This window comes from Macaca nemestrina, chromosome 7, assembly GCF_043159975.1.
Source record: "Macaca nemestrina isolate mMacNem1 chromosome 7, mMacNem.hap1, whole genome shotgun sequence".
NCBI lineage: Eukaryota > Metazoa > Chordata > Mammalia > Primates > Cercopithecidae > Macaca > Macaca nemestrina.
The window spans coordinates 54,631,790-54,886,275 of NC_092131.1; the positions used below are offsets into that span (position 1 = coordinate 54,631,790).

General features: G+C 40.1%; 1 protein-coding gene and 2 long non-coding RNA genes across 6 annotated transcripts; 1 reads left to right on the forward strand and 2 right to left on the reverse strand.

The window, feature by feature from the left end:
• Window positions 1-6,537: 6,537 nt before the first annotated feature.
• LOC139364290 (uncharacterized) lies at window positions 6,538-222,835 on the reverse strand. Of its 4 annotated transcripts, XR_011625876.1 has the most exons (6): window positions 222,560-222,835; window positions 217,005-217,058; window positions 92,831-92,937; window positions 51,835-51,956; window positions 35,601-35,772; window positions 6,538-8,210 (listed from the first exon to the last, which is right to left on the reverse strand). XR_011625876.1 is itself a non-coding variant. In XM_071100167.1 (4 exons), exons 1-4 carry the CDS (start codon window positions 222,628-222,630, stop codon window positions 7,940-7,942), a joined length of 621 nt encoding a protein of 206 aa, XP_070956268.1. In that variant the 5' UTR covers window positions 222,631-222,835; the 3' UTR covers window positions 6,538-7,939. The 4 variants fall into 4 exon arrangements, 1 of the variants encoding a protein (XP_070956268.1); XR_011625875.1 differs by lacking the exons at window positions 51,835-51,956; window positions 217,005-217,058 and having other exon boundaries at window positions 6,538-7,693; window positions 7,817-8,210; XR_011625877.1 differs by lacking the exons at window positions 217,005-217,058; window positions 222,560-222,835 and adding an exon at window positions 119,392-119,493.
• On the forward strand, window positions 80,320-151,513 carry LOC105481808 (uncharacterized). The gene is made up of 3 exons (XR_011625878.1): window positions 80,320-80,759; window positions 107,152-107,232; window positions 151,355-151,513. It is a non-coding gene; the product is annotated as an uncharacterized lncRNA (long non-coding RNA).
• Window positions 131,555-133,776, reverse strand: LOC139364096 (uncharacterized). Its single transcript, XR_011625362.1, has 3 exons — window positions 133,583-133,776; window positions 132,978-133,058; window positions 131,555-132,210 (listed from the first exon to the last, which is right to left on the reverse strand). It is a non-coding gene; the product is annotated as an uncharacterized lncRNA (long non-coding RNA).
• Window positions 222,836-254,486: the final 31,651 nt, after the last annotated feature.

Here is a 254,486-nt window from a genome sequence, read left to right on the forward strand (position 1 = left end):
TGGCACACATGCGGCAAGTCAGTATCCGCCACAGATAAGGTACATGGAAATTCAAGCTCATTCTTATATCACTCATAAAGGGCCCCCAAAAAATCAGAAAAAGAAAAGAAGAAGAAAAAAAGACAGAAGGAAGGAAAGAACGAAGGGTGAGGAAAGAGAGGAAAGACTTTTTTCAGATTTTGACCCTGCCACTACCTTGAACAAGTTATGAAAATAATCTGAGCCTTCATTAATTGATTTGTAAATGGAACAATAATACACACCTTAAAGAATTAGATGAATGAAAATATGCTAGATCTGAGTCATAAAAACCATTCAGTGGGCCAGGTACGGTGGCTCACGCCTGCAATCCCAGCACTTTCGGAGACCAAGGCAGGCGGATAACCTGAGGTCAGGCATTCGTGACCAGCCTGGCCAATGTGGCGAAACCCCGTCTCTACTAAAAATACAAAAATTAGCCGGATATGGTGGCTCATGCCTGTAATCCCAGCTACTCGGGAGGCTGAGAATCACTTGAACCCAGGAAACAGAGGTTGCAGTGAGCTGAGATGGCACCATTGCACACCAGCCTGGGTGATAGAGTAAGACTTCCTCAGAAAACAGACAAAAAAACCCATTTAGTGAATATTAGATCCATCTCTCTTCTTTTGTTCCCTTTTTTCCCTTTTCTCCCTGAAATACAGTAAAGATTATTGTAACCTCCAAGAGTAGGCAGAGATTATTTCTTCCCCATCAGCCCTCACCCCCATCCCACTCTTTCCAATCTTCCCCCTTCTCTGCCCCTGCTAGTCTAGTTTTGTTATGTTTTTCCTTTGCATCTGTAAGGCAGTCTAAATTTTATAATAGTTCAATCAAGTTCAATTAATGGAATTTTAAGGGGCCTGGAAAATCAATGCTGTATTAAATTATAAATGCAAAAATTAGAGCAAAACAAACCTCATGCCTCAGAGCAAAATTGTATGCTTTTAGTGTGTAAGGAAGCCATTTGTCCTTGGCCCCAACCCAGCTCTCTCTCTAAGCAGCTATGTCCACCTTACCCAAACACTTCCATTCATTATGTAAATATGGCTGCCTTCGTCCATATTGGAACAGCTATTGGTTACCACCAGGAGTTAAATGCTAACCCTAACAAAGCCATGTTCTAGCCCAGCACTTTATGGTTTGCTTTAATGGCTGGGCAAGGGTTGTAATTGCAGTCCTCTTAGCTATCCTGTACCACCTTAATCAACACACCAAGCTCTGGAGGTCCTGAGGAAATGATCTTATCACTTCATTATCAATGTACATCTTGTTTAAAGGGACTTGCTAAGCTATTAAAGGGATATGATTCCCAGCGCTTTGTCACTATAAAATTCCTTTAGGACTATGAATTGAATAAATCAGCAGGTTATCACACCTGGCATTATTAAAATACATTAGGGTATAAAAATAAAACTTACCACTAACTTCTGTCATGGAGAAAAAAAATAAGTAAATAAGGGTCTGTTTTCTGACCATAACCTCATAGCGTCTTCTACAGTTTGGTCTGCTTAGCTAGTTTCAATGGCACCATTTCTGTGGATGAATTCACTGGACATTTACATGTATAAGAGAGTAGTTCTCAATTGTTTTTATTTTTTCTTAATGCTTGGGTCCCTAGTGCATGGTTTATCCCAGTAAGCAATACTCCCTCATCATGTCCTCTTTCTCATAACTTTCAAGAACTATCTTTTAAAAATAATCTTAGTAACATTATGCTGATAATCTCCATAACATTATGATGAATGAGCACTTCTCATTTATTTCATCTAAGAGTGTTGACTAGCCTTATAAACTTCCCAAATTGATTGATATTATTTCTTTTTCAGGTAGAAAAGGAAGGCACTGAGAATCTTCTTTGCCTCCCCCAAATTGTTCAGCTTATACCAGTGATTCTTTGGCTCTTTTGAGGGCAAATGGCCTTTGCTTCCTTCTAAATAATGTCTGTAAAATGATGGAAACATCCAATTGCCTAATCGCTCTTTATAGCTTTTCCAACTTCTGTGAGCATTTTTATGGGTCTGCGTCCATCTCCTCTTTGCCCTGGGCCATAAGAACCATACTCTGTGGATTGCTTCCTCTCATCATTTCTTTCCTGAACCTCCTGTGAGTGCATTTCCCTCTCTTTTCCTTCTTTCCTCCAGCAAGGCTCATTTTGAGGCCATGGGCTTTGTTCCCTCACAGCACACTCCTCATGGAAGCTCCCGTCAGATGGCTTTAATTACCACGTGAATGCATATGACTCCCAATCTCCAGCCCCAGCCGTGACCTCTCACCCTCTCTTCAGTCCCATATTTCTTTCTGTCTGCAGAATATCTCTACTTGGGTGTCCCACCACCTCCTAAAACTAAACATGTCAGACGCAGAGCTCATTATCTCTCCACTCCCCCTTCGTTGTCTCCCTGTTTCTCCAGGCTGTCAATAGCACCCTTTCCTCAGGCCCCAGTCCCTGGAACTCCCAGAGGGGCCCAGAGCAGTCCCTCACCCCCATGCCTCAGAAAGACAGGTTTCTGCCCCTACATTCCCTCACAGCTGAAGACTGTGACAACACCGTGATCTCAACTGATTTTACTTCAGTGGTGGTGTTATTTTAAAAATTCTGCTTTCCCATTCATTCAACTGTTGACAAATATTTAAGAGCTCTGCTGCACTCCATTCTCTAAGATATCCTGAAGACCTGGAGCCCTCTGAATTGACAAGCAAATCACATATCTCCTTCTGATTCATGATTCTAAATTATACAATATATAAGACTGCATATTTATAAACCTTTTTATTTCCTAACATAATTAATAGCTGTAGTTACCAATTAAATAGTAGACTAATTAGTAATTAGCTGGAGAGATTGATGAAATAGAAGGTTTAAGTGATTGCTTCTATTCTTAATTCCTATCCTCTGCACCAAAAATCACCACCACCCTATCCCCAGGGCTTGGTTACATGTCATTATCTGTAGCCTCCCACCTCTCCCCCACTATGTGACAGTAATTGTACTGCCACGATGGAGACTGTCTTAGATCACACCAGGCACTCTGCTAATAAATTTACTCATACAGTCTCATTTAATCCTCAAAACCATTCTAGAAGTAAGCATACGAATTGTTATGCTTTATGTGGCAAATAACTCAAACTGGCTTAACAAGTAAGGGAGACTTATTGCTCATATAACCCAAAATTCCATCGCTATTGGGGGTTTCAGGTACAACCTTATCAGTGCTTAGATCAATTTCTCTGCAGTTCCCTCAGCTCTGTTCTCCTCCATGTGTTATATTTGTCACCAGGTTGATTCCCCTCATCATAAACATTGCCAGCAATAGTCAGGCCTGCATGCTTTCTCATTTGCATTCAAGAGAGTGGATATCATCTCAGAACCAATGAACAAAACTGGCTTTTTATACAGAGCTTCGGACAGAGACATGAGTTATCTACACATCCCTGGTATCGTCATTGGGACAAAGGGTGGGAATACAATGATTGCCTGAGACTAATAGGGACCCACTCCTGAAGCTGTGGATGGAGTCAGTTTCACCCAAAGCACATTGTGCAGAGTTGTAGGGAGGTCGGATGACTATTGGGAGGCAACTATAATGTCATAATCTCTATTGTTTAAATGAGAAAACTGACCAACACAAAGTGAGTAAGTGATAAAGCTTGGATTCAAATTTGGGCTTTCTGACTTCATAGTTTGCTCTTAACCACTAGACACTAGTTCCTTCTTATAATCATATGGGTTCTTTAAAAAAGAGAAGGTGAGGCCGGGCACGGTGGCTCACGTTTCTTATCCCAACACTTTGGGAGGCCGATGAGGGTGGATCACGAGATCAGGAGTTCAAGACCAGCCTGACCAACACGGTGAAACCCCATCTCTACTAAAACTACAAAACTTAGCTGGGCATGGTGGCATGCGCCTGTAGTCCCAGCTATTCCGGAGGCTGAGGCAGGAGAATTGCTTGAACCCAGGAGACAGAGGTTGCAGTGAGCCAAGATGGTGCCACTGCACTCCACCATGGGCGACAGAGTGAGACTCTGTCTCAAAAAAAGAAAAGAAGGTGAGAATTCAGAATGCACATCTCTTGACTCTTGGCAACTTGTCATGGGAAAGTCTTCATTTGTTCCCATTTATGTTTTACACCTAACATTTGAAACACATTGAATTTATCTTGCTCTTTTACTGACCTGAGGGTGTTCAAAAGGACTTTTCTTTCAAGGTGAAAATGTGCCACTCATACTTCAACCAAACATTTCATACATGGAGAAATTATGCTTATTCACATAAGATTGTCAAATCCTCAAGGCTTGGGCAGTGGCTGAAAAGTGCTCCCAGTTACTGTAACTTTAACAGGTCATTGAGGCAGGCAGATCACGAAGTCAAGAGATTGAGACCATTCTGGCCAGCATGGTGAAACCCCATCTCTACTAAAAGTGCAAAAATTAGCTGAGTGTGGTGGCACGTGCCTGTAGTACCAGCTACTCAGGAGGCTGAGGCAGGAGAATCACTTGAACTCAGGAGGCGGAGGTTGCAGTGAGCCGAGATCACACCACTGCACTCTAGCCTGGTGACAGAGCGAGATATCATCAAAAAAAAAAAAAAGTCAGTGACAATGTCCTTGTCCCAGAGCACCGGGCAGTATCTACCTTAGGTGGAGCAATAGTTTTTGGCTCACTGACAAGTTCCTATGGAAGAGCTACTAAGAACATGAAAACTTCTGGGTGCAAGTGAAGGCAATGTTGAGAAGCTGGAAAACTTGCTTTTCATGTCTTATATTTCTATGTTTTTCTTTCCTTTTGACTTTGTTATCCAGCCCCCAATGTGTTGTAAAACAAAGAACATGGACTTTGGAGAGAAGTGGTATAAATGTTGGATCTTTCCTCTCCTCAAGAAAATTATTTAATTTCTGTGAACCCTAGTTTCCTCTTGGTAAATGAGACTACTTGGTAATAAACTCTAAATAAAATAGTTTATTTATTTAACCAATGCTTTTATAGACAGCGACCTTTTGCTAGTCTTTGTCACTAGCACTTTGCAAACATTAACTCCTCTTCACAGCCCTATGAGGTAGACACTTTTTTTATCTCTATTTTTTGGATAAGGAAACTGAGGCACAGAGGAATATGGAATTGCCCAAGGTCACAGAAATGCTAAATGGTAAAGGGAGGATTCAACCTAGGTAGTCTAGCTCCAGAGTCTATGTTCTTAACTACTAAACCATCTTGAGCTATTGAGAGGGTTGAACCAAACAACTTTCCTAAAAGCTCCCTCCCATATTAGAGATGCTCAGTACTCAGCAGAGCACCTTGTCTTTCATGCCCTGTAGAGGGTCCTTCCCTTTTAGCAAAACGCAAAGGACCAGATTTGTAACCATATAAACAAGCATTATTAGTTTATTAGATATTTTAAGCCTTTCTTACTTAACACACATAATACTATGTGCTATTAAAGGAACTCCATGCATCCCTGAATAGGTAAAAAAAGATATTTCAAGGACAGTGGAAGATTCGCATTCCAGCGACCCTGGAAAATCACACTATTCCTACCCATAGAGTTGCTCCTTAAGAGTCAACAGTAACTCATTGTATAATACATAGGTATCTTAGGAAGGATGTTTCTAGTGCTGTTACTTCTGGGCAAATAGTAGAAGTATACTTCTCTGCCACCTTGAAGAATGGCATTATCATGTGTGTGACTTACTTTAATGACATGGAAATGAAGTGACTTATGCAGTTTCTGGGTAGAACCTTTAAGAGCCAGTGTGTGATTTGCCCTTTCCTTCCCCTTGACTGAGAAATCAATGATGTTCCCAGATAGTGGAGGCTCTGTCAGCTTGCATCTTGAGTGAGGATGACTTGGAGCAAAGCACCTAGCCATCCTATGATAGACGTGCAAACTAAGGGAGACATACATCTTTGTAGTGCTGCACCACTAAGATCTGAAGGTTGTTTATTACAGCAACATTATTTAACCTATCCGGACTGACTCACAAGGGGCCAAAATAAGGGGGCAATGTTCTTCAGCATCTCTCTCAAATATGTTTTTCTGTCTTATTTGGGAGAACAGGTTAGAGACTATACCAGCTTCTGTTACTCAGGGCCCCTCCCAGAGAGTTGCTGGGTGAGAGTTTCTTCTGGCAGGAAACCATCCTACTCAAGCACGTGTCCTATCCTAGTCAGCTCCCTCCTATTTTCCCAGCCCTAACATAGGCTCTTCCTCCTAACCTTTACCTCTCCCTTCTGTTAAGACAGTCCATTTCTACGGAGGAAAATCCCCTTCTTCCTGTGTTTCTCTACTGCCTATGCCGTCCAGTCTACTGTGTGTCTATTATTCCAACATCACGAGCCCAAGTTCTCTCGTGTCAAGACACCTACCCTCCAGGAAACTTAGAATGGGAAATGCTGGTGGAGAACCCCTCCATGCCCCACAGAGGGCTGGAAAAAGGCAGGCATGGGAGGAGTAAGGTTGTCAACTGAAGAAAGAAATGGTATCAGAAGAAGTCATACTTTTACTCAAGGAGAATGCAGAGTACAGGATACAGGACCATTATGCAGAAACATGTATGGATCACTCAGGAGCGTACATGTGATTCAGATTTAAGTGCACACATAAACTCAACTTTTGGCAATTCTGTTCATATTTTTATCCCCCAGAGCCCAGCACAATACTTGGAAAATAATAACAACTCAATACATGTTTGACAGATGGATTTTAATTGATAGTACATGATATCAATGAAAACTTCTGAGAGATCCATTTTAGATAAAGTTAAAAAGTAGAAAGTATAAAAAGTTGGTTTGACTTTCATCAATATGAATTACAATATTTTACAAGAACTTCTTAGCACCTGTGCCTAGTTACAACGTAGCACAATAACTGAATATTATCAAACATGTGTCAGATGAGCTTTGCTGTGTGTTTTATTTGATGACAACAAGCTTCATAGTCTTCTGTTCATGTAAAGTGGCTGTTTATGTAGCTTGCTCATCTGCTTCCATCATAAAAAGTTAAAGGCAACTTTGTTCCTTGACTCTCCATTCGACTGACTCACCCAGAAGTGAAGTTTTCTTATGCAAGCAATAACAGAATCTCAAATAATCACTAATACCTTCTTCTAGTTAAAATAATGGTCCTGTAGTTCCTGTTCTTCCTAACCTGTACAGGTTATTAAAAAGAAGGTTATCTGTGTTTGTTATGGGCAGGAGGCCACATGCTGGACTTTAGACTAAGCCCCTTTCTGCAAGTTACCTGCCAACTGCTGTTCCAATCCTCACATCCTCAGGGAACTAAGCCACTGTCTCCATGCTCACTGTTGAGGTCACCTCTTCAGTTCTCCCTTGAATTTCAGTTCCACTTTACCACATGCCTTTAAAATATTTCCACTTGCCTGTCCCTTACCTGGACTTATTTCTTTTCCCAACTTTCCCAGTATTCTAAAACAATATCATTTTCCCAACCAGCAGGATGGAAACTTCACCTATTCTACTGCCCTCTGTCTTCACTCTCTGTTTCTAATTATCAAGTCCTATCGGTTCCTTCCCACCTGACATTTGTCAAATGTACCTCTTCCCCTATATTCTCACCACTCCCACATAATGAAGACCTCAGTGTCATTCCTGAATGACATAGAAACTCATGAGTTTCCCCTTTATTCTTCATCTTGGAAGAGCCTGTGTTAGTCAGGGTCTGGTAAAAAGACAGAAATAGGGTACCATAAAGAACTGTTAACTAGATATTGAACAGCAGAACATTCAACAGGGAAACATTAAGATATCACAGAGGTTACAATTACAGGAAGAAACTACCAACCTTAAGGATTTGGAAGCAAAGAGAAGAGACTAGATGTATTAAAACTTAGAAAGTAGGCCTGCAGGGGAGCTGAAAAACTCAAATCTCTGAGCAAGGGAGCATCTCAGCTGTGGGGCTGGTATTTCAGGAGTTGGGGATGAGAGAAAACAGATTCTGTGAGTGTTGGAAAAACTGCTGGTTGGAGTCCATGGCTGCTCCTGGAGTCAAGTACTGGTTCCAGGTTTGAGAAAGAAGTGAGGCTGGGTGATGGTCACAGAAACAGGAAGTGGCATGTCTTCTCCAGTTAGTATCCCCCAATGGCAAAGCCTCATAGGGAGCCAGTTGGCAAAGCTGACTTGTTTGCAAGGGCCCAGTCTCAGCATCAGTTAAAGAATATAGAAGGGTGGGCTTGAAGCTGAAAGACAATAAATGGCACATGGTGACATAATTAATGAAGGTCACTTCATTTTATCAGGACTCTGTCCTTAATTTATTCTGGCTCAGATCCAAAAGCCAAATACTAAAAGCACTGTTACATCGTCAGGTTTTCAACCTCATTATTCAACATTGGAGATATTCTGCTTACATCAATTTGTCTTTTGTCTCTATCACACCCACTAACCCTCAGCTTCCCACCAATGCCATCTTCAATGGCCTGGCGATTATCTTGCCAATCAGGTTTCTCTCAAGTTCCCCCCCAGCAGCCAAATCTCTTTATAACGATTTTCACATCAACTTACAAAGTTCAGGCAAGGGTCTGCTCTGGGGATTTCTCTGCCAAACTGAGGGAAATCCATCTTTTCCCTTAGGAAGAAACTCCTTTTGAGGAGGAGAAATAAACATTCCAGCAGGGGTATGGAAGCATGCCAAAGGGGAAGCCCATTAAAATGTAGAACTGGGCCGGGCTTGGTGGCTAACGCCTGTAATCCCAGCACTTTGGGAGGCTGAAGCAGGTGGATCACATGAAGTCAGGAATTTGAGACCAGCCTGGCCAACATGGTGAAATTCCGTCTCTACTAAAAATACAAAAATTAGCCCGGTGTGGTGGTGCACGCCTATAATCCCAGGTACTCAGGAGACTGAGGCATGAGAATCACTTGAACCCAGGAGGTGGAGGTTGCAGTGAGCCAAGATTTTGCCACTGTACTGCAGCCTGGGTGACAGAGCGAGACTCTGTCTCAAAAAATAAAAAATACATGTATAACTGAATGTAGTCCTTAGTGAGAGCACAGTGGAAAAAACAATGGAAAAAACATGGATCAGGTTAGCCATAAAGATAGCTCCAGATAGTCTGACCAAGGAAGGCAGTCAGGTTCCTATGGCTTTGCACAGAGAAAAAAGCTCCCTTATGTGGAATTTTCCTTTCTTTTTTCCATAATGAAGGCAAGCCCCAAATTTTCTTCAGGGTCAACTTTCAGATTCACTTCCTCTTAGTGCCATGTTTAGCCAGAAAAAAAGCCTCCCAACTTTTGCTAGTATGAACAAGGAAGCAGAGAGTGGAGAATTAAGTTTGAAGAAAATAGTTTAAGTGCATCTAGTCCCCACCCAGAGAAAATCCTATACCCAGGGATACCACCTTTCACTGATCAGGCTGGACAAATTTTTAAAGATTGATAATACATTATATTCTAAGGAAAAGATCATGGCAGAATGTTATGATAGTATTTATTCATAGTATGTTATGATAGAACTTATTCATAATTACACAGACACACATATGCAAATTAATGCATTTTACAGAAGATCTGGAAAGATATACATCAAACTGTTGAAAGAGGTTACCTCTGGGGAGGTGAGTTTGGAGGAAACAGAGTAAAGGAGGACTTGTACTGTTAGTTCTATATCTTTCTGTGCTGTGTGAATTTTATTACAATGTTGATATATACCTTTATAATTTATTAATGGAAAAAATTAATTATAGACCGCAAATTAAAGGTGATAAGATTGCGGAGGTCAGATTACACATCAGAAATAGTCCAGTGAAAATACCAGAAATGTGACTAGCTCTTTTCAGAATTATACAAAATTAAACTATTTGTTTACAAGAAAAAATAAATTTAGAAGATCTGTTTGTACAAATGGCCAACTGCTCTTTATCTAATTATATATATGAAAGTATGTGTTTCTTCGTAGATTTTAAAGGAGAACTCCCATCGTTAAAACTTTGTTTTTGAGCTTGTCTGCAGCTAAAAATTGTTGAAATCTACATACTGCAGGCTGCAGTGTACATTTTGGCACACACAGTTGAACATTTGAGCAGAACGAAGATCAATGGGAAGCCCGTTATCCTTGGGTTTGGCAAAGTGTTTAAACCTGTTTGGGTTTAAGTATTCAGGATGATGAAATGTTAGCCCGTCTGAGACTACTTCAGCCTTTTTTCAGGTGCAATTTCGACAGCTGTGTAAAGGATTTACGCAAGTTTGGATGAATTCAAACACAGGTGTAAAAGATAAAAGGCAACTGGAACAAATGCTCTACCTATGATCATTTTTCCGTGTTTGGCCATCTTATTTTGTGCCTGTTGATTCCAGTGCCCTTTCATGCAACATCTATCTTATGATTCATCAAAAAAATCCACCTTATTTTAATTTATTGCGAATAAAGAATGAAGTTTTGAACAAAATCATGTCTGGTTCTTCTCTCTAAACCCAACTCTTATTTATTCCCTCATGTTTTGTCCATCTTTTCTCCACAGCTTTCAAGTAGATTATTCCCCCTCCCCCAGTCTTTGACCTCTAGATGTATTTAGCAGATTTTATAACAGTGTCTCAAAATCTTGCACATAATCATTCCATCATACTCTAATGGAAAGGTCTAATATTTTGTGACCACGGTAGAATATAAGGTCTGGAGGGTGGTTCAAAGTCATGTTATTTGTTCCTCATCACTCTAAACATCACGTTTACTGACTGATAATAAGCCAAAGGTAATCAGATACTAGAAATCATACTGTTAAAATTTGATACTCCATGAAAAAAAATACTTTCAAAAGTGTCTGGTCTTAGTTTTACATTGCCACAATATGTTTAAATGAACTCAAGATGAGATGTACGATTCCTGCCTAGGTTTTTCTAAAAACAAGGGAAACATCCAATGCATCCAACACAGGTCTCACCCTGGCCATGGGTAAGGTGGCCCACAAGAGTGACAGATGCGCCAGACAGACATGCAGGACACCAAAGAGCAGGGACGCAGCAGAAGGGATGCAAGTGGCAGAATCACTACAGCTGCCCAAACTTATTTATAAACTCATGTGCCACACATCAGCCTCAAAGCCTTCTAGAAAATTCTTGAAAGTAGTTTGGAATCCGGAAAAAAAAAAAAAAAAAAAAAAAAAGAGAAACCTAAGTTAGGTGTGTACCCATTTTTAGAAGCAGAAGCTCTAGATAGGAGCAGGATCCTAGATTCAAACTTAAGTTACCAGCTATGCAACTCCAGGAAAATTCTTTTTTTTTTTTTTTTTTTTTTTTTGAGAGAGAGAGTCTTGCTCTGTTGCCCAGGCTGGAGTGCAGTGGCACGATCTCTGCTCACTGCAAGCTCCGCCTCCCGGGTTCACGCCATTCTCCTGCCTCAGGCTCCTGAGTAGCTGCGACTACAGGCGTCCCCCACCACGCCCAGCTAATTTTTTTGGTAGTTTTAGTAGAGACGGGGTTTCACCGTGTTAGCCAGGATGGTCTCCATCTCCTGATCTTGTGATCTGCCTGCCTCAGCCTCCCAAAGTGCTGGGATTACAGTCGTGAGCCACCACAACCGGGCACAACTCCAAGAAAATTCTAACTCTTGAGCCTCCTTCTTGTCTAAAGCAGGAATAATAAATTCTGTCCACTTTAATTCCAAAGCAATTGTAAGGATTAAATGAAATAAAATTGTTTTGAAAAGTGTTAAGCACTACAGAAGGTAATGCTGTTAGTGCCTTTTTATTAGTTTCTAGACAAAAATATGTATAATCTCACTTGTTCATAAAATTGTGTTTGGGATATTATTGTTGAAGAAAATTCTTAATTCCTTGTGAAGAGTTTGGGATATTAGAGTATAAATCATTTTCTAAATTTACTTATTGAATTTATTTTTAAAAGTTCAATTTTTGTTGCAAAAGGAATGCTTAACTTTAAGAACTTTAAGACATTTCACATCTATTTACTTGTGGAAGTTTGTGAAAGCAGGAAAAACTTAAAAGTAAAGAAATTACAAACATACTAGTAATGATTATTGACTTTTCTAATGTTTTGAAAACTCTACTGTAGGTTTTTAAAAAGACTCCCATTTTCTAAAAAAGACAAAGAATTTTTAAAACTCATTATAAAGGCCGGGCGCGGTGGCTCAAGCCTGTAATCCCAGCACTTTGGGAGGCCGAGACGGGCGGATCATGAGTTCAGGAGATCGAGACCATCCTGGCTAACACGGTGAAACCCCGTCTCTACTAAAATACAAAAAAAATTAGCCGGGCGAGGTGGCGGGCGCCTGTACTCCCAGCTACTCGGGAGGCTGAGGCAGGAGAATGGCGTGAACCCGGGAGGCGGGGCTTGCAGTGAGCTGAGATCCGGCCACTGCACTCCAGCTTGGGCAACAGAGCTAGACTCCGTCTCAAAAAAAAAAAAAAAAAAAAAAAAAAAACTCATTATAAAAGTACTAATGATATCTAACTTTTGAATTTAGCTCTCTACCTAATTATCCTAAATTTTCAAGCTACTAATATAAGCACTTTTTAGGTTTTAGCAGCTTTCTTTTCACAGATTTATGAAAACAAAGGGTTTACAATAATTGAATCATGCTTTATATTCATCCTAGAAGCACCTCACTTTGTTGTTTTTTTTTTTTTTTCAGCCAAAGTATAATGAGACTGCATGACTAACACAGCAAGGTAGTGGAAGATCCAAGGACCAACCAGGTGTCCCAACATGGTCCTCAGTCCTTTTCAGAGCACCAGTCAACCACCCTAATTTGATGATTCTAAACATAATCCACTTTCCTTTGTATGCAATAGATGATGGAGGAATCTAAATTAAGAAGAAATAATTGGACACCACATTGGAAGGATATGCTAGAATCCTGATGTGGTTTGGCTGTGTCCCCACCCAAATTTCATCTAGAATTGTAACTCCCATAATTCCCATGTGTTGTAGGAGGGACCCGGTGGGAGATAATTGAATCCTGGGGGCAGTTTCCCCCATACTGTTGTCATGGTAGTGAGTAAGTCCAGATCTGATGATTTGATGAGGGGTTTCCCCTTTTGCTCGCCTCTCTTCCCTGTTGCCTGCCACCATGTGAGATTGTGCCTTTCACCTTCCACCATGATTGTGAGGCCTCCTCAGTCATGTGGAACTGCAAGTCCATTAAACCTCTTTTTCTTTATAAATTACCCCATCTCAGGTATGTCTTTATCAGCAGCATGAAAATGGACTAATATGAATCCAAACTGTATCCCATACCAACTGAAAGCCTTATTACAACAAAGTTGTTTTCTAACATTGTCTCACACTGTCTCACACCTAGGGGCCTTACCAGCTTAAAGCCACCTCCTGGAGAGGGCTTTCTAGTCAATCCATCGAACTCTGTCTCATCACTTTAGTTCTCTGCATTTATAATTGTTTTTTGGTGTGCTCTTGTGTTCCTCCACCAAAATGCAAGCTCCATGAGAATAAAGACCCTATCTGTACTGCTCATTTCCTATTGCCCAGAGCAGTGCCTCAAACTTAGAGTACACTCAATAAATATGTGCTGAATAAAGTGCCGATTGCTTTATAACAGAAGTAAATGCAGTAGCAGGGCTATCATCACTTACATTTCTGCCTTGGAATTTTTGCTTCAGCAGCATGAATTTAACCAACAAGAAGATTCTTCCTATTTCTCATATTATCTGAATTGATAATATTAATAAAATATTTCATTTTGCTCTCTTCTATATTTATAAGAGAAAATACACTTCTGTTCTTGGTAAAAGAAAAGTTATCTTTGACCTTTAACCTGACATATGTACTAATTGTATCAATTTTTCAAATATTTGGAAAACAAAAATTTGTCTAGCACTCAGAGAGCAGATTTCTTCTTTGCCAGTTCCTTCCAGGCTTTAATGTATCCAGACACTCTACTCACTCTTTTACCAGAAGTCCTTTCTCAAAATGTTCCTCTTTAAAAGTTTTCAGGAACACCTCAATGCTCTTTAGTGCAGAAAGCTATTTTTAAAATAGTGGGTGGCAGGGAAGAGGGAGCTAAACAAAACAAAACAGAATGAAATGCTTGAAACCTCTTGCTTGTTTGACTTGTCCACTGGTGCTGTTAAAACAATGGCTTTTTAATCTTGTTTATCATAGGATGAACACACTAAATGGTCCCTGTACACTAAATAGTCTTCACAAGGAATTAAGAGTTTTCTGTAAAAATAACCACATCTAGTTAATCTGGATCTTTAAAATTCTATGCAGAGCAGAGATTTCTGAAACAAACTAGCTAAATACTTCTTGTCAAATACGGTAATGGATAGTGCTGGGATGCAAGAGAGAAAGGATGAAGTTCTACTGGCACCTTTTCTTTTGAAGTGGCCCCAAACCTTAAAGCCTGCATTTCATTTGGGAAAATCTTTTGCTAAAACCACTTCCCATATGCAACCCATCTGGAGGACTATAATCTTGTCTTGCCTGCAGCAAACCAACAGTAATGATGCTTGCCTTTCATCACAGATCCCTGAGCACTAGACAAACATTAATTAATGCCCCCAACACACCTGTGAGGTAGGAAGTATTATCCCTGGCTCACAGATGAGGAAATCCAGACACCAAGAGGTTAAATGGCTTGCCTTAGGCCACAGAGTGAGCTAACAACAACAGCAAACTTTCCACTAACCTTGGCCCTCCGTATAGGCTTGAGCTCTGAGAAATTTTGAGCAGAACCATTGCTACATGAGGTAGGCTACAATCAACTTATTTGTCTTTTTCACAGGGAGGTTGGACTCTACTGCAGAACATAAATGAACTCAGGGCCCAAAGGTCTTAAAAATGTGGAAACAGTAACAGAATCTGGAATATTTATATCTTCCAGAGCCCTTCCCAAAGTATCCTTTAATTGTCATCTCTGCTGACACCCAGACTTCAGGTAGCACTTATTGAGCTCCTACTATGTGCCTGGTACTGCAATTTCAGTACTTGTTCCCATGACTTTCCAGAGAACTGTTGCAAAGTTTGGGTCAAGTGGAAATTAGAAACTATTGTAACCAAGAATGGTTTCTTTCTCTTCCCTAAAGGTTGGCACGAGGGGTATAAAAATTACCAAGAGAATTCCAATGGTGAATAACCATGTGATCATTGCACACCAGGACACTCTCCAGCTAAAGTTGCAAAATCATGCAGCCCACTCATCTTTTAAATAGCCCAAGAGTTCTACCAACAGGCACAGTCCTAGGTCTATTAATAACAAATAATAATAACTGTTCTTAATTGATTTTTTCTATGTTCCAGACTTTTCATAAAAGTATCACATTACTATTTGCAACAATCCTCAAAGAAGGTATTAGTATTTTTCTCTTATTTTTACAAACAGAAATAAGGTTCAACTTGTTAGATAACTTGCTGGAAAATGGCAGAGCCAGAATTTAAAACCAAGTGTGACTACAAAGTCCATACTCTTTTCATATTTTACTACTTCTTTTCTGAGGATAATTGAGAATTCTTAACTATCTCTCTATTTTTATTATTATTGTTTGGATATCCTTTTACTCTCTTAGCACCTTCTATGAAGGCCTTTGACTAGCAGCCAGACATCTGTAGCATGAGAGGGAACATAGTTGTCAGACTGTCCTAGAGAAATCTCTTCTCCCCACTGGCTTTCTCAGTAGTTTACAACAGAGCCGCATTTTGAACCTTCAGACCTTGCTGATCAAGCCCTGAGAGTACTATCTCTTGATTCTGTTACATCAACATTCCAATTTGAAGTAGAGCTTCTTATTCAAGAAGCACTGTGACCATTTCCATGCCCTGGGTTTCATATCTAGTTTTGAGCCCCTAATTTCAACCTGACCTCAAGCTTCTATGTAGCAACTAGTTCATATCTCCATTCGCTCACGCATCACTTAGGCTGCAAGGACAGATCAGTCAAGCCAAACTGACAATAAAAATAATTTACTTGTTGACTAAGGGAGTAGATCAGCAGTAACATGGGCTTCAGGTATGGTTTGATCAGAACCCTGGCTCTGCTTCTCTCAGATTTATTCTCCTTTGTATGTCAAATTTTTCCTTAGACTGATTCTTCCATTGAAAGATGGATGTCAGTAGCAATTTCGTTTCCAGCTTCCTTGTTCATTTCCAAAACACAGTGAAGAGGGATAGCGGGAAGGAGACTATGTCTCAGTGGGCACTCGAATGCTTTCTGATGAAAAGAATAATAATAATGCATTTGTTCACTAATGTGAAAGAGTGTATGACAATAACTATGCCATTTACTGAATGCTTACTATGTTGCAGATATAATACTAACCACATTAAATTACCTTAACACACATAAGCACATGATGTCCCCACACAAAGGAGCTGTTATCACCTACATTTTATTGAAACCAAAGCACAGAGAAGTTTACGAATTACCGAGAATGACACAGCTAGTAAGTGGTAGAGTCAGGAGTTGACCATAAGTCTGGATCACACCAAAACTCTCTATGCCCACAAAGGGAACAGAAATTTTCCAAGTGTATCTTAACTGTGGCAACAAAGATAGCCTGCCCTGAGCTACACAGTCAATCCTTGTTTGGATAGGAAAGGAGGGAAGGACAGACATAAGAAAAATAAGGTCAATTCAGAACTCCATTTTTTGGCCTTTGGAAAATACAGCCACTCACAATTTCTCTATTATCTGTCAAGCATTAATCTCTAGAATCCAAGCAGAGACTCAGAGAGACCCCTCTACTGAATAATTAATAAGCCAGAAAATCCACTTGCTCAGAAAATTACAGCATTTGGCACAGCACTGTACACATATGTATAGTAGGTACAATCTTTAGTAAAGGCTTGTACTTTTTTGGAATGACAGCATTCTTTTCTAAATCTGGAAGCAGTCTTCAAAGGCAAGTTCGCTGATACCCATACAGAAACCAAGATACCTGGCTTCACCTCATTAACTGTTGCAAATCTTCTGATTGCAGTCCAAAGTTAGAATATAAGCAGGGTCTGCTTTGCTAATGACAGCCCTGGTTCTAAGGGCTGTTAATAGAATAGGTGATAGCAAAAGGTGTTTGTTTTAGCCATTTACAGTTTTACAACTGACTGCAGGGAGACTGGAATAAACAGCCATGCTCATGCTATGCCACCACCTATAACAGAGCCCAGAAACCTCCACAAACACCTGAAATACATGAAAGAGGTCTTATTATTTAGTAGAAGCAAGGGGATAAGCCTGGGAATCAGTGTGACCCCTAACACAATAGCGCAAGGTCAAGAGTCAATTTTGTCAGGGGTAGAGGAGAAACAAAATCTACCACGCATTTCTGAGGGCTTCTGAGGGCTGCTACCAGAGGAACACATCTGTATTTGAGCCTTCCATGTTTTAAGACCCTAAAATATTCCAGTGTGAAACATTTAAGGTCAATGTAACTGGCATATTCTTGTGGGAGAAAACGGAAACTGTTTCAACCTTCCTTCAATTCTCAGTCCATCCAAGAGGCAGCTTTCGTTAGCTGTAACTGGCTTCACCAACCCATTGATCATTTACAGTATTCAGTTTCTTTGCTTAAAATGTAGCTGAAATGAAGAAAAACTGTGGACAAGTTGAGTATGTTGAGTATGTGCCAAACTCAGAATCAGCTACAAGCCACATGTAACTACTTAAGTTTAAATTAATTAAAACAAATAAAATTTAAAATTTAGTTCCTTAGTTAAAAAACCCACATTTCAAATGTTCAGTAGCCATGTGTGACTAGTGGCTTTTCCAGGAATAACCAGGACATAAACATTTCCATCATCATAAAAGTTCTATTGAATAGAACTGGTCTCTATAGCATCAGAATAGAAGATTCCACTACTAACAGGTTAAGGCCATGTATTACAGATACTAACCGCAAAAAAATGCCACCTAATTGTCTTAGTGAATTTGAGTTAAACTTTTATTGTATTGAGAATTATCCATGAGCAGGTTATTTAATTCACCTGTAACTTTTCCTTTTTTTTTTTTTTTTTCCCAAGATGAAGTCTCGCACTGTCGCCCAGGCTGGAGTGGAGTGGCACGATCTCAGCTCACTGCAACCTCCGCCTCCTGGGTTCACACAACTCTCCTGCCTCAGTCTCCCGAGTAGCCGGGATTACAGGTGCCCAACACCACACCTGGCTAATTTTTAGTATTTTTAGTAGAGACGTGGTTTCACTATGTTCACCAGACTAGTCTCCAACTCCTGAACTCGTGATCCGCCCTCCTCGGCCTCCTAAAGTGCTCGGATTACAGGTGTGAGCCACCGCGCCTGGCCTCACCTATAACTTTCTATCAGCAACAGGTAGCTTGAATTAAATTCAGCTGTATGTGACAAAAACACAATAGTGGCTTAAATACACAAAGTTTTCTATTATTTCCAAGTTCCAGAGATGAACAGTCCAAAGCTGGTACAGTAACTTGATTAGTTCATCATGTAGCCAGGATCATGCCCACTTACTGTTGTGTCACCTCTAAAGAATGAACTTCAGTAGCCTGGTCCAAGATGCTGTCTAGAGCTCTAGTGTTTATATCTGCCTTCCAGCCAACTGGAAAGAGAAAGGGGAAGAACTCTAAGCCCTTTCCTGTCAGGATACTAAAGTTGCAAATGACATTCCTGTTTGCATTCTGTTGTCCAAAAGGTAAACACAAGGTTACTCTTAGCTGCAAGGGAAGCTGGGGAATGTGGTTTTTATGACTGCCATAAAATTAAAGGTTGTATTACTGTGGAAAGAAAGGAGAATGGCTATGAGAAAGTCACCACGGGCTTCCGTCACACTAATAGTGTTGAGAAATTGTAAGATAAGAGAGACAAAGCAGTTAAAGAGAATTAATTTTTCCAATTGCAAACAACACTTTCAAAAAGCTTAAGTAAGAATTTTAAATTATTGAGTAAATGAAAATCTCTGAGTTTTGGGGAATTTTCAGTGATCTGTATTTCTTTGGTGGCCACCTTCGTGCTGTGATTTAAGGAAAGTCACTCCATTCCTAAGCCCTCCTTCAGAGTACCCAAAAGTCTTCTTTTCAGTTTTTCACATGGCTTGACACACACCATCTACTAGAGATTTATCTCAGTTAAAAAGTCTTTACAAAATGTGAACATTTCTGGGGATGGTAAAAATATCTGTTCATTCTCCATTTATTATTAATTAGTCAAATCCAGTTTTTGATCTCCAAAAATAGAAGGATTGACTGAGTTGGAGTTCTGTGGGGAATGAGGTGAACAAGAAAGAACTAACTAAAGTTTTGGATTGGGAAGACATGAGAGGAAAAGCATTTCTGGGGTGTTTCTTAGAGTGGTCGAGGGTAGCTGAAGAGCAGATTAAGATCATTAGAAATAGAAGAGAAAGGAAGGTTGAGAAGAATGGAGGTGGGGAAGAGAGACTGAAGGGCACAAAGATGGAAGTGAGAGCTGAGAAGGCATCAAGGATGAATTTGACCATCTTGAAATTTTGCCTAGAGTTGACCATGAATGCTACAATATTTATGTGATCTCTTAGCAAAATATGCAAGAATAGAGCTTTTTTTCAATTAAGAAATTAAAAGGCATATAAGAAGTTAAAATGCAGTGCTCATCTAACAGTGTTTTGTGTACAATCAACAAAAGCAAAAGAAATTGCATTGTCTGAACTAAAAAACTTGTCTTACTGTTCTGGAAATGTATTAATTCATTTTAATTTAGCTGTTTTTTTAAAAAAATTCTACCTAACAACAATAACAACAATGATGATAGCATTAAACAAGTATACTTTGAGGAAGGCACCATACCAAGGGCTTTACATGTATTATTTCATTTAATGAGCACAGCATCTCTTTGAGGTAGATATTGTTATATCCCTTTTACAGAGAAGGGAACTGATGCTTAGGAAGGTTGGGTGACTTGCCTTAGTTGTGGCAGAGCCAGGTTCCAGAGCTATAAAGCCAAGCTCCAGATTCCTTGCTCTTAATCCCTATACTGACACTGCCTCCCGACTTGGTGTTTGGTAGAAATAGAAGTGATTCACATTTAGATCAAAAGTGACACCTGAACAGACTATATAATTTAGACGCCTTTCTCCATAAGGCACTCTCCATGTGGCTGACATCACTTCTGACTGCTTCAAATGTCCATTATGCGGATGACCTGCAACTTACTCCTAAAACCTTCTTCACTGTCTCTCCCTGGCTCCCTGCCTCACGCACCACCCCCCACCACCCTCACCACCACCTCCAGACAGCAGCCAAGGTGTTTTCTGTCAATTGTGTCACCTAGTGGTCAGAAGGTAGAACTCCTTTATTTGACTTCCCTTTTCTACACCCTATTCTTTATTCCTCTTCAAGGACTTTTTGGCAGAATCTATCTACCTCTATTAAGTCATCACTCAGGGTTCATTCAATTCGCCCTTAATCTTTTTCACTTACATACACTCATCTCCTTTAGCTCCCTTTCTCCTCATCCTCTCTCTTTGAAGGAGGATCTCTCTCCCTTCATCATTTATTTCACTAGCCAAAATGTTGACCCCAATCATCAGAGAATAGTGAGCTCTGAAGTCAGACAGAACTGAATTTTAATTCCAGAGCCATCGCACTAATTGTGAGATATTGAGCAAATTGTATGGCCTTTCTAAATCTCAGTTTTCAAATCCATAAAATGGAGATAAATTTCCTACTTCAGAGTACTTATAGAAATGAGATGACTTAAGAAAAGCCTTAATTATCTAATTGCACATAATCAGTATTTAATGAATATTACTCATCTCCACACCATCATGAGTAATGCATAAAATAATCATGCTGCTGTATCAAGAAAAAGGAAAGCCATATTCTTGGAGATTAAATTTGTTCTACCTAAGAACCAGTGTGTATAATACTTAAAATCTTTTCAATAAGTTCCCATCAAAACCTCCACAAGGGTCCATCTACTTGCTGATTTTCTCCTTGTTACAAATAGTATTTCTTCTTCCTGATAGATAAATCAAATATTTATAAGATAGTCTGGGAGTGTAATGTTAAATCAAGCTTAGCCTAAAGCTAACCCTCCTTACATATTTCAAATTCGGCCTAAAGGTTTTGCTGTACATTGTGAACTATAGTAAGAGGAAGTGTAAACCAACTGTAGCCTACACTTGTGCCAATCACCACGTTTTGGCCAATCAACTGTAGCCAACTGTTTGAATGGTGTTCAAATAAGGCAAACGCCAAGCTGCAACCAATTTGGCTGTTTCTGTACCTCACTTCCATTTTCTGTATGTCACTTTCCCTTTTCTGTCCATAAATCTTCTTCCCCTACGTAGCTGCGCTGGAGTCTCAGAGCCTACTCTGGCTCGAGAGGCTGCCTGATTCGCGAGTTGTTCATTGCTCAATTAAACTCCTTTAAATTTAATTCTGCTGAAGTTTTTCTTTTATCAGTAAACCATCATTTACAAACACTACTTCTATGCAAAAGTGCATTCTAAATTCCAAAGAGCCATCAATTAGGAATGTATTCTAGTTTTAGTTTGAAAATTATGAAAAGCTTTAAACTAAGAAAACCCAAAAGTAAAGAGTCCATTTTGCTTTTTTCCTAATGGAGGTCAGGACTTCTTAATGGGTCAGCTGGCAAAATACAGTGGAATGTGTGCTGATACACTGCAGAAGAATGGGAAAATTCACCCTGCCCTGAGCAGCACTGATTATCCTCTTCAAGCATAGTTTGTTATCTCAGCTACACATGTGACACAAAACAAGCGTGTGAACTAGCATTTGACAATATATGCAGATTACTGGTTTATGTTATTTATCAAAATGTAGTATACCAAAGACAATGCAATAAAGTATCATTTTTTAAACAAATGATACTGGAACAAATGGACACCCATATACAAAAGACTGAATCTTGATTCATACTTCATACCATATGTATATAAAAATTCACCTAATATCAACCATAAACTTAAATGTAAAAACTAAGCTATAAACTTCTAAAAGAAGATACAGGAAATAATCTTGTGACCTTGGGTTAGGCAATGATTTCTAAGACATGACACAAAAAGCATGATACACAAAACAAAAAGCTGATAAACTGAATTTTATCAAAATTTAAAATTTTTATTCATCAAAGACACTGTAAATAAAATGAAAGAACCAGCCACAGACTGGAAAAAACATATTTTCAAAACACGTATCTGAAAGAGAGCTTGAATCCAAAATATGTGAATTCTCAAAATTTAATAATAAGTATATAAAAATGGGCAAAAGATTCAAACACTTTACCAAAGGAGATATACAAATGTCAAATAAGCACATTAAAAGATGTTAAACATCATTAGTCATTGGGTAAATGCAAATTAAAACCATGATGAGACACCAGTATGTATCAGATTGGCAAGCAACAAAGATGAAAATATCAAGTGCTGACATAGATGCTATGCAATTTGAATTTTACACATTTCTCCTAGAAATGAAAAATGGTTTAGCCACTTTGGAAAAGAATGTAGAAGTTTCTTTTTTTAAATTATACTTTAAGTTCTAGGGTACATGTGCACAAGGTGCAGGTTTGATACATAGGCATGCATGTGCCATATTGGTTTGCTGCACCCATCAACTCATCACTTACATTAGATATTTCTCCTAATGCTATCCCTCCCCCAGGCCCCCACTCCACAATAGGCCCCAGTGTGTAATGTTCCCTGCTCTGTGTCCAAGTGATCTCATTCTTCAGTTCCCACCTATGAGTGAGAACATGCAGTGTTTGGTTTTCTGTCCTTGTGATGGTTTCCAGCTTCATCCATGTCCCTGCAAAGGACATAAACTCATCCTTTTTTATGGCTGCATAGTATTCCATGGTGTATATGTGTCACATTTTCTTAATCCACTCTATCATTGATGGACATTTGGGTTGGTTCCAAGTCTTTGCTATTGTGAACAGTGCCACAATAAACATACATGTGCTTGTGTCTTTATAATAGCATAATTTATAATCCTTTGGGTATATACCCAGTAATGGGATTGCTGGGTCAAATGGTAATTCTAGTTCTAGATCCTTGAGGAATCACCACACTGTCTTCCACAATGGTTGAACTAATTTACACTCCCACCAACAGTGTAAAAGCGTTCCTACTTCTCCACATCCTCTCCAGCATCTGTTGTTTCCTGACTTTAATGATTGTCATTTTAACTGGTGTGAGATGGTATCTCATTGTGATTTTGATTTGCATTTCTCTGATGACCAGTGATGATGAGCATTTTTTCATGTGTCTGTTGGTTGCATAAATGTCTTTTTTTGAGAAATATCTGTTCATATCCTTTGCCCACTTTTGATGGGGTTGTTTTTTTCTTGTAAATTTGTTTGAGCTCTTTGTAGGTTCTGGATTTTACCCTTTGTCAGATAGGTAGATTGCAAAAATTTTCTCCCATTCTGTAGGTTTCCAGTTCACTCTGATGATAGTTTCTTTTGCTGTGCAGAAGCTCTTTAGTTTAATCAGATCCCATTTGTCTATATTGGCTTTTGTTGCCATTGCTTTTGGTGATTTAGTCATGAAGTCCTTGCTCATGGCTATGTCCTGAATGGTATTGGCTAGGTTTTCTTCTAGGGCTTTTATGGTTTTAGGTCTAACATTTAAGTCTTTAATCTATCTTGAATTAACTTTTGTATAAGGTATAAGGAAGGGATTCAGTTTCAGCTTTCTACATATGGCTAGCCAGTTTTCCCAGCACCATTTATTAAATAGGGAATCCTTTCCCCATTTCCTGTTTTTGTCACATTTGTCAAAGATCAGATGGTTGTAGATGTGTGGTGTTATTGCTGAGGCCTCTGTTCTGTTCCATTGGTCTATATATCTGTTTTGGTACCAGTACCATGTTGTTTTGGTTACTGTAGCCTTGTAGTATAGTTTGAAGTCAGTTAGCATGATGCCTCCAGCTTTGTTCTTTTTGCTTAGGATTGTCTTGGCAACGTGGGCTCTTTTTTGGTTCCATATGAACTTTAAAGTAGTTTTTTCCAATTATATGAAGAAAGTCATTGGTAGCTTGATGGGGATGGCACTGAATCTATAAATTACTTTGGGCAGTATGGCCATTTTCACGATATTGATTGTTCCTATCCATGAGCACTGAATATTCTTCCATTTGTTTGTGTCCTTTTTTATTTCATTGAGCAGTGGTTTATAGTTCTCCTTGAAGAGGTACTTCACATCCCTTGTAAGTTGAATTCCTAGGTATTTTATTCTCTTTGTAGCAATTGTAAATGGGAGTTCACTCATGATTTGGCTCTCTGTGTTACTGGTGTATAGGAATTCTTGTGATTTTTGCACATTGATTTTGTATCCTGAGACTCTGCTGAAGTTGCTTATCAGCTTAAGGAGATTTGGGGCTGAGAATGGGGTTTTCTAAATATACAATCACGTTATCTACAAACAGAGACAATTTGACTTCTTCTTTTCTAATTGAATACCCTTTATTTCTTTCTCTTGCCTAATTGCCCTGGCCAGAACTTCCAACATTATATTGAATAGGAGTGTTGAGAGAGGGCATCCCTGTCTTGTGCCAGTTTTCAAAAGGAATGCTTCCAGTTTTTGCCCATTTAGTATGATATTGGCTGTGGGTTTGTGATAAATAGCTCTTATTATTTTGAGATACATTCCATCAATACCTAGTTTATTGAGAGTTTTTAGCATGAAGGGCTGTTGATTTTGTCAAAAGCCTTTTCTGCTTCTATCAAGATAATCAAGTGGTTTTTGTCATTGATTCTGTTTATGTGATGGATTACGTTGATTGATTTGCATATGTTGAACCAGACTTGCATCCCAGGGATGAAGTCAACTTGATGGTGGTGGATAAGCTTTTTGACCTTCTGCTGGACTCGACTTGCCAGTATTTTATTGAGGGTTTTCCAATTGATGTTCATCAGGGATATTGGTCTAAAATTCTCTTTTTTTGTTGTGTCTCTGCCAGGCTTTGGTATCAGGATGATGTTGGCCTCATAAAATGAGTTACGGAGGATTCCCTCTTTTTCTATTGATTGGAATAGTTTCAGGAGGAATGGTACCAGCTCCTCTTTGTACCTCTGGTAGAATTTGGCTGTGAATCCATCTGGTCCTGGACTTTTTTTGGTTGGTAGGCTATTAATTACTGCCTCAATTTCAGAGCCTGTTATTGGTCTATTCAGAGATTCAACTTCTTCTGGGTTTAGTCTTGGGAGTGTGTATGTGTCCAGGAATTTATCCATTTCTTCTAGATTTTCTAGTTCATTTACATAGAAGTGTTTATAGTATTCTCTGATGGTAGTTTGCATTTCTGTGGTATCGGTGGTGATACTCCCTTAATCATTTTTTATTGCATGTATTTGATTATTCTCTCGTTTATTCTTTATTAGTCTTGCTAGCAGTCTATCGATTTTGTTGATCTTTTAAACTCCTGAATTTATTGATTTTTTGAAAAGCTTGTGTCTCTCTCTCTTTCACTTCTGCTCTGATCTTAGTTATTTCTTGCCTCTGCTAGCTTTTGAATTTATTTGCTCTTGCTTCTCTAGTTCTTTTGTGATGTTAGGGTGTCCATTTTAGATCTTTCCTGCTTTCTCTTGTGGGCAGTTAGTGCTATACATTTCCCTCTACACAGTGCTTTAAATGTGTCCCAGAGATTCTAGTACGTTGTATCTTTGTTCTCATTGGTTTCAAAGAACATCTTTATTTCTGCCTTCATTTCGTTATTTACCCAGTAGTCATTCAGGAGCAAGTTGTTCAGTTTCCATGTAGTTGTGCGGTTTTGAGTGAGTTTCTTAGTCCTGAATTCTAATTTGATTGCACTGTGGTCTGAGAGACAGTTTGTTGTGATTTGTGTTCTTTTACATTTGCTGAGGAGTGCTTTACTTCCAATTATGTGGTCAATTTTAGAATAAGTGTGATGTGCTGAGAAGAATGTATATTCTATTGATTTGGGGTGGAGAGTTCTGTAGATGTCTATTAGGTCTGCTTGTTGCAGAGCTGAGTTCAGGTCCTGGATATCCTTGTTAACCTTCTGTCTTGTTGATCTGTCTAATATTGACAGTGGGGTGTTAACGTCTCCCATTATTATTGTGTGGGAGTCTAAGTCTCTTTGTAGGTCTCCAAGGACTTGCTTTATGAATCTGGATGCTTCTGTATTGGGTGCATATATAGGATAGTCAGCTCTTCTTGTTTAATTGATCCCTTTACCATTACGTAATGTCCTTTGTGTCTTTTTATCTTTGTTGGTTGAAAGTCTGTTTTATCAGAGACTGGGATTGCAACCCCTGCATAGCTGAAACTGCAGGAATGCACCAACATGCCTGGTTTAGATATTTTTTAAAATAAATAGTTTTCATTCTGAGAGTGAGAAATTGGTATGGTTTTTATTTGTGTTTTAATTATTAGTGAGATTGAACATTTATTATATATCTATTGATTACTGGGTTTTTTTTCCTTTGCAACTTGACTTTGCCCAATTTTCTATACGGGCATTGTTATTTTATGTATAAGAACTTTCCTTCACCATAAGATATACACAGGAATTCTGATAGGTACTAGAATAATGGCAATGCTTAAATGTAAATTCGTGCATCCCTTCTCACAAAAAATCACAAGATCAAAAAGAATAAACCATACATGACCCAGAAGACAGAATACTCCAAACTTAAAATTACTTATAAGTAGAGGAAAAAATACTATATTCCAACAGAGCTATTATTAGATTTCCTGCTGCCACTACAAGACAATTGATGTAAGGAATAGTAGGAGGGCAGTCCTAAGATTACTGCATGGAAAAGAGAAAAGACAAGTGGAGATCATAGGTAAGTCACAGGCAAAATCACTCCCCAAAAGAGAAGGTCCAGTGCTGTATTAGTCTGTGCTCACACTACTATGAAGAAATAACCAAGACTGGGTAATTTAGAAAGAAAACATGTTTAATTTACTCACATTTTCGCATGGCTGGGGAGGCCTCAGGAAACTTACAATCATTGCAGAAGAGGAAGCAAACACATACTTCTTCACATAGTGGCAGGAGAGAGAAGTGTAGAGCAAGGGGAGGAAAATCCCCTGATAAAACCATCAGATCTCATGAGAACTCACTCACTATCACAAGAACAGCATGGGAGAACTGCCACCATGATCTAATCACCTCCCATGAGGTCCCTCCCCCAACACATGGGGATTACAATTCAGATTACAAGTCAAGATGAGATTTGGGTGTGGACACAGAGCCAGACCATATCATTCTGCCCTTAATCCCTTCCAAATCTTGTCTTTCTCACATTTCAAAACACAATTATGCCTTCTCAACAGTTCCCCAAAGTCTTAACTCATTTCAGCATTAACCCAAAAGTCCAAGTCCATAGCCTCATCTGAGAAAAGGCAAGTCCCTTCCCACCTATGATCCTGTAAAATCAAAAGCAGGTTAGTTATTTCCTATTAATAGATACAATGGGGGTACAGGCATTGGGTAACTATACCCATTCCAAATGGGAGAAATTGGCCAAAACAAAGCGGCTACCAGCCCCATGCAAGTCTAAAATCCAACGAGGTAGTAATTAAGTCTTAAAGCTCTGAAATAATTTCCTTTGACTCCATGTCTCACATCCAGGTCGTGCTGATGCAAGAGGTAGGCTCCCATAGCCTTCAGCAGCTCCAGTCCCGTAGCTTTGCAGGGTACAGTTCCCCTTCCAGCTGCTTCCATGGGTTGCTATTGAGTGTCTGCAACTTTTCCAGGTGTATGGTGCAAGCTGTTGGTGAATCTACCATTCTGGAGTCTGGAGGATAGTGGCCTCTTCTGACAGCTCCACTAGGCAATGGCCCAGTGTGGACTCTGTGGGGGCTCTAATCCCATATTTCCCTTCTGCATTGCCCTAGCAGAGGTTGTCTATGAGGGTGCTGCCCCTGCAGCAGATTTGTACTTGGACATCCAGGCATTTCCATACATCATGTGAAATCCAGGTGGAGGTTCCCAAACCTCAATTCTTATCTTCTAAACACCTGCAGGACCAATACCATGTGGAAGCTGCCAAGGCTTGGGGCTTGCACCCTCTGAAGCCACAGCCTAATCTGTAGCTTGGCTGCTTTTAGCCACAGCTGGAGTAGCTGGGAGGCAGGGCACCAAGTTCCAAGGCTGCACTCAGCAGGGGGACACTGGACCTGGCCCATGAAACCATTTTTCCCTCCTAGGCCTCCAGGCCTGTGATGGGAGGGGCTGTCATGACATGCCCTGGAGACATTTTCCTCATTGCCTTGGTAATTAACATTTGGCTTCTTGTTACTTATGCAAATGTCTGCAGCTGGCTTGAATTTCTCCCCAGAAAATGGGTTTTTCTCTTCTATCACATCATCGGGCTGCAAATTTTCCAAGCTTATACGCTCTGCTTCCTCTTGAACACTTTGTTGCTTAGAAATTTTTTCCACCAGATATCCTAAATTGTCTCTCTCAAGCTCAAAGTTCTACACATCTCTAAGCCAGGGGCAAAATGCTGCCAGTCTCTTTGCTAAAGCATAGCCAGAATCACCTTTATTCCAGTTCCCAACAAGTTTCTCATCTCCATCTGAGACCACCTCAGCCTGGACTTCATTGTCCGTATCACTATCAGCATTTTAGTCAAAGCCATTCAACACATCTGTAGGAAGTTCCAAACTTTCTACATCTTCCTGTCATCTGAGCTATCCAAGTCTCTAGGAAGTTCCAAACTTTCCCACATTTTCCTGTCTTCTTCTGAGTCCTCCAAAGTGTTCCAGTCTCTGCCTGTTACCCAGTTCCAAAGTTGCTTCCACATTTTTGGGTGTCTTTATAGCAGCACCCCACTCTCTACAGTACTAATTTACTGTGTTAGTCCATTCTCATGCTGCTATGAAGAAATACCCCAAACTGGGTAATTTATAAAGGAAAGAGGTTAATTGACTCAGTTCTGCATGGCTAGGGAAGCCTCAGGAAACTTACAATCATGGCAGAGGGGAAACAAACACATCCTTCTTCACATGGTGGCAGGAGAGAGAAGTTCAGAGCAAAATCAGGGAAACCCCCTTATAAAACCGTCAGATCTCCTGAGAACTCACTCACCATCATGAGAAGAGCATGGGGGATCCACCCTTATGATCTAATCCCCTCTCCCAACATGTGGGGATATCAATTCAGATTACAATTCAAGATGAGGTTTGGGTGGGGATACAGAACCAAACCCTATCAAATACTAAGAACTAAAATGATAAAGACAAGTCTGAAAGTTTGTAGATCACAGCGCTAGTTACAGGGGATTTAGTAAAACTGGACATGGCAGTCTTGAAGACAAAAAAACTTCTGGAAGATTAAAAAGATAAATCAAGAGAGGGAAGTATCATTCTGAGATGTGGAGGTGAAAGAAAAGACGTAAGAGGGGAAAAGTAGTGATTCTGCACAAATAAAAGAGAATCAGAAAATATGCCAACAGCTCCAGTTCCCAACCACCACAAAGATGCCATTCATTAAAAAACTGCATTTTACTATACTGTCAGAAGAGAATGATTTTAAACCAAGAACTTTTATAAAATACCTAAAATTAGTAGAAATCAGAACACCTCTATTCAAAGCCACTAAAATTTTTTTAAAATGCAAATAAACATATTTTACCTGATAAATATTCCCAAAAAACTCCAAATCTGAAGAAAATTGTAACACAACACTCCAAATAAAACTAAATACCCTCAAACATTTATTTGGAGTATTAAAAAACACATAACATTAGAAATTCAAAAACTGTGAATGGAAATTGTACAAAAAGAGGAAGAAAGAGACAAGATTTAATTTAATGCAAGAAAAAAGTTGAAAATAAAAAAAACTCATCAGAAATGAAGAATAAATTACAAGCTGCCCAAAGGAAAGTATTTTCAAATGCAGAAAGGCAGGAAAACAGATCATAAAAATCAGATAATAAAGAAGTAAAAATGGGTCAGAGAGAAAATGGTTGAAATAGAAGACTGGCAAGGAAGAGCCAGGAAAACTGGAGTCCCTGAAGAAGAAAAACAACACTTTATGAAAAGAAGAGAAAATATAAGCAGACATAAAAAAGCCCATTGTGGACCTGGGAAAATTGATTTAGAATGGTTAACTCTGAGAATGCCTGTCTTTATTTTAAAGGAAAGTAAACACAATTAACATGACTCAACAACTACAAGAAAAATGATTGAACACATGTATCAGGAGATAAGAGTGTTCACAGCAACATAGTCTCAACTGGTAGAATGTTCAGCAATAGAAGAGATAAATATATTGTTGCATATTCAGACAATGGACTACTATACAGTAGTGAAAAATGAAGAAGCCATAGCTACCCGCATCAACATAAATACATCTCAAATAATGTCAAGCAGAATAAGCAAGTCTCAGAGGAATATATTCAATATTATCTTGCATATTTAAAAGTCATAAATAGGTAAAATTAAATGATATACTGCCTAGGGATGATAAATAGGCAATAAAACTCTGAAGAGAAGCAAGAGAATGACTAACACAAAGTTGAGAACCATGATTACCTCTTGGTGGAGAGAGTGGAAGATGTTTTTGGTGAGGGGCACAAAATATGTGTCTCATTACTAGTAATATTTTATGTCTTAAGCTAGGTGTTGGATATAACACTGTTTAAATTATACATACACTTTAAACAGTTGTATTTATGATACATTTCACCATTAAAAAATTCCACAGGAAAGCATTGTAGTGGAAACTGCATTTTGTGCTACCTTCTTCTGGGATGCTAGGCAAATAAAATTTGAACATTTAAACTAGTATCTCTTGGAAATCAAAAACAAAGCAGGTAGGCTCCATGCCTCAGATTTCTGAAGGTGGGTAAGTGATTTTGCTTGTGCTATCTGCTTTGGTTGTTTAAATGACTGATCTTCTCTATCTGCCCACGAGAAATTCATTTATGAAGCCAGAAGGCCCGAGCTACATTTAACTAATAAGGTGCCTGTGTGTCTCATCTTCTCTTTCCTTGACTTTTTGTTGCAATTTCACAGCTCCTGGGAGGACAGCTTTCCACTGGCACCTGTGTGTACCAGCATAAGTATCTAATACATTTTAGTGGAGGATTAATTTATATCATACTCTAAACCAGCTGGGCCAACTGTCTGATTTACAGATCTGTGAGCAGGCTCCTAAATAACTCCACCAAGCAGAAGAGTGTGAGTGTATGAGTGTGTGAGTGTGTGAGAGAATGTGTGTGTTACCTATCAATAGACAATAGGCAAGTCATAGACAGTGATGAAACATGAAGATAAATATGTAAGCAAATGAGAAAGAATATTTTGACAGGATTTTTAACGTGCATGCTCATATGAACTCTAAGTATAAACAATCTAACCCCAATTCTTTCACCTCAGCTATTCTTAACATTTTCTTAACTCATGTAAATTCTATCTTTATGTTTTAAATGTATATTTCTTCCGACTGGTTCTTTTAATAGCAGTCACCTCCTTATATAATTATGTATCTGTACCATAAAATTCCTGTAGTCAGAGACTATGTTGTTGTATCTATAACGGCTTTCCCTTGCAACACACAGTACAGGCTTCCTCTCCCCTAGAGTAAATTGGGTCTCATCTCCCAGCCTGTCAAAACACAGGACCTCTGAGTTCTAACTCTTCTGTAGGAAGTAGGTATCTGCTGGTTATACCTATTGCACTCCCTTCCCGCTTTGCCACCAGAATCTATTTTTGTTATGGGGAACTGATTTCTCCTGGTTCTGGTGAGGCTGGCCCATCCTTATTGACCACAGGACCAGGCACGTGATCCAGCCCTAGCCAATCAGACTCTTCCATGACCTGGCCACAGTGATGGGCTCAGCCATGGGAAATAATCATTGCAAACAAAGCTGATCATATTCCTCCCTGAGATTGATCTGCAAAACCTATCAAAAAAGACTTTCTTCTCACCCTAGACTTTCTACACAGATACAATGTGAGTCTGCCTTTGAGTAGCCCTCTTGTTCATCACCTGACAATCAAGTTACCAAGAGATATAAAGCAAGATTGGCCGTAACAGTGTGATAGGAGCCCTTAGATCCAGCAAGCCTGAGGCAGGCCTCTACCCCATGCCTATTCCACCATAGGAGTAAAAAAAACTTTTTTATTCCTAAGGATCTAAATTTTATTTGTTTCTACATATAAAACTACTATAGCACAGTGATGCTAAAGGCCACTGGATGCAGCGTGACATAGTGGAAGGTTTGTGGAATGCAAGATACTGACTTCACAGGGAAAAGAACAATGATATTTTGTTGCAGAGAAAATGAAATCTGCAGCAATATGGGTGCCCAGACACTGATGTGGGTGTGCAGCAGACCTATATTGAATGAGGCAAGGATAGCCAGATTTAAAAATCGTACTTCTCAGTCTCTTCCATTTAAGAATTCTTTCAATATTTGCACACATAATATCTTCACTGCCAAATCAATAAAATATCATTTTGCTATGGACCTGTGTTGAGAATTTTCTGTTTCTCATGCAGCGTTCTTTGAACTGGTCAGTGGCTCCACCCTGGAAAGGAGAAACCCAAATAGAGAATATGGGCCCTTCTGCTCTCCTCCATGTTTTCTGAAGAGAACAGAAAACAGCTTCACCTAAGGAATGAAAACTTAAAATGCCTCAGAAACAAGAGCTCACTGAGATGCAAAGAGAGAGGATGGAAAGATATTAAGTTTGGCCATGACTTTCAATTAATGTAATCCAGATGTCAGTCTACAATCTAGATACAATTATCTTGAAACCGCTATTCCACCATTTGAAGAAACGTCCAGATTTCCGTGAATTCCTGGGTTTCTTATGTTCTCACAGTCACCTGAAGAACTCCTTCTGGTTTTGGATCATCTTCTCATCTTCCAATCCAGAAAGGGAAATCAGCTACCTTTCATTATTTCCATACCAAACAAGCAAAAGCAGAAATGGTGACAAAAAGCTTTGTGTGGGTGTGTTTCAATCCATAAACATAAAATGTACATCATTGTTCTTCAAAGTCCTGCATCACTCCACAGAGCTGCTTACCTTTCCCCCACCTCTCACCCCATCTCCTCAACCCACAGCCCTATTCAGTTCAAGAGCAGAGCCAGCCATCTATCTCTCTGCTTGCCCTTTCTACAGTTAACCCACACTTCTCAGTGTTTACCCCTGAGAGTTTAGCAAATGTTCTCCTACACAAAGCAACCAAGAATAATTTTGGCTTTGGGTGTTATGATAATAAGGTTATCACCATGATACATTAATAACCAAACAGAATGGAAGTATACCCAGAGGAGTGCATTTTCTCTGTGTCCCTGAGTTTGCTGGAGAGGCTAAGGGTTCGTAGGATAAGCTAGACCCTCTGCTCTGAGGACTCAAATCTACAGGGTGTGCACCAGAGAGGGTCCAGAAAAAGGAGTCCCCAGGCAATGGTCCCTGGGGATAGTGCTAGACGCCCCTGACACTCAAAGACAGAAAGAGACCCTGCTCTTTGCTGGGGGCTAAGAGCGATATTTAAGTTTCCAAGACTAAAACGGTCTTCCTATGCAATTTGCAGGTCTAGGCATGTTGATCCTGTTTTCTACTCATTGAATCTTTTCCTAAAACACCATTTGGAGCTGATGATGGCAGGGAAGGAGGAGGGATAGCTTAAGTTTAACCTGTGCTTAGATATGCTTTTAAAAAGATGTTATTGGACATGCTTTTTAAACGCATTAGCTACAGCAGATCTTATCTTGCCCATATGCCAATGATGGGAAAAGAAAAAAATATCGTATATGCCAATGAAAGCTATCTCAGCCCCTTCTTGGTCTCATTCTGTCTTACATAGGTTAAATATTCAGTCAATTCAAAGTTAGAAATCTGGAGCAAGGCTGATTATTTCTTCTTGGGATATCTTTCTTTATTCTTTCTCAAGATGTGTCTGTGAAGGAGAAGTTGCATGGCTATGTAGAGAACTGGAAGGAAGGACTTCAAGGGCTGAAATGGAGTGGCTCATCTTGGGACTGGAGGTACAGTTGGCCCTTAATGGTTCTTGAGACATAACCATGATGCCCTTTACTGAAGCCCTTGGTCCCTATCTCAGACTCCAAGTGGAAATCTCTGCTATTTACAATCTCCTAATCCTGGGCTCTTCGGTTCTCAAGACTTTTGTGTCTCACCAAGACAGGAAAGAACATGGAGGTCCCTTTCATGTCATTTCCATACTGTAAGACACAGAAAACTAAGGGGCCCTGTCTCATCAAGTTTCTTCATAAAACCCCCAAGCAGCCATTTTTCTAGCTGCAGATGGCTGTACTGAGTTGAAAGTCTCAGCAAGACCATCTCACTGAATTCCAAAAAGGAAGTAAGAAACAAAATTCTTCTGTGTCAACCCTATTTCTCAGTTTATCTGGAGTTTTTGCCTCTTTTTGCCACACTTCCCTTCCCACGCCCAACCTTGACTGAGGCACAGAAGAATGTAGTGGCAGGTCCAAGACAATTCGCTCCTGGAAACTGATAATCCATTCATTTGACATCTTTTGTTGAAATCTACCATGTACGCCTCTAGGCTCTGAAGATACAATAGCAAACAAAATGCTTTCCAGTCCCCTGGAGTTTACATTCTCTTCATGGTGGAGAGTGAAGAGCCGATATATACAAAATACAGGCCATGGTCAGTTTAACACAAGTACCAAGAAGAAAAAATGAAGCAGAAAGGTGTATAGAATGTGATAAAGGTAGATTTCAGCCAGTGGATCACGTATAATTAAACTGGAGATGACTCAGCTATTCTCCAGCTAATATTTATACTATAAAGATGACTATAGATGCCTCAGAGAGAGAGAGAGAGAGTGATGTTGTGGGGGAGGGTGGGAATGATGAGGGGGTGAGGGATCCAAACACTGGAGACCTAAGAAACTTGCCCTTCTAGAGAAGAAAAATGTTGAAGGGGTGGCTCCCAGATTTTGCAGCACATACAGTTAGTACACATCTCATGGAAAGAAAAGGGGAGAGGGGAGAGAAGAATGCCTCTGAAGTTACCAACCCAATCGGTCATCTGTTTATAGAAGGCAAAGAAGGAGCACAGCTGTTGGAGACAGCGACTGCAGTTCTCCTGGGCCAGCTGTGGAGCCGTTCGACAGGCAGTGTTCTGGGTGTGTGGGACCAGCATCTTCAAGCAACCCACCCGCCAGCAGACATGCCTTGAGAAAACAAATTCCTCCCAATCCTGATTCAAACCAGTGCCAGGCTGGTCACCAGCTGGAGGGCTTAATCACTGGGGGCAGGCATTGCTAGAGAACCAGGAAACGTTTAAAAACCGGAAGTGATCTCAGAAACGATCCAGCCCAAATACCTCATTTCAAATATATCTCTCTGGGAACACATGGGAGAGATAAGGGAGGAAGGTAGTCTTGGGAAGGATTGAAAAAAAGAGGAGGTGTTAGTACTCAGACTTTCTTTAAAAACTAAAATTTATTTCAATAGCTTTTGTGGTACAAGTGGTTTTCTGTTACATGAATAAATTGTATATTGGTGAAGTCTGAGATTTTAGTGAACACGTCACCCAAGTAGTATACATTGTAACCAGTATGTAGATTTTTGTCACTCACCCCCACCCACCCCTGCCTTCTGAGTCTCCAATGTCCATTATACCATTCTGCATGCCTTTGTGTACCGATAGCTTAGCTCCTATTAAAAAGTGAGAATATACAGTATTTTGTTTTCCATTCCTGACTTACTTGCTGAGAAAAATGGCCTCCAGCTCCATCCAAGTTGCTGCAAAAGACGTCAGTTCATTCTTTTTTATGGCTGAGTAGTATTCCGTGGTGTATATATACCACATTTTCTTCATTTGCTCGTCCATTGATGGGTACTTTGGTTGGTTCCATATCTTTGCAATTGTGAGTTGTGCTGCAATAAACATACACATACGGGTTTTTTAATGCAATGACTCCTTTTACTTTGGGTAGATACTCAGTAGTGGGATTGCTATATCAAGTAGTAATCTACTTTTAGTTCTTTAAGAAATCTCCATACTGTTTTCCATAGAGGTTGTACTAATTTATATTCCCACCAAGTGCTCAGTATTGAAGGATGAACAGCAGTTTGCCAGACAAACAAGGAGGAAATAGGCAGGAGGAAACATTATCTCAATAAACGCACCAAAACGTCATCTCCCTGGATTTGCCCTGGCCAGCCTACCAGACCCCTGAGTCCGTCAACCTATCCTGGGGATGCCAGGGGAGGGCTCATGGTTCCTGCATGCCAGTCTTTTGGCTCTGCAATGGTCATCCCTGCTATGCTGCATAAACAGGACAACACACATAAGAAAATGACAACATTTATCAACCATGTTAGATGACATAAGAAGAGTGGTCATTCCATGACTCAACTCCAAGTGAGCAGTGAAAACTTCAGAGAAAAAAGAAGTTATGTGGTTTCTCCAACCTCCTTTGCTCCAACCTTGGTAAAGGGGCCCTCCATTCCCTGCCCCTATAAGCTAGCTCACCAGAACCAGGGAGGGAACAGATACAAGTTTCTTCACCACCTCTTAGCCCTTCTTGATAGCCAGGAATGATCTTCATCAACACAGGTGCAACTTTTCAGTGACTATAAATTTCTCAGTGTGAGGCTTTTAAAGGGGTGGAGGAAGCACCAAGAATAAGTAAATGCATAAAGACATACAGCTATAAACCAAAAAATATGAATTCCAGTAACAACCCTGGACAAACTGGGTGACCATAAGCAACTCCTCCACCCTCTCTGATGCTTGGTGTGCATATCTGTAAAATGAGGAGGTTAGCAGATAACCTCTGAGGCCCCACCAGGTCTGACATTGAGTGGTTTCATGTTCACACTACAAAAACACTAAAAGTACCAACATCTTTTTTGGTCACAAACTCCTGAACTTTGGATTTAATTGCCATTTAATTCGTATTATTTTGTGTGATGCCACACCCCTGGAATGTCACACAGTAAGCATCTGAAATGATTGGCCCTACTTATTCCTGTTTATCAACCCTTAGGACAAACAAATCCCATAGCAACAACACACACATTCAAAACAGTTTTGATCTTTTGTCAGAAAATATTCTAAGCACACAAGTATAATGCTCTTACCATGTTACCCTTAATTGAAGCACCTATCATAATTCGAACTAGCAAGATACTTTAAAATAGATATTTAGGTTTGGATTTGACTCAAAATGACTGGCTCTCATGATTTACCTTGACTACAAAGGGAGTTAACTGGTAAGATGTACGTGTTTTTGGGTCCCCTCTGTGCTTTTACACATTTTTTTTCTTTGATGATTTAAACCACATGTCAAGATATTTAAAGGATTATTTTATCAGGAATTCTCCAGTGTGAAATAAATACAGGGAAGAGCCCACAGGTTTATGCAAGATGTATATACACACACATGTGTACAGACACACACACAGCCTCACAGTCGGGTGTAAATCATCCCTTGTCCTCCATCAGCCTGTCTGCCATATTGATAAACAGGAGCTACTACATTAATTTAATTCTAAATTGCTGAAACATAGTTTGGGTATAATATAAATTTGGTAGAAAAATGGAATGTGCCAAGCCTTTAACAAATGAATGTTTAATGACTATTTGTGGAAAAAAAAATCAATAATGGGAAACAAAAACTTACAAGATTTGACAAAGTTATCTTCTAAGTTGGCAAAGCCTGAAAAATATTTAAGGGAGGCAATATCATATTATACTTCAAATAATGCCCTTGAAAAGCATTTCTGTGACAGACTCTGCCAACATACTAATGGAGCTCTTGCAACTGAATGAGTTCCGCATAGTGACTCTAAGAGCTGCAAAACATACGCACTAGGTGATGCTTCATTAACAGCTGTTACATATTTTAACTCAAGAGTCTGAGGTGGCAGTTGCTTTTTATCTTCTGCCCATTCTGATCGACAAATATGAAGGTCAAGAGTGCTGTCTCGAGAAGGGTTCTGAGGTTGCATCTGAGATCACAGTCCTAGTTTATTGTTGATGTCTGCTGTGGGGGAGGGAGGCAGGAGTGGAGGAGGGAGGCAGGAGTGGAGGAGGGAGGCAGGAGTGGAGGAGGGAGGCAGGAGTGGAGGAGGGAGGCAGGAGTGGAGGAGGGAGGCAGGAGTGGAGGAGGGAGGCAGGAGTGGAGGAGGGAGGCAGGAGTGGAGGAGGGAGGCAGGAGTGGAGGAGGGAGGCAGGATTGGTGACACGTGCACATTTCACACATCCCACAGGTGTCCATAGCCTGAACCACTATGCATGGTGCTGTAAGCACAGTCTTCCTTACACATAGTTCCACAGCAATACCTGGGTAATTTATGGTTTGTAGTCCAAGAGTTCAAAATGGGAAGGGTAAGTGATATACTTCTCATCTACAATGTTTGTGTGTGTGTGGTGGGTGGGGAGAAGGTATGATATGGGAACTAGCAATACCACTACATCCAGCCCTCACCATGACACAAAATGGTACGAAATGTACACATCAGTCAGTTTACAACGTTAGGAGGTACAAATTCCTGAGTATAGTTGATGTGGGAACCTGGGCTCAAATCTGACACGTTAACATGTAGTTGGTGTATCTCTAATGTCCATAATCTCACTATAACATGTTTCATCATATTCATTAAGGAAGAAAAGAAGAATACATGTGGTCACCAGATTTCTTTTTGTTTCTAAAAGAAAGCTGCATCCTTTAATTACCCCTTACCATCTTATTGCTCCAATTATTACTGCAACTTTGAAATAATTTTTTTGACATAGGCTTTTTAATCAACAAACAAGACCACACATCCTCCTGATTGATACATTAAAAACATATGTCTATTATGATAAATACCCTATGAAGAATATGTTTTAGTGAAAAACCAAAAGCTGAACAAAATGATGGAATGAGACTCTTGACTATTGATCACCTTTTCCAAGGCCGCCCCTCTTCAGAATATCAAGCCCATAATGTGCTGAATAGGACCTCAATAACGTGTGTGCTTTCTGCCAGGATATCCGTTTGGTTTAGAAGGTCCAGAGTGTGATTCTGACCTCAACTTTGCCATACTCAAGAGTGAGAATAATAGAACCAATGGGAAGAGAAATTTACTTGTGACATAAAACTTGTAAACATTGTAAAAACTTGTAAAACTTGTACATGACAAGTAGGTCTGCAGCCAGATGTCACTGACATTTTTAATTTTTCCGTATAAAATTTTCCACGCGAAACCAGCCGGTATTGAAGAGCAGTTGGATAAAAAAGAAATTCTAGATACTGACTAGAGAATTCCAATGCATGACATTAAATAATGAACATGTGAGCTATGTGCAAAAGAATAGAAAGATTGACATCTATTGGGGATAGTCTACACATAAAATATTTTTATACAAAAGCAACATAAGAAGAGCAATTTGAGATCCAGCAGTACAGAATAATGGCATAGAAGAACATCAAATACAATGTGCAAAAAGGAAGAAAGGCAGAGGAAGAGAAACAACACACACAAAAAAAATAGAACACAGACCACCACCACTACTAAAAGGGGAATCGCTAAAGACACAAGAGAAAATAAAGATCAACTGATAGGTTCACAGAATAAAATACTGCTTTTAAACATAACAAAATTGTGGGATTTTTGGCAGAGTTATAATTAAGGATTCATGATTTGTTTTGTTTTCACTTCAGATATTATTGAAGATTGAAGAAATTCCAGACTTCCAGGCTGAGAAATTGAAAATGAATGAGACCTAGATTGGTATGGAAGAATCATATTGTAAGAGTCAGAGGAAAGAGAACCGTGTATCTCAAGGGACATGATTGGCTGCTCTGGGAATTGTGTAGTTGTACCATGTCAAAGCTTGAGGCATAAGTTGGAGGGATAAATCCCATGAAGAGAGGGTTTTTACGTTTTGAGAATGAGTAAGTGCATCAAACATAGTCCACACTCAATAAATATTAGAATAAACTGAATGAAAAGCAGTTGATTAAAAAATAAACAAAAGCAGGGAGCTAAAGGAAAGAGCCTTAGAAGATCCCCTCGGTTGTCAAACAAACCTAGAAGTAATTTCAAAAGTGGAAGGAGGCGAAAAAGTCAGGTACAGTGTTAAGAAAAGTCAAAGTTATGGACATTATGCTGCTACACAAATTCTTTTTCTTCCGCTTTCTCAGATGAAAATGAAGCAGTGGAAACTAAGATCTTCCTGTGAGTATGTAGAAGTAGTTACAGAAAGAAGCTGGTTGCAAAATATCAAGAGTCTTCAACTAGGATGCTTGGGTCTTTGACCCCCGCTACACAGCATTCCATTCTCACTATTCATGTGTGAAAGATGGTCCATGGCTTCTACCAGATTCTCAAAGAGCTTGTTACCTTAACAAAGGTTAGGAACCACAATTCTAGAGAAAGTAATCTTTTTGGCCACTGGGGGGCAAGTTTGAAGGAGTTGATGGAAAGTTGGCTGACGTGCGCCCATCCTTATTTATCCTCACCACTTTCCCTTCCATCTCAGCGGAAGTATTGCTGTCCTCTTGAGCCTTCTCTGCATTTTAAATCTCACCCCACCCCACCCACCCCATCTCCACTGCTTTTTCTCACTTGCCTTTGTTCCATAAATAATGTTGTTCCCAAGACTCTATATCCAATCCCTTTCTCTTCACACTTTATACATTCTGTCTGGCTGATCTGTATTCTATCTGGCTCCAGCCAATTTATAAATGATGGCTCCAAAGTCTGGAAACATAGGTGAATACATAAGAAATGATTTATTGATACAGTATTAAAATACCTGACAAAATATTATTATCTATGTTTCCAGAATTTATGGCCATCTGTACATATTTATGGTTTCCAAATCAAGCTCAAGCCAAGACGTCTTTCTTGAGCTGGATGTGATTTTTAGACTGTGGAGTGTCAATGGAACATCTCCACCTGGCATCCCCCAAACACTTCTTACACAATGTCCAAATCAAAGCTCACCATTTTTCCCCAACATCCTTCTGCACGCCCCATCTCAGGGATTGGTATCCCCATTCTTATCCAACTCCCAAAGCAGAAACGTGGGAATTATCCTCAGCAGTTCCCTCCTCTTCACCACTTCTCTTTCTAACTGGTCACCAATCCCGTCTATTCTAACTCAAATACTTTACAACTCTGCTCCCACCCCAGCCCATCTTTACTGATATTACTTTAGTTTAAGCACTTACCATTTCTTGCCTCCTCTTTTATTACATTAGAGCTTCTCCCCACTGGTCTTCCTCCTAATCCAATCTCACCTCTTTTTAGGCCCTCCTCCAAAGAGCCTTTCTAAAATACAAATCTGATTGTGATAATTCATCACAAGCATACCTCAGATATTGTCAGTTTGGTTCCAGACCACCACAATAAAGCGAATATTGTAATAAAGTCAGTCACATGAATTATTTTTGGTTCCCAGTACATAGAAAAGTGGTGCACACATTGTTTCTTTAGTCATACTATTGCACACTTAATATGTGTGCACTTAAGTGTATGTATAATGTGTGCACTTAAGTGTACATACCTTAACATGTGTGCACTTAAGTGTATGAAACAATGTATGTACCTTAACTAAAAAATACTTCATTGCTAAAAATTACTAATGATCATTTGAGCCTTCAGCAAGTTGTAATCTTTTTGCTGGTGGAGGGTCTTGCCTCAATAGTGATGTCTGCTGACTGATTAGGGTGGTGGTTGGTGAAGGTTGGGGTGGCTGTGGCAATTTCTGAAAATAAAACAACAGTGAAGTTTGCCACTTCGATTGACTCTTCCTTTTACAAAAGATTTCTTGTAGTGTCTGATGCTATTTGATATCATTTTACCCACAGTGGAACATCTTTCAAAACTGGAGTCAATCCTCTCAAACTCTGCTGCTACTTTACCAACCAAGTTTATGTAATATTCTAAATCCTTTATTGTCATTTCAATGATGTTCACAGCATCGTTACCAGGAGTAGATTTCATCTCAATAAACCACTTTATTTGCTCAACTACAAGAAGCAACTCCTCATCTTTTAAAGTTTTATCATAAGATTGCAGCAATTCAGTCACATCTTTGGGCTCAACTTCTAATTCTAGTTCTCTGGATATTTCTAACACATCTGAAGTTGCATCTGCCACTGAAGTCTTGAACCCTTCTTCAAAGACATCCATAAGGATTGAAATCAACTTCTTCCAAACTTCTGTTGATATTTTGACCTCTTCCCATGAATCACAAATGTCCTTAATGGCATCTAGATTGGTGACTCCTTTCCAGAAGGTTTTCCATTTATTTTGCCAAGATCCACCCAGAGGAATCACTATCTATGGCAGCTATTGCCTTATTAAATGTATTTCTTAAGTAATAAGTCTTAAAAGTTAAAATTACTTCTTGCTCTATGAGCTACAGAATGGATGTTGTGTTGATAGGCATGAAAACAACATTCACCGGCTTGTATATCTGCACTAGACCTCTTGAGTAACTAGGTACATAGATAATGAGCAGTAATATTTTGAAAGAAATTTTTTTCAGTAAACGATGCTATAAACAGATATCTGACCATCTAGGCTTTGTTGTTCCATTTATAGAGTACAGAGCAGACTTAGCATAACTCTTTTTTTTTAATTTATTATTATTATACTTTAAGTTGTAGGGTACATGTGCATAACGTGCAGGTTTGTTACATATGTATACCTGTGCCATGTTGCTGTGCTGCACCCATCAACTCGTCATTTACATCAGGTATAACTCCCAATGCAATCCCTCCCCCCTACCCCCTCCCCATGATAGGCCCCTGGTGTGTGATGTTCCCCTTCCTGAGTCCGAGTGATCTCATTGTTCAGTTCCCACCTATGAGTGAGAACATGTGGTGTTTGGTTTTCTGTTCTTGTGATAGTCTGCTAAGAATGATGGATTCCAGCTGCATCCAAGTCCCTACAAAGGACTCAAACTCATCCTTTTTTATGGCTGCATAGTATTCCATGGTGTATATGTGCCACATTTTCTTAATCCAATCTGTCACTGATGGACATTTGGGTTGATTCCAAGTCTTTGCTATTGTGAATAGTGCTGCAATAAACATACGTGTGCATGTCTCTTTATAGCAGCATAATTTATAATCCTTTGGGTATATACCCAGTAATGGGATGGCTAGGTCATATGGTACATCTAGTTCTAGATCCTTGAGGAATCGCCATACTGTTTTCCATAATGGTTGAACTAGTTTACAATCCCACCAACAGTGTAAAAGTGTTCCTATTTCTCCACATCCTCTCCAGCACCTGTTGTTTCCTGACTTTTTAATGATTGCCATTCTAACTGGTGTGAGATGGTATCTCATTGTGGTTTTGATTTGCATTTCTCTGATGGCCAGTGATGATGAGCATTTTTTCATGTGTCTGTTGGCTGTATGAATGTCTTCTTTTGAGAAATGTCTGTTCATATCCTTTGCCCACTTTTTGATGGGGTTGTTTGTTTTTTCTTGTAAATTTGTTTGAGTTCTTTGTAGGTTCTGGATATTAGCCCTTTGTCAGATGAGTAGATTGCAAAAATTTTCTCCCATTCTGTAGGTTGCCTGTTCACTCTGATGGTAGTTTCTTTTGCTGTGCAGAAGCTCTTTAGTTTAATGAGATCCCATTTGTCAATTTTGGCTTTTGCTGCTGTTGCTTTTGGGGTTTTAGACATGAAGTCTTTGCCCATGCCTATGTCCTGAATGGTACTACCTAGGTTTTCCTCTAGGATTTTTATGGTATATAGGTCTAACATTTAAGTCTCTAATCCATCTTGAATTAATTTTCGTATAAGGAGTAAGGAAAGGATCCAGTTTCAGCTTTCTACTTATGGCTAGCCAATTTTCCCAGCACCATTTATTAAATAGGGAATCCTTTCCCCATTTCTTGTTTCTCTCAGGTTTGTCAAAGATCAAATGGCTGTAGATGTGTGGTATTATTTCTGAGGACTCTGTTCTGTTCCATTGGTCTATATCTCTGTTTTGGTACCAGTACCATGCTGTTTTGGTTACTGTAGCCTTGTAGTATAGTTTGAAGTCAGGTAGCGTGATGCCTCCAGCTTTGTTCTTTTGACTTAGAATTGTCTTGGAGATGCGGGCTCTTTTTTGGTTCCATATGAACTTTAAAGCAGTTTTTTCCAATTCTGTGAAGAAACTCATTGGTAGCTTGATGGGGATGGCATTGAATCTATAAATTACCTTGGGCAGTATGGCCATTTTCACGATATTGATTCTTCCTATCCATGAGCATGGTATGTTCTTCCATTTGTTTGTGTCCTCTTTTATTTCACTGAGCAGTGGTTTGTAGTTCTCCTTGAAGAGGTCCTTTACATCCCTTGTAAGTTGGATTCCTAGGTATTTGATTCTCTTTGAAGCAATTGTGAATGGAAGTTCATTCCTGATTTGGCTCTCTGTTTGTCTGTTACTGGTGTATAAGAATGCTTGTGATTTTTGCACATTAATTTTGTATCCTGAAACTTTGCTGAAGTTGCTTATCAGCTTAAGGAGATTTTGGGCTGAGACAATGGGGTTTTCTAAATATACAATCATGTCATCTGCAAACAGGGACAGTTTGACTTCTTCTTTTCCTAATTGAATACCCTTTATTTCTTTCTATTGCCTGATTGCCCTAGCCAGAACTTCCAACACTATGTTGAATAGGAGTGGTGAGAGAGGGCATCCCTGTCTTGTGCCAGTTTTCAAAGGGAATTTTTCCAGTTTTTGCCCATTCAGTATGATATTGGCTGTGGGTTTGTTATAAATAGCTCTTATTTTGAGGTACATTCCATCAATACCGAATTTATTGAGCGTTTTTAGCATGAAGGGCTGTTGAATTTTGTCAAAAGCCTTTTCTGCATCTATTGAGATAATCATGTGGTTCTTGTCTTTGGTTCTGTTTATATGCTGGATTATGTTTATTGATTTGCGAATGTTGAACCAGCCTTGCATCCCAGGGATGAAGCCCACTTGATCATGGTGGATAAGCTTTTTGATGTGTTGCTGAATCTGGTTTGCCAGTATTTTATTGAGGATTTTTGCATCGATGTTCATCAGGGATATTGGTCTAAAATTCTCTTTTTTTGTTGTGTCTCTGCCAGGCTTTGGTATCAGGATGATGTTGGCCTCATAAAATGAGTTAGGGAGGATTCCCTCTTTTTCTATTGATTGGAATAGTTTCAGAAGGAATGGTACCAACTCCTCCTTGTACCTCTGGTAGAATTCAGCTGTGAATCCATCTGGTCCTGGACTTTTTTTGGTTGGTAGGCTATTAATTGTTGCCTCAATTTCAGAGCCTGCTATTGGTCTATTCAGGGATTCAACTTCTTCCTGGTTTAGTCTTGGAAGAGTGTAAGTCTCCAGGAAATTATCCATTTCTTCTAGATTTTCCAGTTTATTTGCGTAGAGATGTTTGTAGTATTCTCTGATGGTAGTTTGTATTTCTGTGGGGTCAGTGGTGATATCCCCTTTATCATTTTTAATTGCGTCGATTTGATTCTTCTCTCTTTTCTTCTTTGTCTGGCTAGTGGTCTGTCAATTTTGTTGATCTTTTCAAAAAACCAACTCCTGGATTCATTGATTTTTTGGAGGGTTTTTTGTGTCTCTATCTCCTTCAGTTCTGCTCTGATCTTAGTTATTTCTTGCCTTCTGCTAGCTTTCGAATGTGTTTGCTCTTGCTTCTCTAGTTCTTTTAATTGCGATGTTAGAGTGTCAATTTTAGATCTTTCCTGCTTTCTCTTGTGGGCATTTAGTGCTATAAAATTTCCCTCTACACACTGCTTTAAATGTGTCCCAGAGATTCTGGTATGTTGTATCTTTGTTCTCATTGGTTTCAAAGAACATCTTTATTTCTGCCTTCATTTCATTATGTACCCAGCAGTCATTCACAGCAGGTTGTTCAGTTTCCATGTAGTTGAGCGGTTTTGATTGAGTTTCTTAGTCCTGAGTTCTAGTTTGATTGCACTGTGGTCTGAGAGACAGTTTGTTATAATTTCTGTTCTTGTACATTTGCTGAGGAGTGCTTTACTTCCAATTACGTGGTCAATTTTGGAGTAAGTATGATGTGGTGCTGAGAAGAATGTATATTCTGTTGATTTGGGGTGGAGAGTTCTATAGATGTCTATTAGGTCTGCTTGCTGCAGAGATGAGTTCAATTCCTGGATATCCTTGTTAACTTTCTGTCTCGTTGATCTGTCTAATGTTGACAGTGGAGTGTTGAAGTCTCCCATTATTATTGTATGGGAGTCTAAGTCTCTTTGTAAGTCTCTAAGGACTTGCTTGATGAATCTGGGTGCTCCTGTATTGGGTGCATATATATTTAGGATAGTTAGCTCTTCCTGTTGAATTGATCCCTTTACCATTATGTAATGGCCTTCTTTGTCTCTTTTGATCTTTGATGGTTTAAAGTCTGTTTTATCAGAGACTAGTATTGCAACCCCTGCTTTTTTTTGTTCTCCATTTGCTTGGTAAATCTTCCTCCATCCCTTTATTTTGAGCCTATGTATGTCTCTGCGTGTGAGATGGGTCTCCTGAATACAGCAGACTGATGGGTCTTGACTCTTTATCCAGTTTGCCAGTCTGTGTCTTTTAATTGGAGCATTTAGTCCATTTACATTTAAGGTTAATATTGTTATGTGTGAACTTGATCCTGCCATTATGATATTAACTGGTTATTTTGCTCGTTAGTTGATGCAGTTTCTTCCTAGCCTCAATGGTCTTTACATTTTGGCATGTTTTTGCAATGGCTGGTACCAGTTGTTCCTTTCCATGTTTAGTGCTTCCTTCAGGGTCTCTTGTAAGGCAGGCCTAGTGGTGACAAAATCTCTAAGCATTTGCTTATCTGTAAAGGATTTTATTTCTCCTTCACTTATGAAACTTAGTTTGGCTGGATATGAAATTCTGGGTTTAAAATTCTTTTCTTTAAGAATGTTGAATATTGGCCCCCACTCTCTTCTGGCTTGTAGAGTTTCTGCTGAGAGATCTGCTGTTAGTCTGATGGGCTTCCCTTTGTGGGTAACCCGACCTTTCTCTCTGGCTGCCCTTAAGATTTTTTCCTTCATTTCAACTTTGGTGAATCTGGCAATTATGTGTCTTGGAGTTGCTCTTCTCGAGGAGTATCTTTGTGGCGTTCTCTGTATTTCCTGGATTTGAATGTTGGCCTGCCCTACTAGGTTGGGGAAGTTCTCCTGGATGATATCCTGAAGAGTGTTTTCCAACTTGGTTCCATTTTCCCCCTCACTTTCAGGCACCCCAATCAGACGTAGATTTGGTCTTTTTACATAATCCCATACTTCTTGCAGGCTTTGTTCATTTCTTTTTCTTCTTTTTTCTTTTGGTTTCTCTTCTCGCTTCATTTCATTCATTTGATCCTCAATCGCTGATACTCTTTCTTCCAGTTGATCGAGTCGGTTACTGAAGCTTGTGCATTTGTCACGTATTTCTCGTGTCATGGTTTTCATCTCTTTCATTTCGTTTAGGACCTTCTCTGCATTAATTACTCTAGCCATCAATTCTTCCACTTTTTTTTCAAGATTTTTAGTTTCTTTGCACTGGGTACGTAATTCCTCCTTTAGCTCTGAGAAATTTGATGGACTGAAGCCTTCTTCTCTCATCTCATCAAAGTCATTCTCCATCCAGCTTTGATCCGTTGCTGGCGATGAGCTGCGCTCCTTTGCCGGGGGAGATGCGCTCTTATTTTTTGAATTTCCAGCTTTTCTGCCCTGCTTTTTCCCCATCTTTGTGGTTTTATCTGCCTCTGGTCTTTGATGATGGTGATGTACTGATGGGGTTTTGGTGTAGGTGTCCTTCCTGTTTGATAGTTTTCCTTCTAACAGTCAGGACCCTCAGCTGTAGGTCTGTTGGAGATTGCTTGAGGTCCACTCCAGACCCTGTTTGCCTGGGTATCAGCAGCAGAGGCTGCAGAAGATAGAATATTTCTGAACAGCGAGTGTACCTGTCTGATTCTTGCTTTGGAAGCTTCCTCTCAGGGGTGTACTCCTCCCTGTGAGGTGTGGGGTGTCAGACTGCCCCTAGTGGGGGATGTCTCCCAGTTAGGCTACTCAGGCGTCAGGGACCCACTTGAGCAGGGAGTCTGTCCCTTCTCAGATCTCAACCTCCGTGTTGGGAGATCCACTGCTCTCTTCAAAGCTGTCAGACAGAGTCGTTTGCGTCTGCAGAGGTGTCTGCTGCGTTTGTTTAGTTTACTGTGCCCTGTCCCCAGAGGTGGAGTCTACAGAGACAGGCAGGTTTCCTTGAGCTGCTGTGAGCTCCACCCAGTTCGAGCTTCCCAGCAGCTTTGTTTACCTACTTAAGCCTCAGCAATGGCGGGCACCCCTCCCCCAGCCTCGCTGCTGCCTTGCCGGTAGATCACAGACTGCTGTGCTAGCAATGAGGGAGGCTCCGTGGGTGTCGGACCCTCCCGGCCAGGTGTGGGATATGATCTCCTGGTGTGCCTGTTTGCTTAAAGCGCAGTATTGGGGTGGGAGTTACCCGATTTTCCAGGTGTTGTGTGTCTCAGTTCCCCTGGCTAGGAAAAGGGACTCCCTTCCCCCTTGCGCTTCCCAGGTGAGGCAATGCCTCGCCCTGCTTCAGCTCTCGCTGTTCGGGCTGCAGCAGCTGACCAGCACCGATCGTCCGGCACTCCCCAGTGAGATGAACCCAGTACCTCAGTTGAAAATGCAGAAATCACCGGTCTTCTGTGTCGCTCGCGCTGGGAGTTGGAGACTGGAGCTGCTCCTATTCGGCCATCTTGCTCCGCCCCCCGACTTAGCATAACTCTTAAAGGCCCCAGGATTTTCAGGATAGTAAATGAGGACTGGCTTCAACTTAAAGTCAGCAGCTGCATTAGCCCCTAACATGAAAGTCAATCTGTCCTTTGAAACTTTGAACCCAGGCATTGATTTCTCCTCTCTAGCTAGGAAAGTCCTAGATGAAATTTTCATCTACTTTGAAAACCTGTTGTTTAGTGTAGCCACCTTCATCGATTATCTTAGCCAGATCTTCTGTATAACATGCTGCAGCATTTGCATCAGCACTTGCTGCTTCACCTTGCACTTTGACGTTACAAAAGAACAGCTTCTTTTTTAAAAATGCATGAACCCATCTCTACTAGCTTCAAACTCCTCTTCTGTAGCTCCTTCACCTCTCTCAGCCATCACAGAATTGAAGAGAGTTAGGACCTTGCTCTGGATTAGGCTTCCATTAAAGGAATGTTGTGGCTCATTTGACCTTCTATCCAGGCCACTCAAACTTTCTCTGTATCAACAACAAGGTTTTTTCACTTTCTTATCATTTATGTGTTCACTGGAATAGCATTTTAAATTTCCTTCAAGAGCTTTTCCTTTGCATTCACGACTTGGCTGACTGGTGCCAGAAGTCCAGCTTTCAGCCTGTATTGGCTTTTGAATGCTTTCCTCACTAAGCTTAATCATTTCTAGCTTTTGATTTAAAGTGAGAGATGTAAACATTTCTCTGCCTTTTGGCTAAGATCAAGTGTAAAGAGAGAGACACGTGACTTTTCCGTTCACTTGAACACTTAGAGGCCACTGTAGAGTTATTAATTGGCCTAATTTCAATATTGCTGTGTCTCAGGGAGTGTAAGGTCAGAGGAGAGGGAAAGAAATGCGGGATTGTCCAGTCTATGGAGCAGTCACAACATATACAATGTTTATTAAATTCGCTATCTTATGTGGATACAGTTCATGTTCCCCCAAAATAATTACAACAGTAACAAAGATTACCAATCACACATCACCATAGTAGATGTAACAATAATGAAAAAGTTTGAAATATTGCAATTATTAAAATGTGGCAGAGACAGGAATTGAGCACAGGCTGCTGGAAAAAAATCGTGATAGGCTCGCTTGGCACAGGAGTGCCACAAACCTTCAATTTGTAAAAAAACAAAACAAAACAAAACAAAACAAAAACACACACACAATATAAAGTGTATGCCTTTACTTCAAACCCTCCTATAGCCCAGTTGCTGAACAACAGAATCCAACTCCTTAGCCTGGCATAAAAGGCCATCGTCTTCTACCTTTTCAGCTTATCTTTGGTGCTATAACCACACCCACTGACTTGACCTTCCTCTAATGTGTGTAATCCCCTGCTTGGACTTTCCCTGGAACTACTCCTTCCCTCACCACTGTTGGAAACCCTCAGAGTTTGGACTTCTTATTCTGCATTCTGAGAGCAGCTTACATCATTATCAGAATGTATTACAATTGTCTGTCCATTTAGAATCTCTTCCCCACTATATTGCAAGCTCCCAATTTATTAACATATGTTTAACAGAAGAATAGCAGGTGCGAGAGAGAAACTGGAGAGTTTGGAACTGGAAAGGAATTTGTACTTTGTATTTTCTGATAAGCAAATGGTGTTATGTAAAATACTAGTCCCTGACACAGATCAGGCATGGAAGGTTTAACTGGAGTAGAACTATAGGAACCAGTGGTGCAGGACTTAGATCCCGTCGTTGTTACTGAAGAACAAATTGGTGAATGAGAGGAAGCCTAGCCTGGCAAGCTAACCCGGGTGCCCAAAAGGATAACAGACAACTGATTTTCTTAAGAAAGAAGTCTGTGAGGGGATGAATTCTCAGCAAGATCTAACAGCATGGCCTGTCAGGTAGATAGTACACAGCAGGATCCTGAAATAAGCCATATTTTGAGATTTTGATAGAAGGTAATCAGCATCGGCCAGGCACAATGGCTCACACCTATAATCCCAACATTTTGGGAGGCAGAGGCAGGCAGATCACTTGAGGCCAGGAGTTTGAGATCAGCTGGCCAACATAGCAGTCTCTACTAAAATGACAAAAACTTATCTGGGCATGGTGGTCCATGCCTATAATCTCTCAGCTAGTTGGGAGGCTGGGACATGAGAATTGCTTGAACCCAGGAGGTGGAGGTTGCAGTGAGCTGAGATCATGACACTGCACTCCAGCCTAGGCAACAGAATGAGACTCCATCTAAAAAAAAAAAAAACAAAACGCAATTAGCGTCACAGAAGACTTTGAACAAGAAATAGTGTAGTGCCCAATCCTGGGGAGGAATTAGTAAGGCAGGCCTGGTGGGACTAAGATTCTCAACAGGTGATCAGGACTGGGAATCGGGCACAGGGAAACAAGGTGGATTTTATTTCAATATCAAGGCTAAGGGGGAGCCTGGAGTCAGGGATGCAACTGAACTGAGAGCAAAGTCAAAGTCAGAGCCCCAGCAATACTGAAGCTAAGTTATGAGCATCTTGCTAGGGCCCCTGGAAATCCCACCAAGGAGAGGATCGCTCCAGCATCTAAGGCAGAGCAGAGTTGAGGCTAAGAAGTTCTCTGAGCAGGAGGAGCAGACCTGTGGTCAGGCACTAGGGCAAGCCATGGCTATATCCATAGAACACTACATTTAGGAAACGTGAACATCCTTTTATGAGTGCAGGCCCAATTTTTTTTTACTTTTAGTAAGATACTTATCTGTTGGCTCTTTTTCTAATAACACCTTATGTATTCCAAGGAAACAGAGGTTTTCCTCCTTCACAGCAGAAATAGAGGTTTTTCCTCCTTCACAGCACAGTCAATTAAGAGAACTAAAAACAGGTTAAAAAAATATTAGGCTTGTTTACATCTTAGTTAAAAAACTGGGAAATACAATCCTGGCAAAACAGTCATTATTTCTGGATTCCTTCAAGATGCAAAAAATCAAAATCTTTCAGAGCAGAATGTGAGCATGCTGCACCCAGTCATTTTGTGCTCCAGGTTTAGGCAGTGGTGACTCAGGTCAATGTAGGAGACCAAGGAACGTCATCTGGAGGTCAGGGAGGCAAACTTAGGGGGTCCCACTTTACATGCTGAGGTTCAGGTCAGATTTTAAAATAAAAGGAGTTTTGAGGCTAAGTTTTTAAATGACCCATTACACATTTCTTCTTTTACAGATGCACAATAAATTGAGGCACAGAGAAGTTACATAAAATTCCAAAATCATACCTCTAGTTGGTGACAGAGATTTGATGACACAAAGGGAGACCAAGTCAAAAACTATTCAGACATTCTCTAGGAGCTTTCCATCTATGAGTAGAAAAATCAGTGTTCCATGTTCCAATACCCACCTGCAGAAAATCCAGAGTGGTATATATAAGTATTAAACAAAGACATGACTGAATAGGTATATACATCCATACAGACTAACATCAATATTCTCAGTTTCATATATTGAAAAAAACTCAAAAATAATGTGATAATTTATAATATCTAATTTATAAAATTTAGAAGTTGCTTTAGCTAAGCAGACCAGTGAGGGTACAGTCAATAAAACAAAAATCATTCTGTATCTTGAAAAACAAAAGTGTTTTGGGTACAGAGAATTGGTTTCATATCTGATTAAAAAAAAAAACAAAAAAACTGAGAATCTCAACAAATGGTACAACTTCCCCCAGACAAGCAATTGCAAGAAGGCATGGCCACTCTTTGGGCTGGAGGTAAGCAGGAGGAGTTGGTGTCCCTAGAGCTAGGCCAGGAAGGGTGTTTCCAGCCAGGGACCAGGCCTGTAGAGGAAGAAGCTGTCCAGTGGGACCTGAAGTCTTGGAAAAGACTCAGTCTCAACTTTATCCTCAAGAACCACAAAAAAAGGTAAGAGAAAGTCAACTTAAATTAGGAAATGACTCTTCCCCAACTCCACCCTATCTTTCCCTTTCTGTGTTTTGATTGCAATCCGATTCATCTTCACCCCCGAGGCATCTCTCCAAAGCAAGAAAGCCATCCAACGGTGCTGATCTGAGTCAATCTCTCTTCTCCTTTAGGGTTAGGAATAGCTGCATGAGGAGTGAGCCATCACATGAAAAGTGACCCAGAGGAGTGTGGTTCCTGAGTATAATGAAAATGCCAAGGTTAAAGATGATGACTAACTGCAGTTAAATCACCTTCCAAGTTCTACTTTGCTTAATTAATCCTTTCGTCACTCTCTGGCATATAATGAAATTCTTAAAGGAACATTTTAAACCTACACAGTCAATTTCCCCATTCAAGCCAGCAAAAGTATGATCCAGAAAGATAGGAAACAGAAAAATCAATTCTATTTACCAGTGAGGTGTTTTTGGAAACCCGCTATTCTTCATATCTATTCCTTAGGGGACAGGGGGATACCAGAAAGAGTCTCTGCCCTTCTGTTAACCATCTAGGGGGAATATGCAACAAGGGAGTGTGAATTCCCAACTTTCAAGGTCACCTTGACATGTGGAGGTTTTCCAACATTTTGGAACCTGACTCATTCCAGCACATTGCTTTGTTGTGGCATCAGCTGTCAGTGGGCTGGATGACAGGAGCAACCAAGCCTGAGTCCCTAAATTAAGAGTCTTCTATGTGCTATCTCATTTAATTTTTAGAATGATCATATGAAGACAGAACTTCTACCTCCTTATGAGGACGAGATGGCTTAGGAAGCCCTAACATGCAGAATTTAAATTCTCTTTCCTTCCAGTTCACACTCCCACATGGACACACAGGCCACACCTAATCCATTCCTCTCCCCTCATTCATTCATTCATCCATTCTTTCACTTAATAAACAGTTATTGGTTGGGCACAGTGACTCACACCTTTAATCCCAACCGAGGCTGGAGGATTGCTTGAGCACAGGAGTTTGAGACCAGCCTGGGTAACATAGCAACACCTCATGTCTACTAAAAATATTTTTTAAATTAGGCAGGCATGATGACATGTGCTTGCAGTCCCAGCTGCTTGGGAGGCTGAGGCGGGAGGATTGCTTGAGCCCAGGAGTTAGAGGTTGCAGTAAGTTATGATCTGCACTCCAGCCTGGGCAACAGAGCAAATAAAAAAAAAAAAAAAATGATTGCACTCCAGCCTGGGCAACAAAGCAAGACCCTGTCTTTAAAAAAACCCAAAAAACAAACAAAAAAAAGACACTATTGATCACCTACTGTGTGCCAGGCACTAGGGATATAGCAGAGAATAAAAAAAAAGAAAAAATTCCCACTGTCATGGAGTTTATATTCTAGTCTAAGAGGATAGCCAAAATAAATCAAAATATATCATTTATCCAATGATACTATGGTGTTATCAATAAAAACAACAATAATGTAAGGAAAGGCCATGTATTTTCCTAGGATGAGAACAATTGACATTTTTTAAGAGGTCAAGGAAAGCTTTTTTTGTAAAGATGAACTATTGAGGAAAGCTCTAAAGTAGGTGAGAATGGGAGCCATACTAATAGGAAAGAGCATTCCAGCCAGAAGGAACAGCAAGTGCAGAGGCACTCGGGTTGGAACATGCCTTGTAACATGCTCCACAAACAGCAAAGGGCCTACGGTAACTGAAGTGGAGTGAGGGTAAGAAAGAAATAGTGGGAGATCAGCTCAGAAATGTGAGAGAGATGAGATTTTGTAGGGCCTTCTGGGCTTTTTTAAGAACTCTGGCATTTACTCTGAGTGAGATGGGGAACCAGTAGAACAGAAGACTGACATGCTCTGACTTGCTTTTTAAAAAGGATTGCTCTGTCTGGTGGATGGAGAAAGGAATGGAGGGGCACAAGTGCAAAAGCAAGGAAACCAATTGCAATAATCCAGAGGACAGATGGAGTTGGAGGCGATAAAAGGTCAGATTCTGCATATATTCGAGACAAATTTTTAAGATCCTCCAGAGTACAAATTTATGGCCATTCATTCTTTCCCTGAGTCTTTAGGCTAAATCTGCGATGTTCATAAATCCAAGGTCCAGGGACTTGGACCAGTGAGGAGCTCAGTTACCAAAGCTTGGATTTGGTTAGTGTCTTTCATTGATTTTAAAGAAACTGAAGCAGGGAGTCTAATGAAAAGGAAAGGAGATAAGTAGTTAATATTGGTCAGGATAAGGAACCACAGCATCAATATACTGAGTTCGTAATGTTTGTTGTTGTTTTTGTTTGTTTGTTTGTTTGAGATGGAGTTTCACTCTGTCACCCAGGCAGGAGTGCAATGGTGCGGTCTTGGCTCACTGCAACCTCTGCCTCCTGAGTTCAAGCAATTCTCCTGCCTCAGCCTCCCAAGTAGCTGGGATTACAGGTGCCCACCATTTAATATGTTAAGTCCCTATATTTAAAAGATTTCTATATACTATTTAATCCTTAAAACAATCATGTAAAGACAGAACTTATTTTATGGGGAAGCAACAGCTCAGGAAGGCTTAGTAACTCGGTCTGAGTCACATGATTAAGACAAGGCTAAGCTGAAACTTAAGTCTGGCTCACTTGTCTCTAAAGTCTGTGGCATTTCCTCTACACTACAATTATTCATTCACTCAATGAATGTTTATTGAATCCCTAGTGCAGCCGCATAAGACACAGACATGAGCAAGATAGAAGTTTGTTGAGGTCAAGTACCCTAACCGTAAATGTGGCACTGATGCTTAGAAAAGAAGCTATTTCTGGAAAATATCGTTTTCTTTCATTCATCGAACAAATATTTATTGAGTGCCTACTAAGTACTAGCATAAATATCTTTCTCTCCCGAAGCTTACATTGTGGTAGGGGGATCCAGACAACACACAAAATGTAAAACCCCTCAGGCAGGGATACATACTAGAGAGAGAAATAAAGTCGGGCTGCAGAGCTCTGATTATTCTATGTGGATTGGTCAGGGATGCTTCTTCTGTTAGGATCATGTGTAAGCAAGGACCTAAAAAAAAAAGTGATGGAGTATGGCATGCAAATATCTCAGGAGAGAGCCTTCCTGCCAGAAGGAAGAGTTACTGCAAAAGCTCTGGATACTCCAGGAAGAGCAAGAAAGCAAAATGGCAGGAGTGGCAGGAGCAAGGGAGATGGTGGTAGTGGATGGCCTAGCCAAGAGATCAGCTGGGAGGCTATTGCCATAATTCAGGAGAGAAATTATGCAAATTTAGACCATGTGAGAAGGAGTGGCCAACAGTGAGAAGTAAAAAGATTTGGGATATATTTTGAAAGTTGGGAATTTGCTGACACATTTTATATGGAGTGTATGAGAAAAAAATTTGACCTCAGCTACAGGAAGCACAGAGTTGTGTATTTGGAGTTGGGGAAGACTACAGGAAAAACAGACTTGGAAGGGAATCAAGACAAATTAAGTTTTAGGTGTTGGATGGGGATTGATGTGTTAGTCTGAAGTGCAAGGGAGAGAAGCAGGCTGAAGATATAAGCCTAAGTGTATACCTGGTATTTACATCTCTGAGTCCAGATACAATCACCTAGGGAGCAAGCACAGCTGGAGAACAGAAGACATCTGAGCCTGCGGACTCTCCAAACCTTTAGATGAAAAGGAGGCAGCAGAAAAATCCTAACCCCATACCTACTAAGTCAGAATCTTGGGAGTTTGAGTTTAGATATTTATATTTTTAACAAGCTCTCCCAACCATGGTAATGTACAGTTGAGCCTGGGAACAACTGAAAAACTTAGACCTGCACTCAATGACACACTTTGTCATAATTTAGTAAAGTACTTTTAATTGTTTGTGTCACTAATTTTAGGTAATCTAGTAAAGTGCTTGTGAGATGGGAATTATGAATAGACAGCCAGGGAAGGAGGAAATATCCGATGCTATAGCTTATGCTTCCAACCAAAAGATGTGATGATTTCTATAAATTCCAAAAAATTGGCTGTCCCAAATTTCCATTCCTATACGCTCTCAGATGTGTTTCTAGTTTTTGAATAGAGAAAGGTGGGGAGATGTTTTTAAGCATCTTGGTTGGGTTTTGTTAATTCATTGTTTCATCACATGAGGTAGCCAAAGAAACCTTAGCTTGCTTCTGTGTGCCTATTAAACAAGGGAGCAGATGACAAAAAGATTGATGCTAACCAATTTTTCATGGGGTTAGAGTTATCCAGGAAAGTGTCAAGAGTAGATACCCTAAAAAGGGATTCTGATAGATAGATATGTATCACTGGAGTTTCACAAAGCCGTGCGTCTGAATGTGAGATCAACAAAAGGGAGAGTAAGAGCCAAAAGCCAGTGCAAGCAAAATGGCCCCAAGAGAGTCACTGCAGCTGACTACACATTTATATATAGTATATACTGCTTGTCACAGCAATAGCCACATATGCAAGGATTGAAATTCTAAGTGGATGATAAATAACAACACAAGAGGAACTAATCAAGAGGAGTGGAGCTGATTAAGGCCGCAGTGTTTAGCACTGCCAAAAGATAAAATGATCAGAAAGCTCAAACTGAGGATTCAGGGAGGAAAAATGGCTGTATTTGCTGAAAGGTTCAATAAATGTTTGGAGAATCAAATCCCTATAGAACCTCATATATATAACTTGGGATGAAGTTATACTTGATCTCTTGATCTGTTTACTGGCAGCATGGGAATTACCTGGAAACTTATTAGAAATACAGAATCTCAGGCCAACCCCCAACCTCCTAAATCAGAATCAGCATGTTAATAAAGATCCCAGAGGATCTGTGTGCACACTAAAGTTTGAGAAACTCTGATGACGGAGTCTGTTGCCTTTAAAATTATCACCGACAAGGAGGGTGGAAGGAAGGGAAGTAGTGGCTGGCTCAGCACTAGACTTAAGAATGAACAGATACCTAAACTTGTCTTCTCAGAGTTCAATAAAAAATCCAGGAAGCTCCTCAGTTTGTTTTAGAGACAAGGTCTGAGCCCTCAATCAAGTGCAATCCCAGACTAGTTACTTGGGCTCCAACTGTTCCCATAGCAAGGCACAGATATGGAAGCATAAACTCTGATTTAGGGGACATTCTGTGTGAGCCGACAAGGCACTAAGAGAAGAATCAAGGTGGTTTGGGTAGTCACAGCAGTCACTAAGAGGAGCAGGCACTCACCCTTCAGAAAGTCCTTTCCATTCAGAAAGGAATGGAAATTATGGTCAAATAGCAACAATTCAATTTTGGTAAGTGGAATTTCCAGATGCATGGAAAATATGAACTTCAGAGGACTTCACAAACATTAACATTTCTGCAAAGGCTTCAGTGGCCATGAATCACACTTTCTTGCATAGCACTGAATTCTAACCATCTCCTATACAGTGAACCTCAACCCCACAGGCCTACCCAAGCCCATCAGGAACAGAATCCGAGAACTATGTGTTCTAAGACAAACCAACACACGTGCTCTTGCCATTCTGAAAGTGTTTTCTGAAGAGGCCTCTTCCTTCTATACCACAGTGTTGAGCAAGGAGAGGAAAAAGTCATATCATTATCCCATATATTCTTTTCATCCAGCCACAATTACAGGGGGGCTTGCAGCATGTTATGTGAGCCTGTCATCAAGGCTGAAGCTAAAACATTTGAATTACACAACAGTAAGACGGGCCCGTGCATCCCGCTCAAACGAGGGAATTCAACCTCAAACCAACTTACTTAAGGCACTTCTGCCATCCATGCCAACTGCCAGTTACCCTGAAGAGCTTAAACACACATTGGTACTGATGTTTTGCAAAGGGATCAGAAAAAAATATATATTCTTAAAGCATTTAATAGTATTACCTTCAAGTCAGGTGCTATGCTAAGTGCATTCCATGCATTTTCACATTTTCTCTTCAAATGTAACACCTTCAAAAATTGTGATTAGCTGTATTATCACCATAGTATAGATATGGGAACCAACACTCAAAAAGGTTCAATAACTTGTCCAAGGCCACATGGTAAGTATACAAGCAGGATTCAAACTCAGGCCACTTGACTCTAATACCTTATAGTTCACTGCCAAAGGGCTCAACTTCCCATTATCAACTGCCCAGCCTCCCAACGTGAATTATAATAGAATAGAATTTATGCGACAGACACATTTACCATCTGCTTAAAGAGAACTTACTTGTCTGGACAAGTGCCCACTTGCAAAGGAATGCCATAGAATACGTATTTATGGTATCTACTAAGCATGGGAAATTAATTGAAGTGAAAGATCTATGCAGAAGTAGAGCCATCTGCCTTTCCAATGTCACTTGGCCAGTAGACTTGGGCTCCCACTGTTCCCATAGCAAGGCACAATTATGGTAGCATAAGCTCTGATTTGGGGGACATTTCTGCCTGAGCTAACAAGGCACCAAGAGAAGAATCACGGGGGTTTGGGTAGACAGCAGTCACTGAAAGGAGCAGGCACTCACCCTTCAGAAAACCTCTCTGATTCTAAGAGAGATTTCTACCACACTGTTACCACATTCTAGAAAAGGGTCAAGGGGAGTCCACTCTCTTCCTTCGAGGTGGGTGGTTAGCAGCCAACCCTCATGCAAGCCTCCAGGAGCACTCCACGGGGCAGTGGCAGATTTATATGTCAGCAGGAAGCCAGCTTGCCACCCAGACACTAAACTATTATTGGAGCAGGCTAGACCTTGGCATCTGACTGGGTCCAGCTGCCAACACACCTTGCCAGTAACTGCAGGTGCTGGCTGCTGCTCTGGCACTGTCTCAGGAAAAGGAGAGTGCTAGAAAATATTGCACGGACAAATTTTCAGCTAAGGGGCAGTGATTCTATCAATGTGCCAGTGTGCCTTATCATTGTGTTGCTAGATAGAAGTCGGGTTATGATGTTACTGTGAGCCTATCTTAAGCATGGACACATAATCAGGGTTAGGAGGAGGCCTTTCTCATAATATTATAGTTCTCAGTCAAGAGAGCTTCATCATTGAGAACACACACACTCGCCAAATAAATATATTTAAACATCAGCGGAAAATTTTTCTGAGTTTGAGGAGGTTCTATATAAAGGATCACAGTGGGGAGGAGAAAACATTAATTTATTATGGAAAGAAAGGATGACATCTTCAAACACCCAGATGAAACAGCATCTCCTTCCTGGCTGGGAATTTGTGGTGCTACGTGTGTGTCGTGGAGGAGGTGGTTGGGGGAGGCCGGGAGATGGCAGAAGTCTAAATAGAGCATAGTGTGGGTTGTTGGGCTCCCCAGGGTGAAGAAACCTTACTGGAAAACTAGTTTTAAAAGAACAGAGTGTTTGTAAGCAGGGTTCCTATATGACGCCAGTGAAAGGAAAGAAGATGGAAAACATCTTCCAATTCCAAAAGTTGAAAAAGAAGATAAAGACTAAGTTTCACGTAAGAAACATCCTCTCATCGAAAAACAGCTATTTGTCACTGCTTCCAAGAAGTCATGTGTTTGATCTGGAAGGTTTCTGGCCTCCACTATGCCACACCTGGAACCTCAGGTGTAGGTCTCCTGATCTCTTGTAACCTGAGATTCTCCATCTACACACAGAAGCTAATAATGCCTCCAGGCCCAGCACTGTCCACACCTGCAACATACCTGCCAGGAGAAGGTGTCTAACCTCTCCAGAACATAATTAGTCACCCATCCCCAAGAAAATAAATACAAGGAGGTGTTAGAAAATGATGTCATTGCATTTAATTCACCAGTATTCGCTGCACTGGACATGTCCAGCACTGTGTGCTAACCAGCTAACCAGGATCAGAAAGGTGCTAAGGATTAATTTGTCCATTCCTCAGCCACTTAGTAAGTACTTAGTCAATGTGGAACATTGGATTAGGTCCAGAGAAGGGTACCTGTCCCATGTCCTCAAGATGCTTGCTCCACAGTAGAGAATCTTAAGAAATATACATAAATCACAATGAGTTACGGTATTCTGTGAGATGTACCAAATGGTGTAAGCTGGATTTGTTCACTGCTTGCCTTATAAAGGCCTTACTCTTCTTAAGGTTGATTTTGCTAGTTAAAAGGCTAAGAAGTTTTCAAGAGTAGTTGGCAGAGTGGGTTCAGTAATTAGTTCTGTGTGAATCCTACCATTTAGAAAGCAAGAATGAGGCTGGATGTAGGAAAAGGGTAAAAGGAGCTCAACTTCTTCTAAAAAACAAGGCTGTGGACTCACTTTGCTGAAAATTATCTTTTTTATTCAAGCTAGAAGAGTTGCCATGGGTTTTGAAGCGTTCTTACACCAATAGCATAATACTCAGTTCCAAAAACGTTGGGAAGCTTTATTATTTTTCCTAATACTTCATCTTTTACCTTTACACTAACAAAATTATATTTCAGTTGTATCCTAAAAAAAAAAAAAAAAAAAAAAAAAAAGTTGAGGTAATATACCAAAGATTCCAAGCTCCTCATGCAAACAAAACCAAGTTCTTTCCTGCAGCAATATATCATTAACTTGCCAACATCTGGGCTGGGAGGTTTGTGATGTTTTGAATAAAACTTCAAAGGTCAAGGGTAAGCAAGGACCTAGAATTACTATTGCATCTAAAATTATTTTACAGCCTTCAAAAGAACATGGAAAAAATGATTGCAATTCTCAAAATTATATACTGCCTTTGGGGAAAACACATTTTGGAGTCCTTGGAAGTACACAGGTAATGTAAGAAGAGCCAGGCCATTTTCCACATTATAGTCAGTGCCAGACAGGAGGCACGGAGGCCCGGGTACTGCCTTAGAATCCCAACCTGTTGTCTGAAATTTGCATACGGGTTTTCATCATTACCCCTACAAACAGATACTCCTTCTCATTTTTTTCTATTAGTTTCTTGGTTCCTAAGCTTGCAGACCTCAGTTGGTTTTTCTTGCTCTTCCTCGTCTCACATTGTTTATTCACTTATTTGACAACTACCTAAATGGCTGCCTGTACCACATTAGGCCTTGTCCTGGGTATTAGGATTATAATGGCCTCTGCCTTTCCAGAGCTGCAGTCCAGTTGGGATTACTAATAAGTAAACAACCAATTACAATACAGCAGTGTTTCCAAAAGTGTGGGTTTGGTCAAGCTCTACTACATCAGTCTTTAGCCTGAGCCTGGAAGTGGGCATTTAGGAAGCACTGGAGGTTAATTTTGTGCCCACCAAAATTTGAAAAGACTTTCAGTATAATAGTTTGTGCTAAAGTAGGATGCACTTGTGCTGGGCTGGGTAATAAAGAGACCCATGGGAGAAAACATTAGCCCTAGTTGAGGGAAGGGAGGCTTGTCAGGAGAGATTTTCTGCCGAGTGATGTCTAAATTGAGATCTCAAGTATACATAGGAATTACCCCTATTCAGGGAAAAAGGTAGAGGGTAGGTACAAAAAGAAGAAATGTCCCAGGAGAGCCATTGCTTACAAAATCCAAAAGTGGAGAGAGTTCTTCAAGGTGGCTAGAATGAGAGGCAGCAGCAAGGAGACATGGGTGTTTGGAGAGGCAGGCAGGAAACAGATTAGGAAGAACCTCATAATATTATTGTGGAATTTGGACCTTATCTTGACCACACTGAGGAACTACTGGAGAATTCTTAAGGCCAAGAAGAGAAAATTAAATGAGCAGTATGAGTCCCTTTCCCATTACTATGGGTTTGTGCTACCCTTAGAGAGAGCCCCTGAGGTTCTGGGAACCACCTTTAAAAGGTAGAGGTTTTTTTTCACCATCTGTCCTCAATTTGTTCCTCTCTCCTTTCCACCTCTGCAGACAAAATCTTATTGCAGTATTTCTAATCTCTCCTGTCTGGATTATGATAACATCTTTCAAAGTGGCTGCCTTGTCATTGTGCCCAAACTTGTCTATTGGCTATGCTGTCAAAATGACCTCAGCCATTGATTTCATCATGTTATTCTCCTCCATAAGAATCTTCCTCTTTCTACCAGTGACTAAATTTCTTGTCCTAACACTCAAGGCCTGCCACCATCTTCTTTTCTCATCTCTGTCTCCTTAGCACTTACGGTCTTCATGCTTTTTCAGCCCTTCAGGCCCAGCATGGAACCATCGGGTACCCTCTTGATAAAAACGTTTACTCTTGAGTATCGACTCCCAATTATATCACATGTTCAAGCCTGTTAGCTTTAATTATAAAGCAAGCAACCTTATTTTTTATCTAAGGAATATTAGGCATCAACAAAGGAGGAAGGAAAGATTTTATGAGAGCGAAGCTTCTTCTGACTTTCCAGTGTCATGTGCGGTCTGACAAAGTTGCCCAGTGAAGCACCACCTGAGGCACAGTAATAGGAAAAGACGTCTTGTGTTTAGCTTCTGTCCTGCCCTTCCCCATCCTCTCCCCTGTGTGATTTTGCATTTCACAATGTCTAGAGGTGGTTGGGTTTTTTTCCTAATGAACTGTCAGATTTTATGTTTTTCCATTACCTCTTTGTTTCCTGTTTTACGTTTATGTTTTGGGTAGTTACCAAAAGGTTTTCTTCATCTCGAATACCAGGACCTTATTTGGATTGTTTCATTGCAATATTGGGGACTGGTATGCTGCTGTACTAAATTCTCTCCAACCCTCTGACTGGTAGAAAGGAACTTAGTATCTGTTCTTGATGGGAGTGGCAATGTCCCTTCCCCAGCCTCTGGTCCAGTACCCGAATCTGAATCCACCCCACTTTAAGGTTATGCTAGCGCCCCTCCTCCCCATCCCAAACACTAGAATGGGTGAGTGGCTTACCCAGTTACCTATTCAGCTATCTAAGACTTCTACCAATTCTCTTGAAAGATTTATAGAAATTGTGTAAGAAATATTTTTTCTTATTTCTAGGTTGAGTTTTCCTTTTCTCAGTTTCAAGTTGGTTACCTAAAAGTCAATCATAAAATTTATGAGTCATAAATTATGTCTTTTGTGGAATAAGTCACAAGGGAGAGACAAACAAATGAAAAGAGACAGACAGAGGTAGGAGGAGAGAGGCTGAAAAAAAAAAAAAATGTGTGAGCTCTTTTAAGATCAAAAGAACAACATTTTCATTTAGCTTTAGTGATGCCCAGCAAAATGGAATCCTTTCCTTTTTTAAAACAGCTTTATTGAAATATAATTCACGTATCATGCAATTCATCCACTTAAAATGTACAGTTCAATGGTTTTTAGTCTATTCACAGAGTTATGCTATCACAATCTAATTTTAGAACATTTTCATACCCCTACTCCGCTCCCATTCATGGCAACCACTAATCTACTTTTGTCTCTATAGATTTGCCTATTTTGGACATTTTACATAAATGGAATTATACAGTAGGTGGTTTTTTATGAATGGCTTCTTTCATTTAGCATAGTGTTTTCAAGTTTCACCCATGTTGTGGCATGTGTCAATATTCCATTCCTTTTATTGCCAAATAATATTCCGTTATATGGATATACCACATTTGCTTATCTATTCATCAGCTGATGGACATTTGGGCTCTTATAAATAATGCTGCTGTGAATATTCATATACAAGTTTTTGTGTTCATGTTTTTAATTCTCCGTGGTATCCTAGGAGTAGAATCACTGAATCACGTGCTAATTCTGTATTTAACATTTAAGGAATTGCTAACATGTTTTCCATAGCAGCTGCACCATTTTACATTCCCACTAGCCTTGTATGAGGCTTCCAATTTCTCCACATCCTTACCAACAGTTATTATCTGTGTTTTTCATTATAGCCATCCAAGTGGGTTGAAGCAATATCTCATTGTGATTTTAATTTACATTTCCCTGATGACTAATAGTTTGAACATCTTTTCATGTGCTTATTGGCCATTTGTAAATCTTTGGAGAAATGTATATTCAGATATTTTGCTCATTTTTAATTAGGTTGTCTTTTTTATTATTGAGCTATAATAATGTTTTTCATGTTCTGGGTAAAAGTCCCTTATCAAATACATAATTTGCAAATATTTTCTCCCATTCTGTGGGCTGTCTTTTCGTTTTCTTAATGGTAACTGTTTGCAACACAAAACTTTTTAATCTCACCGAAATCTAACTTATCTATTTTTTCTTTAGTTGCTTATGCTTTTGGTGTCATGTTTTCAGCAAAGTAACACAACAAGAGAAAACCAAACACCACATGTTCTCACTCATAAGTGGGAGTTGAACAATGAGAACACATGGACACAGGGAGGGGAACATCACACACGGGGGCCTGTCGGGGGATGTGGGGCTGGGGGAGGGATAACATAAGAAAAAATACCTAATGTAAATGACAAGTTGATAGGTGCAGCAAACCAACATGGCATATGTATACCTATGTATCAAACCTGCACATTGTGCACATGTACCCCAGAACTTAAAGTATAATAATAATAATAAAAGCTGTTGCTCAACCCAGGTCACAAAGATTTACACCTATGTTTTCTTCCAAGAGCTCTACAGTTTTAGCTCTAAAATTTATATCCATACCCCCATTTTGAGTTAATTTTTGTGTATGCTGTGAGGTAAGCATCCAAATTCATTCTGTTGCCTGTGGGTATACAGATGTCCCAGTACCATTTTGTGAAATTACTATTCTTTCTCCTATCAAATTGTCTTGGCACCTTCTCAAAGATCAATTGACCATAAATGTAAGGGTGTATTAATAGACCCTCAATTATGTTTCATTGATCTGTGTCTATCCTTATACCAGTTCAATTCAAAAGGCATTATACCAGTACTGCACTATCTTGATTACTGTACTTTGTAGTAAGTTTTGAAATTGGAGAGTGTGAATCCCCCAACTTTGATTGTAGTGTTCTTCTTTCTTAAGAGTGTTCGCTATCCTGTGCCCCTTGCATTTCCATATGAATTTTAGAATCAGCTTATACGAACTTTAGAATCAGCTTATTAATTTCTGAAAGAAAAAAGCTAGCTGTAATTTTGATATGTATTGAATTAAATCTGTAGGCCAATTTGGGGGATATTGTCATCTTCACATTAAGCCTTCCAATTCATGAATATGAGCTGTCTTTCCATTTACATAGATCTTCTTAAATGACTTAACATGTTTCATGGTTTTCAGTGTACAAGTTTTGCACTTTTATGATAAATTTATACCTAAGAATTTTATTCTTTGGATACTATCATAAATGGATTTTTAATCTCATTTTTGAATGTTCATTACCATTCTACAGAAATATTTTTAATTTTTGTATATTGATCTTATATCCTGCAACTTTGCTGAACTTATTTCTAATAGGGTTTTTAGTTTGTTTGTTTTTTAGTAACTTGTTTCGAATTTTCTATATACAACACCATTTTCTATATACAACTATTTCCACTGCAACCAGAAATAGTTTTACCTTTTCCTTTATCATCTGGATAGATTTTATAGTAGTTCCCCCTTATCTGTGGCTTTACTTTCTACAATTTCAGTTACACAAAGTCAAGAAAGTAACAAAAATGTTAAATGGAAAATTCCAGAAGTAAACAATTCATACATTCTAAATTGCACACCATTCTGAGTATCATTATGAAACTGTTCAGAGTCCCATTCTGTCCCACCTGGGACATGAATCATCCTGTTGCCCAGCATATCCACACTGTATACACTACCCACTTAGTAGCCTTCTTGGTTATCAGATTGGCTGTTGTGGTATCAAAAGTGCTTGTTTCAAGCAGCCCGTATTTTACTTAATAATGGCCCCAAATCACAAAAGTAGTGATGCTGGCAGTTCAGATATGGCCAAAGAGAAGCCACAAAGTGCTTCCTTTATGTGGGAAGGTGAATGTTCTTGACTTAATAAAAGAAAGAAAAAAAAATGTATGTTGAGGTTGCTAAGATCTATGATAAAAAAAAAATCTATCCACATGAAGAAAAAAATTGTACGAGTTTTGCTGTCACATCTCAAACTGCAAAATTGTGAAAGACATGAATGGAAACATGTTTCAATTGACAGCAACTGGGTTCAGTACAATCCATGCTTTCAAGCATCCACTGGAGGGGTCTTGAGTGTACCCTGGATAAGTGGTGACTACTGTATATCTTTTACTTGCCCAATTACCCTAGATAACACTTCCAGTATAATTTTAAACAGAAGTGATGATTGTGGATATCCTTGTTCTGTTCCTGATCTTTGGGAAAGGATTGTTGTTGAGAATTGTTCATCTACATTCAAAAGTAGTTTCCTTGTGATAACTTTGTCTGGTTTAGTTTGTAATGACCGCCTCATAGGATGAGTTGGAAAATGCTCCCTTCTCTTCTATTTTTTGAAAGAATTTGTGAAGAATTGGTGCTAACTCTTTTTTACATGTTTGTTAGAATTCACCAGTGAAGCTGTCTGGTCCTAGGCTTTTCTTTGTGGGAAGTTTTTTTATTACTAATTCAATCTCTTTACTTCTTACAGGTTTGTTCAAATTTCTATTTCTTCTTGAAGCAGTTTCAAAAACTTTTGTCTTTCACAGAAGTTGTCCATTTCATCTAAATAATCTAATTTGTTGGCCTATGGTCGTTTATAGTATTTCTCCATTATTCTCCTTACTTCTCTAGTGTCAGTAATGATTCCCCTCTTTCATTCCTGATATTAGTAACTTGAGTCTTCAAGTTTTTTATTTTTTCCTGGCCCATATATTTAAAGGTTTATCAATGTTGTGGATCGTTTTAAATATCCAACATTTGGTTTTATTGCTTTTTCTATTGTTTTTCTATTCTCTGTTTTACATATTTCCACTCGAGTCTATTTCCTTCCCTCTGCTTACTTTAGGTTTACTTTGCTCTTTTGTATTCTGGTTTCTTAAGGGAGAAGTCAGGTTATTAGCTTGAGATTTGTATCATTTTAAAAGCATTTATAGGTGTAAGTTTTCCCTGAACACTGTGTTGGATGTACCCTGTAAGTTTTGGTATGTTGTATTTTCATTTGCATTTATCTTAAAGTCCTATGTAATTTCCCTTGAGATTTCTTTGACTCATTGATTACTTGGGAGTATGTTTAGTTTCCATACATTTGTGAATTTTCCAAGTTTAATTCTGTTATTAAATTCTAATTAATTTAATTCCATTGGAGTCCTTTCAATTTCTAAGTATTTTTAAAGTATCCAATCAAAACTACTCTTGTCGCAATTCCACTCTGAAAGTAAAAACAAACAACTAAAGCCTGTACCCAAATAAGCCTGTACCCAAATTGAACAAAGCAATTTAAGGAATGAACTCTGCAAAGGAGGAAAAATGTAATCAACATCCTGGTGACCTTTTTTTTTTTTTTTTCAGTGAATCTCACCCTTATTACTTATTTTTAAATTAAAAATAGATATAAAAATACCTTCAAGATTTTCACAGGGAGCATTTAATTTATGGAACTTACAAATACAAGCACAAACAAAGAAATCACAGATTTTTTAGACAGAGAAATGGTGGAGTGGAGGAGGACTAAAAAATGTGAGTGGTTTATTCAATCTAGTTTTAAGTGATTTCAAATAACAAGACTGTACCACTTCCCTTGGCAGATTTATGGAACTTGGGTAGAAATATTTTCCTGACATTCAGGCTGAGTTTTCCTTTTCTCAATTTCATCAGGTCAGGCATAGCTGTGCCTCTGTGCACCACCCCAAATAGTTCCTCTCCTTATTTGGTTTGAGTTTCAGTCCCTCAAGGACCTGCAGGTGGCTATTATATCTCCGTTTTTTCATTCTTCATCCAAGTCAAAGATATTTAGGCCTCTTAATCTGTCCTCTAAAGCCAGCTCTTACACTTTTGCATTTCTGTTCTTTGAATTTGATCCAGTACATTCGTTCTTTCTAATTCATGAAGACCCCAAATTGTGTATGAGTCACTAGGACTCACTCTCGATGTCATATAAGCTACTGTCCACCTCTGCACCTCTGGCATTTTACTTGGGGTGTGAAGCCCAAAATAGTACTTAAAATTAAAAAAGAAAAATAAAGACATTTACTTTCCTTTACCAGCCACAGGTGGTTTTCAGTCTCACTGCTTTCCAAGTACTGAACCACTGTCCTGTTGGATGTCTGTCATTTGGATTATTTTTTCCCTCTCTCAGGCAGCAGAAATAACCAAGTTCTTTCTCTGGCTCTCTCAACATTCCCAACAGTTCATCTGGTCTGGTGCAACCATTCACAGCTCATGCCAAGTTTACAAGTGCACAAGTTTTTTCAGAGTGCTGCTAGTGTATCCTAACTATTTCTGAAACCCTCGGCTAATCTTTTACCTTTACATGCCTCCCAGTGGCTCAGCAGATTTCCAAGCAAAACCTAAGTCTGATTCTTTTGTATGTTTTCTCAAACCCAGCTAAAAGTATAAGATATTCTTTAATCTTTAGAACAGTATTCTCTATAAGGTTCAGTAGCTCTTAGTACTGTATTACTACTTAGTGCTATATCAGTACTTAGTTCAGTAGCTCTTAGTATTAGTACTTACACAAGATACAAGATTCCCACAGGCACCCTCTCAACGCTATTAATGACTGAGCATTTTGCATTCGTTCCTACCCACTAACTTTTCTGCATGAGGTATACTTATCTCTCATTCATTTGAATTCCACTAATTAAGAATGTAATGTTGCCTGGGCCAAATTTTATCTTTGCTCCATTGATGAAGATTCAAATAAATACTGTGTGAGCAGGGGTGGTACATTTGGCATATATAAAAGAATAACGCTGCCTGAGAACTAATACATCCTTTTTTTGTCCATCAAAGTGTTTTACATATGTATTTATTAAAGCAGGCTTGGTAGCATCTCTCCTTGAAAGAATGTGTTTAAAAATTAATTCAAATTACATGTGGTATAGAGGAGACTACATTGCTTTTCTTATGGGAATTCAGACTTTCTCTACTTCTAACAATGCTAGAAAAACTATGTGTGTCATTCATTTAGGTTCCATCCACAGATGCAAAGCCAAGATCCTAAAATGAAATCCATCTCCTATCAAAATGGCTTGCTTTCATTTAACATTTTACGTTCAATGGTCACTCCTTTGCTCAAAAATAACTAGAAATGTTATCATGTGACCTATTTCAGATAATGTATTTGTTAGATTGTGAGCTCCTAAGAGCAGAAATTGGATGTGCAATGCATTTCATATAGTATGGCCTGAAGAAATGTAAATTAATGTACAGACAAGGCTTGAAGGCTTAAGACAAAGGAGTAAATAATAGTAAAAATATCAGGCATTCTGGATGGCCCTTGAAATGGATGGGATCTTTATTTTTCATTTTTTTATACCAGGAAGAGTTTTTATGTGTTCTCCCAACAGGTCGTGTATCACAAAGTGGTGTGCAGGATTAAATGGAGCCAGACATTGGCTCAGATAACTGGACTTAGACAATAAACATTCCCTGGCAAAAAGAGACAAAGTAGAACCAGCAGCAAGATTAGACATTAAACCTAATGAGTCTAGGACAATTGAATCTAGGCATGCTTAGGTGAGATAAATGACAAACCCAGATATACGATTAATATCCTAGAACTGGAAGGGACCTTATTGAGTACTTTGCTCAATCCGTTTATTTTTCAGATTCAGAAATTGAGACCAGGAGAGATTAAGGGACTTTCTCAGGAACATAAAACAAGTGCTACAGCCAAGACTAAAATACACTTCTCCTGCCCGCCCCCCAATTCCTTGTTCCTCCAGCTGTGTCTCAGGTTCATTATTTATATTGCCAGTTGAATTGATGATCTTCCATACAAACTGAAAGACTTGCCACTGACTCTGATTTTTAAAGCTTGGATAGGAAAAACATTTGCTCATATATAACTGAAAAAAAAGCCTAAACCTCATGCTTTGCATAACATTATTTGGTTCTTCTTTATGCCAGGTGTCATATTTAATTACTCTTCATGGTATCCATTAAGATTTTTATTTTAAAATAGTCATTATGTTACCACTGGGCAAAAAAAAATATGTAAAATAACTTGGCTCCCCTGACTAGGGTGGTAAGTAGGATAACAGGCTGTCTTTGAAAGAACACCACTCAAATGAGCCAACTCAACTGTTTATATAGGTGGATGAATACACAAAGCTTTCTGGGTACAGGGCTGTTCTGCTGTGTCTTGGGGAGCCCAGAGGACCTGCAAGAGAACAGTTACTATTGTTCCTGGCCACAGTCTCATTTGGATGCTGTATCTGTACAGCAGGCAAAACAAATGGCAGAAAGTAGATTCCAGAAGAGAACAGCAGACCCCAGCTACATAGTTTTTCACATTTATAATGAGCAATAGCAGGTTTTCCTTCTCTTTTCTTAAATCCCAAGGTTTCTGACATTTCCCAGAACTTTGCCAAGGTATTCATGTTGGTGTCAAGTATCGATAACAAATGTTAGAAGCCAGCATGGCAAACCCAAGGAAAAATTATGAGATGCTTTCCCATATCTCAGCACCTCCTCAACACCTCTGTGCTTTCTTCAGGCTTCTGTTTCCTTTAAAAGTATCTTGTGTCCCAAGCATCCTGCTAAATCCTCATGGGAGGGATGGCAAATGCGTAACCTGTGTGCCTCGACTCCCTGCCTCCTGTGCCTATTGCAGACATTGCCAATCACAATTGTTTCCCCAAGGGATGTGGCCTCACAATTTACCTCAATATAGAACTCCAGACAAGTATTCCTCATCAACATACCACACAAATAAAACTGTTTGCCATCCCTGCCTTAAGATAGCATTACAATTTTTAAAAAAAAAGTAGCCTGGAGGGGAAATTCTTGAACCCCAAAAGTCTCCACTGACTCAATGGGCTTGGACAATAGTATGCAAAATAACAAGCAGCAAGGTTGCCATTTTGCCCCTCAAATTATATCATCCTAATGAAGAGGCAGTCTATGCTTGCCAAGATGAAATAGGAATATCTTTGAGAACTTTGTCCCCTAGGTTTATAGACCCTTCATTTTCACATATATGGGGGTGGGGGTGTGTGTGTAAAATATATGTGCGTGTATATATATACATATATATGTGCGTGTATATATGTAATTTGTTTAAGACAGGGACTCACTCTGTCTCCCAGGCTGGAGTGCAGTAGTACTATCACGGCTCACTGCAGCCTTTACCTCTTGGGCTCAAGCGAGCCTCCTACTTTAGCCTCCCCAGTAGCTGGGATTACAGGTATATACCACCATGCCCGGCAAACTTTATAGACCCTTCAACAATCAGATTTAACACCTAAGAGCTCTAGGGCTTCACAGTCTCCTGTGTAGTCCCATAACACAGTGGTTCTCAAACTGTCAGTCATGAGAATCACATGGAGGGCTTGATGAAACACAGATTGCTGGGCTCCACCCTCAGAGTTTCTGATTCAGTAGGCCTAGGGTGGAGCCCAAGAATTTGCAGAAATGAGTGATACTGACACCGCTGATCTAAAGGCTACATTTTGGGAACCACTGCCATAATCTGTTGCACTGCAGACTCCAGCCTCACCCTTCCTCCTTTGCCTGCTCACCTGAAACCATGTTTTCAGGGTCACATAGTTGTAAAACAGCAATTCCAATGGCTGCTCTGTCTCTGCTCTGCTCTCCCTGGCCTCTCAGCCATACTTGGCATTCCATTTTCATACCCACTCCTCTCTCAGTTGCCTGAATGCTGAACCACCCAGAGTTCCTCCTAAATATATTACTGAGCAAATCTCCCTCCGTATCTCCTTATGCCTATAGAAATACAAAATACAAGATTTTGCCCTTAGTTTGTCTCTCTGAATGTCCTTTATCTCACCTATTTCCACAAATGACATCACTAATGAATTTAGATTAGATCTGCATCTCTAAAATGAATTATGTACTCACAGTTGTGCTTCCTATGGTTTTTGCTTCCAAACTTCAGGGTTTCATTCATTCTGTGTCTCCACCTGGAAGGCCCTCATGCTTACAGCTCCCTGCTCAAATCCTATACAACCACCAAAATCCAATTATGTGCTGCCACTTTTACAGACTCTTCCCTGATTACTCCAAATGGGTGAGCTCTCTCCCTTTCCTAGTCTCCTCTGGTAAAATCTTCTCACATGCAGCCTCTATATATTACTCTCATATGTTCATACCTTCTTCCTTCTGTGCTGAGATAATTGCAAGGCATATCTTGGTGACCACATAGTCTCCTATTTACCAAAACAATCTTGATTGCAGGTATCTTATCCAATTATCCTCATCAGTATGCTCATACTTATCACACCATGTGTTCTCATTTTTGGTTCAAAGTATATGTTTCCCAGAATAAATAACCCATAATTTTTTCTGGAACATTAGCATGCTTCTCTTGGTATAAAACCACCCAGAAATATCACAAATCTACCCTTGATAGTAGTTCAATGCTTTCCCCATTAATACTAACTGTTCTCTGTCACAAAGACTTTTTTACTACCTTCAGGGAGAGAATGTTTGCCCCCACTCCATCCAGCCAAAGGTGTTAAAGATTTAATCTACATGTTTAGCCCCAGTTAGACCTTGAGCCACTTCTAACCCTCCCAGCATGGTAATCTTTCAGCAGCTTCGTTCCCACCAGTATGTAAGGGCCTAGGATTTGATTTGATGTGGCCAGCATGATATCCAGTGTCCCTGAAGAGAACCACTGAGACATATGTCTGCTGACTGTAGTCTCCTTGCCAAGACCTGCTGAAATTCTACCCAATTTATATGACTTTGCTTTCTTCCCAACTTCCCAACTTGCACTCTAGTTCTTCCTGCTCTGAGCCACCTTCTTGACTGGGGGCCTACAGTTGACTTAGTCCTTCACCAGGCACCCTTCTGCAAGGACTTGGACCCTGTCACTATTCCTCCAGGCTTCCAAACAGATCTCCCCTGATGACAGTGCTAGCTTCTAAGTACAAGTATTGCTGCTTTCCAGGGATCTCTGCTGTTGAGCACCACTCACTAAATTAGAGCCTTCCTACCATTCCCCAGGACTCATTGGATGTAGTGATTTGAGCAGCCTCAGAGTCATGCCATTTTGGCTAATGATAGGCTAGGCCCTCACCAAAAGTCTATTTGATACCTTCCTTCCAAGAACCCCAAAACCTAAATCCCTGCCATGGACTCCCTTTCTCATGGTATTGCATGGCCCTGGGTCCACTGTTCCTTTTGGGTCTTCCTCTGCATGGAATTGAGGAAGGCCTTGCTGATATTACTACTGACTACTACGTGCTTCTCCCAGGGGTTCCACAGCATGGGCTTCATTATCATTAACTCATCGCCTCCATCACCCACCATCTCATGATGAACGAGACACACCATACTAGTCACAAAGGGTGAGGTCTCCTCCAGAGCTTTCTCCTGTGCAGTCTCTCATCCTCTAGTCAAGAGGATAACTACTCTACTCTCTCCTCCCAACCATCTCCAGAATAATTGTAAAGATTGGGTTGGGGAAGAGAAATCTTGGTCTTACCTTCATGGGAGGCCTCAAGGCTTGAGATTTCTTTTACTGAAACTTTCACCCACCCTTTGGGTACCAAAGATTGAAACCTCACCAATGACCATCAAGAAGCCCCACTGTCTACAGCTAGCATTGGGCCAGATGTCTGATAGGTTGTAGGGAGAGTAGTTTTAGTCTTCAGCTCAGACTTCTCATGCTTATACACTGGGATTTGGATGATTTTCAGATTCTCCTGAAGGCTACTTTAATAGCTCCTCAAAACAATGGGACCCCTAGGGTGAGTTTAGCACAGAGGGAAAACAAAGACATACTCACCCTTACAATCACCAGGCGTGACATTCAAATTCAACACCTGGCAGCCGTTCATTAATTTGCCGGCTTGTCAACATTCTCAAAAAAATAAAATTTCAGAATTTTTGTGGGAATATACTATTATTGTATCCAGCAAATCCTTTTCCATGGAGTTGCCAACCAAAATAAGCCATCTGCTGACCCAACACTGCTAATAGCATAGTTTTCCACAGAGAGTGCTAAGTGTCAACTTTCTCAGCCTTCTACTTCCACTTATTACTTGCAATTGTCCAACCTTACAACAACTCAGCAAACATTGATTTGAGGGCTATCACATGACAAAGCCTGCTGTTTCAGATGTTGCAGTAATCAATAGCAGAGGATTTGAGAATGTTTAAGACACTTTTCCCATACTTCATCTCATTTAATTATCTACACCAAATTATTACACAGCTCAGATCAGTGAAACATTGATCGTCCTGTTTCTTACCCTCCTTCCATCCAGCAAGCTATTCTTGATCCTGCTGAAGTCAGCTCTCTAACTTAAAAAAAAGAAAAGAAATAAGAAAACTCAGTGGCCCATGGAGTTTCAACAACCAGTTTACCTAACTGTTCTACTTGTTCCAGTACAGGCCACAAAGTCCTCTACATTTATTCAGTGACCTCAAGAATAAAAAAAATTAAAGTTTCCTCCAAATAAAAATTCCTTAAATGACTTTCACTAAATTTTCAGGCTAGCTTTAATGCTGGCATAAACTACATAAACAGAATAGAATTTTGTTTATAAACTCTCAAGATTTGGACTATTAGTCACGAGCAACCCATACAAATAATTTTTCAGACTGACCTTTTCTACCCTTGCCACTTCAGTGTAAGTCATCCGTGACTTCTGGTCATCCCACATACTTTGTACTGACAAACCTTTAATTTGAAAATGGAGATGGGATGACTTAATAGGTAATTTTTCATTTAAGTAGTAATATTTGTTAAGTGCCTTGTCTGACTAAGTTAGCAACCAAAGTTAAATCCACACAGAGTATGAAAAGTTTTGTTTACACAAAAAAAAGAAAGGAAGAAAAATTCTTGTCCACATCATTCTTTGACAACGCATCTGAATAATAGTGGGCTATAAATAGAAGATGCAAGAGTGACTAATTCTGTTTTGACTCCATCTCTTCAATGACAAAGGAAACCCCTCTGTACAAACATATTAAGCTAAATCATAACAGCTGGACTTTAGGAATTTTATCTAGAACATCTACATCAAACAACTAAGGGTGCCAACCTTGAAGATGTACAAATAACTCCCAGTGGAACCCAGTTTTATAACTATCAACTCAAGGGACTTGTGATTTAAAAGAAAGATTTAAATACTGCCTTGCTTTAAAAGAATACTCCCTTGAAATCATCACTGCTAATAAAATACAGGAGAAATTTACCCCAAATTACTTTATCCTGGAAAAAATCTGTCTTTTGTGACAGAGAGCACACATGATTCATTTACAGCTAGAATCTTTTTCTGAAAACTTAGTTATCCTTCAGAAATTTGTCAGCTAAATTAAGCCCTTAGCCATATAGAGAGAAGTCTGCTAGCACTGCACTGGGAAGAGAATGAATGAAAGACTGGATTGAATTTTCCATGGAAGCCGACAATTAAAATTGTTTTCTTTGGTATATCCCTTTCTGTCCGTTGTTTTGGAGCTCTCCAAGAGAAGAAAAAGGTTAAGAAGCCTGATTCAGTCATTTCCAAATCTCACTTCCAGTTTCCATCTTATTTAAGACATGACTTAACTTTAATGTGTGTAACATAAACAGAATCATAAAAAGGGAAAGAATTAGAACAGTCTGGAAGAGTCAATGTCCAAAGCAGGAAAATGCCACAGCTGATTTGCCCTTTTTATTGTTGGTCTTTTGCGTTGTTTACTGCAAGAAGAAATTCTCTGTCCTCTGCTGCCGCTTCCTCACCCTCCATTACAATCACTGAGAATTCCAATTTCACAAAGTTATTACAATACAGCCACAAATAATCCATCTTGTCAAGTCCATCTTCGGGGCCGAAGATAAAGTTGGAGCTGAGTTGCTACACACATCTGGAGAAGGTTCGTTACTTGTAATCGTGAGCCGCTCTGTTAATGCACCCATGAGAAAGGGGCTGACAGGCTGCATATTTCTGCAAACTGTTCCCAGAAAGAACCAATTTCCTGACTTCCATGTGGTGTCAATAATGGAGGCATGAGATGGAGCAGTGCTTATGAAATATTAAATCTGCTTACAGGACCAGCTAGAAGCAAATTCAGACCACCTGTGAGAGGGAGTCTAGCAGTGGGTACGCATACTTTGGCACACACGTGGCACATGTGAATGATATGCTCTAATCTATGCATTTGGGCTCATTTGCCACAAAACTTCCTGACAGCAGTAGTGAGAGAAAGAGAGATGCAGTAAAACACATTTCTGCACATTTAGAACTGAAACAGTTCAAATCACTGACATTATTAAATTTACTATCATAAGCAGCCAAAGTTCATCTTATTCATCAGGAAAAAAGTGACTGATGTTTCGTGGCATTAGTATTAGATCATTTTGGTTCTTGCCAATAAAAACAAAGCATTAGTGTTTCAATGTTTTAATATCATGATTTAATTCTCTCAATGATATTAGGACCAAGAAGCTCAACCAACGTGAAGACCCCATCAAAATTCTTGAGTCAAAACTATGGTTCTGAAATGAGTTCACCATCCTGACCTCCCATTTCACAGTATATATTTTATGCTTGTGACTTTCCAAATATGGGCTCTTAACATTGCAAATGTAAAGTTTTATATGACTAACTTGTGTTTCAAGGGTTTGCCTAAGTAAATAGAAAAACATCTGGGCTCTTTTTACTGGCAAAAGCAAGAGATATTTGACCTAAGAGCAGATTCTGAGACTTGAACATTAACTTGGTCTTTCCACAGAACGTCTCTAATTTTCCACAACTCTCTGCTGAGAGGGTTCAGTCCAGTACTTTTAGAGAAAGGACGGACTAAGCATGTGTCCCCCTAAGACATATGTCCCAGTTGGCTTCCTTCACTCCAAAACTTTACCCACTGTTGTAATCCACTCCCACCTAAACAAAAAGGTACTATTGCAGGGCTGGAACAACCCTCCAAAGTCAGAGTGTCTCAGTTAGACTGGGGGCACCTAGCCCAAAATCTCTCCAGATGGGAGGGTGTGCAGGATACTGCTTTAGCTGGAAGTCAGGACTTTCAAAACTATCCCATCAGCTCTTCAAGGGCACCATCTACAATTCTAGTCTGAAATTCCTTAGGTTTTAAGATAAGCCCCCTGCCCAGGACTCCCTAGAGTCTGGAACTAGAGTAGTCTGCAGAGTGGCATTCTGGGCCTTGACTCCCTTTCTGACTTGGCACTGACCTCTAGAAACAGAATAGGCCCACCCTCCAGGGACAGAGTGGAGATTACCCAGACTCAAGGACTAGCAGTATGGACACCTGTTCACACATAGGTCTGGACAGCACCATTCCCACTGCATCCCCACATGAAGGGCACACCTGCACACATAACTCCAATGAGAGGAAGCAGGCTGCAGCTGTGCAGCATTGCAGCCATTGGAATCTAGTCTAACTTTTCTTGAAATTTTACATTAAAATGTAAAAGCAATCAACCTAATCCCCGATCTACTTTTGTCCACGTATATTATTAAAAAATCAACTTTTAAATTTAATTGAAAGTTAAATTCTATCTTGGATATAAATAATTATGCTTCTTCATGACATTCTGACAAAAAGTGGTTATATCCAAAGGATAAGAACCAAGGTTAGTTTCAATAGTCATTTTCTTCACAAGTTCAATGAATTCTTAGAATTTTAGACTTTTAGAACAAGATTATTAATATGTCTACACAAGGACTTGTACACGAATGTTCATAGCAGCATTATTCATGGTTGCCAAAATGTGGAAACAATTCAAGTGTTCACAAACTGGTGAATTCATAGACAAAGTGCAGTATGCCCATACAATGGGCTGCTATTCGACAATAAGAGGAAACACAAGTACTACAGATGACCCTCAAAAAGATTATACTGTGAAAGAAGCCAGACACAAAAGACTTCATGATTCCGTTTATATAAAATGCCCAGAAAAAGTTTATAGAAATAGAAAATAGATTCCTGGCAGCCTGGGGGGTTGTGGTGGGAACAGGTTGTGACTACAAATGGACACACCTTGTTGCAGATATAAAAATGTTCCAAGTGGATTGTGATGATGATTTCCCAACTCTGTTACTTTAAATATCATCGAACTGTAGCAAAAATAAGCAATCAACCTAAATGTCCATCACCAGATGGTTGGATAAAGAAAATGTAGTGTATGTACACAAAGGGATACTATTCAGCCATAAAAAAAGAACAGAATCACATCTTTTGCAGCATCAAAGTTGAAACTGGAAATCATTGTCTTAAATGAAATAAGTCAGTGATGTGGTTTGGCTGTGTCTCCACCCAAATCTCAACTTGAATTTTGTATCTCCCAGAATTCCCACATGTTATGGGAGAGACTCAGGGGAAGGTAACTGAATCATGGGGGCTGGTCTTTCCTGTGTTATTCTCATGAGAGTGATTAAGTCGCATGAAAACTGATGGGTTTATCAGGGGTTTCTGTTTTTGCTTCTTCCTCATTTTCTCTTGCTGCTGCCACGTAAGAAATGCCTTTCACCTCCCACTGTGATTCTGGGGCCTCCCCAGCCATGTGGAACTATAAGTCCAATTAAACCTTTTTCTTCCCAGTCTTGGGTATATATCAGCAGCGTGAAAACAGACTAATACAGGAAAATCCGTACCAGTAGAGTGGGGCATTGCTGAAACAATACCTGAAAATGTGGAAGAGACTTTGGAACTAGGTAACAGGCAGAGGTTGGAACAGTTTGGAGGGCTCAGAAGACAGAAAAATGTGGGAAAGTTTGGAACTATCCAGGGACTTATTGAATGGCTTTGCCCATAATGATGATAGCGATATGAAAAATAAGGTCCAGGCTAAGGTAGTCTCAGATGGAGAAGAGGAACTTGTTGGAAACTGGAGCAAAGGTGACTCTTCTGTTGTTTTAGCAAAGAGACTGGCAGTATTTTGCCCCTGCCCTAGGGATTTGTGGAACTTTGAACTTGAGAGAGATGATTTAGGGTATCTGGCAGAAGAAATTTCTAAGCAGCAAAGCATTCAAAGAGGTAACTTGGGTGCTGTTAAAGGCACTTGGCTTTATAAGGGAAGCAGAGCGTAAAACTTTGGAAAATTTGCAGCTTGACTATACAATAGAAAAGAAAATTCCATTTTCTGAGGATAAATTCAAGCTAGCTGCAGAAATTTACGTAAGTAGCAAGGAGCCTAATGTTAATCCCCAACACCATGGGGAAAATGTCTCCAGGGCATATCAGAGACTCTCATGGCAGCCCCTCCCATCACAGGCCTGAAGGCCCAGGAGGAAAAAGTGGTTTTGTGGGCCAGGCCCAGGGTCCCCATGCTGTGTGCAGCCTAGGGACTTGGTACCCTGCATCCCAGCCACTCCAGTCATGGCTGACTCCAGTCATCCCAGCCACTCCAACATACAGCTTGGGCTGTGGCTTCCGAGGGTGGAAGCCCCAATCCTTGGCAGCTTCCACATGGTGTTGAGCCTGCAGGTGCACAGAAGTCAAGAATTGAGTTTGGGAACCTCTGCCTATATTTCAGAAGATGTATGGAAATGCCTGGATGCCCAAGCAAAAGTTTGCTGCAGGGGCAGGGCCCTCACACAGAATCTCTGCTAGGGAAGTGTAGAAGGGAAATGTGGGTTTGGCTTCCCAACACACAGTCCCTATTGGGACACTGCCTAGTGGAGCTGTGAGAAGAGGGCCACCATCCTCCAGACCCCAGAATGGTAGATCCACCAACAGCTTGCACCATGCTCCTGGAAAAGCCACAGACATTCAATGCCAGCCCATGAAAGCAGCTGGGAGGGAGGCTGTACCCTGCAAAGCCACAGGGGAGGAGCTACCCAAGACCATGGGAACCCACCTCTTACATCGGCATGACCTGGATTGTGGGACCTGGAGTCAAAGGAGATCATTTTTGGAGCTTTGAAATTTGACTGCCCTGCTGGATTTCAGACTTGCATGGGCCCCGTTACCTCTTTGTTTTGGCCAATTTCTCCCATTTTGAATGGCTGTATTTACCCAATACCTGTATCCCCATTGTATCTAGGAAGTAACTAGCTTGCTTTTGATTTTACAGGCTCATAGGCAAACGGGACTTGCCTTGTCTCAGACAAGACTTTGGACTGTGGACTTTTGGGTTAATGCTGAAACGAGTCAAGACTTTGGGGGACTGTTAAAAAGGCATGATTGGTTTTGAAATGTGAGGACATGAGAATTGGAGGGGCCAGGGGCAGAATGATATGGTTTGGCTGTGTCCACACCCAAATCTCAACTTGAATTGTATCTCTCAGAATTCCCACATTGTAGGGGGAACCCAGAGGAGGTAACTGAATCATAGAGGCTGGTCTTTCCTGTGCTATTCTTGTGATAGTGACTAAGTCTCATGAGATCTGACGGGTTTATCAGGGGTTTCTGCTTTTGCTTCTTCCTCATTTTCTCTTGCTGCCACCATGTAAGAAGTGCCTTTCACCTCCCACCGTGATTCTGAGGCCTCCCCAGCCATGCGGAACTGTAAGTCCGATTCAACCTCTTTTTCTTCCCAGTGTCGAGTATGTCTTTATCAGCAGTGTGAAAACGGACTAATAAAGTCAGACACAGAAAGACAGATATTGCATGTTCTCATTCATAAGTAGAAGCTAAAAAATGTGTACACATGAACATAGAGAGTGGTATGGTAGACAGTGGAGACTCGGAAGGGTGAAAGGGTCAGGGCATGAATTATGAGAAATTACTGAATGAGTAATGTTCATTAGTCAGGATAGGGATATCTTAAAGCCCTGACGTGACCACTACCCAATCTATGCATATAACAAAATTGCACTTGTGCCCCATAAATGTATGAAAATAATAAAAATCATTGAATTGTACACATTGGAGAAAAGATTATATTAAAAAATTACTGGCAAATATGTATTGAGCATTTACTCTGTATCCAGGAGCTCAAATGTTTACATATATTACTTAATCTTTACAACAATCCTGGTGGACAGGTATTATTATTCCTATTTCACAGATGACAAAATTGAAGCAAAATGATTAATTTTCTTGGAGTCAAACAGCTAGTAAATGGTGGAACGAAGACCCTAGTCTGAACTTCATGACTCAAGAATTTAATCACTATGCCAGAGCTTCCTTAAAGGTATTCTTCGGCATACTGGTATGCTCTACATTTGTTATAGGTGGGACAAAATATGGATCCTCCTCTCAGTCCCTGGAATAATCAGGCAGGACCTAGGGCAGGCAGAACCCCAGGCTAGTCTCTTTAGTCCAAGAGCAGCCCCACCAGTTTACACCAAGTGTCATGTTCATTTTGTATAGGCACCATAACTCAAAGCCCCACCCCAGCTTATAATTATGCTATCTTACACTACAGCTGTTCACTCTCCCCACAAGGGGCTCAAATGATTGACCCAGGATCTTATTTGGGGTTTGTGGTAAAGCTGTACTGGCCCCCAGGCTTACAGGCAAGGACTTTTTCCATCATGCCATGAGGATTTCTGTCATGATAGAATGTCTGACTAGATGACATGACAGCAACTGCCCTGAAGTCAAAATAATTTCAGATTTAACACACACACACCATTTTCAAGAACATAAAGATACAGACTAGAAGGACTCTGGGCTTCATCTTTAACTGCTGTCTCTTCCACACACCTGATTGATAACCACGTTACAATCTTCTCCTCCTATCTTCTAAAATATCTTTTGATTCCATCTATTTCTTTTCATCTGCACTGCCACCACCACATTCCTGATCATGCATCTTCTGCCTGGATTACCTCAATGGTGACATAATGTCTCCATGCAGCCAGCACTGCCCTCACTACTGATGCTCTATGCTGTGGCCTAAGTGATTTTCCTAAAGTATAGATCCTGTCATGTCACTGCCATCCTTAAAACATCTCAGTGAGCCAGACTAAGTGGCTCATGCCCAGTAATCCTAATGCTTTCAGAGGCCAAGGTGGGTAGATTGCTTGAGCCCAGGAGTTTGAGACCAGCCTGGGTAACATGGCAAAACCCCGTCTCCACCAAAAACAAAAATTAGTCAGGTGTGGCGGCACACACCTGTAGTCCCAGATACTTGGAAGGCACAGGTGGGAGGATGGCTTAGCTTGGAGGCAGAGGTTAGAGTGAACTAAGATAGTACTACTGCACTTCAGCCTGGGCAACAGAGCCAAACCCTGTCTCAAAACAACAAAAAAAACTTTCAGTGGCTTCCCACTGACCACAGAGGGAAGTCCAAACACCTTATTATAGATGCCTTTCACCTTCACACTTTTCCTATAGCCAGAATATTCTCAGTTCTGCAAACCCTGGTGTGCAGTCAGTGAGTCTTTGCACATGATGTTCCCACAGCCTTACCTGAGTGATATGGTTTGGCTGTGTCCCCACCCAAATCTCATCTTGAATTGTAGCTCTCATAATTCCCACATGTTGTGGGAGGGATCCAGTGGGAGATAACTGAATTGTGGGGGCAATTCTCCCATACCGTTCTCATGGTAATGAATAAGTCTCATGAAATCTGATGATTTTATAAGGGGAAACCCCTTTCCCTTGGTTCTCATTCTCTTCTCTTTGCTACCATGTGAGATGTGCCTTTCGCCTTCTACAGTGATTGTGAGGCCTCACCACCCATGTGGAATTGTGAGTCCATTAAACCTTTCTTTTGTAAATTGCCCAGTCTCGGGTATGTCTTTATCAGCAGCATGAAAACAGACTAATACACTGAGGTTCATAGCTTTGCCTAAATGAATAGAAAACCATCTGGATTCTGTTTTATGCAAAAGCAGGTTTTTTTCCTTCTACCAAAAGATAAAGATATTGACCCCCTCACTGTTCTTCATCTGGCTAACTCCTACTCATCCTTCAGAACTCAATTTAGAAGATCCAGGATGCCTCCTTCTCTTTTCCTCCCCCAACCCTCAAATGAACCACTCTGTTGTGGACCTTACGTGTCTCCCTACTGTCAGTCTTACCTTTTAGTCTGCACCTCTGGAGAGCAGGTCTCTGGTGCGTTTGCTGGTTGGATAGATGCTCAGTGGCCAATGCACAATACATTGAAAGAGCTCAACACATTTTAAATTAATGAAAGAATAACATAAATAAAAAACATAATAATGCAGAACTGGATTAACCTTTTCTCTCCAATAACAGATTACACCTATAATCCATTCAGTAGTGTTAGTCCTTCAACTACCCTTTTTGAGGAAAGCAGTGAGATGCAAAACACCTAGACAGCTTGTCTGCCAAGCTGGCACACCATGAAAACCATCATTCCAGCAGCTCAGATCCATAGTAAAAATTAGAGATGATGGACTATAATTTTCAACCAGAATACAATTAATTTGGCTACTTTAATATCTTAACACCTATTGTGTTCATTGGAAAACAGCCAAATGCAAACATTAATCCATCTTGAATACAGCTCTGTAAATAATGTTTATGTATGTATGGGGAAGGACTAGAGAACAGAAAAATAAACAGTTGATCTGTTGGGATGATAGACATAAATCATAGATGATCTATGTTATTTTTATATTAGTATTAGCATATTATATTCATACCATTGTGCTAATGAATATTTTTAAATATTAATCAGTCAACATCTAACAACTTAAACATTCGTTCTGATGGCAAATCAATAAACACAATAGATAGAGTTGATTGCTCTATTTGATTTCCAATACATAATTTACTTAAGAACTCACAACAATCATAATACAGGCAACAGGTACTGACCACTTAGTATATCCAGGCACTGAGCAAAGTTTTATTCTACCTCCTTTTTACAAAAGAGAAATTCAGTGTAAAGAAGTTGAGTGACTTGCCAGTAAGTTAAAAGCTAGAGTAATGATTGATTTTATGTGTGAACTTGGCTTGGCCATGGTGACCAGTTGTGTGGACAAACACTAGTTTAGATATCTCTGTAAAAGGTATTTTTTTATGTGATTAACACTTAAAATTAGTTGACTTTAATTTTACCATCCATAATGTGGGTGGGCCTCATTTAATCAGTTGAAGGCCTTAATAGCAAAGACTCAGGTTTCGTGAAAAAGCAGTTCTGCCTCCAGACTGACACAGAGATTCCACCTGAGTTTCTGGCCTTCAGACTTAAGACTGCAATATCCACTCTTACCTGAATCTCTAACCTACTGGCTTACCCTACAGATTTCAAATTCAACAGTGCACATGCTCGTTCTCTTTCACTACTATATATTTGTATCTATACATAGTATAGATATTGTATATGTTTTCTATGTTTCTATATGTTCCTATATTATATATGTAGTATATATTATATATCTATGGACTATATAAGAGGATATATATAAAATCAACAGGAGATACATGTGTGTATGTGTATGTGTGTGTATATATATGTACACACACACACGGTCATGTATTAACCTCAGGGATATGCTCTAAGACATGCATCTTTAGGCAATTTGTTATGTGAACATCAGAGTATACTGACATCAGCCTAGATGGTATAGCCTACTATATGACATAGCCTACTACTCCTAGGCTACAAATCTGTTACCACACTGAATACTGTAGGCAGTTGTAACACAATGGTAAGTATTTGCATATCTAAAACATAGAAAAGATACAGTAAAAATACTGTATAAAAGATTAAAATGGTACGCCTGCATAGGGCACTTGTGGATGGTGCTTGCAGGACTAGAAATTGTTCTGGGTGAGTGAGTGGTGATTGAATATAAAAACCTGGACTATTACTGTCCACAACTGTTGACTTTATAAACACTATATAGTTAGGCTGCACTAAACACATTTAATTTTTCTTCTTCTATAAGTAAAACCTTAGCTTATTATAAAAAAGTAAAAAAGTTAAAATGTTTATAGTAACACTTAGCTTAACACACAAACACATTATACAGTTATACAAAAATATTTTCTTTATATCCTTGTTCTATAAGCTTTTTATTCATTTTTAATTTTTTCAACTATTTAAACTTTGTTAAAAACTGAGGCACACAATTAGGCCTATACAGGATTAGAGTTATCCATATCACTGTCTTTCACCTCCACATCTCATCCCACTGGAAGATCTTCAAGGGCAATAAAACGCATGGAACCTGTCATCTTATATAACAATGCCTACTTCTGGAAAACTCCCGAGAACCTGTTTGAGGCTGTTTTATAGTTAACTATTTAAGTAGTATACTCTAAAATCACCATAAAAATTATACTATAGTGTATATAGAAACCAGTAACAGGTGTTTATTATCAAGTGTTATGTGCTATACATAATTGTATGAGCTATACGTTTATACAACTTTTAGACACAGGTTTGTTTCCACCAGCATCACCACAAACATGTGAGTAATGTGTTGTGCTATGCAGTTATGACGGCTATAAGGTCACTAGGTGATGGGAATTTTTCAGCTCCAATATCTCATGGGACCACTGTAATATGCCATCCATTATTGATCAAAATGTCATGCAGCACATGAGTGTGGAGATTATATAGATATAGGTATACAGAGATAAAGATACAGATCCTACTAGCTTTGTTCCTCTGGAGAACTCTAACACACCTAATAAGTAGTGTCGCCAGGATTTGAATTCTGTAAAGCCACTGCTTATAACTGTTACCAGAATAAGCTACATTACCAACTTGGATCTAAGAGTTTGTCTACAGAGCAGGCCATTTGGCTGGAGGAGGACAGTTCAGCTGTGCTGGGCACGGGGCAGTTGTGGGCGTTGTTGAGCAGCAGAGTTCAGCATGACCTCCTTCCCTTTGCCCTCCTCGGCACAACAGTGCTTCCCCATGGCTTTACCCTGGTTCCCAAACCCTTTCCCAGTGCCCTCTTTTACAAGATGGAGACAACAGTGAAACTCTCTGCATTTCACTTCCCAGAGACACAATCTTCTATGGTTTTCTTCTTTTGCCCTCCCGATAGCTTTGCTTACTCAATCACAACAATGAGACAGAAACACTACCTGTGACTCTTGGGAAACCACGTGCCATTAAGGAAAAAAGAGGAAAGAATTAAATTGTTGCAGGGAAGATTTACATTCTTGCAAAAGGATTTTGGAAAAAAAAAAAAAAAAAAGTATTGCTGAGTAAAATCATGAAAGTTTCTATCCTTAAAAGAAATTTAAGAACAAGGCTGGTGTTTTTTATGGCTTTCTGGGACATTTTAGGTTTGGCTCACTACAACAGCTCAAAGATGTAGCTGATGCCTTTGCAAGGTTCCTTCCAGCCCCATTGCCCTGTGAGTGCAGCAGGCACCGTGGAAGGATGGGAGCATGCACAAGCCTCCATGCCCCTCTCCCAGTCTAAATGGCCCCGGCAGGCCCAGGCAAGGGCCAAGGGCCGCGGGCCTGGGCTGAGAGCACTTCCTCCTCCATTTCTGAGCAGCACTCACAGTTTGAAAGTCCTGGCACTTAGCAAGCTTCCTGCTGAGCTGTAAAGTCATTCCAGACAAATCCCTGTGTTTACAGAGATTCCAGAGCAGCAGGGAACATCTCAGAATACCAGTCTGGACGTGGAAATTAGTGTATCTGTGCTAAGCTGCTCTCCACACCTGCCCTGGCCTTCATCTCCCCACTCCTTCCACATCCCCTCCTCCCCTTTCTTCTCTACATCTGCTGTGGTTTCCTTCACACTGAGTCATCCTGGATGTTAATAGTGAAGTCCTTTAAGAATCAAGCTAAGCCAGAGGGAGTGAAGAAGAAAGGAAGCAAATCGGAGAAATAAAGGAGAGGGAAGAAAGAAGAGAAAGTGGGAAAAAGAAAGGAAGTGCGCATGGGGAGCTCTGATCCAGAGACTTTTCTCAGTGTCTTAAGGAGTCAGAAATGACCTAGTATTAAGAAACTGGTGGTTCCATAAACCATATAAGCAATTCAGGTACATCACCCCATCTTGTTACTGCCTACACTCTTAACGTGAATGCAAACTTCAAGCAGAGATAGAGGACTGAATTTAGATTTGAAAGACAGTTTTCAAGACCGAACTTCACCACTTTCTCGCTGTTTAACTTCTCTAGCCTTCAGTTTGCTAAATCTTGAAAATGGGAATGAAATACTGCTTTGCAGAACTTCAGGGCTGATATAAAGATAAAATGAGATCGTGCGTTTGAAATGCCTGTTAGCTATACAAATAAGATACTTTTATTAAATTCAATAAGCAGCAAACATTTCTATTTGTTCTTTCTGCTTTTCAACCTCTAGAAAATCTTTTGCAGAACTGCCTTCCAACCACCATAACTGGTTATTTTGAAAGTACATAGGAAAGCTCTAAAATGGGAAGTAAAGCTAAAAATTGCCATCAGGTGGGGTTTCAAAGACAGCTGTAAGTGATCCAGAGTCATTCTATAAGCTCTGTTCAGATCCCTCAATAGCCCATTTCTTCGGTGTCAGTGTATATGTAACTGGAAAGTGGCAGGTAATCTTTCTAATACCTGTTGTTTACAGAGATCGAGAAAATTACACCTCACTATATCTCAGCCAGTTCTTAATCACAGCTTTTCCTTGTTAGATTCCTCTGTAAGCATATGAGCTGTTCTCAATGAGCTTTAAACATTTCAAGTAAATTCTTATGTAACCAGGTAACCCAGAATGAGGCTACGCTCCCAGGTTTCAGAATACTTTATGAGAAAAACTGTAAAGAAAGTTGCCAAGGCTGCTGAGATCCCACATGTGCCTTCAAGACCGTACAACCCGGACTTTAGGGAATGTGCTTATGTCAGTCAATTATATATTGGACCACACCTCTATGGGTGGGAGGTGGGGTTTCCCCTTGAAGAGAATGGCTATTTTCCCCATCAGTCATCCTGGGGAAGGGTCAGTTCTGGGTCAGGAAACAAGGGCTTGGACAAGCAGTCCTAAGGCTGAAGTCAGAGAATAATTTTTCTTCTCTCTCTGCATTCAGAATTTTGGTTTGATCAGGACTCTGTGGCAGGGAGCTGCCTGGAGAAGTTCCAGTAATAGAGGTGGAGCCATCCCAGGCCACAGGAGGGACAGACCGAGAGTTCCGAGAGCATCTCAGGGAGGTTCTAGGATATTCTAGTATCTCCTCATCAAGTTCTGTTTTGCTGAAGGTTACCCTTTGGACTTTACTGAACTACATCCCACCCATGACTTGGATGAGCAAGAGGTGTGGCCCTGTCCCAAATGACAGAAACAGTGATGCAGCAGTCACCATCAGGACCCAGCTGTGCTGCATGAGGCAGGGATCTCTGGAGGGTCCTCAGAGATGATAAATGGCAGCTACCACTACCAGCTGGAACTACCTTCCAGATCACCCAGCACCTAGGCCTGCACGTGACATAAGATTCACCTGAAGATCTCGTTAAATAGCCAGTTCTGACCCAGTGGGTCTAGATTGGGGTCTAAGAGTCTGCAGTTCTAGCAAGATCCCAGGTGATACTAATGCTGCTTGCTGGTCCTCACACCACACCTGTAACAAAGGTCTAGCCCCAAGGTTCAAGTCTAAGAAGGAGCTCCATCGGCCAGCAGAGAGGACAACCCAGACGGGCAGTAAGACACAAGTGAGCATGCCCAATCATGCCCTAGATTCATATCCAGGGAGGACGACCCCAGGGGAAGACAAGCTAAGGTCCTTATTGATTAGGGAGATATTAATTCTAACTTGCTGTACTTTGTAGAACAAACTTAAGGGTGAGGCGTTTGCAACCCCAAGCTGGCAAACAGTGGCGCTACCTACACTTAAATATCCAACCATCTCAGAATCAGAAGAGTGAACACAAAATGATTTTTTTTTTTAGTTCAGTGGCGTGATCTCGGCTCACTGCAACCTCTGTCTCCCAGGTTCAAGCAAGTCTCCTGCCTCAGTCTCCTGAGTAGCCGAGATTACAGGCAGGTGTCACCACGTCTGGCTAATTTTTGTATTTTTAGTAGAAGCGAGGTTTCACCATGTTGGCCAGGCTGGTCTCAAACTCCTGACCTCATGATCCGCCTGCCTCGGCCTCCCAAAGTGCTGGGATTACAGGCATGAGCCACCGTGCCCGGCTGATCATCTATTTTAATGCTTTATAGCTACATCATAGTAAAGTTAAAAAGCACTGAGAACATGAGCAGAGAGTAGTCAGAATGGAAGACTTAGAGGCTTGCTGCTATGTAGACAGCTTTTGAACTTTAGAACCCACTAGCTTCCTGCCCCACTATTTTGTTACCGGTGGCAAATTCACTTCCATACGGGGTCTGCAGCAACCCCAATTCTTACCCCCTCAGAAGAAAGAATTCGACTGAAGAGCATAAGGCAGAAGAAGAGACTGAGGGAAGTTTTAGAGCAGGCGTGAAAGTTTATCAAAAAGCTTTAGCGCAAGAATGAAAGGAAAAGAAAGTACACTCCGAAGAGGGAGAGCCGAGTGGGCAACTTGAGAGATCAAGTGCGCAGTGTGACCTGTTGACGTGGCGGTTTTATACGTTGGATACTTCCAGGGTCTCGCGTTACTTCGTCCTGATTCTTCCCTTGGGGTAAGTTGTCCATGTGCATGTGCTTGAGCCCACTCACCTGACTCCTGAGATCTTCTCAGGAAGTTGCTCACCACCAGTGTCAGGTGTTTTCTATCTATTAGGAGCGCGCCTTTCCCTGGCGCCAGCTGTGACCAATTATTATTATAGAGAGACAGTTAACAACCACCTGACCGTCACCTGATGGTCGCCTGACAGTCCTGATGTGAGGAGTGGCGGAGCCCTCTCCGGCCTTGCTCATGCCTGACCAGCCACCACTGTGACACTTTAATTCAAAAAATAATCACTCAACACCTACTCTGTCCCAGTCATTGATGAACCAAACGGCAAGGTATCTGGTCTTGTGGAGCTTCCATTCTGATGGAGGAGACAATGACTAAGTAAAAACTATATGAGATAACTATGAAGGAAATAAAGAAGGTGATTTGTGATAGAGAACAAGTGTGGGCAATTCTCTAGAAAGTGATACTCAAAGTGAGACCTGAAGGATGAGAACAAACGTTTAAAGGCAGAAGATGCAGCAAGAATAAAAGGCCTGAGCCAGGGGAGCCTGTGATATGCTTGAGGAAGAGAAAAGAGGCCTAGTAGTTGAAGAAGTAGCAGCCAGAACAAGTATGGCCTGGAGTCTTTTGAGTTGTGCACAGAAGACATAATGACAGGGTGGACCAGAGTTTGGCAAACTGTAAAGTACCAGATAAAAAATATTTTAGGCTTTGCAGGCCAATAGGCAAAATCAAGGATGTTATGTAGGTACTTCTACAACAGAGAAGAAAAACTCCACAAATTTTTTACTGATGAAATTCAAAACATTATAATTGGGAATAATTGTTTGTAATACAGGTCTACTAATGAGAAGAATGGAATTCTCTTGGGGAGGGGTAACATTTTACTTAATTGGGGTTCGAAATTAGTGTTCCTTATCAAAATTGGTTGAAATGTTGGTGTTCATCTCTTACTGTTGATCTGTAATGAGATTTTATATACTTCATCTTTGAAAATATATTTCACAAAGATATTAACAAACACCGATATCTCCCACAAGCATATGATTTTCATTGAGCATACTCACCACTCAGAAGGAATTTATGGAATTCTGCTAGATTCTTCTCTTGATATTTGCCTTTTGGCATATCCTTGCATTTCAGATTAATTGAAGGTTAGGTGGCAGTTCCTCAACTGCCCACTAAATGGATTTCAAAATGTGAAATGTGCACTGCAATGAGGTCCTGAAACACTGTTGGAACTGCAGTTTGAGCTCAGAAAATATATCTGCCACAAATTTGTGTGAAAATAGAGATCCTGCTTCTTATTTTAACTTTTGACAGCATGGAAAATGTATTTGATCTTGCCATTACTTATTGAAACAACATTAGTTGTCATCAAAATGACTTTTCCGCATATAAATTTCACATAGAAGCACTGTCTTATAATGTAATTTTAGATCAAATCCATTAAGAAACATTATCATATCTGCAACAAGGTTTTTGAAGCCATTCAACATTCAATAATGTGATTCAGGACAAGTATTCTTGTTCAGGAAAATTTCAATTGCAGTTTGAAAAATTGCAATAAAACTATACTATTGCTAAGCCATCAAACTGTGGTGTGGTAGGGCAAGTCGGGTATTCAGCATGTATTTCTGACAAAAATTCCTGGAACTAATATCTAGGGTGGTGCCCCAAAGCACTCCAATATGTAGTCATCAGGTAGAGAAAGAAAGAAGATAGAGAAGTAGAAACCAGCAAAAGATACTCAAGGGGAACAGCCTTAAGTAGGAAGGAAACCAGAGGAAAGAAGAGTGTTAAAAGGAAGTTAAAAGTTGCCGAAAGGTCAGGTAAGCTGACAAAAAAAAAAATCACTGGTTTGGAGGTGATTGGTAATGACCTTGCAAATGCAGTTTCCATCCTGTAGTAGGAAAGAAACGAAATTGAAGTTCCAACAAAGAGTGGAAAACAGGACAGAAATCTCATCTAAGATGTTTTTCTGTGAAGTGGGGACAGAGAAATGCAGCCACAGATAGAGGAAGTTATGGTAGCAAAGAAGAAAGGTTTTTGTTTAGTTTTGGTCTTTTTTTTTTTTTTAATCTCCATCCTTTTAACAAGAAATCACAAAGCCTCATACACATACCGGTCTACTGAAAATGTGAAAGTGACCACAATAAGGCTCAATGGCCAGGCATCCATGAAGTGTGAGGTATTCCACATACACGGCTTTGGCAGACAACTAGTTTACCCTACTACGCATTAAATATTTTAGTTTTTATGCATTTTTTTTGTAAGTCTTGCCAAAATATACTAACTGATTCTCTACTTTCTGAATCATATTATGGACAGCAATTATATTCTGGACTACATAGTACAGCGATGTCCTCTCAGGGAGTATCAAAGTGGGTTTGAATATGTGCTACCTCACAAGATGATCCCAGAAGACTAGAGATTTTGAATTAGCTTCTCCCTCTCTTTAAGATTATCAGCTGTTCCTCACAGTCACAGATGTGCGAGTTTACCTGGCCCAGTGGATCTCAATGTGGCTGCCGAGTAGAATTGCCCGCTGGGGGTCAGGGAGAGGTTTTTAAAAATACCAGTGCCAGCCCGGGTGCGGTGGCTCACATCTGTAATCCCAACACTTTGGGAGGCCGAGGCAGGTGGATTAGGAGGTCAAGAGATCAAGACCATCCTGGTTAATACGGTGAAACCCCGTCTCTACTAAAAATACAAAAAAAGTAGCCGGGCATGGTGGTGGGCGCCTGTAGTCTCAGCTACTCAGGAATCTGGGGCAGAGAATGGCATGAACCAGGGAGACGGAGCTTGCAGTGAGCAGAGATAGCACCACTGCACTCAAGCCTGGGCAACAGAGCGAGACTCCGTCTCAAAAAAAAAAAAAAAAAAAAAGGCAGTGCCAAGATACCAAAGATTCTGACTCAATCCATGTGAGGTGTGGCCTGAGCATTAGAGGTTTTTGGTTTTTTTCTTTTCTTTAGTTTTGGCAGGTGGTTCTAATATGCAACAAGGGTTGAAAATCATTGATAGGACTCTAACTTTGTCTTCTAAGATGAGGAAACAGATCCAGAGGTTGTATAAAATAGGAGCACATAACTTCCAGTAGTCAGTGTACCACACCTCTTTGAAAGATCCTTGTCCCCAACTTGAATATAAGCCAGGAGATTACTTCATTCACTGGAACATTCGTTGAGCTCTTACTATGTGCTAGAATCCAGTCAAAGCACCTAGAGACAAAGATAAATAACACAGCGGGTTAGTGGTGAGTAGTTCAGAATCTATGGGGTTAAAACCGCAAAAATAAAATTATAGTTAAATGTAGCATAACAATCATTTATACCATGGAGTACAGACTAGGGAATGACTGAAGACTGTCTAAAATCAAAGAAAGTAGTTCTGGGCAGGAGCCTGAATAAAGAGCATGAGCTTTAGTGGCAACACAATTCCTACCGAAACCACAGAACCATGATAGGCCAGTAAACAGCCTGTAAAGCACCACTGCAACCAGCTGACCCTAAACTAGATTTGCCTACATCAATCCCTTTTTCTTGTGAAATGTTGTGGGTTTAGCTTTTTATAATGATAAGCCCTGACTTTGCCTTTGTTCAAGGAGTTCGCCTCCACAGAGGCTATTCTTCCTTGTCTATACCATCAAATCCTTAGTGCTTTAAATACTCATCTCTGAGTTGTTATTTAACCTATCTACTTTATATTCTTACGTGTTTCTCATTTCAAAGACTTCACCTGTGTTCCAGTGAAGGACACTTAAGGAGCATTTTTAATTTCTGGATAAGACAGCTATAGCTATGGAAAGAGAGCTTAACTTGAAATGTAAAGTGCACTTAATGTATACCAGAAATGTCCTAGGTGCTTTGCATGAGATTTACTTATCCCTTAAGGAACTCTATGAGCTAGGTACTATTAATATCATACCCATTTTGCAGAAGAGAAAACTGAGACAAGCAAGATTAAGCAACTTGTGCAGAGTCTCTTGATTGGTCAGGCTTTGAACCCAGGCATCTGATTCCAGAGCACACATGCTCTGTACTACTCTACACTGATTGCTGACAAGAAATGTGCAGATCCTACCAAAAGGCAGAAAAGAAGCTTAATTGAGGGACAATAAAAGAGGACCAATTACATTGAAAAACATACTATATTCCTGGAAGGACATGCTGAATACTCAATGTCAAAGCTGCTTCCTCTACCAGATTAATTCGTAAATTGAACGAAAATCTGACTAAGATCTCAGAGACTTTTCCAGAACCAAGCAAACATTATTCTCTTAGATATAAAAGTCAACCCAATGAAAAAATATTCAAGGTGAAGAATAATGAAAGACAATCAGCTCTATGAAATAATGGATTGTACTATAAAGATACCATAATTAAGAAAGAATGATAATAGTAGAATAGCAGCTATATCAAGGGAAGAAGACACCCAGAAATAGAGCCAAGTAGGTATGTGACATATGATAAATACTACATTTCAAATCTGTGGGAAAATAGATTGTTCTTATCGAATTGTAAATATAATTGGTAAATTATTTGGGATAAGAATTAAGATGGATCCTTACCTTATACCTAATACCAAAAAAAAAAAAAAAAAAAAAAAACTCAGCTATACTGTAAAAAAAAAAGGAAGCCATAACAAAGCTAAAAAAGAAGTGAATTTTGAGGAGCCTTGTTGGTTTGCGTGCTTGATTATTCTTAGAATTACGGATTGAAGAAGGCCTTTCAAATCATGATACAGAGGAGAAGATTGGGAGATTTAGATCTGTAGATGTGGATGAACAGATTTCTACAAGTAATATCTTACCAGATGCCTTATTGTATTTTATTTATTTTATTTTATTTTATTTATACAAAGTCTGTTCCTGTTGCCCCAGGCTGGAGTGCAGAGGCATGATCTTGGCTGACTGCAACCTCCACCTCCTGGGTTCAAGTGATTCTCATGTCTCAGCTACCCGAGTAGCTGGGATTACAGGCATGCACTACCATGCCCAGCTAATTGTATTTTTAGTAGAGAGGGGAGTTTTGCCATGTCTTGGCCAGGCTGGTCTTAAACTCCTGGCCTCAAGCAATCTGCCTGCCTCAGCCCCCCCAAAGTGCTGGGATTACAGGTTAGAGCCACTGCACCTGGCCAGATGCCTCATTTTAAAAAGATAAAAGCAGATACATTTTGACTGACAGTGAATGAACCCTGGAACCCTCCCTGACTGCAGTGCCTGAAACATTTCCACAGAACGCCTGGGGTAGAATGGAATTCTATAAGATTATTAATTAAAATGCAGGTTCCTGGGCCCCATCCTTTACCCACTGAAGGAGAATCTCTGGAGCTAGGACTTTGAGTTTCAAGCAAACCTCAATAAATACTCAGGTATGCTACATTTTGAGGGTCACCATATGGCCCTAAGCAATAGGGAAAACAGTTTGAAAGGAGAACAGCGATCACCTAACAATAGATTCAGGAGCAACTGGGTCCTTAAACTTGTTCAAAGCCAGCCCAGAACCACCTCTAGGGAGAAGAGTCCCCAGAGGCTGGGAAGCAGATAGTTTGAGATGGAGAATTTAAGCATAACTTGAGAGCACGTCTTGGGAGAGTGAGCAATCAAAAGTGCAATGAGATGTTATTTAACACCTTGTATTCTAGAAGCTGAGAACAAACTGAAAGCGAAAAGCTTGTAATAAGTAATAAAAATTGCCCAAGGTGGCCAAAATATTAGAAACACTAAACCAAGTGGTAGAAGAGCTGACTTAAGTCAGTAACAAAAACATACTATTTGTGTTTAATCACCTTGTATACTTTACCAGATTTGCTTCAAATAAACTATTTTGCAAGTTCTCATCTACTTTTAAGTTTTTTACTTTTATAATCTCAAAAATATTATCCTTTCCTTGTAAAAATTTAAACCACACTGAAATATTTTCAGTAAAAATCCCCCATGCCCTCAGGGACAACTGTAATGAAGTTTGTGTATTTTTCTGATTATTTTTCTATGCACAAGTCATATATTTTATAATACTATTACAATTACATAAAAATAGCAACATATTATAAAACTGTTCTGTAACTTGATTTTTAACAATACTTTGTGGACATTTTTTCCTCTCACAATGTAGAAGTTATACCTCATTCTTTTAAATGGCCAAAGAATATTATGTATTTTGCAATTTTGGAGGAGAAGGTGAGGTTAACTTATGCCCACTCAATATTTTGATAAAACACATAAATGTGTGTTATTCCCAATTATATTCAAGTTTGCATATACTGCCTGTGTGCTTTGAATTAATAACAGATCACTAATTGTCTGGTGGAAACTTCCGGTAAAGTCAAAGCACCTAAGGGGAACTTGAAAGCTTTTGGGATGTTCAACCTTCCTCTGGATATTGGACACGTTTCTTAGTATCTCAGTGATTAGAGAGATAGTATTTTTTCATGGCAAAAATTGAGCAAATAAAACAATGAAAACAGAAAAACCAAACCACTCAAGATAAATGTTTTCAAAATTTCAGGGTATTTGATCCCACAGTGAATAATAACCACCATCAAACACTGATCATCTATTAAATGCCAGGTGCATACATGGGTCACTTCATTTAATCACCATGACAACCCATGGGAATATCCTTATTATCCCTAAAATGTGAACTCTCTTAGTTATGATACCTTTCCCATTTAACATTCCACATTCTTATAATACTAAAAGGCTCATGGACACTGCTTTCCCTCATAGGATTTCTGCATAGATAACAGAGGTCTGGAATTTACATCTAGATCTCTTCTGAAGTTGATAAATACATGCACAATCAAGAAAGACCATCTTCAACTAAATTAAGGGACAGCTAACTCTCAACACAGATTTTTTTTTTTTTTTTTTTTTTTTAAGACGGAGTCTCCCTCTGTCTCTTCCAGGCTGGAGTGGAGTGGTGGGATCTCAGTTCATTGCAGCCTCTGCCTCCCGGGTTCAAGTGATTCTCCTATCTCAGCCTCCCAGGTAGCTGGGACTAAAGGCATGCACCACCACGCCCAGCTAATTTTGTATTTTTAGTAGAGATGGGGTTTCACCATGTTAACCAGGCTGGTCTTGAACTCCTGACCTCAGGTGATCCACCCACCTCGCCTTCCCAAAGTGCTGGGATTACAGGCGTGAGCCACCGCGCCCGGCCTCAACACAGACTTTTTAATAAATAGTTTTCTCTATAGCACAATGGAATTTGATTTCCGAACAACAGGAGAGCCTTTCTGTAGGAACTGCGCACATCATTAGAAGTGCCCAACTTCCTCTTTTAAGCTAGTACTGCCCTTCATTTTGCCTGAGCTCAGGAAAATGACAGATAGGGGTCCCCTGCCAGGTGATCACTGACCCAAGGGCTGTTCATCCCTGGGGGAGTTGGCGTTTTCTGACCTAGCCTGGGACACAAAGATGAGCCAATTTTCCTCTCAAGATTTTGAACTTATTTGAACTTGGAAAGATTGAAGCTGTTAGCAGGAGGAGATGAAGCAAAATATTTATGAGTAATAGAGAGCCTAGAGGGACCAGTAGGGCCCTGAAAACCCCTGATAATATAGCACAATGTAGGAAAGGGCTTCAGCATAAAGGAGAAATTCAAAGTCTTAAAAGCAGCTTGGGACCTGGGCTGCTATCACTGTCCTGACCACCGGGCTGCAGGCTGAGGGGTCCTGGGCCCCAGCACAGTGACAACAGCAGGGAAGCCCTCACACTGACTTCTGTGAGGCACCGAAAGCAGGAGACACCAGTTCAGATGAGCACTAGGCAGAACTCTTGCTTTAGTCAGTATCACCCTACCCAACTATTTGAGCTCAGTAAGAGTCACAAATTAATATCTGTGTAGCATGAGGATGCTCATTACTTCCTAATCCGGATTTACATAGCTATTTGAACTAGCTACACATAACTATTTAATCAATGTGCATTGATACTTCTACTAAAGCTAGTCAGTAAATACAATTATAGGCTATAAAGTTTTAGCCAAAGGTCATCCACCTATAAATATTTTACATAAATGCCCAGTGATTCTTTGGCCAAGAAAATAGGGTCACCTAATGTACCTACAACATATGTACAATATAACCTCCCAGTTGAAATACATTTGAATGGCTATGAGGAGTTTTAGATTTCAAACACCACTTGAAAATATACCTACTAAAAGCAAGTGATGGGGTTCTACCTATCTTTGCTCTTACTCTTTCTTACTCTCTCGGATACTCACAAATCTGTTGGGCCTTAGATCTTTATTGGCTGGGAACATAAGGCATGCCTTTTGAGTTCCATAAGGAGCTGTTAGCTTTGCAACTAGAAGAAGAAAAAGTTCCATAGCATCTACTATGCCCCTAGTCCTAGAAATTTCATTTAGTTATTCAAAAGACAAAAATTGAGTTTCTACTCTGTGTTTCCTTTATGGAGCAAGGTGACATATAAGAGTAGATCCAAGTTTTATAAGCTATCCTAGGTTTTCAAAACACCTACCTGAAATATATTCCACCCCAAAGGTATACTAAAATCTCTGTAAGAGAGAGGCCTGAGTGTGTGCATTTTCAAAACAATTTTCTAGAGGATTCTGATATTCTTACTCTCATTCCCAGCCCCACTCTCCATTGCTAGTTAGAACTATGATGCAGACAATAGGGATTCAATCATAAAATTATGTGGTTTATCTTAAGAATGGAAAATAAAAACATGGTTAATGAAACATCGTTAAAAATAATACATCTTTTTATAGGTTTTATCATGCTCATTTTGGTATGCTAAGGCTATGCATAGTTTAGGCATGTTAAAGTGAACTAAATATGGCCTGAGAAGGACTCCGTACTTGTATTTGTGGACTAACTGCAACCTATATTGAAAACCTAACTAAGAGTATGCACCTATAACAATACCTGAGTCTTGGCCAATCCCAGTGGCCGTACTTCAACCATTCATACACTGCTGAGTGTTCAAACTGTGTTCAAATAAGGCAAAAGCCAACCTGTAACCAATCCAGCCGTTCTGTACCTCACTTCTGATTTCTACATGTCATTTCCAGTTTTTCGTCTAGAAATCTCCTTCCACCACGTGGCTGTGCTGGAGTTGCTGTCAATGTGCCGTAATTCTGGGGGCTGCCCGATTTGCGAATCGTTCATTGATCAATTAAACTCCTTTAAATATAATTCAGTTGAAGTTTTTCTTTTATCAGGTACTAGTTTGGCTGCTGTAAAAGAGAGTTCCAAAATATAGTAACATAGAAAAAAGTTTTATCTCTCACATAAAGGCCTGAAAAGTGAGCCGGGCGCGGTGGCTCACACCTGTAATCTTAGCACTTTAGGAGGCCGAGGCGGGCAGATCACAAGGTCAGGGGATCCAGACCATCCTGGCTAACACAGTGAAACCCCGTCTCTACTGAAAATACAAAAAATTAGCCGGGCGTGGTGGCACTCGCCTGTAATCCCAGCTACTCAGTAGTCTGAGGCAGGAGAATCGCTTGAACCCGGGAGGCAGAGGTTACAGTGAGCAGAGATCACACCACTGCACTCCAGCCTGAGTGATAAAGCAAGACTGTCTCAAAAACAAAAGCAAGAAAAAAATCCTGAAAAGTGGCCCAGGGTTTGTTGACTGACCCCATAATTATCATAGACCTATGTTCCTCCCATTTTGCTGCTTTGACATCCTCTGCTTGAGGCTTTCATGGTGACTGCTCTAGTCTCTCCATTACCTCTGCAGTCCAGCCAGTGGCAAGGGGCTCAGGGGAGGAGAGGACATGGTCCTTTTTCATAAGAACCCAACCCAGAAGTTGGATTGAGCCACACATCACAAACATTTACCTCCCGGATAACACGGTCATGTTATCAAGCCTAACAAACATATAGGCAGCCTATGTCCCATTAGAATTGTTATTATTGAGATAAAATGGGAGAGGAGAGACACTGGATACAATTAGCAATTTCTGTCACACATTACTAATAGAAGTCTGGAAGTGAAATGAAGTCTGCCTCAGTTTTAACAAGGAGCAAAAGTGCAACACTCACTCTGCTTCTCAGGATTGTTTTTGCTGTGAACTGTCCTAGTTTGAGTACCTTGGGAAACAGACTCTTGGAGGAGATTTGTGTGCAGAAGATTTGCTGGGAAGTGTTTCTCAGGAATAGCGCCTGTGAGGGAACAAAGCTGGACTGGGCAGGGGGAGGAGTTGAAGTGTGATGCAGTCACAGAGGCCTCTGACGATCCCATGGAGAGCTCTGGAGCTAGGACGGCCTTTTTTATGTTGGCCCTAAATTGAAGCAAGGGGCCAGATCTTTGTACCCCCCTGTCCACTGCATTAACCTGTTCGAGGATCCAGACTGCCTTTGAGGAGGAGGTTTAATCCTGGGTATGGCGGCTCCCTTAGGACAGCATTTCTCAGCCTCAGCACTTTTGACATTCTGGAATGGATAATTATTGTAGGATACTGTGCATTGTAGGATTTTAGGAGCATCCCTGAGCTCTACTCACTCGATGTTAGTAGCATGGGCCCCCCCTCAGTTGTAACAACCAAAAATGACCCTAGACATTGCCAAATATCCACTGTGGGGCAAAATCACCCCCACTAGCAATCAATGCCTTAGGCCAAGGGCAATGCTTACAGATAAATTCAGCTGTAAGCCATCACAGCCAATCTTCCCAACAGTTGGGAGAGTAAGTGCCTCAGTCCTAAAAGGGGCATCTAGGACAGTGACTACAAGATCACACAATTAAGGACAATGCTGGAGCTTCTGCATCCCCATCCAGTGCTCTTTTCTCGGAAAAGTATTTATAATTTACACAGTTCAAAAGCAAGAATAACTGATCTGGCCAGATAATCCTACAAGCTTAAGAAGGAGCCTAAGGAAAAGGCCCAGAGACTCTGAACTACGATTAAAAACTCATCAGCCAAGAGGAAATTCAAAGACAGCACGAGGACCTGGGTTTCCAGAATAGATGCACAAAAAGAGAATGGGGAATAAGCGAAGACCTGTTAGCACTCAGCTGCATTCGTGTGGAGTAGAAAGCTCCAGTGCTGACGCTTCATTACATTCTTCGTGCCAGTCCTTTTCTGAAAGTAGTGCTCTCCTAGGCCCATAGGTAGCCTAACTTTTCACCCACGTCTCGGAAAAAGCTCTGCAGCCCCATCACTCACTTCCCTCCACCTTGCCTCACAACCACCCCTTCCGGCCTCTTCAGACCTACTCGGTGCCTGCCTTCAGTTTCTCAGGCCCCCTGAGCAATCCTGTTTCCTGGACGCTCTCCGTGCCTGCAGCCACATTCCTCCAGGAAATCTTGGGATAAGAGACTACACAATTGGGAGGAGGGGGAATGAGGACTTGGAGGTTCGTGCTTTCCTTCCTCAGCCTGAGAAGCAACTGGTTTCCTACCAGTAACTAGATATTGAATGGACCAGCCTGACATGAAAAACCATGATGAGATCAAAATGACCACAGCAGGACTTTTTTTTTTTTTTACTTCAGAGCAAAAATACATGAGAGTGGGGAGAAAAAAGAAAAACCTGGTCAGTGTGAAACATTCCCCAGGAGTCACCTGTTGGCTTTTTTCCAAGAATGAGGAAGGGGTGGTCTGGTCAAAGCTACATGCTTAATGGGCTGTCCCATCCAAGGATCCTGCTTCTTCTCAGGAACTCGGAGGCCAGGTGCTGCATCTTCGATGTGGACCTATTCCTTCCAAACACTGTTGCCAACTGGTTCTTTCACACCACTGTGCCTAGGCCAAATTCAGCATCAGCAGGCACTGGTGAAAATATGACTAGACAATTCACAACAAGCAAGAAGGCTATGTTGCTCTTTGTTAATGCTACACACCCTCTTTCAGATATTTTCTTTAATATGCCATTTGTACTATAGCTAAATTCAACTGAGCACCTAGTGTGTATCTGCTCTAAGACTATGACCTTGACATGTGTTATCTTTTCAATCACATAAACCAAAAGTCTCACCCCCATCCCCGTTTTACAGATGAGGAAACTGAGGCATAAAGTCCAAGGTCAATTCCCAGAGGATGATGGCCATGGAGTTTGAACCCAGGAAATGTGGCTCCAGAGCCCTCTTGCTACCGTGAGGTCCACCCCGCTGGGTGCCCCTCCTCCCGGCCACACTTGTCTCCTACAGAGGAGAATGGAGGTGAACAGGGTTGTTCGCCTTTGCGAGGGTACAAGCATAGAAACTAGCCTTAACCTCCCAGCAAGGGTCAGACACAAAAACTAACCACAGGAACACTTTCTTGCCAATCAAATCTTGCCAAACACCAAGCAATTTTGTGCATCAGACTCAGAGGGCAACAAGCCAGGTGAGATAATCTACAAAATTTGCTTTTAAAAGGGCTGGAGAGGAAGCCGAAGGGGTCTGCTCTCCCTGAATATCCCACAGAGTGATCCAGAGCATGCGAATTTTCCCGATTTGAATGATTCTTTTTGAAATAGAAATGTAAAACTACCTTCAGTTTGCTCTTTTGCCAGGCCAAAATTACTTCCTTTCTATAAACACTCTAAAAATATTGACTGTCTGCCCCATAACCAAGTGAGTGTTTGCTTTAATTTATGGTATTCCAAATTGAGAGAGTACTGAAGTCAGAGTCAGAAAATCCAACTTTGACAAATCTGGCAGTTTGGACCCGAGCTACTCATTTCCCTTCACTGGGCCTTAGCGCTTTCATCCACAAGTGGCAACGATGCCGTGTGCAAAATGAAAAGCCACATGGCGCAGTGGTGACGAGCTCAGGCTCAGCAGTCAGCCTCATGCTTGGGTCCTGACTTTACCCCTTCCTAGGGTGTGACATTAAACTTGTTATTTAACATCCCTGGGTCTCAATTTTCTCATTTTAAACTAGGGATAATTATAGTGCCAATCTGGGGGGTTGTCATAATTAAAGAAGGTGTACATGTAAAGCTCTTAACACAGAGCCCAGAACATGGCACACAGGCACCTTCCATCAAATTATAAAGGTCTATGGAAATCAAAGTTATATTCTGCCTGTTAGTTTTCACTCTCAAATGCTACCACTCGATATCACCTTGCTTTTCTTTGAAATAATTAAATATTTAAATGCGAGTTTTCCAAGAAAAAAAAAGTTTACTTTTGTTTTTCTTTGCTGAAATTTCTAAAGGTGCCTTATATCCATCTAAAAAAGAGCTCTTTCTAACTTGTGTCTTTCACAACCAAATTTTCTGTTGGAAAGGAAACCAACATAAACTTTTATAATTTTAATGGCTCAAGGTAATTTTCCTTATTAGTTAGGGTAGTTCTAGCTGCTGTAAGAGGTAAACTCAGAAATCTCAGCAACTTAGTATGTTTTGTTTATTTATGTGAGCTTCTTTTTTTCTTTTCTTTTTTTTTGTTTTGAGACAGAGTCTCACTCTGTCACCCAGGCTAGAATGCAGTGGCATTATCTTGACTCACTACAACCTCCACCTTCCTGGTTCAAGTAATTCTTATGCCTCAGCCTCCCAAGTGTCTGCGATTACAGGCATGCATCACCACACCTGGCTAATTTTTGTATTTTTAGCGGAGGGGGTTTCACCATGTTGGCCAGGCTGGTCTCAAACTCCTGACCTCAGGTGATCCGCCCACCTCGGCCTCCCAAAGTGCTGGGATTACAAGCATGAGTCACTGTGCCCAACCTATGTGAGCTTATTTTATGTATGAAACAAAACAGATGTTCCTATTCAGTGTACATGACTGTGTGTGAAGTAGGAGGGAGTAGGCGCAAAGGCTTTTTACGACATTAAAAAAAAGGGATACGTCACTTCCATTCATGTTCCACTCATTGGACATATGGCCCCACTCCGACGCAAGAGGGGTCTAGGAAAAGTAGCTGGCCCCAGGCTGAGAAGCCACTCCTAGCACCTGTGAACAGCTACCCATCCCTGCCTCACCCTCTGAATAGAAGTTATAGTCATGTATTCAGATGTTTCATTTCTTTGCCATCTGTTAGATAGCTTTTCTACACAAATAAGTAGTAGTCCTAGAGTTCAAGTCTCCCAAATAAGATAAACTTGAACCTGAACAATTTGAGATCTCAAGTTGAATCTCACTGCTTATTTCACTGTCTTCCTGTGCTAATCCATGCAGAACAGACCTGTGTAAATTCAAAGTTTGTCATTAATTACTATTCAACGTGTCTACATCCTAATAACTTAATTTCTTATTTAAGAAAAAGACATAAAACACTGGGAATGGTGTCAAGTGGGTGATAAACGCTCAATATCAAGTAGTTATTTTATGGTGAAAATATGAAGTGAAAGAGGCTAGAGGAGAGTGAAGAGTAGGAGCCGGTGGAACCATAACCCTCTGAGACCACATTGTTTCAAATGCCTAACCCTCCAGTGGAGTGACTCACTCTTCCCAACTTGGCACGACCCTCCCGGCTGTGATCTAGATCGCACACCCCATCCCTTCTTCACTGACATGGTCAGAGACACACAGAAGCCCTTTGCTCTACTCTTCCCTCTGTACAACAGTGCTATGGGTTTTGCTGGCAGATAGTAAAATTTAGAAATGTTCATCTATTCTGTATTTTTCTAGTGGGCTATATAATAGATTCTCAACTATTCCCTCTGCCTCATAAGCTTTTCCAAGGGATAATTTGGTTGAGTTTTTTTTTTTTTCTTTTATGTCTTAGTACATGACTACATGGAACAGCCTTTGAGTACAAATCATTATTTTTCTTGTTGCCACGGTGTTTATCATTTCTTCACAAATACTCTGAACAACATCCAGGAAAACTACATTTTGTCCCCTCCCTCTTAAAGCCTTCACCATATTTTTTTATCTAATATTTCTTTTATTCAAGATGATTCAACCATTAAAATTAAAGCCTTTAAGGAAAATATCAAAGGGGGAAATTAGCTCATATTCAGTGAAACTGGATTGGTAAGGGGACTCGGAGTTGCCACGAAACAAACATACCAGGAAGTCAACTTATTTACCACTTTTATTTATTCTCAGAAGTGGATTTTAAGTTTCAGGTGATTCATCTACTAAGACATCTCCCAACAACAGTGCCTACTTTCTTAAGAAATTAAACCTACAATATTTTATTGGTTAATTTAAGAACAAATCCCTAAGATGTCAATCAAGAACAATTTTTCCCTTCTATTTTTTTTTTACATTTAGATTTGGACAGATGATTTGATGGGGCAGGAGAACTGAGTTTTCTTCGTTTCAGGGCCTATTCACCTCTCTCGTTGCTTTTTATTATAGTTAGGCATTCCTAATGTGCTAGGGACTTTCTGAGTCATTTGTGACAAAATTCCTTCTCTCTGTGACCTTGGAAATAATAAGGACATGTCCATAGAGTTTGTCTAGACACTCATGGTAAGGACAGCATTCTTTAGAAATCACCATAGGACACAAACAGAAGCTACAGGATCCAAGGAAGTCCCAATCCCTGGAGAGATGGTTTCAGATGTTGCACATGGAAACTGCCATTGTAAGAACAAGCAGAAATGTAACCAAGATAGTCATCCATATTAGGAAAAGTTCCCTGCTATGTAAAGCTGATATTTTAGTCATCTTACGATGTCAAATTCACCTCAAAAACTGTAAGGCAATACAAAACAAAACACCCACCAGCACCATAGGAATATGCAGCATACTGTAAGAATTATATCAGCTCATTTGGATGTCAAGAACTACACATCATTGTCACAGAGAACTGCAAAAAATTTTCTTAAATTGGAAAAAGATACAGAATCCTCGTTACCACAGGTACCACAGGTACCACAACAATCTGCAAATTGAGGGCTACGTTTGCCAGACATGCATTCCCTGAAAGAATAATCTCTTTGACAATGGATCATTCTCTCCTAAGCAATTTGCTGAATCGACTAAAATCTGGCCAAAAGAATTCCAACCGGTGCCTCCACAGAACAACATGGCGTCCGTATGGCACTCACTAACCCAAGGCAGGGCCTAGAATATGGGGCTGCTTAGCAATGTGTTGGAATCCAAATGTATACACTACGATTAAAATGTACCTTTATTTTCTGTTACCAATCTCAGGCTGTTTTCTGCAATTTCATTCCCTGATTCCTTGAGAAGGGAGACGGAGTAGTGGTGGTGGTGGAGAAAAGGAGATGGCAAAGAAAGGATTTTCAAATCACCCATTAATGATAACTCAATCTCTCACTTAAAAGAATATCTGGTCAACTCAATCTCATGGTTCACTAGCTTTTCAAAGCCTAATCTCCTAACAGAGTGGATTCTTCATGCCTTAGGAGGACTGCCCTCTCCCTGTCCCGACCACATGAAGATGATATCTTGGTGCAGAGCTAAGCTTAAATATCCTCATGGAATGGATAAAAGAACCCCTGATATACAGGTTATTCTCTGCTCAAGGTTTCTTAGCCAGAATATTTCTGGGCCTTAGTCTCTGTTGACACTCTTGCCACTGTGCAGGTCACATCAGCTGCCATGATATGAGGCCTGTACTCTCAGGATGGGCGGGCAATGAATGGAAATTGCTTCTAGGGGACTCATAGGACCCCTCTCAGCTCTCCCTGGTGCCATGGCTCCTCTGAGTTGTGGCTGCCACTCCCACTCAGTCCCCACTCTGGGAAGACCACTTACGAAGTTCCTTCTTTCTTTGCGTCAGTCATCTGGTTGGCAAGGTTACCAGCAAGCACTTTCAGCCACTTCCCACATGCATCATGGAGGAAGCCAGGACACAGTCAGAGCATCTGCGTTCCTTAGGTGACATGCATAAGCATTAGAGAACAAGGGGCTCCGTCTCAGGCCTCTTTCTGCCTGAGCATTTCACACTGCCATTACCGCCCTAATGCACTTGCCCATGAAGACACAAGGAGAACCCTGAATGCAGTCTCCTCATAGTTATCAGTGGGAATCAGGGGATGGGTAGCCTCTCCTTCTAGCTATCCCCTCAACTATCTGATATATCTGCTTTATTTCCAACACCACCTGGCCCTTACACACACAGGCTGAGATATAAGGCAACATCTTCACCCCATTCTTGACCCTGTTTCATCTCCTCCTTCCTTCTGTAGAAGAAGGCTTTCCACTTCTTCCTACTTGGTAGACACACCTCTTACATGATATTAACTGTCTCCTCCACCCTTTGACACATAGTCCACGAAGCTGGGCCCTTAATATTTTAAGCGGGTATTTGGAGTTTTTAAAAAAACACTTGGCTGTCTTGATAAAAGCAAGGTTTAAAGATGTGTGGTGTTGCTGTGAGTGCAAACCTTCTTACACTGGAAGTCAGTGGCTGAATATGGAGTTGTTTTTCCTCTTTTCATTACTGCTTAAATGGTCTGAATTTTCCCCAAGGTAACAGATGCCTTTGGTTGAACAGGTGTAAGATTGAAGACAAACGTGAAAAAGAAAAACTCTTTAAAATATTGTCAAACCAACACCCTTTCTTCCCTTCCCATCCTTTCTTCCAATTCTTTCTTTCATTGCAGGAAAGAATGAAAATATGTCAGCATCCAAGGAAGAGGCAGTGAGGAGTGCAGCAGCTTACTCAGGAGCCAGGAAGCAAAATGGTGAGCAAGAGAGGGCAGGAGGAGGAGGATGAAGTATGTGGAGACAGGTAATACTGAGCAGATTAGGTAACTGATTGATCAAATAAATGAATATATTGAGGGTAATATGAACCAGGTTTCTTACTGTCTGAAGAGGAATTTTGAAATGTGAAAAAGGTACAGGCTAAAATAAACCCTGGAGTATAAGATTGAAATTTTAGGTGTGAACTCATGAATTTTTATAGATGGGTAGACAAATACTCATTAATTTTTATTGACAGGTAGATAGATAGAATAACAGATTGATAGCTGGAGAAACTGTCATAGATGTGTGTGTGTGGGATGGCTTTTTCTGATGGATCAGTTTGGCTAAGCTAAACTACAGTCCCCAGAAGTCCCTTTCTACTATGTTTCTGATTAGGGTGGGTTACAAGAGCTATTCTCTCATGAGAACTGAAGGACAGAAAGCAGAGTCGTGTTGAAGCATATATATACCTTTTCCCAGTTATTCGAACACTAATCTAAGTGCTAAGTGCTGCTGTGAAGGAATTTTGCAGATGTGATTAAAGTCCTTAATCAGTTGGCTTTAATCAAATGGGAGATGCTACTTGTTGGGCCTGACTTAATCAGTTGAAAGGTGTCTAAAAGAAGGCTTAGTATATCACTAAGTGAAAGAAACCCATCTGAGAAAGCATAGCCTATGATTACAACTGTATGACATTCTGAAAAAGGGAAAACTGTGGAGACATTGAAAGGATCAGTGGTTGCCCAGGGTTGAGAGGGAGAGAGGTATAAATAGAGCACAGAGGATTTTAAGGCAGTGAAACTGTTCTGTATGACACCACAAAAATGGATACATGTCATTATACATTTGTGCAAACCCATAGAATGTACAACACCAAGACTGAACCCTAATATAAACTATGGAATTTGGGTGACAAAGATGTGTCAGTGTACATTTATCAACTGCAACAAATGTAGCACTCTGGTGCAGGATGTCAATAGAGAGAAAGTTTGTGCATATATGGAGATGGAGACATATGGGAACACAGTACTTCCCTCTCAATTTTGCTGTGAACCTAAAACTACTCTAAAAAATAATGTCTCTTAATTAAAAAAAAAAAGAGGGCCTAAGCCTACCCTGATCAAACAGCATCTGGTCTGCAATTCCTCTCCCTTTCCCCTGATCTTCCTTCCTTACTGCTCCCTATGTAGAAAAAAAGCTTCAGTTTGTGCCCACAGGTGTCCAGCTCCCAACAATTGCATAAGCCAATTCCCTCTGTGTGTGTGGGTGTGTGTGTGTAGTACACTGGTTCTGCTTCTCTGTTCAACCCTTATAGAATATATGTTTGTGTGTGAGTGTATATTTGTATGTATGTGTATGTATACCTACATATAGAGCTTGTCCTGTCCTCTGAGAGTGTCTAGGAGCAGTAACACCCCAATAGTAATAAGTATATCTAGCATCCTATCCAGACCTACATTTTTAAATACCATCTTCCACTGCTAGGAACAAGGACTTCTGGAGAAATGGCTGATTACAGGCTCGGGGTAGGGAAAGTATGAGGTAAGCCTCGAATACATTGTTATGCTAGGAAGTAGGAAATGCTTAAGGAATGATAGGGACCTGTCAAAGGGACACAGAAGCCAGGTTTAGGGGGTTCACACTGGCCAAATCTAGGACAATTTGTGCATCAAAATAAATTAGCATATCTAATTATAATTCATGAAGCAAAATAGAAAACCATAAAATTGCACTTACAGAAATAAATGAGTAAATAAAGAAATGAGTAGAACGGAGAAACCACTATTTGCAGTATAATGCCAATTAATCAATGTAGATCAAATGATGGGAATGGATAATCACCATCTGGCACCATTTGGTAGTTGATATAGACAGGAATCACCAATGGAAGCTGGACACAGGTTTGCATAGAGACAGTATATTATTTATAATATTGGGCAATTCTGCCACAAAATATTAATCAAATGCAGAGGGAAAATCTGACTTCTCCAGATGAGCACAGCATCATTTCTGTGGTTCTCCTGCTAAGAATATATGACCTGAGTCTGGTCATGTGGAAACAGCAAACAGACTCACGTTGAGGGACATGCTGCATATATAGTGAAGGCCTGTCATCTTTAAGACAGAAGAACTGGTCCAGATTGATGGAGAGTGACGGTGCATGACAACTGTATTCAATGTGTGTTCCTGGATAAAGTCCTGGTCCAGAAAATAAAAAGACACATTGTTAGGACAGTTTGCAAATTTTGGATGGGTCTGTGCCTCAGACAGCCACATTGCGTCAATGTTGATGTAATCAGGATTTGTGAGGGTTGAATGATGGTTAAGACGGAGAACATCCTTATTTTTAATAGGTACACACTGTAGTGTTTAAGAGTTATGAGCCATCATGTCAAAACAAAATAAATAGGTAAATAAACAAAAAAAATGTGAGGAACCTTGGGTATCAAGGATCTGGGAGTTCTCTATACAGTTCTTGGAACTTTTCAATAGGTTTGAAATTATTTCAAAATTTTAAAACACTAAAAACTTAAATGCAATGTTTTCATTACAGTGATTCAAAAGGGAAAAACTGAAGGCATGTATACTAAAGTAGTTCCAAGTAAATTCACACATTGTTTTTGTGGGGAGTAATTAAATGAGAAACATAGAGCTTGGGTGAGTTCTTCAAAGAAAAACAGGATATCATCCTTTTCATCATGTCATAAAGTATGATGTTGACAGTGAAATGACCTATAGCACTGTATGAGTCAAATGTTGCTTCTGCGGACTTTAAAAAGTATGCTGATAAACAGAGTGAATTAGTTTTCTATCACTATGTAGCAAATTACCACAAGTTCATTGGTTTAAAACAATGCACATTTATTATCTCATAGTTTCTGTGAGTGAGGGATCTAGGCACAGTGTAACTAGGTTCTCTGCTCAGGATTTCACTAGGCAGGATTCAAAATGTGACTGAGTCTGCATTCTCACGTGGAGAGGAAGGTCTCTCTCAAGCTCATTCAGGTTGTTGGAATTAAGTTCCCTGATGATGGGCCAGGGCACCCTCAGATCCTAGATGTGGCTGAATCCTCTAGGAGGTCCTTTCAGTCCTCACCCCGTAGACTTCCACAGGCAGTTCACATGCCTCCCCCTGCAGCCCATCAGGAAAAGCTCTCTGATGCTTTATCTGTTTTTAAGTGTCTACCTGATTAGGTTGAACCCCCACAGATTAAGAAACAGGGCTTTCTCCTGCAAAGGTCATGGCCTTTCTCCTCATCCTCTTTGCTAGGGTTTGTCTGTGGTAACAAATCCACCAGACAAATGTCCAGGCAGCAGATTAGGGCAAGGTGTAAAGAAATTTCATGACAAAACACTGAACACAATCAGTAATGTACAAGTACACAGATCAGCCACAGTTTGTCTTCCAATGTGGATGACAGCCCCTTCTTTGCCCCCCTCGGTAGTGGTAAGGTAGGATTCTTTCTGGCTTTCTCTAGGGCTTATTCTTGAGCTTGGACTTGACAAGCCCTCTTCCATCCTGAGCCACGATGATGCCATGGGTGTTGCTAAGGTAACACCAAATGCTATAACAGATAAACTCTGAAAACTTTTGATTAACTCAAAGTCATCTGATTAGAAACCTAATTACAAGGCTGATATCCTGTTATGTCCACAGGTGTCCCACACGCGCAAGGGGAGGGCATTATACAAGATGTGAGTCATTAGATGTCATCTTAGAATTCTGCTTTACACACAAAATAAGCTACTTTTACTGCTTGGACCTCTCAGATCATGAGTCTCACTCTGTATCAATGTGACTCATTAGAGAGAAAAAATCCAAAACAGTACCATTTTCTTGTTCAATCATGACACATCGTAGCATTTGAGGGAACTACACTATTGATTAACTCGTGAATAGCCCTCAATACTTTTTACTTTCTTCTTGGTCATGTAAGTCAAAAGAGCTGACTATAATTATTTTCTGAAAGGACTAAAAAGGGTTTTCTTCCTCAGCATCCTTGATCAGAGTCTATAAACCTAAATCTGTGTTAATACTGACCTGGAGAAAAGATGATAAATAAGAGAAATGGATTTAAAACAATTTTTTTTTTTCTACCAAGCACCTACAGTCACTGACTCTCACCTTCCAGACCAGTTGAAGGTTCTGGTTAAGACTGTGGTGCAGGACTCACATCTGTAAAACTAACACTTGCCTTCAGGTTCAAATGATAGAGTTGGCTTTTCTGATGTACATGCCTCAGGAGTCTTGAGTCAGGACTTCACAGACTCACTTCCTGATTCTGAGATCTCCCAAGACCCTGACCACTGCTCTTGGAGTGCTCTCCCTCCCACTCTAATGGACTAAGCTTTGACCCTGCCAGGGGCAAACCATGGTCATGAGTCCTGTGCCATTGCTTTCTTCCCACCTGGCTTTATGGCTTGGCCATTAACACTAGTATCACATAAACCCAAAGAGAGAACAGAAAGATGGAGAAGATATGAGGGAGAGTGATGAGGTGAAAACCAAGTAACAATAGAGTCTGCCAACAATGCCAATCTCCCCAGCCATGCCGCAGTTCTTCAGCACAGTTTCAGGCATTCCTTGTCTTACAACTCACTCCCCACATCCTTGCCACCATCCCCAAATGAAAGCTAAGAAACACCACCCACTCCCACCTAAAGAACAGCTTCAGTTTGTTCTGCTACATAGATCAGACTACCCAAGAGGATAATTAGACACTTGACTTTATGAAGTGGCCTGTATTTTGAGTGGTTTTTTTTTTGTTTCCCACCCCCCCATCCCCCCCCACCCAGAAAATAATGAGGAGAGAACAACCCTTATGAATAAGAAAAGAAAAAAAGCAAGTCGTAACTTTGGATGGCTTGAACATCCAGTCACTGAGTTTTCCTTGAGGTAATCTGACCTAGCTAGATCCTAGATATGGAATCTGCCCACTCAACACTTTTAAAAGTTGCTTAGTTTTTAAGAAAACCTGGACTGTCAACCAACAGAGTAGAAAGACTTGCAGTGCCCTTAAATCAACCAAGGGAGATCTAAAAATCAAAATCTCCCTGACATTAGTCACTAGCAATAAATGTTCAAATACCCAAGGAAATTGGGCTCTCTTCCACAAAGGTCTTGACCTTTACCTCACTACGTTCTTCTGGGGCTTATCTATAGTGATAGATCTACCAGATAAACATTCAGTCACCAGTTTAGGGCACAGTATAGAGAAATTTCACGACAAAACACTAATTACAATGAGTAACGTACAAGTATACAGATCAACTATGGTTTGTCTTTCAATATGAGCCACAGCCCCTTCCTTGGCCATTCTGGTCCCTAGTAAGGTAATATTCCTCCTGGCTGATTTCTCCAGGGTTTATTCTTGAGCTCAGACTTAACCAGGCTACTGCAATCCTAAGCCACGATGATGTTATTTGTGTTATTAAGGTAATTGCTATGACTGATAAACTCAGAAATTTTGTTCCACGCAATCACTCAGGAACCAGACTGTCAAAGGCTCTGCTGACTTCAGCACCTGGTTTCCAAAGTCACCCTGACCATTGACATATAGCCAGCAGAGGGGGAATGATGATGGTAGTCACCTAGGAAGCATTGATGGGCCAGGCCTAGAAGTGATGTACATGACTTCACCTGGCATTCCACTGGCCAGAACTCAGTCACCTGGTCCCACCTGAATGCAAAGGTGGTTGGGAAATGCAGTCCCCATTTGAGCAGCAACTTCCCAGAAATAGTACTCCATGGAAGAGAAGCATGCATCATGTGTGGACAGCAATCTAGATCTGCTACAATGAAGACAGTGGTAGTTGGTGGTAGCAACTACCATTTACTGTGTTCTAGGCCCCTGATAAGTGCTGGACAAATAGTTTCTCCCTGAATCCTCAAAATAACCCTATGATATTTTATTATCCCACTTTTAAAGACAAGTAGGCTGAGGCTCAGAGAAGAATAAGTTAATTGCCCAAAATCACCTGAGTAGCCCAGGAAGAAACAAGGGCTAAAATCCCAGACTATCTAACCATAAAGCCCACATTCTCCAGCACTACTCCACACTGCTTCCATTATGTTAGGCTATAGTGACTTGATTAGTTTTTTTTCCTCTTTGAGTTGTTTATCTTACTGCCAGAGAAGTTTCTACTCACCACAGAACTTGGAACTCCCTAGTTTGGGAATTGTCTAGGGTCTATAAAATTCCTTTGTAGCTTGAAGCCAATTCTTTCTTTCCATGAAATGATCCCTGGATCTCCCACTCATCAAAACCTCCTTAAACTGGGCTCTCTCGTTTCTTGAATGCACAGCCCCAGGTCAGCTCCCTGGGGCTGCTCCTCACACCCAAGTCTTTCTTAATGTACTTGCCTGAGTCATTGAATATATTTTTTGTTAAACTTAGAGCCTGTACAAAAAGAAGGTTTCTCAAAAATGTCCTGTCACTTTCCATAGGGCTCTCCCAAACTCTGAGATGTCACAAATCTTTCCTACTCACTCTCTCCCTGAAACACTGTTTTAAGGCTCTGTCTTGCAATCTATTACTTTTCTTTCTCTCTTGAGAAATAACACCTTCAAAACCTAACATGTTTAAAATTGCTCTAACTTAGGTCCACACGACATTCATCTTGAAGAGGCTAGGGTGAAATTGGGGAAAAAATTAGTAACACTGGGGGCTGCAAATGTCTTCAGTTTGGCAGATTTGTTTTTTATTGTGAGGCAATTCAACCAGCCAATGTGAAGGGCTTTTTTACAGAAATTCAATGGAAGTTTCAGTCTCGCTTTTTGAAGTATAAAAAAAATTGTAAATGACCCATTTCAGATCTTTGTTTGTTTATTTCAATAACAAAAGCCTGATTCCTTTTCCTCTCAGAACCCTAAACCATATTTTCAGGGAACTTCTCAGATCCTTGCCTGAGAACTTGGAACAGTCCAAGTGACAGAGCTTTTGTCAGCTTTTTCATTGACCTACAAAATCCTATTTTACTTTGGTTCTCTTTTTTCAGTCCTTTTAATTGGGAGTGACTTTTTTTCTTTTCCATGGTAACATTTAACATGTCATGTCTCCCTCCCTCCTAGTGAGCTCACACTTGAATGTCAAGAGATCTTGACACTAGAAAGCCTCACCATACTGGTTTTTTCTTCAAGAATCTTCATGAACTTACCCAAATGTGACCACATAATGGAGAGAGGGAGAGGGATAGAAAGAGAAGAGATTAGAGTATGTGTGCGTGTGTGTGTGTGTGTGTGTGTGTGTGTGTGTGTGTGTGTGTCCATTTTTGGCAACCCAGAGCCTATTTTCCAGAGCCAGCTATAGCACCTACTATGTCCCCACAGTAATCACACCCCCAAGGAATGTTCCAGCCAGAATCAGAATCAGGCTTGGTCTCTGAGTCAGCCGTACAAAGTTCTCACCTTTTGTGGAGGAGTGGAGGAGCTCTGGGCCAATGTGACTCACAAAAAAAAAACAAAAACTCTTATTTCTCTGTGCCTAGAGGCCAAAATTACCATTGCCATTCTAAGTAGTCAATAAAAGGCATAGGGGACATTCAGTTAAATGTGGCAGATTGAATGTGTATATTTACCTTCACTGTTTGCCAAATGCCACAAAAATTACAAAAAGGAGCAAATAAAATGCATAAATCCACAAGGAAGAGAACAATAAGGAAAATTAGAATAATTAAGTTTTAGAAGCTGAAAAGCAAATGGACTACTGTCTTAGCAGACGTGAAAAAAATAAAATCTAAGCTAGCAGTGGGAAAAAGCCAGAAACACATTGATCTGGACTCAAGAACTGGAGTCTCTTAGCACCTCTTAAAGAAGGAGTGAAGACAAGCCTGAAAACGAATGGATTTTTTTGAAAGTCTGTACAAAGCAGTATTTCCATTATCTGCTGCTGCATAAAACCTACCCCAAAACTTAGTGGCTGAAAACAACCATTTTGTTTTGCACACAATTTTATGGGTTAGGAATTAAGGAAGGGCTCAGCTGGCCAGATCGTCTCTGATCCTGGTGGCATCAGCTGGGGCAGCTGAAGCAGGAGAATCCATTTCCAATATGGCCTTAGCACTCACATTCTGGCAACTCAGTGATCCTTGATGCCTCTCTCTTTCTCTTCGCTCCTCTCTTCACTCTCCCAGTGAAATCTCATTCTCCAGAGCCGTTCCCATGGCTTGGGTTTCTCACAGCAGAAGCCTCAGGATAGTTGCACTTCTTACTGCCTTCCAAGAAGCAGCAAGGAGAAGTTGCCAGACTAATTAAAAACCAAACCCGGAAGTGGCCCAGCATCATTTCCACTGTACTCTGTTGGTCGAAGAAGTCCCAGGGTCCACCAGATTTGAGAGAGTGGAGGAATAGACTCCACATTTTAATGAGAGAGGACACAGTCACATCGGAGGAAGAGCACATAGGATGAGAGATGCTGTTGTGGCCATTGTTGAAAAATGCAAAGAACTACAGTCCACCTTTTAACCACAGTACTTCACATCATTCCCAGTGCAAAATACATCCACCCCACACCCAAGACGGCAAAGTCTCATCCCATTATAGCGTCAGCTCAAATCCAGGATCTCAGCATATGCATTAGATCCAGGTATAGATTCCTCAGGAACAGCTTCAGGCACAATTTCCCAGGTACAGCTCCTTAAACTCAGTTCTCTGGAACTGAAGATCTGTAAACTATAGAGATAAGTAATCTGCCCCCCACAAATACCCAACATACAACACACAGCATATAGAATGAGAAATATTGTTCTGGCCATTTTAGAAAAGAACATATGCCACAGGCAGTTAGACCACTCCCCTACAGTCAGGCAACCATCTCTCATTCACCCAAGGAAAACACGAGATGTTCTCTGGAGAGGGTCTGTGGATTCAGGGACAGCAGGCTAAGTTGAAGGTAGAAATGCTGAATGGAAAACAAAAAACCAAGCGAAGTTTATGTGATGAATAGTGAAACCCGTAACTCCCATTTCCTCATTCCTTGTCCCCAGAATGCTGGTAGCTACGCTCATTTTCTGAGGAGAAAACCTCTCTGAAAAAAACTGACCAGCCCAAAGAAAAAAACCCTATAGGTAATGTCATTTTGAGGACCCCAGTGAGGAAGCCCATTTCAATGACTCCACAGGTCAGGCTACCTCCCAATAAGGCTTACCCATACCACACAGAACTAACATCCAGCCCTCTTTTTTTTTTTTTTTTTTTTTTTTTCAATCATCAGGCTTTTGAATAAAAGCTAAGATCCATGAATCATCACATATTTAAGGAAAGCTACAAACATGGAAGCATGAGATTGAAAAATGTTAGGGCTCTGAAACCACATACATACTCCATGGAGCCAATGCAAACTTTGCATTCATCAAAAGAAAAGATGCTGTTTTTAAAAAGTTAATTTTCCTCAAAGTTATAAGTTTAAAAACTAAAATAACTCATGATATATAAAAATAACTTTTCAGCAGCAAGCATCTTTAGCTCTTTTAGCTACTTTTATTAATTACCTTCATATTTCTAACTAATATGCCTGTATGAATATTTCTGAATGTTTTCATGTTAGATATCATCTATTCACTTTCTAAAATAAAAGGAGTTAGCCCTTTTATGTGAGATGAGGCATGTGTGTTATAGGAAATTACATCATCAGAATGTTTGCAGTAAAGAATAGTTTGTTCACTTAATGATACAAGGCACTGATATAACAGGACTTTTTAATTCAACTTAGAGCACAGATGCTCCTGGGGAAGTCAACAGAGCTGCTTTACCTCAGTTTCAGTTTCCTCCCAATAATGTAGGTAAAAATAGAGGGACTTTCTGAAAGATAAAAGAAACAGAGACCCCAATCCTTTTACTCTGAGGTTTAAATTTATTAAAATCTCTCTGAGACTAGGGTGCCCCTTACTGAAGCTAGATGGCAGTAAAGACCACCAAGTCTCCTGAAAAAACATCCTCTATGAGAGTTGGAAATTAAACCAGGCTAACACTGTGAATCAGAAGTCTCTATAGGCTCCTAGAGCTCATCCCTACTCACTAGATCCCTTACCTGGTGGCAGCACAATTTCATCCTGAGGGTGGAGAGTGGGAGAAGGATGAGGACTGAAAAACTACCTATCAGGTACTATGCTTATTACCTGGGTGACGAAATAATCTGTACACCAAACACCCCGTGACATGTAATTTGCCAATATAACAAACCTGCACATGTACCCCTGAACCTAAAATAAAAGTTAAAAAGTAAATAAGAATTCCCAATACTATAATTAATGACAGTTCATCTACATTGATTATTAAGTATAAAATACATGATTCACTCATTAGTGATATATAGCTACATTGATTATTAAGTATAAAATACAATTCATTCATTGTAATTTTGTGTCTTTTCAATGAATTTGAAGTTTTCACAATCCGTGTTAAAAGAATCCTTTCAAATGTTACTAAAATGGAAACTCCTGAGGATAGATAGACTGAATTGCCAGCTGATATCATCTTCTTGGTGTATGGAAAAAAATCTCATGGTCCTTAAGTCTACTGATTATCCAAATGTCAAATATTTAAGTGGCCTTGAGAATGATACCTTGAATATTGCCATACATACAAGCTGAGGATGTTTTGTTACAAGTAATGGGAACCAACTCTGGCTAACATAAGGCCAAAAGGGATTTGTGAAAGGGATGTGGCAAGAGTTCACAGAACTATAAGAACAGATGAACGACCAGGCCTCAGGAAGAACATGAACAGTCTCAGCTGCACCTGCAGCAGTGTGTGGGTCCCTCTCTAAGATACTTCAGGCAGATCACTTTTGCATTCACTGTCTACCTACAGAGAGACTCCAGATTCCCCAGGGGTTGGGGCTAGGAATCTGCACATGGCCAAGGAGAGGCAGTTCAGGAAGAGAGGAGAGTGGGAGGGTTGTTAGCAGAAAAGGGGAGAAGAGGTTTTGGGCGGAAGAAACAACAGCCCGTGTACCAGGCAGCCCGAGTCTCATTTTTTCTAATTGCCTAGCTTCACTTTTAAGATTCTAGATGTCATCCCCAAGCAGAGAGTAAACCAACGTTAAATGGCTGACATCCGAATTGTGCAACAGTTTTCTTGAAGAGAATGTTACATGTTACATGCATGGACTTTAGAGTCAGATATCCTGGGTTCCAATCCCAGTTTGGCCTTAATGGTGCCTTGGACATTTTCTAAAGGATCAGTGTATCTAGCCACTCTCGACCTTTCTGAGATTTGGTTTCACAGTAAAATGCAGAAAATGTTTACATGTTTCAGTTAATATGCCCTGGGTAATAGATCATAAGACCCAAATGAATAATGGAATTTAATGTCTTATATAACTGAAAAGCCCAGTAGTACGGAAGTCTTCAGTGGCTCAATAATCTCACTGAATACCCAGCTTTTTTCCATTGTCTGCTCTGCTCTTGGTAACATCCAACCACCCCAAGGCTGGCTGTACTGTGATGGAAAAGTTGGCTCTCAGAAGCTTCTGGACTTTCATATTTCCTCATTCATATTCAATAAACAGAGGTCTCTTCCCTAACCATCTAACAAAAGTTCTGGACCTCCCTTTAATTGGGCCATCTTTGTTCATATGCCACCAACTGGCAAGATAAATGGGATCTGGGAATTAGAACAAACTGCAATAGGAGAGGGGCCGAAAGGATACTACAGCGGCAACCACAGTCCTCAAATCCTTCATGTCATCTCCTAGAGGCAATCTGAGGACTGAATGTACATAAAGTGCTAATAAATATCTGGCAGATGTGTCAAATACTTCTGTGTGTGAGAGTGTGTGTGTCAAGAGATCTAGAGATAAAGAGCTTGAGACAGAGGTACAATTTATAATTTAAGACCTATACAAGAGGGGGATTTTCAAGAAGATAGATGATAGAAGAAAGGGCTAACATGTAGCTCCCATTTGGATGGACAAAACAGCATGAAGAGACTCACACCATGGACTTTTGCTCCAAGAACCGCCACAGGAACGTACCAGGAAAACTGAAAGAATTCACACATCCTTTGAAAGAAGCAGCACACCACTGCAAATTCCACAAGACAAATGAAAAACTGTGAGTTTCCAAAGTGTGAGAAGGGAAAACTCTGCCTCTGAACACACACCCCCACTGAGGAACCTGAAAATCCAGACTATGGGAGAAGGATTTAACCTTACCTAGAGCTGAAATGGATTTAGTGTGAAATATAAAAGTAGAAGCAGCAGTGGGAAGAGTCTTGTAGGCACTCCATTTTGCAGTTTGAGCCCAGGGAAGCCATCTCTGACTGTATCTCACAGTGGCCCTTGGAAAAGGCAGCTGGTGGAATTTGGGAAGGGGTCACAGGGTGAAAGGAGCTTCCAACTGAACTTTGGAATAATTTCAACTGGGCACAAACTCTCTTGAGCAGAATCCAAGGAGTAAATGGGAACTGCTGCAGAGAGGAGCACAGGAGCTGTGGCCAACAGTGTGGGCTGAGGAGAAGCAAGGCCTGAAAGCTGTGCTTGCTTTGTCAGTGGGAAAGTTTGTGCCTGGGGCAAGGTCTGAGCCCGGAATGCAGGCTGCCTGGAGATAAACTGTTACTTGGGCACTGCAGGAGCGAGACTGGCCTCACTGACTGCATGGGAGTTGGAGGAGGCCTATTGCTACCGGCTTTCCCCCACATCCCTGGCAAAAGAGACAGCCATAACCACCTCTGGAACATAACCCCACTGGCCGGAGAACCACTCCCTAGCCCCCACAGTGGCCGTAGTAAGCCCAAGAAGAGTCTGAGCTCAGACTCACCTAACCCTACCCCCACTTGATGGTATTTCTCTGCCTGGTTGCTGATCACAAAAAAACGTAAACTGTTGGGAACTTTATGGCCCTGCCATAACCCAAATACTAATCCTGGCCAACTTAGGGTGAGCTTACGTCTCCCTTCTACTATTGCAGCTGGTGCTCTCTTGAAAGCGCCACCTCCTGGCTGAAGGCCAACCAACTCAGAACATTACAGCCACCTCCACCAGAGCAGTCCTGGTATCTATGGCTGGGAGACCTGAAGATGGATCACATCATAGGACGCTGCAGACATTGCCCAGCGCCAACCCGTAGCCTAGTAGCCCCACTGGGTGACTAGACCCAGAAGAGCAACAACAATCACTGCAGTCTGGCTCTCAGGAAGCCCCATCCCAAGGGGAAGTAGGATACCAACACATCAAGGGATCACCCCTTGGAACAAAAGAATCTGAACAGCAGCCCTTGAGCCCCAGATCTTCCCTCTGATATAGTCTACCCAAATGAAAAGGAATCAGAAAAGTAATTCTGGTAATATGACAAAACAACACCCCCCAAAGACCACACTAGCTCCACAGCAATGGAGCCAAACCAAGAAGAAATCTCTGAATTGCCAGATAAAGAATTCTGATGGTTGATTATCATGCTACTCAAGAGATACCAGAGAAAGGTGAAAACCTGCTTAAATAAATTTAAAAAATGATAATAAAGGATATGGATGAAAAGTTCTCCAGAGAAACAGATATCATAGAGAAAAAAAAATCACAAATTCTGGAAATGAAAGATATACTCAGAAAAATTAAAAAGTACACTGAAAAGTGTCAATATAGACTAGAACAAGTAGAAGAGAGAACTTCAGAACTCGAAGACAAGGCTTTTGAATTCACCCAATCAGACAAAGATAAAGAAAAAAGAATATTAAAAAATGAACAAAGCCTCTATAAAATGTGGGATCATGTTAAATCGCTAAACCTAAGAATAACTGGTCTTCCTGAGGAAGAAGAGAAATCTAAGTTTGGAAAACTTATTTGAGGGAATAATCAAGGAAAAATTCCCTGGCCTCAGTAGAGATCTGGAAATCCAAATATAGGAAGCTCAAAGAAAACCTGGGAAATTCATCACAAAAAGATCATCACCTAGGCACATAGTTATTGGGTTATCTAAAGTCAAGACAAAGGAAAGAATCTTAAGAGCTGTGAGGCAAAAGCATCAGATAACCTATAAATGAAACATATCAGAATAACAGCAAATTTCTCAGCAGAACCCTGAAAACCAGAAGGTAACTGGGGTCCTATCTTTAGCCTCCTCAAAAAAAGTAATTGCCAGTCAATAACTTTGTATCCAGCAAAACTAAGCTTCATAAATGAAGGAAAGATACAGTCTTTTTCAGACAAAAAAAAAAAATGCGGAGAGAATTCGCCACTACCAAGCAGCACTACAAGAAATGCCACAAGGAATTCTAAATCTTGAAACAAAACCTCTAAATACACCAAAATAGAATATCCTTAAAGCATAAATCTCACAGGGTCTATAAAACAACAGCACAATGAACAAAACACACACACACACACACACACACGGTATTCAGGTAACAACTAGCACAATGAGTAAAACAGTACCTCACATGCCAATACTAATGTTGAATGTAAATGGTCTAAATGCTCCACTTAAAAGATACAGAATGGCAGAATGGATAAAAATCCATCAACCAAGTATCTACTGTCTTCAAGAGACTCACTTGACACATAAGGACTCACATAAACTTAAGGTAAAGGGGTGGAAAAAGATATTCCATGCAAACACAAACCAAAAGTGAGCAGGAGTCCCTATTCTTATATTAGACAAAAGAGACTTTAAAGCAACAACAGTTAAAAAAGACAAAGAGGTACATTATATAATGATAAATAACAGTCCAAAAGGAAAATATCACAATCCTAAATATATATGTGCCTAACACTGGAGTCTCAAATTTATAAAACAATTATTACTATACCTAACAAATAAGATAGACAGCAATATACTAATAGTGGAGACTTCAGTACTCCACTGACAGCACTAGACAGGGCAACAAGACAGAAAGTCAACAAAGAAAAAATGGTCTTAAACTACACCCTAAAACAAATGGACTTAACAGATATTTAAAGAACATTATACCCAACAACTGCAGAATAAACATTCTTTTCATCTGGCATATAGAACATTATTCAAGATAGACCACATGTTAGGCCACGAAACAAGTCTCAGTAAATTTAAGAAAGTTGAAATTATATCAAGTACCCTCTCAGATCACAGTAGACTAAAACTGGAAATTAACTCCAAAAGGAACCCTCAAAACTATACAAATACATAGAAATTAAATAATCTGCCACGCGTGGTGGCTCACACCTGTAATCCCAGTGCTTTGGGAGGCTGAGGCGGGCAGATCACCTGAGGTCGGGAGTTCAAGACCAGCCTGGCCAACATGGAGAAAGCCCATCTCTACTAAAAATATAAAATTAGTCAGGCGTGGTGGCACACACCTGCAATCCCAGCTACTTGGGAGGCTGAGGTAGGAGAATCACTTGAACCTAGGAGGCAGAGGTTGCGGTGAGCCAAGAGCATGCCATTGCATGCCAACCTGTGCAACAAGAGTGAAACTCCATTCCAAAAAAAAAAAAAAAATTAAATAATCTGCTCCAGAATGATCCTTGGGTCAACAATGAAATCAAGATGGAAATTTAAATATTCTTTGAACTGAACAATAATAGTGACATAACCTATCAAAACCTCTGGGCTACAGCAAAATTGATGCTAAGAGGAAAGTTCATAACATTAAATGCCTACATCAAAAAGTCTGAAACAGCAAAAATAGACAATCTAAGGTCACACCTCAAGAAGCTGAGAAACAAGAACAAACCAACCCAAACTCAGCAGAAGAAAAGCGATAATCAAGATCACAGCAGAACTAAATGAAATTGAAACAAACAAACAAAAAATACACAAGATAACTGAAAGAAAAAGCTGGTTCTTTGAAAAGATTAAAAAAAAATTGATAGAACATTAGCAACATTAACCAAGAATAAAAGAGAGAAGATCCAAAAACAAACAGGAGATATTATAACCAAAACCACAGAAATACAAAAGATCATTTGAGAATCCTATGAACACTTTTACATGCACAAACTAGAAAATTTAGAGGAGATGGATAAATTCCTAGAAATATACAACCCTCCTAGATTAATTTAGGAAGAAATAGAAACTCTGAACAGACCAATAACAACAGCAAGATTGAAACACTGATTTAAAAATTGCCAACAACAAAAAAAAGTCCAGGACCAGATAGATTCATAGCTGAATTCTCTCAGACAATCAAAGAAGAATTGGTACCAATCTTTAGAATTTATTCCAAAAGATAGAAAAAGAAAGAATCCTCCCTAAATTATTCTATAAAGCCAATATCACCTGATATGGTTTGGCTGTGTCCCCACCCAAATCTCGTCTTGAATTCCCATGTGTTGTGGGAGGGACCTGGTGGGAGGTAACTGAATCATGGGGGCAGGTCTTTCCCGTGCTATTCTCTGGTAGTGAATAAGTCTCAAGAGATTTGATGGTTTTATAAGTTGGAGGGGGGTTCCTACACAAGCTTGTTCTTTTTGCCTGCTGCCATTTATGTAAGACGTGACTTGCTTCTCCTTACCTTCCTCCATGATTGGGAGGCCTCCCCAGCCATGTGGAACTGTAAGTCCATTAGACCTGTTTCTTTTGTAAATTGCCCAGTCTCAGGTATGTCTTTATCAGCAGCTTGAAAATGAACTAATACAGTAAATTGTTACCAGTAGAATGGGGCTCTGCTGAAAAGACACCTGAAAATGTGGAAGTGACTTTGGAACTGCATAACAGGCAGGGATTGGAACAGTTTGGAGGGCTCAGAAGAAGACAGGAAAATGTGGGAAAGTTTGAAACTTCCTAGAGACTTGTTGAATGGCTTGACCCAAAATGTTGATAGTGATATGGACAATAAAAGCCAGGTTGAGGTGGTCTCAGATGGAGATGAGGAACTTCTTGGGAACTGGAGCAAAAGGTGACTCTTGTTATGTTTTAGCAGAGACACTGGTGGCATTTTGCTCCTCCCCTAGAGATTTGTGGAACTTTGAACTTGAGAGAGATGATTTAGGGTATCTGGCAGAATAAATTTCTAAGCAGCAAAGCATCCAAGAGGTGACCTGGGTGCTGTTAAAGGCATTCAGTTTAAAGGGAAACAGCATCAAAGTTCAGAAAATGTGTAGCCTGACAATGTAAAAAAAAGAAAATTCCATTTTCTGAGGAGAAATTCAAGCCACCTGCAGAAATTTGCATAAGTAACAAGGAGCCAAATGTTAATCCCCAAGACAGTGGGGAAAACGTCTCCAGGGCATGTCAGAGGTCTTCACAGCAGCCCCTTCGATCACATGCCCAGAGGTCTAGGAGGAAAAGATGGTTTCATGTCCTGGGCCCAGGGCCTCCACGCTCTGTGCAACCTAGGGACTTGGTACCCTGCATTCCAGCCACTCCAGCCATGGCTAATGGGGCCAAGGTACAGCTAGGGATGTTGCTTCAGAGGGTGGAAGCCCCAAGCCTGGGCAGCTTCCATGTGGTGTTGAGCCTGCGGGTGCATGGAAGTCAAGAATTGAGGTTTGGGAACCTCCAGCTAGATTTCAGAGGATGTATGGAAATACCTGGATGCCCAGAGAGAAGTTTGCTGCAGGGGCAGGGCCCTCATGGAGAACCTCTGCAAGGGCAGTGTGGAAGGGAAATGTGGGTTTGGAGCCCACACACAGAGTCCCTACTGGGGCACCACCTAGTGGAGCTGTGAGAAGAGGGCCACTGTCCTCCAGATGCCAGAATGGTAGATCACTAACAGCTTACACCATGCACCTGGAAAAGCTGTAGACACTCAACACCAGCCTGTGAAAGCAGCCAGGAGTGGGGCTATACCCTGCAAAGCCTGTGAAAGCAGCCCGGAGTGGGGCTATACCCTGCAAAGCCAGAGGAGTGGAGCTGCCCAAGGTCGTGGGAGCCCATCTCTTGCATAAACATGTCCTGGATGTGAGCCATGGAGTCAAGGAGATTATTTTGGAGCTTTAAAATTTGACTACCCTGCTGGATTTCAGACTTGCATGGGGCCCCTCTGTTTTGGTCAATCTTTCCCATTTGGAATGGCTGTATTTACCCAATGCCTGTACCCCCATTGTATCTAGGAAGTAATTAACATGCTTTTGATTTTACAGGTTCACAGGTGGAAGGGACTTGGCTTCTCTCAGATGAGACTTTGGACTATGTACTTTTGAGTTAATGCTGAAATGAGTTAAGACTTTGGGGGACTATTGAAAAGGCATGATCAGTTTTGAAATGTGAGGACATGAGATTTGGGAGGGGCTGGGAGTGAAATGATATGGTTTGGCTGTGTTGCCACCCAAATCTCATCTTGAATTCCCGTGTGTTGTGGGAGGGACCTGGTGGGAAGTAATTGAATCACGGCAGTAGGTCTTTCACATGGGAAAGAGGTTTTCCTGCACAAGCTCTCTTTGCCTGCTGCTATCCATGTAAGACGTGACTCACTCCTCCTTGCCTTCCACCATGATTGTGAGAACTCCCCAGCCATGTGGAACTGTAGTCCATTAAACCTGTTTATTTTGTAAATTGCCCAGTCTCAGGTATGTCTCTATCAGCAGTGTGAAAACAGACCAATACATCACCCTAATACCAAAACCAGGAAAGGACATAACAAAAAAAGAAAACTACAGACTAATATCCCTGATGAAAACAGATGCAAAAATCCTCAACAAAATACTAGCTAACCAAATTCAGCAGCATATCAAAAAGATAATACACCATGATCAAGTGGGTTTCATACCAGGGATGGTTTAACATATGCAAGTCAATAAATGTGATACATCACATAAACAGAATTAAAAACAAAAATTATATGATCATCTCAACAGATGCAGTAAAAGCATTTGGCAAAATCCAGCATCACTTTGTGATTAAAATCAGCAAAATCAGCATATAAGAAACATACCTTAAGTTAATAAAAGCCATATGACAAACCCATGGCTGACATTATACTGAAAGGGGAAAAGTTGGAAGCATTCTTCTTGAGAACTGGAATAAGATAAGGATGCCCACTTTCACCACTACTATTCAACATTGTACTGGAAGTCCTAGCCAGAGCAATTAGACAAGAGAACCAAACAAAGGACATCCATATAGGTAAAGAGGAAGTGAAACTGTTACAGTTCACTGATGACATAATTATATACCTAGAAAACCCCAAAGACTCATGCAAAAAGCTCATAGGTGTGATATATGAATTCAATAAAGTTTCAGGATACAAAATCAATGTACACAAATCAGTAGCACTGCTATACATCAACAACAACCAAGCTGAGAATCAAATCAAGAACTCAACCCCTTTTACAACAGCTGCAAAGAAAAATAAAGTACTTAGGAATATACCTAACCAAAGAGGCAAAAGATCTCTACAAGGAAACCTACAAAACACTGCTGAAAGAAATCATAGATGACACTAACAAATGGAAACACGTCCTATTCTCATGGATGGGTAGAATCAGTATTGTGAAAATGGCCATACTGCCAACAGCAGTCTACAAATTCAATGCAATTTGCATCAAAATACCATCATTATTCTTCACGGAACTAGGAAAAAATCCTAAAATTCATATGGAACCAAAAAAAAAAAAAGAGAAAGTCCATATGACCAAAGAAAGACTAAGCAAAAAGAACAAATCTGGAGGCATCACATTAGCCAAATTCAAACTATACTACAAGGATATAGTCACCAAAACAGCATGGTACTGGTATAAAAGTAGGCATGTAGACCAATGGAGCAGAATAGAAAACCCAGAAATAAAGCCAAATATTTACAGCCAACTGATCTTCAACAAAACAAACAAAAACATAAAGTGGGGAAAGGATCCTGTATTCAACGAATGATGCTGGGATAATTGGCAAGCCACATGTAGAAGAATGAAACTAGATCCTCATCTCTCACCTTATACAAAAATAAACTCAAGATATATCAAAGAGTTAAACCTAAGACCTGATACCAAAAAAACTCTAGAAGATAACATCAGAAAACCTCTTCTAGACATTGGCTTAGGCAAAGAGTTCATGACCAAGAACCCAAAAGCAAACACAACAAAAACAAAGATAAATAAATGGGACCTAATTAAACTAAAAGTCTTCTGTACAGCAAAAGAAGTAATCAGCACAGTAAACAGAGAACCCACAGAGTAGGAGAAAATAGTTGCAAACTAGACATCTGACAAAGGACTAATATCTAGAGTCTACAAGGAACTCAAATCAGCAAGAAAAAAAAAATCCCATCAAAAAGTGAGCAAAGGGCATGAATAGACAATTCTCAAAAGAAGATATGCAAATGACCAACAAGCATATGGGAAAATGCTCAACATCACTAATGAGCAAAGAAATGCAAATCAAAACCACAATGAGATACCACCTTACTCCTGCAATAATGGCCATAATTTAAAAAATAAAAAAATAACAGATGTTGGCATGGATGTGGGGAAAAGGCAACACTCTTGTACTTCTAGTGGGAATGTAAACTAGTACAACCCACTATGGAAAAAAGTATGGGGATTCCTTAAAGAACTAAAAGTAGAACTACCATTTGATCCAGCAGTACCACTACTGGGTATTTACCCAGAAGAAAAGGAGTTATTATGTGAAAAAAACACTTGCACGCACATGTTAATAGCAGCACAATTCTCAATTGCAAAAACATGAAACCAACCAACAAATGGATAAAGAATGTGATATATATATATGATATATATATGCAAACACACACACACCCACACACACACACACCATGGAATATTACTGAGCCATAAAAAGGAATGAAATAATGTTATTTGTAGCAACCTGGATTGAGTTGAGACCATTATTCTAAATGAAGTAACTCGGAAATGGAAAACCAAAAGTCACATGTTTTAATTTGTAAGTGGAAGCTAAACTATGAGGACCTAAACACCTAAGAATAAAATAATGGACTTTGGGGACTCAGGGGGAAGGGTTGGAGGGGGGTGAGGGATAAAAGACTGCAAATAGGGTGCAGTGTACACTGCTCAGGTGTACCAAAATCTCAAAATCACCACTAAAGAACTTTTCCATGCAACCAAACACCACCTGTTCCCCAAAAACTATTGAAATTAAATAAATAAATAAATACCTATAGAAGCCCTAAAAACTAAAAGGTTACAAGACTACCATTTCCCATATATACAATGTTAACCCACAAAATCAGTATAAAGAAATTTAAAAAGGTAATTTTTCTCAGAACGACCATTTTGATAAGTTTTTTCATATATCAAATTATTTCCAAAATATTTTTGGTACCACTGCTTGAGTACAGGCTTAATCTGCCTACTTGATAACCGAATATTATATATGTGGGTAGGCAGATGAATGAAAAAAGAGGTAGATGAGAAATAGTTATATAGATGAATAGGGGCTATATTTTAACTGCTCACATAATATTTCAAAGCCTATTTAAATGAAGATACAAGATTAATTAGAATGTTATCTATATACCTCAAAAATGACTCTTCTTCTTGCAACGGTAGATTATAGTATTCTAAAACTTAACAGGACTACAGAAATCATTATGCCAACCACTTTCCAGATGAGAAAACTTAGGCTAAAAAGATCAAAGCCAGGATCACACAGTTGGTGAGTGCCAGAATGAAACCAGATCCTAAATGTCCTGCTATCTAGCAAAGCACTTCCCTACAATACCATCCCACCTTCCTTGATAATACTAAGTTGCTTAGCAAACAAGATCTTCACAAATGTTGCAAGGATAAATTTCCTTTCAGTCTGCCCAAAGCAAATAACCACAATTTCAGTACTAGTAAAACTCAGATGATCTAGGCATTGTCACCCCTTCAAATTGCCCTCAGAGTGGGACAGTCAACTTGGAAGAAAGTTTGACTTAACAGAAGTTTCCCAGGTCTGAGAAACACGGCAAGAGGCGGGATGTATTGTTGTTATTATCAAAACAGTGAGAAATGGCATGTTAATCAGGAAAGGACAAATTGTGGCTGTCATTTCGTTTTTCTCTTAAAGGTAAATATGTATAGACTGCAAATCATGTCCAGGAGAACTTATTTCTCACATCCCCGTCTATCAGTTTGCTCTCAACTGCTCTCAACAAAGTGAGGAACCAGCTTTAAAATAGCTCTGAAACGGAAGGTTACTGTAGGTATGAAATATCCCATGGACCAAACCCAAAATCTCACTTCTCTTGAGTGCTCTCTTATTCTGACATCCAGCATGGACACAAATAGCTTTTAAAACTGGACCAGGTAAGGAAACCAGTCAAAGAAAACAAGAGGATAAAATTTGGAGAAGCTCATCATAGATTTTAGCTTCCAAGCATATCACCAAAACTGTAATGTTCAAAAACTTAAGCAGACCTTCTCAGTGACTTCAGTTGACTTCAACGAATTCTGTTTCAGCCCATTTACCACAAAACAGTACACCAAGGGAGGGACCCCACAGAGAGGAACCTCTCCTGTCTACCCACTCCCAACCAAATCAGGTCTGAGGTCCTGATGCTAAAAAGCTAAGTAACAAAGAAAATAATTTATGTGCCTCTGAAGCCATTTTTCGAGGTGAGATGTTTCGCTCCTAGCCAAGCAAAGCTGCAGAAGCTGCTGAATGCTGCCTTGCTCCCTCCTTGTCGCCAGCCCGCCCTTTAACCCACCACTGAATGCCCTTTTTCTGCGCCAAGACAGCTATTGAATCACGACATTATACTCCCTGACCCTGCGGGGCCATGGTACAATATCAGAATGTCAAACTGGGTCTGAAAAGGGCTTTGTGTGGGATGACACAAGACTCTAAGGATAGTAGAGCTGCTGAATCACTCAGGATCTGACCACAAATAGTGCTACGCTAAGCTTGCTGGGTAAAGCTAGTGCCAGAAGCCCCTGTTAAATCTCTGAGAGGCTGGGAGGCTGACCTTGAAGGCAAGTTGTACTTAACGCAGAGACCAGGAAGCCTAAGGGAAGAAACCCAAGTTGTACATCCTCATAAATACAATTTAAAATTTAAAATTATCTAATTTAATAAAAGCATGCGATCCTACGACAGGGTAGTTTTCCTTAGGAACAGGTGCACTGCAATTTATATATATACACACATGTATATGTATATACATATTATATACATGTGTATATATATATAAAATCTTCAGAGAGTTACATGGTAGATGGCAGCCTGGAAATACGCTGATGTGTCCTGGCAGAATTTCAGACATAATGATTTTTTTTTTCCTCTGTAAACCTTCCATCAGTGGGAAGGAAAACCCTGCCAAAACTAAGGAACCCAAGCTGGAGGCAGCGAGGCTCCCACTCAGCACGGCGACATGCCAAGGCTTTCAAGGCCAAATCGGAAACAACCACGTTGAGTTCATTAAAACGACTGAATGATCAAAGGCATGCAAGCCTTCACAAAGGCAAAAATTAATCTGTTTAATACTTGGCTAAATTCTCAAGTGCTGAAGTAAATTTGAAACGAAATTCATCAAACTCCCCCCCTCTTCCTGTGCAAAAATCCTTTGAGTTCCTCAGAGTGCCCAGCAGATGGCAGAAGCGGTCTTTGTTTCAGTCCATGGGCCTCAGCTACCGCGCATTGCCCAAAACGAACGGGAGTAGGTACACCTGGGTATAGCTGTATATCTGAATGTGAAAATACACTTTCAGGATACCAGGAATTATATTCCAGTATGGCTAGGGTTATTCTCAGTTATCAATCTCTTTTCGAGGGAGGAAATGTCCCCAGGAAGTGGTACCAAAAGATGACTCTTGGACATCAATGAAAAGGCCTGTGGAAGGACAACAGTCCAACTACTGGAATCCTGTTTTTGTATCTCTCAGGTACCTCCCGCCATGCCCACCCCTCATCTTCCTCCCCTTTCCTACTCCTTAAAGACTTGCACACACATTCCTGAGTCTTCAGAAACCTCTGTCCTCGCCACCCAGGTGAAGAAGCTGGGTATGTGCCAGGATATTCCCTACTGCAACAATGCCTCCTCAGTCTGCTTCCTCTGACCAGTTCAACCTCCACAACCAGAGGTTCTGGGAATTAGGCTCCACTGTCCTGAGCATTATGAATATTGATTCCTGTTGGACAAACTGCAGCTAGTCTAGGAGCTCATATTCCTCCATTTCCTAGGAGGACAACATATAAAATATTAATACATTTCATCATGAGAAATAAAACTCATTAAAACTACACACATACTCATGAAAATTCTTTCACTGTTTATTTCATGAAGTGAAAACATTTATTCCAACCAGAACGAGGGAAGAAAATGTTTTCTATAGGTCCAATTTTATACACTTTGGTATGAAATGAATCAATAGTCGCTAGGAGGAACAAAATCAAAGATTTCCTTTTCAACAGCAATAAATCCAGTCAAATCCTATTTGGTATGGCACTCGCCATAGCTTGTAAAATCTGAAGTTGCTAAATTATGTATTTCAATAGTAATCCCTTACAAATTAATAGGAAGTGCTAAATTACGACAAACGACCTCCAATTGGATCCAGATGCTCAATCCTAGACTAGGTAGAAAGTGTGAAAAATTAGGAACTGTACTGATTCTTTCCCTGAGTTTCTTGAAGGAGCCAAGTTCTTCCAGCACAGAATGTAAACACTTGGGAAGGTAGCCTAAGAGAAGCATGTGTTACGTGGCAGCCTGAGTCCCAGCTGTGTTTACACTGAGATTCCAAAATATCTGAGCCTGAAAGGAGAGCTGTGGTATAAGGAGGAACAGAGGAGCCTCCTGGGACAGACGGATCCCAAAGGGAAAGAGAGAAGCTGGTTCAAAACTAATGGGACAGGGTTCAAGGGAAGGTGTGGTCATTAACAAAGCAGGGTGACTGTCTCTCAGCTTATCCGGACGACTCACATCCAAGTCCCAAGGGTGATGATGGAGAAAATGCTGAAACCCGTTGACATTATTGGTCCCCCTCATGGTGGTGGCTATGTTGATGGTGGTGGCAGCAATATAAAACAGCAGTGGCCTTGGGCAGCGGTAGGGCTGACGTTGCCATCCTCAGTCTTGGAGACTGGCAGCATCCACAGAGAGACGGTGCCTTTGGGAGACATCTGTGACACCGCTGCTGCATCTGTCACTGATGAGGAAGAGGCCCCAGCTGCAAATGAAGCCAGCATTTAGTGACCCAGTATCAGAAGAAGAAAATCACAGACCTCCTGCTGTGACCAAAACAACTAGTTCTCAGAGCACTGGCTGGGGTAGGTGGAATGAAGATCCCCCAAAGATGCCCATGTCCTAAACCCCAGAAGCTGTGAGTGCATCACCTTACAGGGCAAAAGGGACATTGTAGATGTGATTAAGGATGTTGAAATGGGGACACTGTCCTGGATTATTTGGTGGACCCAAGACAATCAGTCACGGGGTCCTTAGAAAAGGGAGGCAGGAGAGTCAGAATCAGAGAAGATACAACAGAAGCAGTGGTCCGAGAGATTCAAAGATTCTGCACTGCTGGCTTTCAAGATATAGAAAGAGGCCTCAAGCTAAGAAATGTGGGCAGTCTTCAGAAGCTGGAAAAGGCAAGGAAATGGGCTCTGCCACGGAGCTTCCCAAGGCAGCATGGCTCTGCCGACCCATTTTAGACTTACAGCCCCCAGAACTATATAAGATAAGTGTGTGTGGTTTTAAGCCACTAAGAGTGTGGTAATTTGTTGCAGCAGAAATTGGAAAATAATACACTGGTGATACACTCTTTTGAGGGCTTTCAGAACCATTTGTGAGGATAAGGAGGCTCAAATTCCCACAGTACAAGGAGAAACAGCCAGAATGTGTGGGGGCACTCTCCTCTACGGTTTGTGCGGGTGGGGGATGCAGGTTAGCATAGGGTAGACTAGGTCCATGGGTCTGCTTTGTGTGGCAAGCTCTCACCTTGAACCTTCATTCAAATCAGCGGCACCTGTTTTCTACAACACACATCACTTTGCTCTCCTTCCATATCTTCAAGAACTTCTAAGAGGCAAGTTGTGCCATTAGTACTTCAAAGGATACCACATGTCCCATGTCTTTTTTTTTTTTTTCTTTGAGACGGAGTCTCGCTCTGTTGCTCAGGCTGGAGTGCAATGACCCAATCTCCGCTCACTACAACCTCTGCCTCCCAGGTTCAAGCAATTCTCCTACCTCAGCCTCCCGAGTAGCACACAACACCACACCCAGCTAATTTTTGTGTTTTTAGTAGAGATGGGGTTTCACCATGTTGGCCAGGCTGGTCTTGAATCCTGATCTCAGGTGATCTGCCCATCTCAGCCTCCCAAAGTGCTGGGATTATAGGCATGAGCCACTGCTCCTCGTCCCAAGTCATTTAAAATCTTAAGGCCAAAGCTCATCCTTATCTTTTGGAGACTAATTACTCAACATTTCTCAATCATTTTCTCTAGATTTTAGTTCAGTCCTTAAAATCATTCTGCTGATGAGATATTCTGGAAATGTCTTCAGAGCTTTGCCCTATGACTGCAAAAGAAATCCAGCCCACCCACCTGAGGTTCAAGGTTTTCTTTTCAGCCAGGTCATCATTAAAGATGGAAGACTATTTTTCAGGCCCAAAAAAGTATTTGTATTGGCAGTACTCAACCGGTACTTCTTGCTAAATGAATAATCTATTTCTTCTCAAAAATCAAATGTGTCCCAGATCTGAAAAACATATAGTCCCCCCGTTAGCCATCACAGTACATTTTATTTATATCCAATTATATTATCTCTGTTAACAATAGGGATCAGGAAACACTCAAAAGATTTCAATTAACAAATGATTTTCAAACTTCATTTGAAAGCTTTGATATCATATTTTCTTAATCCTCATATAAGCACTATCAACAAGAAGGAAAAAAGTGATGAGTTTGTTCAAATTCCTTTTATAGTTTTTCCTGACAACCTTTTGGCAGGGAAGTTAACGAGCAGTCAAATGATATAAAAGGACATAATAGTAGAGCAAAAGCGAAGTACACACTTGACCATGATATTCAAGACTGAGAACAACCTGCCTAGCGCTCCCTTCCACTAGACTCGTCCTCTGAACAAGTTACACAACCTTGAACAAGTCACAAACTTTCTGGGCTTCCATCTCATCACCTCTCTGTTATAATACATCCACATTTGTTTTAATATTAAACATTTAACTTATCTGCCAGTTAAATTGTTTAATATTCCTTCTTCATATTTTCCATTTGAAACTGGCATTGGAGGGAGTGCTCCCCGTTTATACTGTGGGGACAACACTCCCACCAGGAAGGTGAGCGCCCTAGTTTGAAAAGCCTGGGCCTGTATACTTTCTCATACTCCACATGTCCTAACATGCTGTATATTCCCATCTTCCTTGCTTTGGTTCACTCCATTTTTTTCATTCTACTTCCTTCGCCATTTGAAAGTGCCCTCTGCTTCCACCAATCTTCTCACATTTTAAGCCCAGTTTATCTCTCACCTCCTCCATAAGGCCTACCCTGACTATAACTTCTTCTTCAGATTCATGGTGCTCATTCTTTGTCGCATTCAGTTGGAATTTAACCTTATCTTTCTTGTGATGCCTTTTACTGTTACTTAACTCTTGTGTTATTTCACTTGTTTTTTCTTGTATCTGATCTTCCAGCCATGTCATAAACTTCTTAGAGATCAGAAACCATGTAAGCTTTGTTTTACATCACCCGTAGCAACTAGACCTGTGCCTTGCATATGAGAAGCACTCATTCACTTAATTATTTATCCATTCAGTGTGTATTTATTAAACTGTGTGCCAACTCATAATTGTTGAGTAAATGAGGAGCAAAATAACTCGTGTGATCTAAAAACTGAATAATCAGATCCTTAATAAATAAGAATTTATCCTTCTCATTGCATATTTATTCTGTTAACAGAATACATAAATACAGGATGATTTCTCCATTGGCAAATTTAAACTGCAGATATTCTAAGCAGGTTTCAAATACAGGAATGGCTGTGCATGTCCTTGTAATTACAATTGACACAAAGTGCTACAGGTTAGTTAAGTGCCTAGAACAGATTTGGTACACTTATAAACTTCAGAAATTCCCAAGACCGACAGAGTGAAAATAATACTCCCTACACGTGCTCAACTGGTAAACTGCATGTTAAATGATGACATAATTGCTTTTATTTAATCAAACTGTCTTTACAAAACATAGGTCAGTTCCTTTGGGGGCAATGAAGTAGATGCCCTTGCTTACTGTGTAGCCAGAATGAATGGCTACTTGCCACTTCTACCATAAACCTCAAGTTTCAAGTATTTAACTAAATACCTTCAAGTAATTAATGAAAATCTGATTAAGCTGAAAGTTACCATCAAATTATTAAATCAGATGCTATTTTAACAAATCAAAATGGATTGCATTCATTAAATAAATTGTGTGCCTAAGGACGGATGTCCGAAAATAGTCCAAAAGGGGATTGCCCTATTCCCGGATTCCCGTATTCCGGTATTCCCGTAGTCTGACTACCTAAGACAGACTCTATTTCAAAAATAAACACATTTACTTCATTGTATGGACTGCTGCCTTTTGCTGTTTTACCTACGTGGAACCTGGCAAATTATTTCGCTGTAGAATGTAACGATGTGAGAGGTTCTGAGTGGTGAGTGTAATTACAGAACTTTGGTCAAGCGCCCTCTGGTGGTCAGATGAATATTTTTTTCTACCATAAAGTTTTGCTGAAAAGCTAGTCAAAGTTTTTTATCGGTAATTACCAAAAATAAATCACTATGTAAATAATACATTGTCAAACGTTAATTCTGTGGAATATTGAGTAAAAATCTGAATCAGATTGATATAGGTCCAAATGTCAGCTGTAGCTTTTTTATTACCACTTTCTTTACCTTGGGCAGGTTAACGTAAACTCTGTGGGGCTCAAGTTTTCTCATTCATATCAAAAGTTGATTTAAGGAATAAGTGAAAGAAAAATATAAAGGAAATAAAAATAGTTCCCTGAATATAATAGGTATCAATAAATGATACCAACAATTCCTATTGTTATCCTTAATAGCAATACGCACTTGTGTGCATCAAATGCTTATCACATGCCAAAAGCATTATGTTCTTTATGAGTTACCTCAATCCCCACAAGAACCATATCAAGTTGGCATTATTATCTACCAGTTTAAAAATTAAGAAGCTGACAATAGGAAAGTTAAATGATTGGTTGAGAGTTACAGGGTGAGTAACAGAGCCAGGATTCAAACTTGCCTGTGGAATGCCAAGGCCAAGGCCTTCCTCACCATGATATACTGCTATTATCACAAATGATGACAGGGGATCACAATGAGAAAAAGTATTTCATAGGATTCCCTAATAAAAATAACTTTTCCTTGGCACAAAGGTCATTTGAGATTCCATGTAAATATTTCTCTGTTTTGTTTTTTCTTACCCCTGTGTACATACGGCATAATGAAAAGCTACTCATTCTCTGTTATGTAAAGGATGCCAGGCCAGGCGCGGTGGTTCATGCCTGTAATCTCAGCACTTTGGGAGGCCAAGGCAGATGGATCACCTGAGGTCAGGAGTTTGAGACCAGCCTGGTCAACACGGTGAAATGCTGTCTCTACTAAAAATACAAAAAATTAGCCAGGTGTGGTGGTGGGCACCTATAATCCCAGCTACTTGGGAGGCTGAGGCAGGAGAATTGCTTGAACCCAGGAGGCAGAGGTTGCAGTGAGCCAAGATCGCGCCACTGCATTCCAGCTTGGGTGACAGAGCAAGACTCTGTCTCAAAAAAGAAAAAAAAAAAAGATGCCAACACTCTATTCCTTTGACAAGTGTTATTACCTCCTGAAATTCTCCTCCTGCTGGATATCCGAGATGGCTCATATACTTTTCTATTAGAATTTCTTAGGAATATACTTCATTTAGGCATGCATTTGTTTTCAATTCAATCTGTTACCAGCAGTAACTCAGAGGGCTCGATATTGTGCATTCTGTTTGCTTCGTTTAATTAAAATCACATGCAAGTATAATCAAAAAAAATTGTAAGGCATTATATTTAACATTGTATTACAAAAATATGTTCATTGTCATAGCTTTAAGAAAGTAGAAATCGGCCAGGCACAGTGGCTCATGACTGTAATTCCAGCACTTTGGGAGGCCGAGGCGGGCAGATCACGAGGTCAGAAGATGGAGACCATCCTGGCTAACACGATAAAACCCCATCTCTACTAAAATACAAAAAAGTAGCTGGGCATGGTGGCAGGTGCCTGTAGTCCCAGCTACTCGGGAGGCTGAGGTGAGAGAATGGCATGAACCTTGGGGGGCGGAGCTTGCAATGAGCCGAGATCACACCACAGAACTCTAGCCTAGGGGAAAGAGTGAGACAAGAAAAGAAAGAAAGAAGGAAGGAAGGAAGGAAGGAAGGAAGGAAGGAAGGAAGGAAGGAAGGAAGGAAGGAAGGAAATGAAAGAGAGGGAGGGAGGGAGGGAAGGAAGGAAGGAAATCATCAAAAAGAAAGGATAAAAGTTAACCATAATTATTGCTCACAGGAATGTTATTAATAGTCATGCCATATGTCCTTCAGTCTTTTCTCTATGCAAATTCATTTTTAAAATAGCATTATGGTAACAAACTGTTTTTAAGCCAATTTTTATTTCATATCAGGTGATATGCACTTGTTGTGACATTTTTGGGTGCCGGTCTCCATTTTTCCAGTCCAGAAAACATTGTTAACTAAAATCATCCAATTAAAACATAAACCAAACACCAATTATGCACAAAGTCCTGTGCCAGGCACTTAGGGGGCACCAATGCAAATCAGATACATCATTACAGTATGTTTGGGGGAGCCAGTTGCTATACCTCATAAAGGCGTTCTGTCTGGGGTTGAGATTAACATGTAAATACATTTCAGGACTGTGGAGGTAAGGCTAGACAACTCCCCTCCGTCAGCATATCTATTGCATTCTCCAGTTTTCAGGGAGGCTGAGAGGCTTCCTGGGGAGAAAGTTGAAAACCACAAGTGGGGTTCGGAAATGCATAAACTTGTGGGAACTCCGAAGTGGAGCAGGGAGATCTAACAGATTCAAATTGTAAAGTGTCCCATTTCAGGGCCTCTGGAAAAAAAAAAAAAAAAAAATCATCCTAAAGAATCCAGACTCCTCCACAGGGTTAACACACAGAAGGGAGTGCTGGTTTCAAGATGCAGAAATGGCTACTGTTGCTTGACCCTGGCCTAACCCAGCCCCATGGAGGGGTCCAGGTACCCCCAGGAGTGTGAAACTGCAGAGCTCTCATTAAACTATGCAAGGCACAGCAATTTTACTTGGAGACACCTCTAACAGATCACGATACTGAAGAAAGAAAGAATGTGTCCCTGTACTTATGGGAAAGTTAGAACCATTACAGCACTGAGCCTATTGCCAGTGGCTGGGGTCATTGGTAAAGATCTGTACCCGAGAGAGCACCATTAACAGCAGCTGTGGTGGCAGCACCTAGCTCAGAGTGACAAAAACAACTGTCACAAATATAAGATATAGTCCTGGCAACTCAGGAAAATACAAGTGGGCAGAGAGCCTGCAGGCATGCAGGTGTGAAGCTAAAAAGCCTGTTCAAGGGTTGCAAACTCAAATACCTGTGGACCAAACTTGTATCCTAAATAAGCAATGTGGACTGGGTGGTGCCTGAAGGAAATTGGCAAGTGCTCTTCAGCTCTAGCTGACCAAGGCTATGCCAGCTGAAAAACACTGGCCATATCAGCAACAGCATCAGGGTAGGAAGAACTTGGGGCCAGGCTGAAACAAGAGAGGTGTTTACTTAGAAGCAAGATAGCCAGGCTAGAATACCATAATCACCATCATAATAAGGCAAAGCAGCAGCTGAGGAAATGGAGTGAAGCATCAATTGTCAACAAAGAGGCAAGAAATAGTAAATCAACATAGGCAGTTATGTGATGGGATATTCACCAGTGTCTCTTTCACACCTCATTTTTACCTTGTCACAATTGCCCATAGGAGCATCAGGCCAGGAGACCTCCATGGGCTCAATGAGAAGTAGAACTAGAAAGATAAAATATCCAACTCTTGGGTTTTGAGTACAAAAGACAGAGCAGGTAGCCATTGGAGAAGTTAGGAGCAGGTGATCTGCACCTGAACAGCTATGAGCAACAACTGAAGTCACAGTCACTAGCAGGAAGGACAAGTGAGCTTAGGCAATGTATAAGACAACATGTGACATTAACCTTCACAGAGTGTAAAATGAGGAAACAACCAAACACCCATACTCAAAATGTCTCATTGAGAAATCTGATATTGGGCCTGATGTCATTGCTTAATATCTTAAGTTTGGTATCTCTAAAAATATAATAAAATATTGGCTTCAGTCTCCATCAAGAATTTAGTGATACATGCTTTCCCTAATAAGGAAGAGTTGCCGATCAAGGTTCTGGGACAAAGGGATGAGTTGCGAGAGCCAGGGTGCCTCAACAGAGGCCACGACCACAGCACCAAGAGAGTGGCTCACTTGGGGTGCTACATTAGGGTTCAAGGCCTGCTGGCTAAGCTGAAGAAGTGAAAGAGCAAAAAAAGGGTAGGTAGGACCATCCAATTGAAACTGAAGGAGGTTTGTCTAATTTGGCACATGCATATATAGCTAGTCACTTGTATATCATCCAAACTCTCCCAGAAATCAGTTCAGCAAGTCATGAACACAAGGCTCGTGCTCCCCTGTGAAGCCCTAATGGATTAGTGTGACGGTCAGCAGCACAGCAGGGTGGGCACAATTGGAAAAAGATCATAAGCATGTCATGACACTTCCTTTTGTCCACATCTCTGTGTTCTATTTTCCCTTCATTTAATTCTATTTTGTCCCCTGAGGTTTTAAAAATGCTAACAAATAATTGTTTTCCAGAGGAATTTTAAAAATCTATAATTATTTCAATGATTAAAATATACACTGAACATTATTGCAATTCAAGGAGTATAAATCTCAGATAGATGTGGGGTCATACACCAAACCTAACCACATCAACCATTAGAACAACCACAGAGAACGCCAAGAAGTTAAGACATTCGGCAAATAAACCTCTAATTAACATCAATTGTTGGCAATATATTGATATGTCATGAAAATATCTCTATAGAGACAGTGCGGTAATGACCTCATTTGGCTCTGATTCAGTCAGCACTCCCAATTCCAACCATGTGTCTGATATTAAACAGTATAAGAAACCATAGAAATGATCAACCCACTGGCCTAGTAATTTTCCCCCACAAGAAATTTATCTTGGGAAAATAACCCAAATGAAAGAGAAAGTAATATGCATGAAAATGTTCTTTGAAAGTGATTTGTGCAAGTATTATGTCTAACAGTAGGAGAATGGGTAAGTAAATCATAACACATCTACTCAAATGATCATTATAAAGATTATATAGTATGGAAACATGCTTATAATTGCTAATCTTAATAAAAAACTTAAATTATATGTACACTAAAACTGCAACAAGTAAAAGCAAAAGACATCCATAAGAATAAAGATAGGAATATGCCAAAATAATGTTACATTATGGCATGTTTCCACACTTTTAAGAACATTTACATATTAATAATTTTTGAAGGTGGGAGGAGAAACAACTAATGGATAAGCACACTATCTTGAGCTGAAGTCAATGACTGAGGATTTTAAATCACACACAATATAGAGATTTTTATCGAAAATGCTCCTGATTTTTCTTTGATGCTATATAAATGACATTCTTATAATTAGACTTCTATCTCTTCCTTTTGCAAATAATCATAAAGTAATAAAGAAATGCAATGCAGCACAGTGGTTAAGAACTTGGAAGCTGGGCTGTGACTGCCTGAGTTTGAATCCTGGCTAGTCGCTCTGAGCTAGCATTTAATTTGTTGTAGGCTTTGGCTTCCTTGAGTATAAAATGGAGATAAATTACAGTACCTACTTTATAAGGTTGTTATGAGAAACAAAATAATGCATGTAAAGTAATTTACATGGTGCCTGGAAAATAGTAAGGGCTAGTAAATATTAGCTGCTGTGATGGTAATGATGATAGATGATGACAAATGCATCAAAATGGTGGACCCAGGTGGAACAAGTCACTCCTGCAAGATGCAACTGCCCAGAGAACCACAGCTACCAAAGGTGTTTCCAAGTCTTTGTATGAATGGCTTGTCTCTGATGACATTTAAATCTTATAACACTAGAGTAGGTGATGACCATCATCCCTAAATGCATGTTGATATAGTTTGGGTATTTGTCCCCCCAAATGTCATGTTGAAATGTACTTCTATTAAAATTTCAATGACAGTTTTTGCAGAATTCTTTTTTTAATTCTAAAATTCATGTGGGATTTCAAGGGACCTTGAAGAGTCAAAACAATCTTGAAAATGAACAAAGCTGGAGGATTCACACTTTCTAATATCAAAACTTACTACAAAGCTACAGTAATCAAAACAGTGTGACACTGGCATAAAGGCAGACATATAAACCCTCACATATGTGGTCAAATGATTTTTTTAACAAGGGTGCTCTGAGAGGAAAAACACTTGTTGTTTTACTCTACTCAAAACACAGATCACTTTTGTGACCTCTAGTCACCAAAATGTGAGTGGGGATTTCTCCCCACAAGCAACCAAGTCTTGGCAGATTCTTTACAGAACACCAGCTTGGTGTCCCCTAACTCAATTCAATTCTGACACTATCTAGCTGGAGATAGCATCAGATACCACAAGTTGAGGGCTCAGTTCAGATACAAGTAACAGATTGTCATCCATACTTCTGACCAATAGACTATAAATTGGGGTTCCCATGACCCATGTCCCAAGTTTGATTAATTTGCCAGGATGGCTCACAGAACTCAGGAAAACATGTTTTCTGGTTTATTATAAAGGATATTGCAAAGGATATAATGGACACCTGATGAAGAGATGCATAAGGGGAAGTGGGGGGGAAGGGGTACAGAACTTCCATGTCCTTTCTGGGGCACTGCCCTCCAGGAACTTCCTCTTCAGTTATCAGGAAGCTCCCCTGATTCAGTTTCTTTTGGGATTTTATAGAGGCTTCATTTAATAGACTTGATTGACTAAATTATTGGCCATTGGTGATCAACTTAACCTTCAGCCCCTTTCCTCTCCCTGAGGGTTGGAAGATGAGGCAAACGTTCCAATCCTCTAATCATGCCTTGGTCTTTCTGGTGACCAGCCCCCATCCTAAAACTACCTAGGGACTTCCGGTCATCAGTCAATGCACGGGTATACAAAAAGACACATCACTTTGGAGAGTCCAAGGATTTTAGGAGTTGTATGTCAGGAAATAAGAATGAAAACCTAATACAGTATATATTTCTTGTTATAAATCACAATATCACAGATGCCAAGGCCATTCAATAGGGAAGGGACAATCTTTTCAGCACAAGGTAGTAGGAAAACTGGATATCCTCATGCAAAATAATGAAGTTGAACCCTTACCAAACACCATATAGAAAACTAACTCAAAATGGATCAAATACCTAAATGTGAGACCTAAAACTTGACATTCTTAGAAGAAGACATAAGGAAAAGCTTCCATTAGATTTGACAATGATTTATTGGATATGGCACCAAAGGCACAGGCAACAGAAGAAAAAAATAGATAAATTTAACTTCATGAAAATTAAAAAATTTTTAAGCATCAAAAACATTGTCAGAGTGAAAAGGCAACTCACAGAAAGGGAGAAAATATTTGTAAATTCTATATCTGTCAAGGGATTAATATCCAGTGTATAGAGAACTCCTAAAACTCAATAACAAAAACAATTCGAAAGTGGATGAGGGATTTGAACAGACATTTATTCAAAGTTATACAAATGGCCAATAAGCATATAAGATGCTCAATACCACTTATCATTACGGAAATGCAAATTAAAACTAAAAGTGAGATGCCACCTCACACCCATTAAAATGGCTACTATTAAAAAAAACATAGCAAGTGTTGGCAAGGATGTGGAATAATGAGCACCTTGGTGTACTATTGGTGGAAATGTAAAATAGTACAGCCTCTGCGGAAAACAAATGGCAATTCCTCAAAAATTTAAAAAGAATTACCATATATTCAGCAGTTCCTTTTCTGGGTACATGTCCCCAAAAGATTTGAAAGCAGAACTCCAACATGTATTTGTCTGCCCATGTTGATAGCAGCATTATTCACAATAGCTAAAACATGGCAATAACCCAAGTGTTCACTGATGAATAAATGGATAAGCAAAATGTGGTATACACATACAATGAAATACTATTCCAGCTTAAAAAGGGAGGAAATTCTGACATATGCTATAACATGGATGAAACCTGAGGAAATTAAGCTAAGTGAAATAAGCCAGTCACAAAGAGAAAAGTATTGCATGATTCCATTTAGTGTTCTTAGAGTAGTTAAAATCATAGAGGCAGAAAGTAGAAGGGTGGTTACCAGAGGTAACAGGGATTTACTGGAAACAATTTAATGGATTGGATTAATGTTTAATGGATATAATTTCAGCTTTACACACTGATAAGAGTTCCAAAGATAGTGGTGATAGTTGCACAACATTATAAATGTATTTAATACCACTGAATTGTTCACTTTAAAATAGTTAAGATGGTAAATTTAATGTTATGTGTATTTTACCACTTTTTTTAAATAAGGGGAAACAACTAAACATGCAACTACCACTTGACCCAGTATTAACTGCTGGGCATTTATCACAGAAAATTGAAAATGTGTTCACATAAAAACCTGTACACAAATGTTTATAGCTTTATTCTTCATAGTCTCAAACTGAAAACAAAATAATCATGGTATAGCCATACCATGGAATACAACCCATCACTAGAAAGGAACAAACTATTGATATGTGAAACAACCTGGATGAATCTCCAGAGAAATACACTGAGTGAAAAAAGGCCAATATCAAAAGGTTACACATACCATATGATTCCATTTACATAACATTCCTGAAATGACAAAATTCTAGGAATGGAGGACAGATTCGTGGTTGCCAGTGGTTAAAGAATGGATAGGGCAAAAGGAAGGTAGGTGTAGCTGTAAAAGAGCAACATGAAGAATCCTTTTAGTGATAGGAGTGTTCTATATCTTCATCATATTAATGTCAACATCCTGGTTGTAACCACTGCTCTATAATTTTGCAAGATATTACCATTGGGAGAAACTGGGCTAAGAGTACAAGGGATCTCTGTATTATTTCTTACAATTGCATGTGAACATACAATTACCTCAAAATTAAAAGCCTAACTAACAATAATAATAATACTATATTGTTTATGGTAATAATAATACTATATTGTTTATGGATATGCAGAAGCCATATTGCTTTGCAGTACATGCATATGTACACCAAGATAAAAGATAAAAATATGCATAGGAATGCAGAAAATTAAATTTAACATAGTGGCTACCTCTAGGAAGAGAACAGAGGAAAAAATTACACAGGAGTTTCAGTTATAAACGTAATGTTTTATTTCATTATAATAAAAATCTAAAGTCAGTATGATAAAATATTAAGAGTTGACCAAGCCAGAAGATAAGTAGAAAGATATTCATTATATTATTCTCTCTAGTACTCTGTATCCTAATGATATAACAAGGATGGGGCCATGGGATTTTTCTGCCATGAGTATAGTCAACAAAGGGCTGTATTTTTTTTGTACAGAAGTTTAAAACAATGATAAAACAAACTAGAAGTTGGCCTGTTTTTTAATATCCCCTTGAGCTGGCAATTTTAATATCAGTGACAAAAGATTTTTCCCAACTATGCAAACAACTTCCTCCAGTCCCAGTCCTTAATTGGTAAGCAAATTGCTATATCCTTAAAATATTTCCTAATTTGTACAGATTCAGCCCACTAATATAAATATTCTTTATGAATAGTAGTACACAATGATATCCATAAGGATCATTTTGAAATATGTTAATATCTCAAATTATCAAAGGAAGTATCCAGCATTTTTATTACAATCTACTAAATAAATCAGGGGAAAGATATATTTTAGAAAAAATGTCTTACAATATGGTTGACGTTAAAAGCATCTGCAGTGTAACTAGAAATACTGCAGTGTACCACAAAGTTTTAATCACTCTAGCAAATCGTGATGTTGTAGTGACAGTGTGGGATTATATATTATGCAAGATTAGATTGCAAAGGCATCATAGATGGATGGCAAAAGTAAAAAGCCCTTGGAGAAAAACCCTTGAGTTACTCCACCCTTATGAATGAATAAATAATGCTCCTATACAAGGGCTTGGAGGGAGTTTGTCCTTTCTTGCCCTTCCACATTCCACCATGGGAGGACACAATGTTCCTTTTCTCCAGAGGATGAAGCATCAATATGCCATCTTGCAAGCAGAGAGCAGCCCTCACCAGACATGGAACCTGCCAGCACCTTGATCTTGGACTTCCCAGCCTCTAGAACTATAAGAAAATAAATTGTTTTCCTTATAAATTACCCAGTCTCTGCCGGGAGGCTGAGGTGGGAAGATCACTTGAGCCCAGGAGTTCATAGTGAGATCTTGTCTCCACAAAAGTTAAAAAAAAAAAAAAAAAAAAAACCTGGATGTGGTGACATGCACCTATAGTCCCAGCTACTTGGTGACTGAGGTGGGAGGATCACCTGAGCCTAGGAGTCTGAGGCTGCAGTGAGCTATGATCATGACACGGCTCTCCAGCATGGGCAACAGAGTGAGACCCTGTCTCTAAAAAAATGAATAAATAAGAAAACTATCTTTTTCCTGAGGCTACTGCTTTCCCTTCAGCCCTCTCAGGTGGCAGCTGTTTTCTTTCCCACAGTCATTGTACCTGTGTCTAAAATGTGGATAAATGTTCAGTTTTCTCTTCAGTACCACTTCTCTAACATGGTCCCTACTTTCTTTAAAAATCCCTGTCTTGAAAATCATGTCTCAGACTCCACTACTTTCTACCCTTCCTTTTTGTAGCCATCTACAGACCCCTGAATCATCCCTAATGTGACTTGAAGAATATTAGCACCTGGCCACTATCACTTTTTCGTAATATTTCTGACACATCACTTGGCAATTTCAATGTCCATGGTGATAATTCTTCTGACCTCTAGCTTTTCAGTTCATTAGCCTCTACTTCCCAATCTTGTTCTCCACTCTACTTCAGTTAAACACTCTGTTTTAGTTTTGTTTTTTTGAGATGGAGTCTCACACTGTCTCCCAGGCTGGAATGCAGTGACGTGATCTTGGCTCACTCCAACCTCCACCTCCCAGGTTCAAGCGATTTTCCTGCCTCAGTCACTCTAATAGCTGGGATTACAGACATGAGCCACCACACCCTGTTAATTTTTGTATTTTTAGTAGAGATGGGGTTTCACCATGTTGGTCAGACTAGTCTCAAACTCCTGGCCTCAGGTGATCCACCTGCCTCAGCCTCCCAAGGTGCTCGGATTACAGGCATGAACCACTGCTCCTGGCCTCAGTTAAACACTCCTGTGGACCTACTCTAGGCCATGTTTTTACCCATAATCATAGATCATGCTTTTATTCATTGCTTCCCTTCCCCCTATATCTATCTTAGCTGCCATGAACTATTATTATAGTCAATCCCTACCATATACCCTCAACCTCCTTGTCCTCTAATCCTAAATCCATTTGTGATGTAAACTGTGAGCTACTCTGCACCTGTAGCTAAATGAAGGTAGAGAAAAGCACATAAACCCACTGATTCGTCTTGATTTAAATTATTCATGCCTAATCTCAAGTAGGGAACCCTACTGCATTTCTCTACTCCAGTGATCACACCTTCTCTTCTCACCTTCAACTTCCTTCCTTCTCTACATAAATCAGTTCATGACCTTGTGTAAGGAACATGGCTGCACTGCAGCCAAGCAGGCACAGGCAAGGTAAACATCCTGCATGACTCAGCAGTATTATAGCACAGGCACACACTATGTAGCTATAACATGGGAAGCCTCATCATTTGGTTATAAGTCACTATAGTCTGTAAAAGGCATAATTTCCCTGTTGACACTGTACAGGCACACTCACACCCAGAGAAAGAGTCAGAGCTATCGGTCTTGCAGATGGACAGGGGGGTGCCAGGACACAGCTCAGCTTGCTTGTGCCCAGAGGGAAAGAGTTGAGCTGCTGACCCTGAAAGGAGAGCTAGCTGTGCAGCTGTACCTGGGAGTGGCCAGAGGAAGCAGCCGAGACAGAGTAAAAACAGTGTAAAAGAGCTGCTGAATAAAGCCATATTTCATCTACATATGTTCTTTCAGCTATTTGCCACCCATCCACCCACTCCCTTTGGACCTCAGCATGGGCTGAAACCTGACCCTAGACCTGAAAATTGGCACAGTCGGCAGGATGAGATGAGTGGGTCTTCAGCCACTGAGGCTCCCAGGTCAGCTGTGTGGCGCAGCACTGGCTGTGGTACCCAGTGGAAGTGGTGCTGCTAGGATAGGCCCCAGTGGAAATACGGGAGGCAGTGGACAGGTCTACCAAGAGTATAGAGAAAGTACTGAAGCAGCTGGAAGCACACAGCACTGAGAAGGAACACACCTTCGTTGGCAGAGTTGGATGGGTGTTTTTGACAGCACTGTGGAAAGTACATGCTCAGTCCCTACCGGAGGCTTCCCAGGTAAGGGAACTCCAGGCACAAGCCACGTGTGTGGGGACCCAAATTCACAGCTCGGAGCAAAACCTGGTGGTGAAGGACCTCTAGGCACAAGCAGGGTACTTAGAGGCCCAGATAAACGGTCCAAAACAGGAGTTAGCAACAGCTGTGAGTGCAACCTTGAGCCCATCCTCCCAGCTGGAAACTCCCGTTAGGTCTGATGCTAAGGAGGAGGCGGCTCCCCCGCTGTGGGCTCACCCCGCGATCTGTCAGAAGGTAGAATATGAGCATCTGATGGGACCTCAGGGGAGAGCCCAGGGAGCCCCCACAGTGGTGCAACACACCTCTTATTGTGCTTATACCCCCACTGAGTTGTGGGAGTTAGGTAAGCAACGCCAGCACCATCCAGGGGAGCCCCTCCCTGCCTGAATGCTCCATCTCTGCGATGAAGGAGCTGAGGCATTTCCTGCTCCACCTCCAAGATGAAAAAGCTGACTTCTTTAATTACAGTCTGAACTGATGCAGGTGAAACAGCAGAAACTGTCAGTAGATAGCAGTCGTATACTGATTTGGTGCAGGTACTCCATGAGCTGGATATGTGGCAGGCTATGTTTGATCCAAATACCTGGGGCCAGATGATGAACCCTTTATCTCCGACATGAGGGATCTTATGCTGGGCTCAGCACCCCTGAGTGCTTTTGCCTGTCTAGCCACTGTTCTCACCCTGTATGTGGAGCACTGCATACATGAAATGACTATTACTATGGCAACTCTCCTGGAGACAGAAGGCTGTTGGCAGGACTGGGGAGTTTGTACCAAAAAGAAGGTGAAGACTCCTCATTCCCAGGTAACCACGCCAGGAGATAAAAAGGGGCCCCAGAAGGTGACCCACATGCAGATGTGGATTGACTTAATTGCAGCTAGGGTTGCTCAGGAGAAAATTGACAGGCAACCCAACGGAATGCTATTGACTCTGTGGAGGCAATTGTCCCCGGAGCAGCAATTCTGGAAAATGCCCAAGAGGGGTCAAAACAATGTTGCTCAACCCAGCCCCACCTGGACGCTTCAACCCAAGGACTATTTGCAGACAGGCAAGGATGCAGGGCCATTCCTGTTTGATTAGGGAACTGGCCGAGATGCCCGGCTTGTGGGGGAACCAGACGATCAGAGGCCATATGTGGAGCTGGCAATCCTCTGGTCCCCGACTAATGTACAGTGGGTCCTAGTACTGGTAGATACTGGTGCAGACTGCAGTCTTGTTTATGGGAACCTGGGTAGGTTTCCGGGCAAAGCTGCATTTATTGATGGTTATGAGGGCCAGTCAGTGAAAGCGAAACCTGTGTCTCTGCATCTTGGCATGGGCCACTTGGCTGTCCACCTATATGCTGTGTATGTCTCTCCCATACCTGACTATATTCTAGAGGCGGACATTTTGCATGGGCTTACACACCACCGCCAGAGAATTCAGACTCTGAGTTCGTGTAGTAAAGCCGGTACTACATGGGCATACACATCACCAGCGCCAAGTTCTGCCACAACCCCGATGAGTTACCTCCACTTGTCAATACCATTTGCCAGGGGCATATGGAGATAACTGAGACTATTAAGAAGTTAGAGGAGGTGCAAATAGTGTGTGGCACCCATAGCCCCTATAACTCCCCAGTATGGCCAGTCAGAAAGGCTAATTGGATTTGGCGGATGACAGTGGATTACCAGGAACTGAATAAAGTACCACCCCCTCTGCATGTAGCTGTATCCTCCATCATGGATTTGATGGACTGCTTGACAACGAAAATGGAACAGTACCACTTTGTGGCAGACTTAGCTAATGCATTATTCTCCATTAACGTTGCTCCAGAGAGCCAGGAACAGTCTGCCTTTATGGAAGGGAGGCAATGGACTTTAACAGTGTTGCTACAGGGCTATATGCATAGCCCCATCATATGTCATGGTCTTGTTAATGATGTTATGCTAACCTGTGATTGTCTTGCAGGTTTAGAAATGGCAATTTCCGGCCGGGCACGGTGGCTCAAGCCTGTAATCCCAGCACTTTGGGAGGCCGAGACGGGCAGATCATGAGGTCAGGAGATCAAGACCATCCTGGCTAACACGGTGAAACCCCGTCTCTACTAAAAAATACAAAAAACTAGCCGGGCGAGGTGGCGGGCGCCTGTAGTCCCAGCTACTCGGGAGGCTGAGGCAGGAGAATGGCGTAAACCCAGGAGGCGGAGCTTGCAGTGAGCCGAGATGGCGCTACCGCACTCCAGCCTGGGGGACAGAGGGAGACTCCGTCTCAAAATAAATAAATAAATAAATAAATAAATAAGAAATGGCAACTTCCCTCTTGCCTGGGATTGAGATGATGCAGCTGAGACAGTCTTTCTGGTAGCCAAGCAGGATACTTAGCAGGCACAAAGCCTTACGGGTAGTTAGCCAGGTGCCCATTTGAACTTGATGCACATGTGACCACAGATAGTTTCAGTTAGGGCCTATAGCAGCTCACAGGGCACCTGAATATGCCAGTAGGTTTTTGGTCCCAACTATGAAAGGGAGCTGAGTTCTCGTATTCCTTGATAGAAAAGCAGTTAGTAATAACAGAATGGGCGTGTTCATGGATAACAATCCGCTCCCCCCCGGACTGGAAAAACAGTAACTGCATATGCTGCCCTTCGGGATTATAAAAGCATGGCAGGACAGGCTACAGTCATCATGTAGACGACTTACCCAACAGCTGGGTGGGTACATTCATGGGTAACAACCCTGCAGACTGGGATGGCACAGACATCCACTTGAGCAAAGTGGTGTGCCTACTTGAAGCAGCAAAGTACACTGAGTACAAGTTCCTTAGTAGCAGAGTTACAAGAGGTCTTGAAGCCTATAGTCCTAATGCAAGATAAGGCCGTGGGACCTGAGGCACCTCCCCATTCCTGATGGGGCACAGTACACAGACAGGTCTAGCCAGAGTACTGCTGCTCCCTGGGTTGCTGCTGCAGTCCAGCCTAGTACTGACACTACATGGTTTGATACCAAGTGTGGACAAAGCAGCCAATGAGCTAAACTTAGAGAAGTGTGGATGGCGATCACCAAGGAGGTGACACCTATGGTAATCTATGCCAGTAGCTGGGCAGTTTATCCAGGCTTAACCTTGTGGTTAATTACCTGAAAATTACAGAATTACCTAGTTAGTCACAGACCCATGCAGGGCCAGGCCATGTGGCCAGATCTATGAGAGCAAGAATGACCTTCTCCGACCAGGTACGGGGACAAACAGTAATCTGTTATTGCCTGCCCCGATACCCCTAAAGGTAGGGAAACAAAATAAAATTGGTATTGCCCATGGGACCCTCCAAGCCCTTCACTGAAGATGGCTGGCTATCATAGACCCCTGGGGGGAAAGTCTGCAGTAGGACTTACATGTTACTCCTTGGGTATTTAATGTGTAGTCTACACAATTATCTCTTGGTAGAGGAACAGCCAGGGAAGGGACCTTCCTCCGGGGGACATATGTACTTCCTGTGAGCTCTCCTGTGACTTTGGCATGGGTACAGGACCCAAAAGAACCATGGGAAGCTGATAAGCTGTGGTGCCATAGCACAGGGCAGCTGCATTGTTATCCAGAGATGAAAAGTTAGGCTGTATGTTGCCTGAGGGACATAATTTACCCTTGTTAGTACCTATGCCTGCTTTGTCATTTCGGCCGTAGGTTGACATGCCCCAACAGCATCATGGATCGGGCCCACACTTATGCCGAGGTGGCCAATGTCTCCAACTGTTGGATCTGCACCACCCTTCCAGCAGCAGCTGCAGACAGCTTGCCCTGGCACATGAATTCAGCTTCTGTGAAGAACTGGACATGGCTGGAAACTTGGGGTCCCATGGACAATGGTTAGGATGCAACATGGTAAACTTTGGATAGAGAGTGTCACAACACCCATGGCAAGCCTTCCCCTGACTGACTAGTGGTGTCCATGATGAATGGTGCTGGCTAATGGGAGAACAGACGATGCCCCCATTGCAGGTACCACAATGTATAGAGCAACACTAGGGGTAAAATCACTAGGATGATTTCCTGCTGAGGTTTATGTAAACATAACACATGTTACCACACCAAGGATGTAGTGGAACAAGCGGCCTTATCAAGGCCGGGCCCCAGGCTTTGTGCCCCATGGGAGTTTATGGGTCTGTGGGGACACAGGATGGCCATGTCTGCCAGCCAATTGGACTGGACATTGTACCTGGGGGTGACCTTATGTGCCTGCCACTGTGCTTCCCATATTGCCTAGTCACCCATATAACAGAGGTGCTGCATTCCTGGTTTTTATGAGTACAACGGGCCCCCTGGTGGCTCTACCCCTTAGCAATAACTATTCCTGGAGCCGGTGTCATTACTGTAGAAATGCAAGTTACAGCCCTTGCAGAGCACACAGTTTGGGCCCTGAATTATACCCAAGTTGCTTTCTGTTTGCTAACTGATGAGGTTGATCAGATCGGGAAGGTGGTGCTGCAAAACTGGATGGCCTTAGACATACTAACAGCTGCTAACCCAAGGTGGCACCTGTGCCTTTATAGGGACACAATGCTGTACATTTATTCCTGATAACTACCAGAACAAAATGGCAGCTTTCCAAGGCGTATCACAGGAGGCTAAGGTGATTAAGCACCTTAGTGATGACCCCCTGCAGAGATGGTGGGCATCTCTGGACTCTAACCTATGTTGGGCTCTCATCACCATAAGTAGCATAGCAGGAATATTATTAGTAGGTTGTTGCTCCCTGTATTGTTGCTGTGGTCTATGGGTCCAGGGTGCTGTCCTATGTGCATGGGTCCCCACTAAAAGGACTCCCTCAGTCTAGCGGGTGGAGTGTAAGAAACATGGCTGTGCTGCAGCCAAGCAGGCACAGGCAAGGTAAACATCCTGCATGACTCAGCGGGATTGGAGCACAGGCACACGCTATGTAGCCATAACACGGGAAGGCTCATCATTTGGCTCTAAGCTACTATTGTCTGTAAAAGGTATAACTGCCCTGCTGACATTGTACTGGCATGCTCATGCCCAGGGAAAGAGAGAGAGAGAGCCAGAGCTGTCAGTCTTGCAGACAGACAGCGGGGAGTCAGGACACAGCTCAGTTTGCCTGTACCCAAAGGGAAAGAGTTGAGCTGCTGACCCTGAAGGGAGAGCCAGCCATGCAGCTGTGCGTGGGAGTGGCTGGAGCAAGCAGCTGAGACAGAGACAGACAGTGTAAGAGAGCTGCTGAATAAAGCCATATTTCACCTACCTATGGTCCCCCAAGTGTTCTTTAAGCTATTTGTCACCCATCCACCCCCTCTCTTCAGACAGCATGGGTTGGAACCTGACCCTGGACCTGACAATATGCTATGTATTTCAGAGAGAAACTTCATGGTGAGAACTTCCATATCATTCCACCACATCTCCCCTTTGCTGTACTCAGACTTTCCCCCTGCCACTATAAAAGAATCATACATACTCCTAGCTAACCAACTCCTAGCTCCGTCCTAACCCTAACTTGTATACCAGGACACATCCCCTTTCACCAACTCAAGGACATCACACTAGGAAATGTCCCCTCCTACTCCTAAGTCATTAAATGTTTCCTCATTACTAGATCATTCTGTAATTATACTATACTGTATCCCATTACAAAAAGAAAAAACAGTTACCCTACTTCCCCTTCTAGTTAGCATCCCATCTCTGTGCTTCCCTTTTTATAAACACTTCTTGAAGAAGCTATCTATATGCACTGGCTATCTCCACCTTCTCTCCTATTATTCTCTCTTGAAACCACTCCACTTAGAATTCTGTCCTCACTGTTTTACTGCAACTGCTTCTGTCTAGGTGATCAGTGATTTCACATCTAGTGGTCAATTCTTAGACTTCATTTTATACAACATCACAACAGCATTTGATCCACTGATCATACCTTCTTTCTAGATTTCTTTCTCCTCTGGGTTTCAAGGAAACCCCTCTCCAGGTTATCTTCCTACCTCCCTGATGGCTATGTATCAGTTTCCTGTGCTGGAAACTGCCTCTCTTGGACGTCCAGATGTTAGAATTCCGCAGACTGAGCCAATAGACCTCTTTTCTGCTCTATTTATACCCATCCCTTTATGATCTCATATAGTCCTGTAACTTTACAGTTCATGTATATATTGACAGGTGCCACGTTTTCCCTCAATCCCTGGCATTTCCCTTGAATTTTCAGTTTGCAGAGACATTTCCTCTTTGGATATCCAATACCCAAACCTATTCTTCCCATTGTCGCCCCCATCTCAGTAAATGGCAAATCTGTTCTTTAAGTCAATCTCATTACAGACCTTACAGTAATCTTTGCAGCTTCTCTTCTTCTCACATCTCACAAGGAACCTTTCTATTCTTCTTAAGTATTTCAAAAATTTCACCATTTCCACCCCACCCAGGCCAACTATCTCCTTCATGAAGTTTTACAATGACCCCTTAGAGGATTTCTCTGCTTCTTCCCTTGCCCTCCACAGTTGATCCTCAACATAGCAACTAGAATGACCCTATTAAAACATACATTGGATTATGATATTCCCCTGTTCAAACCCCTCCAAATGAATCTCCTCTTCCTTATAGTAAAATCCTTACAATGACCTCATGGCCCTACATGACATGTTTTCTGTATCTCTCTCACTTCCTGTATTTATCCCCCTCACTTTATAGGAGTAAATTCTCCTTGACATTCCTCAAACAGGCACACATGCTCCTGCCTCACAAGCTTTGCACTTACTGATCTCTTTGGCTAATACGTTCTTCCTTCAATGTCCACATGGCTTGCTGCTTCACTTCCTTCAGCTATCTGTGCAAAAGTCACATTATCAACAAAGCCTTTCCTGACAACCCTATACAGGATAGCAACCTTGACCCCAACCCAAAGATAATGTTTCTCTTATCATGATATGTTTTCCTATAGCACTCATTATTACCTAAAATTTGATATATATATTTTAAATTGTTTGTCATCTATCTTCCCTCTCTAGGATATAAGCTCTGTAAGAGAAGCAGCTTTCACGGTTTTGTTCACTGTGGTATCCCCAGGACCCAGAACTTAGTGGTAAGTACTCAATGAAGAATTGTTATATGAATAAATCAATTTCTTTAGCACTATCTTTGTATGCTTTAGCTGTGACTTCATATTCCTTTAGAGATATATTTCTATTATAACTTATTTTTTTCTAAGTCAAAAGAACAAAGCTGGAGGCATCACGCTACCTGACTTCAAACTATACTACAAAGCTACAGTAACCAAAACAGCATGGTACTGGTACCAAAACAGAGATATAGACCAATGGAACAGAACAGAGTCCTCAGAAATAATACCACACATCTACAGCCATCTGATCTTTGACAAACCTGAGAGAAACAAGAAATGGGGAAAGGATTCCCTATTTAATAAATGGTGCTGGGAAAATTGGCTAGCCGTAAGTAGAAAGCTGAAACTGGATCCTTTCCTTACTCCTTATACGAAAATTAATTCAAGATGGATTAGAGACTTAAATGTTAGACCTAATACCATAAAAATCCTAGAGGAAAACCTAGGTAGTACCATTCAGGACATAGGCATGGGCAAAGACTTCATGTCTAAAACACCAAAAGCAACGGCAGCAAAAGCCAAAATTGACAAATGGGATCTCATTAAACTAAAGAGCTTCTGCACAGCAAAAGAAACTACCATCAGAGTGAACAGGCAACCTACAGAATGGGAGAAAATTTTTGCAATCTACTCATCTGACAAAGGGCTAATATCCAGAACCTACAAAGAACTCAAACAAATTTACAAGAAAAAAACAAACAACCCCATCAAAAAGTGGGCAAAGGATATGAACAGACATTTCTCAAAAGAAGACATTCATACAGCCAACAGACACATGAAAAAATGCTCCTCATCACTGGCCATCAGAGAAATGCAAATCAAAACCACAATGAGATACCATCTCACACCAGTTAGAATGGCGATCATTAAAAAGTCAGGAAACAACAGGTGCTGGAGAGGATGTGGAGAAATAGGAACACTTTTACACTGTTGGTGGGATTGTAAACTAGTTCAACCATTATGGAAAACAGTATGGCGATTCCTCAAGGATCTAGAACTAGATGTACCATATGACCCAGCCATCCCATTACTGGGTATATACCCAAAGGATTATAAATTATGCTGCTATAAAGACACATGCACATGTATGTTTATTGCGGCACTATTCACAATAGCAAAGACTTGGAATCAACCCAAATGTCCATCAGTGACAGATTGGATTAAGAAAATGTGGCACATATACACCATGGAATACTATGCAGCCATCAAAAAGGATGAGTTTGTGTCCTTTGTAGGGACATGGATGCAGCTGGAAACCATCATTCTTAGCAAACTATCACAAGAACAGAAAACCAAACACTGCATGTTCTCACTCATAGGTGGGAACTGAACAATGAGATCACTCGGACTCAGGAAGGGGAACATCACACACCGGGGCCTATCATGGGGAGGGGGGAGGGGGGAGGGGGGAGGGGGGAGGGATTGCATTGGGAGTTATACCTGATGTAAATGACGAGTTGATGGGTGCAGCACACCAACAAGGCACAAGTATACATATGTAACAAACCTGCACGTTATGCACATGTACCCTACAACTTAAAGTATAATAATAATAATTAAAATAAAAAAAAATAAAAAAATAAAAAAACAAAATAAAAATTAAAAAAAAAAATAAAAATAAAAATAAATTTTGCAATTTATCACTTCCAATGACATTTTTATTCCCCTATTATGCTTTCAAGATCTAAATAGTCTTTGAGCATCATAGTAGATACCTTTCTCACATAACTACTTCATAATTTTTTTATTTTAAAGTTAGTACTACTGTTGTTGAAATTTTCAGATGGTTGTGGAGTTTCTGAAGTTATAGGTATATTGTCAATCTTGCTGCCAGTTATTTGTTCCCCTCTGATGTTTTAATACACATAGTTTGGATTTGTCTTTTTATTTAAGATTCTCCCACTGTTTTTGCAACTTACTTGGCAAGGCGGGGTGGGGGAGGATGTGAGAAGAGGGTACTGGTAGCAGAACAGAAAAACAAAGTTCTATTAAAAAAAAACAGACTTGCAATATAGCATAAATATTAAGGCTCTGGATTTTAAAATACATGAGCTTTATTCTTTCTTCCACCGTTTTCCAATCATGATCTTTTATCTTGCTTAAACAAGATATATCTCTAAATCTGTTTCCTTATTTTTAAAATGAAGTAAATAGCACTGTAATTAGAATGAAAAAGGATAATGTATATAAAGCATTTAATACAATGATGAGTATAAATGTATTCAACATAAACTTAGAAAAACAAAAAGTTATTGATAATCAGAACACATTCAACACATAACCTTATTTGAAGCATATCATTAGGCCAAAGGAGTAATTAGAACCTACACACAGAATATCATTTCAGGTCCCTGAGGATGCCTTCCACCCACAGGGAATGAGTTGAGACCAGAGATATAACCCACAATAGCATTTGAGTAAGAGGAGAAACAGGGCAGGTAATAAATAAATTTAGTTTTTATTGTTTCTATTGAGATAAGGATTTGGGGGCAGGGGGATTATGTGCTGAAGATTTCATTTTCTTTTAAGGGAATGTGTGACAACATAAATTCTTTAACATTTAACAACTGTTAGATCTGTAACTTTGAAACCTGAAATTATTTGTGTGGAAAAAAAAAGGCAGACCAGGTACAGATAACAAAATCTGATGGAGAAAATGCAAATGCAGAAAAGGTCAGACTTAATTGGCTAATTACATTGTCCTACTTAATTTTGTACAATTTTGCCAATAATATGAAAAGATAAGTTTTCTGAGCAATTGAAATTGGATTTGTTTTTCTGGGCAAGTACCATTCCAAAACAAAGCAGCAGGAGGGAAAAAAAAAATGTTGTTTTTCCAAGCAATCACTTCCAGTAGAAGTTAAAAAGTAATAAAATGGAACCAAGTCATAAAATAGATCTTCTTATGATCAACTTCATAACGTCCAAAATATTTTATTAATCATATATTAAACATCACCACAAGAATTGCTCCACATTTAAGAGTAAACCAGATTTGAAAACAATAATTAAATTAAAGGAGTGTTTAAAACCCAAATATATTAAGCATCCAGAGCCTTGTAAACACCAGAGGTCAACAGAGGAATGAGAGGAAAGCAGAGACATAAGTGGAGTAAAGGTTGTTTTGCCAGAGGACGGAGAGAGGCATGCGATAACCTCCCACATTCCAGTACATGACTGGCTCGATCAGCTGCAGTGAGTATGACAAAGTGGTTTCACAGGTTCCATTCCTTGTCCTGTAACCCTACAGTAGGAGGTTAACTGGAGTAGAAGATTCAGGTTACTTCCCACGTGAAACTGAGGATGTCTTTATACTACTGCCAGTTGACTGAGCCTGGGAGTACCTCTAGTCAGAACTCAAGCAACATATTTAACCATCAGGTTGTAGACTTTTGAGGAATTTAACCATTGGTTTGTAGACTTTTTGACGGTTGTAGACTTTTTAGGGATTCCTCTACAAGTGGAGGTAGAAAAAGGCATAGCTGGACTGAGACCTATTTGTGTTCCTATCTGTTTTTGTTTTTGTTTTTGTTTTTTTTGAGTCTTTCAAATGATACCTAGAATATTTTGCTTCTTGCAAGGGCAGAGTAGGTCATTTGTAAACTTACTTTTCTGCAGAGAACAACTAGAAAAGCTAGATGAAAAAAATTTTAATCTGTTGAAAAGCATTGGAGAGCTCTCTAGCCTGAGGATTATAAAATCAAAAGCCAAGAATTTCTTCCTGTGAGACAAATGAATTGAGCAAAGCATTTGAGACTGTTTTGCCAAATTTTCTGATTCCAAAATCAACATCTGAGAAGCTGAGTAGTTGAACAAAGACTAGGTGGGGAATCATTCAGGACATCGGGATTAATATAAAGGTTATTTTCAGATCCTGAAAGGAGCACTAAATATAGAAAATGAAGACCACTACCAGCTAATACAAAAAACACTTAAACACACAGATCAGTGTCACTATAAAGCAAACACACAAACAAGCCAACATAATAACTAGGTAACATCACAATGACAGGATCAAATCAATACATATCAATACTAATCTTAAACGTAAACAGGCTGAATGCCCCACTTAAAAGGCAGAGTGGCGAGCTGAATAAAAAAGCAAGACCCAATGGTATGCAGTCTTCAAGAGACCCATCTCACACAAAATGACACCCATAGGCTCAAAATAAAGGGATGGAGGAAAATCTACCAAGCAAATGGAAAATAGACAAAGCAGGGATTGCAATCCTAATTTCAGACAAAACAGACTTCAAACCAACATAGATGAAAAAAGACAAAGAAGGGTATTACATAATGGTAAAGGGTTCAATTCAACAAGAAGACCTGACTATCCTAAATATATATGCACCCAACACAGGAGCACACCGATTCATAAAGTAAGTTCTTAGAGACCTACAAAAAAATATAAACTCCCATGCAATAGTAGTGGGAGACTCCAACACTCTACTGACAGTGTTAGACAGATCATTGAGGCATAAAATTAACAAAAATATTCAGGACCTGAAATCAACATTGGACCAAATGCATCTGACAGACTTCTACAGAACTCTTCACTCCAAAACAACAGAATATATATTCTTCTCATCACCACACGGCACATTCTCTAAAAGTGACCACATAATTGGACATGAAACAATCACCTGCAAATGAAAAAGAACTGAAATCACACAAAACATACTCTCAGACCACAAAACAACAAAAATAGAAGCCAAGACTAAGAAAATCACTCAAAACCATGCAATTACATGAAAACAACATCCTCCTGAATGACTTTGGGTAAATAATGAAATTAAGGTAGAAATCAAGAAGTTATTTGAAACTAAAGAGAACTAAGATACAACACACCAGAATATCTGAGACACAGCTAAGGCAGTGTTAAGCGGGAAATTCATAGCACCAAATGCCTACATCAAAAAGTTAGAAAGATCTCAAATTAACAACCTAACATCACAACTGAAAGAATTCATTCAAGAATCAACCCCAAAGCTAGCAGAACACAAGAAATAACCAAAATCAGAGCTAAGCTGAGGGAAACAGAGACACAAAAAAATTCAAAAGATTAATTAATCCAGGAATTGGTTCATTGAAAAAAATTAATAAAATGGATAGGCCAGTAGCTAGAATATAAAAGAGAAAAAGAGAGAAGATCCAAATAAACACACTTAGAAGTGACATAGGAAAGTTACCACTGACCCCAAAGACATAGAAATAACCATCAGAAACTACTAAGAACACCTCTATGCACACAAACTAAAAAACCACATACATCTTCCTGAGACTAAACCATGAAGAAACTGATTTCCGAAACAGACCAGTAATGAGCTCCAAAGTTGAATCAGTAATAAATAGCCCACCAACCAAAAAACGTTCAGGAACTGATGGATTCACAGCGAATTCTACCAGATATACAAAGAGGAGCTAGTACCATACCCACGGAAACTATTCCAAAAAATTGAGGAGAGGGGACTCTTCCCCAACTCATTTTATGAGGCCAGCATCATGCTGTTATCAAAACCTGACAGAAACACACAAAAAAAGAAAACTTCAGGCCAATAACCTTGATGAATATTAATACAAAAATTGTCAACAAAATATTTGCAAACAGAATTCAGCAGCACATCAAAAAGATAATCCACCATGATCAAGAAGGCTTCATCCCTGGGATTTAAGGTTGGTTCAAGATAGGCAAATCAATAAATGTGATTTATCACATAAACAGAACTAAAGACATTTTCCACATCATTATCTCAAAAGATGCAGAAAAGGCTTTCAATAAAATTTAGTATGCCCTCATGTTGAAAACTCTCAATAAACTAGATATTGAAGCAACATTCCTCAAAATAATAAGAGCCATCTATGACAAACCCACAGCCAACATTATACTAAATGAGCAAAATCTACAAGCATTCCCCTTGAGAACCAGCACAAGGATGTTCTCTCTCATATTCAACATAGTATTGAAAGTTTTAGCCAGAGCAATCATGCAAGAGAAATAAAGGCCATCCAAATAGGAAGAGAGGAAGTCAAAACTATCTGTTTGTAGACAATATGATTATATATCTAGAAAACCCCATAGTCACAGCCCAAAACCTCCTTCAGCTGATAAACAACTTCAACAAAATTTCAGGATACAAAATCAATGTACAAAATTTACTTACATTCCTACATAGCAACATAGCCAAGCCAAGAGCCAAATTAGAAAGGCAATCCCATTCACAATTGCCACAAAAAGAATAAAATACCTAGGAATCCACGCGACCAGGGAGGTGAAAGATCTCTACAATAAGAATTGCAACACACTACTCAAAGAAATCAGAGAAAACACAAACAAATGGAAACACATCCCATGCTCATGGCTAAATAGTGTGAAAGTAAAATATCTTGGGTCTCCAAAATCACTAAGCTAAAGGGAAAAGTCAAGCTGAGAACTGATTAGAGCAAAACTGACTCCCATTCTATTCAAAGTCACCCCTCTGCTCACTGAGATAAATGCATATCTGATTGTCTCCTTTGGAGAGGCTAATCAGAAACTCAAAAGAATGCAACCATTTGTTTCTTATCTACCTAAGACCTGGAAGCACTCTCCCCACTTCAAGTTGTCCTACTTTTCTAGACTGAACCAATGTTCATCTTACATATGTTGATTGATGTCTCAAGTCTCCCTACAACGTATAAAACATAACTGTGCTCTGACCACCTTGGGCTCATGTTGTCAGGCCCTCCTGAGGCTGTGTCATGGGCATGCATCTTCAATCTTGGCAAAATAAGCTTTCTAAATTAACTAAGGCCTGTCTCAAATTTTGAGGATTCTCATTTTGGTAACCACGGAGAAATTCTGAGTGGGGGTGCCCCTCCTGACCTTTGACAAATCTCCTATTGGTGCTTGGTACCAGCATGAGCTATCTTTATGGCTCAAACCAATATTACAATTTGTTGAGGTCTGGGAGCACCCCCTCCAGAGAATCCTGGTCTCCCAGATTCGGTCATGATCTAAAGTTTATTTTGCTGTACAACTACCTTCTTGTGGGGGGAGTTTCACTTGCTTCCAACAAGGAAGGCAAATTTTCCTGCTTCCATAATGATGGAAAGCAGGAAACTCCTTTATGGAGTTTGAGCTCACTTTCAACAGGGTAGATGAGTTTTGTTTCCTGCTTCTAGGATGATAGAGAGCCATCTCCAGCATGAGATACATCCCTAGGTAAGTACCTGAATTAAGGTTTTGTCTTTGCTAAAATTAACAACCAGTTGGTCTTAATTTCTTCTTACCATTATAGCACTCAGTAATCACATAAGTTGTGTAATCGTTTGTTTTGCTTAACTGGTTTTATTATTGTTGTCATTTGTTTCTGTTTTTGTTGTTGTTTCAGTCTTTTTTCCCGTTGGGTTTGATCAACTCTATCTAACTTCATCAAATCTGAAGGAGGTTCCAAATTATGGGGAACAAGTCCTCTAAAGTGGCTCAATTCCCCCCTCCCCGCCACCCCCGCCGCCAACACACACACACGAAACGTGGTGGGGAAAGGAAAGAAAAATGACCAGCAAAAGAAAAAAAAATAAAAAACAAGAAAAAAAGATGTAGAATACCCAATTCTGTCACTGTTTGGGGTGCCACTAGTAGCCTGCCACTGGTGAACTGAACAAATTGGTGTACTGAACAAAGGGGGCAAATGCGGGCATAAAAGACAAAGACAAAAGAGTATATTTAGAAGAAGGGGTCAGGGGGCACCTTGCCTCTAGTGGACAAGGGCCGTGAGCTTTACACAGCCTTCCATGTTTATTAGACAAAAGAGATAGCAAGAAGGCAGGTGGTGATTGCCGGATAATTGTCAGTCAGACTTTTGGTTCACAGCAGGCTTGTGAGACTGCATCCTTTGAACAATAGGCGCTAGATTTCTCAATAGATAACTTCAAGGAGCCCGCAGTCAGGGAGTGATGGCCTTCAGCACACCTTTTGGTGGCAGGCGCAGTGTGAGTTTGCTCACATCCTGCATTCATGATAAACAGTTTGCTATTTGATCACATAGTCTCCAGTGGAATGCTGAGCTGGTCATGATCCCTTTGGCCTTTTTGGCTCCCAACAAAAAGATTTTTGATTTTGACTACTAAGGGGCTTTATTTACATAACAAGGCCACCTTTTTGCTAGCCAGGCCAAACTGAAAGAGCAGTGGCTATACTTCTGAAGTAGCAGCAATTTGTCCTCGCTGAAATATGGTAAAGAGATTTAAAAAGATTTTTTTTTAAAAGAGCTCAATGGTTAAAAGTCAGCTTAATTAAAAGCTAACATCCAAGATGTGTGTGTGTGTATGTGTGCATATGTGTGTGTTTGTATTTAAAAGGTTTTCATGTTTTTGTTTTTGCTTTTCTCCTAGGACCGTGTTTCTTTTTTTTAAGCAAAAGTTTATTTCTTCTTAATTGACTGAATTCTGTCTCTCCTTTCTCTTGTACCCTCTGCTGCATGGGGGACCTAAAATAGTTTATAATAGCCTTGGGTTCCTTAAAGAAAATGAAGATGACAGATTCCCTTTGGGGGGAAACTTGTTTTTCCTTATGGCACCCCAAGAATGTAAACAGTTAAGTTTGTGTCAGCTCTTAAACTGCTTACTTCTGTATTGTGTTACCTGTTTGTTTGTGTACATATATTTTTTGACTAAAATAGTTATGTTGCAACAGATGTTATTCTTGGCTTTTTAAGGAAGAGTGTGGTTTAGACACTTAGAAATGTCTTTGTTTTTAAAAATTTTTTTTAAGTGCACTGTAAAAGCATCATGTGGTCTAATCTCATAATAATTCTCCCTTTTTGGAGACCCAGGATTCAGTGTGGGCTCTGCCCAGAGCTCAGATACCTAATTAAAAGATAGATGGTTTCTATCTAAATAAAATTGGACTCCTTATACAATCCTATGATAGATTTCTATAATTTTATGTTTGATTTGTCATCCATCTTCTCCTTTTAGCACCACCAGACTTTTTCCCTCTGTACCTTATGATGTAAATTTTGCTATTTGAGTTTCACCTGAGTTGTTTCCTTTAACATGTAAATTTAAGTCTGTTTAGCTGACAACTGCCTAGGATTGTGAAATAGGTTATCAAGAATCTGAAAGTCTAAGACAGGGGGAAAAAAAAGGGTTTTATAAATCTATCTGGGAGCAGTGGCTCATGCCTGTAATCCCAGCACTTTGGGAGGCCAAAGTGGGCAGATCACCTGAGGTCAGGAGTTTGAGACCAGCCTGGCCAACATGATGAAACCTAGTCTCTACTAAAAATACAAAAATTAGCCAGGCATGGTGGCATGTGCCTGTAATCCCAGCTACTCAGGAGGCTGTGGCAAGAGAATCACTTGAACCAGGAGGTAGAGGTTGCAGTGAGCACAGATCATGCTACTGCACTCCAGCCTGGGCAACAGAGTGAGACTACATCTAAAAAAAATAGTAAATAAATAAATAAATCTATAAGACGTACTTCCATCAGCAAGCCTAATACATCTATGCATTTATGTGTTGTGTACACAATGTTTCACTACTGAAAATATATAAAGGAGCTCTGATTAATTGGCTTAAGAAAATAAAGCATTTAAATCAAACACTTTATCTGGAAAAAGGAAAAGACTAGTCAAATGCTTTTTCAAGTTTACATAACTTAAGTAAACTCTTAATAAATAATGTAGCTTTAAAATTATTAGTAAAGTAATATTAGAAAGGTCTTAAAAATTGCCAGCATACATTTTCATGTGCAATTATTAATCAAGCAATTTCATATTTATCCCTGCCAAATACTATAAGGTGCAAAATTTGGCATAGAGGTTACAAAATTCTAAATGCAGCCCAAGACAGAATGACCTTTGCTTGTATAATCTTTAATAAATAAGATATTAATATTGGTTTAATAAAAATAGCTACATCTTGAATTTAGTAAAATTATCATAACTTCTAATCTTGTGGCTTTAGGCAGTCTAGTCCACAAGCAGTAAGATTTGTTCTGGGAAAGGACTGTTTATCATCTTTGTTTCAAAGCTAAACTATAAACTAAGTTCCTCCCAAAGTTAGTTCAGCCTATGCCCAGGAATGAACAAGGACAGCCAGGAGGTTAGAAACAAGATGAAGTCAGTTAGGCCAAATATTTTTCACTGTCTCAGTTATAATTTTGCAATGGTGGTTCCATAACTTTAAATAATGGCATTCACAGTTTTTATAAATAATCTAAGTAAATGATTGAAACAAAATAATTACGTAATGTAACAGAATAAACACTTGTAGACAAATTCATCATAATTTAGAATCTGAAGTTATATTAAACTAAATAATAGATATTTCATTATTTGGATTTTTCTAATAAAAATATATTTGTAGGAAAACATTATTTCTAAAAATAAAAACGGTGTATCCTTTTAAAAAAAGGTGAACAATTTTTGTCTAGTTCAAAGCTTATTTAAAGGTCATGTATGAAACAAGGTAAAAGGAAACAGAAAATAAAAGATATGTAAAGAAACTTATAAAAATAAAGAGGTTTCGTGTTTTTTTGGTAAGAAAGCTTAAAGAGAAATAATTTCATATGAGAAAGAATCTTGTACAGTAAATTGAGTCCTAGAGTAACATGACTGGTTGTTTAAGAAGGAGGGATGTTCAGCACAAACCAGAAACTGCAAGCATGTCATGAACAGTCTGTGTAAGTCACAATGAGAGGATTTATTTTTTAAAAAACTTTTATATGATAAAGTTGTCACACTATTATTAAGTTTTGGTTTGCTTAGGGAAAAAATGAGATTACAAATTTTTTTTTAATTTAAGGTTATTTCATCTGTGTATCTCTCTGCATGCACTTTTAAAGTATTTGTGACATTTAGTTACAGGGCTTTGACTGCTAGGTCTAAAAAGGACACCACGTCCTTCGAAATTTAAAACACTGATGGCAATCAAAGCCCCATCTTCAGGCCTGGTAGAAGATGTCAATCAAAACAAACTGCCTTCCTCAAACACAGGGCCAGAAATTAAAGCTATTCAACGCTTCAAGGTCCAGGGACTATCGCAGAAGAAGTAGACATGTGAGATTCTAAGGGCCAAGTTTGAAAGCTAAAATAAGTTTAGTTTCTCTATAAATTAATCATTAATGTCAAGACCTTCATATAGACCCCTGTGTCAGATTAACAAGGTTTTCTTGAAGCATTAACTGACTTCTAAATAAAGATTATAAAGTTATGAAAGGCTCTTATGGAAGTTATATCTTATAGTCAAGATTAAAATTTTATAGATTGTTTATAAAATGTTGAAAAACAAATTTAATTGGCTTCATGCTGTTTTTATTAGGACTTATTGTTTGGAAAATTAAGACTCCTCTATCAAAGAAGGAAGGTTTTCACCTTTTTTTTTTAATCTTTGAGTTATCACTTTGGTCAAATGAATGACTTATTTTGCAATGACCTGTGATATCAAGTGTTTTAAACCTTTTATATTTGACAAACTTTCCAAAATCAAATTATAAATTATGTATTTTTCTGATCTAATTAATCCTTTAAGATACTAGGTTTCTGGCCAGGTGCAGTTGCTCATGGCTGTAATCACAGCACTTTGGGAGGCTGAGGGTACCAGATCACCTGAGGTCAGGAGTTTGAGACTTGCCTGGCCAACATGGTGAAACCCCGTCTCTACTAAAAATATAAAAATTAGCCTGGTATGGTGGCACATGCTTGTAATCCCAGCTACTCAGGAGGCTGAGGCAGGAGAATCACTTGAACCCAAGAGGCAGAGGTTGCGGTGAGCCAAGATCATGCCAGTGCACTCCAGCCGGGGTGACAGAGTGAAAGTCTATCTCAGAAAAAAAAAAAAAAAAAGATATTAGGGCCCCTAAAGTCAAAAAATGACATAATTTGGCTTCTTTGGTGTAAAAATTATACAAGAAACATTGTCAAATATGAAATGGCGTTTGGTTTTCTTTATCCTGTATTTGTATAAATATGTTATTGGTATGTGTTCCAAAATCATGGGAAACTTCTAAACTTCTGATAAGACTTAGTGTACATTATCTGTAATAATTATAATTGTTATGTTAAATTATTGTGTGCCACAGAGGTAACAAATTTCCTTGTCAATTGCATCTTTGACTATGGCTTCTCTAAAACCTTTTGTCATCTGTGGACAATTGTCTTGTTTTGAACCTCCTTAGAAGGTGGTTTTATAATCAGCTATAGAACTCTAACACATGTTTTAAACACGAAGTTCTGATAACTTTGGAGATTGTGACATTAGAATAGAAGAAAAAACTTTCAGGACTCTCATGAAGAGCTGAACTGTTCATGAATATCAAGCAGAACAGGAGTTAACTGTGTGAACTGAACTAATAGAAGACTAAAGCAATCTTTTTAACATTTTGCTTAAAACATTGCTGATCCTTTGTTTTGTTTTTCAGAATCAAGAAAACTTTTAAGCTATGTACAGCTTTTAACAATTGAGTAAAGTATACTCCTATGAACAAAATTTGGAGCATATTTGTTTCTATCTACCTGATTTCTCCAGAATTTGGAAACTATTTGTGAGTATTCTTAACTTATGACAATACAGCTATTTGCATAAGTGCAATAAGAAGCCATTTTCATTTGTAATAGGACACAATTGGAGAAACTGGTTATTTTACCAAGGCTTTGACTGAAATGCTGTGCTTTCCTTTAAGGAATCAGACTTGACTTACGGAGCTAATAAAAGAACCTTGGAAAAACTGACCTCATACCTTTGTCTACACAGCCCCTGTACAGGGTTCCTGGGCTGTGGCAAGTAAAGAATGTCACTTTCTGACAGGCCCAACAGCCCCAAATTGATCTTGGAACCTCAAAAGAAGAGGACCACTCAACACATAGGTATTTGATGGCACAAATCCACGGCTGGGCTTGGCTTTAAAAAAGTCTTATCTGAGATTCCTTCTATGGAACAAAGTTCCATCAAAACCAATTTAAAAGCCTATATAAAAAATAATTATTCTTGCTGCACTATATACAAATAATTAGGCCAAGTATAATAAAGCAAACCAGTCCTACCATGATTTAGTAGGCAGTAAAAATGGGAAACTAGAAAGGGAAAAACTATGTTTTAAAAACTATAGTACACCTGTTGTTAGAATCTAGTCTTGCCTAATGTTTTTCAATTTTATTATTTTCTATGCTTTGGACCAAATTCTAATTTTGCTTGGCTATAAGTTTTTAAAACAATGTTTTCAATATTTTTCCTCATTTTTCCTAATTTGGAGTCACTGAAAACTAAGCTGTACTTTTGTAAAGCCCTGCTAACTGAAGCTAGACAACGTAAACTTCAGAAGAAAACAATGGCAACCTATTTACGTACATAAGTTGCTTTCATACCTGCCTACTGATGTATGGATTTCAGAGTAATGTGGCATAGTCAATTTTCCAATATTGTTGTTTTCTTTGTTGTTGTTTTTCTCCCTTCCTCACCCTATTTTCTCATCACAGGATATTCCTGGGTGATAAAATAAATAATCTGTACAACAAACCCCTGTGACATGAGTTTACCTGTGCAACAAACCTTCACATGTACCCCAGAACCTAAAGTAAACATTTTCTTTAAAAAGGTTATTTTAAGCTGAAGATATGTGAGATTCAAAAAATGCAGAAAGAAGACTTACCAGAGCTTTTATAATCTGACTAAAAGCAGAATTTTCTGAGAAATCAGAACTGCTATAAATTTTCTCTTTGAGTAGTCTATTCCTAGCAGAGAGATCAAAAGTAAGCCCACCATAAATCCCTTCTCCAGGGATTTTCATGGCCCTGAAGGAGACAGATCAGTTTGCGTAAATAAGCATCAACAGTTTTCTTATCTCTCATTTGTTCTAAAAACCCATTTGTCTTTCTTAAAGGAACCTATTTGTTCTTCCCATAGGAACCTTTTCTCCGTACTCCCTTTTCCCTCCTAAGTTAGATATATCAACATCAAATTCTAATCTCCCCTCTGAGTTACTCATCATTGAGCACTCCTGTGTGCATCCACATTGCACACATAAATGAACTTTTTTCCTCGCAAACCTGTCTTGTCAGTTTAATTCACACGCCCCTAGATACTTAATGTAATAAGGTAGAGGGAATTTTTTCCCCCCAGACAACTTCAGTAAACTAATAAGCCAGAAGGATTCAAGGTCCACAAGCAGTAAGACCCTGGTAAGTGTAACAGATTTACATAAGTAATACCAAAGATCTATGTTCTAGGGTAACTGAACTATAACTAGACCAGTCTTCAAAGGAACTGAAAACCAAATTTGAATCATTCAGTTCTGATTAGAGTGTGGTGAACTGCTGTGATTGCTAGTGCCATAGCTAGCTGCACACCAGAAATCCTCTCTAGAGTAAGATACCATCATACAGAATCTGAAATTACCCTTACTGTTTTCATATGCAATGTTTGACACTCCTATTTTTAAAAGTGTACAAAAAGACGACATGATTTAAAACCCAGAGGAAATGAAAGCAGATAAAAAGAAACAGACTGGGGTGGAGGGTAGGCAGGGAATGGAGAGGGACTGCTAATGAGCATAAGACTTCTTCTCAGAGTGATGAAAATGCCCTAAATTAGATTGTGCTGATGGCTATACAACTCTAAATATACTGTAAGACAATGAGTTATACACTTTAAATGAGTAACCTCATGGAATGTAAGTTATATCTCTATAAAGATTTTTTTAATGAACTAATTAAAGAGAAAAAACAATGACTGTGAGGATTTTAGCCAAGACACTGGAATAGTGAAGATGTCATAAACTAAGATGGAGAAATCTGTTGATGGAGCTAGTCTTGTCAGGGAGAAGATTAGGAGCCCAGCTTTGGACATATTAAGTTTGAGACGCCTATTTTACATCCAAGCATAAACATCAAATGGAGAGTTGAATACATGAGTCTAGAGTTTAGAAGAGATATCTGGACTGGAGATAAAAAATTGGAAGTTGTAATGTATAGATGGCATTTAAAACTATCAGATAGGTTGAGATCACCAAGGTAGTAAGTGCAGCTACAGAAGAGAGGAGGATCAAGAACTTAGAACTAGGTCAATCCAGGATAAGAAAAAGAAAGAAAGAGGGAAAGAGGAGGAAAAGCAGGAGGAGGAGAAGGAGGAAGAGGAGGAGGAAAAGGGAGGGAGGGACGGAGGAAGGACAGGCAATGAAAACGCAGTAAAGGAGAAAGAAAAGGAGCAAGCAGTGAGCAGTAAAGTTAAGAGTTTCAGTGTTCTGGTAGCCAAGTAAAGAAAGTGAATTAAGGAGGAAGGAATCATCAACTGACAGGTGAAATAAGATGAGGACTGACAAATAACCATTGGATTTAGCAATGTGGAGGCCACTAATAACATATAAAAATAGTTTCTGTGAAGGGCTAGGAGAGAATGCCTAATTAGACTGAGTTTAATGAACCAATGAATAAAGATAATGGAAAAAATAAGAATAAATAATTCTTTCAGAGATATTGTGGCAAAGGGAAGCAAATAAATTGGGGTTACAGCTAGCAAGATGAGTAAAATCAAGAAATAGACTATATTCCTTCCATGTCTGGTCTTATAATTTTAATTGATGGTGAAACTGTAATTTTACTTTAAAAGAAAAACAAAACAAATTCATAATGGGTTCAGTAACGAAATTATCAGATACAAAGTTTAAAATAATTATGATTAATATATTCAGGAAATTAAAATATAAAATTGAGAATTTTAGCAGTTAAATTCAATTATTTTGAAAGAACCATGAAATTTTATAACTGAAAAAATGCAATCAATGATATTAAGAACTCACTGAATAGATTTTTAATTTTAGGTCAAATACAGTGGTTTCATTTATGTTACTGGCCAAGTAAATTTCTGTCACACCTAAAATTTCAGCGATAACAGCTCTAAACTCTGAACAAATTATAAAAACCAACTCCCTGCAGCCTGCAGGCAGTGGAGAGTGACTAAAGGGGAGTCAAGTCAACACTTGGAAGGAAGCACTGGCACCTAGTTCCCCATTTTTTTTTTTTTTTTTTTTTTTTACCATTTCTAGCTAGCTGATGGAAAGACACCAGTCAGATCCCTTTGGAGTGGCTAAAATTCCAATAGAAAGCCTGCGATCCTTCTGCTGTGAGAAGCCAGAGAACAGAATATAGAGCAACCACAGCTTTTGTGAAGTAAGGAGGAATCCCAGGCAAGGGAGAACAAGAGCGGAGCCCCACATTCTGCTTTAACTCCTTGCTTTTTCTCTACTATCAGCATGTCTTCTAAAGCTTAAAAATCCCAGAAATGAATGTGTGTTTTCCTCAAAGGAATGGAGACAACCTGTAGACTATATTGTGTTCCATATTGGGCTAGGACAAGAGTCCCTGATCAGAAATAATGAGTAGTACCTGAAGGAATAGAAGTAGGCAGCCGTGTCTCTGGTGCCTCTAGAGAAAAGAAAGACGCCTGCCAGGAAATCAGCCTGGGAGCAAGCATCTCACAGGAGGTCCCCAATGCCTTCCCCCAGCTTCCACAAGCCAAGTACTCAGAGTCTCCAACCCTTCCTCACCCTCTCTTTGACTGCAAATTTTGAAGGCTTGCCTTCATGGCATTAACAACCACAAGTGACTTGGAGTCTGAGGACTCCCATTCCAGTTGCAGGGAGGAATGGATGATGCTGGCATCCACTAAAATGAAGCTTACATAGTTTAACATTACAAGCTGGGGCTTGGAAAATGTATTACATATATATCACCATCTTTCTTCCCATAAATATATTAATGCTCCCACATTTTTAAATTTATGTGATGGGAATAAAAATTTCTAATGCCAAATCATGGGCTGATTAGGAATAATGACTCATGCTGACTCTATGCTGGATGCAACTCTAAATGCTTCATACACATTAACTGATTTCATGTTCACAACAACCCTATAACGTAGGTGTTATCCTTATGCTCCTTTTACACATGAGGGCAGAGAGGTTAAGTCAAGGTCAGATTACAACTTGCTGATGAGTAGGTTGTCTGAATTCACACCTGGGGTCCAGAATCCATGCTCTTAATCACCATACATGCGGGTTCTCATGAGCACACAAGATCTTTCACCAAAAATGTAAAATGCAAGAGTGAATTTTCATACCAACAGACATTGAAAGATCATAGACACTATTTTTAATTTTTCACAATTTTGCAAATTAATCAATACCTGCATTTTGTATAATACTGTGCATTCTACAAGTTGTATGAGTCTAGTTTTATTCAAATAAAGAAATATGGTCTATCTATACTTTATAAGATCAGGAGTTTTTTTTATTATTATTATTTTTTATTTTTGAGACAGAGTCTCGCTGTCACCCAGGCTGGTGTGCAGTGGCGCGATCTCGACTCACTGCAAGCTCCGCCTCCCAGGTTCACACCACCCTCCTGCCTCAGCCTCCCAAGTAGCTGGGACTACAGGCACCCGCCACCTCGCCCGGCTAGTTTTTTTGTATTTTTAGTAGTGATGGGGTTTCACTGTGTTAGCCAGGATGGTCTCGATCTCCTGACCTCGTGATCCGCCTGCCTCGGTCTACCAAAGTGCTGGGATTACAGGCGTGAGCCACCGCGCCTGGCCGATCAAGAGTTATTTTTAACTGACTGAATCTAAACACATTTAAAAAAAATGTTTCCATAAGAAGATACATTAGGAGTGGAGTGACAAATTTTTAGATTGCGTACTTTTTATAATTGAACTTATTGGTAATTCAGGCACATCTGTAAGATATAATTAGGTACATATTAAAACATAATTTTGTCTCATTTATTTGTGCAAATGTGTGGAATAAATCTTATATACTCATGAATAATGTACATTTCATGGATTCATTTTGTACACCCTTTGGCCCAAATAACTCTAAGGAAAGAAGTGTTTACAAACAATGGTAGAATATACAGGGACTTGAAAGCAGCCTCTTTAAAGGTATTTAGTTGGGCATGTGGTAAAAAGTCAGGTTTGAGGCACAGAAAGTTTTTCATTAGTGAAATGATTCTTAGCTAAATCTGCAGAAAAATATAGCACACAAGAAAACAAAAAGAACAGAAAGAAGGGCAATCAAGGCATTTCGTGCCTTTTTACAATTTAGATCTGTATGAAAACTGGGGTAGTTTGGCCGAGATAAGCCACCACGTTGGAGATGAAAGCTGATTCTGCCAGAGTGCCCTTTCTAAAACACAGCTCTGATTATGTCACTTCAGAGTGAAGTCTTTGCTGATCTCCACCTCCTGCAGGATCAAACCCTATTCCTGGTATCCAAGGTCATTTCCCAGTTGGCACAGCCTCCCCTCCCTCACTCATTAGCTGTAAAACCTGGAGCTTGTCACTTGACCTTCCCAAGCCTCAGCTTCCTCACCCAAATAGATTATAAATAGTGTCTGCCTCCCTTAGAGGTTCTGTCAGTCAGAGTCTAGTCAGGAAAACTGAAACCACTCTAGTGTTTCAAAGAGCAGAAATATAATACAGCACACGGGTTAAACAGGTGACAGAAGGGCTGAGCAGTCAAACGGGACAGTAAGGCAACACAGAGGTTTGCAACAACAGAAAGCCACTACTATTCCTAGAACTAGAGGAACATAGCTCTGGAGCATGGGGTGCCTCTCCACGTAGCAGGACCATAGTGAGCCTGCCTGGCAGGAGCTGGGCCAGCAGCCAGAACAGGGGACCAAGCTGCCAGGCAGGAGCTGGGACATGAGAGAGGATGCAGCTGCTGTCCAAGACCTCCCCAGAGGCTGAAAAAAAGGAAGAAACATTCTTACTTCTCCCCTCTTCCTTCTTTCTAGTCTCCCACCAGTGTCTTCCTTTGACCAAGCCCACTGGAAACCAGTTTACAATAAAGCCTGGGAACTATAATCTCCTGTGATACCGAGCAGGGCCAGGGGAGGGCAGGGGAGAAATTAACATCAGGGCAAAAGCAAGTCACCAGCAGTGTGGCTGGGAGGACAAAATGCAGTCAACCTTAATGCCCTTGGCCCAGTACCTATACCTGGTAAATACTCAATAAACTGCAGTTATTATGAAAATTAATAGTGTGAATTTTCCAGCTTCATTTCCCACTCCTCATCCTGAATTCTCTTCTCCAGTCAAATAGAGCTATGGATATTTTCCCAGTGGTAGTAGGCCTCCATGCTTTTGCACATACTGTTGACTCTGCCATTGAGGCACTTCCTCCTCCTTTCTCTACCAGTTGACTCCCAGAGGATGTGAGGAGGGGTTGGAGCTATCCAGGACCCCAGCCTGCTCACAAGCAAAGGAGCACAGCATGAGCCTGCCAGTACTGCCTGTGAATACTGTAGCTGAGGACCTTGGTTGAACACCACATGGCACCAAATGCATTACCATCCCTGGGATTACTCAAGAAGGCCTCTCTCCAGGGGTTACCCATGATTCTCCCTAGACCAGGGGATATTTTGCCTTTCTGGAAGTATCATCCTGCTGTGTGATTGTTCCTCTGTCATGGCTTCCCAATCTCACTTTAGTTCTGCTTAATTCCACTTAACATAGATATCAAAAATACGCCCAATTCTGCTAAACACCAGGGATGCGAAGATGAAGAAAATATAGATCCTCCTTGTCCTCAAGGATTTTATAGTCAGTAGGAAAGATATCTATCTAAAGATAACTTCAACTCAGTGGGGTAAGTGACCAAATAAAATGGTATTCACAGTGTGGGAGTCCAGAGGAGGGATCCTTAGCTCGATATGTGGTTTAGGAAATGGCTTCCAGAAGAAGCTAAGTATTCAAGGTTAAAAGGTTTTAAAGTGAAGAACATGAGCAAAGGTACCAATGGAAGAAACAGCAGAGTATGCTGAGAAACTGGCACACAAAGGGATAAAAAGAGGGACAAAAGAGGAGAGAGAGAAAAGGGCAAGACATGGAGACAGCTTTGCCTTGGTGCAGAGATTTAGGAACCACCAGAAAGTTTTGAGCAGAGCAAGGTGAGGGGAAACATAATCAGATGTGTGTATAGAGGAAGATCTAGAAGTACCAAAAAGTCTGAGTGTGGCCTGTTTAAAGCACAGATAGAAGGCTACTCTCTAGCTGGAGTATCTTAGTCCATTTGGACTGCTATTAAAAAATATCATAAACTGGTATAAAACAACAGAAATTTATTTATCACAGTTCTGGAGACTGAGAAGTCCCAGATTAAGGTGCAAGCAGAGTCAGTATGTGCCAAGGGTCCCATATCCTGGTTCATAGATGGCACCTTCTTGCTATGTCCTCACCTGGTGGAAAGGATAAGGAGTCTCTCTCAGGCCTCTTTTATAACGGAACTAATTTCATTTATAAAGGCTCTGCTCCCATGATCTACTTACTTCCCCAAAGGTCCCATCTCCTAATACCATCATCTTAAGGATTAAGATTTCAGTATGAATTTTGAGGATACACAAACTTTGAGGCCCTAGCAGGGAGTGAGGGGGAGGTTTGCTCAGATACTATTGGAGGGGGCGGGGGGGGGCATGGTAAAAAGTCTGGGTTTCACGCCTGTAATCCCAGCACTTTGGGAGGCCGAGGCGGGTGGATCACGAGGTCAGGAGATCAAGACCATCGTGGCTAACACGGTGAAACCCCGTTTCTACTAAAATACAAAAAATTAGCCAGGCGTGGTGGTAGGCACCTGTAATCCCAGCTACTCGGGAGGCTGAGGCAGAAGAATGGCATGAACCCAGGAGGCAGAGCTTACAGTGAGCCAAGATCGTGCTACTGCACTCCAGCCTGGGCAACAGAGCAAGACTCTGTCTCAAAAAAAAGAAAAAAAAAAAGAAAAGAAAAGTCTGGGTTTTATTCTAAGAGGCATGGCAATCTCTTTAAGGGTTATAGTGGTGGAGTGATATTGTCTGACTTACATTTTAATTTATATTAAATCTTGCTACCACATAGACATCGGAAGGGAACAGGGCAAGAAACAGCAGCCTAGTGGTTTAGTTTGGGTTTCCCCAAAAGCAGATCATGAGACAAGGACTTGGGGGGAGATAATTTATTTGAGACATGATCCCAAGATCTCAAATGCGGGAATAAGGAAAACAGGGAAGGGTTACTGCTGTCATTTGAAGAAAATGACAAGACAAATCTCAATCATTTTAGGAGATTTATTTGCCAAAGTTAAAGATGCACCCAGGAGACAGGTCTATGCCTTTCTCCAAAGATGATTTTGAGGGCTCTAACTTAAAGGGCAGGATATTGAGAAGCACACAGTTTTCACATAAACAAAAGGGGCAGAGGAAAAACGTGGGGTGTCTGCATTTTACAAAAGATGGCACAGACAAAATGGGGTAGGGGAACAACCAGATATGCATTTGTGTCTGGTGGATCCAGGGTGACTGCACCTGTAAAGATAAGCTATCAATTTGCTTTGCCATGGTGAAGTTTTAAGAGCTCACCAGGAGTTTTCTTGTGGGCAAAATATGAGGGAGGCTGTAGCTTTTCATCTTGTAGCCATCTTATTTAGGAACCAAAGCAGGAGGCAGGTTTGCATGACCCAGTTCCTAGCTTCACTTTCCCTTTGGCTAAACGAGTTTAGAGTCCCAAAATTTAATTTCCTTTCACACTGTGTATTAGTTCATTTTCATGCCGCTGGTAAAGATACACGTGAGACTGGAAATAAAAAGAGGTTTAATTGGACTTACAGTTCCACATGGCTGGGAGGCCTCAGAATCATGGTGGGAGGCAAAAGGCAGTTCTTACATGGTGGTGGCAAGAGAAAAAATGAGGAAGACACAAAAGCAGAAACCCCTGATAAAACCATCAGATCTCATGAGACTTAGTCACTACCACAAGAATAGTATGGGGGAAACTGTGACCATGATTCAAATTATCTCCCACCGGGTCCTGCCCACAATATGTGGGAATTATGGGAGTACAATTCAAGATGAGATTTGGGTAGGGACAACGAGCCAAACCATATCATTCCACCCCTGGCCCCTCCAAATCTCATGTCCTCCCATTTCAAAACCAATTATGCCTTCCTGACAGTCCCCCAAAGTCTTAACTCATTTCAGCATTAACCCAAAAGTCCACAGTCCAAAGTCTTATCTGAAACAAGGCAAGTCCCTTCTACCTATGAGCCTGTAAAATCAAAAACAAGCTAGTACTTCCTACATACAATGGGGGTACAGGTATTTGGTAAATACAGCCATTCCAAATATAATACTTATAATACTTAATAAATACTTATATAATACTTAATAAACTCCCCTTTATAGAGAGAGATTATATTTTTATATATTTATACATGTTTATTTTTTTATATATATATTTATATTTTTATATATATATATATATATATCCTATTAGCTCTGTCCCTCTAGGGAACACTGACTAATACATAGGCATTGGGTAAATATACTCATTTCAAATGGGAGAAATTGGCCAAAACAAAGGAGGTGCAGACCCCATTCAAGTCTTAAATCCAGCAGGAGAGTCAAATATTAAAGCTCCAAACTGATCTCCTTTGACTCCATGTGTCACATCTGGGTCACGCTGATCCAAGAGGTGGTTTTCCACAGTCTTGGGCAGCTCTGCTTCTGTAGCTCTGCAGGGTAGAGCCTCCCTCCTGTCTGCTTTCATGGGCTGGCATTGAGTGTCTGCAGCTTTTCCAGGTGAACAAGGCAAGCTGTCAGTGGATCTGTCATTCTGGGGTCTAGAGGACAGTGGCCCTCTTCTCACAGCTCCACTAGGTGGTGCTCCAGTAGGGACTCTGTGTGGGGGCTCCAACCCCACATTTCCCTTCCGCACTGCCCTAGCAGAGGTTCTCCATGAGGGCCCTTTGCCTGCAGCAAACTTATGCCTGGACATCTGGGCATTTCCATATATCTTCTGAAATCTGGGCGGAGGTTCCCAAACCCCAATTCTTGACTTCTGTGTACTCACAGGCTCAATACCATGTGGAAGCTGCCAAGGCTTGGGGCTTGCACCCTCTGAAGTCACAGCTCAAGCTCTACGTTGGCCCCTTTCAGCCATGGCTGGAGTGGCTGGGACACAGGGCACCAAGTCCCTAGACTGCACCCAGCAGAGGGACCCTGGGCCTGGCCCAGGAAACCATTTTTTTTCCCCTAGGCCTCTAGGCCTGTGAGGAGAGGGGCTGCCACAAAGGTCTCTGACGTGCCCTGGAGACATTTTCCCCGTTGTCTTGGGAATTAACATTCAGCTCCTTGTTACTTATGCAAATTTCTGCAGTCGGCTTGAATTTCTCCTCAGAAAAATGAGGTTTTCTTTTCTATCACATTGTCAGGCTGCTAATTTTCCAAACTTTTATGCTCTGTTTCCCTTTTAAAACTGAATACTTCTGGCTGGGCCCAGTGGCTCATGCCTATAATCCCAGCACTTTGGGAGGCCAAGGTGGGGGGATCATGAGGTGGGGAGATCATGAGGTCAGGAGATCGAGACCATCCTGGCCAACATGGTGAAATCCCATCTCTACTAAAAGTACAAAAATTAGCTCAGCATGGCAGTGTGTGCCTGTAATCTCAGCTATTCAGGAGGCTGAGGCAGAAGAATCGCTTGAACCTGGGAGGCGGAGGTTGCAGTGAGCCTAGATCGCACCACTGCACTCCAGCCTGGCGACAGAGCTAGATTCCATCTCAAAAATAAATAAATAAATAAACCTGAATACTTCTAACAGCACCCAAGTCACCTCTTGAATGCTTTGCTGCTTAGAAATTTCTTCCACCAGATACCCTAAATCATCTCTCCCAAGTTCAAAGTTCCACAAATCTATAGGGCAGGGGCAAAATGCCACCAGTCTCTTTGCTAAAACATAACAAGAGTCACCTTTGCTCCAGTTCCCAACAAGTTCCTCATCTCCATCTGAGACCACCTCAGCCTGGACATTATCGTCCATATCATTATCAGCATTTTGGTCAAAGCCATTCAACAAGTCTCTAGGGAGTTCCAAGCCTTCCCACTTTTTCCTGTCTTCTTCTAAGCCCTCCAAACAGTTCCAACCTCTGCCTGTTACCCAGTTCCAAAGTTGCCTCCACATTTTCAGGTATCTTTTCAGCAAAGCCCTGTGAAAATGGACTCCTGTATTAGTCCATTTTCATGCTGCTGATAAAGACATATCCAAGATTTAGAAGAAAAAGAGGTTTAATGGACTTACAATTTCACATAGCTGCAGAAGTTAGGAGGAGCAAGTCATGTCTTACATAGATGGCAGCAGGCAAAAAAAGAGCTTGTGCAGATAAACTCCCCCTTATAATACCATCAGATCTCGTGAGACTTATTCACTATTATGAGAAAAGCATGGGAATGACCTGTCCCCATGATTCAATTACCTCCCACTGGGTCCCTTCCGTAACATGGGAATTCAAGATGAGATTTGGGTGGGCACACAGCCAAACCATATCAATCCCCAACCCAATCAATTATTTATTGGCACCTTCAATAAGCATATTACTTTATTTCCTCTCTTTTCTTCCTTTTCTTCTTCCTTCTTTCTTTCTTTCTTCTTGTCAACACATGTATACTAAATGCCGACTACAGACCAGGCACTATTCCAGGCAGAGTGATTCAACGGTGAATAAGACAGACCGTCATGGGGTTTTCTTTCTAGTAAGAAGATACACAGTTAAAACAGCCATTTTAAAAATTATGCTATCTGCTATGGTAGGATAAGAACCTAATAGAAGACCTAACCTAATTCCTAGTGAGTTAGGTAAAGTTTTCTTGGGGACAGGACATTCAGGATTAACCTGGAAGGAAGACAGAAAGTAAGAGTGGTCCAGGCATGTACCACATGAGATGTCCTTGGATTTCTTCTTTTCTTTTTCAGTCTTTCTTGAAAGATATTAACTGCCAGGGCTTCTTTGTTGCCCACAATGTCAGTTAGGATACTTCAGTCTGGCCTTTGCTGCCAGTGGCCACAATCAATAGCACCTCAAAACCCAATTCATTATCTCCTTGCTTCTCAAATTTAATTGTCTTCCTCCAGGTTAAGTTTAATTGCAACCTAAATTATCTTCAAAAAGACGATACTAAGATTGTGAATGGGTTTTATTTTTGTTGCATTTACAGAAAGCTACAGAAACAAAACAATAGAATGTAAATCTGGCATAAGGGAAATAACTATTTATATTTGATATATGATTGCAATTCCTATTATGTTGGAATTGCAGGAGTTTAAGGGGCTTTTCCCTGCTTCCTCAAACAGGACTCTCGATGGTTGCAACCTGGTTAAACAAAAGGAAATTCTAAGTTCAGGGTCTCCTTATGCTCACATGTGATATGAAAGCTACCTAACAGTTCAAAAGTTTCCATGTGCCCATGAAGAGTAAGGGGTGGTGCAGGCTGGCAAGCCCATGGTAGCTGTCTCAACAGGGCCAGTGGTGACCCTGTGGCTTGCAACCACAAGGCAGATTTCCCTCACTAGGAACCAATTAAGATCACAACCAGATGTCTAGGGGGCACCTAGCACTCAGCACACTATGGAAGACCATATGGTCCTCACTAAGCAGGAAGAAGAAATCTAGAATTCACCAGAGGCCAAGTTCGGCCACAGATTCCAGTAGAGTGAGCAGTGGCCAGAAATATAAGGGACATTATCTTGACAGACCAGCAAGGACTGAAGGGAGGCCCACAAGCACATTAGGGACACTTGGCCCACTGCTCCTCCTCAGCAGAAGGACCTGGCAAATGACCTATGTACAGAATCACCACCTTGGGGAGGATGAGAGAAATGGAGGAGAAATCTAAAAGATTGGTAATGTTTTTTAAAAAAAAAAGGAATAAAATACTGTTTAAATAATTAGATTAAACTAAGTTGACTGACTTGGACAAATTTGGGTGGCTTTCTCCTAGTATTCAATTCTTTTTCATAAATAATGATCTTACTTTGTAGATTTCTTGAAATTTGCTTCTCGCTTAATTAAGACCATGCTCTAGAGACGTTCCTAAGTCAGTACACATAGATCTACCTCATTCTTTTAATCTACCACATGCTATTCCATTCACTATAACAACTTATTTAACTAGCACTGTAAGGGAAAGAGTTCAGTCGTATCAGTTGTTTATCCTAAAATAAACAGTGCTGTAATTCTCACCTTTGTGAACCACCACTCCTGCATCAAACTCAAGTGCTTAGTTCTCTTCCCAGCCACTATCTCAGATCCTCATTGAGATTAAGGTGGTCTACCAGACCTGACCTAGTAGGGAACACAATTTAAACTCAGGTTTTGACTCCCTGCTATTAGAAGTTGAAAGTCAACATCACCAGATAAGTCCAGTAGCCTGATCATTATCATCATCATTATCATCATCATTGTGCTCACTCTAGGCCAGGCATGGAATTATACCTTGATCTAAGTTTTATCATTTATCAGTTGGGAAATACCTGGCTCACTCAGAGTTATTGAGCATAGTTGGCTAATTATATGCTAAGAGTTCAAGCCACCCTTGTCCCAAAATTACTTTCCTGACAGCCTGAGTTACCCGACTCTTTTTGGGCTATGCCTCCCACAGAGCACAAAAACAAGCATCAGTTTTTGCTATTGCTCAACCAGTTGCCTGGGGCCCTCCAGATTACACAAAGGTCTAGATTAAAGCATCTCTTCTGCTGGAATGGGTCTGAACACAATTTCAGGATCTTAACTTTGGGGATACAAACCAGGCTTACTAAAATGCCTCATATGTCCTGGATTGGCTGCTCACAGGGCTATATCGTGCCACAAGCATGGGGTACTAAAATGTTTTTTAAAAGAAACACTCAACAAGATTTAAAAATAATTTGTTAATTAATTATTTGATGACCTTAAACTAATTAAATATGTGCATTGCTTAGAAATTATTGTGATAAATAATTTTTATTAATTGCTTTCTATTAACATAAATTATGAATCATTTCAGGCAATTTGCATTTGTAGGTTTGTTTTCTTCCTGTGTGCATATTAATTTTCTATCTCAGCTATGTTAATGCTTTTAATTTATTTAAATAAACTCTTTTTTGCTCTTTTTGTTTAAAAGATTGTATATACAAAAGTAGTTTTATGCCTTACTCATTGTAGTAGTTACCATTTCAAAGTACCAATTTCTATATTAGTTGTGGTAACAACAGCTATAACAGATAACTCCCTAAATATCTGGCTTACTATAATAAAAGTCAATTCCTAGTATGGAAGTAGAGTGGAGGTTCTACTCCAGGCAGTCATTCAGGGTCCAAGACTTTTGTAGGTTCTGCCATCTTTGTCTCAAGGTCATCCAGGAAATAGATGCCCAGTAGAAGGGAGAGAATGGAGGTTTCAGAGTCTTTCTGAATCAGGCCTGAAAGTGCAGTACACCAAGTATGTCTCATTCCACTGGCAAGAATTTGGTCACTGGCCATACCTAGCTTGAGGGAGACTAAGAAATGTGGTTTACCTGCGGGCTCAGGCAGAAAAAGAAATTGTTTGGTAAACTGCTAGCCAGTTTGTGTATTGCCTTTTCACCTAATAATGCCACTCCTGGACCTCTCCTCAATAACCAATCCAAAATATAAAATGTTTTACATATACAAAGATGTCTTATAATCGTGAAAAAAAAAACTGGAAGCATCCTATATATGTAAAAATAATTAAATTAAATTAAATTAAATTCTTATGCAGTCATTTGATAGATTGGATTCAATGCAGTCATTTTAAAAGTGTCATTGAGCCTATTCAGAGACATTGGGAAACACTTAAACTATAAAGAGAAGTGAAATAAAAGCAGAGTCCAAAATTGTATACACTGATTATGACTATATTCAAATGTTCACAGTAAAATAAAAGATTTTAGAAAAAGTACAAATAATTTTAAAAGTTATAATAATGGTGGTCATTTAATGCATGCCTGAGATAAGCTAGGTGAAGTACTAAGAACTTTACATGTATTATCCCTAATGCTTACTACCTTGGTACCCTGCAAGATAAATATTACCTGTAGCAGGCATAGTTAGTTGCTAATAGATCTTGTGGAGAAGATAGGTCCAACCTCATCCCCACACTAAATCAGGGGTTGATGGGGGTGGCCCAGTGGAGCAGATGTAACCTAGTTCTGACCAATGACACATAATGAGAAGTCTGCCAGAGAACTTTAGGGAAAGGTTTCTTCCCACATAACAGAGCCTCCTTGTGAGGGCAGAATCCCATTGCCTCCACTCGTTGCCTTTCTGCTTTGACTATAACTACATGAGGCATTATTTTGGACCTAAGGTGATCATCTTGGGGCCATGATTTGACCAGCCTAACAATGATAAGCCTATATTCTCAGAATAACAAAGGAAAACACACACATATACACACACACACACACACACACACACACACACACACAAAGAACCTGAATCCGGGATGACATTGTTGAGTTGCTACATCACTACTGCAGTAACTTGCCCTCAGAATACTTTTTTTTTTTCTTTTTTTAGACAGTCTCTCTCTGTTGCCCAGGCTGCAGTGCATTGGCGCAATCTCGGCTCACCGCAACCTCTGCTTTCTGGATTCAAGTGATTCTCCTGCCTCAGCCTCGCAAGTAGCTGGGACTACAGATGTATGCCACCACACCGAGCTAATTTTTTTTTTTTTTTTTTTTGGTATTTTTAGTAGAGATGTAGTTTCACCATGTTGGTCAGACTGGTCTCAAACTCCTGGCCTCAAGCAATCCACCTGCCTCAGCCTCCCAAAGTGCTGGGATTATAGGCATAAGCCACCCTAGAATTTTTTTTAAGTGATATAATTTTATGTCTTTACAGTTTAAGCCACATTTAATTGGGTATTCTGTATTCTCAGCTGAAGATATTCCCAAATGATACATTATCTTTTTTTTTTATAGGCCTCACAGCCAGCAGTGTAAGAAACAGAACTGGGATACAAATCCATGTTACTCTGGCTCCAAGGCCCAAAACTCTCTATGACAATATAATGAAATAAGGCCTCCCACCTCCCCCACCCTCTGCATATGCAGTGTCATTCCTTCACTAAGGAAAAAGAATTTGCGCTTTTCCTGCAAGTCATTTCCTATACAACACACACAGTTTCATCAGCCATTGTCAAGAAAATCCATTTCCCTTCCATTTCTTGTTACTCTTAGGTTACTTAACAACTTCCCTCGCTAATTTTACAGAAGGTATTTTCTGTTGCAGGTATTTCCAAAATGTCTGTAAATATTTCTTCTTGGCATGTCCCTTGATACATCCCTTGTAGGTAAATGTTTGAGGGTGGAATGGTATTCCCTAAAACATATCTTTTTCTGGCCTTGTTTCTGACTGGGGTAAAATTATTTGGTCTTGGCGGACTCTAAAATCAGTACTTTAACCCTCACTTTATTCAACGCATTATATCACTATGTTCTTTGGTTTTGAAACTATACTTTCTCTAATGCAGTTCTAAATTTTTCACTGGACATCACCTAGCTGTTTGCTGTTAGCTGTTTCCTTCAAAAGGAAAAATTTGATACAAATTGAAAATGTTAACAAGAAGTGCATAGCTGAAATACTAATTGTATTACTAAAGTCACCTGGAGACACATTCCTATCGAATGTGTCTTTGTAACATATGCTTCACTTTTTTCAATTTATAACTACATAAAATGAACCCCCTCCCTCTGGCACAAGTCTCTTTTGTCCCCATGCAATTTCTACTCCTTCTTAACTAAAACACAAGGAGTCAGAACACTCTGTAGAAAGGACACTATCTTACTCCTTCGGACAAAGGACACTGTTGATTAAATGCAAGGTCTTGCCCTAAGGAGATCCTTGGGAGGGTCCCATCTGAGATGCTCTTTCTGACTAGGAATTGTGTCAGGCATTTTGGAGTTCTGCCATCAAATGCTGCGTGGAAGCTTCTACACATCTCCTGCCACCAGCTATTGTAGCAGAGAAGCCACAGCAAAGGTCAATTTCCCAGATACAAAAATAGGTCCCACTCCTGTGAAGGGCAATCAAGCTCCTGCAACGAAATGGTCTGCAAGAGGGAGCCCTTAGGAATTTGCTTTTTTTTTCCTCTGAAACTTGAGCTTAATACGTCCCTCAACCTCAAGTTTAAAATTGTAAAGAAGAAAAACACAATTTAAATTGTTACTCTTATTTACTGGTGAGTAAAACCCAATCATACAGAATGAGAGAGAAAAACAAGGCCCCTACAAATTAAAATAAAGAACTTTGAAAAGAGTCAAAGAGAAACAATCTAAACTAAGAATTTGGACACTCTGCTTTTAGTTTTTGCTCTATTACTAATAAATTGTGTGTCCTTGGTCATATACAATGATGATGATAATGATGATATAGTTGTACCCCACTTCATGGTTACAAGGTCTTTTTATATAATTTGATACAACCCATGAGACAATTATTATTATTGCCAGTCTAGAAATGAGGAACTAAGACTTCGAATGGTTAAATGATTGACTGAAGTTCATACAACTGCAAACTGTAAGGTGATATTCACATGTAGGTCTTCGAAGTCTAAAATCAATTGCCTTTCTAATCCCTATCGAGAGAAAGATCTCCAACATGATTCAAACTCTGTGATACCACAATCAAAATTCCAGGAGAGTAAGATTGAATTATTTCTGTACCTCTACAGAGACTAAGGCCTCAGTTTTCATTTTCTTATTCTTACCTATTTCATTCTTAGGACAAAGCTCATAGAAGTTAACTGAGAATAGCTGGCCTTCAGAAAGAGGGGAAGAAGCTATGTAATGAGAGAGCAAGAAATGACAAGTTGAGAAACTATGGAATAATCTGTTGAATGATATACAAATAGAAATTTTTATGAACCACATAATTATCTTGATTCCAGTAAATCATTCTCTTCTTGCTCCCCTATGAAATATGTCTTAAATACTTTGATTAAAGGATTTTTATATAATTTATTTCATCTAGTATTTCATTATACACATTTTTATCATCTCAAAAGAAAATCCTCCAGTGAATTGAACTGTGCAGCATAATCAGCCACTATTACAAGTATGTTTTTCTCCCTCCGTCATCATCCTCTTGGGATATATAAAGATAATAAAATGAACTGAGCATGCTTTATAATTTCCCTGGCCTAATTTGTTACCCATTGTGAAAAAGAGAAAGAACCAGGAGGTAAGATTTCGGAGAGTTGGGTAATGAAGGATTAGAAATCTCAGAGACATGGGGGGAAAACTTACATTATTTCCTCCATGAATTTATTTAATCTTTTTATATATAAGTGTGTAGATTTCCTAAAATGAATTTGAGGCAGCTTAAAGTTAAAAAATCACATAATTTAGCCACTAAAATTGAGATTAAAAACAGCCTGTATTTTTCTCTCAGTCTTACTCATTTTGAAGGGAAGATTAGAGTGATGGTCTTACATTCAAAAGCAAATAATAATAGGAACATATATCACATCCTAAATACAAATGTTAAGACCTCAGAAATCTATTACTAGCTTTAGAAAGCAAATAAGGACTTAGTTTCTCTGATACCATCATTGTTGTCATCAACTTTATAAAACAGTTTTAAGTGCCTACTTGCAGAAATCAACATACTTAAGCATTGTAGTTTTTCAGAAGTTGAATAAACATGTTCCCTATTATCATGGAACTTAAAACGTCACACTAGAAGCAGAACAGGAACATTAAACCAACCCTTAAATGGACAGCAAGATACTTAGGATAGATCAAATGGGATGAGGGCATCTCTTACATGGTCATAAGTGAAGCATCCGTGGATGAGCTTTGTTTTCACGAGCTTCTTAAGTAAGGAGAAAAGAATAGCTGGGTACTTGTAGAATAGAGAGTGTTTATTAAGTGGCACTGCTTAGAAGAAGATGCAAAGGTAGTAATTGAACTAGTCCAGTGGTCAGTTTGGCATTGATTAGTAGCCAGTGGAATAATCATCTTCTCTTTGCTGGTAGGGAGAAAGGATAGGTTTAACTACAGAAAGTCTGCCCACCAAAAGACATCAGGGATCTTAGCCCAGATGACGTTATTGAAGAATGGTGGCCCTGTCCATATATTAAAAGCTTGAGGTGAGGCTGCATGCGGTGGCTCACTCCTGTAATCCCAGCTCTTTGGGAGGCCGAGGTAGGCGGATCACAAGGTCAGGAGTTTGAGACCAGCCTGGCCAACATGGTGAAACCCCATCTCTACTAAAGATACAACAAATTAGCCGGGCATGGTGGTGTGCACCTGTAAGCCCAGCTACTCGGGAGGCTGAGGCAGGAGAATCACTAAAACCCAGGAGTCAGTGGTTGCAGTGAGCCGAGATTGTGCCATTGCCCTCCAGCCTGAGTGACAGGGTGAGACTCTATCTCAAAAAAAAAGAAAAAAGAAAAAAAAACCTTGAGGTGAAAAGGAAGAAAAAGTAATCAGAGTCTGATAAAGATAGGCAATAAAGGGGATCAGGAAATGCCACCCCAAAATATGCCACTTTGGCATAATTATTTTGAGCTGAAGGCAATAAAGAAAGAGCAGATGCAAAACACACACACAAAGCAGAAACCTCTCCACCTATGTTTCCCTAAAAGCTGGGCATACACTCTCCTTTGTAAAAATGCCCTCCCTCGCCGGGCACGGTGGCTCAGGCCTGCAATACCAGCACTTTGGGAGGCCAAGGCGGGCAGATCACCTGAGGTTGGGAGTTCAAGACCAGCCTGACCAACACAGAGAAACCCCATCTCTACTAAAAATACAAAATTAGCTGGGCATAGGGGTGCATGCCTGTAATCCCAGCTACTCAGGAGGCTGAGGCAGGAGAATCACTTGAACCTGGGAGACAGAGGTTGCGGTGAGCCAAGATTGCACCATTGTACCACAGCCTGGGCAACAAGAGCAAAACTCTGTCTCAAAAAAAAAAAAAAAAAAAAAAAAAATCCTCCCTCCTCTCTCCTGTTCCAAGAAGAGACAAATGACTTAATCACCAGACATAACTCAAGACTCTTATCAGCCCAGAGGTGGCACCAAGAGGAAGCTACACAACAAACGTTACTAAACAACACTTATCTTCCATTAGTTTCCCCATATATTTACCTCTCCAAATTTTGCTCTCTCAAAAACCTAAATCTCCTTTTCCTTTGTCTTGTCATTCTTCCACAAATGTATTGTTGTTTGTTAAAATAGTATCTAATCCCTGGGGTCTAACGACCCCTTTGAGTTATTCATTAGTGAATTCCTCCCACATGTTTGCACACTACACACATAAATAAACTCTGTTTTCTTTTCTCCTGCTAATCTGTCTTTTGTCAGTTTATTTTGCAGGGCCCCAGTTACTGAACCTGGTAGGTCAGAGGAGAAAGGTTTTGTCCTCCCTTCCAACAAACAAATTCAGGTAATTTAGTGACAACCAAATATTTGCCCAAATTTTCCTCTATACATGTATATTACCCAATTTAATTCAATTTGTGAAAATAGATGGTCTAAGTTACTCTAATTATCACAATACTGATCATAAGATGGTATGAGTCATCCCTTTTTTTTTTTTTTGGAGACAGAGTCTCACTCTGTAGCCCCAGGCTGCAGTACAGTGGCATGATCTCAGCTCATGGCAACCTCCACCTCCCAGGTTCAAGCAATTCTCCTGCCTCAGACTCCTGAGTAGCTGGGACTACAAGCATACGCCGCCACACCTGGCTAATTTTTGGTATTTTAGTAAAGACAGGGTTTCACTGTGTTGCCCAGGCTGGTCTCAAACTCCTGAGCTAAGGCAATCCGCCCACCTTGGCCTCCTAAGGTACTAGGATAATGTGTAAGTCATTCTTATTACCAGAACGCCATAAATAAGAAAAGGAATAAAGTATTAATAATAAAACGTCAAACCGAACATTTTCTATAATCAGGCTTAGCAATTTAATGTGAAAATCTATTTCACTTTTTTTATTTTTATTTTTATTTTTTTGAGATGGAATCTCGCTCTGTCACCCACGCTGGAGTGCAGTGGTACAAACTTGGCTCAATGCAACTTCCACCTCCTGGGTTCAGCCAATTCTCCTGCCTCACCCTCCCCAGTAGCTGGGATTATAGGGATGTGCCACCATGCCCAGCTAATTTTTTTGTATTTTTAGTAGAGACAGGGTTTTACCATGTTAGCCAGGCTGGTCTTGAACTCCTGACCCAAGAGTTCCACCTGCCTCGGCCTCCCAAAGTGCTGGGATTACAGACATGAGCCACCATGCCTGACCCTATTTCACATTTTCAATTCAGTAATGTACAGTTTAGTTTTTTGAAATTTTCATTACCAGACTTAATAAATAGCAACTTCTTGATTTTGTCCATTTATAATGCAAACATTTCTCTGGGAGAAATGACCTAACATGTTTTCTACAGAAGCAGAAATGAGAAAAGAAACTATTCTTTACCCTCCCTTTCTCCTCTCCCTGCAAAAGAAAAGAAAAAAAAAAAAAGAAAGAAAGTAGAAAAAAGAAAGTAATTCTAATTCTTATATAAAATGTAATGAGGCTGGGCACCTTGACTCATACTGGTAATCCCAGCATTTTGGGAGGCTAAGGTGGATGGATTACTTGAGCCCAGGAGTTTGGGACCAGCCTGGGCAACATGGTAAAACTCCATCTGTACAAAAAATACAAAAATTAGCTGGGCGTGGTGGCATGCACCTGCAGTCCCAGCTACTTTGGGGGCTGAGGGTGGAGGATCACTTGAGCCTGGGAAGTGGAGGCTCCAGTGAGCCATGTTCATGTCACTGCACTCCATGCTGGGTGACAAAGTAGCATGTGACCCTGCCTCAAAAATAAAATCAAATTGAATCTAATGAGACACAAACATTTCTGAGTATTACTTTGAAAAAATCCGAAATTTAAGAATTCTTAGACAAGTCTGATAAAAATCCTTCAAAATTTCTGTCTGACCATAGCTTCCTATTTTCCAGTTTTTTACTCCTTTATTCAGACCTTGTCACTTTCTACTTCGCACAGAGAGCTCCAATCTCACAGTCCTTCTGTCTTGATCTAATTTATCAGCAGTTTCCCTCCATATTCAGCCAAGATAGACCCAATGGATCTTCAATTCAACTATGCTCTTGACAGAATTTTCAGATGCTTTTTTTTCACCCACAGATCAATCCAATTATCCATTGTATATGCTTCTACATGTAGCAGCCAGTTGATTGCTGCCAGAATAAATGAATTATTTCCTACTGCAGCCACTTAAATGCCACTCAGAGATGCCTTTTGCCTGCTCCAGTCAGCTCACTCTCCTAATCACACTGTGAATGTCAAAATAACCTCCCTGCTTCTACTTGCCCTCCCACACACTCTGAAAAAAGACACTTCTACTGCTTAGAGAAAACAGTCCATCTCTCAGCTTCAAGGCCTCTGAGGCTACAGATTTACTTACACACTCTCCTAGATTTATGCTATCTTTCCTCTTGATGGGGGCCAATTCCCTTGTGAGTGCTCTGGATTCTTATCTTCTGTCTCCTAAAGGACCTGGCTCCAGCAATCAGTCACCATTGTCTTATCCCTCTCTCTTCTTCAGCATTTTTCTCTGTTAATTCCTTCCTCTATGTGTACACACATGTCCCATAATCTCTTATCTAACAAAAAATAATAATAAGCTAAAACAAAACATACAACAAACACCACCAATAAAATACTTGCTTAACCCAGGAAATTAATTTTAGCTTCTGTCCTGTCTCTCTCATTTTTTCTTCATACAAAACCTACTTATTTTAAATAATGCCTAATTATATCATCATAATTGAAATTGATTATCATTATTATTTAAATGAAAATAGAAGTGAATAGAAAAAATTTCACCCATAGATAAATTACCAAGAAAAATAGCAGTTAATACTTTCCTACATTCATGTAGTTTTTTTTGTTGCTGTTATCATTAAAATATTATAATAATAAAACAAGCAAATTCATATATTTTGATTTTTAAAAATAAAATCCACTTTTTAAAAATTAAAAGGTAGTAAGGATGGCCACAATGATGCAGTGAACTTCTCCTTCAATATACTTTCCCCCACTCTAAACACAAAATGACTAAAAATCCAATATTAAAAAAAAGAAAATTAAAAAGTGTTATCCAGTCAATCATATCTAATAAGGGATTCATGTCAGAATATATAAGGATCACCTAAAATTCAACAACAACAACAACAAAAAAAACTTGATTTTAAAATGGGCAATTGACTTGAATAGGCATTTACCCTAAGAAGACATACAAATAGCCAAAAGCACATGGAAAGTTGCTCAACATCACTGAACATTAGGGAAATGAAAATCAAAATCATAATAAGATATGTCATGTCCATTAAGATGGCTACTATTTATTTTTATTTTATTATTACTATTTTTTGAGACAGGGTCTCACTCCATTGCTCAGGGTGGAGTGCAGTAGTGTGATATCGGCTCATTGTAACCTCTGCCTCCTGGGCTCAGGCAGTCCTCCCACCTCAGTCTCCCAAGTAGCTGGGCTAAAAATTAGTAGATGGCTGAAAATTAGCCACCACACCTGGCTAATTTTTGTATTATTTTGTAGAGATAGGGTTTCACCATGTTGCCCAGGCTGGCCTTGAACTCCTGAGCTTAAGCAATCTGCCTGCCTCAGCCTCCCAAATTGCTGGGATTATAGGCATGAGCCTCCACAGCTGGCCAGATAGCTACTATAAACACACACACACACACACACAAGTTGGATGCAGTGGCTCATGCTTGTAATCCCGGCACTTTGGGAGGCTGAGGCAGGCAGGTCACTTGAGGCCAGGAGTTCGAGGCCAGCCTGGCCAACATGGTGAAACCCCATCTCTAATATTTTGTACTAAAAATATTTTTACTAAAAATACAAAATATTAGCCAGGCATGGTGGTGGGCGCCTGTAATGCCAGCTATTCAGGAGGCTGAGGCAGGAGAATCACCTGAACCCAGGAGGCTGAGGTTGCAGTGAGCTGAGATTGCACCATTGCACTCCAGCCTGGGCAAAAAGAGCAAAATTTCCATTAAAAAATTATATATATATGAGGATATAGAGAAATTGGAGCCCAGAACCCTTGTGCACTGTTAGTGGCAATGCAAAACGGTGCAACCACTGTGGAAAATAGTATGGAGGTTCCTCAAAAAATTAAACATAGAATTACCACAAGATCCAGAAATTTTACTTTTGGTTTTATACCCAAAAGAGTTTAAAGCAAGGGCTCCAAAAGATATTTGTATAAACAGATTCATATCAGCGTGATTCACAATATCCAAAAAAGTGCCACAACACAAATATCTATGAAAGCATACACAAACAAAATGTGTTATATTCATATCGTGGGATGTTATTCAGCTTTAAAATGGAAGGAAATTATCACATGTTACAATGTGGATCAACCCTGAAGATATTATACTAAGCGAAATAAACCATTCACGAAAGGACAAACACTATATGAGTCCATTATATGAAGTACTTAGGGGAGTCAAATTCATGGAAACAGAAAGTAGAATGATGTTGCCGGAGCTAGAGAGGTGCAGGGAATGGGGAGTTATTGATTAATGGGTACAGAGTTTCAGTTTTGCAAGATTAAAACAGTTCTGAAGATGAATGGTGGTAATGGTTGTAGAACAATGTGAATGTACTTAATGCCACTGAACTGAACACTTTAAAATGGCTAAAATGGTAAATGTTATGCTACATGTATTTTATCATAATTTTTAAAGAAAACTAAAATTTAAAGAAACGATAAATACCTCTGTGACCACACATAAAGAATAAAACAAAGCAAGGAACACAACTAAACTGACTTTGTAGGGGAGATGGGGGAACCAAGGAACACAACTAAACTGACTTTGTGGGTGGGGGGAACCGGAAGTGATCCTAGAAGAAAAACAAAAAAAACAAACAAAACCCTGATATTAAAAAAAAAAATAAATCTATCCTGTCAAATGTACATTAATACCAATATTTATAACACCTTACAAAGTACTTAATAATAAATATTATCCTCACTTTACACATGAGAAAGCAAATTAAAAGGTCTTAAGCAACTTGTCTAAAATCACACACTTAGAACCAGGATTCAGACAAAGATATGGTTTACTCCATTGCTTTTTTTTTTTTTGGTAACCCTATATGCAAATGTTTCTAGGATAGGGAAGATAACCATTCGTTCATTAACTGACCCTAAATTAATAATTATTTTATTAGAAGGATGAAAGGCCCTAGAAAAATAGCCTACATTACTCAATAAATATTTATTCAACACTTAGATTATCCCAGGCAACATTCTAGATTCTAAGACCATAGCTGTGAATTGAGATGGGGATGGGATAAAGGGAAGAAGTGAAAGAAGAAGAGAAGAAAGAGGGAAGGGAGGAAGATGGATGGTCATGGTGTACCTAAGCTGGAAGCCTTGATAAAAAGTCTATTGTGTGACTTCTGAAACATTCCGAAGAAGTTCCCATGCCAGCAACTACTTATGACCCTGACTGTGGCACCTTTCCCATATGATAAACTGTTCCTATCCTGTCTGTAGACCCACTCATCACCAATTTCCATGCCTTAGAACAAAAATCAAAGCTTCGGTGTAGTCTTTCTTTGGTTGTAATTCAAGGATTAAATCATCTTCTTTCATATATTACCATCTTAATAAGGCTCTATCAAAATGGAAAAGCCATTAAGAAAGACCCAAAGTAATGAAGTTATTAAAATAAAAAGAATGACAGATGTCAGCAAGATGCCTGACTAGAGATGCCTGACATTTTCCCCTACTACAAAAAAAGGACAAAGGCAATGAATGAACAGCTAAGATTTGACTGGAGTATTGAAGGGAGAGCACTGGAGTGTAGCAGGGAACTGGAGATGTACCTGGTTGTGATTGGAAGTTCAGGAGGACAGCAAGGATGCAACTGGCCTCTGCAGCCTCACCTCCCACCATGCTCCCTCCCTGACTGGATCTGCCTAGAGTCAGGAGGGAATTCCTGTTGTAGGGAAAAGGTAAGCAGAAGATTCCCACCAGCCCCCATTGCCACTACAAATACAACAGTCCTTATAACGTGAAAATCTCAGTCCTCACAAGCCCTGAGTCTAGTATGGAGAGCTACCAAGAATTCATACAGCCACTTTGCCCTGAATAAGGAGCACAAGGTGTGCACTCCCACCCCTACCTACCCTCTGTGAGCCAATCTGCTGTACAGAACACCATCTTGAGGCCAGAGACACCTCTGGAGAGTGTCTTGCCCTGGGGGCCAGTAGCCACTGCACCTCTCCAGCAGTGGGGCTCCATTTTCATTATTCCAAGTCCACACAGGTTGCTGAATGCCACAACCCCAGCTGCAGGGAAACCAACCACCATCACTGCACTTCTAGCCAGAGTAACAGTTTGCCAGTCCTCCCTGGGGCAAATCTACCCTCAGCCAGCCACACGACTGTGCACCCTTCCCTAAGAGGAAAAGATTCCCAAGCCTCTGAGCAGCCAATGTGCCCCCAGGCCAGTGGAATGACTATGTGCCCATGCCAGGACCTGAGAAACAGCCCCACAGTGCCCCCACCTCCCATAGACATGTTCTTGTCTTACCTGTGCCAAGATAAGAGTCTGACAAACAGCCCTGTAAGCTGCCCCTGGTAGGCACAACCTCTCAGCTGGCTGAGCAGCCTTGCACTAGCATCACAGACCTGAGAAACTACCCCATGGGCTTCTCCAGCTTACATGCCCCCAGGTCAGCTGAGCAGGTATATATTCACTTCCCAGGCTTGAGGAATAACCCCATGGCCCATCCCCAGAAGATATGCCCCCAGGACAACTGAGCAGCTGTGAACTCATGTCCCAAGCCAGAGAAACAGCCCCATGGGCCACCTTCGTGGGTATGCTCCCTGGGCCAATTGAGCAGCACTGTGTTTCATAGGCCCATGTCTCAGGCCTGTGAAACAGCCTTCTGGGCTACCTCCCACAGAATTGCCCCCAGACCAGTCAAGCAGCTGTGCAGCTGTTCCTAGGGCTGAGAAACAGCCCCGTGGGTTGCCCCCAGGAGACATGTCACCAGACCTGCCAAGCAGCTGTGTGACCACATCCCAGGCCCGAGAACCAGCCCTGTGAGCTGCTCTTAGCAAGAACATCCTCAGGCTGGCCAAGCAATTGTATGTTCATGTTCCTGGCTAGAGTAACAGCCTTGTGGCCCCAACACCATCAAGCAAAATCCCAATCTGGCTGATCCATTGTGGGCATACAGGCACCCCTAACCTGAGAAACAGCCTGGCAAGCCATGTCAGCAAAGTTGCACCACTATCACCACAAATTATCTCAGTTTAGGCCATGGAGAAACTCACAAGTGTCATCAGTATAGATTATAGCTGAAGAAACTACATGGAGACTACACTACTATGTCCCTCTAGAACCAAAGCCAACACACCCCATTAAGTATTTCCCTATGAAATCTTCCATAAAATTGGAAGACGTGACTTTCCTACCAGATGCATAGAAAATCAACAGAGGGACATATCAACCATGAAAAAGTAAAGAAACATGACCTCAAAGGGAAAGCAGTAATTCTCCAACAACAGACTCCAATCATAAGGAAATATAAGAAATTCCAGAAAAAGAATTCAAACCCTAATAATCTTAAGGAAGCTCAGTGAAATAAAAGAGAATACAAATAGACAAAACAATGAAATCAGAAAAATGATTTGAATGAAAATTCAACAAAGAAATAAATATCGTAAAAAAGAACAAAAAAGAAATTCTAGAGCCAAATAATTCAATGAACAAAAGTTTAAAAACCAATTGAGAGCTTCAACAACAGACTAGACCAAGCAGAAGAAAGAATTTGGGAACTTGAAGATAGGTCTTTTGATATAACACAGGCATACAAAATAAAAAAGAATGAAGAAAATCTACAGGATTTATGGAACGCCATTAATCAAACAAATATTTGGCATTCCAGAAGGAGAAGAGAAGGAAAAACATAAGAACAATATATTTAATGAAATGATAACAAAAACCTTTGCAAGACTTGGGAAAGAGATGGATATACAATTCCAGGAAGCCCAAAGAAACCGAAATAGATTCAACATAAACAGTTCCTTTATGAGCCAAATTCGAGTCAAATTGTTGAAAGTCAAAGATAAAGAAATAGTTTTAAAAGCACCAAGAAAAAAGTGTCAAGTCACATACTAAAAAATTCCCATTAGACTAACAGTGGATTTCTCAGCAAAAAACTTACAGGCCAGGAGAGAATGAGATGATATTAATATATTCAAAATGCTGGGAAAAAAAAGCTGCCAGTCAGGAATATTTTACCCAGCAAAGACATCCTTTAGAAATGACAGAAAAATAAAATTTTTCACAGACAAGGCATAACTAAGGGAATTCACCACCACTAGATTGGCCTTGCAATAAATGCTCAAGAGAACCTTACCTCTGAAAGTGAAAAGATGATAACCACCATAATGAAAACCTGCGAAACTATAAAACTCACTGGTAGAGCTGATAAACAAAGGAGAAGGAGAAACGAATCAATCTTATTGTTACAGAAAACCACCCAACCAAAAAAAAAGTAAATCATCAGAGAGGAAGTAGGGAACAAAGGATATACAAAACAACCAGAAAACAACAAATAAAATGACAGAAATAAGTCCTATCAACAACAATCTTGACTATAAGCAGATTAAATTCCCCACTTAAAAACTGTAGACTGGCTGAATAGATTTTTTTAAAAAGACCCAAATATATGCTACCTACAAGAAATTCAACTCACCTATAAAGACACACATAGTCTGAAAGTGAAGAGATGGAAAAAGATATTTCATGCAAATGGCAACCAAAAGCAAGCAGGAGTAGCTATACTTACATCATGCAAAACAGACTTCAAATTAAAAGCTGTAAAAACAGACAAAGAAGGATATTATATAATAATTAAAGGATCACTTCAGGAAGAAAATATAACAATTGTAGATATATATGCACTCACCACCAGAACATTTAGATTTATAAAGCAAATATCATTAGATCTTAACAAAAGATAGACCCCAATTCAATAATAGTTGAGGATGGCAACTCTCCAATTTTCTCTCAGAAAATCAACAAAGAAACATCAAATTTAAACTGTACCATTGACCAAATGGACCTAACAAACATTTACAAAACATTTCACCCAACAGCTGCAAAATACACTTTTTGTTTTCATTAGAACATGCAACATTCTTCAGGATTGATCATATATTAGGACAGGCAGACACATTCTGAGACAAGTCTCAGAAAATTTTAAAAATCCAAATCATATCAAGTATCTTATCTGGCTACAATGAAGTAAAACTAGACATCGGTAACAAGAGGAACATTTGAAACTATATAAATACATGGAAACTAAACAACATGCTCCTGAACAACCAAAGAGTAAAGTAAGAAATTAAGAATAAAAATTTAAAATTTCTTGAAACAAATGAAAATAGAAACACAACATACCAAAAGCTATGGGGCTCACAGAAAAAGCAGTATTAAGAGGCAAGTTTATAGCAATAAAGGCCTACATCAAAAAACTAGAAAGATTTCAAATAAATAACCTAATAATACACCTCAAGGAACTAGAAAAGCAAGGACAAACCAAACTCAAAATTAATAGAAAGAAATAATAAGGATCAAAGCAGAAATAAACAAAATTGAGAATAACAAAAATAAAAAAATAAAAAAGTTTAATGAAACAAAAAGTTGGCTTTTTGGAAAGATAAACAAAATTGACAAACCATTAGCTAGACTAAGAAAAAAAGAGAGAAGACTCAAATAAATAAAATTAGAAATAAAATTAGAAATGAAGAAGGAGACATGACAATGGATATTACAGAAAAAGAAAAGATTGTCAGAGGCTGGGCATGGTGGCTCACACCTGTAATCCCAGCACTTTGGGAGGCTGAGGTGGTTGGATCACGAGGTCAAGAGCTCAAGACCAGCCTGGCCAACATAGTGAAGCCCCATCTCTACTAAAAATACAGAAAATTAGTCAAGCGTAGTGGCAGATGCCTATAATCCCAGTTACTCAGGAGGCTGAGGCAGGAGAATCACTTGAATCTAGCAGGCAGAGGTTGCAGTGAGCTGAGATCTTGCCATTGCACTCCAGCCCAAGCAACAGTGTGAGACCCCATCTCACAAAAAAAAAAGCAAGAAAGAAAAGAAAAAAAGGTCATCAGAGACTACAATGAACAACTATACACTAATAAATAAATTTGAAAACCTAGAGAAAAATGGATAAATTCCTGGATACATACAATCTACCAAGATTGAACCAAGAAGAAAGAGAAAACCTAAACAGACTAATAACAAGTAACAAGAATGAATCAGTAATAAAAATCTTCCAAAAAAAAAAAAAGTTCAGGCATGGTGGCTCATGCCCATAATCCCAGCACTTTGGAAGACTGAGGCAGGCAGATCACAAGGTCAGGAGATCAAGACCAGCCTCACCAACATGGTGAAATCCTGTCTCTACTAAAAATATAGAAATTAGCTGGGTGTGGTGGCACGTGCCTGTAATCCCAGCTACTCAGGAGGTTGAGGCAGAAGAATCACTTGAATCTGGGAGATGGAGGTTACAGTGAGCTGAGATCATACCACTGCACTCCAGCCTGGGCGACAGAACGAGGCTCTGTCTCAAAAAAAAAAAAAAAATCAGGACCAAATGCCCTCACCACTATATTCTGCCAAACCTTTAAAGAATAATACCAGTTATTCTCAAACATTTCCAAAAATTAAAGCAGAGGGAATTCTTTCTAACTCATTCTACAAAGCCAGCATAACTTTGGTACCAAAACCAGACAAGAACACAACAAAAATAGAAAACTATAAGCCAATATCCCTGATGAATATAAACATAAAAATCCTCAACAAAATGCTAGCAAACTGAATCCAACAACACATCAAAAAGATAAACACATTATGAGCAAATGAGATTTATCCTAAGAATACAAGGATGGTTTAATGTATATAAATCAATAAATATTATACATCATATTGAATGAAGGAGAAAAAACATAACTCAATAGATACTGAAAAAAATTGATAAAATTCAATATTCCTTCATGATAAAACTGCTTAATAAATTAGCTATAGAAGAAAAGCATCTCAACATAATAAAGGTTATATATGACAAACCCACAGCTAACACCTTACAGAGTGGAAAAAAGTTGAAAACTTTTCCTCTAAGAACTGGAACAAAACAAGGTTGTCCATGCATACCACTCTTATTCAACATAGTACTGGAAGTCTTAGCCAGAGCAGTTAGGCAATAGAAGGAAATATAGGGCATCCAAATTGAAAAGACAGAAGTCAAATTGTCCCTGTTTATATATGATATGACCTTATATATAGAAAAACTAGAAGATTGATTCTACAAAAAAACTCTTAGAACTGGTAAACAAATTCAGTAAAGTTGTGGGATACAGAATTAATATACAAAAATCATTTATTTTCAGAAACAACAAACTATCTGGAAAAAACAAAAACCGGAGGGCAATCCCATTTACAATAGCTACCAAAAATAAAATAAAATAAAATAAAATAAAATACCTAGGAATAAATCTAACCAAGGAGGCTAAAGATCTCTACAAGAAAAACCACAAAACACTGATGAAAGAAACTGAAGAAGATACAAATGAAAAAGACAAGCCATGCACACAGACCAGAAAAATTAATATTGTTAAAATGACAATACTTCCCAAAACAATCTACAAATTTAACACAATTCCTATGAAAACACCGATGACATTCTTTACAGAAAAAAAAAAAATCTAAAATTTGTATGGGACCAAAAAAGAGCCAAAGTTTCTAAAATAATCCTGCACAAAAAAAGAGCACGGCTGAAAGTATCATAGTACCAGATCTCAAAATATACTACAAAGATAGAATGATCAAAACAACATGATATAAAAACAAATATATAGACCAATGGAATAAAATTAAGACCCCAGAAATTGATCCACATATCTACAGTCAACTGATTTTTGACAAAGATGCCAGTAACACTCATTGGGGAAAGCACAGTCTCTTCAATAAATGATCCTGGAAAAACTGTATATCTGTATGAAGAAGCATAAAACTAAACCTCCACCTCTTATCCTATACAAAAATCAATTAAAAATGGATCAAAGACCTAAATGTAAGACCCAAGACAATAAAACAAGTAGAAGAAAACATAGGGGAAATACTTCAGGACATTAGTCTGATAAAAGATTTTATAAATAAGACCCCAAAGCACAGACAACAAAAGCAAAACTAAACAAGTGAGATTATATCAAACTAAATAGCTTCTGCACAGCAAAGGAAACAATCAGCAGAGTGAAAAGACAACTCCCAAAATGGGAAAAAATATTTGCAAACTATTCATCCATCAGGCAATTCATATTCAGAATATATAAGGAACTAAAAATTAACAAATACTGGCAAGAATGTGGAGAAAAGGGAACTCATATACTATTGGTGGGAATATAAACTAGTATAACCGCTATGGAGAACAGTACAGAGTTTCCCCAAAAAACTACAAATGTAACTGACATATGATCCGGCAATCCCACTGCTGGGAATGTATCCAAAGAAAAGGAAGTCATTACATCAAAGAGACACCTGAACCCCCATGTTTATTACAACACTATTCATAATAACCAAGATAAGGAATTGACCTAGGTGTCCAACAACAGATAAATTGATAAAGAAAATGTGGTATATGGCCAGGCCCGGTGGCTCATGCCTGTAATCCCAGCACTTTGGGAGGCTGAAGTGGGTGGATCACTTGAGGTCAGAAGTTCAAGATCAGCCTGGCCAACACGGCAAAACCCAGTCTCTACTAAAAATACAAAAATTAGTCAGGCGTGGTGGCAGGCGCCTGCAATCCCAGCTACTTGGGAGGCTGAGGCAGAAGAATTGCTTGAATCCCAGAGGTGAAGGTTGCAGTGAGCCGAGATCAAGCCACTGCACCCCAGCCTGGGTGACACAGCGAGACTCTGTCTCAAGAAAAAAAAAAAGAAGAAGAAGAAAGAAATAAAGAAAATGTGATATAGATACACAATGGAGTACTAGTTAGCCACAAAAAGAAATCCTGTCATTCATGGCAACATGGATGGAAGTGGAAAACGTTACGTTAAGTGAAATAAGCCAGAAACAGAAAGGTGTTTAACTTTCATATGTGGAAGCTAAAACAAAGTTGATCTCCTAGAGGTAAAAAGTAGAACAGAAGATACTGGAGACTGGGAAGTGTAGGAGGAAGAGAAGGAGAGGGAGAGACTTGTTAAAGGATACAAAATTGCAGCTAGATAGGAAGAATAAATTCTATTGTTCTATATCACTGCAGGATGACTAAAGTTAACAATAATATATTACAGTTTCAAATAGCTAAAAGGAGGATATTAAATGTTCCAACACAAAAATATGATAAATGTTTGAGATGATGGATGCTAATTACCTTGATCTGATCACTGTACATTATATGTATCAAAACATCACTGTGTACCCCCATGAATATTAACAATTGTTACTTGTCAATTTGAAAAATGTGTAAAGAAGGCACTAATGTTAAAAAATAGGCTGGGCACAGTGGCTCATGCCTGTAATCCCAGCAATTTGGAAGGCTGAGGCGGGCGGATCACCTAAGGTCAGGAGTTTGAGACCAGCCTGACCAACACAGAGAAACTCCATCTCTACTAAAGATACAAAAATTAGCTGGGTGTGGTGGTGCAAGCCTGTAATCCCAGCTACTTGGGAGGCTGAGGCAGAAGAATCGCTTGAACCCAGGAGATGGAGGTTGTGGTAAGCCAAGATTGCACCATTGCACTCCATCCTGGGCAACAAGAGCAAAACTCCATCTCAATAAATAGTAATAATAAAATTAAATAAAATTAAAAATTAAAAATAAGTAAAAAGAGGAGCAATGGAACAAATATTTAGGGAATGAGATGCTTTGAGCCCCTAAATCACTCCAGGTGGATAGCACCCTAATCTTGATTTAAATGTTACTGCTTATAACAGAAGCGTTCATTCTAGCTAGGCATGGTGGCTCATGCCTGTAATCCCAGCACTTTGGGAGGATGAGTGTGGGGATTCCTTGGGATCAGGAGTTCAATACCAACCTGGGCAACATAGCGAGACCATGTCTTTGAAAAAAAATTTTTTTTAATTAGCCAGGCATGGTGGCACTTGCCTGTAGTCCCAGCTACTCAGGAGGCCGAGGTGGGATGATTGCTTGAGCCCAGGAGGTCAAAGCTGCAGTAAGCCATGATTGCGCCACTGCACTCCAGCCTAGGTGACACAGGGAGACCTAGTCTCAAAAACAAAACAAAACAAAACTTCATTCTGCCTTTTAATTAAAGGGATAAAGTGAGGAAAGAAGTGGGTTTTTTTATTTACTATGTACAGGAGGATTCAATTCAGATCAGTTCAATTTAACAAATATTTGTTGAGCCCTACTCTATATCACACATTATTAGGTACAGAAAATATGTATAAAATGTCTGTCTTCAGGAAGTTCAAAGTCTGCAGAGAAAGACTAGTAAACCAAAATTTTATGAGACCATAATGAAACACCATTACACATCCACCAGAATGTCTACAATTTAAAACTCACACAATACCAAATATTGATGAAGATATGAAGCAACACATTTTTGGTGGGAGTGTAAATGGTATAATCATTTTGGGGAAAAGTCCAGCAGCTTTTTTAAAAACAAAACTAAATGTAAATATTCTATGACCCAAAAATATCAGTCCTAGAATTGAGTGTGAGTGTGTGTGTGTGTGTGTCTGTGTGTGTGTATCAACAAAAAGAACTTCACAGGAATATTCATAGTAGCTTTATCCAAAATAGCCAGAAACTGGAAACAGCCCAGGTGTGCTTCAACTGAAGAATGGATTTTTAGAATTTAGTGTATCTACAATGGAATATTACTTGGTAATTTAAGGACTTTTAAAAAATAATGACCCTGCCAGGCGCGGTGGCTCACACCTGTAATCCTAGCACTCTGGGCGGCCGAGGTGGGCAGATCACCTGAGGTCAGGAGTTCGAGACTAGCCTGGCCAACATAGTGAAACCCTGTCTCTACTAAAAATACAAAAATTAGCCAGGTGTGGTGGCGCACGCCTGTATTCCCAGCTACTCAGGAGGCTGAGGCAGGAGAATCACTTGAACCTGGGAGGCAGAGGTTGCAGTGAGCCAAGATTGTGCCACTGCACTCCAGCCTGGGCAACAGAGTAAGAATATGTCACAAAATACCACTAATAATAATGATGATCCTGTCTCTACTAAAAAAACATAAAAAATTAGCCAGGGGTTGTGATGCATACCAGTAGTCCTAGCTACTTGAAAGGTTGAGGCAGGAGAATTCCTTGAGCTCAGGAGTTCAAGGCTGCAGTGAGCTATGACTGCACCACTGCACCCCAGCCTGGGTGACAGAGTGAGATCCTGAATCTAAAAACAAACAAAAAAAATTACTGATACATACGACCTATGTATCTCAAAAACATTATGCTGAGTAAAAGAAGTCTTACATGAAAGAGAATATACTGTACAGTTCAATTTATATAAAGTTCTATAACAGGCAAAACTAGTTGGAAGAAAATTGGAATAGTCATTGCCTCTAGCGGAGAAGATTTCCTGGAAAGGGGCTTGAGTACAGTTTTCAGGGTCAGGGTAATATTCTATATCTTGACAGGTGTGTAGGTTACTCACATGTATGATTTAGTGAATCTCATGGTACACTTAAGATTTGTGCGTTTCACACTTCATTGTACATAAATTTAACATGAAATTTAAAAATAAGAATTACAAACAAATATAGAACTCTATATGTTATGTAGGAACTCCGAGTGATATGTATTCTGAACTATTTGGAAAAAAGTATATTGATATCTGCAACTTACTTTGAAAAGCATTTTTCTGAAAACATGAATTGATGGATAGAGAGAGATTTGACAAAGCACAATAAAACATTAATTGTATGATCACTGCAAAATTCTTTCAACTTTTCTGTCTGCTTGAAAATTTTCATAATACAATGTTGAAGAAAATTATATGAGAGTATAAAAGATGTTTAAGGCTCAGAGGTACAGAGAAGACCGTTCACTCTAGCTTTGGAGGAAAGTGGGGAGACGTCAGAGACAAGTCAATGAAATGGTGATGTCTGAGTTGTGTTCTGAATGAACAGGCTTTCACCAGGAAGTCAAATAAGTTGGTGAATAAGGTGTTTTAGTAGCTACAAGTAGTCTAATCTTGAAGGACATAGGTATATAGGTAAGAGTTACCAGAGATGGACATAATGTGATAAGCAGAGGTCAAATCATAGAGTTGTCTGTGCCATTCTAAAGTTTTATCCTATTAGTGATGGAGGGTTATTGTAAAACAGGCTATGGCATGGTCTGCTTTGCAGTTTAGAAAGGTAATGCTGAAAACACTATGAAAGAGAAATTTTCAACCCCAAGCCTGGAGGAGGAAAAACCAGGACAAAGACCATTGCAATAGACCAGATAAGGGGTATTAGTGGCCTGATTTAGGGCAGTGGAAGTGCAGGTGATGAGAAGACATTGGACTTGAAAACTGTTTAAGAGCTAAGGTTGACAGGACATAAAATTGACAAAGCTAGTGATTGAGTGGACATGTGGAGTGAGAGAAAAAGGAAGAGTTGAGGATGATTCTCATGGTTCTGAGTAAACGACGATAGAATCTAAAGGTGGGGGGCAAGTTTTAGGTGAGTATGCAATTTGGGAAATGTTTGTTTTTTAATGCCTATATGGAATGTCCAGGTACACCTGTTTATGAGGCTATTAGATATATAACCTTGGCCTTAGTAGGGAAGTCAGTATTGGGTTGATTGATTTTATTTGCTTTTTATTATCTATTCACACTGTAGTTCATTTCAAAGATGATCTGGGACATAACAACCAATGTATAGTGTCAGGTTCACGACTATGCCAATTGTCATGTTGAGGTCCAAAGGGAGTGGGTGGATGAGGAGAAAGAACACTCAGGGAGCCTTAAGCAGGTGAAAGATTATTTTATTCAACAGCAACTCTCATCAACAGCTTTCTCATCAGCAGCTTACCTATACTGTCTCTCTTACACTGTCCTTCCTGTCTCGGCTGCTTGCTCTGAACTGCTCCCACACACACAGCTGTATAACCGGCTCTCCCCTGCCTTCACAGTCAGCAGCTTAGCTCCTTCTCTGTTTCCCTGGTTATGAAAGACAAGACAAGCCATGACCTGGCTCCCCTCTGTTCATCCACAAGACAAGACAGCTCTGGTTCTCTCTCTCTTTCTCTGGGCACCAGCACAAGAGCCATGTTGAGCCATGCCTAAGAGCTAAGCCCCATGCACAGTGTCAGCAGGGCAGTTATACCTTTTATAGACAACAGCAGCTCCAAGCCAAGAATGAACCTACACAAACAGGTTATATAACAAATGGAGTATGAGCCTGCACCCTAAACTCACTGAATCTTGCAGGCCTGGATGTCTGCCTCGGCCTAACCTTGACCAAAGAACATCCATATACCTTACATATAGTTAAAGCTACCAAATTGTGTGAGATCTGGACTATTACTAGCCCCTTACACATGGCAAAGGGAAAAATCAATCATTATGTTCTACAGCAACACTCACATAGTGTGTGTGTTTCCCCATGAGGATACAGTGTACCTCTATCTATGAAGTAGTAGAAAGAACACTCAACAAGGAGTTGGGATACATGGTTTCTGGTTCCAGCTCCTACATTACAGTGTGACCCTAGGCAACTCATTTAAGCTCTCAGAGGCCTCTGATGTGAAAAGGCTGGATTGTTTGATCTCTATGGTTCCTTCCAGCACTGGAATGGGAATTCCCTTTGAACCGTATTTCCTGATTCATTATCCAGCCCTTTTCCTCTCTTCGGTGACCTCCAGTTGGCCTCCAAGATGCCAATTAGCAGTTCAACTTGAGAAGGAGAAAAGGGAACATAAAAAGTGTTTGCTCTATGCTGGCTATTATGACAAGAAAATATAAAAATGGCAAAATCTAACATTATTAAAGTTGTTTGGACCTGGAGGTTTTGGTTCATACAGATTCACTCTCAGAGAAGATCACAGACAATGTAAATTCAGCTACACTCCAAGAAAGACCATTTCAACTAGGCTTATTTAAAGGTAAATTAGGATGTCCCTATGCTTCAGTCTTCCCATACATTTCTATAGAAATCTTCTAGTTAAAATTATAACATTCTAATTATAACAAAAAGTGTTCAGCCAACTGCATAGTTTAATTTTCAGAAAAACAAATAAATACAACCAAACACAAAGCTTTCTTGCTCAATGTAATTAATGATCCAATGACCTAAAAGGGAAAGATTAAGCTTCCCAGAACAATAAAAATACATGTATCTGAGCAAAATTTGGGGGAAATTCCTAGTACGGTCAGCTCACTATGTTCAACTTACTTTAAGTTCAAGCCATGGCAAACTTCACAGAATGCTACAAACGACCTTTCCTCTGATTTGGGGAATACTTTTTCAATGGTGTGCAATGCTCCTTCCCCTCTTCTCTGTATGGAAAGTGCTTGCATCCAGTGTTCTCAAACTTGGGTGATGTGTATCATAATCTCACAGTGGGCATGTTAAAAAACAACAATAACAACAACAGATGACTGGTCCCTACCCTCAGTTTGTGATTCATTAAGTCAGGAAAGGGCCCAACAAATGGCATTTCTAACATGTTCTCAGGGGATGCAGATGCTGCTGGCCAGGAACCACACTTTAGGAACCACCGGTCCTATGCCTACTTCTATTTCAAAAACTCATCTCAAACCCCACTCCCTGAGTGAAGATGGGGTAGAGAAGGGAGAGGTATCCCCTGTTCCTTCTCCCAAAATGCTATCAATAGCTCCACAGCATGGCTGTTTTATATCTCTGGTCCCAATCTGCTCACCAGATCTGTTTCTACCCCACCTCCACCCCACTCCTTTGCAACTTACTTGAAAGGGAGGCCCAAATCTTATTCCTACTTTTATGTTTATCGGTATCTACAACAGTGTCCATTCCCACCAGATACTTAATAAATGGACCCCCCCGCACACACAATACACAAATGAATATAAAAATGACTATGAAAGCACTTTTAAAGTCAAAGTGCTATGAAAAACATGTTGCAAATGAATCTGCAATCTAGTTACAATACAGATTTGTTTGTTTTTTGAAATGGAGTCTCACTCTCACCCAGGCTGGAGTGTTGTGGTACAATCTCAGCTCTCTGCAACCTCTGCTCCCAGGCTGTAGCAATTCTCCTGCCTTAGCCTCCTGAGTAGCTAGGATTACGGGCACCCACCACCACACCTGGCTAATTTTTGTATTTTTTTTTAGTAGAGTCGGGGTTTCACCATGTTGGCGAGCCTGCTCTCGAACTCCTGACCTCAAGCAATCTGCCCACCTCAGCCTCCCAAAGTTCTGGGATTACAGGTATGAGCCACTTCACACCACCTTAAAATGGAGATTTTGATTCAGCAAGTCTAAGGTGGGGCCTGAGAGTTAGTATTTTTAATAAGCTGTAGGTGAGGCTAACACTGTCTATGACCCATACTCTAAGTTGCAAGGTTTTATATTGGTGGTTCCCAGTTTTGACTGTACATTAGAACTGACCCATGGATCTTTGATAATATAGAGTCAGATCCACTTCCCACACAAATTAAATCAGAATCTGTGAGTGTGAGACCCAGACATCAGTATTTTTTAAATATTCCTCAGTAATTCTAATGCACAGCCAGGGCTGAGAATAGTTGATCTGTAAGCAATCACACATGATATATTCAAATTACCTTAAAATCTAAATTATGTGTTCCAAACATGAGAGTTTTCTCTTATTTATGATTGCATTAATGTTGATTATACCAAATATATCATTTTATTCTCTTTAAATCACTTACTTATTGTAAAATAATGTCTTTACCTAGCATTATTTAAACAGCCAGAAAAGAAACTTCTAACAGCTTTTAAAATAAAGCTTTACTTAGTATTTACTTAAAGTTTACTTAATATTTACTTGAGGTTTCTCAAATTACTACCATCTTTAAAAAAAAAAAAAAACAGTAACAGTTTTAGACAATGATAATTATGATATATATTTTTCTTAGAAATAGGGCAAGGTACCTCCCAAAGAAAGTGCCCTCAACATTAAGGATGCCAAGTGTCAGATGTCACAGCATGGGGTCCTAAAAAGCTGGTGCTTCCAGAGTGCTTCATTGTTTTTTGTTTGTCTGTTTGTTCGTTTGAGACATAATTTCGCTCTTGTTGCCCAGACTGGAGTGCAATGGTGTGATCTCGGCTCACTGCAACCTCCGCCTCCCAAGTTCAAGCAACTCTCCTGCCTCAGCCTCCTGAAAGTAGCTGGGATTACAGGTGCCCCCCACCATGCCCAGCTAATTTTTGTATTTTTAGTAGAGATCGGGTTTCACCATGTTGGCCGTGCTTGTCTCGAACTCCTGACCTCAGGTGATCCACCCACCCCAGCCTCCCAAAGTGCTGGGATTACAGGTGTGAACCACCGTGCCCAGCCTCCATTGTTTTTATAGTCTGTCTTAAAGAAGCAGAGTCAGGAAACTTTAAAAAAATCTATTTTAAGAAAAATTATCAAATAAAAATCCATAGCTACACAGAAGATAGTGTTCTTTCAAACAAAACAAAGATCTTAATAGCATACCTTTAACTTTCAAATCACCAGAGTTCCTATAAAATATAATCCAATCTTCTACTCAATTTCTACCAACTCTTCGCAAAGACATCTGTGCCATAATGTAAGGAATGTTTATAGGGTTAACTTTGATCTTGGTGTCTAAAAAAGCTGCCCAGATAATACAAAACTTTCTAGACATTGAGTGATCTGTTCTAACATTGTACTAGAAATGGGCTACAAAATCCATTTCAGTTCCCTGAATCCTGGGTTTCAGTCAGCAGATGCTGGAGTCTCCTCTTGCCAGAATGTGCATTAAAATATCTTATACAGTACTAGGAAGAGGTACTCGGCCAACACTGCCAACTCTAGTGTTGCTGCAGCTGAGTCTCAGAATAATAAAGAGAAGCTCAGTTATGCATTTGGTCAAACCAAAGCTGAGTGCAGGAACTAGGTAAACGTCTCTCAAGCCTCTTACTCTTTAAGAATAAAATATTGAAATAAAAACCTTCAGAAGACTAATAGTTAAAATTCTTCATTAGGTAAAACTATTATGATGTCCCTTTTCTGGTAATCTTAAATTTCCAGGCAATTGTAATTGTCAAAGAGATTTTTGAAACAGCATGATTTGTATACATGTTAAAAAAAAAAGATGAAAATGTGCCAAATTCAATAAATTGTGCTATTGTGAAATAACCATCTGACAGAAAGGAGAAGTGCCAGGAATTGGCCAAAGGGTTCTCTACACATAAATTTTCTAATGGACTGAAGTTTGTATTCTTATGGCTGAACTCAAAACACAAAAACGCTTTGTACATATTAAGGAAAAGCATTATTAAACCTAAGATCCAGCTTTTATTCCCCTCTAATTAACTCAGCACCTTGAAATCTGGTTTCTAGTTTTATCCCTTTTCTGAAACTTTTCTAAGATTAGCAATGGCATCCCACAGAAAAGAGAAGAGGTGCCAGAAATCTGGAGAATATCTTTTCCCCCACTGATTTTCAACAAAGGGAAGAATATAATTTATGTAAAACAAAATGGGTGGCAAGTAAATCCACCATTGATTCTAGGAAAATCTCTAGAATTAATTATTTTAAATATATTAAACACTTAGAAAATTGTGACCACAAGAAATTGCATTGAATTCAAGAAAACTCATGACAAACATTTTTTCCTAAGATTCGTAATGTAAAAATCTCAGAACTGCTATAGGTATTAAAAATCTGCATTTCAGCAGTCATGATGTCCTTATGGACAAGATGAATAAATTGACTGCTCAAAAGTACACATAGAACCAAACCCAAAGAATGCTGAGTTATGAGTCAAAGTCACCCCAGAGAGAGATTGCCAAAAGCATTCCCCAGAGCACCATTCTTGTCCCTAACTACTTCAAGCTCTTACTGACAACTTGAATGAGGGTATTTGTGGCCCAATGATCAAATTTTCAGATAATTTGAAGGTGGAAAATACCATTAATGGTAAATGACTGAATTATATCACAAAAGGTCACACCTGTCCGCACCAACTGGTTAGATTTGGCCTATCTAACCAGATTGAATTTAACAGGATAAACATAAAGTACTACCCGACACTGGGTAGTTTACAAAGGAAAGAGGTTTAATTGGCTCAGTTCCACAGGGCTTGGAAGGCCTCAGGAAATTTACAGTCACAGTGGAAGGGGAAGCAAACATGTCCTTCTTCTCATGGCAGCAGGAAGAAGTGCCAAGCAAAAGGGGAAAAGGCCCTTATAAAACCATCAGATCTCATGAGAACTCATTCACTATCATGAGAACAACAGACGTAACCACCCCCATGATTCAATTACCACACATCTGGTTCCTCCTACAACACATGGGGATTATGGGAACTACAATTCAAGGTGAGATTTGGGTGGGAACACAGCCAAACCATATCATCCAAGGTATATATATCACATTTTATTTATCCACTTATTGATTGATGGCATTTAGGCTGGTTCCATATTTTTGCAATTGAGAATTGTGCCGCTATGAAATGCATGTGCAAGTATCTTTTTTGCATGATGACTTTTCTTCCTCTGTGTAGATACAGAGGAAAGGGATTACTGGATCAAATGGTAGATATACTTCCAGTTCTTTAAGGAATCTCCACAGTTTTCCATAGTGGTAATACTAGTTTACATACCCACCAACAGTGTAAAAATGTTCCCTTTACACCACATCCACACCAACATCTATTATTTTTGGTTTTTTGATTATGACTATTCTTACAGGAGTAAGGTGACATCACATTATGGTTTTGATTTGCATTTACCTATTAATTAGTGATGTTAAGCAGTTTTTCATATGTTTATTGGCCATTTGTATGTCTTCTTTTGAGAATTATCTATTCATGTTCTTTGCCCACTTTTTGATGTGATTGTTTTGTGCTTGCTGATTTGTTTGAATTCCTTGTAGATTCTGGAGATTAGTGTTTTGTTGGGTGTCTAGATTGTGATGATTTTCTCCTACTCTGGGTTGTCTGTTTACTTTGCTGATTATTTCTTTTGCTGTGCAAAAGTTTTTATGTTTAATTAAGTCCCGTCTATTTATCTTTGTTTTTGTTGTGTTTGCTTTTGGGTTCTTGCTTGTGCAGTCTTTGCCTAAGCAAGTATCCAGAAGGGTGTTTCCAATGTCTTCTTCTAGAATTTTTATGGATTCAGGACTTAGATTTAAGTCTTTAATCCATCTTGAGGTGATGTTTGTATAAGGTGAAAGATGAGGATCCAGTTTCATTCTTCCACATGTGACTTGCAAATTACCCCAGCATCATGGTTGAATAGGGTGTCTTTTCCCTGTTTTATGTCTTTGCCTCCTTTGTCAAAGATTGGTTCAATGTAAGTATTTGGCTTTATTTATGGGTTCTCTATTCTGTTCCATTGGTCTATATGCCTGTTTTTATACCGGTACTATGCTGTTTTGGAGACTGTGGCTTTATAGCTTAGTTGGAAGTCCAGTAATGTAATGTCTCCTGATTTGTTCTTTTTACTTAGTCTGGCTTTGACTATGTGGGCTTTTTTGGTTCCATATGATTTTAAGACTTGTTTTTCTAGTTCTGTTAAGAAGGATAGTGGTATTTTGATGGAAATTGCATTGAATTTGTAGATTGCTTTTGGCAGTATGGTCATCTTCACAATATTGCTTCTACCCGTCCATAAGCATGAGATGTGTTTCCATTTGTTTGTGCCATCTATGATTTCTTTCAGCAGTGTTTTGTAGTTTTCCTTATAGAGGTATTTCACCTCCTTGGTTAAGTATATTCCTAAGTATTTTATTTTTTTGCAGCTATTGTAAAAGGAGTTGAGCTCTTGATATGGTTCTCAGCTTGGCTGCTGTTGGTGTATAGCAGGGCTACTAACTGTGTACATTAATTTTGTGTCCTAAAACTTTGCTGAATTCATTTACCAGTTCTAGGAAGTTTTTAGATGAATCTTTAGGATTTTCTAGATATACAATCATGTCATCAGCAAACAGCAACAGTTTGGCTTCCTCTTTAGCAATTTGGGTGCCCTTTATTTCTTTCACTTGTCTGACTGCTCTGGCTTGCACTTCCAGTACTATGTTGAGAAGTGGTGAAAGTTGGCATCCTTGTTTTGCTCCAGTTCTCTGAGGGAATGCTTTCAACTTTTCCCCATTCAGTATGATATTGGCTGTGGGTTTGTCACAGATGACTTTTATTACCTTAAAGTATGTCCCTTTAATGTTCATTTTGCTGAGGGTTTTAATCATAAAGGGATGGTGGATTTTGTCAAATGCTTTTTCTGCATCTATTGAGATGATCATGTGATTTTTGTTTTTAATTATGTTTATGTGGTGTATACACTTATTGACTTTTGGATGCTAAAACATCCCTGCATCCCTGCTATGAAACCCACTTGATCATGGTGGATTATCTTTTTGATATGCTGTTGGATTCAGTTAGCTAGTATTTTTTTGAGGAATTTTGCGTCTATGTTCATCAGGGAGGTTGGTCTGTAGTTTTCTTTTTTTTATTATGTCCTTTTCTGGTTTTGTTATTAGGGCAATATTGGCTTCATAGAATGATTTAGGGAGGATTCTCTCTTTATCTTTTGGAATAGTGTCAATAGGATTGGTACCAATTCTTCTTTGAATGTCTGAAAGAATCCAGCTGCTAATCCATCTGGTCCTAAACTTTTTTTGTTGGTAACTTTTTAATCACTCTTTCAATCTCGCTGCTTATTATTGGTCTGTTCAAAGTTTCTGTTTCTTCCTGATTTAATCTAGGAGTGTTGTATATTTCCAGGAATTTATCCACCTCCTCTAGGTTTTCTTGTTTATGCACATAAAGCTGCTCATGGTAGCCTTTAATGATCTTTTGTATTTCTGTGGTATCAGCTGTAATGTCTCCTATTTCATTTCTAATTGAGCTTATTTGGATCTTCTCTTTGCTTGGTTAATCTCTCTAATGGTATATAAATTTCACTTATCTTTTCAAAGAACCAGCTTTTTGTTTTATTTCTCATTTGTATTTTGTTTGTTTGTTTCAATTTCATTTTTTCTGCTCTGATCTTGGTTATTTCTTTTCTTCTGATGCATTTGGGTTTGGTTTTTTTCTTGTTTCTCTAGCTCCTAGCAGTGTGACCTTAGATTGTCTATCTGTGCTCTTTCAGACTTTTTGATGTAGGCATTTAACGCTATGAACTCTCTTCTTAGCACTGCCTTTGCTGTATCCCAGAAGTTTTGATAGGTTGTGTCACTATTATTGTTCAGTTCAAAGAATGTTTGTTTGTTTGTTTTGAGATGGAGCCACACTCTGTCACCTAGACTGAGTGCTATGGCACAATCTTGGCTCACTGCAACCTCCACCTCCCAAGTTCCAGCCATTCTGCTGCCTCAGCCTCTGAAGTAGCTGGGATTACAGGTGCCTGCCACCATGCCCAGCTAATTTTTATATTTTTAGTAGAGACAGGTTTCACAGTGTTGGCAAGACTGGTCTCAAACTCCTGACCTCAAGTGATCTGCCCACCTTGGCCTCCCAAAGTGCTAGGATTACAGGCGTGAGCCATAACACCTGGCCTGGTTCAAAGAATTTTTTAATTTCCATGTTGATTTTATTGTTGATCCATTCAGGAGCAGGTTATTTAATTTTCATGTATTTGCATGGTTTTGAGGGTTCCTTTTGGACTTGATTTCCAATTTTCGTCCCCTGTAGTCACAGAGAGTATTTGCTATAACTTTGATTTTCTCAAATTTGTTGAGACTTGTTTTGTGGCCTATCATATGGTCTATCTTGGATACTGTTCAATGTACTCATGAAGAAAATATACATTCTGCAGTTGTTGAGTAAAAGGTTTTGTAAATAATTGTTAAGTCTATTTGTTCAAGGGTATAGTTTAAATCCATTGTGTCTGTATTGACATTCTGTCTTGATGACCTATCTAGTGCTGTCAGTGCAGTACTGAAGTCCGCCACTATTATTATGTTGCCATCTATCCCATTTCTTAGGTCTAGTAGTAATTGTTTTATAAATTTGGGAGCTCCAGTGTTAGATGCATACATATTTAGGATTGAAATATTTTCCTGTTGGACTAGTTTTTTTATCATTGTATACTGTCTCTCTTTGTCTTTTTTAACTACTCTTGTTTCAAAGTTTGTTTTGTGTGATACAAGAATAGCTACTCCTGCCTGCTTTTGGTGTCTATTTGCCTGAAACATCTTTTTCCAACCCTTTACCTTAAGTTTATGTAATTCCTTATGCAAGTCATGTGTCATGTGAGTCTCTTGAAGACCAGAGATGCTTGATTGGTGAATTCTTATCCATTCTGCCATCATGTACCTTTTAGGTGGAGCATTTAGGCCATTTACATTCAACATTAATATTCAGATGTGAGGTACTATTCTGTTAATCGTGCTATTTATTGCGTGAATACCTTGTGGTTTTTTATTATTATTATTGTTTTATAGGTCCTGTGAGATTTATGTTTTAAGAAGGTTCTATTTTGGTGCATTTTGAGGATTTGTTTCATGATTTAGAGCTTCTTTTAGCAGTTCTTGTAGTGCTGGCTTAGTAGTGGCAAATTCTCTCAGCATTTGTTTGTCTGAAAAAGACTATCTTTTCTTCATTTAGAAAGTTTAGTTTTGCTGGATACAAAATTCTTGGCTGATAATTGTTTTGTTTAAAGAGACTAAAGATAGGACCCCAATCCCTTCTAGCTTGTAGGGTTTCTACTGAAAAATCTGCTGTTAATCTGTTAAGGTTTTCCTTTATAAGTTATTTGATGCTTTTGCCTCACAGCTCTAAAGATTCTTTCCTTCATCTTGACTTTAGAAAATGTGATGACTGTGTGCCTAGGTGATGATCTTTTTGCAATGAATTTCCCAGGTGTTCTTTGAGCTTCTTGTATTTGGATGTCTAGATCACTAGCAAGGCTGGGAAAGTTGTGTTCTATTATTCCCTCAAATATGTTTTCCAAACTTTTAGATTTCTCTTCTTCCTTGGAAATACCAACTATTCTTAGGTTTGCTTGTTTAACATAATCCTAAACTTCCTGGAGGTTTTGTTTCATTTTTTTATTATTCTTTATTATTTGTCTTTGTAGGATTGGCTTAATTCGAAAGCCTTGTCTTTAGGCTTTGAGGTTCTTTCTTCTACTTGTTCAATTCTATTGCTGAGACTTTCCAATGGATTTTTCAATTCTCTAAGTGTGTCCTTCTTTTTCAGAAGTTGTGATTGTTTTTTATTTAGGCTATCAATTTCACTGGAGATGTTTCCATTTATATATTTTTTTCATTTCTTTAAGATGGACTTCACCCTTCTGTGGTACCTCCTTGATTGGCTTAATAGTCAACCTTTTGAGTTCTGTTTCTGGCAATTTAGAGATTTCGTCTTGTTTGGATCCATTGCTGTTGAGCTACTGTGATCTTTTGGGGCTAAGAACTTTGTTTTGTCATATTACCAGAATTGTTTCTCTGGTTTCTTCTCACTGGGGTAGACTATGTTAGAGGGAAGATGTGGAGCTCAAAGACTGTTTAGATTATTTTGTCCCACCTGGTGCTGCCTTGACATGGTGCTCTCCACTTTCTCCTAGGTTTGGGCTCTCCACTTTCTCCTAGGTTTGGGCCTTCCTGAGAGCTGAACTGCAGTGATCATTATTTCTCTTCTGGATCAGCCACCCAGCAGAGCAACCAGGCTCCACGCTGGTACTGGGGAGTATCTGCAAAGAGTCCTGTGATGTGATCCATCTTCAGGTCCCTCAGCCACGGATACCAGCACCTGCTGAAGTGGAAGTAGCAGGGGAGTGAAGTGGATTCTGTGAGGGTGCTTGGTAGTATTTTTGTTGTGTTGCATTAGTTTTGTGTTGGTTGGCCTCCAGCCAGGAGGTGGTGCTTTCAAGAGCACATCAGCTGTGGCAGTGTTGGGAGGATCAGGAGGTGGGTGGGGCCATAGAGCTCCCAAGAGGTTATTTTCTTTGTCTTCGGAGTTCCTTGGCTGTCCCATGGAGCCTGCCGTTGAAGTTCAAAGGGTCTGTGGATTATCTTGGCTTTCCTGGTATGCTCTTGTAGTAGTTCTTGGAGCAAAAGTTCACAATGTGGGTCAGTCTCCACATGCTTCTCTGTCTGTCTGAGTGGGAGCTGCAAGTTAGTCCTGCCTTCTATCTGCCATTTTCCCAAAATTTTAAAATTCTATAATTTTGCCCTAGCCCAGGCCAGGGCCAAGGCTACCTCAGAGAGGAGTGATGTACCTGTGGTCTGTGACTGCGGGGTGGGTCTGGCATCTTTTAAAGTCTGATAAGAAACATCTACCATCTATTTTCTCTGAAGCCTGCTACCTGGAGACTTCATCTATGTAATAAGAACCTTAGTCTCCACAACTTCTTATCTTAACCCAGACATTCCTTTCTATTGATTCCAGGTCTTTAAATAACAACTTAACACTTTCAATTAATTGCCAATCAGAAAATCTTTGAGTCCACCTATGGTTTGTATTGATTAATGTTTGCTTGTAACTTCTGCCTCCCTAAAATATACAAAATCAAGCTATAACCCAACCATCTTGGGCACATGTTCTCAGGACGTCCTGAGGTTGTGTCACAGACATGTCCTTAACCTTGGCAAAATTAACTTCTAAATTGATTGAGACTTGTCTCAAATACATTTTGGTTTACGGTACATTAATATGGTAATACTCTAGCCCTCCACAAGCCCTTTATTTGCACTTTCCTGAACTGCCTACTGTATAGTCCTACTGTATAGCTACTATTTCTAAGCAAATCTGAAAACCATTTATGATCTTAATAGCTATAATTTATTCAGTGTTTCTTGTGTACCTAGCACTCAGCTAGGTATTTATAGATAAATTACTTCTAAACCTCACCAAAATGCAGCAGGGGTAGGCATTTTTACTTCCATTTTATGTACGTCCTCATGGAAACTCAGATGATTTAGAGATTTATGTGTCCAAAAATCAGAGGCCAAGTGCCTGGGCCACCGTCTTTCTACTTTCTCCCCAGATAATTGTCCCCAAATATTTTGGCCATCTTAGAAAAGTAGTCCCCATTCCAAGCCCCAAACTACCAAGTTCCTGAGCAGTTCCTAACCTTAAGAGAATACTCCTACAGATGCATTTCACACATTGTTACCTCTGTGCAATACAGTCATAGCATTACTTGGTCACTGATTGTATTAGTTCATTTTCACGCTGCTGACAAAGACATATCAAGACTGGGAAGAAAAAGAGGTTTAATTGGACTTACAGTTCCACATGGCTGCGGAGGCCTCAGAATCATGCCAGAGAGTGAAAGTCACTTCTTACGTGGTGGCAGCAAGAGAGAAATGAGGAGGAAGCAAAAATGAAAACTCTGATAAGCCCATCAGATATTGTGAGACTTATTCACTATCATGAGTATAGGACAGGAAAGACCAGCCCCCATGATTCAATTACCTTCCTGTAGATCCTTCCCACAACATGTGGAAATTCTGGGAGATACAATTCAAGTTGAGATTTCAATGGGGACACAGCCAAACCATAACATTCTGCCCTTGGCCCCTCCAAATCTCATGTCCTCACATTTTAAAATCAATCATGACTTTCCAACAATCCCCCAAAGTCTTAACTCATTTCAACATTAACCCAAAAGTCCACAGTCCAAAGTCTCACCTGAGACAAGGCAAGTCCCTTCCACCTATGAGCCTGTAAAATAAAAAACAAGCTACTTACTTCCTAGCTACAATGAGGATACAGGTATTGGGTAAATACAGCCATTCCAAATGGGAGAAATTGGCCAAAACAAAGGGGTAACATGGCCCATGCAAGTCTGAAATCCAGAGGGCAGTAAAATTTTAAAGCTCCAAAATGATCTTCTTTGACTCCAGGTCTCACATCCAAATCATGCTGATGCAAGCGGTAGGTTCCCATGGTCTTAGGCAGCTCCACCCTTGTGACTTTGTAGGGTACAACCTCCCTCCTGGCTGCTTTCACAGGCTAGCATTGAGTGTCTGCGACTTTTTCAGGTGCACGGTGCAAGCTGTTGGTGGATCTACCATTCTGGGGTCTGGAGGATGATGGCCTCTTCCACTAGGCAGTGCCCTAGAAGGGACTCTGTGTGGGGCTCCAACCCCACATTTCCCTTCTGTACTGCCCTAGCAGAGATTCTCCCTGAGGGCCCCACCCCTGAAGCAAACTTTTGCCTGGGCATCCAGGCATTTCCATACATCTTCTGAAATCTAGGCAGAGGTTCCCAAACCTCAATTCTTGACTTCTCTGTACCTGCAGGCTTAACACCACATGGAAGCTGCCAAAGCTTGGGGCTTCCACCCTCTGAACCCACAGCCCAAGTTGTATGTTGGCCCCTTTCAGCCATGGCTGGAGCAGCTGGGATGCAGGGCACCATGTCCCTAGGCCGCACACAGCACAGGGACTCTGGGTCTAGCCCATGAAGCTAGTTTTTCCCCCTGGGCCTCTGGGCCTATGATGGAAGAGGATGCCATGAAGTTTTCTGACATGGCCTGGAGACATTTTCCCCATGGTCTTAGACATTAACATTAGGCTCCTTGCTACTTATGCAAATTTCTGCAGCTGGCTTAAATTTCTCCCCAGAAAATGGGCTTTTCTTTTCTATCACATTGTCAGGCTGCTAATTTTCTGAACTTTTATGTTTTGCTTCCCTTATAAAACCAAATGCCTTTAACAGCACCCAAGTCACCTCTTCAATGCTTTGCTGCTTAGAAATTTCCTCCACCAGATACCCTAAATCATCTCTCTCAAGTTCAAAGTTCCAAAAATCTGTAGGGCAAGAGCAAAATGCCACCAGTCTCTTTGCTAAAACACTACAAGAGTCCCCTTTGTTTCAGTTCCCAACAAGTTCCTCTACTCCATCTGAGACCATTTCACCCTGAACCTTAATGTACATATCACTGTCGGCATTTTGGGCAAAGCCATTCAACACATCCCTAGAAAGTTCCAAACTTTCCCACATTTTCCTGTCTTCTTCTGAGCCCTCCAAACTGTTCCAACCTCTGCCTGTTATCCAGTTCCAAAGTCACTTCCACATTTTCAGGTATCTTTTCAGCAACATCCCACTGTACTGGTAACCATTTCCTGTATTATTTCATTTTCATGCTGCTGATAGACATACCCAAGACTGGGAAGAAAAAGGGGTTCAATTGGACTTACAGTTCCACATGGCTGGGGAGGCTTCAGAATCATTGCCAAGGGCAAATGGCACTTTTTACATGGCAGCAGCAAGAGAGAAATGAGCAGGAAACAAAAGCGGAAACCCCTGACAAATTCATCAGATCTCAAGAGACTTATTCACTATCACGAGAATAGGATGGGAAAGACCAATCCCCATGGTGCAATTACCTTCCCTAGTTCTCTCCCACAACACATGAGAATTCTAGAAGATACAATTCAAGTTGAGATTTGAATGGGAACACAGCCAACCCATATCACTGATGATCACCTGAATCATAGCTATGGTGGTAGCATCCAAGATTCTGAAAGACTTCTACATCAGGTCTCTAATTCTCATCTTGCAGGACTCACAATGGCCATTTCTTGTTGAGACTAATGCCTTTTTACCATGGTCACAACACGACTCCTGAACAAACGACCTCCCTTCCTGCATCTTCTCATTCCCTAAGATAAAATGACCCCATATGGGAGAATAAACTTCCATCTAAAATGCTACCCTTGAGCCCCCAAACCCACCTCATTGTAAGTGTAACATCCCCTGAGGGATTGATTTAACAGACTTGAACCCACCTTTGCAAATATTATAACAGTGAGAAAATTAAGACAGTGAAAGAGATATCATCTAACCAACCCCTGTGTTATCTTTAACCCCCAAACTGCCCTTAATCATTCCTGGGCTTGGGCCAAGCTAACTCTGAGAGATATTTATAGTTTAAATGATAATAGCCCTCCCCCAAATCTAAACTGCCTTTGTAAAGCTAGTGACAGACCACCAAGTTAGGAGGATGAGAGGAGCCTGAATTCTGCTGAGGTGTAGACATAAACGATTATCAGCCATTATTATATATGTCACAAGATTTGCAACTTCCTAATTACTCCTGCAGATAACATTACTGTCATAGAACCTAAGATTGCCCTTTTGAGCTGTCTTTTCAGATGTTTCTATTTCTGAGGATGATGGCTCCATCCAGACCCACCAAACCATCCTGTGGCCCCCACCCAGAAGAGGGCTGTTTTTCACACCCCTGTGATTGTATCCCCAACTAATCAGTGGCACCCATTCCCTGGCCCACTAAACTATCCTTGAAAAACCCTACACTCTGAATTTCAGGAGAGGCTGATTTGAGTAATAATAAAACCCTAGTCTCCCATTCAGCCAGCTCTGTGTAAATTAAACTCTTTCTCTTTACAATTTCTCTGTCTTGATAAATCAGCTCTATCTGGGCAGCAGGCAAAATGAACCCATTGGGTGGTTACAGACTTACATAGGAAATGTCATGGTAATATGCACTGAAAGATCCATTTGCAGCTGAGATTCCATTTAGGAAGCAATTAGGGATTTTAAGGAGCTCTCCATTCACTGCAGTATCACAAATTGCTTATCCATAGAGAATAAATTCAGACAGACACAACAGACATCTCACATAAGAGACTAGAGCTGAAACAGCCAAGATTCAGGGCTGATAAATGAACGCTAGATTCTCAAGTCTCCAGCTTTCTGGGTTCACCTTTTGCTTTAACATCCAAATGCTCCAGCTCAAACCCCCATTCTGAGCACTGTAGATGGTTCAGAACCTCTGCTAGGATTTTTGTTCATTCATTCCAACAACTTTTTACTGAGTAACTACTGTTACTCAATGTGTCAAGCTTTTATTCTAAGCACTAGAAATAGAACATGAAAAGCAGGTTTAAAAAAAAAAAAAGTCCTTCCCTAATGGAGTTTACATTCTCTGTGTGCATTTGAGGTAGGGGAAACGAGGAGGGGGTAAGCTGCTCTGGTGCGTCCACTCTGCAGCCCACTTCCCAGTAGTCCCCTGTATCCTGCTAGCTGCTGCCACCTCTCTCTGCCCTGGTGGGAAATACTAGTCTCACTTTCTTCATTCTCCATAGCACACCACAAATACAAGTGGGTGTGTACAATAGGAGATGCAGGCTAACAGAATGAGATTATAGCATAATGAATAGCATAAAGCAACAACTTAAAATGGAATATTAAAAATCACTGATCTAAAAAGCCACTACTTATTCTCCCTAGGGCTCTGGTGTGTCTTCTTCACTTCCCTCTCAAGGTCTTTTTCCGTCCCCTGTTTTTCTGAGCTGCCAGCCTCCGACCCTCAATTTCTGTTTACTTTTCATATGCAAACCAATTCACCCATGGCTTCCTAACTCTGCCGTGGGGTGAGGTGGATGGAGAGAGAGGAGCTTCACCTTTCCCATTCAAAAAGTCTTCCAAGATATTTTTTAAAACAAAGACTCATCTTGCCCGTCACGAATCATGCCACTCCCCTACTATGTGAAAGCAGCTATAGTCTGTATGGTCTGTTCTACTTTCAGTACAGTTTTTTTTTTCTCATTGCACTCAGCCAGCATATGCAGGAAACAATATGCAAAATGGAATGCTAATTCTACTCCTAATGTGAAATTTAAGCACTCTCATAAACATAGACTTGGGAAAATGTCATTTAAGGATTCCAAACAAGTTCGCAACCAATCCCAACATACTCAGTATTGAACAAGTAGAAAGTAAGAAGAATCTTATGAAAAATAAAACTGGATCATACCACACATCTTACATTAAAATGACTTTCAAATATATCAAAGATTCAAACCTTAAAAAGGAATCATGAAAGTAAATAGGAGCATGACTGAGGTTTTTTAACAATAATATTCTTGGATGAAAAAGACTTTATAGTGTGGGGGCCAGAATATGCCACTCCAGAAAATACTTCTTTGGCACTTACCCAGTTGGTTATTCAAAGAAAGGCAGACAGGAATAGCTGTCCTCTTATAAAGGAAATTTACATCTATCTACCTTAGTAAGATAAACAGAGATGCAAGCAGAGGTTTTCCTTTGAGGCCCCTTTATCTACCTAAAAACGATAAAGATCTGACACCTTCCCCAAATAGAGATTACCATAAGCTGTCACCTAATCTTTTGACAGCTGTTATCTAAGAGATTTAATCCGTGTAACAAGACAGCCTTTGCTTACCATGTGTTTCCTTCCCTCACCATCTATAATCTGCTGCTACTCACCCATCCCTAGGAACTCCAAGCCCCTACCCCTTTCTCTATGGTATAAAAACCTCAGTTATCTGGCTCTTCTTCCAGTCTAGTATTTTGTGTGGCTTCTGTACATACGTACACATAATAAATTTGTATGCCTTTTCTCCTATTAATCTATCTATTGTCAGTTTATCTTATAGACTCAAATTATCAAACGTTCAAAAGAGAGGAAGGAAAATTCCCTCCAGTCTTACACTAGTAGGATATTGAATCTAGAAAAATGAAGGGAAAAAGTTTAGCAATTTGACTACATATAAATATTAAACTTTCATATAACAAAACTACCATAAACTAAGTCAAAAAAAAAAAAAGTGAGAAAACATTGTAAACACACAACAGATTAAAGGATAATTTCTTCAATAGAAAAAGAGCGCTCATCTCACCAAAATCAACAACAAATTTTTTCAAAGCAGGCAAAGAATATGAACAGGGAGTATACACACATACACATGCATACACACACACACAAATGGCCACTAAAGATACAAAAATATGTTCAACCTCATTTCTACTTACATAAATAAACATCTAAAAAAAACATTGTTTCCTACCTAGGAGATTGGGCGTTTATTAAGGAGAATTGACACACACAATCACAAGGCGAAGTCCCATGATAGGCCATCTGCAAGCTGAGAAAGAAAGAAGCCAGTAGTGATTCAGTCTGAGTCCAAAAGCCTCAAAAGCAGGAAAACCAACAGTGCAGCCTTCGGTCTGTTGTGGAGGGCCCGAGAGCCCCTGGGAAACCACTGGTGTAAGTCCAAGAGTCCAAAGGCCAAAGAATCTGGAGTCTGATGTCCAAGAGCAGGAGGAACGAATGGAAGCATTCAACATGGGATAAAGATGAAAACCAGAACGCTCAGCAAGCCAGCTTATCCTGCCTTCTCGCACTTGCTTTGTTCCAGCCTCGTTAGCATCCAATTGGATGGTGCCCACCCACATTGAAGGTGGGTCTTCCTTTTCCAGTCCACTGACTCAAATGTCAGTCTCCTCTGGCAACATGGTCACAGTCACACCCAGAAACAATACTTTACCAGCTACCTAGACATCCTTCAGTCCAATCAAGTTGACACCTAACATTAACTATTGCATCTAGTGTTGGTAATAATAACAGAAAATACAACTTTCATACACTGTTAGTGTGAAATGTAAATTGATACAACCTTTTCGATAGGTAATTAGGCAATATCTGATTCAGAAATTCTACTCGTAGGAATTTTTCCTCAGATGTATATAAAAGGATGTTTTTTACAGCAATGTTTCCCATGGCAACATGACTACAACAATGTAAATGTCCATCATAGAAGTAGTTATATAAAACATAATACATTCATACCATAAAACACTCTGCAAAATACTATGCAACCATATTGAAAAATGAGGTAGGTCACTGAAAAGTTATATTATGGACTTATTAATTAAGTGGGAAAAAGTAGTGATCTCACTTATAAAAAGAAAAAACGTATACATAGCACTTCTAAATTTCAGTCCGAAAAACTGAAATGTATTTTTAAGAATGTCACTTTATTTCTCTAGAGCTAGATATAATATCTACATGGAATTTCTATTCAACCAAGTGGCAAAACTTAATCTTAACCAATTTGATGTCCTACTTCCCAGGGTTATTTTTAAGTTTCATGGGTTTAGAGTTTGGCAAGGCATTCAATAGACAAATACACCTATTCCCTAGAATAGGTATCTATACATGCTGGCATACATGAGTCATACTTTTTTCCATCTGATCTTTTGATCATTTCACCAAGGATCAATATTTGACTACCCACCAACTATAGCCAGGATAATGTTTTAGCCAGTTGTCAAAGCACTGAAATACTTCTAAGCCAGTTGGTACACAGATGCTGCCCAAAACAGTACTCCATCCACCAGACCCAGCCACCCCAACTCTCCTCCACCCTTGGAGCCTCCCTTACCTCTCCCACAATCCAATAACTAAAGGGTATTTCTAGGCACGGCAGGGTTTCCAGGACTTGCTCCCATGACACAGCCAGCATGTCTTCCAACTGGCAGGTGCCCATGCCAAATATTGTTGAATATGTGCTCCCTCAGAATACCACCAAGCTAATCTATTGATAAGGCAAAGCTGAGTTTATTAATTACTGCACTATTAGAGAGCACTACCTTAGTAGTGAGATAAATTCTCAGTAGTATCTTGGAACAGAAATGCAAAGTCAGGACATTTATGGGGCTTACAGATTGAGTTTAAGACAGGTCTTCCAATAGGGGGTGGTTTGATTAATACTGGGTAAGAATCATGTTATAATAATAATTTGTGTAGGTAGCAAGGTAGGGGTTTTAAAGCAAGGGTTTTAGAAACTCTTGGAGAGCAAATTATCATGATGCTATGTATTAAACACTTGGATGGTTACTTAAATAAAATTTTAAGAATGTTCTTGAAATGGGAAATACAGTTACTTGCAATTTTTATGTTTCTCAGAGTGTCCTGAAATAATAAAGCTATGTTGATTAAAACAATTAAGTCATGTTAATGTAGAAGACATGCTGTTGTCTATAGATGGCTTCAGTTCTGTGTTCTCTCTTGTGCTCATTTTTAAGCCTGACCTGAAGGATGTGACACTTAACATCTGGGACGTAATCAATCCACATCTTCATTACCCTTTGGGTTGCCATGATTGAGCATCACGTGTCTGAAGATGGTGCTATGGTTTGAAGATGGGTTGTCCCCACCAAAACTCATGTTGAAGTTTTATCGCCAGCGTTCAGAGGTGGGGCCTAGTGGGTTGGTGTTTGCCCAGGCTGAGTGCAGTGGTGCAATCTTGGGCATTGAGGCAGATCCCTCATGAATAGATTAATGCCATCTCTTGGGTGTAAACTCAACTCCTAATATCCTTTAACCTACTCTATTTTTTCCATCACATTTTTCGCCTTCTAACATATTATATGTTACTTACTCATTTATTGTGGTTACGGTTTACTGTCAATCTGCTCACTCCCCAAAAGCAAAACAAAAAAAATTTATTTTTCTTTTTCACTGATGCATCCAAAACACTTAGAAGACTACCTGACATTTAAAAAATATCCGTTGAGCAAATAAAGCACTTAGAAAAGTACCTGGCCAATAGTCAGAAGCATGTGAGTCTTCGTTCTCAAGGAAGATTATCTGGAGAAAAAGGAAAAAGAAGAAAACTTTTCTTTTTTTTTTTTTTTTTTTTTTTTTTTTGACGGAGCCTTGCTCTGTTGCCAGGCTGGAGTGCAGAGGCACAATCTCAGCTCACTGCAACCTCCACCTCCCGGGTTCAAGCGATTCTCCTTCCTCAGTCTCCCAAGTAACTGAAACTATAGGCACGCGTCACCACACCCAGCTAATTTTTTGGATTTTCAGTAGAGATGGGTTTCCCCATGTTGGCCAGGATGGTCTCCATCTCTTGACCTTGTGATCCACCCACCTCAGCCTCCTCCCAAAGTGCTGGGATTACAGGCGTGAGCTATAGCACCCAACCTGAAGAAAACTTTTTGAATGTAAAAATAAAATTCGTTGAGTTGTTAAATTAGAAAAAGTAAACCCTCCTAAATCATTTTAATTTAGAAGTCAGTGTGAATTGGTAAATAGTTACTTTTGCATGATAAATTAAATGAGTTTTGCTACTTATAATCATATATAGCAATTCTTTTATCAGAATGTCCAGGTAGCAGCTCCTCTGGGTCTGCCTTAATGAATACTTCAATTAGTAGTATATTGGCATGTAAACAAGAACAGAGTCCAAATCCTTAGTAATACCCTTCTTCAGATACATGGAGAAAAGTGGTACCTATAAACATCACCTCTTTAGCAACACTAATCATTAGTTTGCTAGGGCTGCCATCACAAAGTACCACCAACTGGTGGTTTAAACAACAGAAATTTATTTTCACACAGTTCTGGAGGCTAGAAGTCCAAGATCAAAGTGTCAGCAGGTTTGGTTTCTTCTGAGTTCTCTACCCTTGGCTTTTAGATAGCCATCCTCTGTGTCTGTCTTCACATGTGTTCCCTCTGCATTTGTCTGCATCCAAATTTCCTCTTTTTATAAGGACACCAGAAATATTGGATCAGGGCTTACCCTAAAGACCTCATTTAACTTAATTATCTCTTTAAAACTCAGTCTCAAAATGCAGTCACATTTTGAGGTACTGGGGGTTAGGACTTCAACATATGAATTTTGAAGAACTATAACTCAGCTCATAATATTAATAAAATTAAAGCAAATATTCGTATTGACAAGGGATAAAATTAAGCTGAATCTTTCCTTAGCTGAGCCTAATAGGATGTATTAGTCCATTTTGTGTTGCTATTACACAATACCACAGATTGGGTAATTTATAATGAATGCAAATTTATTTGGTTTATGATTCTGGAGACTGGAAAATCTAAGAGCATGATGCCAGCATCTGGCAAAGGCCTTCACACCACATCACACATCATCCCGTGGCAGAAAAAAAGACGAACAAGAGAGAGTAAGAGTGAAAGAACAAGAGGGGGCCAAACTTACTTTTATTTATTTATTTATTTATTTATTTTTATTTTCATTTGAGACAGAGTCTCGCTCTGTCACCCAGGCTGGAGTGCAATGGTGTGATCTCAGATCACTGCAACCTCTGCCTCCTGGGTTCAAGTGATTCTCCTGCCTCAGCCTCCCAAGTAGCTGGGACTACAGGTGTATGCCACCACGCCTGGCTGATTTTTATATTTTTAGTAGAGATGGGGTTTCCCCATGTTGGCCAGGCTGGTCTTGAACTCCTGACCTCAGGTGATCCACCCACCTCAGCTTCCCAAAGTGCCAGGATTACAGGCATGAACCACCATGCCGGGCCCCAACTTACTTTTATAACAAAAGTACTCTCTCAACAACTAACCCACAATAACGACATTAATGCATTCATGAGGGCAGAGCCCTCATGACCTAATCACCTCTTATTAGGCTTCACCTTCCGACACCATTGCATTGGGGATTCAATTTCCCACACATAAACTTTGAGGGACATATTCAAACCATAACATAGGACAAAGGATATAAGGTACAATATAGGTCTCTTCTGAAATCTGTTCAAAGTCGTTAACTTTAAAGTGTAGGACACGCAAAATCTTTTTCCCTCTACCCTCTTTGGTTTAATGACTGGGGCCCATGAATTAAACTGATGAACGACAGAGATAAACAAAGTTGTAATTATGTACCCATGTTATAGTAAGTAGCTAGACAGGCATGAGTGGGGCAGGCGGGGGCTCCCTTCACCTACCAGGAATGTCAGGCAACCATCAGGTGATGATCCAGCAGGTTGTCACAGTACCTGTCTAAAATGACAGCTCATTGCAGCCAGTGCCAGGGAGAGGCAGTTTCCCCATAGATAAAAACACCTGAAACTGGTAATCGTAGGCCTGGCATGGTGGCTCATGCCTGTAATCCCAACACTTTGGGAGGCCAAGGCAGGTGGATCACCTGAGGTCAGGAGTTCAAGACCAGCCTGGTCAACATGGCAAAACCCTGTCTTCACTAAAAATATAAAAAATAGCCAAGGGTGGTAGCACATGATTCCACCTACTTGGGGATTCCATCTACTTGGGGATTCCAGCTACTTGGGAGGCTGAGGCAGGAGAATGACTTGAACCTGGGAGGTAGAGGTTGCAGTGAGCCGAGATCGCACCCCTGCACTCCAGCCTGGGTGACAGAGTGAGATTCTGTCTCAAAAAATTTTAAAAAAAGAAAAAAAAGTTGGTAATTGGCAGCTTCCAATAGGATCTCAGGAATTGAGCAAGTAGGCTAGCGCATGCACATTAAGAGGCAAAAGGGCAGAGTATGACCTACTGGAGGCATTCTGCTGGAAAATGGAAGAAAGCCTCATGTAAGCATGCATGTAACTCCAGTAAACACCCTGTGCATGCTCATCTCGCAAACGCAAGGAAAGCACCACACATACAAGTGGCTCACCATAAGGGAAGAACCAAGGGAAAAAGGTGCAGGACACCGGAAGAAGGCCAGCATATAAAATCCTAGGTTCAAGGTTAAACGGGGCACTTCAACTCCCAGATGTTCGTTTGGGTGTCTTCCAAGTGTACTTCCCTTTCTTTCATTCCTGCTCCAAAGCTTTTTAATAAACTTCCACTCTTACTCTGAAATTTGCTTCAGTCTCTTTTTCTGACTTATGCTCCTCAGTCGAATTCCTTCTTCTAAGGAGGCAAGAATTGAGGCTGCCACAGACCCGTACAGATACACTGCCATTAACTCGGATACTTGCCACCGCTAACACCTACACACAGAAATGTCACTAAAAAATTAGACTCGGCCTGGCGCGGTGTCTCACACCTGTAATTCCAACACTTTGGGAGGCCGAGGTGGTCGGATCATGACATTAGGAGTTCAAGACCAGCCTGGCCAACACAGTGAAACCCAATCTCTACTAAAACTACAAAAAATTAGCCAGGCTTGGTGGCAGGTACCCGTAATCCCACTTACTCGGAAGGCTGAGGCAGGAGAATCACTGAACCCCGAAGGTGGAGATTGCAGTGAGCCGAGATTGTGCCACTGCACTCCAGCCTGGGCAACATGCAAAACTCCTTCTCAATAAAATAAAATAAAAAGTAAAGATTGTCTTACGCGGGTAAAAGTCTCTCAGATGGTAAGAATTGTTTCTTGGAGTAGCTCTCTTGCTGGTAAGAAGACACCTTTACAAATGGAACTTTTCTTTATAAATGAAAATTTCCTTTACAAAAGCAGACATTTATACTCTATTTTTAAGCAGTTTATGGAGGTAAAAAACTTTTCCTGCAGCAACTGGTTCTTAATTGCCTTTAGCTCAAAATAATCCATATGTCAAAGAGGCATATTTTGGTGTGGTATATTCAGGTACCCTTCAGAAGTACATACTTAGATGAAACAAATTTGAAATTTCTTCATTTTTTTTTACTATAAATGTACATAGTACCTAGACAATGCTACATTTTAGGAGCATTATTTGAGAAACCTCTGAAACTTTGAAAAAAGAGACTATTATTTGAGTCTATAATGGCTTTTCATAAAAGTAATTTTGCACCAGGTGCCATGGCTTACTCCCCAACTTTAGGAGGCTGAGACAAGTGGATAACTTGAGGCCAGGAGTTCAAGACCATTCTAGCCAACATGGTGAAACCCCATCTTTACAAAAAATACAAAAATTAGCCGGACATGGTGGTGCATGCCCATAATCCCCGCTACTTGGGAGGCTGAGGCACAAGAATTGCTTTAACCCATGAGGCAGAGGTTGCAGTGAGCCGAGATTCCACCACTGCACTCCAGCCTGGTTGACAGAGTGAAGACTCTGTCTCAAAAAAAAAAAAAAGAAAAGAAAAGAAAGTAATTTTTAAAAAGTAATAGCTTTTTATAAATGCCATTCATTTTTTCTCTATTAAAAATAAAGAAATGGATGGTTTTCAAATATCAATATATATCTTTTCTGGGTTTACATATTTTCATGAGAAATCAGCCTTTTTTTTTTTTTTTTTTTTTTTTTTTTTTTGAGACGGAGTTTTGCTCTTGTTGCCCAGGCTGGAGTGCAATGGCACGATCTTGGCTCATCACAACCTCCACCTCCCGGGTTCAAGTGATTCTCCTGCCTCAGCCTCCTTGATCCACCATGACTGGCCTTCTGTTGTTGTTGTTGTTGTTACCATCTTTTAAGAGACAGATTCTCCTCTGTCACCTAGTCTGGAGTGCAGTTGCGGACTCACTGTAGCCTTGACCCCTTGGGCTCAAGCAATCCTCCTGTCTTAGCCTCTTGAGTTGCTGGGGCTATAGGTTCATGCCACCATGACTGGATAATTTTTTTTTTGGTAGAGATGAGTTCTTGCTATGTTGCTCAGGCTGGTCTTGAACTCCTGGGCTCAAGCAATCCTCCTGCCTCAGCCTCCCCAAGTACTCAGATTGTAGGCATAAATCACCATACCTGGCCATAAATCAGGCATTTAAACTTTTTTTTTTTTGGATAGAATCTCACTCCCGTCACACAGGCTGGAGTGCAGCAGCACGATCTTGGCTCACTGCAACCTCCACCTCCTGGGTCCAAGTGATTCTTCTTCCTCAGCCTCCCGAATAGCTGGGATTACAGGCATGCACCATCATGCCCAGCTAATTTTTGTATTTTTAGTAGAGACGGGGTTTTGCCATGTTGGCCAGGCTGGTCTTGAACTCCTGACATCAGGTGATACACCCACCTTGGCCTCCCAAAGTGCTAGGATTACAGGCATGAGCTACTGCACCTGGCCTAAAATCATTTTTTAAATTCAAGAAGTATGTTGTCATTTAAAAAGTCAATATCAGTAAGTAATATATCTTTGGCCCTCTGAGCATTAATGATCTATAATGTCTACGGTAGTTGTGTATCCCTCCCTATAATGAAAGGAAATGACATAATTATGTAATGTAGTAAACCCCTATTTGATTGTCTGCCCTGCCCAGCCCCATGTCTGAGAATTGCCCTTTCTCCTGCAGGAAGAAATTGCCAATGTTGCCTCGTCATCTGAAGTGTGGACACCTGTGCAAGCCAAACCAGTGAGAATTTGGCATCTGGATCAAAAATCTATTTAGCCATCAAAAGATAAAAACGCAAACACCAGAATGAAAGAAAATATTCACAAATCATGTATCTGATGAGATTTGTATTCAAAGTATATAAAGAATTTTTACACTCAACAATAAAAAGACATGTCCCAATTTTTTAAATGGGAAAAGGATTTGTATAGATATTTCTCCAATGAAGATATTCAAATGGCCAATAAGCACATTAAGAAAACACTCAACATCATTAGTCATTAGGGAAATACACGTCAAAACCACAATGAGATACCATTTCACATCCGCTAGGATACTATAATAAAAAAGAAAACAATAACAAGTGTTGGTAAGGATGTGGAGAAATTGGAACTCTCCTACATTGCTGGTGGGATTGAAAAATGATATAGCCACTTTGGAAAACGGTTTGGCCGTTCCTCAAAAAGTTAAACAGAGTTATCACATGGTCCAGCAATTCTACAACTCAAGAGAAATAAAAACATGCCCACATAAAAACTTGTGCAGTTTTTATGTGGACATGTGTATTTGTACAGAAATAGTCATAGCTGTAGTATTTATAGTAGTGAAAAGTATGAACAACTCAAATATCCATCAGTGGATGAAAGGATAAGCAAAACACGCTATATTCATACAATTGAATATTATTCAGCCAAAAAAAGAAATGAAGTACTACTGATGTATGCTACATGAATGAACCTTGAAAATAGTATGCTAAGTGAAAGAACGAAGATACAAATGGCCACATACTGTATGATTCTATGTATGTGAAGTGTCCACAGTAGGCAAACTAATAGAGACAGAAAATAGATTTGTGGCTGCAAGGATTTGGAGTAGGAGAAATATGGAAAGTGACTGTTAAGAGGTAAAGAATTTCCTTTTGGGATAACGAAAATATTCTGGACTTAGTAGTGACTGAGACATAATTTTGTGAATAGCATTATTCATAGTAGCTATTTTCTATAGTATAGCTATGTTCAATGTTGACACAAATATTAAGTTAGTGAATACTGGGTCATTGTTCCTAAGGGAAATACAGCATTGGGTTCCCAAAAGCTCCTGGTCACATTTTCATCAACCAATCAATATAGAACCTTGTTCTACGTATGTTTCTATTTAAAGATACTTTATATATGTTTCTTATAATTAATTATATGTGGGTTTTTAATACTAAAACACTAGCCAAGAAAGGTTTAATATTTTCCTGACCCTGGGTAAATTTATTCGGCTTTCAGCCTAACAACAACACTGTGTGCTACATCTTTCTTTTTTTAATAGGTTATCATCTCATAGATCCACAAATTTTGCCCCTCTCCCATCTTTTCTATAGCTTCATCATATTATATAGATGTTATTTTAGCATTGTCTGGGGCAACCTCATGTACAGATTGGCAAATTTCCTCTTCCTTTTTCTGGATGTACTGCTTTGTTGATTCATCAACATTGAACTCACAGCCAATAGCACCATAACTCATGCCTGAATGAAAATTTTATTTTATTTTATGTATTGTTTTTTATTTCTCGAGATGGAGTCTCATTCTGTCATCCAGGTTGGAGTGCAGAGATGCAATCTTGGCCCACTGCAATCTCTGCCTCCCAAGTTCAAGCGATTCTCCAGCCTCAGCCTGCTGAGTAACTGAGACTACAGGCACGCACCACCATGCCCGGCTAATTTTTCGTATTTTTATTAGTGACTGGTTTCACCATGTTGGCCAGGCTGGTCTAGACTCCTCACCTCAAGTGATCCACTCGCCTCAGCCTCCCAAAGTGCTGGGATTACAGGCATGAGCCACTGTGCCTGGCCCTGAATAAAACTTATCTAACATGTGTTTTCTCCACAAGGCACATAACTTTTTCGCTCTTGGAAATACTAGCCAGCACTTCAACACTATGGTTGGGGACCATTTTAAACAGTGAAATCATCAACAAAAAGCACAAAAATGTGAAAAACTGGGCACTAAATGGACCATGAAAAGGACCCTTGTCTATAGCATGAGTTGAAACCAGAAGGCAGAGCACTGTCTTGCTCAGGCTCAGCTTGGAATATGCATATCCAGTGACTCAAAATTTTTGCCACTCTGCACACATCTTCAAATGACTAGGAAAGTGTGATATATCGTGATTTGGGGGTTACAAATAAATGTTAGCTCATAGGTGGATTCACAAATTCAGAATCCATGAATAATAAGGATCAATTTTACCAAAAAGCACTCCATTGTATACTTTAAAAGTTAACTTTATGGTCTGTGAATTTGTGAATTGTATCTCAATAAAGCTCTTTTTTCTCTTTAGTTTAAACTTAGTTTTTAAAAATTACTTAAAAATGAAAAAAGAAAGCTGGGCATGCTGGCTCATGCCTGTAGTCCCAGCTACTTAGGAGGCTGAGACAGGAGGATTGTTTGAACCCAGGAGTTTGAGACCAGCTTGGGCAACATAACATCATTAGACCTTGTCTCTAAACAAAAGAAGGAGAAGAAGACTATTGAGTGTTTCAGTGGTCATTTCTATACTCAACATATAAAACTCATGACCAGCCAGCCACAGTTACTCATGCCTGTAATTCAAGGAACCTTGGGAGTGTGAAGCAGGTGGATCACTTGAGGGCAGGAGTTCAAGACCAGCCTGGCCAACATGGCTAGACCACACCTCTACTAAAAATACAAAAATTAGCTGGGTGTGGTGGTGTATGTCTGTAATCCCAGCTACTTGGGAGGCTGAGGCATGAGAATCATTTGAATCAAGGAAGCAGAGGTTGCAGTGAGCCGAGATTGCATCAGCGCATTCCAGCCTGGGCAATAGAGCAAGACTCTGTCTCAAAAATAAATAAATAAATAAATAAATAAATACGCATGACTGTCTGTGGCTTTTTTTTTTTTTTTTTACTTCCATGTATTCCGTGAGACAGAAAAATACCATGCTGTTCCTTGAAAGAATGAGATTGATGAGTAGGCAGAGGCAGAGCAGGAGGAGACCCAGAAAGAGGACTTCCTAGGCACATTACAGTGCTCCACATCCCAGTTCCTACCCTCTTGAGGCCCGCTTGTTCATCTCTTTGTTTGATCCCACTGTAATCAATGACCCCTTCTTGCTTAAGCTGGCTCAGGTAGGTTTCTATTTCTTGCAACCAAAATAATTATAACTAATACTGTAATCACCCAATGGGTTCACCTTGCCCACTGCCTAGACAGAGCTGATTTATCAAGACAGGGGAATTGCAATAGAGAAAGAGTAATTAATGCAGAGCCAGCTGTGCAGGAGACTGGAGTTTGATTATTACTCAAATCAGTCTCCCTGAGCATTCGGGGAGCAGCGTTTTTAAGGACAACTTGGTGGGCTGGGGGAAACCAGTGAGCCAAGAGTGCTAATGGTCAGGGATGAAATCACAGGGGGTCGAAGCTGTCTTGTGCTGAGTCAGTTCCTGAGTGGGGACCACAAGATCAGATGAGGCTAAAGTTAGTCCTACAAAGTCAATCTAGTCCCTGGGCAGGAAGGTCTGCTTTGGGAAAAGGCTGTTATCATCTTTGTTTTAAACTAAAAGCCATAAACCAAGTTTCTCCCAAAGTTAGTTCAGCCTACACCCAGGAATGAACAAGGACATTTTGGAGGTTAGAAACAAGATGAAGCCAATTAAGTTAGATCTCTTTCATTGTCTCAGTCATAAGTTTGCAAAGACGGTTTCAATCCAACAGATTTTTAGCCACTTTTCTGGGATTATTTGACAAAACAATGAATGAGTATAATTAGTTCTTCAACTAGAACTTAAACAGATACTACGATGTCTGTGAAGCATCAGACTGAATTCCTTGAGGGCAAGATGTTATCTTTTCATCTTCGGTCTACCTTAAATTTAGACTTGCCATCCATTTAGCGTTAAGGAAAATGTTGAAATGTAAACAAATGTTGAGTGATATAAGGTACTCCTGGCACTGCAGGCTGTGCGTTAGAACGTTAGAATCCCTGGAACAAGCACTCCTTTATGAATGATAACAACTTTGTGTGTGGTCCTGACTATATCACCAACTAGCTGTGAGAACTCAGTAAAATGAGGAGAGCAGAAAAATCATTAGAGGTCTCTAAGGCCTGTTGCAAGTCTGATATTTTCTCTTATGCAAATTAAACATACTTCTAAAAACAGTTTATATGATTGATTATCTTATTTCCTGGCCCAGAAGCAGGAGTGTAGTAAAATAATCAATCATATATAAACCTTCTTCCTTCCTCTCTGACAGAAGACAAACGTCAATTTAGGCTGGCTCAGTGCAGTGCATCCCAGATCAAGTCAGTGTCCAACTAAGCACTATTCTAGCTCTCAGCTGAATTGGCAAATCCCTATTAAGATTAGAATAGATAATTAAGGTGTTATTTTAGTGGAGAGACAGGGTATTTTTATTTTAACACGACAAAAAAGAAGGTAGGCTTCATTCCCTCTTCACAAACATTTATTTTCTCCTCTGTACAACAGCCTAAGGCCCAAGGGTGCATTTCCCAGGTGACCAGAGCTACTAGTGCACTGTAGTCTAGAAGGGTCAGGGTGAAGCAGTGGTTTTCAAACTTTAGCTTGCAGCAGAATCACATGGAAGGCTTGTCATAATCAGATGGCTGGACTCTACCCCAGAATTCCTGATTCAGTAAGTCCAGGATGGGGCCAGAAATCTTGTATTCCTCACAAATTCCTACAGGGAATGAACTGTTGGTTGCTGGTTCAGAACCTTACTTTTAGAACCAGGGAGGTAAAGAACCTCAGGGAGTTGACAGTTGGAGGCAGGTTATTTTATCTCTGAGAGGTTGTCAAGTTGGAACATTATTTAATATATCAGAGAGAGAGGTGAAGAGAACCTCCATAAACGTTTTCATTGTGGTCTTTACCTTTCCTATTTTTAACTTTCCTAAAGAGGTAGGGAGCTTCTCTTAAGACCTTTCTAGATCATTAAGTGTATCTCCTTTCAAAGTCCCATTACATGACATACCAATTGAAAGAAACCTGTTTCCTCTCGAATCATCTATTTGATGGCTATGTAATGTGAGAATAGCTCTTTAATGAAACCGGTACATTTAAGCCTTTCATAGATGTTTTATGCCACTTAAGAGGGGGTCTCCCCAAGTTAATCTTAAAAATGCAGTCTTCTGACACTCCTTTATGAGTGCCTACTATGCACAAGGAATCAGATTAGGGACTATAGGAAATATATACTGGCTGCAACATAATTATATTGTATTGTGGAGTTAAGGGTACAAAGCAGAAGATGGCATGTGGCCTTACAAGGGCGCAGGCAAAGTTCTACAAGGTCCAGGAAGGGTCATACTTTGAGGAAAGAATCACGGACAGCTTCATGGTATGGATTTTACTTTTCTCAAGGTTTTGAGCATCTGGAAATTTGGCCCTTTGTTACTTGATGTTTAACGCTTTTTGTGGTACTACGAATGATTTAAGCTAACATCAAGGGTATAACATTGTCTCTCTAAGAAATAAAAAGGAGAAAGCTGCATAGAACAGAATAAAGTAAAGGGTTATTCACTGAATGGGAACCTGGAAGTCATAGTAGCATAACGGTTTACTCACAGTAGTTCAATGGAACTCCCTGCTCTAACCTCGTCTCTGCTTCCATCATAAACACACACACACACACACACACACACACACCCCTCCCACCCACACTGCTCTTTCGGCCTACCCATGTGCTAAGCCAGCTGGGCAATTGCAATTTTAGAAAGAGCAGAGAAGAGGTGCTCAAAAACACATTAGTCACCTTATAAACCAGAGCTGTTGAAACAAACATAATTGCAGTTTCACTGGAACTATTCTTATTTAACACTAAAACAAATAGTGTTGTGCATACTAATCTCTTGAGTATTTCAAAATGGATATAAGTCAGAATATGAGTGAAATTCAAACGGTGACATAACTTTCTACTTAATGTGTATTTAGTTCAATTAGATATATACTTATGATCATACTTAAAATTGAGATGGAGGGTAAAGTATCTCAAAACTTTTAGCAGCAGGTGGGAAGAAAGTGCCTATACCACATTACTATATTATAAAGAAAAATTTAAGCCAGGCATGGTGGCTCACATCTGTAATCCCAACTTTTTGGGAGGCAAGGTTGGAGGGTTACTTGAGCCCAAGAGTTTGAGACCAGCCTGGGCAAAAAAGTGAGATCCTGTCTCTACAAAAATTAAAAAACAAAAAAATAGCCAGGCATGGTGGCATGCACCTGTAGTCCCAGCTACTCCAGAGGCTAAGGTGGGAGAATAGCTTGAGCCTGGCAGGTTAACGCTGCAGTGAGAAGTGATCATGCCACTGCACTCTAGCCTGGTGACAGAGCTGTAAAAACCTGTTTGAAAAAAAAAGGAGAAAATTTTAAATATGGTCTTCATACATAATGCTATGGTTTTTGATATTATTTAATTAACATAAGTATATTTCACTTCTAAAGTCAGAGTAGAACAAAAAAGGCTGTATTATAAAAGAGTTCCGTTTTTTAAACCAAGTGGGCGACTCTCTCTTGAGTACACCCACACTCCCCTTTTTTGAGTGTGTACTTTTCAGAAAAAACAAAAAAAAAACAAAAAAACTGGGCACAGTGGCTCACACCTGTAATCCCAGTATTTTAGGAAGCTGATGCGAGAGAATTGTTCAAGACCAGTCCTGAGGACTTAGCAAGACTCAGTCTCTATTAAAAATTTTATATACATATATATATATAATTTTCTATATAAATAATATATATAACATATTAAACACAGACTCACACACACACACACCCCAAAGTGAATGATTTTTCAGTTTCCTTTTAATTCTAGATCCTTGAAGACCATTAAACTCCCATCTTTTATTAAATGATTGTTTGAAGTATGTATAATCATACCTTTTAACTGCTGCTGGTGATCAGGCATACTAGTCCATTCAAAGCTAAGCTCCCCTCTTATACAACATCTGAGAAGAAATACATTTGAATTATTTACAGAGCAAAGGCTGTTCCAGTGGAAAATGGAGTCAATAGCAATGTAAGCAGAAATATAGAAATCTATGTGTTATAATCGAAAGCATAATACTAAGTTTTGTCATTAACTAGCTGTGAGACTTTGAATAGCTCACTTCATATCTCTGGGTCTTAGTTTATTAATCTATAAAACAGAGTAATTGGACTTGATAAGTGGTTCTGAACAAGAACAGACATCAGAACCATTAGGAGAGTTTCTTAAAAGCATCCATGGGCTGGGCGCAGTGGCTCACGCCTGTAATCCCAGCACTTTGGGAGGCCAAGGCGGGCAGATCATGAGGTCAGGAGATTGAGACCACCTAGCCAACATGGTGAAACGCCGTCTCTACCAAAAATACAAAAATTAGCTGGGTGTGGTGGTAGGCACCTGTAGTCCCAGCTACTCAGGAGGCTGAGGCAGGAGAATCACTTGAACCTGGGAGGCAGAGGTTGCACTGAGCCGAGATTGTGCCACTGCACTCTTGCCTGGGTGACAGAGCAAGACTCTATCTCAAAAAAAAAAAAAAAAAGAAAAAGAAAAGCATCCATGCCAGTCCCCCATGCCCAGTTATACCCCACACCACCACGCCACACCACCACCCCATCCCAGGCCTGGAAGATGCTCTCCAACAAAATTCTCTAGGTCATACTGGATGGACTTCTGGATTCCTTCCACCTCCCATCTAAGAGTCTCTAAGCTATGAAACATATCTTTATTTTCTCTCACGTTATCTCAAAGTGGAGCCAAGTAAGAGAAGCACTTAAGGCACTTAAATGGAAACTTGAATATGTATTAAACAAAAATGTCTTCCTATCTTATTCTGGTTGAAATCCTAGAATTCAAGCTCCCAGAGTCCACTGCAAACTTAGGCTATATCTAGAGCTTTAAAAATGAGACATGATTCTACATTCTTTTAAAGCTTTCATATCTATACTGGTCTCAACACTTGTTCTGTTTCATACTGGAATGTCTTATTGTTGTTGTTGTTGTTGTTGTTAAAATTTGCTCAGAAAAAAAATGTATCCTTTCTAGCTTGAATAGTCATTTAATCATAATCAAAATAACATTGGTTAAATGCCCTTTTCTGCCTGATACAATGCTAGAAAGCTCATAAAACAAGAGAAAAATGAATCATTCCTGGTCTCTGAAAATGTTTCAAAGTCAATAGCATAAATACCAACCTTGAAGGTTTATGGTTTCATGATTCAAGATACAGAATTTCATGGTGCACCGTGAATTCTTTTTTTCCCAAAGCACTTGAATATTTATTACCTATTTTTGTCCACAGATCAGCCTTTTGAAAAACACTCAGAAAGTATTTTCATTCTTATACAATAAACTAAAAACACAGATTAGATTCCTTGTTTTCTGTGAACAACAAGTTCCGGAAAGGTGGATAATCTTTCTAGCCCCAATGCCTAGCACAACATAAGTGCTCAATAAATATTTGAATAACTGGATGTGTTGCCTTCTTTCTCCAACTAACTCTCCCAGGCAAGCAGGCAGTGGGTTGCCTGGACTAATCTGAATCCTCACACACGATACCATGAGAATGAGCATCCACTTTCTTGGTTTGGAGTTGCTGATTTCTGGGGTTTTCAAGTGGTAATGCAGTGAACAGACCAGGAGAGACACTGCGGACTTGTAATCGCATGCCTTATTATTTTCACTGACTTCAAGGATGCTTTTAATTACCTCCTGATTCCTGGGGCAGCCTCAGCCTCGCTGCCTTTTATAGCAGCTGTAGCAGCTACAACTTTGGAATAGTTGACAGCTGTTCATACTTATTCATGTTTGTGCAGCACCTAACACAGGGCCTGGATTTAGGTGTTCAATAAACATTTGTTAAACTGAATTACAGAGGCTGCTAGGTCTAAAAAATACTGATGTGTGGCTCCCATGCCTAGAGATTCAGATTTAATTGGTCTTCAGTATGGCCTCATATCAGTGTTTAAAAGTTTTTTTAGGTGATTTGAAGGTGCAGCCAAGGCTGACAACTATTGAATAGCCTTCATACACCCTGTCCTTTATTAAGAGGGAGATTAGTAGTTCATAAACACACACACACACACACACACACACACACACACATAAGATGTTAAAGAGAGACTAGCATCTTAATAGAAAATTTCTCTCTAATGTAGTTGGAATTCAAAGCTCAGAAAATAGCAGGAGGACATTCAGAGAGAAATAAGCACAAATGCCACTGACTTTATGAAACCTTTCAATGGCATTGCTTTGTTCCTAAGATACAGCCCAACATTCTTTGCTTTGTTTGCTTATTTTTTGAGATAGGGTCTGTCACCCAGGTGGAGTACAGAGGCACAATCACAGCTCACTGCTGACTCGATCTCCCAGACCCAAGTGGGAGACTCAGCCACCAAATAGGTGGGACTACAGGCATATATCACCATGCTAAGTTTTTTCTAATTTTATCTTTTGTAGAAATGAGGTCGCATAATATTGTCCAAGCTGGTCTCAAACTCCTGGCCTCAAGCAATCCTCCTGCCTAGGCTTCCCAAAGTGCTGAGATTACAGGTGTGAGCCACTACACCTGGCCTGACCCAACATTTTCTCATGGCTACAAAGCCTCTATCATGACACCCCAACCTGGCTTTCCAGTCTCATCTGGTGCTGCCTCCTCCCTCACCCTCTTGGCAGCCTGCCTGCTGGCCTTCTTTCAGTTCCATGGTCTGCCATGCCCCTTCCCACTTTGGACCCTCCCAGCTAGAATACTGTTCACTCCTTATTCTTACTTTCATCCCACCCATCCTACCCAAGCCTTTGCCTTGCCAGCTCCTAAGCACTGAGGGAGTCCATGATTGAATGTCATTTTGTCAGGAAAGAATGGTTTCCTTGACCCCTCAGAATAGAGGTTATGCCTTGGCTCAGCACCTGTCATAGCACTCATTACAGCTATCATCAATTATTTATTTGGTTAATTGTTTAACATCTGTCTTCTTCACACAGGAATGGGATTGGGTTGATCTTGTTTGACCCTCAATGAGCCTCTGCTACTGAATCATTCTGCAACTTTGGACATATTATTTAACCTTGCCTGGCTTCAAGTTTCTAATTAGTAAAATGGTAATAGCAATACTACTTATCTCATAGGATTGCTATAAGAATTAAATGAGATCATTCCTGCAGAAGGCTTGTGTTTCAGTGCCTGTGACATAGTAAGTGCTAAAAAAATAAAAATAAAAAAAGGATGATTATTCTGAAAAGGTCTTTAGCTTAAACGTGTTTCAGATGGCCTCTTAAGGCCCCTTCCAAACTTCCTCTCACAACTGTATGATGCCACATCATTTTGGAGTTTAGGGCTTAAATAATAGCTACTTTATTCCCTTCCAAAACAGGTAATCAAATCAGAAATAAAACACAGAAGACAGAAAAATAAATACCAAATTGTTAACTTTAAAACAGATAAAACTCATTGGATAGTGTGACTTTAGATATGAAACCAAAGGGGCTTATTAACACCCCTCCCCAAATTGAATTTGCCTCTTCTTATGGGCAGAGATGCTCCAGCAGGCAAACCACAGAGAAGAGCAGAAAATGTAGGCATTCTGGGTATAGACTGGCTCTGCAAGACAAACCCAAAAGGCACTGAGCTAAGTGACTTCACCAGTCAGGTAAGTTATCCCATCTCCTTGAAGGAGAAGAGAGAGAGCAGAAGGTAAAATGTGTCCTGGCATGTCTTTCTTTGCTGGGGAAGGGAGTGGATCATCTATTCCTTCTATGGAAACACAAGGAGTCGGAAAGAAGTACTCTCTCCCCCACGGTGTGGTTCCAATGCCAGGAGAATGATATTTCTCAGAAGATAATTACAAAATTTACTTTGAAAAACCAAGTCATACTGCACTATGGGTGATAGGTCTGATAACGATATACCAGAAGTTTGGTGAATGACTTATTTTGTCTTTTAAATCAGGTGGTGTCTCTAGGTGTCTGTATGGATAACAATGTTTGAGGATAACATCAAGATTCTTAATCCGAGGCCCCTCATAGCTAAGGTCCAGGCCTATTCTGGCCTTCCAAGATCACTACCAATCTCTTGCCCGTTCTTCAGGAGAGACCCTGATTTTCAAACTGGTGCAGGTCTGTGACCACGTTTTTATACCTGTTGATGTCAAAATGAGAAAAATAAATGATGTAACTCCTGTGGTCTGAATGTTTGTGTCCCCGCTAAATTCATATGTTGAAATCCTAACCCCTATGGTAATGGTATTAAGAGGTGGGGCCTTTGAGAGATGATTAAATCATGGAGTCAACCCCTCAAGAATGGGATGAGTGCCCTCGCATAAGAGACCTGAAAGATACCTCACCCCTTCCACTATGTGAGTACACAGCAAGAAGACAGCAGGCTGTGAACCAGGAAATGGGCCCTCCCAGAGCCTGAATTTACAGGCACCTTGATCTTGGACTTCCAGCCTCCAGACCTATGAGAAATAAATTTCTGGGCCGGGCACAGTGGATCACACCTGTAATCCCAGCAATCCGGGAGGCCAAGGCAGGAGAATCACCTGAAATCAGAAGTTCAAGCCCAGCCAGGTCAACATAGTGAAACCCCATCTCTACTAAAAATAGAAAAAAATAGCAGGGCGTGGTGGTGCGTGCCTGTAATCCCAGCTACTCGGGAGGCTGAGGCAGGAGAATTGCTTGAGCCTGGGAGGCAGAGGTTACAGTGAGCCAAGATCACGCCATTGCGCTCCAGCCTGGGTGACAAGAGCAAAACTCCGTCTCAAAAAAAAAAATTATTGTTCATAAGCTACCCAGTCTACTATGGTAGTTTGTTATGGCAATCCAAACAAACTAAAACATAACCAACCACTATTTTAGGGAAGCTAAATGTATAAGGCTTTATTAAGGATTATCACATAGTTTTTAAAACTATGGACTTTGGAGAAATGAATCCAAATTCTGACATTACTGTATGACTTAGAACATATTACCTCTTTGTACCTCAATGTCCTCGTCTGTAAAATGGGAACAATAACAGTATCCATCTCATAAGGTTGCGTGAGTAAAAGAGTACATTCAAATAATTTAGATCAGCATCTTGCCTATGTGTTCAATAAATGTTAGCCACTACTATTCGGTTTGAAAGACCACTGTTTATTCTGGAATTATATCCACTTTATCACTTTGGTATTAAACTGTCTCTTCATAAAATTATATCAATTGTTCCTAGTAAATCCCTTCTTAAATTTCCTTATCTGACAAAATTAAAAGTTAGCAAATTATAATTGTCTCTCCAATTTTTGTTTTTAAATATAACTGATTTGTAAAAAACAAAGTGTAAAAAGTAAAGTAGAGGTTCCTCTTCAAAGACTTTCCTCCCCATCTAATTAAGGATAAATAGTAACTTCTCTTAGAAGCAAAATTTATTCAAAGACCTGTACTAACATTCCTTAAATATCTGCTAGCCGTAATAAAGAAATCAGTGTACTTTATGTTCTTAGCTCCTACAATTTAGCCTAAATATTTGCCCTGGCATGCTTATACTAGTCCAAGCAAGCATTAGGTTATAGCCTGTTCCTCTTTCTTGTTTGAAGGTGTTTTTACCTTTCTCAGCATTCCACAGGTTACTGCCTCCTTCCTTTGTTCTCCTCTGCCTTTGCCTCTTTTAAAAAGTTCTAAGTTGCTAGCCAATCAGGACAAATACAGAAAGTCCCATTCAAGCCAACGGAAACTGGACACAGCAGTAAAGTGAACCATCAGGTTATAAGTGACCCTGTCTCCTTTGTTTGGTGTACTCTCGTGGCAAAACTGCTGGCGAGTGTACCCTTTCTGCAGAAAGTATAAAAATGGCCTTGCTGAGGAAATTAAATTTATGTTCAAGTGCTATTTCTTTACAGCACCAAGGAACAAGCATTATAAACAAAAGTATCTAGAAACCACTTCTAAAAGGGAAAATTACGCTATTTTTCTCCTTCTCACACACTCATGGAACACTTTTATGACTAAATGTGTTGTGGTTTTTCCCCACATACCAAGCAATTCTTCAGTAGTGTCTCCAGCTGGGTGTGTTCTACCTCAACCTGGCACTGTCTACTTAGAGATAGTGTCAGATCCCACAGACTGAGGGCTCAGTCCCACAAGACTGCCCCCTACTTCATATCCAATCTCAAGCAGTAGGTTGTCACCTATACTGATGACTAACAAGCTATAAATCAGGGCTCCCTCTAGCCCTCCTCAGGTTCAATTAATTTGCAAGAGTGGCGCACAGAATTCAGGAGAACACTACTTACATTTGCCAGTTTATTGATGAAAGACATTTTAAAAGGATAAAAAGGAACACCAGATGAAGAGAATCATGGGGTGAGGTGTTGGGGGAGGTGCAGGCCTTCCACGCCCTCTCTGGGCACCACCCTCCAGGAACTTCCACTTGTTCAGCTATCTGAAGCTCAACCCTTGTTGAGGAGTTTTTAGAGCTTAATGTCCAGCCCCACCCCCTTTCCTGGAGGTTGATGCCAAAACTTCCAACTCTCTAATCACTTGGTCTTTCTGGTAATTTGGCCCCAGCCTGAGGCTATCTAGGGGCCCTACCCTAAGTCGCCTTATTAGCATAAACTTCCTCATTATCAAAGGAGCTCCCTGTGAATAACAAAAGACATTTCTATCACTCAGGAAATTCCAAGTGTGTCAGGAACTGGAGATAAAGATCAAAGATACTGTTTGTATTTCATATTATACCACACCACTGAACTACAGTGCAGTGCTTCCCACTTTCCTTTCAGGAAGATCTTAAAGCTAAGGCAATAGAAATATATATAATTGTAATTAACTTTTAGAATATTACAAACTCTCCTGCCCCTTTATCCACATACTTTGTCTTTGTTGCAATGTAGTATCCTACGAAGTTTCTGTTAAAGGATTTGCACAAAGGTCTGGAGGGCTCTGTGAAAATGTTCATGGGTTAAACAGTCTCTGATCATGGGTAATTATTCTGCCCATTTTCCTTGATGTGGCATCATGCAGTGGTGAATTTATGATAAACATGTAATCGTCCTACAAATTCTTCCTGCCTGCTGAACAGACAAAATCAATTCACTGAGACCACGGCATTAAGTAGAGAAAGAGTTTAATTGACCCAAGGCCAGCCCACATGGGAGAACTGGAGTTATGACTCACATCAGTCACCCTAAAGGCTCCGGTGTTAGGGGTTTATATGGACAATGTGGTGGGCAGAGGGCTAGGGAATGGTGCTGCTGATTGGTTGGGATGAAATCATAGGGGTGTGGAAAACTATCCTCATGCACCAAGTCCATCTCTGGGTTTGGGCCACAGGATCAGTAGAGTTCAAGTGTACTCAGTCTGAAAATATCTCAAAAAGACCCGTAATGGGGGCAGTGAACCTCAGAAAGAGATATGAAATCCCCATGGAGGGGGTTGAACCTCACACAAACCTCTGGTAGTAACAAAAATATTCAGAACCCCCCTTTCCTTTCTTCTCGGGGGAAGAAAGGGTAGCTCCACTCCTGCCCGTCCCTCTCGTAGGGGAAGGGGAAAGAGAGGGGAGAACAGCAGCGTAAGCAGCTGGCAGAGGCAGGGAAAGACCAGCAGAGAGGGGAGAGAGAGAGAGAGAAGAGAGGGGAAAGAGAAAGAGAAAAAGAGAAGCAGAAAGAGAGAGAGGAAGAGACAGAGAGACAAAGAGGGAGTCAAAGAGAGAAAAAGAGAGACAAAGTCAAAGAAAGAAAGACAAATAGAAGTAGTAAAGAGAAAACGGTGTGCCCTATTCCTTTAAAAGCCAGGGTAAATTCAAAACCTATAATTGATAATTGAAGGTCTTCTCCATGACCCTATAACACTCCAATACCACCTTGTTGTCAGTGTAAAAAAGGGCATAGCCCGAAAGCACTGAGGCCACTGACAACGTATAGCCTTCCTAATCAAAAATCCTTAACCCAGTAACTCGCAGATGGCCCAAATGCATTCAATCTGTAGCGGCATCTGCTTTGCTAACAGAAAAAAGTAGAAAAATAACTTTTAGAGGAAACCTCACTGTGGTCATCAGGTCAGAACTGTCCTAAGTCAAAAAAGAAAAGAAAAAAAAGAAGAAAAAGGTAGCTTACTGACTCAAAAACCTTAAAGTATAAGGTTATTCTGTTAGAAAAACATGATTTAACATTAACCACTGAAAATTCCCTTAACCCAGAAGGTTTCCTAACAGGGATCTAAATCTTAATTACCTTACAAAGGTCCAACCACACCAAGGAGGAACTCTCTTCAGAACAGGACAATAGATGGTTCCTACCTCCCTGGTGATTGAGGGAAAAAGACACAGTGGGTATTCAGTAAATGATAAGGAAACTCTTATAGAAGCAGAGTTAGGAAATTTGCCTAATAATTGGTCTACTCAAATCTGCGAGCTGTTTGCACTCAGCCAAGCCTTAAAGTACTTACAGAATCAGGAATGAGCCATCTATACCAATTATACGTTAATATGGACTGAATGAGGTCTTATTAATAGCAAAGAATAATTGAAATCCCAAACTTACAAAAGTAACTTTACAAAAGTAAAGTTGGCTAAAAGTTAACCGGTAACATGTATTATCCTAACTTCTAATCTGTGGCCTTAGACAGTCTAGTCCACAGACATGAAGGAAGTTCGCTTTGGAAAAGAATGGTTATCATCTTTGAGAAAAAATAAAAAGAGTATGGGGAGAGTTTATGTAAAAAGGAATGTTACATGGTAAATTCTAGTCCTAAAATAAATTAACAGGTTGTTTAAAGAAAGGGATGTTTGCAACAAGTAAAAAGTTGAGGCATGTCGAACAAGTCTGTAAAAGTCGTGAAAAAAAAAAGTTATAACAGGGAATTTATGCAAGAAATGTTGTATAATTTAAAATTAGGCCTCCTGAATGTAAAACTATTGAAGAAACAATTTATGTGCAAGTTCTATAAGGAAAGCAAAATATACCTTTGGATAAAGGATTATAAGGAAGCACAAGAATGTGGATTTTTACCTACATTAAAATGTTAAAAAAAAATTTTGTTTTAAAGGTTTAAGCAAGAAGTTTTGAAATGTTAATTGTAAAGGAAATTCTGTGTGTAAACATATTGGCCAAAGTTAAAAGGGTATCATCCAGTTTTTCTGTGAACTGGACGTTAAAATAAAAGCACAACAGGTTTTTCTTGAAGCACTAACCTGCTCTTTAACAAAAATTATAAAAGGTTAAAAAGAGACTATAAAAATCTTACCTTATGGTCAGACATTAAAAATTGAATAAATATATCTACAAGGTTTTATTAAAATTAAGTTTAACATAATACACTAATATAAAGGTGAAATTTAGCTTAGCTTGTATAAAAATCATACAGGAAGCACTGTGAAATATAAAATGGTGTTTGGCTTTCTTTGGACTAAAAAGTAATAAAAATAGGTGCTAAAGGAAATTTCTCAGTAAGAAGGCACCAAGGACTATAAAGTCCACTGCTGATGTCCCCACATTTAAAACAAAATGCCAATTTCTTACAAATTATATAATTGGTTTATCTTCCACTTTCCTTTCCCTCAAAACTAAAAGTCTTTTAGCACAAGTACCACCCCTAGAATTTCCGGTAAACCTGCACCAGCCTGAGGATCACGTTGTCATCAAAATGGTGGAAAGAAGGAAAACTAGAGCCAGCCTGGGAAGGACCCTACCTTGGGCTGCTAACCACCAAGATGGCTGTTTGCATAGCAAAAAAGGGATGGACTCATCACACTCGAGTCAAGAAAGTGCCGCCCCCTCCAGAGTTGTAGGCTGTAGTCCCAGGGGAAAACCCTACGAAACTAAAGTTAAGAAAAATTTAACTCTCTTTCATCTATTATATTACTCTTTCTTCTTTCCTCACTCTATTGCTGACCATCTAGTTATTAACATAACCAAGTCAATTTCACCTCAAACTATTGCATTTAATGCTTGCCTTGTTATACCCTGTGGGGACTTGCCAACTCAAATACAACTCTCTACTTCAGAAAAGTACCTCTGTCCCTCCTGACTCTCTTCAGACTGGGCATTAGTGAATTGGGACCATTTAATCCAGGGAGATTTCAATAAAGACCCCAGTGTCAACCAGGAGTCTTGCTCCCTGATGTAGAGTTTTTATGCTATAGTTGGTCCAACATTCTGTGAACCACTAAAGAGCAAGGATGGACTGCCCCAATCGGTTTTTATAATTTCCTAAAACCATTTTACTAGAGGGACAGCCTGCCCCCGCCCCCATCCCCCAACTGTCAGCTAAACCAGTGCAATCCTATACAGGTTATTATCTCAAACCCTCAAAGTTCTCCCCCTTTTCTAAGCCGGTTCTCTTCTTTAAGCTGGTTTTACGGTATGGGGGCTGAGGTTTCACAGACAGACACTATTGCATTCTTTGAAATGCATTTCTTTGATCCCCTGCAGCCTGCACCTTTCTCTAAGCCTTCTTCCAAAACCTCTTACAATGGAACAATTGCTCCTCCTCCATCTAATGATAAGACCAAGACAGCTATGGTAGAAGTTAAAGACTTAAAACAAACTTTGGCAATTAAGACAGGATATCAAGATGCAAATGCCTGGTTAGAACGGATCAAATATTCCATCTGCACATTAAACAAAAGCAATTGTTATGCTTATGTGCACGGCAGGCCGGGGGCCCAGATTGTCCCCTTTCCACTAGGGTGGTCTTCCAGTCTACCAGGCATGGGCTGCCTTGTAGTTCTTTTCCAGGATTCTACAGCTTGGAGTAACAAGTCGTGCCATGCTCTGTCTGCTATATCCTGACACTCAGCGGGTCATCCCCCAAGGGCCATCCAGCTTCCATCTCCCAACACTCAGTTCACTTCGTGTCTCTCATGACAGGGAGGAAACTTAGCATGCCTTGGAGACCTGAAGGGATGTGATGAGCTTAAGAATTTTCAAGAGCTTGTCAATCAGTCAGCCCTTATTCATCCCTGAGTGGATGTGTGGTGGTATTGTGGTGGACCTTTACTGGACACTCTGCCGAATAACTGGAGTGGCACCTGTGCTTTAGTCCAATTGGCTATCCCATTCACCCTGGCATTTCATCAACCAGAGGAAGGAAAAATAAGACAGAGAAGCCCCTTATGGGTCTTTCAATTCTTACATCTATTTAAATGCCATTGGAGTCCCACAGGGAATACCAAATCAATTTAAAGCCCAAAATCAAATAGCTGCAGGATTTGAGTCAATATTTTGTTGGGTGACAATTAATAAAATGTAGATTGGAAAAACCACATCTATTACAACCAACAGCGATTTATTAACAACACTAGAGGTACTGTTAAAGGAATAGCTGAGCAATCAGGGGCTACCAGCCAGATGGCTTGGGAAAATAGGATAGCCTTAGACATGATATTAGCAGAAAGAGGAGGAGTCTGCATTGTGATTAAAACTCAGTGTTGCACCTTCATTCCAAACAACACTGCCCCTAATGGAAGTATAACAAAGGCATTGCAAGGTCTGACTGCTCTATCCAACGAGTTACCCATCAACTCAGGGGTAAATGACCCCTTTACAGAATGGTTAGAAAAGTGGTTCAGTAAATGGAAAAGAATAATAGCCACAATTCTTACTTCCCTCGCAGCCATAATGGGTATACTTATTCTTGTCTGGTGTTGTGTCACACCATGCATCTGTGGGTTGGTGCAGAGGCTCATAAAAATGGCACTTACTAAAACCTCCCTTAACTGTCCTCCACCTTATCCAGAGAAGCTTCTCTTAGAAAATCAAGGAGAACAACTAAGCCAAGACATATTAAAAAGTTTGAAAAGAAAGAGCTGTAAAGAAATGCAAGAGGAGGGGTTGTTAGATACGAGTTCTAAATTTCTTTTCAAAGAATCAGTATTTCAGTATGTTCAATTCTTTGCCTTCTACTTTTAAACTTAACTTTCTCATAAAGTAACCTTTTTCGATTACTTGCTCCACCCTGACTCATTCCGATTACCCGCTTTGTCATAAGCATTTTTCCCGCCAAACCATTTACCCTGTCACTCTCTTTAAATTAGCCAGTTGGAATTAGTTTAGCCTGTGTGGTCTAACCCTAGCCAATAGGGGAATGATACAGCAGCAGAGGCCACATGCATCAGGGATAAGAACCCCTTCCCCTTCCTTGTCCAAGTGTACACTCACCATTGCTCCATCTGTAAGGGCACACCCTTCTGTAGAAGTAACTTGCCTTGCTGATAATTAAAGTTTTATATTTGAGTGTTATTTATTTGGTGGCACCAAAACTTTATAACACCTTGACTTGAGGCAATTGAGGCACTGAATGAACAAACTGTTCATTTGAGACTGACTGCAAGACAGTCAAGGAACTGGAGTGAAAACAAAGCTTATTCTGATTTCCAGACTGACCTTATGAAATCACTGTCACTCTGATGGTCACTAGTGGGAAGCAGAGTCATATTTTGAAATAAATTGGGGGATTAAATGAGGAAATAAGAACCCATGTAGTAAGTGAGAATCCATGTCAGCGGTAACACCCAGAAGTTTTTCTACACATTCCACTGAGATATATTTTAAAAGTCCAGAGCATTTTCCCAGGACCCCCTTCTTACTTACATTACAGCATTGCTGATTAAAATTGTGATTAATTCTGGCCAGGACCACAATTAAGTGGTAATATTTTATCATACAAACATATAGTCTTTTGCTTAAAACCAATGTTTAAGGGGATCTTTTACTATTAAACTATCTGGGCTCCTTTAGCCTGTTCCTCCAAGCCGGATCTAAGCATCTGGCACATCTCTTTGAATAGACAAAGGAGTGAGACCAAAGCTGTAGTCCCTTGTTGTCTGAGCTCTTGATCTGCCTTCCCTGACAGCCCTGCTTGCAGAGAAACAGAGAGATTAGGGAGATGCCTGGGTGCTGGGAATGTGATAAGTAACAGTTTCCATGAGCATTTATCTCTACTTGGCAAAAATAAGGAAGGTCTGGAAACAGGACTCTGGTGGAACGTGTTGGCAATCACAAAGCATCCTGAGTTGTGCTTTGGAATCCAGAAATACATGTGTATTATCCATCATAACCAGATAACAAGCCTTATAGTGACTGTGAGAGTCACTAGAATTTGACCTTCATTGAAATAAGAGCAACCATTTATTGGCCAAGAGATTTATATGCATTGCCTTTAATCATTACAATAACCCCTGAGATAATCTCCTATTTCATGCTTGAAGAAAACTGAGATTGAGGAAGATTTGATGATTTGTACAAGAGCACAAAGCCATAAATGTAAGGGGCCAGGGTTCCAATTCAGGCTTTTCTGGCTCCAAAGCCCAGGCTCTGTCCACTGTGCCAAACTGCCCCTTGCTAGGTACAAGGTAAGACTGCTCTCTGCAAGACCGGGCTGCATTTGTGAAACTGTCTTTTATTTATTTTTATTTTTTATTTTTTTTATTTATTTTTTTGAGATGGAGTCTTGCTCTGTTGCCCAGACTGGAGTGCAGTGGTACTATCTAGGCTTACTGCAATCTCCACCTCCCAGGTTCAAACAATTCCCCTGCCTCAGCCTCCCAAGTAGATGAGACTACAGGCTTCCACCACCACGCCTGGCTAATTTTTGTATTTTTAGTAGAGACAGGATTTTACCATGTTGGCCGGGCTGGTCTCCAACTCCTGACCTCAGATGGTCCTCCCGCCTCAGCCTCCCAAAGTGCTCGGATTACAGGCGTGAGCCACTGTACCTGGCCCCCAGATGGGGAAAATTAGAGCATAGTTAAAACATTTTTCTTTGTGTTCTACTCCCACTTATTTGTGTTTTGTTTGTTTGTTTTTTGAGACACAGTCTTGCACTGTTGTCCAGGCTGGAGTGCACTGGTGTAATCTCACAGTCACTGCAACCTCCACCTCCTAGGTTCTAGCAACTCTCCTGCCTCAGCCTCCCAACTAGTTGGGACTACAGGCGCACACCATCACGCCTGGTGAATTTTTGTATTTTTAGTAGAGATGGGGTTTCGCCATGTTGGCCAGGCTGGTCTCGAACTCCTGACCTCAGGTGATCCTCGTGCCTTGGCCTCCCACAGTGCCATTGTGCCCAGCCTGTACTCCCACTTCTGATTGCCATCACCCCAATTAGCCCTAATCAAGGTCCTCATGCCTGGGCAATAACATACCAAGAGGAGGTCCTAAGGCTTGAGACATGCAGCCATTATCTGGCCTAGAGTGAAAATCTACAATCAGGAAGGCAGGAGAATGGTGCCAAAGCCCAGAATCCTGACCAATCATCTGGCTAAACAGATACAGATGCAATGAGACTAGCCAAATCTAGTAAGGAGACATTAAACCAGATGTGGGCAAGTCAGGCAGGACAATGGTAGCCTGAGAAAATTTGAAATAATTCCTTGTGTACTGGGCTTGGCCCATTCTGCTGAGCCAAGATAGAATGAAAGGATTCCACCCTGTTGGAAAATCTTAGAGGTAACATTGTTTACAATTTTTGCACTGAGAATGTAGGTCATTAGAAGTTACATCTGGGCTGGGCACAGTGGCTCATGCTTGTAATCCCAGCACTTTGTGATGCCAAGGCAGGTGGATCACTCAAGCCCAGGAATTCCAGACCAGCCTGGGCAATGTGGCAAAACCCTGTCTCTACAAAAAATACAAAAAGTAGCTGAACATGGTGGTGCACACCTGTGATTCCAGCTACTCAGAAGGCCAAAGCAGGAGGATTGCTTGAGCCCAGGAGTACAAGACTAGCCTGGGCAACATGGTAAGACCCATCTCTACAAAAAAAAAAAAAATTATATATATATATGTGCGTGTGTGTGTGTGTGTGTGTGTGTGTAAAATAAAAAATAATTTTTAAAAAAGAAGTTAGGCTGGGTGCGATGGCTCACGCCTGTAATCCCAGCACTTTGAGAGGCCAAGGCAGGCGGATTACTTGAGGTCAGGAGTTCAAGACCAGCCTGGCCAACATGATGAAACCCCATCTCTACTAAAAATACAAAAATTAGCCGGGCGTGGTGGTGCATGCCTGTAGTCCCAGCTACTCTACTCGGGAGGCAGAGGCAGGAGAATCACTTGTACCCAGGAGGCGGAGGTTGCAGTGAGCCAAGATTGCGCCACTGCACTCCAGCCTGGGTGACAGAGCCAGACTCAGTCTAAAAAAAAAAAAAAAAAGTTACATTTGAAAGGCATTAATTTAAGACATAAATACCTAAAGGTATATACCAAATGGCTACACTTGAAAATCAATTCTGACTATATTTCCAAAAGCAATAAAGATCATACTTGCATGGTAAGAATTTTTCAAGAACACTAAAGAGACCACTTCCCTCATCATCATCAGGAGCCTCTAACCATTCTGGCTCAGTATCTTTAAACTCACAGCACATGCCAAGCATATATACAGCAAATGTCCTTTCCCATTCCCTCTTTTGGACTTTACCTGAGAAACCCTCAGTCTTCCTACTTCCCAACCTGTCTGAACACTTCCATGTACCAGCCCTGTTTAATATCTGACTCTGACAGGCTCCTTCTGACAGCTGTTCTGCAGTTCTGCCCCTGTGGCCTGATAGGTACCCTTGTATACCAGCGCTCTTCTGTATTGGAGCTGCTCCCTTCTCTGAGTTGTCCCTCCCTTAACTGATTTTTTCCAGGCTTCCAGGGAAAGCAGAGAGAGCACCCTTTCCTTTACTCGGAACCATGCAGTGATTACTCCAATAGTGAGAAAAATGTAAAAATCTCTCCTTTCCAATTATCTTTTTTTTTTTTTTTTGTATTTTTTCCTTTTTTTTTTTTTCTTCTTCCCAGAAAAATCTCAGGCACACTCCAATTATCTTCAATCCCCTCTATAATGATCCATTCCTTTATTTTAAATGTGGGGGCTGCCTTTTTAAAAATTTAAGTGCTTCTTTTATTTATTATTATGATGATTTCTTTTGAGACAGAGTCTTGCTCTGTCGTCCAGGCTGGAGAGCAATGGTGTGATCTTGGCTCACTGAAACCTCTGCCTCCCAGGTTCAAGCGATTCTCCTGCCTCAGCCTCCCAAGCAGCTGGGACTAAAGGTGCATGCCACCATGCACACACCTGCTAATTTTATATTTTTAATAGAGACAGGGTTTCACCATGTTGGCCAGTCTGGTCTCGAACTCCCAACCTCAGGTAATCCACCCGCCTTGGCCTCCCAAAGTGCTGGGATTACAGGTGTGAGCCACTGTGCCCAGCTAAAATTTAAACATTTCTACAAGACAGAAAATTTTAGTATGAATGAATGTGTCTCAATTTTTAACCCTGGGTCCGAAGAGACCAAGATAATGCCTGGGGAAGAGAAAGCAATTGAAAAAGAGAGAGAGACAAAAAGGAAACCAGAAGCACCAGACAACATCATTGCTTTCTAGTTTTGCCATTAATATGAACAGCATTGAAGTTTTTCAGACAATATCTTATCTTAGCTACATCTTTAGAACAAGTAAGTCAAATAGTTTACAGGTTTATTATTGCTGTCTTACACCCAAAATCAGAGACCCAAAATATAGACTTATTAATATTTGTGTAGTCGAATAATATTTTGAGCTATTAACCTAGAGTTCCTCTCCTTCCTCGCATCCTTTCTTCCCCTACCCTACCCGGTATTTCTTAGTTCCACTTGCCCTTCCCTGAGCCCTGGCAGCTAGGACATTCCATCTTCACTGTCTCAAGGTAGAACCTAAGGAAGCCTGCCAGGTCCTTCAGTTCTCCCCACTCAGCTGGATATGACAGAGTGTAAATAGCTGCATGATGTTTCCCCCTGCTCAGAGGGCCTCACATTTTCTATAGGTCACTATGTTACTCAAAAAATACTACAAATGTAGCTGAGAGAAGGCTAGCAGGCCTGAAGAAGCCTTGAGCTTGGGACAAAGAAGACAAAACAGTGATCCATTGATCCACCATCGAAGATCAGACAGGAACACTGACAATTTTGGCAAATGCCAGAATGGATAAATGACGACAACATAAAACAGGTGCTCCCA

Coding starts and splice junctions, on each gene's coding strand:
- LOC139364290 (XM_071100167.1), bottom strand. CDS start 222,630: ATGGCCTATCATGGGACTTCGCCTTGTGATTGTGTGTGTCAATTCTCC. Junction 92,938..222,559: donor ATAAACGCCCAATCTCCTAG/GTAGGAAACAAT, acceptor CTTTGTCTCTAG/GTGCTTTGACTGGATTCTAG. Junction 8,211..35,600: donor GAGGCCATTTTTCTCAGCAA/GTAAGTCAGGAA, acceptor ATTGTCTTTCAG/CTTCAAGCCCACCCTTCTAT.